Source organism: Chiloscyllium plagiosum, unplaced genomic scaffold (genome assembly GCF_037043375.1).
Source record: "Chiloscyllium plagiosum isolate Xiang-an unplaced genomic scaffold, Cpla_swu_hap1 HiC_scaffold_29, whole genome shotgun sequence".
Classification (NCBI taxonomy): domain Eukaryota; kingdom Metazoa; phylum Chordata; class Chondrichthyes; order Orectolobiformes; family Hemiscylliidae; genus Chiloscyllium; species Chiloscyllium plagiosum.
This window is the reverse complement of record NW_028270167.1, coordinates 2,037,840-2,257,047: the sequence shown is the minus strand read 5'-3', so window position 1 is coordinate 2,257,047 and position 219,208 is coordinate 2,037,840. Positions and strand designations below refer to the sequence as shown.

Sequence of the window (219,208 nt, the reverse complement as noted above, 5' to 3'; positions counted from 1 at the left end):
GATGAATATGTGTAGAGTTGACTTTGATTTTTAGTATAGATATTTGTGTCTAATCATAATTTTCTAATAGCTTAATTTAATTTTATTCTTGTTTCAGCACAACTCAGTTTTCTAAACTATGTAATTACTTAAGTAAAAAGATCTTTATTTATGGGTTGCAATATTTTGATTGTAACTTGGTTGTAGCCATTTTTCAGACATTTAGTGAATAGTAGAGTTATCTGGTGTATTCTGATGTTTTGTGCCATATTTTGTTTAGGGGTGGGGTAGGTACAGAAATGATAGTTGTTAGTTATGGAGTGTAAATATCTAGTAACCAACTGTGTTTTAATATTTATTGTTATCTTAGTTACTCAGATTGGATCTGTTTGCTGTTGTGATCATTTGTACTTATTGGTCAATAGTTGGCATTAATAACTGGATTTTTTTTCATTTACCTGAAACACTGACAAAATCCTGTCAGTGTTGCACTTCAGTGTGACTGTAATTAAACATGATCCAAAATTAAAAGTCTTTCATATAAATACAATTTTATTAATGAAAGATATGCCATAATTTGGTTTCCTGGGAGGCAGATAACTTCTTAGATGAATAAGCTTTTGAGTCATGCTGGCAACTTGCACAGTATTCAGGAAGGGTGGTTGGACAGTGATTGTATGAAGATATTCCCATTTCCCAGGAGGGAAGGATTACGAGTTTGTAGTTCCACTTGCCCTCCAGAGACGTGATTGCAAATTGCAGTTGATCTAGTTCTGAAAACCTCTAGCAGTAACCTTGTATTTAGAGTGTGTCATGTTTTATCCAACTAGTTCCAATCCCCATTCTTTCCTCAAAGCCTTGGGAATTCTTTGACATTGTCAAAAGGGCAGCTGTATTACTTGCAGTTTTTAAAATTTATTAATATTTTCCATTGCACTGTGGTTTCAAGCAAAGACAGTGAGGTAGGGAGCAAATAAAAATGAAAGAATCCATATACTGCATCTAGTGACTGGACAAATTGACAAAAGATTCTCTGATAAAGGAAATGCAGCTAGTTTTTGAGCTTTGTGCTTGATGTTTTAGTTCAGAGTTCATATGTAAACCTGATAACAATGGCAGTGAGTAACTGGAACACGTTATCCTACTCCATGTTTATTTTCAGATCCATCACTGTGGGTGAGTATTTTCTTCATAGTAACAAGTTCATTTTCAAACAGAACAGGGGACTGGCTGGGTCATTTCTATTTTATGTTGCCCTTTGATTCAGGACTTCTGTGGAAATTCAGAAAATCCAGTTTTCGGGAGTGGGAGGGGAGTAAAAAAATCAGGTTTGTCTAATATTTATTTGCCGATTGAGTGCTTCCACCAATTGCAGGAAAGAGCTTAGAAAGCACTGCTAATTTCATGGTTTGGTTTGCTATTTACTGCTGCTTGTTTTGTGTGAAAAAGGCACATTATTCAATGATGAATTGTTTTTAAAAGTATACATATGCTTTTATTGAAATTAACTGGGATTTATATGAAATCACAATGTGTTGAAAAGCCTGAGTTTAATTATATAGTCAATGAACTTGACCAGATGAGGGGTTTCAGAGCATTCATTTTCAGGGAGAAAACAAAATCCTAGCAGTTGTCAAACACCTTGCCCACATGCAGCAGGATGTGTTAACTTGAGTCTTATGAAATAAAATTGACATATGGGTATTCTAACTTCCCTGTCCATATACCCATTTGGGATGAACAGAGGGTGAATCATATAGATCCTTTCTCTTGATAATTTGTCAAGATCACTTCTGGAACTCTAACCTTTAATATCTTTCAAACAACAACAAGGATATTCACTGCATCTTCAACCAGTAAAGTAACTGACCCACCCTCCATTTAAAACCTGTGTGAATCATCTTCTGAGTGTTTTGTAATCCAGGGTAAATATACAGGGAAAGGAATTTGAGGCTGCACTCTGAAGGAGGTGGAGTGTAATGCTGATTTCTGTTCACTGATGAGAAGCAGACCTGAGACCCCACTTAGCCAAATTAATGACATTAGCCACAAAAGATGCCAGATGTGACTTGTAGTTTATCTTTAAATGTGGTTCAAACCTGAGCCTTAATGCCACAGTTTACAAAGTAGCCATCTGATTTTACATACTAAACATAATGCTGGGTTTAAATTGATGTTAGGAATTCTATCCCTAAGCTAATTAAAGTCCAGTGTGATCAATGCAAGACATTTCAGGTAATCAGGGTCATTTTTATATTTTATGAAAACGCTTTTTAAAAAAAAATGTTAAAACCTATGACTTGTGAATTTATTGAATTTTCAGTGATAGTTGTGCAGCCATTTTACCCAAGGCCTAGATTGGATGTTTTATTTTCTTGTACCCCGTTTTAGAAATGGGCGCCAAAATGTACTCATTCCTGTCTCCCCGAGCATCCCTTTTATAAAAAGACATTTCAATCTTAACAAAGAACACATATATCTATTTGTATTGAATTTGTTGCTGTGTAGTGCAGTCATTTTGTTTCTTCTGTGCAGACCAACATTAGTTGATTTCATTGACTAAATGTAGCCCTTCCTGAAATGCCAATGTGTTCAAAGTTTTATTCATTTGGTGCTGCAGAATGTTGCTGTTCTGCAATCAGTGAAAGAGGCCTCCTTCCAAGGAGGGAGACCCAGTCAATGTCTACTGTGAGTGTAACAGTAGTCAAAAGGTGAGGGTTTATGAATTAGATTATTTGCTTTGAGCCAACTTAACTCCTGTTACTTCATTTAAAACATTTCTTGTAAAATAAGCATTTCTTCACAGCATCAGGACGAAATGATTAGTAATGTTTGTTGGATTTTGATTCTGATTAACACCTGATTCATTATTTTGCTCTTGTGCTCTCCAGTGATTGGATGTTTTCCAGTGAATAAGGAGATTGAGAAATCATCTCATGAAGTTCAGGCATGGATTATGTTAATAATATTATCCCTCTGAAATATCTGGCTTCACCCAGCAAATTATTTTGAATGTGCACTAACTGTTGATGAGCAAATGCACTAAGTACCAATGAGATAAATCACCAGTTAATTTCTCCCTGCTCTTCAGCTTTTTACATCCACCAAACTTATCATTTCATCTGAATTGAGGTCTCCTAGTTTGAGTATTATCTTGGATATGTGCTCAGATGTCTTCAACAAGGCTACCTCCTAATTTCTCTGTACCTGAGATTAATACTATCAACTGATTATAAGTTTGTTTGCTGAGCTGAAAGGTTCGTTTTCAGACGTTTCATCACCATATTAGGTCAGATCTTCAGTGAGCCTCCAGATGAAGCACTGGTGGTGTAGCCCGCTTTCTATTTATGTTTGGGTTCCCTTGGGTTGGTGGTGTCATTTCCTGTGATGACATTATCCCTATAGTGATGTAATTTCCGGTTCTTTTTCTCAATGGGTGGTAAATGAGTCCAAGTCAGTGTGTTTGTTGATAGAGTTCTAGTTGGATTGCAAGGCTTCTAGGAACTCTCATGCATATCTTTGTTTGGCTTGTCGTAGGATGGATGTGTTGTCCCAGTCAAAGTGGTATCCTTCCTCAACCGTATGTAAGGATACTAGTGCTATCATTACTTTCCTTATATACAGATGAGGAAGGACACCACTTCGACTGGGACAGCACATCCATCCGAGGACAAGCCAAACAGAGACACGCACGAGAATTCCTAGAAGCAAGGCATTCCAACCGGAACTCTATCAATAAATACATTGACTTGGATCCCATTTACCACCCCTGAGAAAAAGAACAGGAAATGACATCACCATATGAAATGATGTCACCACAGGAAATGACATCACCAACCCAAGGTAACCCACATGAATAAATTGAAAGCAGGCTACACCACCAGTGCTTCATCCGGAGGCTCATTGAAGATGTTATCTTGTATGGTGACGCATTGGGGCTGCATGGTGGCTCAGTGGTTAGCATTGCTGCCTCACAGCACCAGAGACCCAGATTCAATTCCTGCCTCGGCAACTGTCTGTGTGGAGTTTGCACATTCTCCCCGTGTCTGTGTGGGTTTCCTCTAGGTACTCTGGTTTCCTCCCACAGTCCAAAAGATGTGCAGGTCAGGTGAATTGGCCATGCTAAATTGCCCATAGTGTCAGGTGCATAAGTCAGGGTAAATATGGGGTAGGGGAATGGGTGTGGGTGGGTTACTCTTCGGAGTGTCTGTGTGGACTTGTTGGGCTGAAGGGCCTGTTTCCATAGCGTAGGGAATCTAATCTAATCTAATGTCTGAAAATGAACCTTCCAGCTCAGCGAGCAAACCTACATCCAGAACCTTAACCTGAGCTACAAATCTTCTCAAATCTGACTAACTATCAACTGAACCAACCTAATCAAATTGCCTGGGCTATGGTAGTCAGTCAGCAGTCAGTAATGGTTGGGACAACTGAATCTTTCAATTCCTAGATTCTTTCAATTGGGACCAAGTGAACTGAATAGAGAAAGCTAGACTGATTGGGTTACAATCTGTCGGTGTGATGAGGAGAGCACCAATACACCTTGAGTTGAAATTATTTAGAGCAACAACTGCTTTCTGTAAATTGAGCACAGGACTGTGTTTCATCTGTGAGGAGACCTAAATACTTGAGGGGCAAATTTTCAAAATGAATATCCAGTTGTGCTCCAGTCTGGGTTAGCCAGTGTGCTGGATTGACTGTGATATGGCATAGTTCACAACCATGGTACTGATTAATATGGTTAGGGGGAAGAGGTGGACTGAGGCAGTACTATTGTGTGATAGAAAGGCCAACACAGATAAAACACAATCAGAAGATAGGAGAACCTGCTTTTAAAAGATCTCTACATCAGCCCTTTTGAGTACTCAACAGCTTTCCAATGTGCACTTGCTTTGACTCATAACCTCCGAGAAAATGGTTTTCTGTAAATTTCGTATGTTTAATGTGATAATGTAGAAATGTACAGAATTGCAGGATGTTTAAGTCAGTATTTTTTATTGAATACTGTAATCTGAAGATTTTAATGAAAATGCTTCTGTACGAAATGAACTTCAATGCTTTTGATATAAATGAATGTTGAGACTCGCTTTCTTAGGTCATTTTTGGCGCCCATTTCAAGCAATGTGTCAGTTTTCTGAGATTTTAATTTGTTTTGTTCTGCACTGATGTAGGACGATCTTTCACTTTGTTCAGGGTTTTTGTGCTTGCAATATGTAATTTTTTTTAAACTCCTAACCTCATTGCAGATTCTGGATGTTCTGTGCAATTAATTTATATTCATTTAAGTGCTCTCTTACTGTGTTGGTAAGTGTTTTAAGACATAGCAAATGGAAAGTACTATTGTGAAATAATGTATTAAACACATACTGAAATCACACAAGCTTGTGTACGGGCTTTTATTGAGAATCACAAATATTAATAGCAACTGGAAAAGAACATTCTGTTAAGGAAATAAAACCTGTTGTATGATGGTGACTGGGAAAAGGATCAACTTGCTATGTGTTTCTGCTTTTGTCTTTCATCTCTCATTTCCACTGAACAATATTTCTTCACTTCTAGACTGGAACTTCTTTTTCACGCTCTCTTTCTCTAAGCAATTTATTTTTTCACCTCCAAACTCCTCTATTAATCTTTAATGCCAGTGTGTGGGTGTCTCTCTCCCTCTCTTTTTTCCAGTGTCTTTCATTAGTGTTGCTTTGATCATTAGCCTGTGCAGTCGTTTTGTTGCTTTTAAGCTGTCTTGTTTGCACCCCACTTCATTATATTCATTGTTTCAAGATGGCAACACTTTGTGCATAGCATGTGAGAAACCACATTTTTATACCCGTGACAATAATTGTAATTCTAATCTAATACTCACTCTGGTTATCAAGACCTCTACATTAGCACCCTTCCCTGAACCTCATTCACCTGTATGATTGCATGACCGCCATTTTTTTTTTCACATCTTGATTAACTTACATGTCTGCAGGAAATTCTGTACCTGAAATGTTAACTTTTTTCTTAATAGATGCCGTCAGATCTTTGTATTTCCAGCATTTCCTTCTTCAGATTTCCTGCATCTTTTGTTTTCCCTTTGAAATTTTAGTGGACAAGTACTGAAGTTGTTGATGTGTCCACAGGCTATCTGATTCATTTACAAGTTAAATGAGTTAATTGCAAAATGGTACAGAATTAACAGTTATGTTCTACGGAAGGAAAAACAAATTTACATTCTCAGTTTACAGTTTCAAGTGGATTCTGCCTTCAGTTTACTTCAGGTATGTTGGCTACAAAATTTGGATGACTCTTTACAATCGTGTATTCACGGATTATGGGACAAGTATGAAGGCTTCCCGATTTAGACTTCAGGTTGGCTACAACATGTGGGTCTAATGTTAATTACATGAACTGGTTCTTCTATCTACACAGATCTTGCATGTGGTTGGATTGTTGAACCATTAATATGGACAATATAATACAAATATCTATTGAATGCATCCTGGTGAGTAGGTGTTCAATAGTTGGTTAAGTAATCATTTCAAGCAGTTACAGATCCATCAGTTTCCCAGAGGAAAAAAATTCTGTGAAATTAACAGAGAACTCTTCAAGATAATATGTTTCATTGCCAGCTAGATCAGGGTCTGAAATATTGGTGGGCTAAATTAGAAAATAGGAGCAGGAGTAGGCAATTCAACCCTTAAAGTCTGCTCCACCATTCAATATAAGGTGCTTTCTCACTACTTTCATCCTACACAAATAGATTTTTTTTAAATGGCAGCATAGGAGAAGGAAGTAGTCATAGTCACTGAGGCAGGAGGTAATGCACTCCATGTGAAGGCCCCTTTGTCAACCTTTCATTTATTATATCCAAGTCATTGTTTCATTCAGACATTTGTTGAAAACATAGGGAAACAGCACTGTTGTAGGCTTCATCTGTTTTGACCTCCGTTGTCAGATAGCTGTTTTCTCTTTCTAATTCCACCTGTCAATGGTGCTGACTGCCACTTACTCCTGCAAGGAACCCATGTGTCACCATCCTGCTGTCTGCGATGTAATTATGATGCCAGTTAATTGATCACAGTTCTCAGCAGCAGCAGCTGTTTCACACAGAATTAAACTTCATCTGTTCTTTTAGAAATGACTGAGGCCGCAGGTTAAATACTAGGCTTTTTATTTTGCTTTACCAATGGTAACTGCAGTTTTCAAAGTGATTCTTCATTTAATGCATAAATTGTGAAAAATCAATGCAGTTTTACACAAGAAGGGGCCAATATTATGACTGACAGGAGGAGTGGCCTGATGAGGCCCCACTGCTTCATTACTCTCATCACTGTGGTGTATCATCGATTCAGTTACCAACATGACCAATTCCACTGTTTTATAGTATTACCCAGAATAAAAGAGACAATAAAAGAGACATTGCTCATTATTTAATTAACTGAAAATGATATTTTGTGACAAAACTTATTCTGAAAGTAAGTGGCAACCAGTGATTACCACTAAAATGTGATCTGGGAATTCTACACAAACACACTTATACAGCTGAAACAAGGCAAGTTTCAGCCTTGTTTTATCTTTGCATAGATGAAGGTTATTATTCCTTTAAAAAGGCAAAAAAGAGAATAAATAACAACTCTGAGCCAAAGAATCACTGCAGAACACTGCAAACACAATTGAGAAACAAAGAATAAAATGTGATGACTTCTTACATTCCCTGAATTTCCTGGTGATCAAGGCGAATTGCTGGCAGCTGTAGATTGATAAATGTCAGTCCTCATTCCAATCAACTTGGATTCGCTTGAAAATTGGTCACAGGCCACTACTTCAGGTTTTACCAGATAGGCAGAAATACTGGTATTTGGAAACTATTATCAAATTCCCAGTGTCATCTTCTGAAATCCTATTTTTGAGGAGAGACTGCAGTTTCTGGGCAGTCTCTATGCAGTGCCTTTGGGGTTTAAAACAATTATTAGAGGTTTCTAGTCCAAGCCAGGATTTTTCCTCAATCTCAACAATAAACCCTATTTCTTATCTCCTTGCTCTGCTTAGCTGCTTCTTCAAGGTCACTTTTTCTTCCAGAAAAAGAGCAGGTAGTTTAAATCACACATCAAACTCTTGACTTTGGCAATTAGCAGGTGGGTTACTATTCACCAGGAAGGACTCTCTCCTTCTCAACCTCTCCCCTCATCTGAGGCATGGTGACCCTCTGGTTAAACCACCACCAGTCATATCTCTCAGAGAGTGAGCAGCTTTATGGTCCGGTAAGACTATAGTGACTTTCCATTTACCTCTTACAATCCACATGTTGCTAAACACTGTTCCAAGAAATTACATGATCCTGATCAGAAAATGTCTCAATAATTCCATCTCTTCTAGCTTCCTTCTCATAGTCTTTAAATATAAATAAACATTGCCAACACCATTCACTAGTTTCAAATTACACTGCCCCTGTCCCCGCTAATTGGGTTAGTTAAGACTGCTCTTTAGATAATCTTTATGTAAAAGGCTACTTCTCATGCGAACTTGATTCTGAATGTTGACAGATTATTGGTCCATGATGGAATTCACATTCCAGTATGATCACCTTTTCAAATGGTGCTTGCACTTTCCAGTGTTGTATTGAGGAATTGGTTTAGTTTTTTTTCCTTTTCCTTCCTAGCTCATTGGTCCAGCTGCTATGACTCTTAGTACACTGGAAATCACACCCTACTTTTTCATGAATTGTACCCAAGTGTAAATGTCTTATTTAATCACCAAAAAGATCAATTTCTATCCTGGTTTCTTTTGTTCTAGATAACAATCATTGGGTTTCTCCAATAAACTGGAAAATAACTCATTTATTAATTCCCAACTTGTAATTTAAACAAATGGCAGAATTTATCAATTTAAGCTACTATGTAGAATTCAACTGTATCCCCCAATCCGAAATACTCACGTTCATACACAGGCAAGGTTGTTCTGCAGTGATATGAGTTTGAAAAAATGAGCAAAAAAGAACAAGGAGATAGTTCTTGTGGAAGCCAACACAGCCTGTTACCTGGTTTTGCTTTAAAATTTATGTTTACTGACTGTGTTTGAGCACTGCTTTCAGCTCCAAACTTCTCCAACAACTCTCGTCTTCCTGATGAAAGGCTTTATCTCGAACTGTCGATTCTCCTGCTCTTTGGATGCTGCCTGGCACAGTGGCTAGCACTGTTGGCTCACGCCACGGATCTGGAATCGATTCTAGCCTTAGGCAACAACCTGTGTGGAGTTCGCACATTCTTCCTGTGTCTGCGTGGGTTTCCTTTCACAGTCCAAAGATATGCAGGTTAGGTGGCTTAGTCATGCTAAATAGCCCATAGTTTTCAGGGATGTGCAGATGACGTGGGTTAGCCATGGTAAATGCTGGGTTATGGGATGCTCTTTGAATGGTTGGTGCAGATGTGATGGGCCAAATGGCCTCCCTCTGTACTTATGGATTCTATGAAAATGCATCTTTATTTTAAAAAGACCTTTTTATTTGGCTATTTTTCACAAAATTACATGCCTTTCAGAAGATAGCAAGTAATCCATTCTCATTCAGACTTTCTATTTCAAAGCAATTAAACAATAAAGCCTTTTCAAACCAGAAATGTCCAGTTCCATAGCTCAATTTCTCATCGTGTATTATGTATACATATATCCCTAACAAGGCCAATAATTATAACTGTTCCTCCATTTCTAGTGGTTGGGTTACTCTGTGTAGAGTTGAGTAGAGTTTCAGTCCTAAGTCTGTCTTCAGTTAATTGAAGACTGCAGAGATAGCAGTTTGAAGACGGTGCATGCTTTTGCCAGTGTATTTGTGGTGGAGGAAGTGAATATTTGGCTGTGGTGAAAATTCAATCATACTGCTGATGTGTGCCTTGCTTGCAGATGGCGGACAGGCTTTGGGAGTCAGGAGGTAAGTTATTTGCTCCAAGATTCCGAGCCTTTTTCCTCCTCTTGCCATAACATTTATGATGTGGAGGAGCCAGTGTTGGACTGGGGTGGACAAAGTTTAAAATCGCACTACACCAGGTTATACTCCAACAGGTTTATTTGAAACACTAGCTTTCGGAGCGCTACTCCTTTGTCAGGTAGTTGTGGAGCAGGACCATAAGACACAATTTATAAATGATGAACTACCTGATGAAGGAGCAGTGCTCTGAAAGCTAGTGCTTCCAAATAAACCTGTTGGACTATAACTTGGTGTTGTGTGACTTTTAACTTACAGCATTTATATGGCTGGTCCAGTTCAATTTCTGGTAAAAACAATAATCCCCAGGATGATAGTGCGGTATTCAGCTATGGTAATGCCAGTGAAAGGTAAAGGGGATCGTTAGATTCTCTTTAACTGGAGATAGTCATTGTATAAAACTTGTTGAATGTTACTTGCCACTTGTCAGCATAAGCCTGGAAATTGTCCAGGCCTTGTTGCACTTGTATGTGAGGTGCTTCAGTACACGATGAGTCATGAATGGTGCTGAACATTGTGCAATCATTTGCGAACATCCCCACTTCTGACTTGATGATGGAGGGAAGATTATTTAAGTAACTGAAGCTAGTTGGGTAGAACACTGAGGAGCTCCTGCAGATATGTCCTAGAGCTCAGGTAACTGTCCTCCAACAGCCAGATTCCTCTATGCCAAGTATGACTCCAACCAGTGGTGAGTTCCTTTCCCCCCAATCCCCGTTGAGTCTAAATTTCCTAGGGATTCTCGATGCTTTACTCAGTCAAATATGGCTTTGATGTGAAGGGCAGTCACTCTCACCTCATGAGTTTAGCTTTTTTTTCCAATGTCTGCACTAAGGCTGTAATGAAATCCGATGAATGAACCCAAACTGTGTGTCACCAAGTAGGTTATTGCTAAGCATCTGCTGCTTGATAGCACTGTTGATTACCCTATTCATCACATTACTGAAGGGACAGTGAACTAGCTGGTTTGGATTTGTCTTTTTTATGACACAGAGGTACTCTGACAAGTTTTTCATGTGGTTGGATAGATGCTATTATAGTCAAAAAATGTGGTGCTTCCTGATGAAGAGCTTATTCTTGAAACATTGACTGTTCTGGTCCTCTGCTGCCTGACCAGCAGTTCTTTTCCAGCACCACACATTTTGACTCTGATCTCCAGCATCTGTAGTTCCCACTTTCTCCTAGATGCTATTATACCTGTACTTAAACAGCTTGGCTAGGGATGCAGCAGTTTCTGGAATGCTAATCTTCAGGACTGTTGCCGAAATGTTATCAGGGCCCATAGTCGTTGTGCAATGCCTCCTGCCACTTCTTGATACTACATGTAGTGAATCAGATTGGCTGAAGACTGATATGTGATACTGAAGACCTCTGCAAGAGGCTGAGATGGATCATGCACTCGTCACTTCTGACTGAAAATTGATGCAAATGCTTTCCCTTCTACAAGTTGAAGAGTTGTAGTTGAAGGGAGTTTTTCGAAATGGAGAAAGGTGACCAGTGGTGTTCCACAGGGATCAGTGCTGGGGCCATTGTTGTTTGTGATATACATAAATGATCTGGAAGAGGGCACTGTTGGTCTGATCAGTAAGTTTGCAGATGTCATGAATGTTATTAGAGTAGCAGAAAGCATAGGGGACTCTCGAAGAATACAGGAAAATATAGATAGACTGGAAAGTTGGACAGAGAAGTGGCAGATGGAGTTCAATCCTGGCAAATGTGAGGTGATTTTGGGAAGTCTAATTCTGGAGCGAACTATACTGTAAACTGAAGAGCCTTGGGAAAAGTTGATGAGCAGAGAGATCTGGGAGTTCAGGTCCATTGTACCCTGAAGGTTGCTGCACAGGTGGATAGAGTGGCGAAGAAGGCATATGGTATGCTTGCCTTCATCGGACGGGGTATTGAGTATAAGAGCTGGCAGGTCATGTTAAAATTGTATAAGACTTTAGTTCGGCCGCATTTAGAATACTGTGTACAGTTCAGGTGGCCACATTACCAAAAGGATGTAGATGCTTTGGAGAGGGTGTAGAGAAGGTTTATGAGGATGTTGCCTAGTATGGAAGGTGCTAGCTATGAAGAGAGGTTGAGTAGGTTAGGATTGTTTTCATTTGAAAAAAGGAGATTGAGGGGGACCTGATTGAGGTCAACAAAATCATGAAGGGTATAGAAAGGGTAGATAGAGATAAGTTTTGTCCCCAGGTGAGGGATCCAATAACGAGAGGTCATAGTTTCAAGGTGAGAGGTGAAAGATTTAAGGGGGATATACGAGGCAAGTACTTTACACAGAGGGTGGTAGATGCCTGGAACGTGTTGCCAGCAGAGGTAGTAGAGGCAGGCCCGTAGATTCATTAAAGGTGCGTCTGGACTGATGCATGAGTAGGTGGGGAGCAGAGGGATACAGATGCTTAGGAATTGGGTGATAGGTTTAGACAGTGGATTTAGATCGGCTCAGGGTTGGAGGGCCGAAGGGCCTGTTCCTGGGCTGTAAATATTCTTTGTTCTTTTGTACTGACGTGTTGGACCACCCCATCATTGAGGTTTAGGGTATTTGTACCCTGAAATTAAAGAATTAAAAGATTGAATGAATTGATGATTCAGTATTGAGATTTTCCTTTGTGTTTTCCCACACAGAAAGATTTTGCGAAACAAACAATAGGTTTACTTAAAATAAGTGAACAAATGGTAATTCTGAAAAATAACACATGGAAAGGAAGTCTATTCAATTGGGATTGAAATGAATCCAAGTTTGATCAATGATAATACCTCCATATTTAGAATGAGAAAGGCAGTAACTTAGAAACATACCAGAGAAGTTTAAATTGAGATTTGCTATTGTGATACTGCTTCTTAGTTATAGAGAAGTGTTTGTTTAGGTGCTTTATCGTACTGGATTAGCTGCATTTTGTTGAATTCTTACTTTGCCAATGACTGCCTAATAATAGTAACATTTAGTTACTCATGGTTTAGGATCAAAAGCTACTTGAATCTCTGCCAGTTTTGTCTCTCTTCCCATCCCGTGAATTCAGTTGCTATTCATGTAGACGTAGGATCATCGGGTAAATGATTCTGCTGCCAAAAGGCTAGGGTTTCTGAGACCTGAGCGGCCGCTGACTATTTCAAAAAGAAAGAGTCCTATTCATTTCAGTGCAGCAAGTTCAGCCTTAATGCTTTTACACTAACTCTCATGACTGAACAAATGTACTGTAGGAATTTTTAGACAAAGTTCATCTCCCATTTGGGTTGAAATGCTGTTGCTAGAATGTGTAAACCCAGCTGCAAGAAATTCAAACAGATGATAACCCAATTATGCAGCAGTAAAATCTGTACTCTGTTAAACTATACTGAAGGCAAAAGTGAGGACTGCAGATGCTGGGGATTAGAGTCGAGAGTGTGGTGCTGGAAAAGCACAGTGGGTCGGGCAGCATCCGAGGAACAGCAGAATCAACATTTCAGGCAAAAGCCCTTCATCAGGAATCATTCCTGATGAATGGCTTTTGTCTAAAACATTGATTCTCCTGCTCCTGGGTTGCTGCATAACTTGCTGTGCTTTTCCAGCATCACACTATTGACTCAACTAAACTGATTCCAATTCTACCTTTGCCTTCCAATTAAACTGCTGTCTTGTATTTTTCTCTGGAATCTCTCCAGTAAACAATGCTTGGTCTTGGACTGATAAAGCAGATGACTTATCCAGGAGTAAATCTTATCTCTTAACTGCATTTTGTAAATGATTACTATTGTTGGAAATAAGAGGAAGAAAGAGCAGGAATGATGATACTAACTTGACAAGCTTCGACATCCAGCTCTTTGGTCCGTTAATTGTCTATTATAGTCCACGTACAATAAAAAAAAACTCTATTTATTATATCCATTAGAATGTTTAGAGATTGCAGAGTGCAACAAATCATGTCAGGTATTTGCAACAATATTTTATTTAGCATTTTCTTTGCAAGTCATAAAAAACAGTCAGTCACAGTTTTTATTTCAAATTTACATAAGACAAAGTACTTCAATTGAACGAGGCTGGGCAGGTAGCTTTAGGAATTGCATTAGAGCCTCAAAAAATGTAGTTTAGAGCAACCTGTATATCCACTATGGGTCAGTAATGGTAGCTCCTAACACTTATCTGTGCAGAGCTGACCTTGCACAGCTAGATGTGCTCAATACCTTAGTGTTGTTGGTAGTTTCAAGCCGGAAGCAAGGGTCTACATCCAGCTATGGATTTTAGGTCCAATAATGAACTGACCCAACAATGAAGGAAATGATTTTCTCACTCAGGGAGGAAATGGCCTAGTGGTTTTATCACTAGACTATTAATCCAGTGATCCAGATAATGTTCTGGGGACCTGCGGTCATATCCTGCCATTGGCAGATAATGGAATTTGAATTCACTTAAAAATCTGGAATTAAGGGTCAAGTGAACCAGGTGTTTTTCTAACATTCAGCAATGGTTTCATGGTCATCACTAATACCATTTAGGGAAGGAAGCTTTCATCTTTACCTGGTCTGTCTTCATGTGACTTTGGACCCACAGCAATGTGATTGACGTTTAACTGACATCTGGGCAACAAGGGATAGGCAGTAAATGCTGGCCTAGCCAGTGACGCTCATGAATAGAAAAAAAACCTAAGCTTTAAAAGAATGAGGTGGTCCCAGCTCCCTGGGGTGTCCCTATAATGGGAGGGCACACTATTTTCACCAATCAGAAAATATGTAAATGTGAGGGGTACTTGCTAATGCCTGTCAGGATATCCCACCACTCGAGAAAAATAATGGGGTGACTACTGTTGTTTCATTGACTCCAAAACCGCCTACCCTGCTGCCCACAGGGTCACCTAGTTGCTTTCTAATTAATGGGCTTCACTCTATTTAAATGAAGCACTTTCTGTGGCATTACACTAATTCTGCAACAGTTCAAATAGTGTACAATATAATTTTAACTAATTAATTTTATGTATATTGAAAGATCCAGCCACAGCTTCAGCATCTGTCACAATGTTGTTAAAATTTCAACATAAATAACAAGCAAGCAAGTTAACTTTAGCACAGCGATGAGTTAATATGTTTATGTGCCTCCCTTCCAAATGAGTCAGAGATGGCCAATTTTCTGCAGCAATGGCAGCATGAAAGTGAGACACAACTCATTCTCAAGTGATGCTCTACATCATTCTAATGCTTTCTTTGATCCTCAAATCCAATATTAAACTTTTGGAAGTCAGAACCAGCTTCATAGAGGGGTCTTAGATTTTTGTGGTGCTATGATCACCATTTGAGGACTTTAGAGAAGATTTCCATGCATTCAATAAAAGTATAGTATTGCAGATGCTGGAGATCTGAAATAAAGATGGCAAGTGCTGGAGAAATGCTGCAGGTCTGGCAACATTTGTGGAGAAAGTGTTTCGTCAGCACTTGTTTTTATTTTATTTCCCCATCTATTACTCGTTATGATCATGAAAAAAAGAGCGTGGAGTGTTCATTGACTGCACAGTTCTCAAATACAGGTAAGAAAGGAAGCAAATAGAATGCAGTAATCTGCATTGTGGGGGAAGGCAGATCATTTGAAATAAAATAGGATTAATAGGGAAAGTTGTAGAATAGTAACTGGTCTTCATCAATTTGAACTGGGATCTTCTGCCATGTATGATGCTCTGAGTACTGGAGTTGAGCAGCACTGGGGTTACCAGAAGGATAAACCAAAACTAAGTTCTCAGGATTCCACACCCTTCAAGAACGCTTTGAAGGAAATTATTCCTACATTTTATTTCTCCACTCACATACCCACACCACTCAACAATTTATCTCGCTATACACTGAGTATATGACAGGAAATATTGCCCTTTTTGTGCACTAGGGTCTAACATTTCATGCAATCTAACTCCAGGCCAATGCTTTGGTCACTGAGTGAGACTTTTGTTAGTTGCTGCTTTTAATGTTGCCTCTGATGTGAAACAGCCAAAAAAAACCTGAGTCAGTATTTGCAAAGTAGAAAGTAACCAAATTGTTCTTTAAGTGGGGAAGTTGAAAGTTGAGAGGATGTTCAGTGGCGTTGATTGCTGCAGACAGCCTGCAGAAGAAACAGGACTAAAAGATGTCCTGTTTGATTTAAACAATGCAAATTCTTTACAAGCTAAACTAAGAACACAACATCTTGACTTATAGGCAAATGGACAGAATGCAATCATCTAGCCCTGGTGCTTTGGTGTGGAGCTGGCTGAGCTCCCAAGTTTGGAGAAACATATCCTGGACGTTAAAAAGGAAAATTTCTATACCCATGTGTTCTGCTCCCTTATGGCGACTACAAACATAAAATGCTGGAAATACTCTACCGAACAATGCAGTGAGAAACAAAAGCTAGCATTATTGTTACGTCATAGTCACAGTGAGAACCACACGCTTTCCTATTCCTTTCAAGAAAAGTTGTTTCTTGTAAAAAATTTAAGGATCAAGTGATCATGAAAGAGAATGTGTAACATCTCAAACAGATCACTAATTTGAAAATGAATTCACATTATTTTCAATGGAAGATGTGTCCGACCAGACAGAAACCAAGGACTTGTGCTTGTAACTGGATGAAGGTTTGGTGATGCTGTAAATTCTGCACTACAATCAAATCATTATTTCTGGAGTTTACATTTAGAGGAGAGCTACTGATGTTGAAATAGAGTAAAAATTACCTATTGTGCAGTGCATTTGGTTTGGACTCAGCAGAGAGCAAATGCCATTATCAATATGTGATCAGCATTTCTAACAGAAAATCTATCCAAATAAACAATTTCTGGATTCTGTTGATTTAGTTAAAAATTCCTGATGTTACTAACATTGACGTTTCTTTTGCAAAGCACTATGAATAAAAACCCTTGTTTACCCATAACACTGACTGAAGTTCGTCCAGCCAAATTGTGATGTGTTGGATACTGAATACAGACTGCAGCTGAAACCTACAAAAAAATACTTTTATCATTGTAACTATTTCTCCTGATGAGAGGTGGGGATATTGATTAAAATATGTACAAATATGTCATATCATGCTTCCTAATGTCAATTACACAACTAATGAGAAATGTAATCTCTAATCCAAGTCATGGTATGAACATCCCTGTCTGCAGTTAGTTAGAACTATACTAACACAGTCCTGATGATTTCCCCTTTGAACAACACTTTCTAATCTGGATGCTTTTTAATACACATTCTTCATCAAAATGTTCAATTATAAATTGTTGTGATTAAAAGGAATTTATAAGAATTGTACAGAAAAGTAACATGAATTTCCTTTTCAACTGTGTCAAGGGGATGAAGCCTGGACAGGCATTTTGTACTCTGTAACTGATGTGACAGCATACAATTTGAGCAGAAATATATAGCTGAGAGGTAACCTGCAGTTGCAGAGATCAAACAGAAAACACCCAGTTTGACAGTGGGAATGTTAAGGGGAATGATAGGCCATGTGTTCATTTCAGTAAAGTGTTGAGTGGTTTCCAGTGAAAGAAAGGCTCCAGCATTATTGAAACTGCTTCAGTGTAGGAGCATGTGCAGCGCTTCTAAAGGCAAAAACGTTTCATGTCACTGTCATATCCATGTGGTCTGGTTAGGCTGGGAGCACTGTGGTTATTTATCTTCATTCAACAGGATTGCATATTGCTTCATCTCTCTTCACTCCAGAAAAAGAACAGAAAACAATACAACATGTTAACATTAAGTCTTACTGTTTGACTGTCAGAGATATACTGTGACATGGGAATAAAACAAAGCTGAGTCTGCTCTGCCACTCAGTGGGGTTGTAGTTGATCAGCACGTCAACTCCATTTCCTTGCCTTTACTACAAATCCTGAGAGTTCTTTACTTAAGATTTATTTGTGGCATAGATTTGTATGAATCCTTGGACTGTTAGGAAGATCTCAATAGGTAAAATATTCTCAATTATCCTCAGTGTACAGAAAACATGGAGAAGTATCTGCTTTTAAAAAAAATGACAGCCACCAAAAGAACACACCAAGATTTTGAGTTAATCAGAGGAAAGGATTTTAAAGCATTTTATTTTGGGAAACTCAAACTGTGCCTGATTCTAAAGTTTTTGAGCCACCATTGTTATGAAGATGTGGGTGTACTGTACCTTTAAGAGAGTTAAAAGCTAGCAGTGACAGCACCAAGTGTTCTCAATAAGATAAATGTAACATGTGCTCCAGCTACTGGGGTAGCTAGGGTAGCTGGTTGCCTGGAAACAATAAAACAGATTTGAATTAGGCCAATCAGTTTAAATTATACCCTGAAAAATACTAAGCTCCAATCCAGTCTGAATTTAGTAAACTGACAATCTTAAAAGCCAATGACACAATCCAATGCTTTGGGGGTATAAGACCAGGGAAAATTACACAGTTAGGAGGAGAACTGCCAAGCCACTAGCATGTAAAATGACTGCCTGAAAAATAGCTCTCTTAAAGATACCTTTATTGATCAGTAACCAGGGATGCAGAATCCCCAAGAAGAAACAAAGAAGATAGGTATGCAGAGAAAACTGTAAGCTGCCTGGCTTTGAGATAAGTTTTGTTTTGTAAATCTTAATCGGGGGTTTTATCGAACTAGTATTATAGAGGGATAGGTTTGAGGAAGGAGTTGTAAGTAGTTGTTAGTTAATTATTCTCTGTTATACTTTTAAAAAATAAAGTTGTTAATTTTTACTTTAAATAGTTCTTGACCTCTCGAATTTTCACAGATTATTGCATGGGACAGATCTTTTCAGTGTTGCTGGTTTTAAATAAGCAGGCGGGTTTACCCTGTAACACCACAGAACAGCAGGATGTCAATGTAAACCTAACAGTATGTGATACACATTATTAACAATCATACAGGTACCTTCATTTTTATTGAATACTGGTAATTAATTTGCTGCAATCAGTAGCAGTGTCTCCTTAGGTATTGACTAGATCTGGTGTATACACCTGCATTCAGTATAGATTCGGATTGGTACATGTGCTTGGTCATATGTGGATCATGAATCGCATAAATGTGGAATTGACTGTAATAACTGTGAAACAATCATTGTTGTAAACCCCATCTAATTAATGAATATACTTTAGAGAAGGAAATTTGCTTTCTGGTCTTCCCTGTATCTAGATCCACAGAAATTGGTTGACGCTTAAATGCTTTCTGCAATGGCTTCCAAGCCATTCTGTTCAAGCACAATTGGAGATGGCCAACAAATGCCATTCTTGCCAAAATAACCATGTACTATAACGAAACATCAAGGTCTGAAATGATAGTGTGTGCCTGTACAAAGCCACTTTGTTACACGATTCCTCGAAAGCATTTTAGTTCCCTAACCTGGTCATTGGGCAATTTCTTCTCTCCATTGACTCCTTGTAGAAGCACAGTCTCTTCTGGCACCTTCTGGTCATTCTTAACTTCCACAACAACATCGTCATGAACATCTGTCCGTGTGCTAAACAAAATCGTTTGTTAATTTACCAATGGCAACCTGGGACGGCCTGACTTCAGGTTGGAACCGAATATTGTGCGGAGTGAGGAGCAATGTGGAACATTGAACATGTACGAGTTTAAATCATCCAATCATATGCATTTGCAACAAATTATACATACTAAGCTATGTACATAAATTAGTTTATTGACATGGTCTCTGACATACTCTTGTACATCATTCATACTCATTGCTCCTTTCTCAGACACATGTTCTGTAAATACCATATTTATTTATTTCCTTTTATTTATAAATATGGGTTGAAAAAAACTACTTTAAATCAAGGGGACTATGCAAAGAAATGGCTGTAGTTTTAAAAATAATAGCTGACAATCATATTTTGATTGGCTGTTAACCAGGAACCTCTTGGGGCCACTGCAACAGAGAAGCCTCTAGTCTGCAAACAAAAAACTTCTCTGCTTTTTCTGTGTGGAGGTACCAGAAAGTGTCCAGTAGCAGCTGAGTGGCTTCCACTTACCTTCTCAAAAATCCCTGTTGAAGGAGGAATAAAACATTGGTTGAGAATTTACTTTGTCAACGAGTGAAAGACTGAACATCAGTATGCAAAACAACCTTGTGTCAACAACCAAAGAACTAAAAGGAATTGAAATAAACTTCAAGGAGCAGGAGAGTTCACCCAGCCTTTGAATCTGATCTGCCATTCAATGTTTTCTTCACTTACCCTCAGATAAATTTCTAGAGTTTAAAGGTATCAATCTCAAATATATTCGGTGACTGGACCTCCACAGCCGTGTGTGGTGGTGAAAACTGTGGTTTTTTTTACCCTTTGAGTGAAGAAACCTTTCCTCATCATAGTCCCAAATTAACTTCTCCGTAACCTGAGATTTTGTCCCCTGGTTCTAGACTCCCCAATCAGGAAAATAACTTCCCTGGCTTTAGTCCGTTCAGCTCTGTTAAAATTTTACACGTTTTTATCAGATCTCTTTGCATCCTTCCAAACTTGTGAATTTCAACCAACCTCTCTTCTTAGGACAGTCCTGCTATCTTTGGTATCAGCCTATTGAAACTGCATTGTGTTCCCTCAATGGCAAGTAAATCCTGTCTTAGGCAGAGAGATTGAAACTGCACACAATCTTTCATGTATGGTCTAATGAAGGCCCTGTATAACTGCAGTAAAGACACTCCTATTTCTGAACTCAAATCCTTTTGCAATGAAGGATATTATAACATTTGGCTTCCTAATTGCTTGTTGCATCTGTCTGTCTACTTCCATTGACTTGTATACAAAGGCACCCACATCAGTTTGTACATCCACACTTTCAACATATCACCATTTAAATAATACTGTTCTTCACAGGGAAGTGTACATAATCACATAGCCACTTTGTACTGTCCTGCCATGTGTACTGTACTGTCCTCACTCAACTTCGCCAAATCAAATTTAGATATCTTTGCCTTCGACTCATATTCCCTACTGATTTTGTGGAAGAAACAATTCATCAATTCCTGTGGTTGAGACAGGTGCAGTCAAACTGTGTTTTCCCAATTTAGTTTCCATTTTCCACCCTTAGTATTTGTTTTTGTCTCTGTCTATCAGTGAAAGGGGACTTGAATTGGTAGATTAATGAGTTAAGGTAGTAATTCCTATTTCCTTTTTGTTATTAATTAAAGACAATTTGTTCACAACTAAATTCTTTTCTCGTTGATTAAGTTCAGAAACCTGATCATTTTCTTTAAACCTGAGTTCATCAGTCAACTGATTCAAGGGCTTTGGATAGTCTGAATTCTTTTCACATTTCACAACAACTCGAATAGTGTGACTTTATTTTGAAGACACTACCTCAGTTGGTTGTGACAACATATTTTCACACACATCCTCTCATAAATTTATTTTTTGCTCACATATATATTCACTCACATCCACTCTTACAAAAGCTTGGAGACTTACATGTCTTGTTTCCCTGAGCGACCACAGGGGATCTTGCCTTTTTTGTACAGGAAGTACAGGATTGCACCCAGGAACGCAAGAAGAATGATGCACACAATGATGATGACTATCAGCATTCCACCACTGCTCCCCCTATGAGTCTTCCCTGGATAAACAGAAAGCTAGATGAAGCACAGGTTGCTGACACAGAGAATCTTCATACAAAACACTGCAACTCTTTAGTAACGGGGGAAATTCCACTCTCACTCTTATTTACCGATTGCTGACATTTGAACTTTTCTTCAGCCAGTTATGTCTACTCAGATTCTTGATTCTTTGTTGGTTGTTATCGATGATGCTCAATTCAAGAGGAAGGATTTGTGATTTTAGACTCTATGCATAGAGTTATACAGCATGGAAACAGATCCTTTGATCAAATTTGTCCATGCTGACCAGATTTCCTAAGTTAATCTAGTCCCATTTGCAAGCATTTGGCCCATATCACTCTAAATCCTTCCTATTCATGTACCCATCCAGATGCCTTCTAAATATAATTGTACCAGCCTCTACCACTTCCTTTGGCAGCTTGTTCCATATACGTAGCACCCCCTGCATGAAAACATTGCCTCTCAGGTCACTTTTAAATCTTTCCCTCTCACCTTCAATCTATGTTGTCTAGTTTTGGACTCCCCTATCCTGAGAAAAAAAAAATCTCGGTTATTTACCCTACCCATGCTCCTCATGATTTTATAAAGCTCTATAAGGTCATCACTCAGTCTCTGATGCTCCAGGGAAAATACCCCCAGCCTCTCCCTACAGTTCAAACCCTCCAAACTATTGTAAATCTTTTCAGCATCCTTTCACGTTTCACAACATCTTTCCACAGCAGGGAGACCAGAATTGAATGCAGTATTCCAAAAGTGGCCGAACCAATGTCCTGTACAATCACAACATGACATTTCAATTCCTATACTCAATGCACTGACCTATTAAGTCAAGCATACCAAACGTTGTCTTCATTATGCTGTCTACCTGTGACTCCATTTTCAAGGAACAATGAACCTGAACTCCAAGATCTCTTTGGCAACAGCCACCCACCTCCCCTACTTCCGTCGGACCACCTTAGCAAAATGCAGCACCTCACATTTATCTAAATTAAACTCCATCTGCCACTGCTTGGCTTATTTGCCCATCTGATCAAGGTCCCATTACACTCTAAGATAACCTTCTTCACTGTCTTCTACACCATCAATTTTGGTGTCATCTGCAAATGTACTAACCATTCCTTTATATAAATGATTAGAATTTTAATATAGATAACAAAAAGCAGTGTACCCAATACTGATCCTTGCAGCCTCCTGTGACCAAAAACAACAACATTATCCTCTATCTTCAACTTTCTAGCCAATTTTGAATCCAAATGGCTGGCTTTCACGTGGACTCCATGTGATCTAATCTTGCTAACCAGTCTACCATGCGGAACCTTGTTCAATACCTCTCCCTGTGGGGAAATATCCTTCTTGCTATAATGCTGTCCTCTTCCAATTTAAGGGTGGAACTGAAAGCTGAAGGCACCTGGGACTTCTGGTAGGAATCCAACTTTTGAATTGAACTGCCTTTGAGCAAGATTTCTTTAAAAATTGTAGAAATGTTTCATTGCAGGAGGACATTCTGTCTGTTGTGTTTGCACCAGCTCTCCAAATGCACAATTTGCTGAAACCAAATCCTTTGTTTTCTTTCCATAACCCTGTATTCCCTTTGCTTTGAGATTAGTCCTAATTATATTTCAGTTGAATGTGCAACTACCACCTTTACGCACGTTAGCCACTTGCTGTGTCATTTTTGCTTTTTTGTAAACAGTTACTTTAAATCTGTGCCACTTTGTTCTCGATATGAACATATGGATTGATGAGTAAGGAAGAGTGGGCCATTTGGCCCTTAGAGTCAGAGTGACCATTCAAGGCCTTGTTAATGGGGCACAGAATACAAAAAGAAGGAGGTTATGCTAAACCTATATGGGATACTGATTAGACCTCAGCTGCAGTATTCTGTGCAATTCTTAGGAAGGATGAGGATACACAGGCAGAGCAGGGAATGTTTATCAGTATAGTTCCAGGGATGAGACACTTTAGTTATGAGGATAGATTGTAGAAGTTGGCACTTGTTGTCCTTAGAGATGAGATGGCCTAGGGGAGCTTTAATAGAAAGTTTCAAAATCTAGGTAAAAGATAAAGTCGCCATAGTTCCTGAGTACCACAGGGCTGCTTTCATTACAGAGAAATTTTTGCTGGTGAGTGTAACCTGAGGGTTACCAATCCTCAGATGAGGGGGTGAGGTTGACAAGGTGGGACATCCATGATGACCTCAGCCAACATATGAATTGAGCCCACACTGTAGGCATCACTCTGCTTCACAAACCAGTTGTCTAGGCAACTGACGTACAGCAAGAGAAATGGAAAGAACAGATAAGGAAAAAAATCCTACTAATAGACCGACCATCAGAGGGCACAGTTTTGCAAACGAAGCAACTCTGACCTGAGTGTGGTGGAGGCAGGTTGGATTTAGGCCACCAAGAGGCATTTGATGATTATTTCCATTTAACTAATGTGCAGTGTAAAGAAAAAAAGGCAGGAGAATGACACTAACTCACAATGCTCACAGAGTTAGTGCAGGTGCAATGAACTGAATGACCTCCCTTCGCACCGTAACAACTATTTGATTCTTTTAGATCATGGCTATTCTGATTATAGCCTCAACTATACTATTCCACTTACCGTATTCCCTTGTTACCTCATTTGTCAATTGGGAATCCATCTACCTGTACCTTAAAAATATTCAATGACTTTGGAACTTCCTTCCTAAGAGTGCACTGGAGGCAAAGACTCATGACCCTCCAGGAAATCATTTTTCTCCATCTTCATCATAAATGGAAGAGCCCTTTCTTTAAAAAAAAACACATTCCTAGTTTTACTGTCTTCCTCAGGGGAAATATCCTTTCAGGTTACAGTATACTCTGTTAAGTTTTCTCAGTTTCTTGTGTGTCAATAGGGTCATCTTTTATTCCCCTAAACTCAAAGGATATGTGACCAACCTTTTCCAATAAGATAACCACTGCCCCTGTCCAAGTATCAGTCAAGTGAACCTGCTCCAAACTACATTTATATCTGTTTTTAAGTAAGGAAGACTAAAACCGCACATGGTAGTCCTTGAACAATTTCTCCCTATGTACTCTGTCCATGACTGTTGAATACCATTGTGTCTCCGAAGAAATTAATCCTAACTTGTCCAGTCTTCCTTGATAACTTAAGTTCCTCATCCATGGAAGCATTCTTATGAATCCTTTCAACACCCAAACACCTACACGTACTTCTGAAAGTGTGACAACCAGAACTGGACCCAACATTCCAATTGAGGTTGACTTAGAACGTTATACAGGTTCAATGTAACCTTTCTACCTTTATACTTGGAAATTTACTCATATCACTCTGCTCTTTAAGAAGGGTGACAGGGAAAACCAGGTAATTACAGACCAGGACTTCCAGAAGATTTGTGATAAAATTGCACACAAGACGTTTAGCTAAAGTAGAAGCCCACTGAATTAAGGGCAAGTTACTGACAAGAATAGGAGATTGTTTGAGTGGCAGGAAACAGTTGGAATAATGGGTAAGTACACAAATTGGCAGGATGTGAGTAATTTTGTCCCAATCTGTGTTGGAGCCTCAATTATTCACAATATTCATTACTGACTTGGATAATGGCAGAAAATGTCAAATTTCCTGGCAAAAAAAAATTAAGCAGCATTGTGGACCGTTTTGATGACAGCATAAACTTACAACAGGACATTGATAAATTAGGTGAATGGGCAGAGCTGTGGCAGATGGAGTTTAATAATAAACAAGCGTAAAGTCATCAATTTCGAACTGATAAAATATAGATCAGGTATTTTTCTTTCAGAAAGCACAAAGTTAAATGCAATGGATGTCCAAAGAGATTTGGGGGCTCAAGTACACAGTTCTTTAACAAACAGGTGCAGAAAATAGTCATGGAGGCTAATGGAATGGTGTCCTTCACATCCAAAGGGCTGGAGTATAAGGAAGCAGATGTTATGCTGCAGTTATACAAAACCTCAGTTATAACCCACTTATATTGTTAAGAGCAGAGTTGGACACCCACATCTCAGGAAGGATGTTTTGGTCCCGGAAGGAATTAAATACAGATTCACACTGACGGTATCTCGAATTCAGAGGTTACGTTTGAGGAAAAGTTAAATAAATTAGGCCTTTCATTCTCTAGAATTTAGAAGGTTAAAGGGTGATCCAATCAAGTTCTTCAGGATATTAATAGGGAAAGAGAGTAGATAAGTATAAACAATTTCTACTGGTTGAAGATTCTAGAACTGGAAGCCTAGTGTAAGAATTAGTCAACTTCAAAACTTCACTGGACATTGATTCACATGAATCAGAGTCCAGTAAGTCAATGTCATTTTTAAAGTAATTTGTTATTGTAGCTTTTCCTTTAGTCTTCTTTCTCCTTGTCTACCTGGTGCTGTGTGGATCTATTGTGAACTATGCCTTGGAGATTGAATCAACTATCATTTTTGCTACAAGCCTAAACAGAGTATGCTGCAAATCATTTAAGAATAGCACTTCATGGTGTGTTTAGGGGCAAGCACACCAAGTCCTATTTCAAAAGGGAAAGAAAAGGTTAAAGACTATGAAGGTCAGAGAAAGAAAACAAACGAAAATACTGACCAAAAAAAATTAGTTACCAAAAACAGATCCTGGATTTACACTATTCTCAGCTCCAAGACCACTGTGGGAGAAAAAACAAACCACTCTGCCTGCCCACCACTTGCTCTCAGAAACCGTGTCTGTTCTTAGCTAAACAGAGCCTACCCATAATGCCACTACACTCAGCCCAGGAACTAACCGTGAAACGAGACATTACCGAAGCAGTTTCCCCAACTGAAGGAATACACTACCTAGACCTCTCAATAGTATCACTGCTCCTGAAGTCCCAAGGGCATTCTCTGTCTCCCCAGGTACTCAATCTGCACAAAGCCAACACAGATTAGGTGGCACCAAGATAGCTGACAAGAATGAACACTACCCTCAGGACTTATTGAAGCCAGGATGCTAGCCATTAGCACCTGTTTCTGTAGATGAGCTAAACCTCCTGTTACAATTGTTAACTGATGGATACTGCTGGACAAACAATTGTTTTCTATTAACTGTAATCGAAACTGCATTGTCTTATAATTAATATTTCACTACTGTAACTCTATAAGAACTGTCTGTATCTGAAGCTCAGGGAACAAAATCCTTGACTTAACTTTACGCAGAGAGTTGTGGGAGCATGGAATGCGTTGCCAGCAGCAGTTGTGGAAGCGAGGTCATTGGATATATTTAAGAGACTGCTGGACATGCATATGGTCACAGAAATTTGAGGGTTCGTACATTAGGTTTACCTTACATGAGGATCAATGTTCGGCACAATATCGTGGGCTGAAGGGCCTGTTCTGTGCTGTACTGTTCTATGTTCTGACTGTGCAAAGTATTCATTTTGTATCAGTCCAGTCAGTTTGTCTTCCCCACGATATCGTGAGATTAAACCAGTGTTTGTCAATTTCACAAGATCTATGTGTAGCCTCTATTTGTATTTGGACAATTCTCTGACAATCACCAGCCTTATTCTCACAGTGCTAATATATTAATTCAGAGGCTTAATACACAACAAGCAGAATGAGGTAATTTTAATGAGATCTCAGGAAATTGCACATTCATGTGTTCTAAGGATAAATCTTTACAAATATCTTGCAGCAGTTTTAAGGTGAGGGGGGAAAATTTGAAAGGGACCTAAGGGGTGACTTTTTCACATAGAGGGTGGTGTGTATATGAAATGAGCTGCCAGAGGAAGTGATAAGAGACTGGTACAATTACAACATTTGAAAGGCTGGGTATATGAATAGGAAGGTTTAGTGGGATATGGAGAGAAAGTGAGGGCTGCAGAAGCTGGAGTTCAGAGCTGAAAATGTGTTGCTGGAAAAGCGCAGCAGGTCAGGCAGCATCCAAGGAACAGGAGAATCACCCTGGATGCTGCCTGACCTGCTGCGCTTTTCCAGCAACACATTTTCAGCTCAGTTAGTGGGATATGGGCCAAATGCTGGGAAATGGGACTAGATTAATTTAGGAAATCTGGTTGGCATGGTCAAGTTGATCCTAAAGATCTGTTTCCAAGCTGTATAGCTCAATGTCTCTATGATTCTATGATTTAATCTGTATTGCCTGACATGTAAAGGTGGTCCACATTAACTGATTCTTACCAGCAATAGGAGGCCTTTTTGTAGAAACTGCCGTTGACTCTGAAAAGGAGTAAATAGAGAATTGTTAAGTGACCCCACTGTGCATTTTTTAAAAATGCAGCAAGGGTGCCTGTGAGGAATGGAACATTTTACTGATTTTTCACACACAGAAATATCATTTAAAAATGCAGAGAATGCAGAATGTGTGTTAAAGAGAACTCCATGAAGCATTTCCTGGGCATATGCAACATGTGGTTAGATATAGAATAAAGCCTTATCACCATCAAACACTCCCATGACCGGTACGGCACAGGATTAGATACAGAATGAAGCTCATTCTAACTGTCCCCATCAAACAGTCCCAAGACCGGTGTAGCACAGGATTAGATATAGAGTGAAGCTCTCTTACAGTCCCATTCTAACACTTCCAGGATAGGGATAGCACAAGCTTCCTCTACTCTGTGCCTATCAAACATTCCCAGGACAGATACAGCATGGAGTCACAAAGTAAAGGTCCTTCAATAGAAGGACTTCCCAAAGTAAAGGTTGGACCCCCAAGTAGCAGCACAAGCTGAAATGTTGGGGTTGTGAGCTCTGAGGCAGCAATGGTTGCCATGAAGATCGAACTCAGTTGTAACAGCTGAGCTGCTGCCCTCCTCCACTCAGTTCTCATTAAGGGGTCATGATAATTTTCAAGCCGAAAAATGGGATTGCAGACATAAGAAATTTTGGAATAATTGCTCTACACTGGCCCCAGCAAACATTCCCAGGATGGGCAATGTACATGTTTAAATACAGAGTAAATCTTCCTGTACACTGTCTCCATTAAACACTCCTCGGACAGGTACAGTCCCTGGTTCAATACAGTGTAAAGCTCTTACCAATAGGGGAAATATTCCTCTTTATCTTACAAAAATTGGGAATTCTTAGACATAAGTAATAACTAAATAAGTACCCTTTGGCCCTGAATCTCCCCCAAGATTGATTAGATTTCCTACGATATGGAAACAGGTCCTTCAGTCCAACAAGTTCACACTGACCCTCTGAAGAGCAACCCATCAGACCTATTCCCCAACATTTACCCTGACTAATGTACCTAACACTTTGGGCAATTTAGCATGGCCAATTCACCTAACCTGCACATCCTTGGATTGTGGGAGGAAATCGGAGCACCCGGAGGAAACCCAGACAGACACAGGGAGAATGTGCAAACTCCACACAGACAGTCGCCCGAGGTGGGAATTGAACCTGGGTCCCTGGTGCTGCGAGGTAGCAGTGCTAACCACTGAGCTACCACCACCCCATGGTGATTGGTGAAGAATTCCATCTTCCAGTCCTACTCCCAATTCCCATTCAGTAATACTTCCGAAAAAGTGAAGGAGTTAGTATTGGATGAAAACAGGTTTGTGTGATGCTTCCTTTGGTAGTGCAAGTTATTATCTCGGCTTGGGTGAGGAGCTGTGAGTGACCAGCACCTAAAAAACTATGACTGAGCACAATTGAGATTCATTACACTTCTGAGAAGAGAAAATTCTCAGGATCATTTTGACAGAAATGCTTCACTTTGGTGTTAATGCTTCAGTCCAATCCTAGATGAGTTGTGATTAGACTCTTACCTCTCTGCACAACTGAGTTGTGGGTCTTACTCCCATATTCATTGGTGCCATTACAAGTCACGTTCAGTCCCTCTGCAGGAAGCAGTACAATCAATTCACTGATAACAATGTGATTAGGCAACAGATGCTTTCTTATGTCCTGTGCAAAGATGGGAAAAAAAATGAACATAAAAGAAATCAACTGAGGAACCATGGCAGAATTCAGTGGAGGATATTTGAAGAGTTTTTCCTTCAAAATTCTTGCGTATGGAGTTAACTAAACCATCAGAATCCCTGTTAAAAAATGACAATCTCACTTATAAGGATATCTGGTTCAGAAGAAATAGATTAAAGCAGATACCTGTGCCATTCATTATACATTGATTGGAATTAGAAAATGTGACCTGCTATTTAAGAAAAGGAGATAAAAGGAAACTATAAACTGTACGAATTAATCTGACATCAATGCTGTGAAAATGCTAGAATCTATTACTGAAGATGTGGCAACAAAGCACATTGAAAATCATGATTAGACAGAATCAATACGGTATTATGAAACAGTATAATAATTGACAAATCTGTTGAAGCTTTATGGAGGTGTAACCAGCAGGCTGGATAAGGGATAATAGAAGATGTTTGGATTTTTACAAGACATTCAAAAAGATGCCACACAAGAAGCTGTGACAAACATTAAGACTCCTAGAATTGGCAGTTATATTTTAGCATTGATTGAGGATCGTTAATGGAAAGAAAACAAAGAGTAAGAATAAATAAGTCATCTTGAGATTGGTGGGCAATACCTAGTGGGGTGTTATAAGGATCAGTACTTGAGTCTTGGCTGTTGACAATTAATATCAATGGCTCAGATAAGGGCGCATCAGGAGAGGTGGTAGTATAATTATCATATCACTAGAGTAGTAATCGAGGAACCTAGACTAATGTTCAAGGGGCAAGAGTTCATATTTCATTATGGCTGATTGTGGAATTTGAATTTATTGAAAAAGTCGTCAGGTGAGGGCACAAACACCATGTAATTCTGTTTCCTGATGATACTAAGTTAGGTAGGGTGGAGAAAAAAAGAGCATGTGGACTATATCAGTGTACTAGAATGAATGTTGTGGAGCAGGACTGTTTGTAATATCAGTGCCATGGTGAAGGATATGGAATAAATTAGTATAACATTGGAGCGACTTTGTTATGAATCACAAATGTCAAAATGGAGGTTCAGCAACAACTGGTAAAGCGATGATAGACTTTATTGCAATAGGAGAGGATTAGAAGAATAAGGATTTCTTGCTCCAGATACAAGGCTTTGGTGAGACTATACTCACAGCACTGGGTATTGTTCTAGACTCCATACCACGGAAAGGATACATTTGCTCTACACTGAAATGATTTCAAGGATGAGAGGTGGAGAGGCTGATCTTTGAGGACAAATCAGGTGATTCCATTGAGATGTATAAAATTCATAGAAGGGTTGACAGGACTGCTGTTGACAAGCTGTTTCTCCTGGCTCAAGAACCTTAGCTAGATGACAGAATGTCAAGATAAGCGATTTAATCATGATCAAGAGAGTTTGAAAGTTGGAGACTTCACTTAGAGAGTTGCAAATCTTGGGAATTTTGTATTATGGAGAGGTGCTGATGCACACCCTTATGGAGATAAATATAGCTCCAAACCCAAAGAGAATGAAAGGATATGGAGATACGCTGTAAAGGATATGGAGATACGCTGTCAAGGATATGGAGATACGCTGTCAAGGATATGGAGATATGCTATAAAGGATATGGAGGCACGCTGTAAAGGATATGGACACACCCTGTAAAGGATATGGAAATACTGTAAAGAATATGGAGACACGCTGTAAAGGATATGGAGATACTGTTGAGAATGTGGAGATATGCTGTCAAGGATATGGAGACAGGCTGTAAAGGATATAGACACACCCTGTAAAGGATATGGAGACACGCTGTAAAGGATATGGAGACACTCTGTCAAGGATATGGAGATACTGTTGAGAATATGGAGACATGCTGTACAGGATATGGAGATACGCTGCAAAGGATATGGATACACCCTGTCAAGGATATGGAGATAGGCTGTAAAGGATATTGAGGCACGCTGTAAAGGATATGGAGATACGCTGTAAAGGATATGGAGATACGCTGTAAAGGATATGGAGATACTGCTGAGAATATGGAGACAAGCTGTAAAGGATATGGAGATACTGCTGAGAATATGGAGATATGCTGTAAAGGATATGGAGACAGGCTGTAAAGGATATGGAGATATGCTATAAAGGATATGGAGATACACTGTAAAGGATATGGAGATACGCTGTCAAGGATATGGAGATACGCTGTAAAGGATATGGAGATACGCTGTAAAGGATATGGAGATACGCTGTAAAGGATATGGAGATACGCTGTAAAGGACATGGAGATACTGTTGAGAATACGGAGATACGCTGGATATGGAGATACTGCTGAGAATATGGAGATATGCTGTAAAGAATATGGAGATACTGTTGAGAATATGGAGGTACGCTGTAAAGGATATGGAGATACGCTGTAAAGGATATGGAGATACGCTGTAAAGGATATGGAGACACGCTGTAAAGGATATGGAGATACTGCTGAGAATATGGAGACACGCTGTAAAGGATATGGAGACAGGCTGTAAAGGATATGGAGATATGCTATAAAGGATATGGAGATACACTGTAAAGGTTATGGAGATACACTGTAAAGAATATGGAGATACGCTGTCATGATATGGAGACACGCTGTAAAGGATATGGAGACACGCTGTAAAGGATATGGAGATACGCTGTAAAGGATATGGAGATACGCTGTCAAGGATATGGAGACACGCTGTAAAGGATATGGAGATACGCTGTAAAGGATATGGAGATACGCTGTCAATGATATGGAGACACGCTGTAAAGGATATGGAGACACGCTGTAAAGGATATGGAGATACGCTGTAAAGGATATGGAGATACGCTGTCAAGGATATGGAGACACGCTGTAAAGGATATGGAGATACGCTGTAAAGGATATGGAGATACGCTGTAAAGGATATAGAGATACTGCTGAGAATATGGAGATATGCTGTGAAGGATATAGAGATACGCTGTAAAGGATATGGAGACATGCTGTAAAAGAATATGGAGACACGCTGTAAAGGATATGGAGATACTGTTGAGAATATGGAGATACGCTGTAAAGGATATGGAGATACTGTTGAGAATATGGAGATATGCTGTAAAGGATATGGAGACACGCTGTAAAGGATATGGAGACACTCTGTCAAGGATATGGAGACACGCTGTAAAGGATATGGAGACACGCTGTCAAGGATATGGAGACACGCTGTCAAGGATATGGAGACACGCTGTCAAGGATATGGAGACACGCTGTCAAGGATATGGAGACACGCTGTCAAGGATATGGAGATACGCTGTAAAGGATATGGAGACACGCTGTAAAGGATATGGAGATACTGTTGAGAATATGGAGAAAAGCTGTAAAGGATATGGAGATACTGTTGAGAATATGGAGACACGCTGTAAAGGATATGGAGATACGCTGTGAAGGATATGGAGATACGCTGTAAAGGATATGGAGATACTGTTGAGAATATGGAGATGTGCTGTAAAGGATATGGAGACAGGCTGTAAAGGATATGGGGACACGCTGTAAAGGATATGGAAACATGCTGTAATGGATATGGAGATACTGTTGAGAATATGGAGATGTGCTGTCAAGGATATGGAGACACGCTGTAAAGGATATGGAGATACGCTGTAAAGGATATGGCGATACTGCTGAGAATATGGAGACACGCTGTAAAGGATATGGAGATACGCTGTAAAGGATATGGAGACACGCTGTAAAGGATATGGAGATAGGCTGTAAAGGACATGGAGATACTGTTGAGAATATGGAGGTATGCTGTAAAAGATATGGAGATACGCTGTAAAGGATATGGAGATACTGCTGAGAATATGGAGATACGCTGTAAAGGATATGGAGATACGCTGTAAAGGATATGGACACACCGTGTAAAGGATATGGAGATACTGTAAAGGATATGGAGACAGGCTGTAAAGGATATGGAGATACGCCGTATAGGATATGGAGACACGCTGTCAAGGATATGGCGATACTGTTGAGAATATGGAGATACACTATATAGGATATGGAGACACGCTGTAAAGGACATTGAGACATGCTGTAAAGGATATGGAGATACGCTGTAAAGGATATTGAGACACACTGTAAAGGATATGGAGATACGCTGTAAAGAATATGGAGATACACTGTATAGGATATGGAGACACGCTGTAAAGGACATTGAGACACGCTGTAAAGGATATGGAGATACGCTGTAAAGGATATTGAGACACACTGTAAAGGATATGGAGATACGCTGTAAAGAATATGGAGATACACTGTATAGGATATGGAGACACGCTGTCAAGGATATGGAGATACTGTTGAGAATATGGAGATACGCTGTAAAGGATATGGAGATACGTTGTGAAGGATATGGATATACGCTGTAAAGAATATGGAGATACGCTGTATAGGATATGGAGACACGCTGTAAAGGACATTGAGACACGCTGTAAAGGATATGGAGATACGCTGTAAAGGATATGGAGATACGTTGTAAAGGATATGGAGATACGCTGTAAAGGATATGGAGATACGCTGTAAAGGATATGGAGACACGCTGTAAAGGATATGGAGATACGCTGTAAAGGATATGGAGATACGCTGTAAAGGATATGGAGACAGGCTGTAAAGGACATTGAGACACGCTGTAAAGGATATGGAGATACGCTGTAAAGGATATGGAGATACGCTGTAAAGGATATGGAGATACTGTTGAGAATATGGTGATACGCTGTAAAGGATATGGAGACACGCTGTAAAGGATATGGAGATACGCTGTAAAGGATATGGAGATACGCTGTAAAGGACATGGAGATACTGTTGAGAATATGGAGATACGCTGTAAAGGATATTGAGACACGCTGTAAAGGATATGGAGATACGCTGTAAAGGATATGGAGACACGCTGTAAAGGATATGGAGATACGCTGTAAAGGATATGGAGATACGCTGTCAAGGATATGGAGATACGCTGTCAAGGATATGGAGATACTGTTGAGAATATGGAGATACGCTGTAAAGGATATGGAGACACGCTGTAAATGATATGGAGACACGCTGTAAAGGATATGGAGACACGCTGTAAAGGATATGGAGACACGCTGTAAAGGATATGGAGACAGGCTGTAAAGGATATGGAGATACGCTGTAAAGGATATGGAGATACGCTGTCAAGGATATGGAGATACGCTGTCAAGGATATGGAGATACGCTGTCAAGGATATGGAGATACGCTGTAAAGGATATGGAGATACGCTGTCAAGGATATGGAGATACGCTGTCAAGGATATGGAGATACGCTGTAAAGGATATTGAGACACGCTGTATAGGATATGGAGATACGCTGTAAAGGATATGGAGACACACTGTAAAGGATATGGAGATACGCTGTAAAGGATATGGAGATACGCTGTCAAGGATATGGAGATACGCTGTCAAGGATATGGAGATACTGTTGAGAATATGGAGACACGCTGTAAAGGATATGGAGACACGCTGTAAAGGATATGGAGACACGCTGTAAAGGATATGGAGACACTCTGTCAAGGATATGGAGACACGCTGTAAAGGATATGGAGATACTGTTGAGAATATGGAGATACGCTGTAAAGGATATGGAGATACGCTGTCAAGGATATGGAGACACGCTGTCAAGGATATGGAGATACTGTTGAGAATATGGAGATACGCTGTAAAGGATATGGAGATACTGTAAAGGATATGGAGATACGCTGTAAAGGATATGGAGACACGCTGTAAAGGATATGGAGATACGCTGTAAAGGATATGGAGATACGCTGTAAAGGACATGGAGATACGCTGTAAAGGATATGGAGATACGCTGTCAAGGATATGGAGATACTGTTGAGAATATGGAGACACGCTGTAAAGGATATGGAGACACGCTGTAAAGGATATGGAGACACGCTGTAAAGGATATTGAGACACGCTGTAAAGGATATTGAGACACTCTGTCAAGGATATGGAGATACTGTTGAGAATATGGAGACACGCTGTAAAGGACATTGAGACACGCTGTAAAGGATATTGAGACACTCTGTCAAGGATATGGAGATACTGTTGAGAATATGGAGATACGCTGTAAAGGACATGGAGATACGCTGTAAAGGATATGGAGATACGCTGTCAAGGATATGGAGATACTGTTGAGAATATGGAGACACGCTGTAAAGGATATGGAGACAGGCTGTAAAGGATATTGAGACATGCTGTAAAGGATATGGAGACACGCTGTAAAGGATATTGAGACACGCTGTAAAGGATATTGAGACACTCTGTCAAGGATATGGAGATACTGTTGAGAATATGGAGATACGCTGTAAAGGATATGGAGATACGCTGTCAAGGATATGGAGACACGCTGTAAAGGATATGGAGACACGCTGTCAAGGATATGGAGATACTGTTGAGAATATGGAGATACGCTGTAAAGGATATGGAGATACTGTAAAGGATATGGAGATACTGTTCAGAATATGGAGATACGCTGTAAAGGATATGGAGACACGCTGTAAAGGATATGGAGATACTACTGAGAATATGGAGATATGCTGTAAAGGACATGGAGATATGCTGTAAAGGACATGGAGACACGCTGTAAAGGAAATGGAGACACGCTGTAAAGGACATGAAGACACGCTGTAAAGGATATGGAAACACGCTGTAAAGGATATGGAGACACCCTGTAAAGGATATGGAGATATGTTGTGAAGGATATGGAGATACGCTGTAAATGATATGGAGATATGCTGTAAAGGACATGGAGATACACTGTAAAGGATATGGAGATACTGCTGAGAATATGGAGACATGCTATAAAGGACATGGAGACACACTGTCAACGATATGGAGATACAGTAAAGGATATGGAGATATGCTGTGAAGGATATGGATACACACTGTAAATGTGAACCCGAGGCAGACATTACACCATGGTCTTTTTGAATGGGGAAATAGATTCAAGGAATAGCATCATGTACCTCTGCTCTCAATTTTCAAAAAAAGTTCTCATTCATGAAAGAATGGGTGGCACAGTGACTCAGTGGTTCGCACTGCTGCCTTACAGCGCCAGGGACCTGAGTTCGATTCCAACCTCTGATGACTGTCTGAAGTTTGCACATTCTCCCTGCGTCTGCGTGGGTTTCCTCTCACAATACAAAGTTGTGCAGTTTGGATGAATTGGCCATGCTAAGTTGCCTATAGTGTTCAGGGATGTGTGGGTTAGATACACTAATCAGGGGGAAATGTAGAGTAATGTGGTAGGGGAATGGATCTGGGTGGGTTACACTTCGAAGTGTCAGCGTGGACTTGTTGGGCCAAATGGTCTGTTTCCACACTGTTGGGATTCTCCGATTTCTATGAGAGAGAGAAATAAATAAATAGCGAAACAAATGCCAAGTTCAGGCAGACAAGAGATTGAGGGACAGAATAGAAAGCAGGAGATACAAGAAATAGACTTTTGTAATTTGGCACCTTAACATAAAAGCCAATTCCTATAGGCAAGTCCATACCCTCCTATAAATGGAAGGAAGGCCTTAGGAGACAGTTGGCTGTGAGCAAACAATCCAGTGAGAGAGGGAAAAAAAACATTCAAAACAAAGGGAGCAGAAAGGATAAAGATGTCAAAGATATAAAACTGAAGAATTCACCACAAGAATAAATAAGTTGAGAAGACTTGTGATAAAATACCTTGCACCTCAATGCTAATTCCATCCCTAACTCCACACAACAGCAGAAAGACATTTTATAGCCTCCACGGTTTAATTACAAACTTTTAATAACGATAGAACCAGATTTTCTGGGTCGATTCAGGTGACAGGCCTGACATTCGAGTTCTCTCTTAATTTTTCTGGGACTTGTGTGGAACCCGTAGACAGCTAAGCAACGCATTGCATTCATTGAGCAGAAGCTATGCAGCAATTTTTTTCACAGTTTGTTTATTAAAGATTATAAGTGTGTATTTACAGTAGTTTACAATTACAGGCCTTTTGCATACAGTAACCTTTCTCGTAACTATATTACAAGGCTAATACACTCCACAAATTCAAAGGTGTAATGCTTGCTGTGCCAGCTCTCAGCAATTGCTGTGAACTTTGCACATAAAGAATTAAAGTTTACTGCTAATATGATATTATCAATGAGAACTTTCACCATATCTGCATTGGTCTTTTCCTCTCTGCAAGTTCTACCCTCATGTCATGATCTCCTGGTCTTTTGGTGAGCACTCATAAAATTCCACCTTTTATTCATTTATGAAACAAAAGTACAGCTTCCTTGTGCACTTCTGCTCAAATGCAACTTTAGGTCGTCCAATTTCTGATCCTGCCCCTTTTTCTTCGTACTGACCTACTGCCAGCATTTGCTTTAGAGTAAATAGTGTATACGTCATCCGTTTCATGATAAGTGAAAATTTCACTAATTCATATGTTCTACTTCTGTGTTGAAGCTGGCATTTTTAAATTGATGAACTTGGAAAGCCATTCCCTTTTGAAATGTGCACAGGATTTCTTTTTTAAGGAGCTTGAAGACTCGTCTGCTTTTCATCTGGCCATACTTTAACCTTTAACAAGAGAACAAAGTTTTAAAATACAAACGTGAAATGTAACTTTCTTCTTGAATGGCTGTTTGCATTCTGGACCTCATGCCTGGTCCTCCTGGTCACTGATAAGACTGTAAACTCCAAGAACTTCCAAACTCTGTTCCTAAAGATTCCAACTCCAGGATGTCTTGTGATCTGGATTCTTCCCCTTCCCAGTGCCTGCTTTAACAATCACAAGTTTTTAAAATGTGTGTGGAGTTGAAAGTGATTGTGTGGCCGAGTAATCAACTCAGAAGGACTGTGCCTTATTCTGGCAAGTGGAGGATCCTGGAATTCACTGGGGATCTGTATGCGGCCCTTGGGAACGTCCCATATGGATCTAGGGAGAATTCCTGAAGAAGGGCTTATGCCCAAAACGTCGATTCTCCTGTTCCCTGGATGCTGCCTGACCTGCTGCGCTTTTCCAGCAACACATTTCTAGCTCTGATCTCCAGCATCTGCAGACCTCACTTTCTCCTCAAAGAATTCCTTCATATATTGTTCAGATGCAGCCGTCCGGTGTGTAGATGATCAAGATGTGTGCAGGTTTTATTTTCCTGATACTCTGCCTTACATAGAATGTTACTTGGCATAGAACCACAAGGTGAACTTTACAGCTGTCACTAACACAGCTGTTTTGGCCAATAGAGAACAAAGTAGAATGGAGGCAGAGACTGTGGCAATTTTATCCTAAGATCCCAGAATAAACTGTACAGATCAGAGTAAAACCCTTATACAACATGCAACGCTGTTATGTTTGTTTAAGTTGTGCGTTGTCTATTTCTGAAATGCAGCAATATTCAAAATAGGAGATTCATCCAGTCTCTGTCACTCATATTTTTGTATGTATTGTTTGAGAGCTCTTCACAATTGTTTCAGCCCTCCATGCTACTCTCATCAACTGGTGCCCCAAAGGATCATGCAATGTGTGCTATTTACATACCTTTACCTCCTTTCCAATGCTACATGTGATGTTTGGTGTTGGATAGCCTTTGAAAATACAAGTCAGGTTGACATAATGTCTATTTTTGTAGAATATCTTCTCTGTACAGTTTACTTTAGGTGGCTCTGCAGGAAGAAAAACACAAGAGTTCAATTCTAGGGTACTACACTAACAGACATTTCTTTATTTAGCTGGATATTTATTCTCCAAGCCTTTCCTGAAGGCACTGCCTGTTGCTGGGATACATAACCTTTATTACCAGCACCCGTTAGTGAACCTGGACAGTTCAATATTTCTAAGTCTAGCATTGTGGAAAACAACTGGGTCGAAGTCATCTTAATCAAATTGGGTCTGGTTCTTAGCTGCAGACATTTACAAACCTCTCATATGTACCACAGGATGCATATGAAGTACAGTATGATCCCAGTTGATGTTACAAATCAGGTTCCAGAATGAAATCTGGCCCGATGGATCATATTTTGTTTCTTGTAATTTAACCTGGCTGTCTTTCACTAAAACATGAGCAGACAAGGCTGCAAACTTGGTTTTAATAATAAAACACAGGTTTATTATATAAAAGAAAACAATCCCAGCTATCTACATATAACAGTTTGAAAAAATTCAAACAAGATGGCAAAACAACATCAAATCTACTCAACAACATCAGTTTACAGGTGAGAGAAACTGAGTGAAAATTTTCTTCCCTATCAAATCTGAAAGTTTGACTTAACTGTTTCTTCTTGGTTCTGGCTCTGTAAGCTGTGAAACCTTTTACCATAAAGACTCACCCCAACTGAGGACTTAGACTTTCTCAGTCTCTTAATAGTCTGGAAAGTTCTAATCAAATATCCCTGGTCTGGAAATTTTACAAATTACACTTTTTCACTGAGGCAACTTATTTCCTAACTGCTCTGACCAATTTTTTTTTTAGGGAAGACTATTCTTGCACCGAGATCCCCTTTGAAATGAACCCAAAAGCTTTCTAAGCTCAGGGTTTTCCTAAGGTGAAATCAATCATTGTTTATTCGAAAGCAATGACAGGCTAATTTTAGATTAGATTACTTACAGTGTGGAAACAGGCCCTTCGGCCCAACAAGTCCACACCGACCCGCCGAAGCACACCCACCCAGACCCATTCCCCTACATTTACCCCTGCACCTAACTCTACGGACAATTTAGCATGGCCAATTCACCTAACCTGCACATTTATGGACTGTGGGAGGAAACCGGAGCACCCGGAGGAAACCTACGCAGACACGGGGAGAATGTGCAAACTCCATACAGTCAGTCGCCTGAGGTGGAAATTGAACCCGGGTCTCTGGCGCTGAGAGGCAGCAGTGCTAGCCACTGTGCCTCCCACTCCAATGTTTTCCCTTTTCTGTCTAACATCCCCACAACATAAACAAACTTTCTTTAATACTCCTGCAGAAGTGGCAGACAAGATAAAAAAGAGATTAGGGTAAAAACTAATGGGTGGGATGTACCAGAAAGACTAAAAATCACACAACACCAGGTTATAGTACAAAGGTTTAATTGGAAGCACTCCTTCAGGTGGATGAAGGAGCATCGCTCCGAAAGCTAATGCTTCCAATTAAACCTGTTGGACTATAACCTGGTGTTGTGTGATTTTTAACTTTGTACACCCCAGTCCAACACCGGCATCTCCAAATGTGGAAAGACTAGCTTTTCTTATTGTGGATTATCAGCCTGTTTCAGATAGATTACATCCCATTTTGCTTAAGGAAATGGGAGTAGAGACAGCAGAAGGACTTGACATAGGCTTTCAATCTTCCCTCGAAACAACAGAGGTTCAACAAGATTGGGGAGTGGAAAACATGACATCTTTACTCAAGAAAGGTGTTAGTCTAGCCACCACAGCTGATCAGTTCAAAATTTATGCATAAAGTTTTAGAAACAATAATCAAAGAAAGCAATCAATATGTACTTAGAAAGGTTTGAGTTGATGATGGAGAATTAGCATGGATTTGCAAAAGACAAACTGTACTTAACTATTTCAAAGTAATGTTTTCTTAAAATAATAGTAATGTTAAAAGGAAAGTCTTGATTGTTGTTTATATAAATTTTAAGAAAATGTTTGAAAGAATACCATTAAACATTTCCTTTGCAAAATTGAGATTCATGAAATATGGAGGCCAGTTAAGGTTAACTTAGATAAAAATCTGCCATAAGGACAGAAACACTATTATGATAAATGGACATGTTTCAGAATGGAGGATGGTCAACAGTGCTAGGACACTGATTTTTTTTGATATATGACTTGGATATTGGAATGTAAAGTAAAATTTCAAAAGTTGCTAATGAACCTAATTTGGAGGAATGGTGTACAGTAAGAAAAAGTACTATTCAACTGCAATAAGACATAGATAAACCAGCAGAATGGATAGACAAATGGCAGACAGAACTTAACACTGAGAAATGTGAGGTGATACATTTTGGTAGAAACAAATATCAGAGAGATCAGTAGAAGAGACAATATTGATTTAGTGGCACAATTCCATACTATGTGCAGGAACAGTGGGACCTGGGGTTGGATGCAAATACACCTTTGAGATAATGGCAAAGTAAATGAGATCTTGGGATTCATAAATTGAGGTGTTGATAATGCAAGTAGGGAAATTATGCTGAACCTATATAAAGCTTGGGTTATGCTACAACAGTTTTGCTTCCAATTCTGGTCACCAGACCTTAGGAAGTTGTGAAGCACCTTGAAAAGGGGCAGTGATGATTTACCAGAATGGTGCCAGAGATGATGGATTTCAGTTTCAAGGTTGCAATGGAGAAACTGTGTTTTCATCCTTGGAACAAAGCACACTGAAAAATGTGATAGAGTTGTACAAGAATGATAACAGGTTTAAGTAGGGAATACGTACACAAACAATTCTGATTAGGTAGTTGGAACACAAGGGAATACAAACTTCAGGTATTGGGTAAGAGAGAGGAGAAAGTGAAGAAGAACATTTTTCTGAAACACAGTGAGTGATAATGACCTGGAACTTCTTGTATACAAAAGTGATGTAAGTAATAATATTGAATGATTTATATAGGAAATTGGATGTGCACTTGAAGGAAATAAACTTGCAGGGCTAAAGGGATAAAGCAGGGAAGAGGAACTAAGTGGATTTCTCAACAGAGAGTTAGCAGGGACTTGATGAATCGAACGGTCTCTCTTCACCTCGTACCATTATAATCCTGAATAGTTTAGGGTATATCAGAGTGTTTCTGTGAGGAGTTTGGGATAAATCAATGTTACAGTGTGAGGGTGGGGTTTATCAACATTACACAGAGTAATTTAGGTGTATCAGAGCATTACTGTGAGGGGTATGGGCTGAAGTAAGGATTCGAGTGAGCAATGAGGACTACATCAGATTTTTATAGTGTGGGTGTGGGATGTATTCGGGTTTTATATAAATTTTATGGAATATATCAAAGTGTTGTATTGAGCATATCAGCTCAATAGAGCCATGAATAATGTATCTGTGCAGGTTTTGGATTAGTGGTACTGGAAGAGCACAGCAGTTCAGGCAGCATCCGAGGAGCAGCAAAATCTCTTTAGCTACATAGAACAGTCGATCTTCCGTAATTACACCGGCACCACTCCCCACCTCTTCCTCCGCTACATTGATCACTGCATTGGCGCCACCTCATGCTCCCGCGAGGAGGTTGAGCAATTCATCAACTTCACCAACATATTCCACCCTGACCTTAAAAAAGATTTTGCTGCTCCTCGGATGCTGCCTGAACTGCTGTGCTCTTCCAGCACCACTAATCCAAAATCTGGTTACCAGCATCTGCAGTTATTGTTTTTACCTATCTGTGCAGGTGTCAGGTTATAAATACACTAACATCTACAGTCCTGTATAAAGTTGTGCTCTCTTTAAAAAAGGATATAAATGTGTTCGAAGTAATTGAGAGAAGATTCACTCAACTGATGGGTGTTATCATCTGTGGAAAGCCTGTACCTAATGACTTTAGAAGAATAAGAGATGATCTTATTATATGTAAAAGACATAAAAGATTATGAAAGGCTCTGACAGAGTGAATGCTGAAAGGACAGTACCCTTTGTGGGAAAGATGAGAACTAGGGGACACGTTTAAAAATCATTCTTCTATTTAACATGGAAATGAGGAGAAGGTTTTTCCCTTTGAAAGGTTGTGAATCTTTGGAACTTTTCCCCAGATTGGTGAAGGCAGAGTCATTGAATATCTTTTGGGGAGAGACAGATGGTTTCTTCACTAATAAGGGAGTGAAGGTTATCAAAGTTCGGTCACACGCAGATCAGCCACGAGCTTGTTGAAAGGAAGAGAAAACAAATTACCTGCTCCTGCTCCTAATTTGTAACATGTATGTAACAGTATACAGGTTGTGCAGAGTGATTTTACTAATCGGCTGTTCATACCTTTGACTGTAACTCTGATGGATTTTTTTTTAAACAGGCTTGGAACACCCCGGATTGTAACTTCACAGGTATAGTTTCCAGAATCATCGGATGTGACCACTGGTAGTTGAAGAAGATTTGTAGAACTGACCATCTTCTAAAGGAAGAATCAGGAGATGATTAATAAACAGGAGGAGTGGTAAATTTCTCAAAAGTATGTTCCTGTGCAACTTCAAACAGAAGTCTCTCTTTATCACCAATTCCAAGTGCCATATTGAAATTAGTGAAAAAAAACTCTTTGGGCTGGAGCCATATTTAGCACAAGGGAAGTCTTTTGTGATAATTGGATACCAAACATCTCAGTCCTATGTCAGCACCGCAGGGAGTTCCATGTGGCAATGTTCCACATCAAACAATTTCAGCTGTTTCATCATTTTGCACAGAAGTTGGGTGTGTTTCCTACAATCATACAATGCTCTGTTCTAGTTGCAACTCCTCAGATAATGAAGCAGGCTGAGATGACAAAGCAAAGCTTGGACAGTATTCAGCTTTGGGCTAATAAATGTTCACCACACACAAGTAAGGCAATGATCTTCTCCAACAAGAAAGCTTATATTTCTACAGTACCTTTTACATATTGAAACATACCAAGACATTTCATGGCCATATTACAGAGCAAGATGATTCCAAGCCAAATAAGGCGTAACTAGGTCAGATGACCAAAGGCTAGTTAAAGATATGAAGAGTAAACCTTTGGGAATATCCAGTGAATAATGACAATAATATATGTTTTAAGGTAACAGGGAAAGATAGAAATATAATAAAAACCAGGTAAGTTTGGAAAGGCTGATAGCAATTGGGGCAATGAATGTCAACAATATCGGTAAACAACAATGGGAAATTTTTTAAAATGATCAAACCTCCTCTACACAGTCCCCATCAAACATTGAGAGTGGATACGGCATAGAATTTCAGAATAAAAATCTCCCTAAACAATTCCATCAAACACAGAGCCAGGAATTGGTACAGGCACCTTAACTATCCTACTAAATATTGCACAAAGAGGAAATTAGTCCAAAGGCTCTTTCCAAATTTGTTCTATGGGTTTTAATCCTACCTTGTGTTTTTTCCAAATCACAGATGTCTGTTGTGATCCTTCTGCACTACAATATATATTTTTATTTTTTTCACCCTCCTCAAAAATGTATGGTCCTCTTGGTTTCAATACAATAGGATCCAGATCTGTTGGAGAGGTGCAGAGAGGAACAGAAACTCAATTACTTATTATCCCGATTTAATAGCTGTGCCCCTTAATCCTTACATTAAACTTGAATCTGGCCTTTTAGCCCTTTCATAGAACTATAAGGCCAGAAGCAGAAGTCAGTCATTCAGTTCTTCAAGCCTCCTTCACCATTTAGTGTGATCATAGCTGATCCTTTCTCTCAAATGCCATATTCCCACTTTCTCCCCATACTTTGATGTCTTTAAAATCTGAAATGTTACTTATCTCTTTCTTGTGATTTGGCCTCCACAGCGTTTCTGGTAAACATTTCTACATTCACTACACTGAGTGAAGACATTTATCCTCATCTCTGTCCTAAATGGTTTATCCCATATTGTGAGGCTGCCCTCAGTTCTTGGTTTCTCAACCAGGAATTACATTCACCCTACAGTGCATCTAGCCCTGTTAGATTATTTTATGTTTCAATCAGATCCCTCTTATCTTTCTAAACTCTGGTGAAAATAGGCCGAGTTGATCCAATGTCTCCTCATTGGGCAGTCCTACCATCCCCGGCATCAGCCCAGTGATTAGATTAGATTAGATTCCCTACAGTGTGAAAACAGGCCCCTTCAGCCCAACAAGTCCACACTGACCTAATAAAGAGTAACCCACCCAGAGCCATTCCCCTACCTTACATTTACTAAAGCACCTAACACTAAGGGCAATCTGGCATGGCCAATTCACCTGACCTGCACATCTTTGGACTGTGGGAGGAAACCCAGACCGACACAGGGAGAATGTGCAAATTCCACACAGACAGTCGCCTGAGGCAGGAATCGAACCCGGGTTCCTGACGGTGTGAGGCTGCAGTGCTAACCACTGAGCCATCGTGCCACCCCTTGGATAAAATACTACTTCTATGCTAAGAATATCCTTTCTTAGGTAGGGAGACCAAAACTGCATGCAGTACCCAGTGTGCTCTCTTCAAGGCCTTGTGTAACTGCAGTCAGATGTCCTGACATCTGAAGTAAAATCCTCTTGCAGTGAAGGCCAATGAAAAACAGTTGTCTTGTAATTGTCTGTTGCATCTGTCTATTTCAATTGACTGGAGTACAAGGACACCCAGATCCCTTTGAATATCCCTAATTAGCATTCCTAACAATATACTGGGTGTCTTTATACCCCAAGGATTGCAGCAATTTAAGAAGGCAGCTCATCACAACTTCTCTCGGGCAATTAGAGATGGGCAATCAATGTTGGTCTCGACACTGATGTGATCCAATGAATGAACAATACATGCTGCCTGATAGTTCACTTCCAGAGTGGCACTGAGAGACATAGGAACAAGGAGCAGATCAGATTCTTCAAACTTGTTCCACCATTCAATAAGATCATGGCTCATCTTGCTCAACTCCACATTTTTGTCTGCTCTCTATATCCCTTTACTCCCCTGTCAATAAGAAGTATACTGAATATGTTTGAACTCCACTATGTTTGAGAGAAGAGAATTCCACAGACTAATGATCCACTGAAAGAAAAGAAATTCTGCTCATCTCCATCTTAAAAAAACAACCTTATTTTCTTAAACTTTGCCCTCTAGTTCTATTCATTATGTGCCTAGTATCCTACTCCATCATCAAATCATACAGTACAGAAAAGGTCTGTGCTGTTCAAAATACACTCGCCTCACTTGCCCACAAGCTTTGAATGTTTTGACATGTCATGGGTCTATCTAGAGGACATGGATTGCTGCAGTTCACTTTCTCAAGGCCAACTAGGGATGAGCCCATGGCCCTCTAATGAATAAAGAAAATTTTCCATTTTCTCTATAGTTTTATTTTTAAAACAGTGGAGTTACATTTGCTTCAATTCATTGGAACTATTCCAGAATCTAGAAAAAATACCACCAATGCATTTCTATGGCAACTTCTTAAGTACTCTAGGAAGATGAAGTGTTGCATAGTTTGGAGTTCTGAAGCATGAAGAAAGATTACTTTTATGGACACTAACACATTTAAATTGCTCTGGGACTTTTCCTGGTTGTGGGAAAAGACCAAAAGCTCAGTTGAGGTTGGCCCCCTAGAATCTGCCCTCCTACAACCTTGAACGCAGCATACTTCAACAAATGGGACAAATATCCTTTCCATATTCTAATGATTGATTCTATTAGCATCCTTATTTGTACAGATACACAAAGAATCACCCCTAATATCTGCACATCGTAAGGAAGCTAGCATTTGTAGAATTCGACACCAGACATTACATTTTTGGGAGAAGAAAGGAAGTAGAGAAAACAAATACATACAATTAATTGTTATTGTCTTGTTTACATTAAAATCCTTGTCATCTGCATCAAAGTCCAGCACTCTACAGCCATAAACACCACTGTCATTTCGTTTTACTCCAACAATTTCAAAGGTGTTGCCAGTGCCACTTTGAAGGGTCTCCTCCTCTTGTCCATCCTGTCCATTAGAAGGAAAGCATAATATTGTTACAAAGGTTATTTCCTGTTGACTAATCTCAGATTACTCAGGAAGTAATGTATTGGAATATTTTTGCCCAGCAAGTGCAGGTGCTGTAAGAGTATTAAATATACATGTGTCTATGTGCTCTATTTGACATCAGTAATAAATATAGACTAATAATACATCCTGTCCCTAAATCATGGTAATCTACACAGGCTTCCATTTTGTGAATCTGTATTGAATGAATTTATGAATTTAACAATCCACAAATTCCATTTAGTTTTAATACCACCATGTTTGTTTCCCTATTAGGGAAATATTGTCATAGGATCTCCTCTCGGCCCATATTTTGCAAATGAGTAACGTTGGTATGATTCCAGTAGATGTTACAACTGGACAAGTTAGAGAGAATCATGGAATCATTCAGCACAAAAACAGATCTTTCAGCCCAACTTGTCCACGCTGATCAGGTTTCCTAAGTTGAACCAGTCCCATTTTCCTGTATTTGGCCCACATCTGTCTCAACTTTTCCTCTCCATTTACCTGTCCAAATGTCTTTTAAATGTTGTAACTGTACTCACCTCTACCACTTTCTTTGGCAGTTTGTTCCATACATGCACCACCCTCTGTGTGAAAAGGTTTCCCTCAGGTCCCTTTTAAATCTTTCCCCTCTCACCTTAACCTTATGATGTCTAGTTTTGGACGCCCCTACTCTGGGGAAAAGACCCTGCTGAAACCTGGCTTCGTGGATCATCTTTTGATTTTTTTTTGGTTTTAATGAGATACACTGAAACACAAATACACAATAGATTCAGAAATTTATAATGCAAAAGAAAAAGCCATGTCAGGGTTTTAACCAAACACTTGGTTAAACTTGGTTTGGAACTTTATAACTGATGAGCTGACCAAGTTCTAAACTATCTACCTTTCTCAGAAGGAATTATTTTACACATCCATCTTCAGCCAAAACGTTTGCAAAAATGATTCCTAAACAGAAGTCCAAAAACATTTTCTTTTCAAGCTTTGGATATTTGCTCTAAACAAAATAAAATAATAAATCTCTAATCTTCTAACCTAAAAGTCGAATTCACAATTGTTTAATTTGTTTACTAGTAAAATCTCTCACAATGTAAATAAATTTCCATTTGCCTCCATGAACCATCTCAGACTGTTTTTAAAACAAAGGACCATGGCTGCCGAAATACTTCCAAAATAATCATTAAACCCCTTCAAACATAAAGCTCAAACCCATTTGTCTCTCATTTTAAAAAAAACTCTTAAATAAAAGATACTAAAATCTACATTAATCACACACCTTAAATCATAGTGTGGTATATTAATTTCAATGCTGGTGTGATGTCAGGTACATTAGTCTACATGTTCCAATGATTGAAAGATCATATGCCAAATATCCCTTCAGCTGTCCATAATAGGCAACATATTCACCAATCCATCTGTGCTTACAAAACCCAGAAGTAAGGGGAAACTTTTTCTCTGCCATAAGCAGCATGGAAAATAGTGAGGAAGTTGGGGAAATTTGCTAAAATGAAAAAAAAATCTCAATATCAAGGAAAAATGTTTTCAATTTTTCCCTTTAAGTTTTCAACAGCAAGTTCAAAATCTTCCAACCAAGTGGGGACTACTTGTTCCTTGCACTTCTAGACAGTTCCTAATTCTGCCCTCCTTTCCCAAGAGACGAGATGGCACCAATACCTGCCATGAAAGTCAGAGCTGTTACCTGGTGGCAGCAGCTTATCTTCTTCACACAACCCTGCACACTCCATGACATAGTTCTCTTCCCCTTTGGCCACAAACATAGATATTGCCAAACCACCAGACCCTCCACATCATCATGGCTGCTTTCTGACCAACTCACACATGACTTCAGCCTGCTTTGTGCGCAAGGAGAAACTTGCATCTTTCCGCACCTCCACAGGATGGGAGGCTGCCAGCCTCTGTAGCTTGTGCTGCTCTTTGTTGCACTTAAGGAATGACTGTAGCTTGTCACATGTGAAAAGCACTGAATAATCCGAGCAAAGGAGATGTTGCTGTTCAGCATCATGCTGCATCAATATAATCCCTTCAGAGTGTGCCAGCAACCAAAGGCAATGAAGGTGCTTCAACCAAGTCAAAGGCGGCCAGCCCATAGTAGGGTGAAGGGGGACTACAGTCAGTATGGACCGCCACCACAGCAGTTAGCTAAAAGGCATCGCTGATTCCAGTCCAGTCAGTTGGTCACAAGTCAGGCACAATCAGGTCGGGGATTATAGGTATATCAATGCGACTTCTGTATGGATGAGCACATGTTGTTGCAATGAGACAAAAGGAGGACCGAATAGGATGGAAATGGTTGAAGAGGTGGACTACTAAATAATAAAGGCAGAGGAGAGCTAGTAAAAGATGATATTCTAGAGTCCAAGGACAGAATCTGGAATGAAGGAACAAGAGAGTGCAATCACATCACTTGGTGTAATCTACAGGCAACAAACCTATGGGAAATTTTAAAAATTCAGTCATGGGGTAAGGGCATCACTGGCGAGATCAGCAATTATTGCCCATTCCTAATTACCCAGACTTAAGTGTCAACCACATTGTTGTGGGTCTGGAGTCCAGACCAGGTAAGGATGGCAGGTTTATTCCCTAAAGGACATCAGTGAACCAGATGGGTTTTTACAACCATTGATTCATGGTAATCATTAAGACTCTTAATTCCAGATTGTTTTTACTGAATTCAAATTCCCCCGACTGCCTTGGTGGGATTCGAACCAGATTCCCCACAACATCAATATCTGAATCTCTGGATTACCAATCCAGCAATAATACCACTGGGCCCTCTCCTCCCCTCAGTATGAACATATTTGCAAAGAAATTAAAGATTCTATATCCACATGGTGAGTAATGCAATTTAGGGACAAATCGCTAAGGTCTGAAGAAGGGCCTCTCTCCACGGATGTTGCCAGATCTGCTGAGCTTTTCCAGCAAGTTTTATTTTTGTTTCTGATTTACGGCATCCGCAATTCTTTTGGTTTATATTCAGTACAAATTAGGGATTCACTTATATGATGTAAGCTGAAAACGCACTGCTGGTTGGAGATGCATGATTTGCAATGTGTGTTTCCTGCAAATAAAAGTTTATAAGTGAATGAAAACTGGGGTACAGTTTTCCACTCTTCATAGACTCATAATAAAGAGCATTGGTTACCACACTTATTTTTGATCTTAGTACGAAGCAATGCTTTGGATTTCTTATTTCCAATCTGGGCCCGTGGGTCCTGAGGTGACAAAATAGTTCTAGACTGAATCCACAAACGTTGCTACAGATGGGGCAGTGGACCTCATGAGGCAGGTGGTTAGGATGCTCAGGCTTTTGAAAGCTCCTTCCACTGCTTGTGCTTTGCCTCCACTTGGGCCTAGTGGGAGGGCTTGAAATGGTTAGCTCCTGTTCAGATGCTGCTTCACCAGTTTGGATGGTCTTGGCCAAGAGATTTCCATGAGTTGGTGAGGATGATGTACTTTTCAGTGTTTGAAACGTTGCAGATATCCTTAAAGTGTTTCCTGTGCTCTCCATGTGACTGCTGGTCATGTTGAGGCCTAGATAAGAGACCTTGCCTTGGAAACCTTGTGTCAGGCTTGTGGACAATGTGACCTCTCCATCACAGCTGATAAACCATATCCAGTGGCCCGATGCTTGGAATGTCAGCCTGAGAGAAGACACTGATATTGGAGTGCCTATCCTGGCAATGAATTTTCAGGACTTACAAAGGCATTGCTAGTGGTATTTTTCTCTGGATTTGAGGTGCCAAACAGTGTTGGATGTTTGGAACTCTCTTCTGTAAATGGCAGTGGATGCTGGATTAGTTGATAATTTTAATATTAAGATTAATAAATTTCAGTTAAGCAAAGCTATCAAGGGATATGGGCCAAAGGCAGGTATATGGAGTCAGACACAGATCAGCCATGATCTCAGTGAATGGTGGGACAGGCTCAATGGGCTGAATGACTGACTCCTGTTCCTATGCTCCCATTTGTCTGTTGTATGTTGAGCATATTTTCGATACATTCAGGTTAGCAGGTGTGTCCAGTGGGAGTCCCTGTGGACCTACAGATTGGTGCAGGGTCTGAGGTCTTTGTCATCAAATGTTCTGCTCCTCAGAAGGCTAAAGGCTGTACTGGCACACTGGAGGCAATGTTGGGCTTCATTGTTGATGTCTGCTCTCACTGATTGAAGGTTGCCAAGGTATGTGAGATGATCTGCCCTATTCAATGGCTGACAAAATTAATAGTGTGTGTGTATGTGGGGTTAATGGTGGGGTGGGGAGAGGGAAGTGCTGTAACGAGGACCATGTTGGCTTTGGAGCTTAGTATTGAGTACAAACAAAGCATCTGTGTATCGCAGTTTAGTGATGGAGGTTATCACCAGAATCAGGGAGGGTCCCAAAGGACTGGAAAATGACAGGAAGTTGCTTAAGAAGAGATGGAGATAGAAGGTGGGAAATTATGAGTCAGTTAACCTGACCTTGGTCATTGGTAAGATTTTAAGAGTCCATTATTAAGGATGAGATTGAGGAGTACTTGGAAGTGCATGGTAAAACAGGGCTGAGTCAGCACAGTTTCGTCAAGGGGAGGTCATGCTTGACAAATCTGTTAGAATTCTTTGAGAAGATAACAAGGAAGTTAGACAAAGGAGAGCCAGTGGATGTCATTTCCTTCAATATTCAGAAGGTGCTGTGCTGGAGAGTGCTAAATCAGATAAGAATCCATGGTGTTAGGGGCAAGGTACTGGCATGGATTGGTGAATTGGCAGAAGGCAATGGTAGCTAGTGACTAGTAAGAGTTTTGTAAGGATCAGTGTCGGAGCCACAACAATTCACATTATACATTAATGATCTGGATGAAGGAACAGCAGGCATTGTCACTACATTTGTAGATGACACAAAGATCAGTGGAGGAACAAGTAGTATTCAGAAGGCTGCAGAGGGGCCTCGACAGGCTAATGGAGTGGCCAAAGAAATGGCAGATGGTATACAATGTGGGAAAGAGAGAGGAAAATGGGGAAAACTTCAGTAATCTGAAGCTCAAATGGACTTTGCAGTCATTGTTCAGGATTGAGGTTGAGGTTAAGGTTAACATGCAAATTCAGTTGATTGTTAGGATGGTAAATGCAATGTTAGCATTAATTTCAAGAGGGCTGGAATACAAGGGCAGGGATATATAGCTGAAACTAATAAGACTCTGGTCAGATCACATTTGGAACATTATGAGCATTCAGCTTATAAGTTAGCTCGCTGAGCTGCTAGGTTTGTTGTCAGATGTTTTGTCACCATGCTGGGTAACATCATCAGTGAGCCTCTGGTGAAGCGCTGGTATTCTGTCCCCCTTTCTATTTATGTGTCTTGGTCTGTTAAGGTGGGTGATACCATTTCCGGTTCCGTATCACCCACTTTTGGCTCCCTGATGATGCTACCTAGCATGGTGACAAAACATCTGAGAACAAACTTACCAGCTCAGTGAGCAAATTTACAACTAGAACCTCAACCTGTGCTAAAATCTTCTCAAAAATCTCATTATGAGCAGCTTTGGGCCCCGTATCTAAGGAAGGATGCGCTGGCCTAGGAGAGTGTCCAGAGGATGTTTGCAAGAATGACCTTCAGGATGAAGGGCTTTTCAAGGACTCTGGGTCTGTGCTCAGAGGAGTTTAGAAGGATGAGGGGAATCTCACACAAACTTACAGTTTATGGAGAGGCCTGATGGAGCGGATGTGGAGAAAAAGTTTCCATGAGCCTTAGAGTGAAGCGATCACCTTTCCTTCAGCCAGAAGGTGGTGAGCTAGTGCAACACGTTGCCATAGAAAGCTATGGAGGCCAAGTCGTTGAGTTTCTTTAAGATATAGATAAGTTCTTGATGAGTAAGTGGATTAAAGGTTACGGGGGGAAGGCAGGAGAATAGAGTTGAGAAACGTATCAGTCATGATCGAATGGTAGAGCAGTCTTGATGGGCTGATTTGCCTAATTTTGCTCCCATACTTTATGGTCTAAAACAGACCTAATTTGTATAAACATTCCTCATAACTTAATGCTTTAAGACCAGGGATCATTCTTGTAAACCTACACTGCATTCTTTCCAAGGCCAATCTATCCTTCCTAAGGCGTGGTGCCCAGATCTGCCCAAGTCTGACTCACTTGTTTAACTGCAGCATGACTTCTGCATCCTTGTCGTCCAATCACTAAATATAAAGGCCAGCATTCCATTAGCTTTTTTGATTATTTTCTGCACCTGTTTGTGACATTTTAAAGATCTATGCAATGAACTCCAAGTCTCTTTGGACATCCACTGTTTTTAACTTCAACCTATTTAGAAATTGCCCTGATCTATCCATTCGCAGTCCAAATAGATAGATCACACTTGCTTACATTGAACTCCATCTGCCACAATTCTGCTCATATATTAAGTTTATCAATATTGCTGTTGGACGCTATCCTGAACACACTCCAAAAATACACTACCTTTCTGACAGGCGCTTGTCTGCCTCTCCCAAACTATATTAAAGTTAAAATTCCCCAAACTTGGAGGGAAAATGAGATTGATACATAAAAGGTGTCATTTGTGGAAAGTAAGATGTAAAACACAAGTAATGCGCCAAGTAAATAATGCGCCAAGTAAATAATGCGCCAAGTAAATAATGCGCCAAGTAAAATGCATCAAGAGGTCTTGAAGGAACTGGATCTGCATGCAAAATCTTAAGAGGATTCACTTTCAGATTTACATATCCTATTAACTTAAAAAGAATAAAAACTCTTAACTAATCTGTTACTGGAGTACAGACAATATTAACACTTCCTTCTTCTAAGTATAGCCCCTAAAGGAACCACATGACAGCTGAGAATTCCACTGATACATGATAGCAGTTAGTGTAATGCTGCTGCTATGACCACATAGCCTATTGTGGAAAGTAAGGAGGTCATTCTGAAAGATGGAAATTGTGATCATATTTGAACCAGGGTCACTGTAAATTGTCAGAGAGGAAAATGGGCCACTCCCTATTAGGACTCATTTAAAGGGACAGCAGGTTACACAGTGATTTGAGATGTGTGGAGAGCCTTAAGAAAGTGATATTTAAAGACATGTTTCATATTTGTTGGTAGCATTAGAGTGCTCAAAACCCCTCCATGCTGGTCTCTCCTATCTGCATAGGAATGAAACAGAAGCAAGGCTCTGGATCTACCTCTACCCACCTCCGTCACTGCCTTGGTCTGTTGTAAAATAATGCCAATTAACAAAGACCCTGGGAACTGCTGCATCATGCAGCCCAGTAGACTGACAACAGAAACAGGATTAGTCCCTTGTCCAACATGAAAATCCAGTCTAAAGTGTTTTATTAATCAAACTGGACTTTCTTGTTGGTTCAATGGTAAATGAAACAGTCATGCAGTCCTGCAGGAGAGCAGGAGGTTTATGTTTGAAAGTTAGATTATAATGAACAATACTCTGTGTATTACCTACTGTATTATCAGGGCCACTAAAATACATTGGGCGAAGACAGCAATTCTATTTGGGCAAACTGGCAAAGTGCAAGGCGGGAAATTGTTACAGGAAACAAATACTATACTTAAGACAACAATTAAACTCGACTTATCCTTAGCTCCTGCATATTTAACAGTGTAGGAGGTTGAGAGGTGACCTTATAGAGGTTTATAAAATCACGAGGGGCATGGATAAGATAAATAGACAAGGTCTTTTCCCTGGGGTGGATGGGGGAATCCAGAATTAGAGGGCATAGGTTTAGGATGAGAAGGGAAAGATTTAAAAGGGATCTAAGGATCAACTTTTTCACACAATGGGTGGTGTGTGTATGGAATGAGCTGCCAGAGGAAATAGAGGGTCTAACTCTATCAACAAACACATCTACCAACCCCTGAGAAAAAGAACAGGAAATGACATCACCACAGGAAATTATATCACCAACCCAAAGAAACCCAAACATATAAATAGAAAGCAGGAATCCTCAACAGTGCTTTGCCCGGAGGCCCACTGAAGATGTTACCTAGTAGGGTGTCGAAACGTCTGGAAATGAACCTTCCAGCTCAGCAAGCAACCTACATCCAGAGGCTTTACAGTCTTTGGGGAAATGTTGCAAGATCAGAAGGAATGATTATCCACTAGGTGGGATTGAGGTTCACAAGAAAGAGGTTTTAGAAATCCTGCAGAGTGTGAAAATAGATAAGTCCCCTGGGCTGGATGGGATTTATCTTGGATCCTCTGGGAAGCCAGGGAGGAGATTGCCGAGCCTTTGACATTGACCTTTAAATCGTCATTGTCTACAGGAATAGTGCCAGATGTCTGGAGGAAAGCAAGTATGGTTCCCCTGTTCAAGAAGGGGAGGAGAGACAACCCTCGTAATTATAGATCAATGAGCCTTACTTCAGTTGTTGGTAAAGTGTTGGAAAAGGTTATAAGAGATAGGATTTATAATCATCTAGAAAAGAATAATTTGATTAGGGATAGTCAGCACGGTTTTGTGAAGGGTAGGTTGTGCCTCACAAACCTTATTGAGTTCATTGAGAAGGTGACCAAACAGGTAGATGAGAGTAAACCGGTTGATGTGGTGTACATGGATTTCAGCAAGGCGTTCGATAAGGTTCCCCACAGTCGGCTATTGTACAAAATGTGGAGGAATGGGATTGTGGGAGAGACAGCAGTTTGGATCAGTAATTGGCTTGTTGAAAGAAGACAGAGGGTGGTGGTTGATGGGAAATGTTCATCCTGGAGTCCAGTTACTAGTGGTGTACTGCAAGGGTCGGTGTTGGGTCCACTGCTGGTTGTCATTTTTGTAAACGACCTGGATGAGGGCGTAGAAGGGTGGGTTAGTAAATTTGCAGACGACACTAAGGTCGGTGGTGTTGTGGAGTTGTGGATAGTGACGAAGGATGTTGTAGGTTACAGAGAGACATAGACAAGCTGCAGAGCTGGTTTGAGACGTGGCAAATGGAGTTTAATGCGGACAAGTGTGAGGTGATTCACTTTGGTCAGAGTAACCGGAATGTAAAGTACTGGGCTAAGGGTAAGATTCTTGGTAGTGTAGATGAGCAGAGAGATCTCAGTGTCCATGTACACAATCCTTGAAAGTTGCCACCCAGGTTGACAGGGTTGTTAAGAAGGCATACAGTGTTTTAGCTTTTAATAATAGAAGCATCGAGTTTCAGAACCATGAGGTTATGCTGCAGCTGTACAAACTCTGGTGCAGCCGCACTTGGAGTATCGTGTACAGTTCTGGTCATCGCATTATAAGACGGATGTGGAAGCTTTGGAAAGGGTGCAGAGGAGATTTACTAGGATGTTGCCTGGTATGGAAGGGAGATCTTACGAGGAAAGACTGAGGGACTTGAGGCTGTTTTTGTTGGAGAGAAGAAGGTTGAGAGGTGACTTAATTGAGACATATAAGATAATCAGAGGGTTAGATAGGGTGGACAGGGAGAGCCTTTTTCCAAGTATGGTGATGGCGAGCACAAGGGGGCATAGCTTTAAATTGAGGGGTGATAGATATAGGACAGATGTCAGAGGTAGTTTCTTTACTCAGAGAGTAGTAAGGGTATGGAATGCTTCACCTGCAACGGTAGTAAATTTGCCAACTTTAAGTACATTTAAGTCATCATTGGACAAGCATATGGACGTACATGGAATAATGTAGGTTAGATGGGCTTCAGATTGGTATGACAGGTCAGCGCAACATCGAGGGCCAAAGGGCCTGTACTGTGCTGTAATGTTCTATGTTCTATAATACAATATGGCTGCCATGCATGAACAGATGTGGTCAGCGAGATCACACTGCTGAAGGAGGTTTGGATGCGGTGATAGCTGGGGACCCAGCTGGAATGGGACAAAGGCCAGAGCTGGAGATGGAGGCCAGGAGTGCTTGTGAGGGGATGGACTGCCACGGGAGAGGGGCAGAATAGGTCTGAGCCATGTGCCAGCCTCTTTTCTTTGGCTGAGAGTGATGGGAAGGCTGGGAGGTGATTTGGGAGCACATGGGAGAGTGAGGGGAAAGCAGTTTGGACAAAACAAGTTATTTTATTCTGTGTGCATTCTATTTTAAATCCAGGCACTGTCATCTTTAGTTAGGCAGCTGCTTCCTGTTGCTTGAGAATGATGTTAGCTTTCTTTCTGCTCTTTGTGTCACTGAGAAAACTCAGCCAAGATCAAATCCTCTTATGTTTTAACTAGCTATTGTATCAGTTATCTTTTAAAACTGTCATACAACCACAGAGATGTACAGCATAAAAACAGACCCTTCGGTCCAACTCATCCATGCCGGCCAGATATGTCAAATCACACAATGCTTTAGAATCTTCAAAAACAATACATTCCCAAATGCTTTCTGTAGAATAATTTCCAAAACACTGTTGGCACTTCAATTAGATTCTGCACTAGTAGTTTGGCAGTTTGTGGGCAAGCATGATCAGTGGTGTGAATAGAACAGCTAAATGTTCTTATTTCTACACCTTCTACACCTTCCAAACAAGAGACCTCTACCATTTAGGCAAAGACAGCAGACGCAAGGGAATGCTAGCGCTAGCAAGTTTCCCTGTAAGACACACACTATTCTCACTTGGAACCATATGGCTATTGTTTCACTTTAGTGTCAAAAGGTTTCCTCCCACAGTCCAAAAATGCTCAGGTCAGGTGAATTGGCCATGCTAAATTGTCCATAGTGTTAGGTGCATCAGTCAGAGGGAAATTGGTCTGGGTGGGTCACTCTTCAGTGGGTCGGTGTGGACTTGTTGGGCCGAAGGGCCTGTTTCCACATTGTAGAGAATCTAATCTAATCTAATCCTGAACGCCTTTCCTAACTAACTAGAAAAGACTGCAGCATTCAGGAATCTTCTCAAGAGCAAGAAATGTTGTTCGAGCCAGTGAAGACCATATCCTGTGGTGTTCTGTATATTTTCTCAAAAAACTAGCTAACTCATTCTGTAAGAAACTGTGAATATTAGGAAGGGTCAGAATTAAGTTTTGCTGTAATGTATGACTTCTAAAATTTAACTGCTGAAAATCAATGTTGAGATTCACAAATGCAGCTTAGAGGCACCACTGGTAATAACGTATTCAACTCAGCTCTCAATTTTAAGGAAGAGGGAAAAAAAGTGGGTTGAGGGAGAAATTGTTTTCCTTGTTAAAATGGTCAATTTTCCCCGATGATCTTCTAAACTTTATACTTCTTGTTTAAAAACCCAAATATGTAACACAGACAGCAAACAGCTCCTCACCCGCACTCTGTAAAAGGTGTTTTCAACAGAAGATGAGCCATCGGACTTGCATTCTAGTATCATATTATCTGTCTCCTTCAATATCTTGGGCTGATACAGAAATTCCACATTTTCGGTTGGATCTGGTGGAGGAGTCAAAATAGAAAGATTTGGTATTGTGAAGTAGACAGAAGAACTGATGCTGACATTGCTGATAAGCCTCACTGTAAAGCAGCTAAAGAAATATTGTGCAAGCATCATTAAAATAATGACATAAAAAAAACCCTCCAAATGTAGTGGGGGATAAAGAGGCTGATGAGAATATAGCTATTATTGATGCATGGTTAGAAGGAGACTGAAGTTAAATATTCAGGATACATAATCTTTTGAAAGTACAAGCAGGAAGGAAAGGCTGGTGGGTGGCTTACTACAAGATGGAATTAGTGTGTTAGCCAGAAATAATCTTGGATCAGAAGATATAGAATTCATATGGGTAGAAATAAAAAATAACGAGGGAAATACAACACTACTGAGAATAGTAGCTGTTCTTTATGATAGAAAGTAAATACTGAGGGCATATAAAAAGGCAGTAAATTAATTATAGATGATTTAATCTTCATGTAGGTGGGGAAAAATCAAATTGGCAGAGGTAACCACAAAGAACACATGGAATGTATTCGGGAAAGTGTCCGAGAATATATTGTGGATCAAACCAAGGAGTAGGCTACTTTGGATCTGACAATGTGTAATGAGACAAATTTAATAATCAATCTCAGAAAAAATGATTGCCTAGGTTACAGTGACCACAAAATAGTAGATTTAGCATTCAATTTGAGAGTGAGAAATGTGGATTGGAAACAGCTATTTGAAACTTTAATAGGGCAATTACAGGGGAATGAGAGCAGAGTTGGTGGAAGTGATCTGGGAAAGGAGTTTAACAGAAAGGAAGGTTGGTGAACAATGGCAGACATTTTTTATAACAAGTTCATAACTTTTAACAAAGACATATCCTAGTAAGGACTAAGGATTCTTGGAAGGGGATAACTGAACCATATTTAACCAGTGAAGGTAGGGATAGTACAAAATTGAAGGAAAAGCATCCAAAGTGGCAGAGAGTAAAAGGTAAATCAGAGGATTGGGAAAGTTTTAAAAGTCGACAAAAGATGACCAAAGGGAAAAAGAGCAATTCCTTGTAAACTAAAAACAAATACTAAGAGCTTCTGTAAGTATGCAAGAAGAAAAGGACAGAGGCATAAAAAAACCTAGGCCCCTTAGAAAATGAAGCGAGAAAATAATAATGGAGAGCTGGAAAATTACAGAAAAGTTAAACAAATACTTTGCAACAGTCTTTATGATAAAAGGATACTAATACCCTTACAAAAATACTAAATAATCAAGGCGTGAAAAGGAGTGGGCAGGGTGGGGGAAGAGAGCAGAAATAAACCCAATAAACATCACCAAAGCATAAGTATTTGGGGAACTAATGGATCCAACAATTGATCAGCACCCTGAACCTAATGAGTTACATCCTTGGAATTTAAAGACAATAGCTGCAGAATAGCAGATGCACTGATAATAACCTTTCATACATCCTTAGATTTTGGGAAAGAAAATCCCAGAGAACTGGAAACTATAACACATTTATTCAAAAAGGGAGACCAAAAAAAAACAGGTAACTCTGGGCAAGGTAACTTAACATGTCATTGGGAACATATTAGATCTATTAGAAAGGATGTAATAGCAGAGCATTTAGAAAAACCAATGAATCGAGTAGTGTTTATATTGCTTCATGAAGATGAAACTATGCCTGGCCAATTTATTATACTTCTTTAGGGATGTAACAAGCTGGGTAAATAAAGGGGAACCACTGAATGTAATATATTTACATTTCCATATGTTAAATTAATAAGAGACTGCACATAAAGCTACTTAATAAGGGACCATGGTGTTGGGAAATTATACTTGTATGGATAGAGAATTGGCCAAATCATAGAAGATAGATAGTTGGGATAAAGGATGCATTTTCAAGACGGCAACCAGAACTAGGTGAGTGCCTCAGTAAACAGTGCTGGGTTACAATTAGTGAAGTGTGTGTGTGTGTATATATATATATATATATATTAATGACTTGGATAAGAAGAAAACATTGTTATCTGTCTTAAATAGGTGATCCCTTCCTTTCAGAGAATGCTTTCTGATCCTAGAGTGTCTCACAATGAGAAACAACCTCTCCATTTCTACACAAGCAAGTCCTCCAATAATCTTAGATGTTTTCATAGGATCTCCTTTCATTCTAGGAGGAGGTTACTTTTCATATGCCAGTGTTAAAAATGTTAGTTTGCTCAGGTATGTTGTCACAGCAGCAAGAGTACAGCAACAACACAATCAGAGATCATCAGATATTCATGTACTGCAGTCCGCCAAAACATATACAAGAATATCTCCCCAGACTTCATTGTACAGTCCGTCTGGGTATTCCTCTTTGTATTTTAACATCAGCTTTTGTGATGAATCTGAAGACATTGAAGAAAGCAAGTCATGCATCCAGTCATAGTCTTGTTGAGAGGAAGTAGAAATCAAAGCTCTGGTGACCTTGTTCCAGTTCCAAGAGCTTCACAGTGGGGGATACAATTGATGGTGTGAATGTTAGGAGTTTGCTCTTTCACCTTACTGACAAATCCTTAGACTTTCTCCTGAAGGGTGCTGCTCCATCAGTGCAAATACTCCAACACGTGGCCCACGTTTGCTTACCCTCAAGCAGCTGTTACTCAAAATACTTCTTCACCAGTCGCATGCCTTGGTAGCTCCTTACAAAAGAAAAATTCCCTTGAATGGAATTCCCATCAACACACTGAACATTGGCCAGCAGCTTGCAGGGTCTGCTTATATCTGTGGAGTCAGCAATCTGCAAAGTAAACTTCTAACTAGTAGCTAGCTTCTTTTAAAGCACCTTCTTGATATCAGCTGACGTTGTTGATTCATTGTTTAACTATATTATCAGGGAGTGGAATTTTGACAATCTCTTTTGCAGCATCAGTTCTTCACATCACACTTATGGGGTTTTTTTTACATGCAGGCATGATTAATGTTTCAACAATAATATAGGGCTGCTTTGAAGACAGCTTGGTAACTCGTCTCTAGATCCTAATCTGATAACTGCGCACACTCCAGTTATCAACTGCGTTGGGTGCACATGACATTTTGTTCTCTTAAGGTTTTGAGGCAGGTGTTTGTTTGCAAGAGATTGTCTGTAATTGGTACGTTATCTTTGTACCAGCACGATAGGGAGGAGCCAATGTTGGACTGGGGTGGACAAAGTTAAAAATCACACAACACAAGCTTATAGTCCAACCGGTCTCTTTGAAAGCCCCAGCTTTCGGAGCACTGCTTCTTCATCAGGTGTTTGTCTTGCCAACTATTCTTGACCACCTGATGAAGGAGCAACACTCCAAATAAACCTGTTGGACTATAATCTGGTGTTGTGTGATTTTTAAATTTGTACTAGCACAGAATTTGCCAACTTCTCTCTGTAAATGCAACATTCAAGTAAGAGGCAAGCAGCATCTCCAGTCTATGAATATCCAAAGGCCAGATAGCTCTCATTGTCCTGACTCAGAATTGTTCTTGCTCTTTTATCTTTGGCTTCAGATGTTTCATTCTTTGGAAATGAATTGCCTCTTTTGACAAGAAACATTCCTATTTCTTCTCAGAATCTATTCTTAGATTTTGATTGGTGGCTTAACTAAAAAAAAATCCCAAAATATTTACCTTAAAGTCCTTGCTAATATGGATATGTATCCGGGCAGGCAGGTCAGTTCAACAGTTGTTTCAATAAGCAGGCTGCATTGTGAGCAATTTCCTACTTCCACATCTACATGGAGCGGCACTGCTTCCCAAGAATGTCGAGGCACATTTCTCACCATGCTGCAGCACACTGGTTGAAAACTTCTGAAATAAATGAACCTTCACTCTCTTGCAGAATCTGTTCTGCTCAGTCTACCCATAGGAAAAACCTCCAAATGTTCAACTACAGAAGCCATCATAGCAGACAAATTCTGACTTCCACCTTTGAACCCCTTCTCTCTGAAAGGGAATCTTCAAGGAGTTAAGAGGCCCATATCAATATGAGACTGATGTTACTCTTATCTTTACCAGCATATTTTGTCCATATATATTTCAATCTTTGCACCTGCACTTTACTTAATAACTATCACTTCTTTAGTTAGTAAATTTCAGCAATTGTGTAATAAACTACTCTTTAACTTTGCTTAAAATTAAAGCTTTCTTGCTGATTATTTTTAAATAGAATCATAGAATCATCATGGAAGAATACGGGTGGCACATTGGTTCAGTGGTTAGCACTGCTGCCTCACAGAGCCAGGGACCTGGTTCAATTCCAGCCGTGACTGTGTGGAGTTTGCACGTTCTCCCAGTGTCTGTGTGGGTTTCCTCTAAGAGCTCTGGTTTCCCCCCCACAATCCAAAGATGTGCATTAGTCAGGGGTAAAATATAGGATAATAGGGTAGGGGGTCAGGGTGGGTTACTCCTCGGAAGGTTGGTATGGACTTGTTGAGCCAAAGGGCCAGTTTGCACACTCGGGATTGTATGATTCTAATAATAGAATCTTAGTGGTGGCATGATGCTTCACTGTGCCTGGGACCTAGGTTCAATTCTAGCCTTGGATGACTTTGGGGTTTGCACGTCTCCCCATGTCTGCGTGTGTTTCTGATGAGTGCTCTGGATTCCTCCCATGGTACAAAAATGTGCAGGTTAGGTGGATTGGCCATGGGAACTGTGGGGTCATGGGTACAGGGTAGAGGGCTGCCTCTGGGTGGGTTGGTCTTCAGACTGTTGGCACAGACTCGATAGGCTGAATAGCCTCTTTCACTCTCTAGGGATTCTATGATTGTAAATCAGAACACTCGAGACACTAAAAGAGGGGGGACAAACTATACAATTCACAATTTGTGGTCTACTTTGCACATATGCTTCGGATAGTCACGATATTATTAAATGATGGAGCATGCCTAAGCAGCAGTACGGCCTATTCCTGCTTCTATTTACAGAGCAAGAGAGTCATACAGCACAGAAACAGACCCTTCAGTTCAATCAATCCAAGACAAATGTCATCCTAACTAAATTAGACCCACCTACCTGCCCCTGCGCATAACTCTCCAAACCTTGCCTATTCATGTATCCAGGCGAACGTGAGGACTGCAGATGCTGGAGATGAGAGTCAAGAGTGTGGTGCTGGAAAAGCACAGCCGGTCAGGCAGCATCTGAGGAGCAGGAGAATCAATGTTTCGGGCATGAGCCCTTCATCAGGAAAGGCTCCTGATGAAGGGCTTCTGCTCAAAATATTGATTCTCCTGCTCCTCGTATGCTGCCTGACCTTCTCTGCTTTTCCAGCACCACACTCACTATTCATGTATCCATCCAAATGTCTTTTAAACATTGTAATTGTACCCGCAGCCATCACTTCCTCAGGAAGTTCACTCCACACGTGAACCACCCTCTAAAACAAATTTGCCTCTTAAGTCTTTTTGAAATCTCTCTCCTTTCAATGAACCTTAAAAACTCATGACAAATGAGGATTCATATTTTTGAAAGATATCCCTTCTTGCAGTTGGCATAAATTTTATTTATTTACTCATTTAAGTTAGATCAAGTCATAAAATTGACAGTATTGCCTCAAACTCATGAAGCATGCTTCTTTACTCCCGACTTAAAAATGATGGATGGCTTCAGATGAATTTCAATGTGTTAATCTTTGGAATGCTGTGATCCTATTGTCACATGGTTGTAAAAACAAAATATAATCTGTAGTTATTCCTGCACATGTCTGACAATGTCATAAATGTCCCTTGTGGGTCTCATATTTACCTCTGTACCCATAAAGATCAGCCTAGCTCTACAAACAGTATAAATGGCATAATTATATGATACTGATATCGCAGTTGATTCAAGTTTACAAAGACTGTCATATCTCTTGGTCCAAACTGGGAGGAAGTACAAAGAAATCTTTGGGACCTGTCCAATAATGTAGATTTTCTCCAACATTTTGTCTATGAGCCTTCCTGCTAAGGACTTGGCTGAGCTGGAAATAAAGGTATCAGGGCCCTAGCCAACATCCTCATACCCAGTTGAAAGCTGCCCTACCATTAAACTCACCATTGGAGAGAGAGTTAAGTTTTGGCCCTCAATTTTCTAATTAACTTTATGGTCCCTTGCCCTTAAAGGAAAGAGGCTCGCTTGTAAAATGCAGCACGTAGCCTGCACTCATCTCTGCTGGTGCCAATATCATAGAGTCACAGAGGTCTACCAGTCAAAAACCACCACCTAACTATTCTAATCCCATTTTCTAGCACCTGCCCCATAGCCTTGCATTTCTAGGCATTGCAAGTGTACATCAAAATTACTTCTTAAATGTTATGAAGGTTTCTGCCTCTACAATCCAGATGGTAATGAGAGTTCAAGATTCCCACCTTTTTTCTGGCACTTAAGGGAGGCTTATTACTAATACTCACAAAGGGGGCAAATGACTGAAAATCCAACAGTTGTCGAAATCACACAAAATGCCTGAGGAGCTGCATCCATGATACCCATACGTCCTTACCATGATAGCAATGGAATACCAGAAATCTGAAACAATTGACCAGTATAAAATGTTTAATAGTGTCTTTTACAGAAATGGATAAAGAACACGTTGAGGTGTTGTGAATATTCTATAACAGTTGTGGAATGTCCTACTCGCTGTCCACCTGCAAATTCCTGCATGTCTGATGAGTCGAATCGTAGAGCCACATCTCCAACCACACATTTTGCACGTGTTTCTAGAAGGTGGAACTGGTCTTTTGTCCCAAGAACACTAGCATTCCTTTATCAAGTTCCTTTTCTGCATATCCTTCTGCTGATGGGTGTTCTTGAAGAATTGTGACCCTTCATACAGAAGGCTCCATCAACTCAGTTTCTTGAGCAAGGGTTTCCCAGACATTAATGCCTGTTTGTATTTCTTGAGGGAAATCTTCAGTGAGTCTTTGAAGGATTTCCTTTGTCCTCCTCTTATTCAAGTTGTCTTCCTTGAGCTGGGTGAAGAAGATTTGCTTTGGCAGTGGCAACTTGGGCATCCCTAGTGTGTGGCCAGCCCAATGGGATTGGTTTCAGATGATTATGGCCTTGATGCTGGTGCTATTGGGTCTTTTGAGGACACTGATGTTAGTATGGCTGTTCTTCTAGTTGATGTGGAGAATCCACCTCAGTGTTGATGGTACTTCTCCAGGGCCTGGAGGTGGTGTTTATACATCATCCAAGTTTCAGAGCTGTATAGCAGAGTCGGGAAGATGACTGCCTTATACACAAGAACTTGGTGTCAATATGTATATCGCAATTGTCGAAGACATCTTTAGGCATCTGAAGGTAGCGCTCATGGGCTGGAGGCACTGTTCACATCGATGTCAATCTTTGAGAGGTGGTTCCCCAGGAAATGTTCCTTATTTGGGAGGATGTTTCCTTTGACCTTAATAAAGGGTAGGTCAGAACTTTCCCTTGAATGGGTTGGCAAAGGACTTGAGTCTTCTTGAGGTTGAGCTGAGGCCAATTCTTTGGTATGTTTCCATAAAGGCATTACAACAACACTTGAAGATTCTCTTCTGAGAAAGCAGAGATGACACTATCAACCACATCATGAATTTCATGAGCAACGTCAGTGTCATTTTGTTCTTGGGATTTGAGTTTTCCATCCATCCTGTAGATAATGTCCACACCACTGGGAAACACCCTACTACTATGAGCTTTAAAACTCATCCTTTCCAAAACAGGGAAAAGAATGCAGAGAATAAAAGACATCAGTCTACCTGTCCCACACAGGTGAATCATCATCTACACACTGTTTGCATTGTTCAAACTTTGGGCAGTCTGCTAGTTTCTGTTATGGTCTGGCTAGAGACGAGAAATTTTCTTTCAAAGTGAAAAAAGCAACAAGGGAACTTGCGAAGGGAATGAAGCTACAAAGCTTCACACTTTGAACAAACAGAAATGAACTTTACAATGTTAGAACAGTAATATAACCTACAATTAATCAATAACGGCTTTCTTACACTGAGAATTAACATGTGGTTAATATAGAGGTCTGGAGCCGAACACTCCACAGAGCTCATGAAACAACAAGTGTGATCAGGACAGATTCCATAGGTTTCATGGTGGGTCATCAAATGTCATTAAAGGATCACAACTTTTCACTTGTGTCATCTGGCCTCAAAATTCCCTCTTAACAACCACTCCATCACTGATTGCCTCAATGACTGCTCCCGTTCTAGTTGGTCACCCTCACTTCCTGGGTATGCATTCACCTGAATTTAAAACTGCACTTGAGTACTTACTCTCAGGCACAATTTCAGAACAGCACACTGGCACTGCTTTGCAGTTTACCAAGCTCTAATCTTGCTCAACTGTATGAAGCATATGAAAACAAAAGAATACTGGAAATCACAGCGGGTCAGGCAGTATCCACGGAGAGAGAGCTCCTACACAAAGCATATATTGTGGGCTTTTCAACATCCACTCTCAATTGCATTAATGCTCACAGGCTTCTTCTCACCCCCTCAAAGCTTCCTCGAACACAGATCCAGGGAGCTTTTTACTTTCTCCATTCCCAGGACTTCTCTGAATCTTGACTCTAATACTTGGCTGCCTACTAATTCTAGAATTTCACCTCAATTCAAACAGCACGAGCCATCCAATTACATGGCTAACTGCAGCACTCCAACATGTAGTCCACTTCCGTCGCTTTCTCCAATTACTTGTAACTATTTGAAATCCTCCTCAGTGACCTCAACCTGTCCCGAGAGACCTTTGGGAAACCTTGCAACAGATCCCATCCCCATGGCTGGGCAGATTCGAACGTTGCTATCTAGTAACACATGGATCTGCTCCAAAAATGTTAGTAATCATTAACTGCAAAGGATACAAAGAGAGGATTTCATCAACTGCATATGCTATGATAGTTAGATCATTTCAGTTATTTATTTCAGGCTATATACATCTGTATCTACACTTAGTAAATGGGAGTTGAAGCCTCGAGATAAGGCTTCTTCATCTCAAGGAAGATTTTACTTCTGCCACAGTTTATGGAGTTCAAATCAAGTTTTATACATGGAACAGTGGCATTGTCAGGTAGGCCCATGCAATATCCCCCTGGTTTCCAGTTAAAATCTGCTTTGCAACACTTGAATACTCACAGGATATTTGTATGTCAATCTTAATCGACTTCTTCGTTTTCTCTACTCCTGTCGGCATCCTGTAGTTTACCTCACAGTAAAATTTAGAATCTTTGTCCTTCTTCTCAGGCAGATAATAAAGTGTACTGGCAATGGTATAAAGTCCACTGGGCTCCTTTGTGGCCTGAGGAATCATATACATCTCTAAAGAAAACATAAAAACAGAGAAAACAACCCTGAGAGTGAAACCTGCTGGGATGTGGAGAGCACACGAACAGGTAGATGTAATATATTTGGATTTTCAAAAGGTACTCAATAAGGTACCACACAAAATACTGTATTAATACACAAGGTATTACACATTACCACAGATGGAGGATTGATTAGCGGACAGTAGGAATAAACAAGGCATTTTCAGGATGGCAGGCTGTAATAAAGCGTTTCAAGAATCAGTGTTAGGGTCTCTGCTGTTTGCAATTACATTAAATATTTAGGCAAAGAGATCAAGACTAATATTTCAACATTTATCGACAACACAACATGAGGTGGGAATGTAAACTGTGAAGACAACAGAGAACATAGAACATTACAGGGCAGTACAGCCCCTTCGGCCCTTGATGTTGCACCGATTTGTGGAACCAATCTGAAGCACATCTAACCTACACTATTCCATTGTCATCCATACATTTGGATAAACATGACCATTCAAATACCCTTAAAGTTGGTGAGTCTACTACTTTTGCACGCAGTGCGTTCCATGCCCCTACTATTCTCTGAGTAAACATCTGTCCTATATCTATCACCCCTCAATTTAAAGCTATGTCCCCTCGTGCTAGCCATCACCATCTGAGGAAAAGGCTCTCACTGTCCATCATATCTAACCCTCTCATTATTTTGTATGTCTCAATTAAGTCACCTCTCAACCTTCTCTCTAACAAAAACAGTCTCAAATCCCTCAGCCTTTCCTCATACGACCTTCCCTCCATACCAGGCAACATCCTGGTAAATCTCATCTGAACCCTGTCCAAAGTTGCCACATCCTTCCTATAATGCGGTGACCAGAACTGTGCTCAATACCCCAAGTGTGGCCACACCAGAGTTTTGGACAGCTCAGCATGACGTCCTGATTCTGAAACTCAATCCCTCCAGCAATAAAAGCTAACACACCGTATGCTGTCTTAACCCTATCAACCTGGGTGGCAACTTTCAAGGATCTATGTACCTGGGCACCAAGATCTCTCTGCTCATCTACACCATCAAGGATCATACCATTAGCCCATTGCTCTTTACTCCTGTTGCTCCTTCCAAAGTGAATCCCCTCACACTATTCCGCATTAAACTCTATTTGCCACCTCTCAGCCCAGCTCTGCAGCTAATCTATGTCCCTCTGCAACCTACAACATCCTTCAGCACTATCCACAACTCCACCGACCTTCGTGTCATCCGCAAATTTACTAAACCATCCTTCAACACCCTCATCCAACTCATTTATAAAAATGACAAACAGCAATGGCCCCAAAACAGATCCAATTTCTGATCCAAATCGCTAAGTCACCATCAATCCCATGCCTCCATATTTTGTGCAATAGCCTACCATAGGGAACCTTATTAAATGCCTTACTGAAATCCAGATACACCACATCAACCGCTTTACCCTCATCCACCTGTTTAGTCACTGTCTCAAAGAACTTAATAAGGTTTGTGAGGCACGACCTACCCTTCACAAAACCATGTTGACTATCCCTAATCAAATTAGTCCTCTCTAATGATTATAAATCCTATCTCTTATAACCTTTTCCAACACTTTACCCACAACTGAAGTAAGGCTCACAGGCCTATAATTACCAGGGTTGTCTCTACTCCCCTTCTTGAACAAGGGAACAACATTTGCTATCCTCCAGTCTTCTGGTATTATTCCTGTAGGCAATGACTACATAAAGATCAAAGCCGATGGCTCTGCAATCTCCTCCCTGGCTTCCCAATGGATCCTAGGATAAATCCCATCCAGCCCAGGGAACTTATCTATTTTCACACTTTCCAGAATCTGTAACACCTCCTCCTTGTGAACCTCAATCCCATCTAGTCCAGTAGCCTGTATTTCCATACTCTCCTTGATAACATTGTCTTTTTGCAGTATGAATACTGACAAAAAATATTCATTTAGCGCTTCCCCCAATCTCCTCGGACTCCATGCATGACTTCCCACTACTATCCTTGATTAGCCCTAATCTTTCTCTAGTCATTCTTTTATTCCTGATATACCTGTAGAAAGCTTTAGGGTTTTCCTTGATCCTAACTGCCAACAAATTCTCATGTCCCCTCCTGGCTCTTCTTAGCTCTCTCTTTAGGTTTTTCCTGGTTACCTTGTAACTCTCAAGTGCCCTGAGCCTTCACGTCTCATCTTAACATAAACCTTCTTCTTCCTCTTCACAAAAGATTCAACTTCCTTAGTAAACCACAGCTCCCTCATTGACCACTTCCTCCCTGCCTGACAGGTCCATACTTATCAAGGACACGCAGTAGCTGTTCCTTGAATAAGCTTCACATTTCAATTGTGCCCATCCCCTGCAGTTTCCTTCCCCATCCAATACATGCTAAATCTTGCCTAATCACATTATAATTGTCTTTCCCCCAGCTATAACTCTTGCCCTGCGGTATATACCTATCCTTTACCATCACTAACGTAAACATAACCGAATTGTGGTCGCTATCACCACAGTGTTCACTTCCCTCCAAATCTAATACCTGGCCGGGTTCATTCCCCAGTACCAAATCTATTGTGGTCTCGCCTCTTGTTGGCCTGTCGACATACTGTGTCAGGAAACCCTCCTGCACACATTGGACAAAAGTTGACCCATCTAAAGTACTTGAGCTATCATATTCCCAGTCAATATTTGGAAAGTTAAAGCCCTATAACAACTACCCTGTTACTCTCACTCCTATCCAGAATCATCTTTGCTATCCTTTCCTCTACATCGCTGGAACTATCTGGAGGCCTATAGAAAACTTCCAACAGGGAACTCAGCCCATACTACCTTAGTAGACGAGTCCTCAAATGTCCTTTCTGCTACCGTAATACCGTCCTTGACTAACAATGCCACACCACCCCCTCTTTTACCATCTTCTCTGTTCTTTCTGAAACATCTAAATCCCAGAACCTGCAACAACCATTCCTGTCCCTGCTCTATCCATGTCTCCGAAATGGCCACAACATCGAAGTCCCAGGTACCAACCAATGCTGCAAGTTCACCCACCTTATTCTGGATGCTCCTGGTGTTGAAGTAGCAACACTTCAAACCAACTTCCTGCTTGCCAGTGAACTCTTGCAACCTTGAAACCATATTTCTGACCTCACTACTCTCAACCTTCTGGCCACTGGAGCTACAGTTCAGGTTCCCATTCCCTGCTGAATTAGCTTAAACCCTCCCGAAGAGCATTAGCAAATATTTTCCCCAGGATAGTGGTACCCCTCTGGTTCAGGTGCAGACCATCCTGTTATAGAGGTCCAACCTACCCTAGAATGAGTCCAATTATCCAGGAATCTGAAACCCTCCCTCCTGCACCATCCCTGTAGCATGTCTAACTCCTCTCTCTCCCTATTCCTCGCCTCGCTAGCACATGGCACGGGCAACATAGAGTCATAGAGTCACAGAGTTGTACAGCATGGAAACAGACCCTTCGTCCAACCCATCCATGCCGACCAGATATTCCATCCCAATCTAGTCCCACCTGCCAGCACCTGGCCCATATCCCTCCAAACCCTTCCTATTCATATACCCATTCAAATGCCTCTTAAATGTTGCAACTGTACCAGCCTCCACCACTTCCCCTGGCAGCTCATTCCATACACGTACCACCCTCTGTGTGAAAACGTTGCCCCTCAGGTCCCTTTTATATCTTTCCCCTCTCACCCTAAACCTATGCCCTCTAGTTCTGGACTCCCTGACCCCAGGGAAAAGACTTTGTCTATTTATCCTATCCATGCCCCTCATAATTTTGTAAACGTCTATAAGGTCACCCCTCAGCCTCCGACGCTCCAGGGAAAACAGCCTGTTCAGTCTCTCCCTATAGCTCAAATCCTCCAACCCTGACAACATCCTTGTAAATCTTTTCGATTCTTTCCGATAGGAAGGAGACCAGAATGCACACAATATTCCAACAGTGGCCTAACCACTATCCTGTACAGCCGCAACATGACCTCCCACCTCCTGTACTCAATACTCTGACCAATGAAAAAAAACATACCAAACGCCTTCTTCACTATCCTATCTACCTGTGACTCCACTTTCAAGGAGCTATGAACCTGCACTCTAAGGTCTCTTTGTTCAGCAAAACTCACTAGGACCTTACCATTAAGTGTATAAGTCCTGCTAAGATTTGCCTTCCCAAGATGCAGCACCTCACATTAATCTGAATAAAACTCCATCTGCCACTCCTCAGCCCATTGCCCCATCTGGTCAAGATCCTGTTGTAATCTGAGGTGACCCTCTTCGCTGTCCACTACACCTCCAATTTTGGTGTCATCTGCAAACTTACTAACTGTACCTCTTATGCTCACATCCAAATCATTTATGTAAATGACAAAAAGTAGAAGACCCAGCACTGATCCTTGTGGCACTCCACTGGTCACAGTCCTCCAGTCTGAAAAACAACCCTCCACCACCACCCTCTGTCCTCTGTAACTAAATGGCTAGTTCTCCCTGTATTCCATGAGATCTAACCTTGCTAACCAGTCTCCCATGGGGAACCTTGTTGAATGCCTTACAGAAGTCCATATAGATCACATCTATGCTCTGCCTTCATCAATCTTCTTTGTTACTTCAAGTTTGTGAGACATAATTTCCCACGCACAAAGCCATGTTGACTATCCCTAATCAGTCCTTGCCTTTCCAAATACATGTACATCCTGGCTCTCAGGATTCCCTCCAACAATGTGCCCACCATCGTAGTCAGTCTCTCTGGTCTATAGTTCCCTGGCTTGTCCTTACCGCCCTTCTTAAACAGTGGTACCACGTTAACCAATCTCCAGTCTTCTGGCACCTCACCTGTGACTATCGATGATACAAATATCTCAGCACGAGGCCCAGCAATCACTTCCCTAGCTTCCCACAGAGTTCTAGGGTACATCTGATCAGGTCCTGGGGATTTATCCACCTTTACCCATTCAAGACATTTAGCACTTCCTTCTCTGTAATATGGACATTTTGCAAGATGTCACCATCTATATCTTCCATATCCTTTTCCACAGTAAATACTGATGCAAAATACTCATTTAGTATCTTCCCCATTTTCTGCCACTCCACACAAAGGCCGCCTTGCTGATCTTTGAACCAGAGCTAACAAGTCTGTTACGGCATTAAGTTTCCTTCCTAGCTCCCTGAATTTCTGCCCTAAATCCCCATCACTTTTCCTCCCTAGGTCTTTAGTACTTATGTGGACCACAACTTGGGGCTGCTCCCCCTCACCCCGAAAACAGATCAGAGACATGGCTATAAAGAGAGAGACAGATTAAATGAGCTAGCAACAAAGTGATAGATACATAATATGTGGAAATGAGAAATTATACAGTTTGATACCTGTTTTGAGCAGGTATAGAGCTTTAATAAGTTGATTTTCAGAAACATTTGTGCTTGTCCAAAGAATACAGGAATTTACCACACAGATACAGCAAACTATTGAGAGACATATGCTGGTCTTTAGTGAAAGGAGGAATTATAAGGAGGTCTTGCTACAGTTTTCTATGGTTTTAGTGAGACTACACCTGTTTGTGTGTTTTAGATCTCTGTATGTAAGCAAGGACAGTTGGTGAACTCTGCCCCCCATTTTGATTACTTTTCCCTGAGAGCCAATCTTAATCTTGTTTTTCAAATATTTGCTTTCAGACAGAGTTGTTCATTATTCTGCTAGCTGTGCACACTTTGGAAACAGACTTTGTTCCTTTACTAAACCATTACTACTTCTTTTGCTTTTGTTTCATAACATTTGTCATTTTATCTCTTCCATCCACAACGTGATACCAAATTTTCTCCTCTTTAATTCCCTTATCCCCTTTCAGTAGCAGAAATTCCATCATGTTTATACCTTTATTCTCTTAAGATGTTGTATTCATCAAGTCATCCAGCATGGAAACAGACCTTTTGGTCCAACCCAATCCCAATCTGAACTAGTCCCATGTGCTAGCATTTGGCTAATGTCCCTCTAAATCCTGTCTATTCATATATCCAACGAGATGCCTTTTAAGTGTCATAATTGTACCAACATCCACCACTGCCTCTGGCAGCTCATTCCACACAAGCACCACCCTCTGCATGAAAATGTTACCCCTCAGGTCCTCTTTAAATCCTTCCCCTCTCACCTTAAACCTATGCCCTCTAGATTTGGACTCCCCCACCCAGGAAATAAGACCATGGCTATTCATCCTATCCATGCCCCTCATAGAACATAGAACAGTACAGCACAGGCCCTTCAGCCCTCGATGTTGTGCCAAAATTTTTATCCTACTCTAAGATCAGACTAACCTCTGTGCCCTTCATTTTACTATCATCCATGTGCCTATCCAAGAGTTGCTTAAATGTCTCTAATGTCTCTGACTCTACTACCACTGCTGGCAGTGCATTCCACACACCCACCACTCTCTGTGTAAAGAACCTACCTCTAACATCTCCCCTAAACCTTCCTCCAATTATCCTAAAATTATGTCCCCTTGTGATAGACATTTCCACCCTGGGAAAAGGTCTCTGACTATCCACTCTATCGATGCCTCTCACCATATTGTACACCTCTATCAAGTCACCTCTCATCCTTCTTCGCTCCAATGAGAAAAGCCCTAGCTCCTCAACCTTTCTTCAGAAGACATGACCTTCAATCCAGGTACCATCCTGAATTTTCTCTGCACCTTCTCAAAAGTTTCCACATCCTTCCTATGATGAGGTGACCAGAACTGAACACAATATGTCAAGTGTGGTCTAACCGGGGCTCTACAGAGCTGCAGCATAACCTCACGACCCTTAAACTCAATCCCCCTGTTAATGAAAGCCAACACACCATATGCCATCTTTCAACTCTATCAATTTAGGTGGCAACTTGAGGGACCTATGGACATGGACCCCAAGATCCCTCTGTTCCTCCACACTGTCAAGGATCCTGCTTTTAACCTTGTATTCTGCATTCAAATTTGACCTTCCAAAATGAATCACTTCACACTTTTCCAAGTTGAACTCCGTCCTGTCCCCCTTAGTCTACGAACTTGCCAAATTTGTTCAGAACACCACTCAGGCCCTCGAGCTCCTCCGTGACTTTTGATTCCATGGACCCCAACACCTCACCTTCATCATGGACATCCTGTTCCTATACACGTCCACCCCCTATGACCAAGGCCTATAAGCCCTCCATTACTTCATCTCCCACCGACCCAACCAGTCCCTGTCCACCGACACACTCATTTGATTCATGGAACTGCTCTTCAGCCTCAACAAATTCTCCTTCAATTCCTCCCACTTCCTCCAGATCAGAGGGGTAGCCATGGGCACCCACATGAGTCCCAGCTATGCCTGCCTCTTTGTAGGATATGTCAAACAGTCCCCCTTTTGCAGTTACTCTGGCACCATTCTCCACCGTTCCCTCCACTAAATCGATGACTGTATTGGTGCCACCTTGTGCTCCCACAAGGAGGTTGAACAGTTCATCAACTTCACCAATACCTTTTATTCTGACTCAGGTTCACAAGAATAATCTCCAACACCTCCGTACCCTTCCTGGACCTCTCTGTCTCTCGTGGCCAACTCAACACAGACATCTGTTTCAAAGCCACTGACTCCCACATCTACCTTGACTACACCTCCTCCCACACCACCAACATCTTACCCCCACCGTGAAAAAGAGATCCCTTACTCTCAGTTCCTCCTGAGTACCTGCTCCTAGGAGGAGCAATTCCACTCGAGAATATCACAGATGTCCTCCTATTTTAAGGATTGCAATTTCCCTACCCATGTGATCAACAATACCCTCCAGGTCAACTCCTCCACTTGCCACACCTCCGTCCTTAAACCCCACCTCTTCCAACCACAACATGGATAGAACACCCCCATCCTCACCTTCCATCCTACTAGTCTCCAGTTACAGTGCATTATCCTCTGCCATTTCTGCCACTGACAGTCAGACCTCACAACCAAAGATATATTTCCCTCCCACCTCTATCTACATACTGCAGAGACTATTCTCTCTGTGACTCCCTCGTTAGGTCACGCCCCCACCAACCCACCCTCCACACTTGGCACCTTCCCTTAGCACCGCACAAGGTGTAAAACCTGCACCTACACCTCCTCCCTCACCTCTCCCTTAGGCCCCAAAGGAACATTTCAAACCCAGCAGAGATTTTCGTGCACATCCACACACCTCATCGGTTGCGTCTGTGCTCTTGATGTGGTTTCCCTACATCGCGGAGACAGAATGCCAACTCACGGAACATCTTTGGAAGGCACACACCAAACAACCTCACCACCCTGTGGCACCGCCCTCCACTTCAACTCCCCCTCCCACTCCCCCAAGGACATGTAGGTCCTGGGCCTCTTCCACCATGAAATCAAATCCCTCCCACCAACCTGAGGAAGAATGCCTCGGGACCCTCCAACCACATGGCATCAGTATCAATTTCACCAGTTTCCAAATCTCCCCTCCCCCACCTCATCCCCCCTAACCCTCCAATTCAACACTGCCCTCTTGACCTCTTCATCTTCCTTCCCACCTATCTGCTCCACCCTCCCAACCGACCTATCACAATTACCTCTCACCTGCATCCACTTATCCCCTTCCCACCTAGCTTCCACCCAGCCCCACATTTACCTCTCAGGCCCCTTCCCCCTCCACATTTTTGATGAAGAGTTTATGCCCAAAACGTCGACTTTGTGGGCGGCAGAGTGGCACAGTGGTTAGCACTGCTGCCTCACAGCGCCAGAGACCCGGGTTAAATTCCCGCCTCAGGCAACTGACTGTGTGGAGTTTGCACATTCTCCCTGTGTCTGCGTGGGTTTCCTCCCATAGTCCAAAGATGTGCAGGTCAGGTGAATTGGCCATGCTAAATTGCCCGTAGTGTTAGGTAAGGGGTAAATGTAGGGGTATGGGCAGGTTGTGCTTCGACAGGTCGATGTGGACTTGTTGGGCTGAAGGGCCTGTTTCCACACTATAATGTAATCTGTTGCCTGCTCCTCAGATGCTGCCTGACCTGCTGTACTTTTTCAGTGCCACACTTTTCACCCCACACTCCCTCAGGCTTTACCATTAACTGTTTACGTCCTGCCCTGGTTTGCCTTACCAAAATGCAACACTTATCTAAATTAAACTCCATCTGCCACTCCCCAGCCCATATGATCAAGATCCAATTATACTCTGAGATAATCTTCTTCTCTCATGTTGCGGCTGTACACAATATTGCTTCGGCCACTTTTGGAATATTGTGTGCAATTCTGATCTCCTTCCAATCAGAAGGATGTTGTAAAACTTGAAAGGGTTCAGAAAAGATTTACAAGGATGTTGCCAGTGTTGGAGGATTTGAACTATAGGGAGAGGCTGAACAGGCTGGGGCTGTGTTCCCTGGAGCGTCGGAGACTGAGGAGTGACCTTATAGACGTTTATAAAATCATGAGGAGCATGGATAAGATAAATAGACAAAGTCTTTTCCCTGGGGTGGGGAGTCCAGAAATAGAGGGCATAGGTTTAGAATAAGAGGGGAAAGATATAAAAGAGACCCAAGGGGCAATTTTTTCACACTGAGGGTGGTACGTGTATGGAATAAACTGCCAGAGGAAGTGGTGAAGGCTGGTACAATTGCAACGTTTAAAAGGTGTTTGGATGGGTATATGAATAGGAAGGGTTTGGAGGGATATGGGCCGGGTGAGACTGGTTTGGGTTGGGATATCTGGTTGGTATAGACTGGTTTGACCGAAGGGCCTGTTTCTGTGCTGTACATCTCTATGACTCTGTCCACCACACCACCATGTTTTTGGTGTCATCTGCAAACTTCCTAACCATACCTCCTATATTCACATTCAAATCATTTATGTAAATGACTCAAAGCAGTGAACCCAGTACTGAGCCTCATGGCACACCGCTGGTCACAGATCTCCAGTCTGAAACACAACCCTCCCCCACCACCCTTTGTCTCCTAGCTTCAAGCCAACTTTGTAACCAATTGGCTAACTCCCCCTGGATCCCATGTGATCTAACCTTACTAACCAATCTGATATGCGGAATCTTGTCGAATGCTTTGCTGAAGTCCATACAGGCAACGTCTACTGCTCTGCCTTCATCAATCTCCATTGTCACATTCAAAAAAACTCATAAACAGCTTTCCCCGTGTTCTGAAACTATGTCCTCGAGTTCTAGGTTCAGGAGAAATATCCTATTGTTATCCCACATATCATATATTCTAAGAATTTTATAACTTTAAATTGGATTACTTTTCATTCTTTGAAACTCAAAGAAAAAAGACTGGGTTGCCTCAATCTTTTAAATAAAAGAAAGAATTACTAATGGTGAAAATCTGAAACAAGAACAGAAAGTACTGGAATTGCTCAGCAAGTCTGGTGGCGTCTGTGGAGAGAAAGCAAAGTTAACGTTTCAAGTCTAGTGACCCTTCGTCAGAACTGAGGAGAAATCACTGGATTTGAAGTGTTAAGTCTGCTTTCTCTCCACAGACACAGCCAGACTTGCTGAATTTCTCCAATTTCTGTTTTTGCCTCAATCTCTTGTTTCTTCTGTTCGAGGAATTAGTCTGGTGAACTTGCACTGCACTCCCTCGATGGCAAGTACACCCTTCCTTAGCCAGTTTGCCTTGAGAAGGGTGAACACAAGTTAGAAGCTCCCAGAAACAGCAGTGGCCTAACATTTCTGCCATTCTTCTGCAGTTGTAGAGACTCACTAAAAAAATGAGTGACAGCTATTAACAAACATGCAAATTAATTACAGGCTACGTGGAGGTGATGTGCTCCTTTCAATGAACTCGGGCAGAGATAGCAGTACTTGAATGGACAGGTTGAGAAATGTGAAATGAAAAGACGACATACTGTTGTTTATCTTCGTGGTAGCTTGCAATGGGGTGTGGTCCTTGTACCACGTTATGTTCGGTGCAGGGTAACCATTCCTAGTGACACACGTGGCAATCTGAGTAAAAGAGATAGCAAAGCACATTAACAATGACAAGATCAATAACAGCAGATCACCAATGATCTTAAGAAACAACTGATTAGCCATAAAGGTCTTAAGAACATTGCAAAGTTGTGAAAGAAACAGTATAATGGTAAGTTTTATTTTTCTGTCTCATGCTCTGGAACTGAGAGAACCACCTGGGTTTTAGGGAGGAGAAAGTGTGGACTGCAGATGCTGGAGATCAGAGTGCATAGTGTGGTGCTGGAAAAGCACAGCAGGTCAGGCAGCATCCGAGGAGCAGGAGAATCAATGCTTTGGACATAAGCTTTTCATCAAGAATGAGGCTTGTGGGCCGGGAGGGGGGTCTTGAGACATAAATGGAGGCGGGGGGGGGAATGCAGCTGAGAATGCAATAAATAGATGAAGGTGAGGAACAATGTGATAGGTCGGAGAGGAGGGTGGAATGGATAGATGGGAAAGACGATGGACAGGTCAAGAGAGCGGTGCTGAGTTGGAGGCTTGGGACTGGGATAAGGTGGGGGAAAGAGGGAAAATGAGGAAACTGGTGAAATCCACATGAATCCTGTGTGGTTGCAGGGTCCCAAGGCGGAAGATGAGGCGTTCTTCCTCCAAGTGTTGGGTGGTTAGGGATTGGCGATGAATGAGGTCCAGGACCTGCATGACCTTGGTGGAGTGGGAGGGGATTTGAAGTGTTTAGTCACGGGGCAGTGGGGTTGGTTGGTGTGGGTGTCCCAGAGATGTTCTCTGAAATGATCCACAAGTTGGCGTCCTGTCTCCCCAATGTAGAGGAGACCATATTGAGTGCAACGGATACAGTAGATGACATGTGTGGAATTACAGGTAAATTTCTGACGGATGTAGAAGGATCCTTTGGGGCCTTGGAGGGAGGTGAGGGGGGGAGGTGTGAGCGCAGGTTTTGCAATTCTTGGGGTGGCAGGGGAAGACACTGGGATTGGGGTGTGGGCTGGTGGGGGTGTGGGCATGGACCTGACAAGGAAGTCATGGAGGAGATGGTCTCTCTGAAACGCTGATGGGGTGGGGAGAGAAATATATCCCTGGTGGTGGGGTCTGTTTGTAGGTGGCAGAAATGGCAGAGGATGATGCAATGTAAATGGAGGTTGGTGGGGTGGAAGGAGAGGACTGGGGGGGGGGGGGCAGAGGGGGATTCTGTCCTTGTTGCATTGGGAGGAGTGGGTTCAAGGGCAGAGGTGCAGGAAGTGGAGGAGATACGCTGGAGAGCATCAACCACGTGGGAGGGGTAATTGCAGTCTTTGAAGAAGGAGGCCATCTGGGATTTTCTATGGTGGAAATGGTCATCCTGGGAACAGATGCAGCAGAGATAGAGGAATTGGGAATAAAGGATGGCATTTTTACAGGAGGTAGGGTAGAAGGAGGTGTTGACCAGATAGCTGTGGGAATCGGTGGGTTTGCAGTAGATGCCAGTGGTTAATTGGTCGCTGGTGATGGAGATGGAGAGGTTCTGGAAGGGGAGGGAGGTGTCTGAGATGGTCCAGTAAACTTGAGGTCAGGGTGAAAAGTGTTAGATTAGATTAGATTACTTACAGTGTGGAAACAGGCCCTTCGGCCCAACAAGTCCACACCGACCCACCGAAGAGCAACCCACCCAGACCCATTCCCCTACATTTACCCCTTCACCTAACACTACGGGCAATTTAGCGTGGCCAATTCACCTAACCTGCACAGTTTTGGACTGTGGGAGGAAACCGGAGCACCCGGAGGAAACCCACGCAGACACAGGGAGAATGTGCAAACTCCACACAGAGAGTCGCCTGAGGCGGGAATTGAACCTGGGTCTCTGGCCACTGTGCCACTGTGCCGCCCAAGTGTTAGTGAAATTGATGAAATTTTCAACTTCCTCGTGGGAGCATGAGGTAGCACCAATACAGTCATCGATGAAGCAGAGGAAAAGATGGGAGGTGGTGCCGGTGTAAAGGCGGAAGATGGACTGTTCCACGTACCCGACAAAGAGTCCAACCTTCTACCCCAAGAGTGGAAAAGAAGTTCACTGTATAAAAGTTGCAAATATTATTCAAAATTATATTTATTCTAACCACGACATTTTCCCTTTGTCATGGTCCTCCAGATCACAAGCAGTGCTGTTAATACATTTATTTATGGATACTTTATTTCCCTATTTTATTTTCCAGTCCAGAATATGTTAAAAACTAAAAGAAAACCAAATGGGACACAAATAATGTTTTTAAAAGCTTCTCTGTCCAACCCACTTGCTGAGAACAAATTGATTGCCCACTGTCATTAAAATCAGAATTTTTAAAAAATGTTAACTTCACAAGCAACGCAAATCTACCCATTCTAAAGGTTGAATTTAGCCTCAGTATTTTTTCCAACCAGCATAGGCATCAAATACCTGCAAATCTAAAGGAATACCCCAACTACACAGGCAGCAGGAATGACTTTCATATTTGGGCTTCAGTAACATGGCACCTCCTGACGTTCTGACCGAACCAGCAGCAAACCCAGTGCCAGGGATCCACAGCTTCCTGTCAAGCCCTTCAGCAGCCAGAGTATATTTGCCAACAGAAATAGAAAGAAGCAATACCGTTCAGTCGTGGTTCACATGCATTCAGAATCTATATTGACAAATACTCAAAAAAAACTAACAGCAACAGATGCTGGAAGTCAGAAACAAAAATAAAAAATCGCTGTAAAACTAAAACAAATTGAAATCTCACAAAGGTGGAAAAATATATACCAACTGCTAAAGAAATCTCTCCAAACGTTTCATTGAGCTTCACCTTACTACAATTGGCAGGGACACAAGGGTAGGCCATTCAGCCTATTGAGTCCCTTCAGCCATTCAATTAAATCACGGCTGATCATTTAATTCAATGTCACTTTCATGCACTATCTCCAAATCCCTTGATGTCATTAGTCTCCAGAAATTTATAGATGTCTGTCTTGAATCTGCTGAGTGGTTGAGTTTCCATATCTCTCTGGGATAGAGAATTCCAAAGATTAACTGCCCTCTGAGAAAAGAAGTTTCTCATGTCAGTCCAGAGATTATATTCTCTAGTTCTAGCAGCCAGAGAAAATGTCCTATCTATATCCATCCTGCCAACAAGCCCTGAAATAATACTGCAAGTTTAAATTAGGTCACCCCACATTCTTTGAAACTTTGGTGAATACAGACTCAATCTCCTTAATCTTTTCTCATTAAACAATTCCACCATCTCAGGGTTTAATCTGATGAATCTCTGTCCGCACTATCTCTGGCAAGTAAAACCTTCTTTATATAAAGAAGTCAAAACTGTACATAATACTTCAGGTGAGGTTTCATCAAATTCTATACAACTACAGCAAGATATCTTTACTCCTGTATTCAAATTCCCTTGCAATCCCCTTCCAATGTGCTATTTGCCTAAACTGTTGAAGTGACTGATTCTTTAGTGACCTGTGAACACAGATGAGGTTTTTTTAGACAAGATACTTCTTAGCCTGTCATCACTTAAGAAATATTCTGCTTTTCTGTTTTTCCTACTAAAGTGAAGAACTCACACTACATTCCAACTATCACTTTCTAGCTCATTCACTTAACCAATTCAAGTTCTCTTGAAGTCTCCTTGCATAGTCTTCACATGTTAGTTTTGACTCAGCCTAATATCATCAGCAAATCTGGAAATATTACAAAGGTCTCCAGATCATTTGCCTCACAGCGCCAGGGACGTGGGTTCAATTCTCGCCTCAGGCAACTGTCTGTGAAATTTGCACATTCTCCCTGTGTCTGTGTGGGTTTCCTCCCACAAACAAACATGTACAGGCCAGGTGAATTGGCCATGTTAAATTGCCCATAGTGTTTATTGCATTAGTCAGGGGTAAATATAGGGTGGGGGAATGGGTCTGGGTAGGTTGCTCTTCGGTGTGAACTTGTTGGGCCAAAGGACCTGTTTCCAGACTGTAGGGAATCTAATCTAATCCTCAAAACACAGCTGTAAACCTAGCACTGATTTCTGCATTACCCACTAGTAACAGGCACTTTTACAATTTATTGTTTGGATGTGAGTATTGCTGGCAAGGCAGCATTTGTTGCTTGTTTCTAATTGTTTTTCAACACAGTGACTTGCTAGGCAATTTCCGAGGACAATTAGGAAATCAACCAATTGTTAAGCACAAGGTAAGGACTAGATTTCCTTCCTTAAAGAACATTAATGAAACAGATGTGTTTTTGTGACAACTGATGATAGTTTCAAGACCCCGCCACTGAGACTAACTTTACATTCCAGACTTAATTGAATTTAAATTCCATGAGCTGCCATGGTGGGATCTGAACACATCTACAGATAATTTGTCTGGGCCAGCAACTTACTAGTCGAGTGTTTTTTAGATTAGATTAGATTAGATTACAGTGTGGAAACAGGCCCTTCGGCCCAACAAGTCCACACCGACCCGCCGAAGCGAAAACCACCCATACCCTTACATTTACCCCTTACCTAACACTACGGGCAATTTAGTATGGCCAATTCACCTGACCTGCACATCTTTGGACTGTGCAATACATGAATTCAAACAAAGGCAGTGTCAGTTTCTTTCTCTGTCTCTCGTGCACTGACCTCATCATGTGCTTCCTTTATCTGTTGTTTTGACTTTTTTCCCAAAGTTCCAATGTAACAGCATATAAAACAGTAATTGCTGCTCCTGGAATTAGAGGAAATCACCTCCAGCACCTAAAATACCTCAAAAAAGGAGCAGCTGTTACAGCCAGAAATTTTTCCCGTCCTCCATCTTGGATTACCCAGAATCCTTTTGTATTTCCCTTAAAACTCTGGGGTGTAGTCAATCTGGTCCAGGTGATTTATGCACTTTCAGACCATTCAGTTTTTCTAGCACCTTCTCCTTGGTGATGGCCACCATACTCAGCTCTGCTCCCTCACTCTCTTGAATTTTGGGGTATTACTCATGTCTTCCACTGTGAAGACTGATAATAAGTAATTATTCAGTTCCTCAGCCATTTCCCTGTTCCCCACTACTATCTCTCCAGTGTCACTTCCCAGTGGTCGAATGTGCACTTTATATATTTAAAGAAACTCTTACAGTCTTCCTTTATGTTTCTGGCTAGCTTAATTTGCTATTTAATCTATTTAATCTGCTCCTTTTTCTTTTTGTCCCCTCTGTAGGTCTTTGTAAGCTTCCTAATCCTCTGGTTTCCCACTGCCCTTTGCCATATGATATGCTTTCTCTTTTGCTTTTATGTTATCCCTGCCTTCCCTAGTCAACCATGGTTACCTCATTCTCCCTATACCCTGCTGCTTCATCTTGGGATGAATCTCTGTGTCTCCTGATTTACTCCCAGAAACTCCTGCCATTGCTGTTCCACTGTCTTTCCTGCTAGGCTCCTCTCCCAGTCAGTTCTGGTTAGCTCCTCCCTTATGCCTCTATAGTTGCCTTTTCTCAGCTGTAATACCGTTACCTCTATCTTCTCCCTTTCAAATTGCCGAGTAAATTCAATCACATTATGCTCTGCCTTCTAAGGGTTATCAAGTCTGCCTCATTGCATAACATTAAGTCCAGTATTGCCTGGTCCCTAGTGAGCTCCACCACAAGCTGCTCCAAAAAGACATCTCATAGACATTCCACAAATTCCTTTTCTTACAATCCACTACCAACCTGATTTTCCCAGTCCCCCTGTGTATTGAAATTCCCCATGATCACTGTAACTTTGCGTTTCCTACACATCTTTTCTATTTTCTGGTTTGTCTTGCGCCCCAGCTCCTGATTACTGTTTGGAGGCCTGGACATAACTCTGAATATGGCTTCTATCACCTTTGCGGTTCCTCAATTCTACCCGCACAGATTCTACACCATCTGACCATACTTCGTTTCTTACTATTAATTTAGTTTCATTTCTAACCGCTAAGGCAATCCCATCCCCTCTGTCTACCTGCCTATTTTTTCGGATAGCTCCCAAACCTGATCCTGTTGCAGCCACATCTCTGTGATGCCCACCATGTCATACCTGCCTATTTCAATCTACACCACAAGCTCATTTACCTTATTCCTTACACAGCATCAAATATAACACCTTCATTCCTGCATTATCTATCCTTTCTCATTGTCATTCTTCTTTACAGTGTGTTTGAAGTTTGCTATTATAATGTAAGTTGTGCATTACATATATTTTAATATTTATTTTTGAGTTTGGATTTTGAGCTACTGCCATGGTTGTGGAAACTGTAGCATCTCCAAGATGCACAGCAGAATTTCGCCAAGGCTCCACATTTCAAACAGCACATTCCAAACCCATGACTATTTCCTTCTCGAAGGGCAAGGGCAGCAGATATGTGTGAATACCAACACCTGCAAGTTCCCCTCCAAGCCACTAACTATCCTGACTTGGAAATTTATCATGTTCCTTCAGTGGGATTGGTTCAAAATCCTGGAATTCCCTCCCTAACAGCACTGTGGTACAGTGACTCCAGCAGGCCAAGAAGGTTGCTCACTACCATCTCCTCAAGGGGCAAAAACTAGGGTTGGGCAATAAATACCCACATCCCAGGAATTTTTTTTTAAAATGTAGGTTTTGGTCTGTGTGTAAGGGGATTAACTTTTCAAGGTTTCTGGAGCCATGCTCGTTTTGAAAATCACTCAGAGAGACTTCCTGGATTTGTGATGGTAATTTATTTTACTAGCAGAGAGTAAACATTAAAGACGGTTAGCTTGTTTTCTGTTTGAAAGATCAGGAATTGATTTTATTAAGCTTAGGTACAAAGTTTAATGTATAAAACAGTTTCTTCTTCAGAAAGGAGTTAGTTTGGACAAGTTGGGAAGTAGGTTACTTCAGTGAAAGGGTAATTGTTTTAAAGATGTAGATCAGAAAAGTTTGGTTAGAACCTGAAAGGGTTATTTCAAGCTAAGAGAGTCTAAGTTCAGTTGTGTGAATACTTAAGGAAAAGGCCTTCAAACTCGCATAACTGCAAATTGAAAGCAACAATTTTATCAAACTGATATAGGTGTTAGAGCAAGGAATTCCCTCTAGTGCTTCACTGTGGTAGAATATGCTGTTGAGATGAACAGAATATTGTATTTTTATCATGTTTCAAAATCTTCTAAACAGTGTTTCATGTAAAATAGCTTGGTTTATTTTATCTTTTCCTTTGAGTATTATACTTACAGTTTATTGCTAAATCTAGATTCACAATATTCTGTGCTTGAGTTTCAGTAAAAGACTACCTCATTAAATTAAAAAAAAACAAAATATGATTTAAAAAGCAGATTTCAGTTTGGGATCGGACTTGTCCAGTAATAACAACAGTGGGGTCATAACACTATTACTGACATTAGACTAACAGGTTTTTAAAACTCACTCAAAGAACAAAAGAGAAGTACAGCACAGGAACAGGCCCTTCGGCCCTGCAAGCCTGTGCCAATCATCATACTAAACTAAAAAAAACAAAGTTAAAAATCACACAACACCAGGTTATAGTCCAACAGGTTTAATTGGAAGCACTAGCTTTCGGAGCGACGCTCCTTCATCAGGTGGTTGTGGCACCGGCATCTCCGAATCATAAAAAAATACAAACCTTCTGTCCTTATTCGGTCCGTATCCCTCCATTCCCTCCCTTTTATGTAACCAGCCAGATGCCTCTTAAATGCAACCAACCTGCCTGCTTTCACCACCTCTTCTAGCAGTGTGTTCCAGGCTCCCACCGTTCTCTGCCTGAAAAACTTCTCTCGCACATCTCCCTTAAGCTTTCCACCTCTCATGTTGAACCTGTGACCCCTTGTAATTGAAACTTCAACCCTGGGAAAACTCCTCTGACTATCCAGCCCATCTATGCCTCTCGTAATTGTGTAGGCCTCTATCAGTCTCCTCTCAGCCACCACCTTTCCAGTGAAAACAATCCCAGTCTTTTTAATCTTCCCTCATAGCCAATGCCCTCAAGACTAGGCAACATCCTGCTGAACCTGCTCTAGGTGGTCTCCAAAGCTTCCACATCCTTCTGGGAGTGTGGTGATTCATGGAATGCTGACTGGGCTAGCATTTATTGCCCGTCCCTAGTTGCCCTTGAAAAGGTAGTGGTGAGCTGCCTTTGTGAACTGCCACAGTCCACCTGCTGTAGGTAGACCAAAACATTGTTAGGAAGGAAATACCAGGAGTTTAACCCAATGACAGTGATAGAACAGCAATATATTTCCAAGTTAGGATGGTGAGTGCCTGGGAGGGGAACTTGCAGGTGGTGGTGTTCCCATGTATCTGCTGCCCTTGTCAATAGACAATAGGTGCAGGGGTAGGCCATTCGGCCCTTTGAGCCTGCACCACCATTCATTATGATCATGGCTGATCATCCTTAATCAGTATCCTGTTCCTGCCTTATCCCCATAACCCTTGATTCCACTATCTTTAAGATATCTATCCATCTCTTTCTTGAAAGTATCCAGAGACTTGGTCTCCACTGCCTTCTGGGGCAGAGCATTCCATATATCCACCTTCGAGATGTCAGTTGGGTATCCTTCTAATTGGAAGTGGTTGTGGGTTTCAAAGGTACTCTTGAAGGATCTTTGATGAATTTCTGCAAATGCTTCTTGTAGATAGTGCACACTGCTGCTACTGAGTGTTGGTGGTGGAGGAAATAGATGTTTGTGAATGTGGTGCCAATCAGGCAGGCTACTTTATCCTGAATGGTTAGAGACAAAAAACTACAGAATTCAAAGTAGACAAGCAGGAGGCTGGAAGAATGCAGCAAGCCAGGCAGCATGAGGAGGTGGAGAAGTTTTGGGTGTAATCCTTCTGCAGGACCGAGGGTGGGTGGAAGGGGAGTTGCAGATGAAGTGGAGGTAGGGGAGGTGGGTGATGGTGAGGAGATGGGGATAGATGAACACAGGTAGAGGGTAGGACCTGGTTGGTCAATGAATCCTCCCTTCGACAACCAGGTCGTACACTCTCCTTGTGTTCACTAATCCCTACCTTACCTCACCACACCACCACCAACCAATCCCCTTTAACTGCAGCTTCTTTTACACCCTCCCCCAACTTCTCCACCTCCTCACGCTGCCTTGCTTGCTGTGTTCTTCCAGCCTCCTGGATAAGGTAGACCAGCAGGAGGCTGGAAGAACACAGCAAGGCACTTTACTGATGATCAAGAGTAGACTGATGGTGGTAATTGGTGGGGTTGGATTTTTTTTGTATTTAATTGCCTCTCTATTTCTAAAGCCCAGGATTCCATATATCTTATTAAACTCACAGTCAGCCCTTCACCTATTTGTCCTGCTTTTTATGTACAGGATATACCTGGGCAATTTTCCTCATTGTCAGGTAGATATCAGTGTTGTAACAGCTTGGGTAGGGGGAGCAGCAAGTTCTGAAGCGCAAGTCTTCAGTACCATTGCAGAATGTTGTCAGGGCCCGTAGCTTTTGCAGTATCCAGTGTCTCCAACTGTTCCTTGAAATCACACGGAGTGAATCAAACTGGCTGAAGTCTGGTATCTGTGACGCTGGGGACCACTGGGGGAGGCTGAGGTGGATCATCCACTCGGCACTTCTGGCTGAAGATTGCTGCGAATGTTTTGGCCGTATCTTTAGCACTGACGTAGATTAGATTACTTACAGTGTGAAAACAGGCCCTTCGGCCCAACAAGTCCACACCAACCCGCTGAAGCGGAACTCACCCAGGCCCATTCCCCTACATTTACCCCTTCACCTAACACTACGGGCAATTTAGCGTGGCCAATTCACCTAACCTGCACATTTTTGGACTATGGGAGGAAACCGGAGCACCCGGAGGAAACTTACGCAGACACGGGGAGAATGTGCAAACTCCACACAGAGTCGCCTTGAGATGGGAATTGAACTCGGGTCTCTGGCGCTGTGAGGCAGCAGTGCTAACCACTGTGCCACCATGCTGGGCTCTTCGATCATTGAGGAGAAAGTGAGGTCTGCAGATGCTGGAGATCAGAGCTGAAAATGTGTTGCTGGAAAAGCGCAGCAGGTCAGGCAGCATCCAGGGAACAGGCGAATCGACGTTTCAGGCATAAGCCTGAAGAAGGGCTTATGCCCAAAACGTCGATTCTCCTGTTCCCTGGATGCTGCCTGACCTGCTGCGCTTTTTCAGCAACACATCTTCGATCATTGAGGATGGGGGTATTTGTGGAGCTGTTTAATTGCCCACCACCATTCATGACTGGATGCAACAGGATTGCAGAGCTTAGATCTGATCTGTTGGTTGTGGGATTGCTTAGCTCTGTCTATCACTTGCTGCTTACTCTGTTCTTCACGCGAGTAGTCCTGTTTGGTAGCTTCACCAGGTTGACACCTCATTTTCAGGTATGCTGGTCCTGCTCCTAGCGTGCCCTCCTGAACTCTCCATTGAACCAGGGTTGATCTCCTGTCTTGATGGTAATGTGGGACATGCCAGGCCATGAGTTTGCAGATTGTGCTGAAATACTGTTGATGCTCCAGTGTCTCATGGATACCCAGCCTTGAATTGTCAGATCTGGTTGAAGTCTGTCCTATTCAGCAGACTAAATGTAGTTTTCCATTCTCCCTCTTCCTTCTTTCTTTCATTAGTACTACTCTTCAGTCATCAGGATTTTTTCTAAAATCTACAGACTTCTGGAAGGGAATCAATTTTACTACCTCTCCATCCACCACCTCAACACTGGGATGAAGCTCATCTGATCTTTGGAATTTATCAACTTTCAACCCAGTTAGCTTTTCAAATACCCTCTTTCCTGATAACAAATTCTTTTAGTTCCTTCATTTCTGGGAGATCTTTAACATCTTCCTCCATGAAGACTGTTTTTCTGCCATCCATCTGTTCTCCATTCAAAATAGGAGGCATGTTACCTTTATTTATAATAAATTACTTAAAACAGATACACAGTCTTTGTAGTCTTAGGAAGATGAGTTCACCTTTTAGCTTGTTAAAGCTTGTCCTACCAGTCAGTGAACTCATACTTGAGTTATGAAGTAACTCCATACCATTAACAACAAGATTTAGGCCCTTTTGAGAGAGACTCACAGCAACATGTTAACATGTGGTAACGAAGGGGAAATTTAACTAATTTTTTTCTTAAACTACATTTTTTCTTAAATTACATTTTCTTAAACTTCACCGTGGGTGGCACGGTGGCACATTGGTTAGCACTGTTGCCACACAGCACCAGAGACCCGGGTTCAATTCCCGCCTCAGGTGACTGACTGTGTGGAGTTTGCACATTCTCCCTGTGTCTGCGTGGATTTCCTCCGGGTGCTCCGGTTTCCTCCCACAATCCAAAAATGTGCAGGTCAGGTGAATTGGCCATGGTAAATTGCCCGTAGTGTTAGGTGAAGGAGTAAATGTAGGGGAATGGGTCTGGGTGGGTTACGCTTCGGCGGGTTTGTGTGGACTTGTTGGGCCGAAGGGCCTGTTTCCACACTGTAAGTAATCTAATCTAATCTAAAGGTATCTGTGAATCTCTTCAATTTCTTTACATATTAAAATAATCCTGAAATATAAACATCCTGAGACAACTGAGTGTCAGTCTTACAGTTTTGCCTACCTCTGATGGTTCTGTTTTCATTATTGATATGAGTTTATTACTTGGAAATATCTCAGGTATTTCTGGTGCATCTGCAAAAAAAGCAGAAATCGGTAAATACAGAAACAGAGGCATTTTAAAAGATGTAAAAAAAACTAGAGCTATGCTCTTATCTGTCCTTGCCCAACCATGTCAAGTGATTGGCCAAAATAGAACACATCACAATCAGAATAAGAGCCAGAGATAATATAAGGGGAAGAACAATGTACATCATGGGTTTGGAGACTATAGAATACGTTGCCTGAAAGGATGGTAAAGGTACGGTGGTAATGTTACTAGACTAGTAACCCAGGGCCGCACAATTCTGGGTACATGAGTTCAAATTCCACCATGTCAGATAGTCAAATCTGAATTCAATAAAAATCGGGAGTAAAATGGTGACCATGTGACTACACGCATTGACAGACATCTTTGCATCCTCCTTGGCCACAGGTGAGGTCCCAGAGGACTGGAGAATAGCCAATTTTGTCCCATTGTTTCAGAAGCATAACACGGATAATCCAGGAAATTACAGGCCTGTGGGGCCTCACATCAGTGGGAGGAAAATTATTGGAAAAGATTCTCAGGGACAAGATCTAAAGGCATTTAGACGCGAATGGACTATTAGTGATAGACAGCATGGGTTTGAGTGGCAGAGGTCAAGCGCACTACCTTGATCAAGATTTTTCAGGAGGTGACTAAGATAATTGAGGGAAAAGCGGTTGATGTTGTCTGCAGTAAAGCCTTTGACAAGATCTGTCATGGCAGACTGGTATAAAAAGGTGAAGTCACATGGTATGAGGTGAGCTGGCAAGGTGAATACAGAACTGGCTTAGTCATAGGAGATAGAGGGTCGTGGTGTAAGGGTGCTTTTTGGAATGGAGGGTTGTGATTAGTGGCGTTCCACAGGGATCAGTGCTGGGACCTCTGCTGCTTGTATTCTACATAAATGATTTGGAGGAAAACATAGCTGGTCTAATTAGTAAGTTTGCGGATGATACAAAGATTGGCAGAATTGCTGATAGTGAGGAGGATTGCCAGTGAATACAGTAGGATATAGATCAGTTGGGGGCAGGGACAGAAAAATGGCAGATGCAGTTGAATCTGAACAAATGTGAGGTGACATTTGGAAGGTCAAGTACAAGTTAAAATTATATAGTGAATGGCAGAACCTTTAGGGGTATTGATATGCAGAGGGATCTGGGTGTGCAGCTCCACAGATCACTGAAGGTGGCAGCGCAGATAGATAAGGGAGTGAAAAAGGCCTATGGCTTGCTTGCCTTCATTGGAAGGGGTGCCGAGTATGAGGATAGACAAGCTATGCTGCAGCTTTATAGAACTTTAGTTAGGCGACACTTGGAATACTGCATACCGTTCTGGTCACTACACTACCTGAAGGATGTGGATGCTTTGGAGAGGATACAGAAAAGGTTTACCAGGATGTTGCCTGTTATGGGGGATTTTAGCTATGAAAGAAGTTTGGATAGACTGAGTTTGTTTTCACTGGAAAGCAGGGGGTTGAGGGGTGACCTGATAGAAGTTTATAAGATTGTGAAAGTATGAGGCTTTTTCCCAGGGTGGAGGGGTCAATTATTAGTGGCGTGGGTTCAAGTTGCGTGAGCAGAGGAAATTTAAAAAAGATGTGCAAGGCAAGTTTTTCACACAAAGGATGGTAAAGTGCCTGGAACACACTGCCAGAGGTGGTGGGGGAAGCAGACACAGTAGCAGCATTCGTGAAGCACCTGGACTAAAATATGAACATGAAGGGAATAGAGGGATGCAGATCCTGTAAGTGAAGATGGTTTTAGTATGGAAGGACAAAATGTGTCAGTGCAGGCTTGGAGGGCCGAAGGGCCTGTTCCTATGCTATAATGTTTTTTGTATTGTTGATTATCATGAAAATATTCATCTGGTTCACTAATGCCCTTCAGAGAATGAAATCGATCATTTTTATCTGGTCTGACCGACATGTGACTCCAGACTCGCAACAATGGGACAGACAGTTAACTACCCTCAGATAATTAGAGATGGACTAATAAGGATAAAGCAGGCAATTTGCGCTTGGAGGCATAGGATGTGGGTGAGATCCTAAATTAGCATTTTGCATCGGTATTCACCCTGGAGAAGGATATGGAAAATAGTGAGATTTGTGTGCAGCATGATAATATGTTACAGCATTTTGAGATCAAGAAAGAAGTGGTGTTGGATTTCTTGAAGAGCATTAAGGTGGAAAGGTCCCCAGGATCCGATGGTATCTACCCTAGGTTTTTGAGAGAGGCAAGAGAGGATATTGCTGGGGCCTTGACCAAGATCTTTGTATCCTTGCTAGTCACTGGAGAGGTCCCGGAGGCCTGGGGAGTAACTAATGTTATTCATCTGTTCAAGAAGACAAATAGGATAATCCAGGAAACTGCTAGACTGGTAAGTCTCACATCAATGTTGGGAAGTTATTGGAGAGAATTGTTAGGGATAGGATTTACGCACATTTGGAAAAACGTGGCCTAATTATGGACAGTCAGCACGGCTTTGTGGGGGGCAGGTCATGTCTTTCTTACTTGATAGAATTTTTCGAGGTGGTGACGAAAGTTATTCACGAGGTAGAGCAGTGGATGTTGTCCACATGGATTATGATAAGGCTTTCGACAAGGTCCCGCATGGTAGGCTCATCCAGAAGATTAAGATACATGGGATCACGGTGACTTGGCCGCATGGATTCAGAATCGGCTTGCCTTTAGAAGACAGAGGGTAGTGGGGGAAAGGTGTTTCTCAGGCTGGAGGTCAATGACTACATTGGCCGTAGTTCCATAGGGCTCTGTACTGGCAGCTCTGCTGTTTGTGATATATATAAATGACTTGGATGAAAATATAGATGGCTTGGATGGTATGTTTGCAGACGATACAAAGGTCAGTGGAGTTGTGGATAATGTCGAAGGTTATCAAAGCATTCAGCAGGATAGAGATCAGTTGCAGATATAGGTGGAGAAATAGCAGATGGAGTTTAATCCGGGTAAGTGTGAGGTGCTGCACTTTGGGAGATCAAATATCAAGGAAAAATATACAGTTAATGACAAGGACCCTGAACAGCATTGATGTACAGAGGGAATCTTGGGGTTCAAGTCCATAATTCTCTGAGAGTAGCCACGCAACCAGATAGGGTGTTAAAGAAGGTATATAGCATGCTTGCCTTTATTGGTTGGTGAATTGAGCCCAAGAGTCAGGATGACATGTTGCAGCTTTATAAAACTTTGGTTAGGCCATATTTAGAGTATTGCATTCAATTCTGGTCACTACATTACAGGAAGGATGTGGAGGCTTCAGGAGAGCTTGCAGAAGAGGTTTACCTGGATGCTGCCTGGAATAGAGGGTATGAGTTATAAAGAGAGACTAGAAAAACCCGTGTTGTTTTCTCTGGAGCGGCAGAGGCTAGGGGGCGACTTAATAGAGGTCTATAAACTTATGTGATGCATAGATCAGGTTTGATGGTCAGAATCATTTTTCCAGAGTTGAAAAGTCTAATACAAGGAAACATGCATTTAATGTGAGAGGGGGTAAGTTCAAAGGAGACGCGAAGGGCACGTTTTGTACACAGGAAGTGGTAGGAATTTGGAATGCGCTGCCAGGGGTGGCGGTGGAGGCAGATTCGATAGGGACATTTAAGGGACTTTCAGATAAGCATATGAATTTAATTTGGCGTCATGTTCAGCACAACACTATGGGTGAGAAGACCCATGTCTGTGCTGTACAGTTCTATGTTCTAAATGGTTTATCCAGTGACGTCCTCATCCCATAAATAAATTAAAAACACATTCAACAGGAAATTGGACAAATATTTGAAACATTAAAAACCATTACAGGTCACTAGGATAGGTGTGGTATTAATTACATACCATTCAATAAACTGGCTTGGGCAAGATGGTCCTCGTTTTGTGTTGTATTATTCTATGATTCTAAAAGATTATTCCAGAAAAGAAATCTCACCAAAAACCTTCAACTCTGTTGTGGCTTCACCATTGCCGGCTGGACCAGCACCAACTTGGCAACAAAATGTCCGTTCATCTCTAAGTTCAACATTGTCAATGGTCAGAGTGTAGTTCTTATCCACATTGATTCGATCTGTGTAGCGAGTCTTATTGTTGATAATTCTATTTTCTCCATCCTGGAAATAGATTCGTTGGCGAATGTCCTTCTCCATCTGAATACAAACATAAGTTTAAATTTAAAGATTTTTAATAAAATGTAAGTTCCATAGTTACAGTTCTTGTCCCTTGAGCTGCGCACTATACTCCAGCTGAAAGATGACCTACATCAAGTCATCAGACAATGCTAGCTGGTATTGGCATCCAGAAGATGCTGAATAATAGAATCATTTTCAACTTAATGTATATCCTCAAAAACCACACTTTCAAAATGATACATAAACTGTTCCAATATACATTTCCTTGGAGTCTGAAAAATGTACATTCAAAAAATTGAACTGTTTCTTCTTTAAATCCTTTTACTTTTCCAAGTAAAAGGCTTGGCTATGGGTACCTGCATGAGTTCTTGTTATGCCTGCTTCTTTGTGGGATGTCTGCACCATTCCTCATTCCAGGTCTATGCAGGCCCTGTACTACACTCATTTTCCACTTAGATATTTTATAACTTTTAGGATTCAACACTGAGTTCAACAATTTTAGACCATGAACTCTGTCCTCCATCACAAAACCACAGAAATGGTACAGCACAGAAAGGGCCATTCGGAATAACTTGTGCATGCTGACCCAAAGACACCCAGATGCCCTTTTTAATCCCATCTTTTTGTAAACGGCCCATTATGATAGCCTCTTTCTCTCTCCAATCCCTCATCACCACTAACCCCAAGGTCTTGATGGCAACGGTTTGCACTCAGCAAAGATGATCTACTTCCTGCCTTTAATGGAAAATTATAGGCCAATTAGCCTAACCTCGGTTGTTGGTAAAATTCTAGAATCCATCATTAAGGATGAGGTTTCTAAATTCTTGAAAGAGCAGGGTCGGATTAGAACAAGTCAACATGGATTTAGTAAGGGGAGGTCATGCCTGACAAACCTGTTGGAATTCTTTGAAGAGATGACAAGTAGGTTAGACCAGGGAAACCCAGTGGATGTGGTCTATCTAGACTTCCAAAAGGCCTTTGATAAGGTGCCACACGGGAAGCTGCTGAGCAAGGTGAGGGCCCATGGTGTTCAAGGTGAGCTACTGATATGGATTGAGTTTTGCTGCCTGACAGAAGGCAGAGAGTTGGGATAAAAGGTTCTTTTTCGGAATGGCAGCTGGTGACAAGCGGTATCCCACAGGGTTCAGTGTTGGGGCCGCAGCTGTTCACGTTATATATTAATGATCTGGATGAAGGGACTGGGGGCATTCTAGCGAAGTTTGCCGATGAAACGAATTTAGGTGGACAGGCCGGTAGTACTGAGGAAGTGGGGAGGCTGCAGAAGGATCTAGACAGTTTGGGAGAGTGGTCCAGGAAATGGCTGATGGAATTCAATGTGAGCAAATGCGAGGTCTTGCACTTTGGAAAAAAGAATACAAGCATGGACTACTTTCTAAACGGTGAGAAAATTCGTAAAGCCAAAGTACAGAGGGATCTGGGAGTGCTAGTCGAGGATTCTCTAAAGGTAAACATGCAGGTTGAGTCCGTGATTAAGAAAGCGAATGCAATGTTGTCATTTATCTCAAGAGGGTTGGAATATAAAAGCACCGTTGTGCTACTGAGTCTTTATAAAGCTCTGGTTAGGCCCCATTTGGAGTACTGTGTCCAGTTTTGGTCCCCACACCTCAGGAAGGACATACTGGCACTGGAGCGTGTCCAGCAGAGATTCATATGGATGACCCCTGGAATGGTAGGTCTAACATACGAGGAACGGCTGAGGATCCTGGGATTGTATTCATTGGAGTTTAGAAGATTAAGGGGAGATCTAATAGAAACTTACAAGATAATACATGGCTTGGAGAGGGTGGACGCGAGGAGACTAGGACCCGTGGACACAGCCTTAGAATTAGAGGGGGTAAATTCAGAACAGAAATGCGGAGACATTTCTTCAGCCAGAGAGTGGTGGGCCTGTGGAATTCATTGCCGCAGAGTGCAGTGGAGGCCAGGACGCAAAATGTCTTCAAGGCAGAGATTGATAAATTCTTGATGTCACAAGGAATTAAGGGCTACGGGGAGAATGCGGGTAAGTGGAGTTGAAATGCCCATCAGCCATGATTGAATGTGAGAGTGGACTCGATGGGCCGAATAGCCTTACTTCCACTCTTATGGCTTATGGTTTTATTGTCTATAAGAGAGTCAGAGGGTTAGATCGGGTGGACAGTGAGAGCCTTTTTCCTCGAATGGTGATGGCTAGCACGAGGGGTCATAGCTTTAAATTGAGGGGTGATAGATATAGGACAGATGTCAGAGGTAGTTTCTTTACTCAGAGAAGTAGGGACATGGAATGCCCTGCCTGCAACAGTAGTAGACTCACCAACTTTAAGGGCATTTAAATAGGCATTGGATAGACATATGGACGAGTGTAGATTATATGAGTTTCAGATTGGTTTCACAGGTCGGTGCAACATCGAGGGGCGAAGGGCCTGTACTGCGCTGGAATGTTCCATTTTCTCGGGGGATCCAAGATGGCGGCAACCCAGCAAGTCTGAGTCTATAGTGCTCCTCCCAAGACTTGGGCAAAGTGGGTCACCCACCCCCACCACACTCACCAAATCAACTAAAATAGCTGTTTAATTTAATTAGTTGTTTAGTATTGAATTTAAACAATTTAATCTTCAGTAAAAATGACTAAAGGGAAGGGAGCTCACAGCTCTCAGCAGGCAGGAGCACCTCCCCCACCCTCCCCAGCTACAGCAGAGGCGTCCGCAGCCGCCCCGGGGGACTTGCCTACGGTGGCGAGCCTTGTGGAAATCATCTCCAAAGTGGATGTGAAGATCGACGCTTTTATTGAAGGATCCCAAAGTTGATGGGACTCACTCTCGGCCGCGCTGCAAAAGCACAACCGAGACATTAAGGAAATCGAACGCCGAGTCGGAGGGGAGGAGCTAAAGGCCGCGACCTCCGAAACTACAGCGCAATCGGCCGTGGATCGGGTCCGGACCCTCGAGCAGCGAGTCCGGACCTTAGAGAACCACATTGACGACCTCGAGAATCGGGGTCGTCGAAAAAATATTCGTTTGCTGGGCCTTCCCAAACGGGAAGAAGAAGGCCAGCTTACAAAGGTTCCTTAAACAGTGGCTGCCACAGTTATTGAATCTGGAGGCTGGATCAGGCCAGGTAAGGGTGGAATGGGCCTACCGGGTTGCAATACGCGGGCCCAGCTCAAACCAGCGTCCCTGCCCGGTCCTGTTCTGGCTGCAGAGCTATAAGGAGAGGCAGATACTCCTAGAAGCCTCTAGAAATCTTGGAAAAGATCCCCAAGCCATGATCTATAAAGGATCCAAGATCATGTTATTCCAGGAGTTTTCCCCAGCTCTGGTCCGAAAGAGGAAGGCATTCGATGAGGCGAAGAAGTGTTTAAGGGACTTAAATATTCAGTACTCCTTGCGCTACCCAGTGACACTACGCTTTAACCATGAAGGATCCGTGTATAACTTCGGATCGCCGGAAAAGGCTAAGGAATTTTTGGACTCTCTTAGATAAACTGTAAGAGATAATGGATGTTGGTTTGCCTTCCCCCCACTCCGGTTTATATACCCCCTTTTCTTTTTTTACCTTACTGTTTAATATTATCTTGGGGGGTGGGGAGAGGGATTTATTTATTTGATCTCTACTTAATGATTTTCTCCCCCCCTTGGATTTTTAAAAATTATTCTATATATATATATAGGCCGGGAGGTCTAGTTAATGTTGGTGGGGGGAGGTGGTTACCTTATTCTATTTTACCTCTGTCTCAAAGAGCGGGGTTGTTTTCCCTTGTTATTTTGTATTATTATATTTAATTATTACTTGTTGAGGTTGTAATTTTATTGTTATATATGTTTATACATGGTATTAACATTACCAAATATATCCAGGTGTTGGTGTGGGTGAGGGGGGCGTAGGGTGCTCACTATTAACTCTAGCTCTGTAGTATATTTGAACTTTCCTCATCCTATTGAGGAGCGCCTGGGTCAAGGGTAGGGCACTGGTTGGGAGAGGATACGATGGACCCTTGGAAAGGAAGTGATACCCCCCTGGGAACAAGGGGGAAGATCTCCATTTAAATACGTTTTTTTTTATTTAGAAATAGTTTTTTATTATACTGTTGTGAGTGTATTAGAGAGCCTTTATATGCTCTATGCTTGGGATGTTCTGGATAGGGTTTCCCCTCCCGAGGGGTCTCGGATTTGCCCGGACGGTTATGGTTGATCAGTCGGTTAAGTGGTGCACCTGGAATGTCAAGGGGAGTAATTCACCAATCAAAAGGAAGAAAATATTATCAAATCTCAAGAAAGAAAGGGTTGATATAGCTCCCCTACAGGAGACACACTTGTTGGATAAAGAACACTTGAAATTACGACAGGGTGGATTTGATCAGGCCTTTATTTCTTCTTTTAGCTCAAAAAGCAGGGGAGTTGTTATTCTTATTCGGAATAATTTCCCTTTCAAAATCCTAAATCAGATAAAAGACGAATCTGGACGATATATTCTGATTAAAGCCCTTATAAATGGAGAGGAATGTGGGATTTTAAATTTGTATTGCTCCCCAGGCACATCCTTTTAAATTTATAACGGTAGCATTCTCAAAATTGATGGCTCTCGGTGCCCGTCATACAATTATAGGGGAGACTTTAATTGTATTATGGATCCGGAAATAGATAGGATTCCCAAGAGTACTGCAGGAGTATCTCCCAGATCTAGACAATTGGTGGATCTGAACAAAGAATTAGGATTAGTAGATGTATGGAGATGTCTTCATCCACAGGGCAGAGATTTTTCTTTTTACTCTAATCCACATAAATGTCATACCAGAATTGATATGTTTTTTGCCCCCTCAATTTTTTAAAATTCCATATCATCCTGTAAAATAGGCAGTATAGCAATTTCCGATCATGCTGCTGTATATATGGAAATCAAGGCGAGGAACAATGGGACATCCCCTCGGCATTGGCGTGTGGACCCCTTCCTAATGAAAGACAATAAATTTGTAAAGTACTTCTCTCAAGAATTTAAAACTTTTTTAGAAATTAATTCAGGTACGGCTAGCAACCCATCAATGATGTGGGAGACCATCAAAGCTTACGCGCGAGGTTTGATCATCTCCTACTCAGCAACCCAGAAAAAATTAAAGGGAGAACAACAACGTCTGCTTGAAGCTCGCTTAAAAGCAGCTGAAACAGCATACGCTGACAGACCTTCTATTATCAAATTGCAAAGGATTACGGCCCTTAGGACAGCTCTGAATACCACACTTACCCAAACGGCTAAGAGGGAAATATTATTTGCAAAACAAAGGTTATATGAATTTGGCGACAAACCAAGTAGATACTTAGCATTTCTTGCAAAGAAAAAAAAGGCCCCTCAAACTATCACGTCTATCAAGGAAAGTACGGGTATTTTGACTCATGATCATAAAAGGATTAACGCAATCTTTAGAACATTCTATTCTGATTTATATAAATCGCAGGATTGTGAAGACAGGACTAGGAGGATGCAATCATTTTTTAAAAATTTGACCTTTCCGGACCTAACTCCTGAACAGGTATCGGTCTTTAATGCTCCCCTAACAGTCCAAGAAATACTTGACACAGTCAGGCAACTTCAGAGTGGGAAGGCACCTGGCCCAGATGGTTTTCAAGCTGAATTCTATAAAGAATTTACAGGAATATTGGCTGGTCCACTTATGGACATGTATAACTACGCATACAGTCAGGGCTGTCTCCCGCCTTCGCTGAAAGAGGCAAATATCTCTCTTATCCTTAAAAAAGGATCCAGAAGATTGCCCGTCATACAGACCAATATCCTTGCTAAATGTAGATTTTAAAATCCTTTCTAAAACATTAGCATTGAGACTAGAAAGGGTACTGCCACATATTATAAAGGAGGATCAGACGGGGTTTATCAAGGGCCGTAGATCATCCAATAATATTAGAAGGGTTTTGAATATGATTCAAGCCTGCCATCAGGGAAAGATACCAGGAGTAGTAGTCTCATTAGATGCGGAAAAGGCATTCGATAGGGTTGAATGGTCATATTTGTTTTACACATTGGAAAGGTTTGGTGTTGGAAAGGTGTTTATCAAATGGGTCTCAACATCCCAAAGCAGTTGTGGTTACCAATGGATTAGGTTCGGATAGCTTCAGTGTGGATAGGGGCTGCCGTCAGGGATGTCCTCTCTCACCATTGTTATTTACGCTAATAATTGAACCACTAGCAGAATCTATACGGGCTGATCCTAATATAACGGCCCCAAGGATTGGTACAGGTAAACATAAAATTACCCTTTATGCAGATGATGTTCTTCTATTCCTCAGTAATTCTCTGATGTCTGTGCCTCGCTTAATCCAAGTTATTAATACATTTAGTTCATTCTCAGGCTATAAAATTAATTTCTCAAAATTGGAGGCTATGCCAATGGGTGGCCTTGCTATGATACCCCATTTAGTGGACGGATCCCATTTTCCCTTTCGGTGGTCCCTGGAGGGTTTCTTATATTTAGGCATTTTTATCACCCCAGTATTTGGTCAGTTGTATAAGGCTAACTTTGTGCATTTACTGGTGAGGATAAGGCAGGACCTCCAGCGATGGGGAGACCTACCAATTTCCTGGCTGGGTAGAATAGCACTAATTAAAATGAATGTCCTGCCCCGTCTCCCATACCCTATGAGAATGCTTCCGGTGATGCTACTGAGGCTGGCACTACGTAAATTATATGGCTGGTTGGGTTCCTTTATCTGGAATCATAGACGGCCCCTCATTAAGCTGAAGAAGCTACAGCTTCCACAGGCAAGGGGAGGATTGGACTTCCCAGATTTTAGGAAATATCAGTTAAGTTCCCTATTAAGTTACATAGCTGATTGGGTCTTGTCTGATCCACAATCAACCTGGTTGGACATCGAGGCCTCTCAAGTAAAATACCCATTTATTAACCTTTTATTCTCAGACAAGAGGAAAATCATCACGGATCACTGTAAAAACCCTATAATACTAAACACAATTAAAGCTTGGAATATAATGCGGCAAAATGAGGGCAACTCACATAAACATCCCCCTATGCACCGATAGTGGGAGCATGGGGATTCCAACCGGGGTTTACAGATGCCACTTTTAAACTCTGGAGATCCAGGGGATCTCATGTCTTGGGGACCTATTTAAGGATGGGGTCCTGATGTCTTTTGAACAGCTGCATCAGAAATTCGGATTACCTAATGGAGACCTCTTTCGATACTTCCAAATTCGAGATTATATACAGAAGAAGACTACGTTATTAGATAGTTTTTATAAATCAGATAGAGAATGTAGAGTGCTATGGCCAATGGGGGTATCTTCCGTCAGTACTATTTATCATTTACTACATGATGAAGTATCGGGAGATATGGACAATCTGCTTAAAACATGGGATCAGGATTTGGGACTAGAAATCTCTATAGAAACGTGGAATGACATTTGGGAAAACGCCAGAAGAATCACCATCTGTAACAGAACTCAGGCTATCCAGCTGAAGATACTTCATAGGGCCCATACAGCACCGGCTCGATTGGCAAAATTTAAGGCAGGAGCATCTCCAATGTGCCCCAAATGTAAAATAGAGGTGGGCACTCTTGTACATTGCCTATGGACCTGTCATAAGATCCACAGATACTGGACTAAAGTAGCAAGTACCCTGACAGAAACTTTAGGAACGGAAATTAAAGTGGACCCCGTATCTCTCCTTTTGGGCTTTTTGAACTTTCCCTCCCTGGATATGCACGGGAAGAGACTATTTTCTATTCTCTCTTTCTGTGCAAGGAAAAATATTTTGGTGAACTGGGTGGCTGAGGGCTCCCCTGGACTTACAAATTGGCACAGATTAATTATGGAATGTATTCCCCTTGACTTCCTTACAAATATGGTGCACCGAAAGACCGAATTATTTCATAAAATATGGCAGCCCTTCTTGAATTCTATAAATACAGATATTTTGGCTATCCTAACAAGGGCTTTTATTTAATTGAGATTACGAACCTGGCTGGTCCGGGGCCCCTTGGGAGAGGAATCCCGCACGAATACGGGTTTTGTTACATTTGATGTTAACACATTCCGAGCATGTATCTCACTATCCAATTTCTGTGTTATCTGTTGATTTTTTTTTCTTTCTCTTATTTGAATAATGTAAGAGACTTAATTATACACTCTGGTTAGTTGTAGGTCTAATTAGTAGTTAGTTGAGTTTTGTTTTTTTTCTCTCAGTATTTTTCTTTTGCTAAATTTTGGCTATTATTTATTTAAGATTTAATTGTATATCAATGTTTGTACTTGAGAGTTTTGTTTATTTTTGTAAACCTGTAAAAATGTTAAATTTCCAATAAAAATATCTATATAAAAAAAAAGAATGTTCCATTTTCTATAGCTGCACAGAGGCTTGTATCCTGTCACCAAGTCACCCTTTATTTAAATGTTAAAAATCACACAACACCAGGTTATAGTCCAACAGGTTTAATTGGAAGCACACTAGCTTTCGGAGTGACGCTCCTTCATCAGGTGATTGTGTGATTTATTTAAATGTGTGCAGTACACGGGCTCTCACCGGCTAGCTCAGAGCCAGTTAACCTGACCAATCAGGAATCTCCTTCTCAATAAGATCCAACCTTGTTCCAATGACTACACATCCACTGCCTCTCTTGATCAACATGCTTGAAGAATTCCAGTAGATTTGTCATGTGATTTTCCTTTAGTAAATCCATGCTAAATGTGTATGATTCCATCACTGTTTTCTGAATGCTGTGCTATAAACTCCTACATAATGGATTCTCGCATCTTCCCCACTACTGCAGTCAGACTTCCTGGCTTATAATTCCCAGTTTTCTCCCTATCTGCCTTTAGTGGGGTTATATTAGCTACTGCCCAATCTGTAGGAACTGTTGCAGAATCTAACGAATCTTGGAAGGTCCATCCACTATTTCTTGGGGCTCTTTCTAATGTACTCTGGGATGTAGATTATCAGGTCCTGGTGATTTATCAGCCTTCAATCCATCAATTTCTCCAACATCATTTCTCTTCTAATATTTGCTTTAGTTTCTCCTTCTAACTAAACCCTGCGTTCCCCAGTTTCTTGTAATTTTTTCATGTCCTCCTTTATGAGGACAGAAGAGAAGTCTGAATTTAGTTTGTCAGCCATTTCTTTGTTGCCTATTATAAATTCCTGTTTCTAACCATAAGCGACATACATTAGTTTTCACAAATCTTTTCCCCTTTACATGACAATAGAAAACTTTTATAGTTAGTCCTTATGTTCCCTGCAAGATTATCAAGGGGTCAGTCATACAGTAATAGGGAGCAGTCATTTCCCAAGTAGTAATACACTTCTACTTACAACAAACCATTGGACATATTTCACAGTGCTTGGTGTGGATATCTCAGGAACACAGGGTATGCTGATGGGTTTTCCAATCTCTGCTTCTACCACAGGCGGGGTAGAAACTTGAACACTACCAATTATGCCTATGAGAAAAGAACAAAAGAGTGCATTAGCTTCAAATTGTTTCTCTGCAGTTCCCAATATATGGGCTGCACACAGAATAAAGTTGAACTGGTCTACAGTATACACTAGTGATTGTTACAGTGAAATATGTTTGGTACAGTATATGAGAAAGTATTGATCAAAGTGATTGAAGGTATGTGTGTCAATGTCACCATAGCAACAACAATTGTAAATATACTTTCTTGGAAGTAAGTGATTCCAATATTTCTTCAGGAAAGGAGAATTTAAAGCTTGCTCTAAAGCTTTCCGATGCTGCTCTGTTTAACCTTTCGTAATGTATTTTGCAACGTATTACTTTGTAATGGGATACAGTTCTAAGAGCCATGAAAAAATGTGAGTATAAAGCACAATCATTGGTGAAAAAAGTTTTTTGCACGTCAGGTCAACATGCTTCTTCAAGGTGACTGCAGTGACTGGAACAATGTCAACCAAGTGGATCTAAAGGAATCTGAGTTCCCTGATTGGGGCTGTTAACCTAGTCCAGTCAGGGACTCCTGGCTGACAGATAGAAACAGGAGTGTCAGAGGTTCTGCTCATGCTACAAGCCAGCTCTGTGCTGACTGGGTCAGTGTCATGTACTATGCATGTGTAAATACTTCAGTGAACACACCTGTAACACCAACCGTCAGCCATATCAGCCTCTGCATAGACAATGATGTTGGTAGCAACTGGGAACAGCAAGCTGTGTGCAGCTCATGTATTATTCATATTTTTACCGCTTGGGAAGATAACCACTTGACTGAAACTTGTCAGCAATCCCTCTTGCCATTGAGGGACATACTGTTTTAGAGCACTAACTCGGTCTGACAGTTGTCATTGGAAAGGCTTGCATGTGCATGACCCCTACTGATTGAAACTCTTCAATCAATGAGCTATACAAACTAGAAAAGCCCCCAATCCAGTGTTGTGTCAACTGAATAGAAGCATGGACCTCCTTGGAAGTGCTTGTTGTAGATGTTAGGTACAGACAGTTATATTATACTTGGTGCATATAGCCTATGTATGTTTGTATGTTATTTAATTCTGACTGGAGTGTAGTAACCACCCAGTACAGAAGACAGATAGTAGGCTATGTCCCAGATAACTGGATGAGCTACTGTGACTATAGAACCAGGGCAAAGGTTGGTTCCTCAAAACCTTTCAATCAGTCACAAGGCAAGAGTGTTGATGGAATACTCTCTACTTTCTGGAGTACATCTCCAACAATACTATAGAAGCTTCACATCATCCAAAACAAAAAGTCCATTTGATCATCACCTCACCATTGTATATGCAATGTGATCTATCTGCAAGTTGTAGTTATTAATGGAATAACCTTCATTTCCAGGCATAATTAAAAATGAGGTGCAATCTGGTGAAGTTACAATACAGGAATACCTGTGCACAAAGCAGGATAAGCAGCAAGTGAAAAGACAGGGCAAAGCAACTCTGCAACCAACAGGGCAGATCTAAACTCTGCAGTTCTGCCATATCTAGTCATGAAATAACAACAGAAAATTAAACAACAGTCCTCAGTAAAGGCCTCACCTTCATCCCACTATGCTCCCAGATCAACAAATTCAACACACGTCGTGACATCAAATTTTCCTTCCGTCACTTCCACCTCCACACTTACTTTTTCCATCAGGATTCCCACCCACCCTCCAAGGACCCCTTCACCCACCTCCAACATACTCCATCCATTTGGACACTCCGTGCTGGTGATCTGTCACCCGCTCTCAATCTCCATCTCCAACTGCCATGGCGACACTGACTGCCTCAACCTGTCCACCGCTCCCATCCACTCCAATCTCTTACCCTCCCAATGTGCAGCCCCCCACTCTCTCAACTCTAACCCCCAACCTCACCATCAAACCAGTGGATAAGGGGGGTGGGGGGGGGGGGGGGGGGTGGGCACAGAGGTAGTTTGGCACACTGACCTGTACACCGCTGAAGACTGGCGCCAATTCACGGACATCTCCTCCTACTGCTCCCTCAACCACGACCTCTGCTCCCATCACCAAACTATAATCTCCCAAGCTATCCACAGCCTCATCACACCAGGGGATCTCCCATTCACAGCCTCTAACCTCAGTCTGAGAACCCTGCACCGCCCAGTTCTACGTCTTACCCAAACTTCACAAACCAGACTACTCTGGCTGACCTATCGTCTCCACCTGCTCCTGCCCCACCGAACCTATCTCCGCATACCTTGATACCATCCTGTCCTCTTTGTTCTAGGATCTCCCCACATACATTTGGGATACCACCCACACCCTCCTCTTTGTCCAAGACTTTCGGTTCCCTGGCCCCAATGCCTCCTCTTCACCGTGGACATCCAGTCCCTGTACACATCGATCCGCCATGATGAAGGTCTCCAAGCCCCCCATTTCTTCTTCTCACACCGTCCCAACCAATACCCTTCCACCAATATCCTCATCCAGCTGGCTGAACTGGTCCTCACCCTCAACACTTTCTCCTTCTAATCCCCCCACTTCCTTCTGACTAAAGGGGCAGACATGGGCACCATCTACACCTGCCTCTTCGTCAGGTACATGGAACAGTCCATCTTCCGCAGTTACCCAAGCACCATCCCCCACCATTTCCTCAGCTACATCGATGACTGTATCAGCACCACCTCATGCTCCTACGAGGAGGTTGAACAGTTCATCAACTTTACCAACGCCTTCCACCCCAACCTCTAGTTCGCCTGGACCATCTCAGACACCACCCTCCCTTTCTGGACTTCTCCACTGCCATTTCCAGCAACCGACTCAACACAGACATCTACTTCAAATCCACTGACTTCCACAGCTACCTGGACTACACCTTCTCCCACACATCTACCCCCTGTAAAAATGCTATCCCTTACTCCCAATTCCTCTGCTTCCGCCACACTTGCAACAACATCTCCTCTACAACATCCCAGATGGCGTCCTACTTCAAGGACCACAATTTCCCCTCCCACATGGTCAACAATGCCATCTAGCGCATGTCCTCTACTTCCTGCACCTCCTCCCTTGAACTGCACCCCTCCAACTGCAACAAGGATAGAACCTCCCTGGTCCTCACCTTCCACCCCACCAATTTCCGGATACAATGTATCATCCTCCGCCATTTCTGCCACCTACAGTCAGACCTCACCACCAGATATATTTCCCTCCCCACCCCTTTCAGCATTCCACAGAGACCATTCCCTCCGCAACTCCATCGTTAGGCCTACGCACCCCACCAGCCCACCCTCAACTTCTGGCAACTTCCCTTGCCACCACAAGAGGTCTAAACCCTGCACCCACACCTCCCCATTTGTCTCCATCCAAGGCCTCAAAGAATCCTTCCACATCCTGCAGAGATTTTCCTGGACATCCAAACACCTAATCTGCAGTGTCTGTTGCTCTTGATGTGGTTTCCTCTACACTGGGGAGACAAGACTCCAACTTGCGGAATGTCTCAGAGAACATCAACATCTCTGAGAACTTACACCAAACAACTCCCAACTGCCCCACCTAGTCCGCTAAGGACAATGCAAGTCCTGGGCCTCTTTCACCGCCAAACCTCGCCACCCAAAGACTGGAGGAAGAATACCACCTCATCTTCTGCCTTAGGACCCTCCAACTACATGAAATCAATGTGAATTTCACCACTTTTCTCACCTCCCCTCTCCCCACCTTATCCCAGATCCAATCCTCCAACTCTGCACCACCCTCTTGAACTGTCCCACGTGTCCATCTTCCTTCCCACCTATGTGCTCCACCCTCCGCTCTGATCTATTACCATCACCCCCCACCTTCATCTACCTATCGCCTTCCTAGCTACCTTACCCCCAGCCCCACCCCAAGCCTCAACTGCCCTGGGCTCCCCCCCACACCCCCCAACATTCCTGAAGAAAGGCTTCTACTCGAATCGTCAATTCTCCTGCTCCTCGGATGCTGCCTGACCGGCTGTGCTTTTCCAGTGGCACACATTTTGACTCTGATCCCCAACATCTGCAGTCCTCACTTTTTCCTGATTGTTAACTCTGTCCATCCGAGTCTAAAACCAGTGCCTCCACATCATGCATAACAGCAGTTTGGTTTAAGGGTCACGCTGCACTGGCAGAAATTTGGCAGCTGAACGTATGACTGCTCATAAAAATGGCAGATGGTGTAGCTTTGATTTCAGCATCAGAAGAGTGCTGCATTGTCAGAGGTGCTGTCATTAGTCCTGGCAAATATTTATCCCTCAAACAAAACTGATAGATCAGAGTATCTGATGAACATTGTATTGTTGTTTGTGGGACCTATGGGATGTTCTGGGGCTGCAACAGATATTGTATAAATAAAAGTTCTTTCTCTTTATCTCCAGAATTAAATTCTTTATTCTATTAAAAAAAGCAAACAAAAACCTTATAGGACTGAATTTTTCCATATTTTTTGTTAAGTATTATTTTCAGGGAGCTTTAGGGATGATTTCCTGCCAATCAACTTTTCTCATGCAATTGCAACCGCTGAGCTCTCGACATATTCGGGCTCCAGGCTTCTTCTCATGCAATCACTGACTCAGCAGAGGCTCCAGGATCTTGTGCTGGTCACATCTTAGTCAGCATATCAAATGCTGAGCCTCACATTATTTCAAACAACTGAAGCCAGAAACTGCCCGTCCTAACCTGCTGCTACAACATTAAGGCCATAGCACCTGACCCCAGCCAGCACTTGACCCCAGCCAGCACCAGACCCCAGCTAGCACTTGACCCCAGCCAGCACCTGACCCCAGGCAGCCTGGATTACGCGAATGGCTCAGATCAATGCCATTTCACAATCCCAGAGAAATACACAGTGGTGTCATAAGAAGGTCAATGATCTTCTGCAGTCTACAAGTGTAAGTACCACTATTTTCACTCTGCCACCACCTACAGCTTCTACCAGAACACCTGGCCTACTATTCTTGCTGTTACATGGACTTCCTCTACTCCACGGTTCACACGTACATTATCCTCCACAACTACTGACCCATCTGGATAAAAATCTATGGTAAACAGAGAGGCTTGCAGCCTTCACATAAAGGCAAAGTGAGTCAGTCTGAAGAAGCTAAGTCATAAATGTGTTCTGTTTAGATGCATGAGAGGGTTGCGTGTCCCTGTATGAAAGTAGCCAAGTAAAAGGTATCCTTGAGCTCCAAGGTGAATTCCCCAAGGGCTGAACTGAACTGAGTTGAATCATAGAATGATAGATGGTCTGACACCAGTCATTATAATGAAGTAAGGCCGGTATTTTGCCAAAGCCGACTTTGGTTAATGAAGGGTGGAGGCAGTCACTGACTATTGAGCGTGCCATGAGACGTTGAATGGGCTTGAACATGGAGGCCCAGAGAAGCAACCAATGAACTGCATACACCAGGTAATCACATGGACTTCATGTGGGACTTAATGCCGCCTGGTTTCTCATTGCTGCACATGCAGAATCACAAACTATTAATGATGTGAAAATAGCTAATCTTAAAATGTATGGAAATGAGGTGGATGCTGCTGACTAGCAAGATTCTTAATACCTGTTGAAACCTGAAGGAAAAAAATTAGACATTTTTCTCCTCAATGTTGAGAATTGGATTTTCTTATTTTTGATGTTATTTTACTAAATTTCTCACCATTGCTCATATTGTTCAAAATCTGCACCCATAGTTTTCAATAAACGATGAGGTACATTAAACGCATAAGCTGTTTTTCTCTCGCATTTGTAAAATCAAAAATTACATCTAAAAACAACATGTAAAGAAATAACTTCTAAAATATGGCGTACTCTGTCACAATGCTGGTCTTGTACAAGGTAACTTTGCCCTTGAGTTTTTTTCAGAGAGGGGGTAATTGGCCAGGCTCCACCGTGTCTGAAGTTTGAATGGGTCATTGGGGCCTTGCTGTTTACCTGAACAGATAGTGCTTCAGGCCAAAAACGTAAAGTCTTTTGAAAAAACTCGTATAGTCAAGGGGACATGGCCAGCTCTCTGGCTGTGCCATTCAATTCAGTTTGGGAGTTAGACTAGATTCCCTAGTGTGGAAACAGACCCTTCAGCCCAACCAGTCCACACTAACTCTCCAAAAAGTAACCCACCCAGACCCATTTCCCTCTGACTAATGCACCTAAAACTATGGTAATTTAGCATGGCCAATTCATCTGGCCCGCACATCTTTGAACTGTGGGAGGAAACCGGAGCACTCGGAGGAAACCCACACAGACACAGGGAGAACGTGCAAACTCCACACAGTCAGTCACCCAAGGCTGGACTCAAACCTGGGTCCCTGGCGCTGTGAGGCAGCAGTGCTAACCACTGAGCCATCATGCTGCTCAGTTAGTTGAGTCAGAGTTACAGTTGAAACTGGAAGTTCTCTTTTTCCTTCTGCCCTTCTAACTTGGAAAACTGTAAGCTGCCTGTGCCCTTTTTTAAAAACTGTTCATGAAAAGAGATGTGTGTATTGGGTCTGTTGCAATTATTTTCGGAACAACATCATTAGGTCGGGTTTGGATAGGATAGGTTATCTGGCATTCTGTTTTCTGTTCTTTGTGTTTGATTCCATAATTTTGTAAATACATTTTGTTTGTTTGAAACTTGGCAGTCGAACCAGCTAATTTACTCTGGGAGTATGCACTATACACTTCACTAAAACATTTAGCAACGTTATGGTCTGGGCTACCTGCTTAAAAATGTTTTGCATGGTCTGTTCATGGATTAATGAATTCAACAAGCGTTGTGATGTCAGACACGTCTTCCGCCGCCTCTGTCTCCAAGCTTACTTTGTTAATCAAGACTCCTGCCCACCTTCCGAGGACCCCTTCACACGTCTCCAACACACCCTGTGCCAGTCTGTTACCCGCCCTCAACCTCTTTATTTCCAACTGCCGCTACAACATTGACCCCTCAACCTGTCCACACCCCTCTCTCATTCCAATCTCTCACCCTCCACTCCCTCTGCTCCAACCCCAACCTCAGCATCAAACCAGCGGACAAGGTGGGGGGGGGGGTACAGTGGTAGTTTGGCGCACTGACCTCTGAAACCAGGCACCAACTTGAAGACACCTCCTCCTATTGCCCCTTGACCATCTCCCAGACTGTACACAACTTCATCACCTCAGGAATCTCCCAACCTCATATTTCGGGAACCCTGCATCACCGGATTCTATCTCCTATCCAAGATCCACAGGCCTGACGACCCCGGCCGATCCATCGTCTCAGCCTGCTCCTACCCCATCGAATTCATCTCCACATACCTCGATACTGTCCTATTCCCCCTAGTCCTATTCCCCACATACATTTGGGACACCACCCACAACCTCCACCTCCTCCAAGACATCCATTTTACTGGCCCCCAATGCCTCATCTTCACCATGGATATCCAGTTCCTCTACACCTCCATCTGCCATGACCAGGGCCTCCAAGCCCTCAGTTTCTTCCTCTCCCGACGTCCCCATCAGTACCCTTCCACTGATATTCTTATTCGTTTGGCTGAACTGGTCTTCACACTCAACAATTTCTCCTCCCACTTCCTCCAGATGAAAGGGGTAGCCATGGGCACCCGTATGGGCCGCAGCTATGCCTGTCTCTTTGTTGGCTAAGTAGAACAGTCCATCTTCCATAGTTACACCAGCACCATTCCCCACCTCTTCCTCTGCTGCATTCATTCTGATGACTGCATCAGTGCCACCTCGTGCTCCCGCGAGGGGGTTGAACATTTCACCAACACATTTCACCCTGAACTTAAACTCACCTGGACTATCTTTGACATCTCCATCAACAGTGACCTAATCAATACTGACATTTTCTACAAACCCAACTCCCACAGCAATCTGGATTACACCTCTTCCCACCCTGCCTCCTGTAAAACTGCTATACCTTATTCCCAATTCCTCCGCCTCCGCTGCATCTGCTCCCAGGAGGACCAGTTCCACCACAGAACACACCAGATGGCCTCCTTCTTTAAAGACTGCAATTTCCCCTCCCACGTGATTGATGATGCTCTCCAACGCATCTCATCCACGGCCCGCACCTCCGCTCTCAAACCTCACCCCTCCAACCGTAAGGATATAACCCACCCCATCCCGGTCCTCACCTTCCACTCCACCAACATCTCATCATCCTCCGCCATTTCCTCCATCTACAAACGGACCCCACCACCAGAGATATATTTCCTTCCCTACCCCTATCCTGCTTTCCATAATGACTGTTCCCTCCATGACTACCTTGTCAGCTCCACACCCCCCAACAACCAACCCTCCCCTGCCGGCACCTTCCCCTGCCACCTCAGGAATCGCAAAACCTGTGCCCACACCTCCCCGCTCACCTCCAAGGCCACAAAGGAGCCTTCCACATCCAAAGTTTCACCTGCACTTCCACACATGTCATTTACTGTATCTGTTGCTCCCAATGCGGTCTCCTCTACATTGGGGAGAAAGGACGCCTATTCACAGAGCACTTTAGGGACCATTTTCAGGACACCCGCACCAATTAACCCCACTGCCCTGTGGCTGAATATTTGAACTCCCCCTCCCACTCTGCCAAGGACATGCAGTTCCTGGGCCTCCTCCATCACCACACCCTAACCAGCGATGCCTGGAGAAAGAACGCCTCATCTTCTGCCTCGGGACCCTCCAACCACATGGCATCAATGTGGATTTCACCAGTTTCCCATTTCCCCTCCTCCCACCTTATCCCAGTTCCAACCTTCCAGCTCAGCACCACCCTCATGATCCGTCCTATCTGTCCATCTTCCTTCCTACCTATCTGCTCCACCCTCCCATCTGACATACCACTTTTCCCCATACCTCCATCCACCTATTGCACTCTCAGCTACCTTCCCCTCCCCCCCCCCCCCCCCGCCCCACCCCCTCCCATTTATCTCTCCACCCCTGAGGTTCCCAGACTCATTCCTGATGAAGGGCTTTTGCCCGAAACATTGATTTTCCTTCTCCTCAGATGCTGCCTGACCTGCTGTGCTTTTCCTGCACCCCACACTCAACTCTAATCTCCATCATCTGCAGTGCTCACTTTCGACCAGGAATCTTGTACTGATTTCTTTTTACCCTCTGCCTTAATTAGGAGAGGTTCTGCCATCACTGTTCCAGTATAACAGGTTGCATCCATCCCATACAGTGCACAACTATAACTCCCACTCTGCCAGTCTTTTGTTCAGTGCTGCTGAATCCAGATGTTCCCAATTAAGGAAACGAGAATTCGTTCAACCGCTACCAGTTGCAGGAATCTATTTCTGGCTGTCTCGCTTCTCTCTATCTGTGCTCCATTTGTGGCTCGACAGAGTTTGTAAGTAAGTCTCAGTCTGCTTAGTAAAAAAATTAGCCTTCACATATTTTGGCAGTAAAGTCTCAATAGCTGCATTCATTCTGTTTATCCTTACAGGCCAGCAATCAGCCAACTTGATTGCAATGTCAAACACGCATAATCTGTTAAGGTTAAAATTAGGTATTGGCACAAAGTTCTGTTAACTCTCTCAGTGCAAACTGATCAAAATCTGTAGTTTTAAGTACAAATAAGGAGGACACTACACTGCATAAAATGAGAAGTCTTTGCAATAGCTGCGCTACAGTGCGTTGCTGTGTTATTCCACATGGGGAAAGATTTACTGCTTTATCCTTTAGTTTTATTCAATGCATGCACACACACACACACACACACCACTACACTTCCTCCTCCCCATCACTGACAAGTGAAGTTCTGAAAAACTGGGTGAAGGGTACATATCGGGAGCACACCTCTCACCATAATGACTATACTCCTATCAATTTTCTCTTCACCTTCTCTTTTGCAGTTTTTATTCCACAAATTTTGACTACTCTTCAAAACCGCACTCAAACATCTGGTCTTTGTATACATATCAAATAGTGTTCCTTGTATTTTCCTACTATTCCATGAAAGCCATTTACCTGGGTTGGGGTTAATTCGGTTTGATCAGCAAGTTCTTCTATTGTGAAGGCACAGATTTCTTCTTTTCCCTTTATTGTTTCATGTGATGAGGACACTATATTGCACATTCCTAATTGCCCTTGAACTGAATCGCTTACTGGCAGTTCGGAATCGATAACATTGTTATGAATATTGAGTGACATGTAGGTCAGACCAGGTAATGTTGGCAGATTGTCTCGTAATCTCATACAAGTATAAATGTTTGAAAGACCATGCAATTATTGAAACAGGCCAGTGGCTCTCAATCAATTTTTTTAACCTAAACTTTTATCAATCTTCTTTCCTCTTCCACAGGGGATACTAGAATACCAATACCCTTTGTTGGTAGCACAGAAGGGATTATAAAGATTTAATGAATGGTTGTACCCATTTTGATTGAAGTCAATGGACATGTAAACTAAACAGTGTGTGAAACTGAGTCACGTTCACTGTCCTGCTATTTACACCACACAAAAGCCAGTACCACCTAGCACTGGAATTCTGCAGGGCTACATGGAGTATTTTACCATTGGCATTGTTATGACCAATTAGGGTAGCAGCCATATTCCCAGAGTCTGCTATTCCCGGATTTGTATCAAATATTAAACTTCTTTTTTTCAGTATCCTAATTTTGTTGTTCATTAATAAAACTTGCTGGTTTCTACTTTTCCACCATTTTTGAAAGGGTGACTAGATAAATATATTCTACCCATGAATAGCATGGTGTAGATTTTGTCACAAATATACAATGTGATGTGAAAGTACGCATCCTGATTTGAGAATATTTTAGCATGGATGTTATAAGACCATAAGACAGAGGAGCAGAAATTAGTCCATTCAGCCCATCGAGTCTGCTCCACCATTCAATCATGGCTGATATGTTTCTCAGCCCCATTCTCCCCATAAACCTTGATCCCCTTGATACTCAAGAACCTATCTATCTCCATCTTAAATATACTCAATGACCTGGCCTCCATAGCCTTCTGTGGTAATGAATTCCACAGATTCCCCACTCTCTGGCTGAAGACACTTCTCTTTATCTCCATTCTATAGGGTCTTCCCTTTACTCTAAGTCTGAGCCCTCGGTTCCTAGTCTCTCCTACCAATGGAAACATCTTCCCAACATCTACTCTGTCCAGGCCATTCAATATTCTGTATGTGTCAATTAGATTCCTCTCCCCCCCCCATTCCTTTTAAACTCCATCGAGTATAAACCCAGAGTCCTCAAACGTTCCTTGTATGTTAAGCTTTTCATTCCTGGGACCATTCTCATGAACCTCCTTTGAACACGCTCCAGGCCAGTACATCCTTCCTGAGATATGGGGCCCAAATCAGTGCACAATACTCCAAATATGGTCTGATCAGAGCTTTATAGAGCCTCAGAAGTACATCCCTGCTTTTATATTCAAGTCCTCTTGAAATAAATATCAACATTGCATTTGCCTTCCTAATTACTGACTCAACCCGTAAGTTTACCTTCAGAGAATCCTGGACGAGAACTCCCAAGTCTCTTTGCACTTTAGACTTTTGAATTTTCTCCCCATTTAGAAAATAGTCCATGCTTCTATTCTTCCTACCAAAGTGCATGACCTCACACTTGCCCACATTGTACTCCATCTGCCACTTCTTTGTCCACTCTCCCAAGCTGTTCAAATCCTTCTGCAGCCTCCCCACTTCCTCAATTCTTCCTGTCCCTCTACCTCTCATTGTATCATATGCAAACTTAACCAGAATGCACTCAGTTCCTTCATCTAGATAGTTAATGTAAAAAGTGAAATGTTATGGTCCCAACACTGAGCCTTGTGGAACACCACTTTCCGTCAGACAGCCTAACTTCTCTCCATGTTAGCACCTTGCCTCTGGCACCATGGACTCTTATCTTACTCAGCAGCCTCCTGTACAGCACCTTGTCAAAGGCCTTCTTGAAGTCCAGGTAGATAACATCCATCGGCTCTCATTGGTCTAACCTGCTCATTACTTCCTCAAAGAATTCTAGCAGATGTGTCAGGCATGACCTTCCCTTGATGAAACTCCAATGCTGACTTTGCCTTATTTTACCATGCACTTCCAAGTATTCAGAAATCTCATCCTTCACATTGGATTCCAGGATACTTACCCACGACTGAGTTTAGGCTAATCCGTCTGATAGATCACCAGTAATACTTCCACTTTCTCTTCAGCTATCATCCTTAAAGCTCTTGGGTGTAGTCCACCTGGTTCAGGTGATTTATGCATTTTCAGACCATTCTGTTTTTCTAGCACCTTCTCCTTGGTGATGGCCACTGTACTCAGCTCTGCTCCCTCACTCTTGAATTTTTGGGATATTACTCGTGTCTTCCACTGTGAGGACTGAGAATAAGTAATTATTCAGTTCCTCAGCCATTTCCTTGTTTGCCAATACTATCTCTCCAGTGCCATTTTCCAGTGGCCCAATGTCCACTTTTGCCTCTCTTTTGCCCTTTATATATTGAAAGAAACTCTTACAATCTTCCTTTATATTACTGGCTAGCTTACCCTCATATTTAACCTTATCCCTCCTTATTTCTTGTTTAGTTGCCCTCTGTTGGTCTTTGTAAGCTTCCCAATCCTCTGGATTCCCACTGCCCTTTGCCACATTATATGCTTGCTTTTTTGCTTTTATGCTATCCCTGACTTCTCTAGTCAGCCATGGTTGCCTCATTCTCCCTTTTCACCCACCTCTATAAAATAAGGAGAAGGATGCAAATTCTCTAGTGTCCTTTCTTCCAGCAGAAATGCTCTCGCCCCCTCCAGGTGACAGCAACCTGCTGTATTCTCCCACTCAATCCCTTTCCTCACTCTAATCCCTTTCCACATCTACTCTTCTTCGGAACTGTCCCTCTTCCTCCATTGTCTCCCTTCCCTTCAGTCCTCGGGTTCAGACTGTGAGATCAGCTCAACTCAAGAGCAAGAGGCTGAAGCTCTCCTTTGTTCAGATCAAGAACTGGAAGTTTATTCTTCATCACTGAGGTTCGGTCTACAATAATCTCAGTTTGATTCCAGCAGCAGCATCTGTTTAATTCTCCTTGAAATCTAGTCAGTTCCAGACTTGCAATTATTGCTTTAGCAGCGCTATTTTAAAATGTCCTGAATAAGCACTTAGTGATATGAAACTTGAAAGCATTGTAAACTGTGAAGAAGACAATGTAAAACTTCAAAAGGACATTGAAAAGTTGACAGAGTGGGTGGATGGTTGACAGGTGAAGTTTAATGCCGATCAGTGTGAGATGATGTACTTTGGAGACAAAAAACCTGGGAAGGCAGTATAAAGGGTACAATTCTAAAGGAGCTGCAGGTGCAGAAGGACATGATGTATATCTACATGGATCGTTGAAGGTGGCAAACAGGTGAGAGCAGTTAATAGAGATTACAGTATCCTGGACTTTATTAATGAGGGGATGGAATACAAGAGCAAGGAGGTGATGCTGGAATGCAGGGATGGAAATGCTATCGACACTAAAGTAAGTGGGAACATAAGCTGTAATGAAAAAATAAGAAATTTACAATTAGATATGACCAGATTAAGTGAATGGGTTAAAATTTGGCAGATGAAGTTTAATGTGGATAAGTATGAGATTATCCATTTTGGTCAGAGGAATAGAAAGACGACTTATCAAACTGGACAAATGTCAGAGTGCCTCAGTGCCTAAGGATCTGGGTGCCCTTGTGCAAGAATCACACAAATCTAGCATGCAGTACAGCAGGTAATAAGGAAAGAAAATGGAATCTTAACATTTATTGCTAAAGGAGTAGAGTATAAAATTAGGGTATGTGTTCCTGCGACTGTATAAGGCATCAGTGTGACCACACGTGGAGTACAATTTTGGTCCCCTTATTTGAGGAGAGATATAGTTGGATTAGAGTCAATTCAGAGGAGGTTCAGTCGATTGACTCCAGAGATGAGACAATTGTCTTATGAAGAGAGATTGAACAATTTAGGCCTGTACTCTGTAGAGTTTAACTGAATGAGAGAAGATCTAATTGAAGTATATAAGATGCTAAAAAGGGATTGACAAAGTATAAGCAGAGAGGATGTTTCCTTGAGGGGCAATTTAGGACAAGAGGTCACAGTTTTATGGGATGCAGTACCACAATTAAAACAGAAATGAGGAGAAATTCTTTCTTTCTAAGGGTTGTAATTCTGTGGAATTTACTAATCTAGAGTGTGGTGGATGCTGGAATGTTGAGTAAATTTATGGAGGAGATAGACAGAATTTTAATTAGTAATGGTTTGAAGGGTGAGGGAGATCAGGATGTGTAGTTGGGGCCATGGTAAGGTCAGCTGTGATCGTATCAAATGGCAGAGCAGGTTCAAGGGAATAATTTGTCTAGTTCTACTTCTAGGAGAAAGTGAGGACTGCAGATGCTGGAGATCAAAGTCGAGAGTGTAATGCTGGAAAAGCACAGCAGGTTAGGCAGCATCTGAGGAGCAGGAGGATCAATGTTTTGGGCATAAATCCTTCATCAAGAATGAGGGTTCTGCTTCTAGTTCTAATGCTATTATGAATTTGTCAACTGAAACACTGCGTACAGTTTTGGATATCACATTACAGTAAGGATGTGAATGCACTGGACAGTGTGCAGTAGATATTTACAAGAATGGTTCCAGAGATGAGGAACTTCAATTATGAGGATAGATTGGAGAAGGTGGAATTGGTTTCCACAGGGGCTGGTTAGAGTAGATAGGAAGGAACTGTTCCCACCTGTAAAGGATCAAGAATAAGAGGCTCCAGATTTAAAATATTCAAAAAACAGGCAAATTTGATGTGAGAAAAACATTTTCACATAAGAAATGACTAAGGTCTGGGCTGCACTGCCTGGTAGTGTGATGGATTCAAGTTCAATTGAGGCATTCTAGAGGGTAATGGACAATTATTTAAATAGGAACAACATATAAAAGTATGGGGAGAGTGACACAAAGTCATGATGCTCATTTGGAGAGCTGGTGTAGACAATTAAAAAAACAATAAGATGGGAGATGATTAAATATGACGATAAGCTAGCTAGTAGTATAAAAAAAGATTGCATGAGTTATTTAGGTATGTAAAAAAGGTAAGAGAGAGGCAAAAGTGGACAGTGATCAGAGGAAAATGAGGCTCAAGAACTAGTAACAGGGGACAAAGAAATGACATAGGAAGTGAATAGGTACTTCACATCCGACCTCACAGTGGAAGATAACAGCAGTAAACCAGAATTTCAAGAGAGTCAGTGGCTGTCATTAAGGCATAGGAGCTGAGGAAGCTGAAAGGTCTGAAGTTGAAAACAATCACCCACACCAGATGGACTACTCCCCAGAGTTCTGAAGGAGTTAGGAGATTGTGAAGGCATCTTCCAGGAATCACTGGAGTCAGGGAGGATCCCAGAGAATGTAACATCCCTACTTAAGAAGGGAAGGAGGCAGAAGTTGGGAAATTAAAGGCCGGTTAGCTTGACTTTGGTCATTGGTAAAATTTTAGAGTCTATTATTAAGAATGCAATTGCAGAGTACTTGCAAGGGCATGGTAAAATATGACTGAGTCAGCACAGCTTTGTCAAGGAGAGGTAATGCCTGACAAATCTGTTAGAATTCTTTGAGAAAGTACAAAGCAAGTTAGACAAAGGAGAGCCAGTAGACGTCATCTATTTGGATTTCCAGAAGGCCTTTGATAAGGTATTGCCCAGGAGGCTGCTAAATAAAATAAAATCCCATGGTGTTAGGGGAAAGTAGTGACATGGATAGAAGATTAGCTAACTGGCAGAAGGCAGAGTGGGAATAAAGGAATCCTTTTCGGGATTGCAGCTGGTGACTGGTGGAGTAGAAAGATTAAATAATAAGAGGGGTAATGTTGCAAGATAGGAAAAAGAGTGGTGCCATGACAGGTTATCAATACCGAAACACTAATGTTACACTCCTCTGTTAGAAGTCGACCTTGCAAAATCCAGAGCTTTAAGTCTAGTCCTGGCATGTCTGAAATTTTTTTTCTGGTGAGAGAGATGGCAGCGGTAGTGGTGGTGGTATCACTTTAATTCCATCATCCAGCTCACAACCCACATGCAACTATAACTGAACACAGCCCACCATGTGAGTAGGAAAGGGTACCAGTTTCCTTTAAGGGACAATATTTGCTGACTACATATTAATTGAATCACAACTCACTACCACCCAAATATTTCACTGAATTCCATCAAATTTACAATTCTGGAACAAACAGCATTGTCACATTTCAACAAAAACAAATATGGGGTTATTACTAAGTTCAAACGGATTTTAATCAGTTTTATGTGGTATTTGTTCATTACTGTATTGGCAGGGTATTCATTTATGAGGACATTGTACAAGGCTAAGACAAAGCTCTTGTGCAATGTCCATACTCAATACAGGTTACTAGACAACCATAATTATCAAGGATTAGCACAATTTCTCTTCCCCAGCCAAGCAATACGGAGGCTAATTGTACAATGTCTACAGCACCGATTAAAATTAGCATGAGTTAGATGGGCACAGTTCTATGGGTGCTGTGTGTCCCTCTAAAACTGGTTGTTGTTCTGTCTAAGGTAGCAGAGACTCTGACATGGTTTGTGACAATGGTGGCTGCAAAGGCATCAGTGTAAAATCCAACTTTCCAACAAGAGTCACTACATACTCAAATCCTTCACAACAAAGACCAATATGCACAGAAACAGGCTCTTCGGCCCACCATGCCTGTGCCCTTCTCTACTAAAACTGTCTTCACTTACACGATCTGTATCCCTCTATTCCCTTCCTTTAGGGCGTCTTTGATGAAGGATGTTGGAGTCAATTGTTCTTCAACTGCTGCCCTAAATGAGAACGTATAACTGGACACACTGGAGGGAGTAAATCTGGAAACTTATTAGCCCATATGTCTTGCTGCTTTCCTTAAAGTCACATTTACTCACTGTTGCATTCGGGGAATTGCACGAACGCATTCCATCGCTGAGGTAGAACTCATGAAGGAGTGAAGGGTGTATAAGGCAGCACTGAAATGATGTTTCATTATCCAGGTTGCAAGCTCATGTGTCTGACAGATAAATGCAGTTTCTAGTCATATTATTCGAGTGTGTCCAGTGTAAGAAAATGCAATTAGCCAGTACAGGCACTATATCTATTTTCCTAATCAATCTGTTCAGAGGTGTTATAACATATCTATGGAGCAGGTGGGATGTGAACACCAGTGTCCTTGCTCTTAGGTACGGTCACTACAAATGCACCTCAAGAGATCCGAGTGTGTAACTGTACTAAACCTGTAAAGATGCAGCCCACATAGAACCTTACAAATGGCAACTCCTCAGGGGTTCCTGTCAATATTCTGGCAGAAAATGTAGAGAGCAGTGCGCAGATTCCTTGACATGTCTGCATCACTTGCAGTGAGCAAAAGTGGCGTTCTAAATTAATTTCCAGCTGTTTGCTTTACAGTCCTTCAATGTTTAATATTTTGAACTGAGAAGAAACTCAAGAGAGAAAAGAAAAATAATCAGAAAAATCAACAACTACCAGTGAATACCCATATCCTATTAAACCAGAGAACGCCTCAGGGAGAAATCAATGATATAGAATACTACCCTGACCTCACTGGTTTTAAAACATCAAAATACCAACAGGAAATGGGGCCTCTGACCCTTGCCCTACGTTCATAAAATGCGAGGGTGCTAATGAAAGGCTTATTATTTACTCCTAATCTGTTTTAAGGAACTCTGCCAGTTGGCAGAGCAAATGGTGATGTTTAAAATCTGCATTTTATGATCATCTAGCAGCCGTTCAACTCATCGAGCAGTTCCGCACAGTTTCATTTTACATTCAGTTTAAACACTGCTGCATTTAGACATTGAGCAAAGAATGTTCTATGTTCTATAAACCCTGTATTCTAGGAATGTCCAAGAACCACGCAGTTGGAGGGAGGAAAAAGGGGAGTGTGACAATTACAGTGTGACAAGGACATTTATAAAAATGGGAGTGAAATAACAACATGGAGGGCAGTATCACATCACCAAGTCACACTTTATTCCCATGTGCATAGTACATTGACTCTGAACTGGCTGGCCACAGCCAGTCACTGAAGTGAGGAGATTCTGAGTCCTCTGTTTATATCTGTCAGCCTGGGCCGACAGACTAGCCCAGGTTAACTCCTCCAAGCAAGGATCTTATAGTCAATAAGAACCACTTGGTTCCAATCTCTACTGGGAGCATTACTCATGCAGGATGATTAATGATTTGTGAAGAAAGCTGAACAAATGTAGATAATTTCTTCTCTCCTATAAATACATTATTATTGGGATTACATGATTGTTAATGTGATTTAGAGAGACGGTTAATTGATAACTAAGATTGCTCATCATACACAAAAGTTCTGGATGTAAGTTTGCTCGCTCAGCTGGAACGTTCATTTTCAGATGTTTCGTCACCATGCTAGGTAACATCAGTGATGATATTACCCAGCACGGTGATGAAACGTCTGAAATTGGACCTTCCAGCTCAGTGAGCAAACTTACATCCAGAACCTCAACCTGAGTTACAAATCTTCTCAAAACTCACATACACAGAAGTATTTAAAGGAGTTTCAGCCATACAACTGTGAAACATATTTCTGCACATAACCATCTAGGCCACTGTACATGCATTTTAAAAATAGTAATGATAACCTCCTTTCAATTCAGTTCAATGATTTTTGAACTGAGCTTGATCTGTAGATTCTGCCACACGCATGGTGGGTGGGTGGATGGATTGTCTGGAGTTTGTTTTCTGTCTGACTTTACTTCTGTGTGTTCCTGATAAAGTTTCTTTTCTTTATTCTTTCATGTGACATGGGTGTAACTAGCAAGGGCAGCATTCACTGACCATCCCTGATGCCCTTAAATTATAATGACTTCCTAGACTATGTCAGAAGGCAGTTAAGAGCCAACCATATTGTTGTTGGTCTGCAGTCACATATTGGCCATACTGGGTAAGAATGGAACATTTCCTCCCTAAACATTATGACTGAACCAGCTAGGGGGCTTTATGCTGGTCACAAATAATAGTTGTCAAGGTCATGGTTACTAAGACTAACTTTGGCTTTGAGCTTTTTATTAAGTGAATTCAAATCCTAACATGGTGAGATTTGAAATGCTATCCCCAGAGCACTAGGCTAGGCCTCTGAACCACTAGTCCAACAACGTGATCATTAAGCCACCATCTCTTCAAGTGCTCAAGTGTCTTCCAGAATGAATCTTCTCCATGCTGGTCAGCCACAAACCAGGTACTTCCAAGAGTCTGTGACAATGTTTCACTTTGTCAGGGATTCTTTGTGAGCATCCCTAAAGTATTTTCACAGTCCTCCTAGAAATCTCTTGCATGGGTGGTGGGGTGAGGCGGGGGAGAACACCTCCAATAACATTTAAAAATGAAACAAAATCTGAAACTGAGCCACATAAGCAGATATTAGGGTAGGTGACCAAACATTTTGTTAAAGACGTATGTTTTAAGGATTGTCTTAAAGGAGGTGTTCGACTTGGGGAACTGCAGGGAGGATGATTCAGTGCTTCAATCCTGGGAATATAGTCACAAGGATTCAGTAATTAAAATCAGTATATTCATGAGGTCAGAATTAGACAATCTTGGAATGTTGATGGACCAGAAGAGATCATGTGTTAAAAGGAACAGACCAATTAAGTACTTGAAAACAACATGAAAACTTTAAAATTAAGACATTGATTAACAAGGAGTCAATTTAGGACAGTGAACACAGGAGTAATAGGTGAACAGGACTTGCTGCAAGCTGAAGAAATGGGTAGCAGAGTTTTGGATGACCTCTAGGGTATACCATGGGAAACAAGACAGGCATGCGTTAGAATAGACAAATCTAGAGGTAACAAAGACATGAATGTGGGTTTCAGAAGCAGTGAAACTGAAATGGAATGGAAGTCAGGTGATGTCTGAACATTGTAAATGTTTGGTGTCCTTACATTCAAAGTTAGTAATCCAAAAGCCTGAAATAATGACCAAGAAAAAAATTCAAATCCTACCATGGCAGCTAGGGATTAAATTCAGTTAATTTGATAAATCTGGATTTAACAACCACCCTTACCCATGTGAATGTGACTTCAATGTGAATTCAGAACTGCAACAATGTGGTTGATTCTCCACTGTTCTCCCCAGTGTTCTAAAGAGGCATTCAGTTGTTTAGTAATGAACAATAAATGCTGGACTTTCCAATGATGACTACATCCTGTGAATGGGTTTAAAGATTCTTCTGACTCAAACAATTATCTTGACTGAGATCTTTGTCAGTTTCCAAAAATTGCAGATTGCTCTTCAACCTCATTCCCTAGAAAATCCCAAACCAGTGAGCTCAATGTCTGCCAGTGTGTACACCTGCCTCCACCACTCCACTTGACAGACGTCCTGTCTGCTTCCATAACAATCCATAGTACTAAAATTTCCATGCAAAATTAAAGCCTTCACTCTGTTGCTCAGCCTGTCAGCAATCCGGAGATTCAAATGGCAGGTGCATGGGGGAAAGAGAAAATGAAGTGGAACCAGTGTACACATTATAGATGTAAATTTTGGTGTGGTGTGTGTATCTTTTATGCTTCATTTATTCTAACCAGAGTTTTGTTTGGGTGACTTTCTTTTCCCTTCCTTTCCACTTCCTTCTGTACCTGGCCTGACAGTGTCGTCTTGAGCCACCACATGATCTACAAATGGCACCATGGGCCACCTAGTATCAATGCCCCCAGCCTCACTTTTGCTCCTAACGTAAAGTCTAAAAGCTTACTGTGCAATTTACTGCTTGATATGGCCCGGATTGAAGCCATACTCTGATGTTGTGAATAAATCTCTCAGTTGAGGATCAAGTTAAGGGTTGTACCACTGGCAATTAGTCAGTCATGTAATGACAGGCACACAACATAAAATTTCTAATTAATAATTTGAAAAGAACATCCTTTTATATGGTGCCGATTCCTTCTCTACTACAGCTATAACACTAGTATCTTCCCTGACAGATTGGAAAATTGCTCAGGTATACCCTATCATCAAAAGGACAAATTCAAACTGGCCAGTTTTTCTGCCATCAATCTACCTGTGGTCAACACTGGAGTGATGGAAGGGGCCATTAAGTTTGTTATCAAGCAGCACCTACAATCAATAATCTGTCTGTTAATGCTCAGTATGGGTTTTGCCAGGATCTCTCAGCTCCAATCGGTAATACAGTGTTAGTTCAAACATGGACAAAAGAAAGTAAACCTATGTAAAGTAACAGTGAATGTCTTTGACACCAAAGGAGTTTTTGACAGAGTGTGACACCAAGAGTCCCACTGAAGTCACTCTGAGCATAAACGTACAAAGAGATGTTCAAGGTCAGCACCTGGGGTGAGTGCTGCAGGAATTTCTCACCGCAGTTCCCGACTTAAACATCTCCGGGTAGTTTAGTAATGATCTTTCTTTCATCATATGATCATAAGTAGTGATGTTTCCTGATGATTACACAATATTCTTTGCCATTGCAGCTTCTCAGATGAAGTATTCCATGCCCACAAGTTGTAACTTGTGAAGTGGATAATGGAGGTCCTGTAGACATTGCATATATGGACTTCAGAAGGCATTTGCCACCAAAAGGTTATTACACAAAGTAAGATCATTTGGGATTAGAGGTAATATATTAGCTTGGACAGAGGATTGGCTAACCAACAGAAAGCAGACAATTGGGAATAATGAATCATGTTCTGATTGGCAAGCTGTGATTACTGGGGGACCAGAGGGTTCGGTCCTCAGGCACCAATTACTTACAATCTATATTAATGACCTGGATGCAAAGATAGACTGTACTGCAGCCAAATTTGCCAAAGATGACACTAAAATAAGTAAGTTGCAATGAAGAAGTAAGAAATTTACAAATGGATACGTTATGTGTTGGAGGTTCCTGGATCCGGACTTGTAGTCCAGCAAGTAGGTTAGCTGTTTGTCAGGATGCCCAAGACTGTAGGGAGGCTGTGGAGAAGGTAGCACTGACAGGGACTACTTGCGGACACAGAGATGGGCTCAAGTGCGTATACTTCAACGCAAGGAGTATCAGAAATAAGGTGGGTGAACTTAAGGCGTGGATCGGTACCTGGGACTACGATGTTGTGGCCATCACGGAAACGTGGATAGATGTGGGACAGGAATGGCTGTTGGAGGTTCCTGGTTACAGGTGTTTCAGTAAGATTAGGGAGGGTGGGAAAAAAGGAGGGGGGGTGGCATTGCTAATTAGAAATGGTATAACGGCTGCAGAAAGGAAGTTTGAGGGGGATCTGCCTCTGGAGGTAGTATGGGCTGAAGTCAGAAATAGGAAAGGTGCAGTCACCTTGTTGGGTGTTTACTATAGGCCCCCCAATAGCAGCAGAGATGTGGAGAAACAGATTGGGAAACAGATTTTGGAAAGGTGCAGAAGCCACAGGGTCGTAGTCATGGGCGACTTCAACTTCCCAAATATTGATTGGAAGCTCTTTAGATCAAGTAGATTGGATGGGGCGGTGTTTGTGCAGTGTGTCCAGGAAGCTTTTCTAACGCAGTATGTAGATTGTCCAACCAGAGGGGAGGCCATTTTGGATTTGGTACTCGGTAATGAACCGGGACAAGTGGTGGGCTTGTTAGTGGGTGAACATTTTGGTGATGGTGACCACAATTCTGTGACTTTCACCTTGGTTATGGAGAGAGATAGGTGCGCACAACAAGGTAGATTTTATAATTGGGGGAAGGGAAATTACGATGCTGTAAGGCAGGATTTGAGGAGCATACGTTGGGAGCATACGCTGTCAGGGAAGGATGTGGTGGAAATGTGGAACTTTTTCAAAGAGCAGATACGACGTGTCCATGATATGTATGTACCTATCAGGCAGGAAAGAAATGGTCGTGTGAGGGAGCCTTGGTTGACGAGAGAGGTTGAATGTCTGGTAAAGAGGAAGAAGGAGGCTTACATAAGGTTGAGGAAACAGGATTCAGACAGAGCAGTGGAGGGATACAGGATAGCCAGAAGGGACCTGAAGAAAGGGATTAGGAGAGCTAAGAGAGGGCATGAAAAATCGTTGGCGGATAGGATCAAGGATAACCCCAAGGCATTTTATGCGTATGTGAGAAACCTGAGAATGACGAGAACGAGGGTAGGTCCGATCAAGGACAGTAGTGGGAGACTGTGTATTGAGTCGGAAGAGAAAGGAGAGGTCTTGAACAAGTACTTCTCTTCAGTATTTACGAACGAGAGGGACCGTATTGTAGAAGAGGAGAGTGTGAAATGGACTGGTAAGCTAGAAGAGATACCTGTTAGGAAGGAAGATGTGTTGGACATTTTGAACAACTTGAGAATAGACAAGTCCCCCGGGCCTGACGGGATATATCCTAGGATTATGTGGGAAGCAAGAGAGGAAATTGCAGTACCGTTGGCAATGATCTTCTCGTCTTCACTGGCAACGGGGGTGGTACCAGGGGACTGGAGAGTAGCGAATGTTGTGCCCCTGTTCAAAAAAGGGAATAGGGATAACCCCGGGAATTACAGGCCTGTTAGTCTTACTTCTGTGGTAGGCAAAGTAATGGAAAGGGTACTGAGGGATAGGATTTATGAGTATCTGGAAAGACACTGCTTGATTAGGGACAGCCAGCACGGATTTGTGAAGGGTAGGTCTTGCCTTACAAGTCTTATTGAATTCTTCGAGGAGGTGACCAAGCATGTGGATGAGGGAAGAGCAGTGGATGTAGTGTACATGGATTTTAGTAAGGCATTTGATAAGGTTCCCCATGGTAGGCTTATGCGGAAAGTCAGGAGGCATGGGATAGAGGGAAATTTGGCCAATTGGATAGAAAACTGGCTAACCGATCGAAGGCAGAGAGTGGTGGTAGATGGTAAATATTCAGCCTGGAGCCCAGTTACAAGTGGAGTTCCGCAGGGATCAGTTCTGGGTCCTCTGCTGTTTGTAATTTTTATTAATGACTTAGATGAGGGAGTCGAAGGGTGGGTCAGTAAATTTGCAGATGATAAGAAGATAGGTGGAGTTGTGGACAGTGAGGAGGGCTGTTGTCGGCTGCAGAGGGACTTAGATATGATGCAGAGCTGGGCTGAGGAGTGGCAGATGGAGTTCAACCCTGCCAAGTGTGAGGTTGTCCATTTTGGAAGAACAAATAAGAATGCGGAATACAGGGTTAATGGTAGGGTTCTTAGTCAGGTGGAGGAACAGAGGGATCTTGGGGTCTATGTACATAGATCTTTGAAGGTTGCCACTCAGGTGGATAGAGTTTGTAAGAAGGCCTATGGAGTATTATCGTTCATTAGCAGAGGGATTGAATTCAAGAGTCGTGAAGTGATGTTGCAGCTGTACAGGACTTTGGTTAGGCCACAGTTGGAGTACTGTGTGCAGTTCTGGTCGCCTCACTTTAGGAAAGATGTGGAAGCTTTGGAGAGGGTGCAGAGAAGATTTACCAGGATGTTGCCTGGAATGGAGAGGAAGTCGTACGAGGATAGGTTGAGAGTTCTCGGCCTTTTCTCGTTGGAACGGCGAAGGATGAGGGGTGACTTGATAGAGGTTTATAAGATGATCAGAGGAATAGATAGAGTAGACAGTCAGAAACTTTTTCCCCGGGTACAACAGAGTGTTACAAGGGGACATAAATTTAAGGTGAAGGGTGGAAGGTATAGGGGAGATGTCAGGGGTGGGTTCTTTACCCAGAGAGTGGTGGGGGCATGGAATGCGCTGCCCGTGGGAGTGGTAGAGTCCGAATCATTGGCGACCTTTAAGCGGCATTTGGATAGGTACATGGATGGGTACTTAATCTAGGTTAGAAGTTCGGCACAACATCGTGGGCCGAAGGGCCTGTTCTGTGCTTTATTGTTCTATGTTCTATGTTCTATGTTCTATGTGATTGGACCAAAATCTGGCAGATCAAGTTTGATGTGAATAAGTGAGAGGTTGTCTCTTTTGGTTAGAGGAATAGAAAGGCAACTTATTATCTAAACAGAGAGAAACTTCAGAGTGCTTTGGTGCAGAGAGATCTGTGCATAAGTCAGAGAAAGCTAGCATGCAGGTGTAGTGGACAAATGGAATTTTGGCATTTATTGCTAAAGGAATGGAGCTAAAGTATTGTACAATGCATTGGTGAAACTGCATCTGGAGTATTTCATATATTTTTGGTCCCCTTACTTGAGGAGTCATAGCACCATAGAATACAGACCCTTCAGTCCAACTCATCCACGCCAACCAGACATCCCAATCTGAACTAGCATTTGGATCTGCATTTAGCTGAAATCCCTCTGAACCCTTCCTTTTCAATGGTGTAATTGTACCAGCCTCCCCCACTTCGTCTGGCAGCTCATTCCATACATGCACCATCCTTCGTGTAAGAAAGTTATCTCTCAGGTCCCTTTTAAATCGTTCCCCGCTCACTTTAAACCTATCACCTCGAGTTTTGGACTTCCCCACCCTAGGAAAAAGACCTCAGCTATTCACCCTACCAATGCCCGTCATGATTTTATAAATCTCTTTGGTCACCCCTCAGTCTCCAATACTCCAGGGAAAAATAACTCCGTCTATTCAGCCTCTCCCCATAGCTCAAACCTTCCAGTCCCAGCAACATCCTTGTAAATCTTTTCTGCACCCACTCAAGTTTAACAACATCCTTCCTATAGGATTGTATGCTGTATTTCAAAAGTGGCCCCACCAATGCCCTGTACAGCTGCGATGTGACATTCCAATTCCTCTCGTCAATGTTGTGCCCAATGAAGCAATTACATTGGAAGCAATTCGGAGAAGGTTCACTAGATTAATTCCAAAAGTGAAAGGCTTGTCTTACGAGGAGATATTCAGCAACTTAGGCATATACTTGTTTGAGTTTAGAAAGATGATAGGAGACCTAAACGAGTTACATAAGATTAGATTACTTACAGTGTGGAAACAGGCCCTTCGGCCCAACAAGTCCACACCGACCTGCCGAAGCGTAACCCACCCAGACCCATTCTCCTACATTTACCCCTTCACCTAACACTACGGGCAATTTAGCATGGCCAATTCACCTAACCTGCACATTTTTGGATTGTGGGAGGAAACCGGGGCACCCGGAGGAAACCCACGCAGACACGGGGAGAACGTGCAAACTCCACACAGAGAGTCGCCTGAGGCGGGAATTGAACCCAGGGCTCTGGCGCTGTGAGGCAGCAGTGCTAACCTCCGTGCCGCCCACCCTAAAAGATGGTAAAAGGGGATTGATAAAGTCGATGTAGAGCAGATGTTTCCCCTAATGGGGCAATCTGGAATGAGAGGCTGTACACTATCCAGGACAAAGCAGTCTGTTTCTTCAGAATTTCATCAATCACCTTAAATAGTAATTCTCTACATCAGCCTACAATATGGCTGTAGCACAGGTAACATCTAATACATGCAATGCTGCAACTTGCTAATTCTACATTCTAAATATACAGCTGTTACCACAAAGCAGACTGCTTTGTCCTGGATAGTGTTCATATTAAGAGTACTTCTCAGTCAGGTTTAGAGAATGTTTTCATATATAGAAAGCTGAAAAGACTTTGGGAAGATAGGAAATGAGTTTGTTATTGCAGATTATCCAGCTTCTGCATTCATTTGTAGTCACAATATTTATGGGCTAGGCCAATTAAGTTTGTCAATGATGACCCTAGAATTTGGCAGAACAGTTGGTTAAACGATTTTGTATTGGAGATAGTGTGCCATTTGTGTGATGTGAATTTAACCCACTACTCGTTAAAAATCTGTCTGTCTGTCTATCTCCTCTGTCTACCACCTTGAAGGGCAAAGACAGCAGGGACATTGGGCACCACCTGCAAACTCCCCTCCAAGTCACATGTCATCCTGAGTAGGATCTATATTTTCATTTCTTATGTTATGTCAGAATCCTGAACTCCCTAATAGCATTATCAAAATACCCTGTCAAGAATGAAGTCAGCTGCTGCCAACCATCTCATCACTTTCTGCTGAAACAAATCCTCTTCCCTCATGCTCTGAACTGTGACTAACAAGCAATTACACAACAGCTGGTTCCATTTTTATGTCAGTGCAATTCAAATAAGCCTTCACAAAAAGTTTCCCACGCACACCACCAGACGACCAGCCTGCAGATGGATCATCTCCCACCACTAAAAAGAGGTAGAGTTTTTCTTGAATGTAAAAAAAGCAATATTTAAAGATTAGCTTTAGTACTTAAACGGGATGCATCTTTTATTCTGTGGACTCCTTTCCCTACTCATAGCTTTATTTCTTAGTTATCACACACAGATCCAAGTGAATTGTTATTCGCTTCCTTTCCTCCTCCATTATCCCTCATCTAACTGCCTTCCCATCTCCAACTTCTCCATTTTCTGAGTCACTGAATGCAGCAGAATGGCCGAGTTCAGGCCTAAACTTCAAACTTCACTGTCTGAATGCCTCCAGTCCAACTTGCACACTTCTATCACTGAAGAGTCCTGTCCGATATCTTGAATAGACATTCTGCACGACTCTGACAATGGTGCAGTGATGCCCTTTGTCCCAACTTTGTCAGAGCTTGCTTCTCCGCTGTATGTACTGTGGCCCTGGGACAGGCCTGGCATGCTTCAGAGAACTCCTCACCTATCTAAAGAGTTAAAAATCACACAACACCAGCTTATAATCCAGCTCTTTCACCTGATGAAGGAGCAGTTCTCTGAAAGCTAGTGCTTCCAAATAAACCTGTTGGACTATAACCTGGTGTTGTGTGATTTTTAACTTTGCCCACCCCAGTCCAACACCGACACCTCCAAGTCATATCTAAAGAGTTGCAGAGTTCAGAGTCGACAGCACGGAAAAAGTAACATCCTTGACCCTGGCACCAGGAAGGCAACAATAGCATCCTGGAGTCGGAGGTCACCGAATGCATGTTTGTTTCCCTTCCAATTGAATCCCCTGTCATGATAGCCATGCTATTCTTCTTCCTTGCCTCTTGTGCAGAGTTGAGATTAGTGTGGTGCTGGAAAAGCACAGCAGGTCAGGCAGCATCAGAGGAGCAGGAAAATCGACATTTTGGGCAAAAGCCCTTCATCTCTATCCTGATAAAGGGCTTTTGCCCAAAACGTTGATTTTCCTGGTCCTCGTATGCTGCCTGAACTGTTGTGCTTTTCCAGCACCACGCTAATCTAGACTCTGGTTTCCAGCATCTGCAGTCCTTGTTTTTGCCTCTTGTGCTGCCAATCCAACAATATTGCTGTTGAGGATCTAAGTCTGTACTAAGGCTGTTGTCAGGAGCAACCATTTAATGTATGCTTTTACTATCTACAAAATGGCTTCTTAATGCAATTAACATAAAATAACACAACAAAATGGCTTCTAGGAGCAATGGCATCTAACTCTGCTGAAAACTGCATTTCTGAACTAATTGAAAGATATTAGCAAACAATGCCCTGTTCATGGTATGAATTAACTAAGTAAGACTGACATTATTAAAGTATCCTAACTGACCTTGGGAACCAGGTATCCCAGACATAAAGAAGCCCAAAACAAGTCCGTTCCCAGGAAATATCATTGGCTTAATTTTATGTCTATTTATCATATTTCATTTTATTGGATTAATTTTGCAATTAAGGCTGTTCTGTTTGTTAAGAGACCTACAAAAGTTGTTTGTATTTTAAGATTGTGCGCAGCTTTTCCAGAGTACACAGAGGTGCTTAACCCTGTGTTGCTGGATGACCTTTGCCCAGTGTCGTAATAAATTGTTAGAACTTGCCAAAAGAGACCGAGCTGCTGGTGTTTATTTGACCGATCGCGGAACTGAGAGGCCCCTCCAGGAGTCCAAATCTTCACTGTGATGTTAGCTCCCACTGCTTTCACTACATAGCCATCTTCCCCAACAGTCTCTAAATGATTAGAAAGGAGGATAGTCACAGGGGACTACTGCACTACCAGCCTTCCTCTATTCTCCCTGATGGTCACTCACACTCTTTCTGCCTGTTCAGTCATCAGCTGCAATGTGACCACCTCACAGAAGTTGTAATTCACAAAATGCTCATCATCACAGATACTTCAGGATTAATTCACCCAAAGTTCCAACACTGAAATACAGATAGACAGAAGCTGTAGCTGCAATGATTTGAGTCAGGTGACAATGTTGAAAGTCAACTCGCTGGGAACAGATATAAAAACTGAAAAGAATTCTAGTAAAGCCATTATTTTATTGTTAATTAGTATAATGGAAGCCATGCTGCATTAAAAACAGCTGCAACAGCTAACTGATGGTTTCATTCATACAAACCTACAAAACAAGGGCAGTACATCAGTCAGCCACCTGAAGCTGCTCTGCCATTAAACAAGAGCGTGGCTGATCTGTTTCAAATTCCACATTCCCACACAAAATAGCACAAGGCTTCTAAATAAGATAAGAATCCAAGCTGCTGGGGTCAAGGTGCTGGCTTGGATAGAGTATTGGTTGTTTGGCCGAAGTGCAGTTAAAGGGGTCTTTTACAGAGTGGCAGCTGGTGACTAGTGGAGTTCTGCAGGTATTTGTTGGGATCACAACTATTCACGTTTTATATTATCGATCTTAACGAAGGAATTTAGACATTGTGTCATCTGCAAACTTAGTAACAAAGATAGGTGGAGGGACAGTTAGTGTTGAAGAAGCGGGGAAGCTGCAGAGGGACTTGGATGGGCTAGGAGAGTGGGCAACATAATATGGGAAAGTGTGAGGTTATGTACTTTGGTAGGAAGAATAGAGGTGCAGACTATATTCTAAACAGGGAACGGCTTCAGAAACCTGAAGCTAAATGGGCCTTGGGAGTCCTAGTTTAAGTTAATATGCAGGATCAGTTGGCAGTCAGCAAATGCAATGTTAGCATTCATTTCGAGAGAGCTAGAATACAAGAGCGGGAATATACCGTGGAGGTCGTATAAGGCTCTGATCAAACTGCATTCTGTATGCTGTGAGCAATTTTGGTCCTTGTATCTAAGGAAAGATGTGCTGACTTTGGAGGGGGTCCAGGGGAAGTTTCCAAGAATGATTCCAGGGATGAAGGACCGTCACATGAGGAGCAGTCAATGACTCTGGGTCTATACTCGATGGAGTTTAAAAAGGATGCCTGGAAAGAGGGGAACATGGAGAAAATCCTTCCACTGGTAGGACAGACTAGGATCCGGAGTCACAGCCTCAGAGTGAAGGGACAACCCTTCAAACTGAGATAACTCTAATTCTGTTTCTATATATTATGGTCTTATCTAATCCTGATAAATTTGAGATTGCCTTGCCAAACCAGTCTTCCTACCTTTGCCTTCAAAGTATTTTGGAAAATCAACATCAATACCAGTTTTTTTAAAAATTGACCCCTTTGAATATTGAGGTCACTGGCCAGCAGCATTTTATTGCTTGTCCCTAGTTGCCCCTTGAGAAGGTCAGGGTGAGTTGCCTTCTCAAACGGCTATAGTCCACAGGCTGTGGGTTGACACACAATGCCCTTAGGGAGGGAATTCCAGGATTCTGACCCAGTGAAACTGAAGGAATGGCGATATATTTGCAAGTCAGGTAGTTAGGAGAAAGTGAGGACTGTAGATGCTGGAGATCAAGAGACGAGAGTGTGGTGCTGGAAAAGCACAGCAGGTCAGGCAGTATCCGAGGAGCAGGAGAATTGACGTTTCGGGCATAAGCCCTTCATCAGGATGAAACGTCGTCTCTCCTGCTCCTTGGATGCTGCTTGATCTGCTGCACTTTTCCAGCACCACACTCTGGACTCAGGTCAGGACAGTGAGTGGCTTGGAGGGGAACTTGAGCGTGGTGGTTCCCATGTACCTGCTGTCCCTGTCCTGCTCAATGGAAGTGGCTGTGGGTTTGGAGGTGCTGACTAAGGACCTTGTTGAATCAGTAACTTTTTTAAGACCCTAGGATTAAGCTGATCAGGACCTGGAGACTTGTCAGCCCACAGGTGCATCCATCAGTTTGCTTAGTACTCCATGAAGGGGATCTCAACGTTCATTAGCATGTGTGGGGGATCAGCAGCATCACTACTGACTCAGCTGGTCATATCTGAAGGACATAGCTCTTTGACATTAGTCTGCAGCAGGTGGTGAAGGAAGCAACAAGAGGGAAAAGCATACTCGACCTCAGCATTGCCGATCAACTTACTGCAGATGCATATGACCATGACAGTATCAGTAAAATTCATCACTGCACAGTTCCTGTAGTGACAAATGCCTGTCTCCATGTTAAACATACCCTCCTTCATATTGTATCCCACTATCATTGTTGTAGATGCAAAAGGCTTAGAACAGATCTAGAAACTCAAGACTGGGCATCCATGAGGTATTGTAGTCCATCAGCAGCAGCAAAATTGAACTTAAACAGATTCTGCAAACTTCTGGCCTCACATATCCCCTACTCTACCATCACCATCAAGCCGTGGACCAATCCTGGTTCACTGAATACTGCAGGACAGCATGCCAGAAATAGCACCAGGCATAACAAAAAAGGAGGTGTAGATCTGGTGAAGCTAGAAAATAAATGTCTACTTATGTGGTGAGCAGCAATTAATTGAGTGCTAAGCAATCCCACATTCAAAAGATTAGATCTCTGCTCTGCAGTCTTGCCACATCCAGTGATGGATAATAAACAGCTCACTAGAGTAAGAAGCCCTATAAAAATCCCATGCTGAGTAGTAGTGGAGCCCAGTACGTCTGTGCAAAAGGCAACACCGAACCACTTGCAACTATCTTCAGTCAGTAGCATCAAGTGGCTGATCCGTATCAGTCTCCTTCTCAGGTCTCCAGCGTCACAGATACCAGTCTGTAGTCAATATGATACACTCGGTGCATTTTCAGGAGATGGATGAAGGCACTGGATATTACAAAATCTATGGGCCCTGACAACATTCTAGTAATGGCTCTACCTCTTGTGCTCCTAGTTAAGCTGTTTCAGTACAGTCACAACACTGGCATCTATCCCACAATGTGAAACAATTATCCAGTGTGTCCCATACATAAAAAGCAGGATAAATCCAACTCAGTCAATTACCACCCCTGTTATTTTTTCTTGATAATCAGTAAAATGATGGAAGGTGTCATCGACAGTGCTATCAAGCCACATTTAGTAGCAATAACCTGCTCCCTTATGCTCAGTTTGTGTTTTGCTAAGGACACTCTGCTCCTAACCTCATTACAGCCTTGTTTCAAACATGGATAAAATAAATGAACCTCAGAGGTGAGGCAACAATGGCTGCCCTTGACAGCAATTCTGCATTTGACCGAGTATGGCATTAACAAGCTCTGACTAAACTAGAATCAATGGGAATTTGCAGGAAATCCATCTACTGGTTGCAGTTGTATTTACCACGAAGGAAGATGGATGTGGTCATTGGAGGTCAGTTACCTCAACTCTAGGACATCTTTGCAGAAGATATTTAGGCAAGTCCTAGGCCCAACCAGCTTCAGCTGCTTCATCGGTGACCTTTCGGCCATCATAAGGTCAGAAGTCAGTATTTTAACTAAAGATTGCTCAGTGCTTAGTGCCTTTCACAATGAGTCAAGTGCTGAAGTCATCCATATGTAAATACAGCCATTCCTGAACTGACAAGTGGCAAGTAGCATTTGTGCCATACAAGAGTCAGTAATGACCATCTCCAACAAACAAATTTAGCATGGCCCTGTGAAAATAGCATCACCATCACTGAAACCTCCACCTTCAACACCCAGTGGATTACCTTTGACCAGAAAATGAACTGCATTAGTCATAAATACTGTAGCTACAACAGCAGATCAGAGGCTAGGAATTCTGCAGCAAGTAACTTATTTCCTGACTCCCCAAAGCCTGCCTGCCATCTACCAAGGCACAAATCAGGAGTGTCATGGAATGCTTTCTACTTGTGGATGATTTTACCTTCAACAAGATTCAAGACTTTTGACACTATCTAGGATAAAGGCTTATGCCCGAAACGTCGATTCTCCTGTTCCCTGGATGCTGCCTGACCTGCTGCGCTTTTCCAGCAACACATTTCCAGCTACTATCTAGGATAATGCAGACTGCTGGATTGGCATCGCATCCACAACCATTCAGTCCCTCCAGCACTGACACTAACGGTGTGGGTACCATCCACAATAAGCACAACAGAAATTCACCAAGCATCCTTACAAAACATCTTTCAAACCCATGTCCATTACCATTTAGAAGGACAAAGGCAGCAGAGAAATGGGAACAACACTACCTGCAAGTTCCCCTCGAAGCTGCTCACCATCCTGACATGGAAATATAAGGTCGTTGCTTTAATGGCACTGGGTGAAAATCCTGAATTTCCTTCCTAACAGCACTGTGCATGTATTTACACCAAATGGACTGTAACGGTTCAAGAAGGCAACTCACCACTACCTTCTCAAGGATAGTTAGGGAAGGGCAACAGATATTGGCCAATCTAATAAATTAGATTAGATTACTTACAGTGTGGAAACAGGCCCTTTGGCCCAACAAGTCCACACCGACCCGCCGAAGCGCAACCCACCCAGACCAATTCCCCTACATTTACCCCTTCACCTAACACCCGTAGGTAATTTAGCATGGTCAGTTCACCCTGACCTGCACATCTTTGGACAGTGGAAGGAAACCCACGCAGACACAGGGAGCATGTGCAAACTCCACACAGTCAGTCGCCTGAGGCCAGAATTGAACCCGGGTCTCTGGTGCTGTGAGGCAGCAGTGCTAACCACTGTGCCACCGTGTCACCCATGTAAATCCCATATAAATCAACATAATGATAAATGAACCATGCTCCCTCCTCAGTCGAGCCAAGTATAACACAGAAGAAATCCATGGTTGACAGTGTAACTACGGAAAAGACATTTCTTTTGATTACTGACTGACTGGCACAACTAACAACTTAGGTATAAATAAGAACATAAGAAGTAGGAACAAGAGTGGGCCATTTGGCTCAGTGAGCCTGCTCTGCCATTCAGTAGGATCAAGTCTGATCTGAGACTCCTCAGGCCACTTGCCTGCCCTTTCCCTGTAACCATTCTGATCAAGAATCTATCTATAACAGCTTTAAATATATACAAGGACTCTACCCCCACAGCTTTCCGTGGCAAGGAAAGCCCAAGACTTATAGCCCTCTGACTGAAGAAATTCCTCCTCATCTCAGTTTTAAATTGGCACTCCTTTGCTCTGAGAGTCTGGCCTCTGGTCCTAGAGTGTCCCTTGAAGGGAAACATCTGCTCAGCATTTACCCTGTCAAGCCTCTTAAAAATCGTATATATTTCAATGAGATCACCTCTCACTCTTCTAAATTCCAATCAGTAGAGTCTGTTCATGAGACAATTTCACCATACCATGGTTCATTCGAGTGCACCTTTTCTGAACTGACTCCAATAAAATAATTTTTCTTATATAAAGGGCACCAAAGCCAAGAGTTAACCGAGATGGCAGCACAGTAGGATGCTTCAGCTGGAGCTCATCCACTCCATCCATTTCTTTTTCTTTTTGTCTCGTGTTTTTTGTTCTTTCTTCTCAGCAACATCCTGAACTTCTGGTCTCAGAGACTTGGACTCTTGGCCACAACACAATCAGTGAGGTGGTCTCCCAGCCTGATGTGGTAGTCTCTCATTCTGGCATGGATCTCTTGTCCCGGCATGGCGGTCTTTCAGCTTAGTGTGGTAATCTCCCGGACTGACATAGCAGTCTCTCGGTGGCCCATGGCGGTCTCTTGACCTGTCATGACGGTCTTTTGGTGGCTTGTGGCAGTCTTTTGGTTTGGCGTGGCTTTAGCTTGGACATCCAAAGTGATTCCAAAGTGATGTCCTGTCCTTGAGAGGTGCGATGTGAAGTCCAGTGATCTGTAGACAAGGCCTGGTGTGGATTGGAGGCTAGGTGCTTGTGTGGACTAGGTTGGAAGGACTGTTGTTCTGAACTTTTCATTTCACTATTTTTCAATTTATTCCGAGATCTGCAATGTTGGATATTTTACTTCTTTATTTTTCTAAACGTTTTTCCTGAAGAACTCATACTGAGTAATCTGTACCCAGGTACCTTTGTACCTATGATCACCACCATACGTGGCCACTTGTAAACTTTTCACTGTACTCATTTAACTGCTTACAGTACTCCGGATATGGTCTTACCAGCACCTTGCATAGTTGCAGCAAGATTTCCCTACTCTAACGCTGTAGCCTCATTGAAACAAGGACCAACATTCCATTAGTCTCCCTTACTACCTGCCACACCTACGGTGTGCTAGCGCTCTGGGTTTTGTGTACAATTTTTCCCAAGTCCATTTGTGTAACATGTTTCTGTAGTTTCTCTCATTTAAATAATATGCTCTTCTTTTGTACTACCTTCCAAAATGAACAATTTCACATTTTTCCACATTATACTCCATTTTCCAACTGTTTGACACTTATTTATCTCTCTGAAATTGTTCATATCCACAACCTGCCTTTCCATCTCTTGTGTCATCTGCAAATTTGGCTACAGTATATTTGCTTCCTTCCTCCAAGTCATTAACATATATACCACTTTTAATGTAATAAAATAAATAAATGATACGTCACAGGTGATTTATAAAGCAAAATTTGACAACAAACCACAAAAGGGTCTGTTATCTTGATGACCAAAAGCTTGATCGAAGAGATAGGTTTTGAACAGTGTCGGAAAGGAAGAGATCAGCAGAAAGCCAGAGAGATTGAGAGAGAGAATTTCAGAGCTGAGAGCCTTAGCAGCTGAAAATACAATTATTACTGAGGAGGAAATAAAATTGGGAATGCTGAAAAGGTCAAAATGAGGGGAATTCCGTTATCCTGGAGAGTTGTGGGGCTAGAGCAGGTTACAGAAGTATCATAGAGAGATTTAAAAACAAGGATGAGAATTTCAAATGTTTGTTTTGTCTGATCTTTCAATACTTTGTCAAGATTCTCATAAGAAAACTCAATATGTGAAAACGGGAGTTAGAGAAACACAAATCAGAGATGGGATAAGCCATTTAGCCCCTCTAGCTTGCTCCTCAATTCAGTAAAGTCATGGCTGGTCTGATTATAATCTCAAATTTACCTTCCAGCCTATCCCCAATGGCTTTCAACTCTTTGGTTAAGAAGAATGTATCTACGGTTCCCTTAAAAGTACTCAAGGAGGAAACCAGAGCAAACCCAGGGAGAATATGCAAACTCCACACAGACAGTGGCCCAAGGGTGGAATTGAACCCAGGTCCTTGGTGCTGTGAGGTAACAGTGCTAGCCACTGAGCCACCATGCCACCCTGTCCAACCTTTCCTCATTAGAAAATTTGTTCAATCCAGGTATTAGTCTCAAGATAGATATTTGATTTAGGATGGGGTACTGGGCTAATGGTCGGATAATTGGTAGTGTGGATGAGCAGAGGGATCTTGGTGTCCATGTACACAGATCTCTGAAAGTTGCCACCTAGGTAAATAGTGCGGTGAAGAAGGCATATGGCGTACTGGCTTTTATTGGTAGAGGAATTGAGTTCCGGAGTACTGAGGTCATGTTGCAGTTGTATAAGACTCTGGTGCGGCCGCATCTGGAGTATTGTGTGCAGTTTTGGTCGCCATACTATAGGAAGGATGTGGAGGCACTGGAACGGGTGCAGAGGAGGTTTACCAGGATGTTGCCTGGTATGGTAGGAAGATCGTATGAGGAAAGGCTGAGGCACTTGGGGCTGTTTTCATTGGATAAAAGAAGGTTTAGGGGTGACTTGATAGAGATGTACAAGATGATTAGGGGTTTAGATAGGGTTGACCATGTGAACCTTTTTCCACGTATGTAGTCAGCTATTACGAGGGGGCATAGCTTTAAATTAAGGGGTGGTAGGTATAGGACAGATGTTAGGGGTAGATTCTTTACTCAGCGAATCGTGAGTTCATGGAATGCCCTGCCAGTAGCAGTGGTGGACTCTCCCTCTTTATGGGCATTTAAGCGGGCATTGGATAGGCATATGGAGGATAGTGGGCTAGTGTAGGTTAGGTGGGCTTGGGTCGGCGCAACATCGAGGGCCAAAGGGCCTGTACTGCGCTGTATTTTTCCATGTTCTATGTTCTATGTAGGATCCAGAGTAAAGCAAAATAGTAAGGAGTTTTAATACAGCACATTCTGGTATAACACAAGCTTTGTCAACGTGAATCTGCTATCACGCAATTGACGAGTTGTGGCCACTATTTGAATGATAATGAATGGGTATAGTGATCTTCAACAGCGCGATTTTCAACAGTGCGAGGTCACTGTGGAGCACAGATTGTGTGTTATACAAGAATGTACTGGGATGAGAAAAGCTTTGTCCTCTCTGAAAGTAAGCTTGCTTCAGTAGATAAAATTTTCACATTTGAATTAGACAGATTCAAGTCTCACTCTGGGTTTTGAGCATGTAATCTACCTGGAGTGCCAGAGGTGCTGTTTATCAGAAAGCATTGGATTTGAAGGCTTACACTAAGCAAAGCACCATAAAATAGCACCGAGTGCATCGAGAGGCTCTCCCATGCTCAGAAGAGACCAGTAGTGAAAAGGCCTTTGTGTAACAAACATGGACAGCATTATTAAAGTTCCAGGCACATGATGCCTCCTCAAAAAGGCAACAATAGGAAGGTTTGCTTAAAACTGAAATTTTTACTTCCAACTTGCCCTCTCCTTATAGGATTGCCTGTTAGTAAACTCTTCTCCTTCATCTAGGTCCTGCAACTTCCTTTCTGTTGCTTCATTGTACCCAAAACAGAAAACAGGAAAGAGCCGGTTACATCCAGAGGGAGGGGATGACTCCTCTTGACAGACATCTCCTGGCAAATAGAGGAAACCATCTTGCTTGCCAGGAATGCCAAAAAACTTCAAACCAGCTGACCACACATTGTCTTTCAGTTTAATGGGCTTGCACAAATTTTATAGTGCCTAAACTCCGACATCATATTGGGGCATTGAAATTTTTGCTAATTATTCGGGCAATGCATTTCATCAGTAATTTGAAGAAAATATAATTTTTCAACATGATATGCATCTATTAGGCTGTTTCAAAGCTGAATCAGTGAGTGTTCCAGGTCGAGTTAATGAGTGTCAGTCACAGGCTGATTAGTAATTTGAGAATTGATAGTGGTTAGCACTGCTGCCTCACTGCCAGGGATTCGGGTTCAATTCTACCTTTGGGTGACTGTCTGTGTAGAGTTTGCACATTCTCTACAAATCTGCATGTTTCCTGTGGGTACTCTGGTTTCCTGCAGGTTAGGCAGTTTGGATGCTAAATTAGTGTCCAGCAGTGTACAGGGTAGGTGGTATAGCCATGGGAAATGCCAGGGTAGTGGGGGGGGGGAGCAGGGGGAGCACAGAGGTCTGGGTGTGATGCTCTTTGGAGGGTCAGTACAGATTCACTGGGCTGAATGGCCTGCTGTAGGGTTTCTGTGATTCTAACACTGTTACATGGATTTGTTAATGAATGACGTTGCATAATCCTCCCATTTTCATTGTTAATTATGTTAAATGAATTCAAGTATTCTAAAGCAGCTGTTTACTTAATCAAAATTAACATGCTGCTCATTTTGTGCAGAGAACTGACAAATGAACAGGCACAAAGTAAGAATGCTACAACTCAACATTAGTAACTAGTGGTACCTAATGAAAATTCACAAACAGAATGTGGAGCTCAGAGTAGCATATATCAGGAAGGGGAACATCAGTAAGTAATTATGCTCCTCATCTTTGCTTCACCATTCAACCTGATCATGGCCTGATTGTCGTATTGGCCTTTTTTCTCTAATTAACCTGTTCGGAGGTGCTATTACGCACCTCTGGAGCAGATGAGACTTGAACTCAGGCTTCCTAGTCCAAGAGGGAGGGATTCTACCACTGCACCACAACTCAACATTCCTGCCTACCCCAATACCCTTTGATTCCCTTGTTAGTAAAGAATGGGACTGACTCAGCTTTAAAAATATTTAATGAACCTTGACCAAACATCTACCAACTGCTCTACTAAAAACTTCCCCAGACTCACACCACTCAAAAGCTCTATCACCAGAGAATTGTCCCTTGAGCTTTATCTAGGAGAAAGTGAGGACTGCAGATGCAAGAGATTGGAGTCGAAAAGTGTGGTGCTGGGAAAGCAAAGCAGGTCAGGGAGTATTCGAGGAGGAGAATTGAAATTTTGGACATAAGTCCTTCATCAGGAATAGGGCAGTGGGGAACATCACCCCCACCCTCCTATTTATCTCCCAGCCCCCTTCTCTGCTCCCCCACGTTCCTGAAGAAGGGCTAATGCCCGAAACATTGATTCATTTGCTCCTTGGATGATGCCTGACTTACTGGGCTTCCCCAGCACCACACTTTTTGACCTTGAGCTTTATTTGTCAGCCGTATAAACTCCATCAGATGTTGAGACTGGTTAATGTTTTGTTCTCTCAAATTCTTTAGTACCGCATGTGTTTTTTTGCAAGATACGGATGTTTCATCTATAAATGGCGTCTTAACTTAATTTGGATTGCCACAGAATTTGCCAACTTCTCTCTGCAGATGAGTCATTCAGGAAAGGAGTGAGCAGCATCTTCTGTCCATGAAAATCCCAAGTTAGATAGCTCTCATTGTCTGGTCTCTGAATAGTTCTTGGTTTTTGTTCTTTGCATTCAGATGTTTTAGCTGAATTAACAAAGGAAGTGTCTTTTTTGACAAGAAAGTTATCCATTTCATAGGATCTAAAACTTTGATCAGTAGATTAACTAAAAAAAATTCCAAAAATATTTACCTAAAAATCTTGCTAATGTGGAAATGTGTCCAGGCAGGCAGGTCAGGTCACCAGTTGTTCCAACTATTGCACATCTCTTTATTGCAGACGTGCAGTTTCCTCTGATTCTCGATCATTGCACATGCTCAGACCGAATGTTTGTAAGCAGGCTGCATCATGAGCAGATGTCCCATCTCCAGTCCATGAACGGTGATGAATGTCCATGCACGTGCAGTGCCAACTTGCCATGCATATATGGTGTAACATGGCAATGGGAATTGGCTTAGCTTCTCAAGAATTTCAAGGCATGCTTCTCACTTTACCATGGCCCCACACAGCAGACAATCTCTGTAATGTGGGTCACCGATGCCTTGCGTAAAGGTGAACCTTTCTCCTTGATATTCCATTCCTCTCACAAATAGCAAGATTCCATTTGCCTTCCAAATCACTTGTGCCCATATACTAACATCTGGTGGTCCTGCATGAGTCAGTACCTTTGGCCAGCTGAAAACTTAAGTGTTTGTTGCTGCAGTGCCTTCTGATTACTCTTCAATTGCACTGAAAAAATGAAGGAATCATACCATATTCCACATTTAGAAAACACAACCAAAAATCCCCAAACAATCCAAATATAGGAATTTCAATTTAACATCAGAAACCTAAAATCCTAATGTAATTACAAAACCAAGATAGAAGATAATAAACTACTGCATTGGGAATTTGGGTTCTTCACACAAGGTAGATACTGAAAACATGGGTGCTGAAGGCTCAGGGTTGCATGAAACTTGATCTCATGAAACAGATTTTGTCATCATGGGTCATGTTGCTGTGACTGTCCCCAGACCTTCTTTCAAACATTTCACTGTTTCCTTACACTCTGAATTCCCTCCCCGCCACCCTCATCAATCTCTACATTCCTTTCTGGCAGTGTTGTTTCATGGAGAATGAATAGAAGTCACCAGGTTCACTCCCAGGATTTTGTGCAAAGTTCAATCTCTAAGCTGGAGAAATAGCAAACAGGATGACAGTCAAGATGCACCCCCTCCCACTGCAATCGGTTCTTCAAAGGAATTCAGAAACCCACGAATAAAACGAAGCTGTCCTGTCTTATACATACTTTTGACTCCTTTCACTATGATGCTGTCATTTGGAAATGAACAATAACTTTGAAAACAAAGAGATAAGGCAGAGAAATGAAGAGAGAAAGACAGAGAGAAAATAGAGAAAAAAAACAGACAGAAAGAGAAAGGAAATAAGTGAGATAAAAGATTGTTTTTAAACAAGTTCCATGAGCCAAATTTGATGTAGATTCACAAATGATTAAAGAGCTGATTATATTGCTGCACAGTTGATACAAAGAAACACATGCCTCCAATCCTGCTGCCTTCTGCAGGATGTAATTTAAACCAGTCCTTTCAAGTAGCAAGAAAATCCACCTAAATTAGTGAACAGAGCCCCCAGTTATGACACTGTAGGGACTTGACTGTAAATTTTACCGAAGAATGCATCTTTCCTTATAAAGGCTGCAATGAGCAGGAGCAGCCCTGAGGGTAATACTGCACTCTGTCACAGGTTTCTCTTCTCCCCACCCTCCAAGGATACTTTCCCAATGATGCTCCCAATTATTAGGTGAGTGACGGTGACTATTCCTTTATGTCCCCTGCAGACCAACTTCCTGTATATCCAGCCAGTTCACACTTCACACCAGATTTGTGAACAAGATTGATGAGTATGAGGGTGACAAAAAGCAGGAGTTTAGTTTTCTAGACCTCGACTGGTTGATTGCCAGATGGGTATTGTTCACCTCAGCCCTTGATTAGATGACTATCAAGTGATAGCTCAAGGAAGCAATGGTAACAAAGACAAATGTCAAGAGGGTCAGCCAACAATTTCTATCTCTGAGCCATCACAGCAGATGAGGAAGGTGTAGCCAGTGACAATTCCAATGGGATTGAAGAAAAGACATACAGGTTGGGGAATGGAGTAATAGTAGGTCTCGACATCCACATTTTCTGTCATTTTCATTTTGTGTTCTATTGGTTTTAGATAGGATCACAAAGCAGAATCCAATCTTGATAGTACTACGAAATATAAGATATTGTTATTCTCCAGTAACACTGTCATATATGTTGCTTATTCATGTAAGAAAGAAGAACACAAAAGCACAAATATTTTCTAACATCTGAATTTTACATTTCCGTCCCTTGAACCACGTATTTGAGCAACTTACACAGTCTACATGTGCTTCGTCTATACCTAGGAAAAAGTGAGGACTGCAGATGTTGGAGATCAGAGTCGAAAAGCATGGTGCTGGAAAAGCACAGGAGGTCAGGTAGCATCTGAGGAGCAGGAGAACCGACATTTCAGGCATAAGCCCTTCATCAGGAATGTGGGTGGGGGGGGGGCAGAGAGGGGCTTAGCGTTTGGCTGTGGAGGAGGCCCAGGACTTGCATGCCCTTGGCAAAGTGGGAGGGGAAGTTGAAGTGGTTGGCCACAGGCAGTGGGGTTGATTGGTGCATGTGTCCCATAGATGTTCTCTGAAACGTTCTGCAAGTTGGGCGTCCTGTCTCCCCAGTGTAGAAGAGACCACAGTAGATGAGATGCTTGGATGTGCAGGAAAATCTCTGCCAGATGTAGAAGGATCCTTTGGGGCCTTGGATGGAGGTGAGGGGGGAGGTGTGGATGCAGGTTTTACACCTGTTGCGTTGTTTTCTAACATCTACACCTCCTAGCCAACTGATGCCTGGTGGAAGAACGTCTCATCTTCCATCTTGGGACCCTCAAACACGGGCATCAATGTTGATTTCACCAGTTTCCTCATCTCCCCTCCCCCCACCCCTTCCTAGATCCAACCCTCCAACTCAGCACCACACTCTTGAATTGTTCCACTTGTACATCTTCCTTCCCACCTATCCACCCCACCCTCCACTCTGACCTATTCCCCCCTGCAACCTGCATCTACCTATCACCTTCCCAGCTACCTCCTTTCAGTCCTACTCCACCTCCTATTTATCTCTCAGCCCCCCACATTCCTGCTCCTCAGATGCTGCCTGACCTGCTGTGCTTTTCCAGTGCCACCCCCTCTATAAATCTCAAAATATTAAAATTAAGTCTTCACACACCATTTCCACACCTAATTCTTTCTTGAAATTTCAAAACCGTGGAATTCTTCATTTATCCCTCAAGATCCCAAGATGTGAGAGCAGAGGTTGGTCATTTCGCCCATCACATCTTCTCTGCCATGTAATGACATTATGGAAGAACACAGCAAGCCAGGCAGCATCAGGAGGTGTAGAAGCTGATGTTTCAGGTGTAACCCAGGTTACACCCGAAATATCGACATCTCCACCCCCATCTCCTAACGCTGCCTGGTTTATTGTGATCTTCCAGCCTCCTGCTTGTCTACTTTGGATTCCAGCATCTGCAGTTTTTTTGTCTCTAACCATGAAATTACACCATGGCTGTTCTAATAATCCTCAAGTCCACTTTCTTGTCTTTTCCCTGTAACCCTTTATTCCCTTACTGATTCTCTCAGCCAACCTTACATTAAGTTTAGATTCTATAGTTTCTAAACTTACATATGGTGTCATTTAAATCATATATCCACAGATTTATTCTGTCTTCTTTCCTATTTTTCATAAACTTGGTGGTATACACATAATGGAAGTCTGCCCTTCATTTTGACCATAAGACAGAGGAGCAGAAATTAGGCCGTATAGCCCGTAGAGTCTGCTCCGCCATTCAATCATGGCTGATAAGTTCCTCAATCCCATTCTCCCACTTTCTTCCTGTAACCCTTGATCCCCTTGACAATCAAGAAACTATCTATCTCAGTCTTAACTGTACTCAATGACCTGGCCTCCACAGCCCTCTGTGGTAATGAATTCCACAGATTCCCCACTCTCTGGCTGAAGAAATTTCTCCTTATTTCTGTTCGAAAGGATCTTCCCTTTACTCTAAAGCTGTGCCCTCAGGTCCTGGTCGCTCCTACCAATGGAAATATCTTCCCAACATCTACTCTGTCCAGGCCATTCAGTATTCTGTATATTTCAATTATATCACCCCTCATCCTCCTCAACTCCATTGAGTATAGACCCAGAGTCTCAAGCGTTCCTCATATGTTAAGCTTTTCATTCCTGGGATCATTCTCATGAACCTCCTCTGAACACGCACCAGGCAGTACATCCTTCCTGAGATATGGGGCTCAAAACTGCACACAATACTCCAAATGTGGTCTGACCAGAGCCTTATAGAACCTCAGAAGTGCATCCCTGCTTTTATATTCAAGTCCTCTCAAAATAAATGACATCCACTGCCTTCTTAACTACTGGCTTATTAGAATATGAAAACAGAACTAGGAGCAGGAGTAGGCAATGCAGCCATTTTACACAATTATGCTGATCCCATCTTGGCCTCAACTCCACTTTCATACCCATTTTCCATAATCCTTCAACCCATTACTCATTAAAAGTCACACGGTAGCACAGTGGTTAGCACTGCTGCCTCACAGCAACAGAGACCCGGGTTCAATTCCCGCCTCGGGCAACTGTCTGTGTGGAGTTTGCACATTCTCCCCGTGTCTGCGTGGGTTTCCTCCGGGTGCTCCGGTTTCCTCCCACAGTCCAAAAATGTGCAGGTTAGGTGAATTGGCCATGCTAAATTGCCCGTAGTATTAGGTGAAGGGGTGAATGGGTCTGGGTGGGTTGCTCTTTGGAGGGTCGGTGTGGACTTGTTGGGCCGAAGGGCCTGTTTCCACACTAAGTAATCTAAAAAATCTGTCTCTCTTCCTCCAACTTGCTGAAAGATCTGGTATGCACCACACTCTTGGGTAGATAATTCCACAGAATCATGACCCTTCAAGAGAAGGAATTCCTCATCTGTTTTTAAATCTACTACCGCTTATCATAAAACTATGACCTCATATTCTACATTGCCCCCCAAGGACATTGGTTTGCTTTGTCAATCCTCTTTTAGTGTCTAATATAGATCAATTAGATCTCCTCTCAATCAGTTAAAGTCTACAGTGTATTGGCCTGAACTTCTCAATCTCTCTTCCTAAGACAATCCAGTCATCTCTGGAATCAAGCAAATGAACCTCCTCTGAACTACTTCCAATGCAACTATAGTCTCTCCTCAAATAAGGGGACCAAAATTGTATGCAATAGTCCAGAAGTGGTCCCACTAATGCCTTATACAGGTGCAGTCTCACTCTTGCTCTGTACATCTGCAGCAATACTTCTCTACTTTTCTAATTCCCTTAGCGATAAATGCCAAGATTCCATTTGCCTTCCTTATTACTTACTGTACCTGCATGCTACCTTCCTGCGAGTCATGCACAAGGCCATCTCAGCACTGAAGCCTCTAATGGTTTTCTCCATTTGGATAATAAATTGCCTTTCTGTTCTTTTGACCAAAATGGATAACCACACACTAATCCACATTAAACTTCATCTGCCAAATTTTTGCCCATTTGTAAATTTCTTTTTTCTTCATCACCACCTACATTCCCATGTATTTAGTGTCATCTGAAAATTTAGCTATAATACGTTCCGTCCCTGCTGCCAAGTTGTTGAATCAGATTGTAAATAGTTGGGGACCCAGGACCGAACCCTGTGGTACCCACTAGTTATACTTTGCCAAGAAAAAGACCAATTTATCCATACTCTGCTTTCTATTTGGTTAGCTAATCCTCTATCGAAGCAATAAGTTACCCACAACCCCATGTGATCTTACCTTGTGTATTAACCTTTGTGTCGCACTTTATCAAATATCCTGGTTCTGGCAATCTAAATATACAGCTACAGGATCCCCATTTGACTCCATGCTTGCTACTTGTTTGAAGAGCTCTAGCAAATTAGTCAAACATGATTTATCCTACATAAAACCATGATGACTGATGGATTCTGTTTTGACTTTCAAATGTCCTTCGTTAATAATGGATTCTAACAAATTCCCAATGACACGTGAAACTAACTGCTGTAGTATCCCACTTTCTGCCGTATTTGTGTTTTTGAATAAGGGCATCATTTAGGTGGCCCCCAATTTCTGAACATCCAACTGATGAACACGTACTTACGAATGTGATTCCATACAGGAGGTGTAAAAGACCCAACATACAAACATTTCTTATACTTGTGAGCAGCTGCATTCTTGTCCTGCATTGTGTTCTGACTTGCACACAAATTGACTTGTGATTGGACTCCAAAACAGAACCTGCTCACAAACTGGGGACTGCCTGTATGAGCATTTTTCCAATCCACTGGAATCTTTCTCGCTTCGAAGAAAATATGGAATATTATAACTGTGATGATACTATGGCTTAAAGTTATATATTTTGTTCTGGTTCTTGAAGAGAGGTTTTGAGCCATAGGTGAAAAATTGTCTGTTCCAAGCCCATAATGTAAACAGCTTGTGAGGCCTTGGGTATTTTTTTAATAGTTGGAACAATAGAAGCAGCATGAAAGGGTGGGAGTCAAGTTCTCACAGAACCAGGATTTTCGTTAAACTTTCAGTGGTTGCTGGGGTCTTGAAGCTGGATATGGAAGCTGTTATTCCTCTCGCTGGTACAGCTAACAGCTTAGGTTCTCCTCCTGCTGCTAGAACTGCGTGTAAGACAATCTATTTTAGTGAATTTGCCTTTGTAAAGGGCGTGTTTATGGGATGTTACTATAGTGGAACAGTTACTGTTTACTTAAATAACCTATTATTCTGTTAAGTTTTTGAATAGAGTTAAGTTATTCTGATTCTTCTTTCTTTTGTTTGTACTTTAACTGAAATGCGAAAATAAAGTGTGTTTTGCTTCTCGCCTGATAGTTTGAGCAATCAAATTGCATCTGGAACACAATGCCTTACACTTGCCTTTAAAACTAAGAACATGGTTGGGGTCTAGGCAATCTTTTTATTCTACTTTGAGGGGACTAGGTCTGGTCCAAACTAATAACCAACGGATTCACTATCTCTGCTGCCACTTTCTTTAAGAGCCTCGGATGTAGACCATCAGACCCTAGGGACTTAACCTGCTTTCAAGCTCAATAGTTTGCTCAGTACTTTTCCCTTGTGATTAATGGTTGTTCTAAGTTTCTCCATTTCGACTACATCTGCATTATCTGTTACTATTAGGATGGTACTAGGGTTATGATCTTGTGAAATTCTCTTCCCCAGACAGTGGTGTTGGCTAAGATGAATACTTTTAGAACAGAATTAGATAGATTGTTGACTAACAAGAGAGTCAAGTATTGTCGGGAGTACACAGGAGAGTGGAATTGAGGTCACATTCAGAAAAACTATGACCTTGGAACCATGGAGGTCTACAGGACAGAAAAAGGCCCTTCTGCCTATCATTTCTTCTCCACTCAATAACAACCATAACAATTCTGTTCCCATTTTCCAGCACATAGTCCATAACCTTGTATGCTTTGGCAGCACAATTGTATATCCAAATACGTCTTGAATGTAATAAGGGTTTCTGACTCTACCATCCTTACAGGTAGTGAGTTCCAGATTTCCACTACCCTCTGGGTCAAAACATTTTCCTCACATTGCCCCTAAACTTTCTACCCCTTACTTTATGCCCCTGGTCATTGATTCCTTCACTAAGGGAAAATGTTTCTTCCCATCTGCCCACAGGGTCTATGTGCCTCATTATCTTATCCATCTCAATCATGTCCCCTCTCAGTCTCCTCTGTTCCAACAAAACAACCCCAGTCTATCCAAACTCTCTTCAGCACTAAATCTCTCCAGCCCAGGCAACATCCTGGGAAATTTCCTCGGTACCCTCTCCAGAGCAAACACATCCCTCCAAGAATGTAGATTCCAGAACTGTACACAATTCTCCAGCTGTGGCTGAACCAACGTTTTACACAGTTCCAGCACCTCCCTGCTCTTAAAGCTTATGCCTCAACTAATAAAGGCAAGTATCCCATATGCATGCCTAACCACTTTAACAACCTGTCCTGCTATTTTAAGGGACCGGAGGACATGCACAGCAAGTTCCCCCCACCCTCAGTGCTTCCCAGATCCTACTGTTCATTAAGTCCATTCCCTTATTTGTCCTATATCCTTCTGTAATCTAAAACTATTCTTTTAGCTTCATTTCCACACTGCTAATTTCAGTAACATTCACAAACTTACTGATGAAACCTCCTTCATTCAGTCTACACAATACAAAAAGCAAGGCCTCTAACATTGATCCTGTGGAACTCCACTGGACTTGGCCTTCCTCTCACAAAAGTGCCCCTCAACCATTATATTATGCTTCCTGCCACTCATGCAATTCAGTGGCAGTGGCCCTAGCTCTGATCCAGGAGATTTGGGTTCAAGTGCCACCAGTTCTAGAGGAGTGTAATAACATTTCTGAACAGGTTAATTAGAAAATAAAAATCACAGTCCTTATGCCAGATTTCTATCCCCACACTATTCCTTTCAATAATGAACACTGACACAAAATATTCATTTAGATTCCTAAACACATCTTCTAGCTCCACATACAAATTACCACTCAATGGCCCCTACTCTTTCCTTAGTTATCCTTTTACCCTTAATGTAAAATATTTGAGATTTTCCTTTATTTTACCTGCCATTATTCTTTCAAGCCCCCTTTTTGTTCTCAATTTCCTTTTCAAGTCTTCCCTTGCACATCTATAGACCTGTAGGAATTCTGCTGTGGAGCCCTTGGAGTCTGCCATAGGCCTCCCTTTTCCTCTTATCTAATCCTGTACATTCTTTGATATGCAGTGCTCACAGGATTTGTTGGTGCTACCTTTTTGTCTTTATTGGAAGATGTTCATAGCAATTACAGAAATATGGCTCAGGGATGGGCAGGACTGGCAGCTTAATGTTCCAGGATACAAATGCTACAGGAAGGATAGAAAGGGAGGCAAGAGAGGAGGGGGAGTGACATTTTTGATAAGGGATAGCGTTACAGCTGTGCTGAGGGAGGATATTCCCGGAAATGCATACAGGGAAGTTATTTGGGTGGAACTGAGAAATAAAATAGGGATGATCCCCTTATTGGGATTGTATTATAGACCACCCCAATAGTCAGAGGGAAATTGAGAAACAAACTTGTAAGGAGATCTCAGCTATCTGTAAGAATAATAGGGTAGTTATGGTAGAGGATTTTAACTTTCCAAACATCCAAACAAAGTGTTAAAGGTTTAGATGGAGAGGAATTTCTTAAGTGTGTACAAGACAATTTCCTGATTCAGTTTGTGGATGTACCTACTATAGAAGGTGCAAAACTTGACCTACTCTTGGGAAATAAGGCAGGGCAGGTGACTGAGGAGTCAGTGGGGGAGCACTTTGGGGCCAGTGACCATAATTCTATTCATTTTAAAATAGTGATGGAAAAGGATAGACCAGATCTAAAAGTTGAAGTTCTAAATTGAAGAAAGACCAATTTTGACGATATTAGGCAAGAACTTTCAAAAGCTGATTGGAGGCAGATGTTTGTAGGTAAAGGGATGGCTGGAAAATGGGAAGCCTTCAGAAATGAGATAACAAGAATCCAGAGAAAGTATATTCCTGTCAGGGTGAAAGGAAAGGCTGGTAGGTATAGGGAATGCTGGACGACTAAAGAAATTGAGGGTCTGGTTAAGACAAAGAAGGACGGATATGTCAGGTACAGACAGGTAGATCGAGTGAATCCTTAGAAGAGTATAAAGACAGTAGGAGTATACTTAAGAGGGAAATCAGGAGGGCAAAAGGGGGACATGAGATAGCTTTGGCAAATAGAATTAAGGAGAATCCAAAGGGTTTTACAAATATATTAAGGACAAAAGGGTAACTAGGGAGAGAATAGGGCCCCTCAAAGATCAGCAAGGCGGCCTTTGTGTGGATCCGCAGAAAATGGGGGAGATACTAAATGAATATTTTGCATCAGTATTTACTGTGGAAAAGGATATGGAAGATATAGACTGTAGGGAATTAGATGGTGACATCTTGCAAAATGTCCATATTCCAGAGGAGGAAGTGCTAGATATCTTGAAACGGGTAAGGGTGGATAAATCCCCAGGACCTGATCAGATGTACCCGAGAACTCTGTGGGAAGCTAGAGAAGTGATTTGTATAATCGATAGTCACAGGTGACATTTGGATATGGAATTGGCTCAAAGGTAGAAGACAGAGGGTGGTGGTGGTGGAGGGTTGTTTTTCAGACTGGAGGCCTGTGACCAGTGGAGTGCCACAAGGATCGGTGCTGAGTCCTCTACTTTTTGTCATTTACATAAATGATTTGGATGCCAGCATAACAAGTACAGTTAGTAAGTTGCAGATGACACCAAAATTGGAGATGTAGTGGACAGCGAAGAAGATTACCTCAGATTACAACAGAATCCTAACCAGATGGGCCAATGGGTTGAGAAGTGGCAGATGGAGTTTAATTCAGATAAATGTAAGGTGCTGCATTTTGGGACAGCAAATCTTAGCAGGACTTATACACTTAATGGTAAGGTCCTAGGGAGTGTTGCTGAACAAGGAGACCTTGGAGTGCAGGTTCATAGCTCCTTGAAAGTGGAGTCACAGGTAGATAGGATAGTGAAGAAGGCGTTTGGTATGCTTTCCTTTATTGGTCAGAGTATTGAGTACAGGAGTTGGGAGGTCATGTTGCAACTGTACAGGACATTGGTTAGGCCACTGTTGGAATATTGCGTGCAATTCTGGTCTCCTTCCTATCGGAAAGATGTTGTGAAACTTGAAAGGGTTCAAAGGGTTTGAGGATTTGAGCTACAGGGAGAGGCTGAACAGGCTGGGGCTGTTTTCCCTGGAGCGTCGGAGGCTGAGGGGTGAACTTATAGAGGTTTACAAAATTATGAGGGGCATGGATAGGGTAAACAGGCAAAGTCTTTTCCCTGGGGTCAGGGTGTCCAGAACTAGAGGGCATAGGTTTAGGGTGAGAGGGGAAAGATATAAAAGAGACCTAAGGGGCAACTCTTTCACGTGGTATGTGTATGGAATGAGCTGCCAGAGGAAGTGGTGGAGGCTGGTACAATTGCAACATTTAAGAGGCATTTGGATGGGTATATGAATAGGAAGGGTTTGGAGGGATATGGGCCAGGTGCTGGCAGGTGGGACTAGATTGGGTTGGGATATCTGGTCGGCATGGACGAGTTGGACCGAAGGCTCTGTTTCCATGCTGTACATCTCTCTGTGTCTATGACTCTACGTTGGCCCAGTACCCTCCCTATTTCCTTCTTGAATGCGCCCCATTCCTCTGACACAGATTTACCTAAACATATTTGTTCCCAGTCCACTCTGGTCAAAGCATACCTAGTCTTATTAAAATCGGCCTTTCTCCAGATTAGAACTCTGCTTTCAAGCCCATATTTGTGGTTTTCTATAACAATCCTGAATCTAACGGAGTCACTTCAAACCAGTTGCTCTGCTTCATTTCCTAAAATTAAGTTCAGAACTGCCCTCTGTCTTGTACAGCCTTCTGTATATTGGCTTAAAATATATGCAGAAAAGATTTTTAAAGAATTTCCTCCAAAGCTTTCACACTACGAGAACCCCAGTTAATAGAGTCATTGATATGGCATGGAAACAGACCCTTCGGTCCAGCCAGTCCATGCCCAATATAATCCCAAACTAAGCTAATCCCACCTGACTGCTCCTGACCCATATCCCTCCAAACCTTTCCTGTCTATGTAATTATCCAATTAAGTGTTGTAACTGTGCCTGCATCCACCACTTCCTTTGAAAGTTCATTCCACACACGAACCACTCAAAAAACAGTTGCCCCTCAAGTCTTTAAATCTTCCTCCTTTCACCTTAAAAATATGCCCCCTAAACTTGAAATCCCCCATCCTTGGGAAAAGTGAATTACTTACCATTCACCCTATCTATACCCCTCATGATTTTATAAAACTCTATAAAGGTCACCACTCATCCTCCTATGCTCCAGCAAAGAAAATCCCAGCATATCCAGTCTTTCTTTATAAATCAGACTTTCCAGGACTGGCAATATTCTGGTAAATCTCCTCTGAATCCTGTCTAGCTTAATAATATCCTTCCTATAACAGGACGTCCATAGCTGGTACAGTACTTCAGAAGAGGAGTCACCACTGTCCTGTACAACCTCAATATGACCTTCCAACACCTATACACAAAGCACTGAGCAATGAAGCAAGAGCACTAAATGCGTTTTTAACCAACCTGTCTGTATGTGTTAGAAACTTCAAAGAATGATGTACCTGAACAACTATGTTTGGGAAAGTTGAAATCTCCTACTATCACTACTTTATTACTTTTACACTTCTCTGAAATTTGCCTATCCACCTGCTCTTCTATTTCTCTTGCACTGTTAGGGCCCTGTAGCAGTTTCCAGAAATGGGAATGAACCCTGAAACTGTGAACAATGGAGCCCATCTAGGTAATGGGATAATGATTTACTCTAGTCTGAAAACAGTTTGGGAGGCTCCATGAAGTCATCAAAATTTCAGTTAAGTAAATTTGGGACGGTCCCGACCCTTTTACTTCCACAAATGATGAGATTAAACCGGCCCCAGCAATCACCAGAGGTGCTTTGTGAACTGGAATTACCTGAGGGGGTGGAGCCGGCTGGCCCTTTGGAATCGCAAGGGTCAGGGGTCGGGCAGCAAGGCCAGCTATCGGGGCTCTTTTCCTTTATCACTCTCCTCCACTCTGAGCTCACTGCATCTCTGTTCATCAACCCTTTGGGGCTGAAGACATCGACCCTGTCTGTAACCTCGGACTTCAGACGTCCACAACAACATCCCAGGCAGAGAGGGAGTCCCACCGGACAAGCAACAAGTCCCTCTGAGACCATAAAAACCCTCTTCAGGCTTGGGACACTCATACTCTGCAGCAGTTGGTTAATCATGAGGGGAGGGTGGTTGTGTAATTCTTAAAGTATAAGTACCCTGTAAATTGTGGAAGGTTAAAAATTTGTCCCATTGTCCCACCGACACGAGAGGGAATCGCTCAGGCATTGGTGGCGGTCGCAATTACTGTGTGGAGATAATTTCCTACTTGCTGATCAGGCTAGAAACAGTGATTCTGGAATAGTGGTGCTGGAAGAGCACAGCAGTTCAGGCAGCATCCAAGAAACAGTGAGTTCAGTTCAGCATTCTCTCTCCACAGAACTGCTCTCGTGTGGCATTCTGCGTCTTTGAAGTTTCAGAGCCTGCTGGAGAGAGACCATCACAGTAATCAGTGAACCCCAGACACCAGCCTGAGTGTGGAGTAAAGGTAAGAGGCTCCTCGCACAGCCCTATAATACACTCCCAGCCATGTGACTGTTCCTTTTTATTCTTCAAATGTTATTCTTATGGCTTCATTTGAGAAGCCTCCTAAAAGATCAACTCTCCTTACTTGCAGTAATTGACTCCCTGATTAATACTGCAACACACACTCCGGATTTACCTCCCTGCCTCACCTGACAACCCCATATCCTGGAATACTTGAGCTGCCAATTCTGCCCTTCTCTTAACCATGTCTCACTGATAGCGATTATATCATATCCCATGTTTTAATTTGTGACCTCAATTCATCTGTCTTGTTCACCAGACTCCTCGCTTTGAAATAAATACCATTCAACTTTGCCAAATTCCCTTGTGCCTTAACTGACCTATAATGTCTACATTGTTTCCCTTGGGCCCTCTTCCCCATTCATCTCCCTTCTCTCTGCAGCTACCTGCTACCAATTTTAATTACCCCCCCAACAGCAGTTCAAACCTCCCCACAAAGATGTTGGCCCCATTCTGGCTCATTATCTACCCATCTGCCTCATACAGGTCCCACTGCCCCCCGAAAATAGTCTTAATGTTTTAAAAATGTAAAGCTATCCCTCCTCCCCATCTCTCCAGCCAAACATTCATCTAACTTCCTCATTCCACACTTGCCAGCATGTGTCACCAGGACTAATCCAGAAGTGACTACCTTTTGGGACCTGTTTTTAATCCAATTGCTAGTTCTCTAAATTCTGCTTTCAGGACCTCAACCCTTTCTCTCCCGATGTCCTATATATGTACCACCAACTCTGTCGATTTGCCCTCCCCCTTCAGGGTGCTCTGCAGCCATTCTATTCCTGACCCTGTGACCTGAGGGTAACATACCATCCTGGAATGATTTGCAGCCATAGAAACACCTGCATGGCCCTTTATCAAATAGCAGGCTTAAAGGGCTGAATGGCATACCCATCCTCCTAGTGTGAAGTCATATCCTTTTCCAACTCTGTCATAGAGTCATATAACAGTCCAACTAGTCCATGCTGAAAATAATCCCAAACTAATCTCACCTGCCTGCTCCTGGCCCAGATCCCTTTCCTACTCATGTCTCTATCTAAATGTCTTTTAAACGTTGTAATTGTACCCACATTTATTTCACATGTGAACAACCCTCTGTGTGAAAAAATTGTCTGTCTTTTTTAAAATCTTTCTCCTCCCACCCTAAAATGTGCCCCCTAGTCTTGAAATCCCTCATCTTAGGGAAAAGACAAATATCATAAACACAATCTATACCCTTCCTTACTTTATAAGCTTCTACAAGGTTGCCTCTCAACCTCCTACACTCCAGTAAAAATAGTTTCAGCCTTTCTTTATAACTAAAACCTTCCATACCCAGCAACATCCTGGTAAATCTCTTCCGAACCCCCTCCAGCTTGCTAATATCGTCCCTGTAACCGAGTGACCAGAATTGGATGCAATATTCCAGAAAAAGCCTCGATGTCCTGTACAACTTCAACATGATTCCCAACTCCTATAGTCAAAGGACTGAGCAATGAAGGCAAGTATGCCAAACGCCTTTTTAACCATTCAGTCTCTCTGTGATGCAAACTTGAATTTTGTACCTGCACCCCTAGGTCCCTTTGTTCTACAACACTACCCAATGCCCTACCCAACCCTACTCTTGTTTGTTATACCAAAATGCAATACCTCATTGGAATATTTATACCTGAACTGCTGACCCTGGGCAATAAATGTGGAAACAATTGGTCCAAAACATAATCCCAAACAACCCAGTATTCTGAAACAAAAGCCACAGGGAGCCACACACAAGGAATGTATCCCTGAGCAGCTGTCACAGCCATCACAATCTCTGCACAATAAACAGGATATCCCTATTAGTTTGAAACTCCTCTGTTTAACAGAACAAATGATTTGGGAAGTCTAGGTTTATTTTGGGAACAATACGCATGTGTAAGTGTATAACATATACATTGGCTCAATCATCTGCAAGTTTCCCTTCAAGCCACTCACTATCCAGACTTGGAAATATATCACAGATCTTTGTATTGCTGGCTCAAAACTCAGAAACTTCCTGCCCAACAGTATTGTGGGCCTCCCTACAGCACATGGACTGCAGTCGTTCAAGAAGGCAGCTCAAGGGCAGCCAGTAATGGGTAATCAATGCAGGTCCAGCCAGTGGTGCCCACATCCCATGAATGAATAAATAAAATCTATGTGTGAGATCTTGATATCACAAACACAACCTCTGAATCTGCAGATGTCATGAAATTGGGAGTATAGTCAATACAAAGGAGAGCTGCAACTGACTATAACATTGTCAAACTTGCAGAATGGGATTATCATTGGAAAATAAATTTCAACAAACGATATTATATTTTGGCAATAAAAAGAGGGTGCATTTTACCAAGAAAATTGTAAGTGAAATGGGTTAGAGAAGCAAAGGAATTTAAGGGCACAAATACACAATTCACTGAAAGCCTCGCACGTTAATAAGATCTTAAATAAATAGAAAATCATACATTGGTGTTTATTTCTAGATGGAGAGAATTGAAATGGAGGGATAATGAACTTATCTTGGAATGTAGTTAAATTACACACCACATGTCCAAGTTTGACCACTATTATGAAAAGGTCATTAAAGAGTTAAGGGGTGGCCGATTGAAATTAAACATAGAACATAGAGCAGTACAGGCCCTTCAGCCCTCGAGTTTGTGTCGGCCTTTTATCCTACTCTAAGATCAGACTAACCTACAGACCCTTCATTGTAGTAGCTTCCATGTGCCTATCCAAGAGTTCTTTAAATGTCCCTAATGTTTCTGACTCTACAATACGGCTGGCACCCACTACTCTCTGAGTAAAGAACCTACCTCTGACATCTCCCCTAAACATTCCTCCAATTACCTTAAAATTACGCCTCCTCATGATAGACATTTCTGCCCTGGGAAAAAGTGTCTAGCTATTCACTCTATGCGTTTCAACATCTTGTACATCTCTATCAAGTCATCTCTCATCCTTCTCTGCTCCAGTGAGAAAAGCCCTAGCTCCCTCAACCTTACTTCATAAGACATACCCTCCAGTCCAGGCAGCATCCTGGTAAATCTCCGCTGTACCATCTCTAAAGTTTCCACATCCTTCCTATAATGAGGCGACAAGAACTGAACACAATCTCCCAAGTGTGGTCTAACCAGGGCTCTATAGAGCTGCAGTATTACCTCGTGGCTCTTCACCTCAATCCCCCTGCTAATGAAAGCCAACAGACCAAACAACCCTTCTTAACAACCCTATCAACCTGGGTGCAACTTTGAGGGATCTATGGACATATACCTAAAGATCCCTCTGTTCCTCCACGCTGCCAAGAATCCTGCCTTTAACCCTGTATTCTGCATTCAAATTGACCTTCTAAAGTGAATGACTTCACACTTTTCCAGGTTGAACTCCACTTGTCAGCCCACCTCTGCATCCTGTCAGTGTCCCGTTGCAACCTACAACAGCCCTCCATACTATCCACCACTCCACCAACCTTTGTACCATCAAACATACTAACCCACCCATCCACATCCACATCCAGGCTAAGAGCAGAGGTCCCAGAACCAATCCCTGCGAAGCATCACTGGTCACCGAGCGCCAGGCTGAATACTTTCCATCTACTACCACTCTCTGTCTTCTCCGGGCCAGCCAATTCTGGATCCAGATGCCAGATTTCCCTGTATCCCATGCCTCCTTCCTTTCTGAATGAGCCTACATGGGGAACCTTATTATTAAACAACATGCAAAAATCCATGTACACCCCATCCACTGGTCTACCTTCAATGTGTTTTGTCACATCCTGAAAGAATTTAATCAGGTTTGTGAGGCATGACCTGCCCCTCACAAAGCCATGCTGACTATCCCTAATCAAAATATGGTTTTCCAAGTAATCATAAACCCTGTCTCTCAGATTCCTCTCCAATAATTTGCCCACCACTGACGTAAGACTGACTGGTTTGTAATTCCCAGGATTATCCCTATTCCCTTGCTACCCTCCAATCATCTGGTACAACTCAAGTGGACAGTGGGGACACAAAGATCATTGCCAAATGCGCAGCAATCTCTTCCCTCAGTTCATGTAGTAACTTAGGATATATCCCATATGGTCCAGAGGACTTATCCATCCTTGTGTTTTTCAAAATTTTCAGCGCGTCCTCCTTGCTAACATCAACCTGTTCTAGCACAGTCTGTTTCACGCTGTCCTCAGAAATGTCAAGGGCCCTCTCGGAAGTGCATACTGAAGCAAAGTATTCATTAAGGACTTCCCCTACTTCCTCTAACTCCAGGCGCAAGTTCCCTCCACTATCCCTGATCGGCCCTACCTTCACTCTGCCCACATAAGTGTAGAATGCCTTTAGGGTTTTCCTTAATCCTGCCCGCTAAAAATTTTCATGTCCCCTTCTAACTCTCCCAAGTCCATACTTCAGTTCCTTCCTGGCTCTTAATCCCTGTCTGATCCTTGCCTCTTCAACCTTAAGTAAGCTTAGTTCTTCCTCTTGACTAGATGTTCTACATCCTTGTCACCAAAAGTTCTTTCACCCTACCATCCCTTCCTTGCCTCAGTGCTGGACAGGTTTGTCTCACTATTAGCAGGTGCTTCCTAAACAACCTCCACATTTCTGTTGTTCATTTCCCCAAGAACATCTGTTTCCAATTTAGGAAATGCTCTCCCACAGACAAATCTGACACCTGGCATGGTTCGTTGCCAAGCACCAAATCCAATATGGCCTCCCCTCTAATCGGCCTATCTACATATTGTGTCAGGAACCCTACCTGGACACACCTGGCAAAAACTGCTCCATCCAAACTATTTGAACAAAGTGGTTCCAATCGATATTAGGGAAGTTAAGGTTACCCATGACAACAACCCTGTTACTTCTGCACCTTTCCAAAATCTTCCTCCCAATCTGCTCCTCCATTTCTCTGTTGCTATTGGGTGTGTGTGTGTGTATAGAAAACTCCTAATAAAGTGACTGCTTCTTTCCTGTTTCTGATTTTCACCCATACTGACTCTGTAGACAAACCCTCCTTGATGACCTCCTTTTCTACAGCTGTGATACTATCCCTGATTAGCAATGCCAATCCCCCACCCCTCTTACCTCCCCCTCTATTTCCTTTAAAAAACCTAAACCCTGGAACATCCAACAACCCTTGTGATATCCAAGTCTCCATAAATGGCCACAATATCGTAGAGCATGGATCAGCACTTGGAACTAAGCTGGTTACCCTTATTCCTGATATTTCTTGTATTAAAATAGACACACATCAACCCATCACACTGGTCCTATTGAGTCCCTCTCCCTCCTCACTGACTCTCTGCACAATGTATCTGGCTGTTCACTACTACTCCATCATCTGATCTGTAGGTGACGTTCCCACCCCCTGCCAATCTAGTTTGAACCCTCTCGAAGAGCTCTAGCAAACCTCCCACCCAGGATATTGGTGCTCCTTCAGTTCAGGTGCAACCAGTCCTGCTTGTACAGGTCCCACCTTCCCCAGAAGGTATCCCAATGATCCACACATCTGAAGCCCTCCCTCCTTCACCAGCCCTTGCAGCCATGTATTCATCTGCACTCGCTCTCCATTCCTGGCCTCACAATAACATGGCACCGGGAGCAATCCTGAGATTACTACTCTGCTCATCCTGCCTTCTAGCTTTCAACCTAATTCCCTATATTCTCTTTTCAGGTCTTCCTCCCTTTCCCTATCTCTGTCATTGGTACCGCTCCTGACTGCTCTCCCTCTCCCTTAAGGATCCTGGATGCAATCTGAGACATCCTGATCCTGGCACTGGGAGGCAACATACCATCCAGGAGTCTCACTTACTCTGTTAAGTAGACAATGTTTTATCAGGTAAATAAGTAGATGTTTCCACTTATGGAAAAGGATGAAATAGAGACCATAAATATAACATAGCTATCAAGAGATCAAAGAATTCAGAGTGAAATTCTGTACCCAAAGAGAGGTGAGAACTCCTACAACATACAATTGTAATTGAAATGAACACTATGGATGCGCTTAAGAAGAAGCTAAATAAACTTTTGAGGCAGCTGTGATTAATGGGTTATGGTGACAGCATTAAATGAGGAACGATGGGAGGAGGTTCGAATGAAGCAGAAATGCCAGCACAGCCAAATGGACTGCTTCTGTGCTGTATATACAACCTAATTCTACATTTCATATCTGTAACTTCTCAATTAAAACCTTTTTAGAAGTTTATAATAAATCATCTCTTTTTGAAATGAATTTAAAATTGAAACATTTCATAGTCCTTCAGTAATTCTGATTAGGAAGATCCCAAGCCTGTACTGCTGAAATACTGGACCACAGACAAGGCAGCAATTAAAAGAGGCTGCAACTGACTTCACCAGTTCCAGGATCGGGAGCTCCTCCATCAGCCAGCTTTTCCAAGGCTTCTCACTTCAGTGACCGTTTGTAAACATCATAAAGAGCAAGAATAAACACACTATTGCTGCCACATTTAAATGATCCTCCAAATGCTCAATTTCACAGAGGTTTGTTTAGTTTTGCATAATTAGTTTTTTGCTTTGTAGAACTGTGCAGAAAAGTGGTACAATAATAAGATTACATGATCTAATAGTCCAGGTGAAGTTTTAAAAGATTTTCTAAAATCAAAACAAAGCTGACAACTGCATTCTGTTAGAGTAAAGAGGGATGGTGAAGAACTCCCAAAACAGCAGGACAGGGAGATGATTTACAGTTAACAGATCAATGACCCAAAACAGCTGTACAGCAGCGAATGAATAAAGTTCACAAATAACTGCTTCAATAATCAAACCAGACCCTTCTGCAGCTGGCAAGAAAATCTACATTAATCATTGTCACATCAGACACGTAACTCCCTTCAAGAACCACTAACGATAGACTCATAATTCAAATTCTCACCAAATACTTTGCACATTTGATCAGAATTCTGGTTTGTAACCAGAAGCGGTAACCTTAACAGTCAGATCCTTAAACCAACTGAAGTGTCCTGGCTGAAACCAGCTCATTTAGATAGGGATTGAAGTTACAACCTTCTTGCTATGGCTCAGTTCCACTGCAATTATTTACGTGACTCCAGATCCATGATAATGCATCTCAGTTTTAACTGTCTTCTGAAATAAATTAGCAAGCCACTCAGTTCAAGAGCAATACAACCAACAGAGACATGCAACCAATGATGGCCTTATACATCCCATGATGGAAAAAGAAAAAATCTGCCCCTCTGTAATAAGTGAAGGTAGAATTAAGGTTTGGCCCTGACACACCCCTGGACAAAGTAACTTGCGGGCAGGAATGATCAGGAATGATTAACCATTATTTTGCTTCAGAGCAAGTAAATAAAAACCTTTTGAAAATCAGTGGTGATGGCTGCAGGGTTGGTGGTTGGTGGGGGGGGGGGGGGGGGAGGAGAGTAGAATAAGAAGGTGCATTATTAGCCAATACAGTTATTAGAAACATGATTTTGTCTTGAAATATTTGTCACTAGTGAGGAACGTTGCACAAATGGAAAAACAAAAAGCTTAGAAAAAAATGTTATTTTACACCGATTAATTTTTAAATAAAAAGCACTGAAGATGGATCAGATGTTGCAACCCCATGGCTCTATTACTATTTCCATAATAATGTCATTATGATACAGTAGACAATTGTCAGACAGCTTTGATGCAGACACATCAGCAAAAGGCATTGCTGGCACCAATCTGCCTCTCAGCCCTGGGGAGCTCCCATTGATTTGAGAGATTTAACCCTGCTGTGTCTGGCATACAATCTTCAAACAATCTGTCAGCCACATAATAAACAGACCTGCCATCTGAGCAAGCAGTCCCAGTAAAAAGAACCTCAGTGGAATTCAAAAGCATTGTTACTCAGGGGAGGTGGGGAGTGAAAGTTTAATTAGTTGAATGGAATCTATTTGCGGATTTAGTCTTTCCACAATACAGAAATATTATTATCATAGGAATTGCAGGAGGAAACAGCATACTGTGCAACGGTACCAGTAATTTAGAAATGTATCTTTATTCCATAAACATGTACAATACTAAGTGATCAACTCATGAAACAATGGCCTAATTCTCATTAGAAATGAGCTACAGATGAGCTGACACCTTGATAAATTAAGTGGGCCTGACCTTGATTTTGCACAAAGATACATGTGGAACTACATTGTATACATCAATCCTGTCTGTCCAATTCCCAAGCTCCTTCCTGCAAATCCTCTGAATGTGTTGGAAGACCTTGAATGGACACAGTCTTAATGTGCTTGACTAAATTGGCTGATCTGGTAACAGGACTCCAAAATTAATTGCATGCACAGCCATCTTACATGCTAACGATAAACATGAGGCTACAAGGTGTGCAACTTTCAAGCTTTTTTTAAGGAACTTCCTCCATTGCTAGGTGTTGGCAAATACAATAAAATGTTCTTGAAAATATTTTGGCAAGTCTTGAATTCAGTTGGAGAGTTGCTGCATCCCCATGGGTTTGGGGGTGGAGGGTAGAGAAACAGAGGAATTGACCTGTTCTCACAAACAACAACCACACAATGGACCCAAGGCATTACAATGAAGGCCTATAAAACAATGAAGTCAAGTCAAAACAGGAATAAAATTTGGTCAGAGGGCTAAGTCAGAGAAGTGTCTGAAAGAGACAAATCAAAGGAAGAATCAATATTCCAGAGTCTAAGGCCGAGGCAATCGAAAACACAGTCATCAATGGTGGGATGATTAAAATATGCAAATACATTAGAAAGTTGAGAGGCTGGAATTGATCGCAACGATGAAGAGCCATGGAAGGATCTGAAAACAGGGATGAGAAATTTAAAATACAGTTGTTGCTTGACCAGGAGGCAGAGTTCAGTAAGCACAGAGGGTGATGGAGAAGGGGAAAAAATACATGAAGTTGATGCAGGGTGATATGTTGTTGTGGTTCTGTTCGCCGAGCTGGGAATTTGTGTTGCAAACGTTTCGTCCCCTGTCTAGGTGACATCCTCAGTGCTTGGGAGCCTCCTGTGAAGCGCTTATGTGATGTTTCCTCCGCCATTTGTAGTGGGTTGAACCTGCCGCTTCCGGTTGTCAGTTTCAGCTGTCCGTTGCAGTGGTCGGTATATTGGGTCCAGGTCGATGTGCTTATTGATTGAATCAGTGGATGAGTGCCATGCCTCTAGGAATTCCCTGGCTGTTCTCTGTGATATGTGGGATACCAACCATGAATGCATTGGAATGGTCATGTTTACATGAACGATGATTCAGCAGCAGATGAGTCAAGACAAACAATTTTATGGAGGTAGAAATAAGTGATCTAAGTGATGGTGCAAATAGGAATCTTTTATAATTATATTTGACACCAAGTTGCTAACAGTCAGTTTTAATCTTAGATTGTGCTAGAGAGAGAGTTATAGTAGCAGCCTCTGGCTCTGCAGCACAACAGGGAAATGGAACAGCAGGTTGAAGCAGCAGTCTTGTTCCACTTTCTCTCACACTGTAATTAGATTTTTCATGTTCTTTGTCAGTGACAGACTCCTTGCAGGCCAGTCAATGCATCTAGTATTTCAGTGTGTATGTCCAACACCACTCTCCTGTATGTCATCCCATTTATGTCCTTTAACTCATTACCAAACTATAATGCTACTCTTCAAAATACATGCTGTGTCAGTATCAGTGCTAACAGCTGAGTGCCAGCGACAAGGAGCTTCAGTGTTGCACTATCACTCTCTTTCCTTCGCCCAGGACTGCGAGAGCTAGGAATGTCTTGAGTGGCATTCAATAGAAGCGCAAAGGAAGAGGTTGATATGGGGTATGTCAGTTGGCTATCAAAAAAAAAGTCTGTGTCACATCAGCATCATGCTGCTCATCATGCCATACAGAAGGAGGTGGTAAGCTGAGAGGTGAAAAAGACAGTAAGGCAGAAACATGTCATCATCATTAACTTCCTGACTTGATCAGATGTTGCAGTCCCTATGATGTGAACACGTTCTCTTCTGTTGTACTCAGAAAACGTATGTTCCCACCAGCTTTGATCTCCACAATTCTACAGACCACCACTGTGTTCAGCAAGAATGTATGATTTGGTGAAATGCTGCAGGTACAAGAGGTGGATGTGAAGTTGGCAGTACTGATAAACGTGAAAGTGAGGCAGAACATCTGGATTCCAGAGAGTGCTACTGGGTGAATGACAGGGTTGAGTGTGAGAGGTAGGTAGCAGATGCCACATGAAGAAGCACTGAATAATGTTGATCACCCACCCACATGAAGTCATTGACTTCTTGAGGCACTGCTATCAGGTCTTCAGGTTCAAACCATAGGAACTGACTTTCCTGGCCAGCTACACTCACTCCCTTGTGAGCGTGGTCCTTCAGGATTTCCTGGTTTGCACAGAGCTCTGCTGTCCCTTTACTTCTCCCTGCACCACCTCATGTTTTCAGCACTAACCATTATTACAGAGCATAAAGGTAAAAACAATGACTGCAGATGCTGGAAACCAGATTCTGGATCAATGGTGCTGGAAGAGCACAGCAGTTAAGGCGGCATCCGAAAAGCTTCGAAATCGACGTTTCGGGCAAAAGCCCTTTATTCCTGATGAAGGGCTTTTGCCCGAAACGTCGATTTCGAAGCTTTTCGGATGCTGCCTGAACTGCTGTGCTCTTCCAGCACCATTGATCCATTATTACAGAGCATGCCTGGTGCTCATTTTGTAATAATTTGCACTGCATCAATACTTTTGTACACGTTCCCTTTGAGTTACAGCCCGCCTGTAAGAGCCTGTTGACTGTACCACATTCTCCACATACAACAGCAGCTGCTGTTGAGCACAGAAGCTATTGATAGCTTGGAGACAGTAACAGCACTATGGGAAACTGCGAGCTAATACTACAATTGTGCGAATACATTGGGTACACCAAATTTACAGGTTGCCCACTTGACCCAAAATGTCAGGGCTAAACAACTTCAAGCTTTTAAGGTTTAATTGCTTCTGATCATGGAACTCCTTTCCTGAATGCCAATACCCATTTTCAGTTTGTTATTGCTCACCAGCCAGAACATGGATCTATGTAATGTTGTCCTCTGAAGTCAAAGCTAAACTCATCTCAGACAGTTTTCTTCCATCAATTCTTTTTTGTTTTTCTTGGTCTCTTCTTCTTGAGATTAGTAATCCAGAAGGGAATGCTGATGGTGATATCATGATAACAATTTGGAACACAACTCATGCTTAACAGGACCCAGTTCAGATAAAACACAATAGAAAGCTAATTTCAAATTGTGATCTTGCTACATTGTAAATTTTGAGATATACGTCCCAACTTTTGATTTAAAAACAGTAATCACTGGAGAAACTCAGTAGCTCTGGCAGCATCTATAGAGAGAGGGCACATTCTTTTGATGCAACTTTGATGTGTTTTGGTTGTAACCTGAGGACAAGGATATACCTTATAGTGCTTTTAAAATCATGCTTCATTCTATTCACTCCATGTGTTGATAGCTATTTTTGGTTGGCCTTATTGTGCAGATTGCTCACAGTGCTTCTTACAATATCGGATAGTAATGAATAGTGCTGTGCAAATTAATTCTTTTTGGACCACAGTGTGAGGGGGAGCGAGAAAACATGACATATGGGTGTGCGCCAAAATTTTGATTTCCCAATGGGGGCAGCTGCAATGCAAAGGTTAAGTCAGCAGTGTGTCGGTCGTTACATCGCCCTTTGATGGGTACCCACTTGAAATACATTTATTTGCATGTTATAAATATCCATTAGTGTAGAACTAGTGTAGAATTATATCCTTTTATCATGTCGCCTGATTCACATTCACTTAAAGGTGAGCATGCAATTTAAAGGTGGTTTTGTGCAGTTTTGTCTCAGGTTGGAGATTTTCTTTGTGGTCTGGATTTTGGACAGGACAGGAAAAATTTCTGGCTGTAACAGGCTGCTCCTTTGAGGTATTTTATGTGTTGGAGGTGATTTCCTTGAATTCCAGGAGCAGCAATTACTATTTTATATGCTGTTGCAATTAAACAGCAAAATTCACAACTGATCTTGGAGGAACCTGTTTGACAGAGGTCACAGCACAGAAACAGAGAAGTGAATAGTTTTAAGTATAGCCTTGCTGTAAAACTACAATAGTGAGTAGAGTGGGTTCTTGCTTATGATCTGTCTCTTGATTAAATATTAAAAATATAAGCCTAAGTATTAAGTTAGCCTGGACAGTGTTTTGTAGAGCAATAAGACAGTGTTATTTTCTGGGTCTGTAGGTTGGAAGGAACAAAATGGCCTTCAGTAGAGTGATATGCTCCTTTTGTCAGATGTGGGAGTTTCAGGAGAGTTTAAGGGTTACTGAGGATTAGATCTGCAATAAATGTCATTGGTTGTGAATCCTGTCAGATCAAATGGATTTAGAGGCAATGAGGAATTTACAAGAGCTAGGGGGTGTGATGGATGGCAGTTATAGGAAGGGAGAAAAGCCGCAGATACAGTTAGGTAGATGAGTTAACTCCAAGAAAGGTACGAGAGGTAGGCTGGTAGTACAGAAGTCTTCTGTGGCTATCCCCATTTCAAACAAGTATGCTGTTTTGGAAAATGTAGGGGGTGATCGGCTCTTAGGGAATGTAGCACGAGCAGCCAAGTTTCTGGTATCGAGACAAGCTCTAATGTAATGAGGGGTACATTGGGTTCCAAACGATCAATTATGATAGGGGAATCTCTAGTCAGGGGCACAGACATTTCTAAGGTTGACAGGAAAAATTCAGAATGGTGTGTTGCCTCCCTGATGCCAGGATCAAGGAATTCTCAGAGAGAGAATGTCCTCAAAGGGGAGAGGGACCAGCAGGAGGTCATTTTACACATTGTTACCAATGACATAGGAAGGGGAAATGATGAGATTCTGAAGGGAGAATATAGAAAGTTAGGCAGGAATTTAAAAAGGAGGTCCTCGAGGGTAGTAATATCTGGATGACTCGCATGCTGTGAGTTAGTGAGGGTCAGAATAGGGGGATAGAGCAGATTAATGCGTGGCTGAAGAGCTGGTATATGGGAAAAGGATTCACATTTTTGGAACATTGAAATCTCTTCTGGGGTTGAAGTGGCCTGTACAAAAATGATGGATTGCACATGAATTTGAAGGGGACTAATATACTGGTAGGGAGATTTGCTAGAGCTGCTCAGGAGGATTTAAACTAGTAAGGAGGGGGGGGCGGGGGGGACCCATAGAGATGGGGGGGGGGGCAAGAGATCAATCTGAGACTGGTACATTTGAGAAAAGAAGCGAGTCAAACAGTCAGGGCAGGCAGGGACAAGGTAGGACTGATAAATTAAACTGCATTTATTTCAATGCAAGGGGCCTAACAGGGAAGGCAGATGAACTCAGGGCATGGTTGGGAACATGGGACTGGGATATCACAACAATTACAAAACATGGCTCAGGGATGGGCAGGGCTGGCAGCTTAATGTTCCAGGATACAAATGCTACAGGAAGGATAGAAAGGGAGGCAAGAGAGGAGGGGGAGTGGCATTTTTGATAAGGGATAGCATTACAGCTGTGCTGAGGGAGGATATTCCTGGAAATACATCCAGGAAAGTTATTTGGGTGGAACTGAGAAATAAGAAAGGGATGATAACCTTATTGGGATAGTATTATAGACTCCCTCATAGTCAGTGGGAAAATGAGAAACAAATTTGTAAGAAGACCTCAGTTATCTGTAAGAATCACGGGGTGGCTATGGTAGGGGATTTTAACTTTCCAAACATAGACTGGGACTGCCATAGTGTTAAGGGTTTAGATGGAGAGGAATTTGTTAAGTAGGTACAAGAAAATTTTCTGATTCAGTATGTGGATGTACCTACTAGAGAAGGTGCAAAACTTGACCTACTCTTGGGAAATAAGGCAGGGCAGGTGACTGAGGTGTCAGTGGGGGAGCACTTTGGGGCCAGCAACCATAATTCTATTAGTTTTAAAACAGTGATGGAAAAGGATAGACCAGGTCTAAAAGTTGAAGTTCTAAACTGGAGGAAGGCTAATTTTGACGGTATTAGGCAAGAACTTTCAAAAGCTGATTAGGGGCAGATGTTTGCAGGTAAAACGATGGCTGTAAAATGGGAAGCCTTCAGAAATGAGATAATGAGAGCCCAGAGACACTATATTCCTACCGGGGAGAAAGGAAAAGCTTTTAGGTATAGGGAATTCTGGATGACTCGAGAAATTGAGGGTTTGGTTCAGAAAAAGAAGGAAGCATGCATAGACAGGAGAGATTGACTGAATCCTTAGAAGAGTATAAGGGAAGTAGGAGTATACTTAAGAGGGAACTCAGGAGGGCAAAAAGGGGATGTGATATAGCTTTGGCAAATAAAGTTAGGGAGACACCAAAGGGTTTTTAATAAATACATTAAGGATAAAAGGGTAAATAGGGAGAGGATGGGGCCCCTCAAAGATCAGCAAGGAGGCCTTTGTATAGAGCTGCAAGAGATGGGGGAGATACTAAACGAGAATTTTGCGTCAGTGTTTACTGTGGAGAAGGACATGGAAGGTATAGAATGTGGGGAAGTAGATGATGACATCTTGAAAAATGTCCAGATTACAGAAGAGGAAGTGCTGGATGCCTTGAAATGCATAAAGGTGGATAAATCCACAGGACCTGATCAGCTGTACCCTAGAACTCCGTAGGAAGCTGGGGAAGTGATTGCTGGTCCCCTTGGTGAAATATTTGTATCATCGATAGTCACAGGTGAGGTGCCGGAAGACTGGAGGTTGGCTAAAGTGGTACCATTATTTTAAAAAGGTATTGAGGATGAACCAGGGAACTATAGACCAGTGAGCCTGATGTCGGTGGTGGGCAGGTTGTTGGAGGGAATCCTGAGGGACAGGATTAACATGTATTTGGAAAGGCAAGGACTGATTAAGGATAGTCAGCATGGCTTTGTGTGTGGTAAATCATGTCTCACAAACTTGATTGTGTTTTTTGTAAAAGTAACAAAGAGGACTGGTGAGGGCAGAGCAGTAGATGTGATCTATATGGACTTCAATAAGGCGTTCGGCAAGGTTCCCCATGGGAGACTGGTTAGCAAGGTTAGATCTCATAGAATACAGGGAGAACGAGCCATTTGGATACAGAACTGGCTCAAAGGTAGGAGACAGAGGGTGGTGGTGGTGAAGGTTTGTTTTTCAGACAGGAGGCCTGTGACCAGTGGACTGCCACAAGGATTAGTGCTGGGTCCACTAATTTTCATCATTTATACAAATGATTTGGATGTGAGCATAAGAGGTATAGTTAATAAGTTTGTAGATGATACCAAAATTGGAGGTGTAGTGGACAGCGAAGGAGGTTACCTCTGATTACAATGACAGCTTGATCAGATGGGCCATTGGACTGAGGAGTGGCAGATGGAGTTTAATTCAGATAAATGCGAGGTGCTGCATTTTGGGAAAGCAAATCTTAGCAGGACTTATACGCTTAATGGTAAGGTCCTAGGGAGTGTTGCTGAACAGAGACCTTGGAGTGCAGCTTCATAGCTCCTTGAAAGTGGAATCGCAGGTAGGTAGGATAGTGAAGAAGGCGTTTGGTATGCTTTCCTTTATTGGTCAGAGTACTGTGTACAGCAGTTGGGAGATCATGTTACAGCTATACAGGACATTAGTTAGGCCACTTTTGGAAAACTGCGTGCAATTCTGGTCTCCTTCCTATCAGAAGGACAAGTTCTTTGAAAGGGTTCAGAAAAGATTTACAAGGTTGTTGCCAGTGTTGGAGGATTTGAGCTACAGGGAGAGGCTGAATAGGCTGGAGCTGTTTTCCCTGGAGCGTCTGAGGCTGAGGGGTGACCTCATAGAGGTTTATAAAATTATGAGGGGCATGCATAGGGTAAATAATCAAAGTATTTTCCCTGAGTGGGGGTTTCCAGAACTAGGTGGCATAGGTTTAGTAAGAGAGCATATAAAAAGGGCCGAAGGGGAAACTTTTCCACACAGAGGGTGGTACATGTATGGAATGAGCTGCCAGAGGAAGTGGTGGAGGCTGGTACAATTGCAACATTTAAAAGGCATCTGGGTGGGTACATGAATAGGAAGGGTTTGGAGGGATATGGGGCGGGCGCTGGCAGGTGGGACGAGATTGGGTTGGGATATCTGGTTGGTTGGGACAAGTTGGACCGAAGGGTCTGTTTCCATGTTGTACATTTCTATGATTCTATGATTCTGGAACACACAGAAGTGTTGCAGGAGAATAGCTGCTTCAACCAAGGCTCAGGACTAGGAAGGGTAAGTCAGTGGTGAGTGAGGTTGATGGATGAATCGATTGTGTCAGTACTACCTACGTATAGACTCATTTCATGGTGTTGGCTGGCAGAATCCTTATTGGACTTTGAATTTACCTATAACATTTCAATTATCCCAATTGAGAATGATCATTAAAAATGCTACTTCCAATGTATAGAAAGGACAGCCATCTGATCTCACAGGTTCAGTCCCAGAGAATACTAGACACTAACAAACATGAACACTCAGAGAAGAGTGAATGCAAAAACACAGCATTGTTACTTTGACAACTATCTCTCTAACTCCCCTGTAACCAACAATGTCTACCAACCATTAAGCAAGCCAGTACATTTAGCACCCTGAACAAGCTTGTCTCAAAACGTAACAGTTATGATCTGGTTTATGGTAATACTGCACAAGTCACATCCCAGAGTGAAAACTGGATTAATCGAGTATAAATTTTGTCTTTGAAATTTGTTCACCATTGTGGTCAGTTACTGAACACACTCAAGGCAGCCAATGCACTTTTAACAAAAAACATCAAAGCTTATCACAAAAGGAAAAAGAAATTTACACTACATAAGAACTACTTGCAACAGTCCTATAGATTTAGGGCAAGAGGGGAAAGATATAAAAGGGGCCTAAGAGGCAACTTGTTCACGCAGAGGGTGGTGCGTGTATGGAATGAGCTGCCAGAGGAAGTGGTGGAGGCTGGTACAATTGCAACATTTAAAAGGCATTTGGATGAGTATATGTTTAGGAAAGGTTTGGAGGGATATGGGCTGGGTGCTGGCGAAGGGGACTAGATTAGGTTAGGATATCCTTTTACTCTCAACAACTTTACAGATAATCACATCTCAGTGATGGGCCACGCTGTTTCTAATTTAAAATGCTTGTTCAAATGATGTGGCTGGACTCTTTCTCGCAAACTTTTGCATCATTTTGATTCTATCTTCAGCATGAGACCCTTAAGCAAACTGTGAACACAGTTCACCTACTCCTTAATTATCCATTTAAACAAGGCATTCACTAGAGTTTAAAAGAGTGAGAGGTGACTCGATTAAAGCATATAAGATCCTATATGGTCTTGACAAAATTAGACATGGAAATGATTGCTCCTATTGCATGTGGGGAGGTGATGGGCCAGTGGTATTATCACTAGACTGTTCACCCATAGACGCAGGTGATGTAATGAGGACCTGGGTCTGAATTCTGCCACAGCATAACCTGACCTGGTCTGGACTACGCGTGACTCCAGACCGACAGCAAGGTGTTGACACTCACTGTCCTCTGAATAATTAGGGATGGGTAACACTCATCCCATGAATTAATTTTTAAAAAACTCCAGAACTAAGTGGCATGCTTTTAAAAAGAAGGGCCACCCTTTTAAGACAGAGATGAGGTAAGGTTTCTTTCAGACAGCTGTGTGACTCTGGGTTTCTTTGCCACAAAAGGAAAGAGAAGCTAGATCACTGGCTATTTTTAAGATGGAGGAAAATAGATTTTTGTTTGGCAAGGGAATCAAAATTTATTGGGAGTGGATGGGAATAAGGATTTGAAACACAAACAGATTAGCTATGATCCTATGAAATGACAGTGCATGGTCAATGGGCCAAATGGCCTACTCCTGCTTCAATTCACATGTTCATATCCACCTTCTGCTCAACATGAATAAACAGAACTACATAACCGTTATGGTGCTGACAGACGATCATGTTAGATGTGGTCGAACTAGGGTCCTACACAAGTTCATCATGATCTTCCTGTTCTTGTACTCTATGCTCTATTAGAGTCATAGAGATGTACAGCACGGAAATAGATCCTTCAGCCCAGCTCGTCCATGCCGACCAGATATCCTAACCTAATCTAGTCCCTTTCGCCAGCACCCGGCCCATATCCCTCCAAACCTTTCCTAAACATATACCCATCCAAATGCCTTTTGAATGTTGCAATTGTACCAGCCTCCACCACTTCCTCTGGGAGCTCATTCCATACACGTACCACCTTCTGTGTGAACAAGTTGCCTCATAGGCCCCTTTTATATGTTTCCCCTCTCGCCCTAAACCTATGCCTTCTAGCTCTGGACTCCCCCACCCCAGGGAAAAGATTTTGTTTCTTTACCCTATCTATGCCCCTCATGATTTTATAAACCTCTATAAGGTCACCCCTCAGCCTCCAACGCTCCAGGGAAAACAGCCTCAGCCTATTCAGCCTCTCCCTGTAGCTCAAACCCTCCAACCCTGGCAACATCCTACTAAATAGTTTCTGAACCATTTCAAGTTTCACAACATCCTTCCTACATCAGGGAGACCAGAATTGCACGCAATATTCCAAAAGTGGCCTAACCAATGTCCTGTACAGCTGCAACATGACCTCCCAGCTCCTATACTCAATGCGCTGACCACTAAAGGAAAGCATACTGAACACCTTTATTATCCTATCTACCTGGGACTCCACTTTCAAGGAACTATGAACCTGCACTCCAAGATCCCATTGTTCACAAACATCCCTCAGGACCTTACCATTAAGTGTAAAAGGCCTGCCCTGATTTGCCTTTCCAAAATGCAGCACCTGATGTCTATCTAAACTAAACTCCACCACTTCTTGGCCCATTGTACTCGGAGATAACCTTCTTCACTGTCCACTACATCTACAATTTTGGTGTTGTCAGCAAACTTACTAACTATACTTATGTTCACATCCAAATCATTTACCTAAATTATGAAAAGCAGTGGACACGGTACCGATCCTTGTGGCACTCCACTGGTCACAGGCCTCCAGTCTGAAAGGCAATCCTCCACCACCACCCTCTGTCTTCTACCGTCAAGCCAATTCTGTATCCAAATGGCTAGTTCTCCCTGTATTCCATGGGATCTACACAGCAGTTCAGGCAGCATCCAAGGAGCAGCGAAATTGACGTTTCAGGCAAAAGCCCTTCATCAGGAATAAAGGCAGAGAGCCTGAAGCGTGGAGAGATAAGCTAGAGGAGGGTGGGGGTGGGGGTGGGGAGAAAGTAGCATAGAGTGAGTTGGAGGTTTGGATGAGGGTGAGTTGGAGATTTGGATGAGGGTGAGTTGGAGGTTTGGATTAGGAATTGGCTGGATGGAAGAAGACAGAGGGTAGTAGTTGATGGCAAAGTTTCTTCATGGAGTGCCGTCACTAGCGGTGTTCCGCAAGGATCTGTTTTGGGACCATTGCTGTTTGTCATTTTTATAAATGACCTGGAAGAGGGGTTAGAAGGTTGGGTGAGCAAGTTTGCGGATGATACGAAAGTCGGAGGAGTTGTTGACAGTGAGGAAGGATGTGGCAGGTTACAGCAGGATATAGAGAAGCTGCAGAGCTGGGCAGAAAGGTGGCAAATGGAATTCAATGTAGCTAAGTGTGAGGTGATTCACTTTGGGAAGAATAACAAAAAGATGGGGTACTGGGCTAATGGTCGGATACTTGGTAGTGTGGATGAGCAGAGGGATCTTGGTGTCCATGTACACAGATCTCTGAAAGTTGCCACCCAGGTAAATAGTGCGGTGAGGAAGGCATATGGCGTACTGGCTTTTATTGGTAGAGGAACTGAGTTCCGGAGTCCTGAGGTCATGATGCAGTTGTATAAGACTCTGGTGCGGCCGCATCTGGAATATTGTGTGCAGTTTTGGTCGCCATACTATAGGAAGGATGTGGAGGCACTGGAACGAGTGCAGAGGAGGTTTACCAGGATGTTGCCTGGTATGGAAGGAAGATCGTATGAGGAAAGACTGAGACACTTGGGGCTGTTTTCATTAGAGAAAAGAAGGTTTAGGGGTGACTTGATTGAGGTGTACAAGATGATTAGGGGGTTAGATAGGGTTGACAGTGTGAACCTTTTCCCGCGTATGGAGTCGGGTATTACAAGGGGGCATAGCTTTAAATTAAGGGGGGGTAGATATAGGACTGAAGTTAGGGGTAGGTTCTTCACTCAGCGAGTCGTAAGTTCATGGAATGCCCTGCCAGTAGCAGTGGTGGACTCTCCCTCTTTATGGGCATTTAAGCGGGCATTGGATAGGTATATGGAGGATAGTGGGTTAGTATAGGTTAGGTGGGCTTGGATCGGCGCAATATCGAGGGCCAAAGGGCCTGTACTGCGCTGTATTCTTCTATGTTCTATGTTCTATGTAGTACAATAGGTGAGTGGGGGAGGGGATGAAGGTGATAGGTCATTTCCTCTGCCCTGAAGCTCTTACCTATCACCTTCACCCCCTCCCCCACTCACCTATTGTACTCTATGCCACTTTCTCCCCACCCCCACCCCCACCCTCCTCTAGCTTATCTCTCCACGCTTCAGGCTCTCTGCCTTTATTCCTGATGAAGGGCTTTTGCCCGAAATGTCGTTTTCGCTGCTCCTTGGATGCTGCCTGAACTGCTGTGCTCTTCCAGCACCACTAATCCAGAATTCCACAGGATCTAACCTTGCTAACCCGTCTATCATTAGGAACCTTCTCGAACGCCTTACTGAAGTCCATATAGATCACATCCACCACCCTGTCCTCCTCCATCCTCTTTGTTTCTTCTTTAAAAATCTCAAGTTAGTGAGACATGTTCCACGCACAAAGCCATGCTCACTATCCCTAATCAGTCCTTGCTTTTCCAGATACATGTAAATCCTGTCCCTCAGGATTCCCTCCAACAATGTCAGGCTTACCAGTCTAGAATTCCCTGGCTCTTCCTTACCACCTTAAATAGTGGCACCATGTTAGCCAACCGCCAGTCTTCCATCCCATACAGTTGCAAGGATGTTGTGAAACTTGAAAGAGTTCAGAAAAAATTTACAATGACGTTGCCAGTGTTGGAGGATCTGATCTACAGGGAGAGGCTGAATAGGCTGGGGCTGTTTTTCCTGGAGCATCGGAGGCTGAGGGGTGACCTTAGAGGTTTATAAAATCATGAGGGGCATGGATAGGATAAATAGACAAGATCTTTTCCCTGGGGTGGGGGGAGTCCAGAACTAGTGGGCATAGATTTAGGGCGAGAGGGGAAAGATATAAAAGGACCTAAGGGGCAACTTTTTCCACACGGAGGGTGAAGAGTGTATGGAATGAGCTGCCAGAGGAAGTGGTGGAGGCTGGTACAATTACAACATTTAAAACCCATCTGGATGGGTATATGAATAGGAAGGGTTTGGAGGGATATGGGCCGGGTGCTGGCAAAAGGTTAGGTTAGGATATCTGGTCAGCATAGATGAGTTGGGCTGAAGGATTTATTTCTGTACTGTACATCTCTATGACTAGCTGTAGGAATTTGCTCCTACAGCATAATACCTGTCCTACTTTCCTTTTAAATAAATCTTTAAGTCAGTTGAATCCTCATATCAGAAGGCACTCAAACAATTCCCAATCCCATTAATGCTCTTATAAAACACATTATCTGCAGAGCTGATAAGATCAATCAAGCTGACAAGAAACTCAATAAATTATTCAAGTCAATTTTGCAGAGCTGCCCCGAATGAGGTACTCCTTGACCATATTACTTCTCAATGTGCACACAATGCTGACCCTTACCCCAGAAAGAAATAAAAGTAAACCAGTGTAATGACCACTCTGGGGTCACTGCTTGTGGAGAGCTTTTCCACAAACCACGCAGACCAAAGGATGACAACCATATAGTCCTTGATTTCCTGCTAAGTACACGCACCAGGCAATGCTCCCAGTTAGTATCAGGTCTTGCGCCTTTCTTTCAATGTGCCTAAGATTATACATCAAAGATCCAAATGCAGGCTCCAGTAACATTCTTCCTACAATTTTCTTTATTACTCTTAAATCAAAGGTGAAATTAATCTTAAATGTAAAGTGGGCAGGTGTCTATTACATTGAGAATAAATAAACAAAACTTGAGAAATATAGCAACAATGAGAGAATTTATTTTTATTCATTCACAGGATAAACATTGCTATCAAGGATACACATTTATTGCCCATAGCAATTTGTCTTGACTAAGGTGGTTGTGAGCTGACTTATTGAACCACTGAAGTCCTTGGAATTTAACACCCCCACAGTGCTGTAGTCCAGGATTCTGATCCAGCAACTTGGAAACGTCACCATTCCTTCCTGTTATGATGAGGCCACTTTTAGAATAGTGCGCGCAATTCTGGCCTCCCTGCTAGAGGAAAGATGTTGTGAAACTTGAAAGGGTTTAGAAAAGATTTACAAGGATGTTGCCAGGGTTGAAGGACTTGAGCTACAGGGAGAGGCTGAATAGCTGGGGCTGTTTTCCCTGGAGTGTTGAAGGCTGAGAGGTGACTTGAAGTTTATAAAATCATGAGAGGCATGGATAAGGTAAATGGACAAGGTCTTTTCCCTGGGGTGGTGGGAGTGGGAGAACTAGAGGGCATAAGTTTAGGGTTGTTGTGGTTCTGTTCGCCGAGCTGGGAATTTGTGTTGCAGACATTTTGTCACTATAAATGCCGGAGGAAAGATCACAGAAGCGCTTCACAGGAGGCTCCCAAGCACTGAGAATGTCACTTAGACAGGGGACGACACGTCTGCAACACAAATTCCCAGCTTGGCGAACAGAACCACAACAACAAGCACCTGAGCTACAAATCTTCTCACAAACTTTGAATAAGTTTAGGATGATGGGGAAAAGATATAAAAGGGATCTAAGGGGTGACTTTTTCCACAGAGGGTGGTACATGTATGGAATGAGCTGCCAGAGGAAGTGGTGGAGGCTGGAAAATTACAACATTTAAAAGGCATCTAGGTGGGTATTGAATATGAAGGGTTTGGAGGGATATGGACCAAGTGCTGGCAAATGGGACTAGATTAATTTAGGATATCTGGTCAGCATGAACAAGTTAGATTGAAGGGTCTGTTTCTGTGCTGTATATCTCTATGACAAAGACTTCAGGAAAGGGACTTGGAAGATGTTGGAATTGCCATGCAACTGTTGCCTTCACTTCACAGTGGTGGAGCTCACAGGTTTGGAAGGTGCTGTTGGAAGAGTCTTGATGAATTACTGCAATGCACCTTGTAGATGGTACATACTGTGGTGATGGTACATCGGTGGGGAATGAATGTGGAAGGTGATGGCTGGGGTACCAGTCAGATGGACTGGTTTATTCTGGATAGTGTGAAGCTTCTTGAATATTATTGGAGGCACTGGGAACATGGGTGAATTAGCTTATTGTCCCTTACCTGTTCATGTAGACAGCATTTATATGGCTGGTCCAATTCAGTTTTGGCCAATGGTAATCCTAGTGGGTGATTCAGAATTGTAATGTCATTAAACATTACAGGGTAATGGTTAGATTCTCTTTTGTTGGACATAGTCATTAATTGGCACTTAAGTGATGTTGAATGTGATCTGACACTTGACATCCCAAACCTAGTCTTAACTCTATATACATGTCCTTGTCCCATATCCTTTAATAGCCCTTGTTTTGAAAAATATTAGCTTCAGGATTAAAATGAACAATTAATTGGCAATTGTTCTTACCGAAGTTTCAAGCTTTTACTTCATTTGTGTGTAGAGGAGTCTAACCTCACTCTTGAAAAAAATTGCCCAAATCAATCCATAAAAGTGATTTTAATAGATGTTTGTTCATTACAAAAAGAAAAAATTTTGGAAGCAGCATTTCAATCACAACGATGAATTGAAATCGGAATCTGAGCATCATTTCCAAATACCAAACTGATCCAAGTATACGTTCCCCAGGTCAATTAATCTAATTGTTGATCCATCTCTCAAGTCTTTCTATCCCAGGGCTCAATGTTATCTATATATCTATTAGTGGATTACAAAACATCAACTGAGACAGTCTAGTCTACAACTGTTAGGGGTTAAGGGAAGGTGAAGGAGCATAGCAGTAATAGTCACTGCAGCAGCAATCCAGAGGCCCAGTCTAATACTTTGTGGACAAGTTCAAATCCCATGACTACTGTTGATGGAATTTAAATTCAAATAAATCTGTATTTGGGTAAGGATGGCAAATAAATCTGTATTTGGGTAAGGATGGCAAATAAATCTGTATTTGGGTAAGGATGGCAAATAAATCTGTATTTGGGTAAGGATGGCAAATAAATCTGTATTTGGGTAAGGATGGCAAACTTCCTTTCCCAATCTGGCCTACATGCAACTCCAAACCCACACCAATATGGTTTTCTCTTAACTGCCCTCTGAATGACCTGGCAAGCTGTGCAGTTCCAAGATGTATGGTCTTGCCAGCAATGCCCAGAAAAGTGTGCATTTTAAAAAGTGCACTTTGGTGGGAGAACATTATAGGCTAGAAATGAGGCTGAATCTGAGGGACCAATGCAAGTCTGCAGCTGACATTTCCTCAGTAACATTTTGGACTAAAGCTTCTACCTTGTCAAAATAGGATTATCAATATATCAGTCACTGAGCTTGGAGGATTTCTTAACACCAATGTTCTAATGCACTAAGTATTCACTGGACTCTACACTAGGTTTTCTTGAAAGAAGTCAGGCATGCTTCAATAACCACCATCTACTGCAGGAACAGCCAGTGGTCCAGGCTAACATCATGATCTATACCATTGAAAACCTGACATCTTGTAGTTTTGTGGGGGCTTCTTCTGTAGGGAAGATGCTCCAATAGCTTTCTACTGTTTTGGATGAGAGTTCCTTGACAACCCCGGCTCACATTTTAGTTTTTGTTCAGTTTTATATGATAGTCCTCTTAAAAGCATGGGTAGCCCATGCTCACCAAGGTCTGTAGTGGAAACTCCCAGAGGGCAGAATTCTGTCCAGTCAAGGAGCGTTGGCCCACATATAAGCACTATTTGAAGGAGGAGTTCTCTTAACTGCTTGGTCAACATTCCTCCCTTTGCCAATGCCAAGAACAGATTATCTAGTCATTCACCTAACTGTCTACAGGTTTTTACAGCACTGGTGAATGCTTTTGTCCATGTATCAATCATTACTATCATTGAAAAGCAATTTATTAACTGGAGTACTTGAGAATATTTTGGAAGTTTAATAAATTTCATTAAAAATGCCAAATTTTTTCCATCCTTTTATGCTCAGTTCCAGACTAGGATTGAGGGATAGTTTGTGAACCTCATCTACATACAGCCATGCAGATGGGAATCACTAAATATTTTAAGGCAGAGGTGGACAGATTCTGGACTAATAAGAAATTCAAAGGATGTTGGGGATCAGAAGGAAACTGGAGTTGAGGCCACAAGCTGATACAACCATGATCATACTGGACAGTGGTACAGGCTCAAGGGACTAAATTGCCATAATTCACATTACCACAAGTTATTTGGTGTATGCTATATCAGAGAAGCAGATCAAGTTGTTCCTCAGTTCCTGACCTTGGGCATACTTTGCTGGAGCAGGAGGTGGCAGTGACTGCAAACAAGGTACCTCCATGTGCGAGACAAGATTAACCTGAAGCTGCTTTTACACCTTCCAAACAAGGGCACCAGTGGGCAGCTTGGATTAATTACCTCTGCATTGTTGAGGAAAGCTGGTTTGCATGCTAGGTGGTAGAAAATTACATTTAAAGTGGAAAAATTACATTTATTGAATTCAAAATCTCATGGACATTTGCTGCAAGTGTCAGCATTGATAACCAAACTAAAACTGGTTTTGGCCACTTTAAATGTGTAAAAGTCTTATACCCAACCACTCAATGACAAAACAAAACTAGTCCCAAATTCCTAGGAGAAAGTGACTACAGAGTTGTGTGCTGGAAAAGTACAGCAGGTCAGGCAGCATCCGAGGAGCAGAATTGACATTTTGGGTATAAGCCCTTCATCAGGAATGAGCCCCACGGTCCTGATGAAGGGCTTATGCCTGAAATATCAATTCTCCTGCCTCAGTTGCTGCCTGACCTGCTGGGCTTTTCCAGCACCATACTAGACAGGAAATTACAGGCTAGTTAACATTGGTCATAGGGAAAATGTTAGAACCTATTAAGGACATTACCTTGAATTCAATAAATGCTCTGCTATAATCAGGCACAGTCAACATTAGTGAAAGGGAAATACTGTTTGACCAACCTTAGTTATTTGAGGAAGTAACATATGCTGTAGATTAAGTGGAACTTGTGGATCTACTGATTTTCAGAAGACATATGATAAAGTGTCACACTGAAGGTCATTGTGGAATTTTAAAACTCATTCTGTAGGGATAGCTTATTTGCATGTATGGAAAATTGGCTGACTGTCAATGGGAGACTAGGCATAACTGGGTCTTTTTCAGGTTGGCATGATATAACAAGTGATGTGCCACAAATCACAGGTACTGGAACTCAACTGGTAACAATTTATACTATGCTTTAGATGAAGGGACAGAAGGTATGATCCTCAATCTGAGGGTGACAAAGACAGATGGAAAAGTAAGTTGTACAGAGGATAAAAAAGGAGGCTACAAAGGAATATGGAAAGATTAAATGAATGGGCAAAGATCTGACAAATGGAGCATAAGGTGGGAAAATGTGAAAGCATACATATTGGCAGGAAGAATAAAACCAAACATTATCTAGCAGTAAGGGATTGTGGAACTGAGTCTCAAATGTTACCATCTATTGCAAGGAGATTTTAGTGTCTAAGTAGGAGGTCATGCTTCAGTTATGCAGGACACTGGAGAGACTACATCCGGATTAGAGTACACAGAATTGGTCATCTTATTGGGAGGATATAAATGCATTGGAAACCGTTCTGAGAATGTTTACCCAATCAGTACTTCACATAGGTAGATTGCCTAATGAGGGATGGTTGGACAGGGTAAGATTTGTATCTGCTAGAACTTAGAGGAACAGGTGATTCGATTGAAACATAAGATATGAGAGGTCTTGACAGGTAAATGAGGAGAGGATGTTTCTTTTTAAAGGAAATGTAGTATTAGGCATCACTATTGTTTGTTGCACTTTTAACCCTCAAAGGGTCATAGGTGTTTGACATTCTCTGAAAAGTTGATGGAAGCAGAATCGATTTTTTTTTTAAAAAGCAGAGGTAAACAATTTTATATTCAGAAAAGGGTTGCAAGGTTCAGGGTAAATGGGAAGGTGGATTTGAAGTTACAACTGGATCAGTTATGATCCTTTTTAAAGATGCAGCAGGCTTGGGGGCTGAATGTCTTCTTCCTATGGTTGTTTATTATGTTCCCGAGTACAGGGCTAAATCTTCCAATACTCATATGGGCTCAATCAGAATCTTGACAGTGCAAAACAGGCCATTCAGCCAATCAAGTCTTCACTGACCTTCCAAACAGCATTCCACATAGACCTCTTCCACACCACCCCCACCCCTCCAATCCCCATGGCTAATCCAGCTAACATGCACATCTTTGGACTGTGGCAGGAAACTGAAACACCCAGAGGAAAATACACTCAGACACAGAATGTGTGGATTTTGCACATCTACCAGAGGCTAGAATCAAATCGGGTCCATGGTGCTGAGAGGCAGCATTGAGACACCCTTGAGTGGTACTACAGGACTCAGGAATTGCAGATGTTACATTCTTTCTAACAAGAGTGTAAGGATAAACTGTAGACCATTCAGACTAACTTTAGTAGTGGAAACACTTGCAGAAATAATTCAGGATAAAATTCACCACTTGGCCAAGTGTGGATTAATTAAGGAAAGACAAATAAAGTGTTCTTTTCAAACTCCTGAAGGGCTTATGCCCGAAACGTCGATTCTCCTTCTCCTTTGATGCTGCCTGACCTGCTGCGCTTTTCCAGCAACACATTTTTTAAGCCTCAAACTCTGCAGACTTTCAACTTTCACAATATATGATGTTGACTTCAGGTGAAAGCCAAGTACAAAATAGCATTTAAAGATGGTATTTGATCACAGTTCTTCTGGTGGTTATTGTTGTAAATACTGGAATCTCCAGTAATCTTTCAATTGATGCTGAAATCAGTATAAATATTACAGAAGCTGCAGCTGTTATATTCAAGTGGAGTAACTTAGCATAGACCAGCCACCTGACTGAAAACTCCAAACAGTATACAAGCCTGGACCCTCAGGACACTTCCAGACAATGGTGAGCTCTGGCCACAGTATACTGGGCAGGAGAAGAGGCTGAACAGTTTTCATTTTGTGTCTGATTCAGATTTATCCTAGGCACCACTTTGCAGGACAAGTTTACCACCTCAGAGTTGGTGCTCCATGCCAATTTCATCATTATACACATTGCTGAGCAATGAGCTCACTGCCATCTTAGCCAAGTTCACTCAATGAGTGACAGCAGCATATCCGAAGACCCTCTGCATGGTGAATTGGTGCCAACTTAAGCATCCATACCTCTGCAACAAGGAAGGCCGAAGCTGAAATATGAAGTTGATGGATACTGACTCACAACCGGAGCCAACTACTTTCAGCCATGACTGCTGGAGGCTGAATGTTTGAAAAGGGAATTGGGAAAAGCAAACAAAAGTAAAACTCAGCTGCCTGAGAAGAGAGCCCAGATAAAATAGAGGCCAGCAATCGTCTTCCTCCTCAGACCAATGTCTTATTCTGCATCAAATGCAGCAGAAATCATTAGCGCAGTACAGGCCCTTCGGCCCTCAATGTTGTGCCAACCTGTAGAATGAACTACACTATTTTATTCATATGAATATCCATTGACCATTTAAATGTCCTTAAAGTTGGCAAGTCTACGACTGTATGTCTGAGTGTAGCTTCTGAACCCACTAGGTGATTCTTAAGACCAAGTCAGAGGTCTATTACAGATGAGTTCAAACATCTACAATTATTAATTCAATTCAGTGACAGAAAGTTAGCAACAAGCGTGAGAAGCTAAGAAGCTAAGAATGCACCACTGACTAAGATCATTGCTGATCTTCTACATTAACTCCACTTTTCTGCCCTACCCCAGTTGACCTCCAGAAATCACACCAAAGGCCCACTCTTTATATGAAAGGATGGACTTTTAATGTCATTAGTTTTTTCACAATAGGAATATAACAGCTGAGTTTGCGCTGAACGGATATATTTTTCTACAAAAATATGCAGTAAACCTGACTATTGTTTCCCTTTCTCTTGTGTTGTACATATCCTTTTCCTCCTTATCATATGGTATTTTCAGATGTTTTCCTGCACATTATTCAATATTCCCAAAGGCAAGGAAATGAAGCAGCATGGCTCGAGCTGGTTGGCAACAGGAAACAAGGTAGAAGGATATCATTCTAACTTGAGTAGGACGAGTAATACATTGTGGTATACCAAAAGCACTCTCAGACTCATGCCTCATCCTCAGTGTATGGTAGAAAAAAACCAGTAATATGATAAATACCCAAGTGCTAATGTTTCCTCAATACTTAAGTGAAACTCCCAACCAGCCTCAGGAGGGTTACTCGGGGTTAGTAGAATTGCTAATAGGTGGAAGAGACAACTTCATGTTGGGAAGTGAGACAATACATCTTGTGATGAAACAAGAAACAGGAATGGACACATTGAGAAATGCTGAACAGTTTAAGAAGGCAACTATAAAATATACAATTTTCTGAATGCAGCTGTTGAGGCCAAAACAAAAGCAGTAAGAAATGGATCTCAGAAAATAAAGTCACAAACTTGACAATGATTAATATGTAATTATATTAATAATGTGGCATGCATTTGGGGAACCCATCATCAAAAGAGCATTAAAGACACTGGGTACATCAGTCACTTCAGGAATGAAAAATGCAGTAATTGAGAAGATAGTTAAATGTTTTCTGTGAGGTTACACCTAAACTGGAGAGGCATCAATATCTTGGCAGGGAGAATTGATAGTGCCACTCAGAGTTTAAATCAGTATGGCAGGGGGTGGGATCCAGAGCAGGTCAATAGGTATAGACCCTGGGGTAGAGCTCGAGTCTAAGGCAAATATAGCTAAGAAAAGGAGTAGTCAGGGAGAGGTTGCTGAGCTCAGCAGAACTGATGGCTTGGACTTTGTCTGCTTCAACGCAACAAGTACAAAAGGTAGGATGGATGAAGTTAGAGCCTAAATTAATGCATGCAAGGATGTTGCTGCGTTCATAGGTAGCATGGTTGAAAAGGGACAGGATTGGCAGCTTAATGTTCAAGATACTGATGTTTTAGATGAGACAGCAGGGAACAAAACAGGTGGGGAAGTTACATTACTGGTTCAGAGCATATCACAGCTGTGTGAGGCAGGACACCCTGGAGGAATCTTGCAGCAAGGCGTTATGGGTCAAGCTCAGAAATATGAAGGGTGTAATCAATGCTGGGCTTGTACTACAGACCTCCCAGCTGCCAGCAGGAGATAGAGGAAGAGAGGAGGAGTTCAGCTATAGGAGAGATTGAACAGGCTGGGACTGTTTTCGCTGGGGCGTCGGAGGCTGAGGGGTGACCTTAGAGGTTTATAAAATCATGAGGGGCATGGATAGGGTAAATAGACAAGCTCTTTTCCCTGGGGTGGGAGAGTTCAGAACTAGAGAGCATAAGTTTAGGGTGAGAGGGGAAAGATATAAAAGAGACCTAAGGGGTAACTTTTTCACAGAGGGTGGCACGTGTATGGAATGAGCTGCCAGAGGAAGGGGGTGGAGGCTGGTACAAATTACAACATTTAAAAGGCATCTGGATGGACATAGGAACAGGAAGGGTTTGGAAGGATATGGGCTGGGATATCTGGTTGGCATGGACAAATTGGACTGAAGGGTTTGTTTCCGTGCTGTACATCTTTGACTCCGTAGTCAAATTCTGGCAATACATGAAAATAAGAGTTGTTCTGGCAGGTGATTTTAACTTCCTCAGATTGACTGGGACTCCCTCAGTGCCAAGGGTTTTGATGGGGATCAATTTGTTAAGTAACTAGGAGGATCTTTTGAAACTGTATGTGGATAGTCCCATAAGAAAGGGGGCCACACTGAACCTGGGAAATGAGGCTGGCCAGGAGATTAAAGTTTCAGTGGGGAAATGTTTTGGGAAAAGTAACATACTGGTCAGTTTTTGAATACTTATGGATAAGTATTCCTCAGATGAAGGTGTTAATTTGTGGGAAGGCAGACTGTAACAGTTAGGTAAGAATCGGAGAATGTGGATTGTTTGAAGGTAAATCCATATCAGTCACGTAGGAATCTTTATAAAATTGATTAGTGTGCAGGACAGGCATGTTCCTGTGAAAATGAAGGACAATTCAGGAACTTGGATGATTGTGTTTTGACTAATCTCCCCCCCACACCCATCATAAATACTACCTTTCCCTAGCTGCTTCTAGTTCTGAAAAAGGGTCACAGGATTTGTAAGATTAACTCTGTTTTCTCTCCATGGATGCTGCCGGTCATGCTGAGTTTTTCTAGGAGACAGTGAGGACTGCAGGTGCTGGTGATCAGAGTCAGGAGTGTGTTGCTGGAAAAGCACAGCATGTCAGGCAGTGTCCAAGGAGAAGGAAAATCGACATTTCAGGCATAAGCTCTTCATCAGGAATGAGGCTTGTGGGCTGCGGGGGAGGGTGGAGGGGACGTGGAACTGGGGGGGGGTGGGGGAAGGTAGCTGGGAATGTGATAGGTAGATGAAGGTGGGGGGGGAATGTGATAGGTCAGAGACAATGGTGGAGCAGATGTGTGGGAAGGAAGATGGACAGGTTAAGAGGGCGGTACTGAGTTGGAGGGTTGGGACTGGGATAAGGTGGGGGAAGGGGAAAATGAGGAAACTGGTGAAATCCACATTGATCCCATGTAGTTGGTGGGTCCCAAGGCAGAAGATGAAGCGTTCTTCCTCCAGGCATCAGGTAGTAAGGGTTTGCAATGGAAGAGACCTAGGACCTGCATATCCTTGGTGGAGTGTGAGGGGGAGTTAAAGGGTTTGGCCATGGGGGGGGTGGGGATGGTTGGTGTGGGTGTCCCAGAGATGTTCTCTGAAATGATCCGCAAGACAGTGTCCTGTCTCCCGGATGTAGAGGAGACCACATCGTGTACAACAGATACAGTGGATGAAATACAAGTAAATTTCTGTCAGATGTGGAAGGATCCTTTGGGAAGGAGGTTGGGGGTGGGGTGGGAGGTGTGGGTGTAGGTTTTGCACTTCTGATGATGAATTCTTGATGAAGGGCTTATGCTTGAATCGTCAACTCTCCTGCTCCTCGGATGCTGCCTGACCAGCTGTGCTTTTCCAGCACCACATTCTTCACCTCCTCTAGATTGCAGTCCTGCTGGGGCCATGCTGAGTCAGAGCCGGCCTTGATGTCAAGGACAATCATCTCACCTTAGATCCGGATCTCAGCTCTTTTGTTCATGTTTGGACCAAAGCTGCAATGAGGTCAGGAGCTGAGTTGCTATGGCAAAACCCAAACTGGGCTTCAGTGAACAGGTTATTGCTAAGCAAATGCTACTCAATAGCACTAATGATGACATCTTCCATCACTTCACTGAAGAACAAGAGCAGATTGATGGGGCAGTAATTGGCTGGGTTGAATTTAGCCTGCTTTTATGTACAGGAAATACCAGGACAATTTTCCACATTGTCAGATAGATGCCAGTGATGTAGCTGTACTAGAACAGCTTGGCTGGAAATGTAAGTTCTGGGGCACAAGTCTTCAGTTCTATTGCTGCAATGTTATCAGAACCCATAGTTTTTGCAGTATCCAGTGTCTCCAACCATTGCCTTGATATAATGTAAAGACTAGTATCTGAGATGCTGTGGAGCTCTGGAGAAGGCCAGGTTGGTTCATTCACTCTGCACGTCTGGTTAGAGATTGTTACACCATCGGGGAGCATGCGTGATGCAAATGTCTAAATCTTCCTCGAAAGAGATGGTGTACAAAATTCCAACATTGAAAGAAGTGAATCCCAATTTCACAGCAGCTCAACTTGTTATCGAGTTGGATGCCAAGCACGGACATTAGCTGCTTCACATGATGTAGGAAAGCTCAATAAATTACTACTTTCAAAACATTGTGTGGAAGCTGTTGCTTTCAGAGAATACAAGGCTGTCACAGTCAGTGAGGATGTGTCCCAGCAGCACGTGGACAGAATTACAGCAGTTCTCCTGAATGTGTCTGTATTGCTGTTGATATTACAGGGATGAGCGATACCAAAAGTACAGCATGACTGAAATCTCCACTTGCTGATGGCAACAGCATGTTATGAAGGGGATCTCTTCATCAGCAGGAATACATATGAACATAGTTTCTTTTAATATTCACTCATGGGATATGCACTTTTTGTGGTTAGTCAACAAATCAGGATAGGATGGCAGATTTCCATCCCTGAAGGACATTCTTGAGCCAGATGGGTTTTTCCAACAATCATCAATGGTTATATGGTCATCAGTAGATTCTTAACTCCAGATATTTTGGTTTTTTTTTAATCAAATTTCACCATAATATCATTAGATTATTGCCTCCCCAAATTTTGGCTCTATCTATTCAAATTAAGGGATTTGTCCCAACCCAGACAACCATGAAGATGTGTGACACATGTCTACTCCCCAGGACAAAAGAGACCTGCAGAAATGTCTTGGACATTTTAACTTACTTGCAGCAAACATATCAAACTTTTATGACAAAGCATTGTCATGAAGGAAACACTTAAGGTAGAATATTCCATATGAATGATAAGCGACCATCAACATATGCTTCAATCACTCAAATAAGCTTCAACAGAAACTTTGCAACAAGCCAGGAATTCTGTGTCCCGTCCTGAATCTGGCATTTCTTATTTTTGTGAGGATGGGATTGGGGGCACGCATGATTCCCAGAGGCATTTAGCAATTTAAATGATCAGTTACTTCCACTGAATTCTGCTTTTGCTGTCCCTGGTGTCTGAACATAGAGTGTGATTAGAGCAAGCCTGTTTTCTGTGAATTTATTTTGGTTAGCTAAGGTTTCCCTTTGGAGAGTTACAGAATGACATCAGGACACCTTGGGGTTTGCGGTTGCTGTTTTGGTGGCGGGGGGGGGGGTGCACTGTGCACTTTGGCGCTGTTAACTATGATGGTAATTCTGCATTAAAGGCATATAAGCCACTGAAGCTGTCCAACTTGTCAAGACCTGTTCAAAAGTGTGAACCTATTAAGAAGTGTCAATCTGTCAAGTGTCAAAATGTGTTTTATGAATGACAATACTTTTCTCAATAGAATGGGGTCTGCTATACTGTAACAGAATTATAACTGTTCGATACTTGGCATGGTAAGTGAAAAGGGAAAGGATGGTGCATCCAAGGAGGCACTAGGTTAGTACAGGGATATGAAGAACCATGGGGATTGATAGAAGCATTGAGTGACATGGGAGATATATGGCACACTGGGGATGGGTGGTATATGAGGTGTCTGTAGGTGTGAAAGGCGGTGAAGAGGTGAATGGCGATGGTTGGAAGAATGATTTATATTCCTCCCCTTTTGGAGCTGTAACACATTGTTTAGATCTGGTCAAAGGTCAGTCTTTGGGAGAGGTAAGGCATTCTCTGGGATTGTGAAAAGGTGTGCTGGTGCATAAGCTCATCTGAGTACCAAATTGTGAAGGAACAATCCAAAAGACGTGGAGAATTTTTTTTAAAAAAACTCTGCTGGATATTATAGAGTGCCTGTTCATACAAGTCATAGAATTTGTAATGCATGACTGATTTTCCAAATGATCATTTTCATAATCGTATGTGTGACCGTTTTGCTAGACAACTCCAAGTGCTTACAGTATGAAAATGACTTGTTTGTTTTCATGAGGAATTAATTGAAGCAACTTAATTGTATTCAGTTTTCTTGTATAAATAAGCATTTTTTTCTTTCTGTAGTGAGATCATCAACTGTCTCGAGTTATGCTGATGCTGGACAAAAGGTGAGTTAGCGTGCAGCGAGATGAGCAATGGGTGATGGGCAGGAGTTGAGTTGGCACTGGGTTGGTATAGGGACTATAATACACCAGAGGAATGATTAGAGCATATGGGGTAAAAGGGAATCATGAAGGTGGTTAGGTTGGCATGAGATGGCACTGGGGTATGAGGGGGTCATGGGATGACTAGATAGGCGCATAGACTGTTTGCATACATTTGGTCAGCAAAACCCACCTATTTCTTACTAATGTCACCTACCATTCACTATATTTTGCATTTATATCTCTCCTTGATGACCACTGATACTCACGCGGTCTTTTGCTTTTGAGAACCCTCACCATCGATGGCACTTGTTTGTTTTTCCCCATTGATAAACAGCATCTATCCCACCATTTCCAGCTCTCTCAGTTCTTAAGCAGAGTAATTTTGGACTGTAAAGGTTGGCTGTTTTTCTTTGGAGCATTGTTTTTATTTCAGATACCCAGTATCCACAGTACTTTTCTTTTACTTTGTAGATAATCAATGGTTTGCATGGATGGGTCATAGAGAGTGCAGAAAAGAAAGGATGAAAGCAAGAGAGATGTTTTATGTTTTAATATTTTCTTTTAAACTTCGAACAGTGTTGGAGTCCCAAAGCAAGCATTCCTCCCAACTCAGCTCAGGCACCAGCAGCCTTTGCTGCTCTATCCAGCTCCCCCAACCCAATTCAAACTCCAGCCTGCAACCCTGACCAAAATGGGAATTGCAGCTGGCAGTTTTAAAAGGTCGGTTTTACTGAGCTCGGATTTCTCTGTGCAACTGACCTGAGATAAAAATTATGGCGAGGTTCTTCCTATTGCTATGCTGCATGTCAGAGCTAAATCTCCGGATATGCCTTATCTTTAACTGCAGAAATCATGTTTGGATGGCAAATTAGGTTAATCCTGCCTGTCCAAGTTCTCCGAATCATATGACAAGCTTCTTGAAAACTAAAGGAAAATAAAAATTACCGACTTGCAGCTTCCTAATTTACTTGTAGGACAGAGACTTTGGGGTGGGAAATGGGGAGTTCCTCACTGCCAAAGGAAGTATGACAGATACTAAGTCAGCCTGCTTGAAGGATATAGTCAATGCATGATACACAGAGAACTATGTGATCACAAGGGCAACTGGTTAATAGGACTGAGTTCAGCTGCATTCCATGGTCAACACAATGAAGCTCTTTTCTCAGTAACAAGCTTGAAGCAGAAGCCACTGTTTGAATGTTCCTTTTCCCCATCCTCCCTGCCCCACCATTGAGAAACATCTGAAAAACACTCAGAGCTTTATGAAGAGACAGTTTGAAATGTATTATACACATTAAGAAATTGCATTAAAGACAAACAGCTATTGTCAGCTCCAACATTTTAATGGTAATTTCAAACTTTATTTATTGCACTTTGTTTTGTTGCTGAAGTAATCATTGATAACATGTCTAGATTGATATGTCAATATTGCAGTTTTCTGACATTTTAATGGAATGCATGACGACAGTCTGTGTCCCACAGTGATGAAGAAAAACAGTTCTAAAACAGCAAAAGAATGTTTTCATGCTAACATGGAAAACAAATTAAAATATTTTCTCTCTCGACAAAATGCATCATCGTTTGCTTTCTCAATGCTTGCCTTTTGTGATAAGATAACGTGTGTGTGTGTGTGAGACACCACTGCAGGGGTTCAGTATGTAACTATTTTGCATGTAAGAAGGGGTGAGTATCGAAGTCATCTAAGGAGACAGTGAGTGGTGAAGAAAAATGCAACAGTTCAGTAGGTGAATGGAAAGCTTGGCCTTTCACTGCCACAGATTTGGAGTTAAACCTTTGTGGAGACAACAGGGAAGGGATGTGAATTGTCAGAATTGGGCCATTGCCTTGCACACTGTGTTTATGATTGACTCCAGACTTTGATCTGACTGCATTCGTTTCAGTCACAAGCATTGTAAAAATTACTGGTTTCATTGTGTTAGCTTCTTTCAGACATGCCTCCTGCACACAGTAGCTGTGTAAAACTGGTCATTTTCCTGAGACCACCATTTCCAATGGGACCTTCAGGCTCTCTTCTAATGGTGAAGAGTTCTGTGCTGTTGCAATAACACAAGAACACACGATGTAAAAGCAGAAGTCGGCCATCTGGCCCTTCAAGCCTCCTCTGCCATTCAATTAGATCATGGCTGATGTGTTTGTGTACTGAAATTCACATTCTCATCTACCCCCAGTAATCCGGATCCCCTGCCTAACGAGAATCTATTTACAACAAAAACCAAAGAAACAGCAGACACTGTAAATCAGTAACAAAAACAGAAATTGCTGGAAAAGCTCAGCAGGTCTGGCAGCACCTGTGCAGAGAAATAAAGTTAATGTTTCGGGTCAAGTGACCCTTCCTCAGTTCCAAGGGTCACTCAACCTGAAACATTAACCCTGATTTATCTTCAAAGAATCTATTTAGCTCAGCTTTATAAAATATCCAACCTCCCCACTTCTTCAGCTTTCTGAGGGAGATTTCCAAAGAAAAACAAAATCTCATCTCGGTCCTAAAAGGGCCAGCCCTGATATTTAACAATGCCCTCTAATTCTGGACTCACGCACAACAGGAAATGTCTTTTCCATGTCCATCTTGTCAAGACTATTCAGGATCATGAGCTGTATACTTCAGTCTTACAAACTCCAGTGGAAACAGACCCTATCTGTCCAACCTCTCCTCATAAGACAACCAACTCATTCCAGGTATCAATCTCATAAATCTCCTACAAACAACCTCTAATGAATTAATATCTTTCCTTAAATAAGGAGAATAAAATTGCACACAGCATTTGAGTTGTAGCCTCACTAAAGCCGTATATAACTCACATTATACTCTGGTAGGTTTTCTCCCCAGTCATTCAAACCTATCTCTATCTCGTTTTGCAATATTGTTATGTTTTCTTTCCAACATACTTTCCTATTTTTGTGTTATCTGCAAGCTTAGCTACCATGCTTTTGTTCCCACATTTAAGTAATTGACAGAAATGCCAAACAGAGAAGGCCCATTTAGGCATAATTTGTTTTCTGCTAGCCCAGCCAACCTTCCATCCATGTTCAGAGAAAGTGAGGACTGCAGATGCTGGAGATCAGAGTCAAAGAGTGTGCTGCTGGAGAAGGCACAGACAGTCAAGCAGCATCCAAGGACCAGGAGAGTCAATGTTTCCAGAATAAGCTCTTCATCAGGAATGTGATGACGAGCTTATGCCCAAAACATCAACTCTCTTGGCCCTCGGATGCTGCCTGACCAGCTGTGCTTTTTCTAGCACCACACGTTTTGACTTCCACCCATGTTAATGGGGTGGCATGGTGGCTCAGTGGTTAGCACTGCTGCCTCACAGCGCCAAGGTTCTAGGTTCGATTCCAGCCTCGGGCGACTGTCTGTGTGGCATTTGCGCTTTCTTCCCGTGTCTGCGTGGGTTTCCTCCGGGTGCTCCGGTTTCCTCCCACAGTCCAAAGATGTGCAGGTCAGTTGAATTGGCCATGCTAAATTGCCCATAGTGTTAGGTGCATTAGTCAGAGGGAAATGGGACTGGGTGGGTTACTCTTCGAAGGGTTGTTGTGGATTTGTTGGGCCGAAGGGCCTGTTTCCATGCTGTCGGGAATCTCTAATCTAATGTAACTGCCTATACCATGAGAACCTACTTGACATTTTTTTGTCATAGCTGTCAACTTCCAATTAAAAAGCATTGAGACTCCTTTCAAATTCCCCTGCTCCACCAAACCTAGACATGCCTAGACATGTTAAAAGTATATACGGTGCATACTTATATTATTTAAATTAGCTAACCCCATGAAATCCAGTTGGGACAGGAGACTTTGAAAACAATGCTAATGCAGACAAAGCTGCTCAATTTTAATAGAGCCCAATCCTGATGAAGGGCTTATGCCAGAAAGGGTGATTCTCCTGCTCCTCAGATGCTTCCTGACCTGCCGTGCTTTTCTAGCACCATTCTATAGACTCTAATCTTCAGTATCTGCAGTCCTCACTTTCTCCCAGTTTTAACCTCAGTCAGGCACTAGTCAGGTTGGCCCCATCGAACTTCAACTACTGTCAAGTTAGGTGCAGATTTTTCCAAACTATTTTCACTGTTTTCTGTCTATTTCATGCAAATATATGCAACTGGATATTGGTGGCTGTACAGGGTATTTATATTATCTTTCCTCAAGGGACAGCGCCAAATTGTTTTTTGAGAAACTTTGTAATGAAACATTTGGCCTTGCCTCTGCACAAAATGAATGACACACCTGATTGTTGCCTGAAGTATATAAACCAACAAATTCATTGAATCAATACTAAACAAAAAAAACTGTGGATGCTGGAAATCAGAAACTGGTGGAAAAGCTCAGCAGGTCTGGCAGCATCTGTGGAGAGAACACAGTTTCTTCAGGATTTAAGGGTCATTGGTAGATGACCTTCTGCTTTCTCTCCATATTTCACCAGCAATTTCTGCCTTTGTTTGAGCTGGGGTTTAAGGACTGTTGTAAAGGAGGAAAGTGAGATATAGACGTTGTGAAGTGGGGAGAGAGTATTTTGGATTTTGGAAGCTACACAGCTGAAGGCACAGACACCAGTGGTTCAGCAACTAAAATCAGAAGATGCTCACGAGGTTAGAATTAAAGAAGATATCATGGATGACTGTGTGCCTGGAGGATGTTAAGAGAGAGGAGTGAGGCTATGAAGAGGACTTGAAAATGAAGATGAAAATTTCTAAATGAAATGTTGTTTGACAGGGAGTGATTAGAGGTCTGTGAATATGTAGGTACAAATACAGCAGAGGAGGCAATACGATGCAGAAACATGAATAGGAAATGATGAGACTGCAACCTTTACTATGGGAAGACATTCCTCTTGACATTCTGACTAATTTACGGTGCACTATCAGCTTCAAGTTTTCTTTGTACTGATCTGTTTGCTTTAAACACTTGAAACACTTATTTCATAGAAACAACAGAAACTAAAACAACTAATGCACAACAAAACAGCTGTACTTGAACAAAGAGTGGCTCGATGTGTGGTCTGACAAACACACCCTGTTGTGCTGTTGAAATATCTGTGAAGCTGGCCTGATATCTAAACAAGAAGTTCCTAAAATCAGAATAAATCAAGAGCTGCAGGCGAGAGTCGCTAATGCATTTAAAAAAAAAGACCGTTTCTTCAGCTTTTGTTTGTGGTATCCCATAGTGCAAGTCACAAAACAAATGTAACATCAACCTTTTGAGATGTGCCAGTGGAGAACCTGGGTTTTCACAGGCACAAGCAGAGATCTATGGGCTGAAACTTTAAACTATCCCCATCCAACTGTTTACTCAACCTGAAATTAAACAGCCTTGAACTGAAAAAAGAGAACAGAGAGAAACCAGGTGCTCACTTTGGAGACAATAAACAGATTTCCATAACTGTGCAATTACATAACGTTCCCATTTATAACCAGCAAAAACTTTAGCAATTCCCTTACTATGTGTATCCTAAAGAGGCAGGTTAAAGTGAAATGGATCCACTTAAACTGGGCTTTAATTTTTTTAGATTGTATAAATGGTGAGGAATTCTTGTTTAAAACCTTCACTTGCAATAATAACTCAGCCTCAGTTCTCAACATGCATTACAAGGCTATTAACACAGCTGTCAAAATAAGCCACTTGGGCTGACCAAGTACTTGTCACCTCACATCAACAAATTTAAACAAAAATGTGGTATCTCCTGAACAGCATAATCATAGATACTTGACAAGATCAATATGAGTTCAGTGAGAATGTCTAATTTGATGATTCATTAAATTTAAAAAGGTAGTTTTAGTTTTAGGGAAATTGAATATATAAAAGTAAGGTAATCAAAATTCTCAAACTCAGAAGTTGTTAGATCATCCAATGTATTTACCCTTCTGATTCTGCTTCAGTTGAGTCAGCGTCACAGGATCTGCATTCTGTCAATATTTTTTGTTTAGTATGACCATAGCTAATAATATGGCCTGATGGTATTGTTGCTGAAACAGGAATCAAGAGACCTGGGTTGAAATCCTACTACAGCAGATAGTGGAAGGTTAATTCTAAAAAGCTGGAATTAAAAATCTGACAATGGCCACAAAGCCAGTGTTGATTGTCATTAATAACCTTTAAGAAGGAACTCTCTCATTCATCGCTGGTCTGGCTTAGAACCTCTGTAGTGCGGAAATAGGCCATTCGGCCCATTGCGTCCATACTTACACTCCAAAGAGCATCCGACCCACCCCCACCCCCATACCCTATCCCTATAATCCTGCATTTCAGATGGCTGATTCACCTAGCCTGCAAAATCTGGACACTACGGGCAATTTAGTATTGCCAAACCACCGAACCTGCACATCTTTGGACTGTGGGAAGAAAACTGGAGCACCCAGAGGAAACCCATGCAGACACATGGAGAATTTGCAAACTTCACTCACAGTGTCACCCAAGGGTGGAATTAAACCCAGGTGACCGTCTGTGTGGCAGCAGTGCTAACCACTGAGCTACTGCACCGTGTTCCCCTCACCCCACCCCACCTCCCCCAGATCATGTGAGTCCAGGCCCACAACAATGTGGTTAACTCTTAACCACCCCCTGGAATGGCCTAGCAAGCTATTCAGTTGTTAAAACTGTTAAAAAGTATTTTAAAAAATGGACAGACCACCTGGCATTGACATAGGCAATGAAACAACAGGCTTGTTGATCCTACAAAGTTCTCTGAATGAACATCTTGGGGCTAGTACCAAGGTTGACAGAGTTGCCTCACAGACTAGTCAGGAAACAGTCTGATATAGTGATACTCACAGAATCATACTTTATAAAGTCTTAAACAATGTGCATGTCCTCTCTGACCAGCAGTACAGATCTTAAAAAGGTGATGGCACAATGGTATAAAGTTGAGAAGGAGTTTCTTCAGCACTGACACTGGACCCCATGAAATCTCACTGCATCAGGTCAAAGAAACCTCCTGCTGATTACCACATATACGCCTCCCTCCATATAGACTTTTCTCCATGTTGAACTCCATTTCTATGAAGCACTGAGAATACAGGGATTTAGTGAGAGTTACACAAAGATCGGGGAGTTGTGTATGGTGCAGAAAGTTGTCAAAGGACACAGTGGAATACAGATCAGTTGCAGATATGGGCAGAGAAATGGCAGTTGGAGATGAATCCAGGCAAGTGTGAGGTGTTGCACTTTGGGAGGTCACATGTTAAGGGAAAGTATACAGTTATCAACAGGTCTTAACATTATTGATCTTGGGGTTCAAGTCCATAGCAGCCAGAAAATGGCTATACGAGTAGATAGGGTGATAAAGAAGGTGAATGGCATGCTGGCCTTTATTGGTCAGGGCATTGAGTTTGAAAGTTAGAAAGTGATGTTGCAGTTTTATGAGACTTTGATTCGGCCACACTTGAAGTACTCCATTCAATTCCGTCGCCACATTACAGGAAGGAGGTGGAGGCAGAAAAGGTTTACCAGGATACTGCTTGGATTAGAGGTTATCAGTTAAAGGGAGAGGCTGGACAAACTAGGGTAGTTTTCTCTGGAGTGGTGGAGGCTGAGGAGAGACCTGGTAGAACTTTATAAAATTATGAGAGGCATAGATAGGGTTGACAGTCAGAATCTTTCTCCCCAGAGTTGAAATGTCTAACACAAGAGGGCATGCATTTAAAAGAAAAGGGAGATAGTTCCAGTTGAGGCGATCTTGTCTCATGTTTTTAAGGCAAAGATAGATACATTTTTGAACAGTAAAGGAATTAAAGGTTATAGTGAGTGGCCAGGTAAGTGGAGCTGAATCCATGAAATCAGTCATGATCTTATTGAATGGGGGAGCAGGCTCAAGAAGCCAGGTGGCCTAGACCTGCTCCTACTTCTTATGTTCAAAGGAGATGTGAGGGACAAGTTTTTTTTTAGACAGGGTGGAAGTTGCCTGGAATGTGTTGCTATGGGTGGTGGTGGAAGCAGATATGATGGGGCATTCACAGGGCTTTTAGGTAAGCACATGAATAAGCAAGAAATGGCGGGATATGGACCATGGGTAGGCAGAAGGGATTAGTTTAACTTGGCATCATGTTTGGCACAACATCATAGACCAAAGGGCCTATTCCTGTGCTGTACTTTTCTATGTTCTATACCTGAAATGGCAGGGATGGGCTTGTCTTATGAAGCAAGGGTGGGGAGGCTGGCCTTGTATCTGTTGGAATTTAGAAGAGTAAGGGGTGACATGACTGAAAAATATAAGATCCTGAGAAATCTTGACAGCGTGCATGTGGAAAGTATGTTTCCACTTCTGGATGAATCGAGAACGAGGAGTCACTGTTTGAAAATTGGGGGTCACCCATTCCAGATGAATGAGCATTCTCATTTTTCTCAGAGTTATAAGTCTTTGAAACTCTCTTCCTCTAAAGGTGGTAGATGCACAGTCTTTAAATATTTTTAAGACAGAGGTCAATAGATTCTTGATAACAGGAGTAGGTGCAAGTTGTCAACAGTAGGCAGGAATGTAGATAAATCAATCAGCTACGATCTTACTGAATGGCAGAACATACATGTGGGGCTGAGAACCTCCTCCTACTACCAACCTGAACACTCATATTTTCAGCTTTAACACTCAACTCTTAACTGCTTTGAGCTGATGTACAACTATCTTTCACAAGGAACTTCAACAAAGGTTTTTCGGAATCTAAAGTGAATCATTCACCAATTGGTGTTAAACAGGCCTTCTGAAAAGCTACTACCTTGAAGTTAATGGTTGGTTGGATAATAATTCTCCTAATAAAGTCACCAAAGCCTGTATTTACCAGATTATTTTATAAATAAATTATAATTTGCTGCTGACATTTGCTTCCATTCTTTTGTCATTGGCTTATAATTAATGGATTTGCAGCTTCTTAGATTTGACTTTCACATTTTATTTTGACTGAAGATAAAATAATTATAACCATTCCAGCAAGACCTGCCCTGCGCTGAGATACTGTCTCATGAAAACCATTACCACTTTAAAAATCCAAATACTTGGGTTGAACTATCCATGTTGATGGAATTTCTGGCTGCCCCTAAACATAGCAATGCTCCAACAGAATCGTTGAAAATAGGGACAGGAGGCCATTCAGCCCTTTGAGCCTGCTGCATGATTCAACATGCTCATGGTTGATTAAGCTATCCAGTACCCTATTCCTGCTTTCACCCCATACTCTTCAATCCCTTTAGCACTAAGAACTATAACTCCTTGAAAAATTCAATATTTTGGCCTTGACCACTTTCTGTGGTGAGGAAAATTCTATGGAATCCCCAACCACTGGGAACATCCTTCCTGCATTTACCCTGATTAGTCCTGTTAGAATTTACTAAGGTTTTACAAAATTCCCCTCATTCTTCTAAGTTCTTCTAAGTTCCAATGAATATAGTTCTAATTGATTCAATCTCTCTTCATACCTCAAGCCTGCCATCCCATCTAGAAAACCTTCACTGCACTCCCCCCATAGCAGGACAAGACTCAGAGACCAAAATTGCGCACTACAGCCATTCAGATAACAATCTGCATTTCTGTTTTTTTGCTACCAAAGTGGATAACCTCATATATATCCACCCTATATTTCATTTATCATGCACATACCCAATCACTCAACTTGTCCAAATCACAATGAAGCATTTCTGCTGCACATCAAAGTTCACTCTCCCAAGCAGCTTTGTGTCAGCTGTAACCTGGGGAGATATAAGATATAACCAGGGGAAGGCAATGGCCACTAGACTATTAATGCAGAAGCTTAGCTAATGTTCTGGGGACCTGAGTTTGAATCCATGATGGCAGATAGCAGAATTTGAATTCAATAAAAAGGAAGTCTGAAATTAAGAATCTACTGATGACCATGAAACCATTGTTGATTGTCATAAAATCCCATCTGGTTCACGATGTCACTCAGGGACAAAAATCTGTCATCCTCACCTGGTCTGGCATACATATGCCTCTCGACCCACAGCAATGTGGTTGACTCTCAACTATCTTCTGGGCAATTAGGGACGAGCAATGAATGCTAGCCTAGTCAGCGACACCCAAATCCTGTGAATGAATTTTAAAAAAAAATCTATTTGCCGCATCTAAGTCATTAATATATATTGTGAATAATCGGGGTCCAACCACTGATCCCTGTGGTATCTCACCAGTCGTGCAGAGAGTGACTAATTTATTCCCACAATTTGTTCCCTGCCAGTCGGTTCTGTATCCATGCCAATACACTTCCCCTAATGTCCTGTACTTTAATTTTACATGCTATCTCTTAAATGGGACCTGACTGAATGGCTTCTGAAAATCCAAACAAAGCACATCCACTGGTTTCCCCAAACAATTCTATACCTTACATTCTTGAAAGATTCCAATGAATTCGTCAAGCATGATTTCCAATTTGTAAATCCATGTTGACTCTGTCCAATCCAGTGGGAATTCCTGCTGTGGCTGTAATCATACCAGAGTCCCTAATCGCAGAAGGAACTACAGCTTTGTAGACATCAGCAGACACTTAGGCAAATAATTTGCAAAAACATTTATCTATTTGCAGAAAACCAAAAGAATTGTGCTAGCTGGAAATCAGAAACAAAAACAAAAACTGGTGGCAAAACTCAGCGGGTCTAACAGCACCTCTGGAGAGAAATTAGAGTTAACGCTTTCATTGAGGGCCGAAGGGCCTGTTCTGCGCCGTATTATTCTTTGGATCCAGTGATCTTTCTTCAGAACTGACCTCCTGAAATGCATCACATCACACTTGTCCAGATTAAACTCCACTTGCCATTTCTCTGCCCAATGTTCCAACTGATCTATATCCTGCTGTATGATTTGACAATTTTCCTCACCATCCACAGCTCTGCAAATTTTTATTTCAATCTGCAAATTTAATAATCAGACTACCTACATTTTCATCCAACTCATCTATACAGATTACAAACAACAGAGATTCCAACACTGATCCTCGTGGAACTCTGCTGGTCACAGACCTCCCGTCAGAAAGGTATCCCTTCACTATTCCTCTCTTCTTCGATGACAAAGCCAATTTTGTATCCAACTTAACAACTCACTATGGATTCCATGCAACTTAATCTTCTGGACTAGCCTACCATGGGTGACCTTGTCAAATGCTTTATTAAAGTCCATGTAGATAACATTCACTACTCTATCCATATCCATCATCTTTGTCACTTCTTAAAAATTCAATTTGTGAGACAAGGCCTGCCCCAACAAAGCAATGCTAACTATCCTTAATGAGACACTTACTTTCCAAATGTGAGCAAATCTGTCCCTAAGAATCTTCTCTAATAATTTCCCTACCACTGATGTAATGTCAGTCACCATCAACAAAGGAGGCAATCATTCTGACAAGAAGTAATCCATTGTTGCTAAGCCTTCAATAGACAAACAAAACTTTCCTCAAGCCAGGAGTTTATTTGGTCTATAATCAAATTTACAATCCTCATAGTTACTGTCAGATCTAATGCCCTATCATTTCTCTGTAGGGCTTTAAGAAACTTTTTTGCTTCTTACAGTGAAAATGGAATTTCAAACAAAATGTCAGCAGCATTGTAACTTAAGTAAGAGGGGCCAATAATAAATCACAGGGGTTTAAACATGTTAGAGATATTTTACAAGGAAGCAGCAGCATGCCAAATCTCTACTTGATTTGTACATGCCTTATATGTTTAACTTGTTACAGGCCTTGGTTTTGAATTGTCACCACCTTTCATGAAGAATTACAAATACTATCACACATTGTACAAATTCACAAGAAGAAGAAAAATATGATTGAAATTGGGCAAAATACAACAGTTGCTTCTGAATGAATATTTTAACTAATCACACTGCCTTTGTGCTTTTGGTCCAAATTAATTTGTATTAGGTTTAAAAACACAAATCACCAGTCAAATCCAGTATGCCAATCACAATCTAAGAAAGGCATTAATAATGGTTGAGATAGTCCATCCTTAGAAATGTCAGGCTGTAAAAGCCCCTTTTGAGGTCAAACAGATCAGAACAAGTCAAAAAATCTAGGATCCAAGAGATGGAGGTCAACAGATCAAACTTAGTGTCTACTTGAAATAAAGAACTATTTAAAATGTTAGCTGTTTTCAATATATTTTAAAATACTGAAATATTTAAATTTTAAACATTTTATGGTTATTCCTGATTTCCATCATTTTCAATTTTCCACCCACTTCAACTGTTAGAATATAAAATATTTGAAGACTTCTTGTAGAATCAGTACTGATCACTGTTCTGGTATATTCTGTTCATTTCTATGTGCTCTCTATACTTGTCCAGTTCTAAATTCACAAAATAATTTGTAATGTTCTTGATTTGCTGAGATATTTCAGTAGTTTTTTTTTAAGTGATGTTAATCAAGGGAGACTGGGTGGTGCAGTACAAGTGCCCTTTCACCCTTAGCACCTGGGCTTGAATCTAGCTCAGACAGATGGAATGGGTCTCAAAGCTCATTGCTAACATCGTACAAGAAAGTTTCCACCTAGTTCTTATTAGAGACTGACCCAATGACAGTAAAATGTTAGCAATTTGTACTAAACTAGTGAGTCTTATATGGTGTGGTTTAAGGTAAATCAGAGAATGTGCTGTTCCATGAGGATAAAGACGCCCACCAGCCAAGATCCTCAGAGCATTCAGTTGCTAAAATGCAGCTGTACATATCTGTCATTCCTTTCAGGACACAAGGTTTAATGGCTATAAACACTATCGGTTCCAAATTCCACCTATCCAAATTCTGGCACACTGCTTTGACATGGAGGGTTGATAGGGTAATGGGAATATGTATTATACATGCAGTTGATGAGAGTTTTGAGCCACCACATGGTAACACTTACACATGTGGATATGGCCAGGTTAATGGGGCAGGAGGAGGAATGGAAAGGTGGAGATGGTTCAGTCCTAGGGGACTATATTGTTAATGCTCTGGATTAGTAAAAGAACAATTTTCATTCCCATTTTCTGGTGCTTTTCCAGAATTACATCTTTTGTGAATTCAATCTGGGACATTGAATTTAAATTTTAACTTGTACAAATTTCTGCCGCAATAATGGTCCCTTTGAATTAAAGGGACATCGCTTCGACAGTGGATACAATGTTGTTTAAGCAACAGGAAACACTGAGTGGAGGTGAACATTTGTTTCTTGTACTACAAGAGGGTAATTTCACTTCCAATAAGTGTCATAATGGACTCAAAACACTAACTCTGATTGTCTCTTTAAGATACTGCCAGACTTGCTGAGAAAGCACTTCTCCAGCATTGTTTTAAACTTCAGACCTCTGAATTTCAAAATCCATTCTGATGAAGGATCACTGGATCCAAAACTTTGCTTTATGTCCACAGATGCTGCCAGACCTGCTGAGTTTTCCCAGCCATTTCTGTATTTGAATATCCACAATTCTTTTGTTTCTTTTTGCCCAAAAATGTTTGGGCTGGTCTGATTTCCATGTAGTTTAAGCACAATTTATGGTGAGATGTTAAAGTAACTTTGATGTTATCTGGAAAATCTGGTATTTTGTGTCGGTCTTTACAGTGGAGGGCACGAATAACATGCCAGTAACTGACAAAGAGTCGAAGGTAGGTGAGGATCTGGAAACAATCATTATCACGAAGGTGGTAGTTTTGGGCAAGCTAATGGAGCTAAGGGTATATAAGTCTCCTAGCCCTGATGGAATGAATTGCAGGGTACTAAAAGAGAGATGATGGGAGAAACAGCAAATGTTCTTATGGAAATATTCCAAAATTCACTGGACTCTGGGCCAGCTCCAGAAAAATATGATGCCACTCTTTAAAAAAGGAGATAGGCAAAAGATGGTGAATTATAGACCAGTTAGCTTAACTTCTGTAGTGAGGAAAATACTTGAGTCTATTATCAAGGAAGAAATACCAAGGCATCTAGATAGATATCGTCCAGACACACCATGGGTTCATGAAAGGCAGGCCATGCTTAACTAATCTACAGGAATTCTATGAAGACATTACAAGCACAGTGGACAACGGGGATCAAGAAGATGTAGTGTATCTAGATTTCCACAAGACATTCGACAGAGTGCCGCACAAAAGGCTGCTGGATAAGATCAAGATGCAAGTGTTACGGGCAATGTATTAGCATGCTTAGAGGATTGGTTGACTAACATGAAGCAGAGTGGGGATAAATGAGCGTTTTTCTGGTTGGTAATCAGTGACTAGTGGTGTGCCTCAGAGATCAGTGTGGGGATCACACTTATTCACAATTTACAGAGATGATCTGGAGTTGGGGACCACACGTACCGGATGACACACAGATGAGTCGTAGGGCAAAGTGTGCAGAGGACTGTGAAACATTTCAAAGGGACATAGATATTTTAAGTGAGTGGGCAAAGGTCTGGCAGATGAAGTATAACGTTAATAAATGTTAATAAATGTCATCCATTTTGGTACGAATGATAATAAAGAGGACTATTATTTGAATGGTAAAAAGTTGCAGCATGCTGCTGTGCAGAGGGACCTGGGTGTCCTTGTGCATGAATCACAGAAGTTTGGTCTGCAGGTACAACAGGTAATTAGGAAGGCAAATGGAATTTTGTCCTTTATTGCTAAAGGGATTGAGTTTAAAAGCAGGGAGGTTATGTTGCAGCTGTATAGGGTGCTGGTGAGGCCACACCTGGAGTACTGCGTGTAGTTTTGATCTCCTTACTTGAGAAAGGATGTACTGGCACTGGAGGGGGTGCAGAGGAGGTTCACTGGGTTGATTCTGGAGGTGAGGGGGGGTGGCTTATGAGGAGAGACTGAGTAGACTGGGATTATATTCATTGGAATTTAAAAGAATATGGGGGGATCATATAGAAATATATAAAATTATGAAGGGAATAGATACAATCAAATCTATAGAATCCCTACAGTGTGGAAACAGGTCATTCAGCCCAACAAGCCCACATGGATGTACTGAAGAGTAACCCATCCAGACCCATTCCCCTATTATCCAATATTTACACCAGACTAATGTGCCCAACCTACACATCCCTGAACACTATGGGCAATTTAGTGTGACCAATTCCCCCTAACCTGCATATTTTTGGACTGTGGGAGGAAACCAGAGCACCCAGAGGAACCCACACAGACACGGGGAGAATGTGTGCGAACTCCACACGACAGTCGCCTGAGGCTAGACTCGAATCCAGGTCCCTGCTGCACTGAGCCATCATGCTGCCCCACCCCCTTTCTATGAGATAGAAGTAGAGAGTATATTTCTACTGGTGGGTGAAACCAGGACAAGAGGACATAGCCTCAAAATTAGAGGGAGTAGACTTAGGACTGAATTGCAAAGGAAGTTTTTCACCCAGAGAGTTGTGAATCTATAGAATTCTCTGGCCAGTGAAGTAGTTAAGACTTCCTCAGTAAATGCTTTTAAAGCTAAGATAGCTAACTTTTGAACAATAAAGGAACTAAGGGTTATAATGAGAGGATGGGTAAGTGGAGCTGAGTCCACGAAAAGATCTAACTGAATGGCAGAGTGGGCTCAAAGGGCCAGACGACCTACTCCTGCTCCTAGTTAAGTTCCAAACCATCCACAGGGTGGTATGGTGGCTCAGTGGTTAGAGTTGAAAGTGTGGTGCTGGAAAAGCACAGCAGGTCAGGTAGCATCCAAGAAGCAGGAGAATCGACATTTCGGACATAAGTCCTTCCACCTCAATTCTTCTACTCCTTGGATGCTGACCTGCTGTGCTTTTCCAGCATCATATTCTCAACTCTGATCCCCAGCATCTGCAGTCCCTACTTTTTTTGGCTCACTGTTGCCTCAGTGCCAGGGTCCTAGGTTCGAATCCATCCTTCGGTGACTGTCTATGTGGAGTTTGCACATTCTCCCCATGTCCATGTGAGTTTCCTCTGGGTGCTTCAGTTTCCCCCCACACAGTCCAATGATGTGTAGGTTAGGTGGATTGGCCATGGGAAATGCAGGGTTATAGGTTAGGGGGTGTGTCTGGGTGGGTTGCTGTTTGGAGGGTCAGCGTGGGCTGAATGGCCTGCTTCCATACAATTCTTATGAGGTATGCTCATCACACCTTCTCAACAGGCAATGATAACATGGTTTTAAGGAAAAAAAATTACTTTCTTCTAAATGTGTTCAGCACAGATAACCAATTTGGAAACCACATAAGGGGGAAAACCAGGCCAAAGTGATCCTTTCAATGTCTGCCATAATTGTTGTAGTTCTGTTCGCCGAGCTGGGAATTTGTGTTGCAGACGTTTCGTCCCCTGTCTAGGTGACATCCTCAGTGCTTGGGAGCCTCCTGTGAAGCGCTTCTGTGATCTTTCCTCCGGCATTTATAATGGTTTGTCTCTGCCGCTTCCAGTTGTCAGTTCCAGCTGTCCGCTGCAGTGGCCAGTATATTGGGTCCAGGTCGATGTGCTTGTTGATTGAATCAGTGGATGAGTGCCATGCCTCTAGGAATTCCCTGGCTGAATTCCCTCCCATAATTAATGTGGGAGCTGTCAATGCTTTAAGAATGTCATCTTCATTTTCCTGAAGAATTCAAACATGTCCAACTCATGTGAGAACCAGGCTTGTGACTGATCGAACTGGAGGTGCTCAATCTAAGAGGCACCAAACACATTGACTGGTTTTATCAGGAACATGCAGGAGGTGAAGTCAAACTGTCCGAAAAATCACATAAACATCGAAGCACCCCTCTGCACCCATCCCTCCCTCAACCCCCCACTGTGCTAACATCAGCAAATCACATGTTGTATTTTATTTCTTTGCCATCTCAGAACCTATCACACCAGTGTGAAAGCAAGTCATTCTTGGTCCCAGGGGACTGCTTAAGAAGTTAGAAAAAAGAAAGATAGATCTGAAGTGTAAAGATAAAACAGAAATAAAGGAATCACAATTGACAAAGGAGGAGAAAAAGTGGGAATTAGACGAAGCAAAAAAAAAGCTGCTTGAGAGAAATGATGAATATTAAATATAAATATTAACGCAGAACCTCAGAGTAGTCAACAGTCTTTCAATCTGGGGTGGGACCAAACAGCTTCCTACCTTCAACTGAAAGACGGAGTTGTTTGTGGAAACAAGGTGTGGTTTGTTTTACACAATCATCCTCTCAATTTGATTTTACAATAATTGAATAAGAGGAATGGATTAGTTGATAACAATTCAAGTTTGTACTTTTGAAAGTACTGGTGAACAAGGACTGGACTGATGCTCAGTTTAACATAATCCACCAAAACTGATCATCATTTCCAGGGAGTGGCTGCCGTTAACGCTAGGCACTCCGAACTTAAAAACTCCAAGACACCAGATACGGGAGCGCAACTGCAGCATATGAACGAAATTAATTACACAGTGAATAAAAATGCAACAGTAAACTTTAATTTGACTTTTAGCTCAACAGCAATTCATTCAACAGACAATGACTCAAGCACATCCGACTGGCAATCTCTCCTCCGTTTAAAAGCCAACTTTTAAATTGCATTTCACACTTTTACATTAAAACCACGAATATTTTAAAAAGTACAAGCAAACGTACATATATAATGCTGAAATGAAATGACTATACTGCGTATCAAGAGAAAAACAGATCATCTCAGGTGTGTGAATGAGTAATTTGGTCTGGCGACTACCACAAAAAAATGTTTCAATTTACTCCAGCAGCTCCTCCAATATCGCTAGACCTTGCTGTCTTCGCTCTTTCTTCATTTGCGGTCTTCACTTCATCGTTTCCTCCATTATTTCGTCATACTTTCATTTTCTACCACTTTATTTGGTTGTTCATGTCTGCTCCTAGTTTATTTTCTCAATGTTCCCGTGGTTTTCTTCCCCCTTGGCCTTTCCCGGACACATTCTTTGTCTTGTTTGCTTATCAATCACTCAGACTGCCCTCTCCCCCTGCTCCGCATCGCCTCTCGGACGAGCGGGGCTCCTACAACATTTCACAAACACAACGCGAAAAGCCGCGGAACTTTCAGGTTGGATCCTCTGCTCGGCAGTTCGTTTCCCGGAGTAATGTGGGTGCTCCCCCGGGCCGAGGAGACCCCTTCCCCGGGACCATTTAGTCAAAACGCCTGAACACTCAATTAATTTACAACAGGAGATGGGTTTTAAAAAGACAGAGCTGTCTTCGGCAAAGCACGTGAAAAGAAAACACAAATTCCCCTAAAATTCCACAAATTCCTGCAATTCCTTTTTTTCTCTGCTGCTCTGAGTTGGTTTCAGTGAAATCGTGTAAACCGTTATCGGCAAATACCTGGAAGGTAGAGAGTCCGGAATCCAGCCCCGCAGCGCAGCCCTGGGAAGGGCTCGCACTGAGCTCGGCATCTCTTACCTGTGATGGTGAGGATAACAATCAGCACGGTGAAGCAGGGACTCCCGCTGACTGATGCTGGCCCTGCTCTCGCTGCTGAACACATGTTTCCACCTGGAGACTCGGGAGAAGAATGAGAGACCAAGAGAGACAGCAGCTCAGGAGGGAGAAGGCGGCGAGGGATTGATAAATCGCCAAGTCCCACCCACAGCAGAGGGAGCAGCCCTCGCAGAATACAACTAACAAAGCAAATAGAGTCATACAGCTCGGAAACAGACCCCTCTGTATGACTAAAGCACGAAAGGAATATTGCAGAAAGTAGAATGCAGCATTAAAATAAAGTAAGCAAAACAGACAGAATAAATGTACTGAAAACAAAACATGCTGGAGATCTCAGCGGGTCGGGCAGCATCCATGGAGGGAGGGCCAGCAGAGTCCAGATCATTCTTGAGCAGAGCTGATGTGATATGGAGGGACAGCATTTATGTAATGGGGGGGGACAGAGTGCTGGGGAGAAGGGATGTTGATTGTTAAGATTAAGTGATTGGAATGTGTGAAATGTGGATTATTATGGAATAAATAATTAATATCTTAATTAATACAATTAATATCTTCATACAATTGTAGAAAGGTAGACTATTATGGAGTAACTAATTAATACCTTAATACAGTTTGCACTGTATCTTTAAAGTAGTAAAACATTCAGGCACTTCACAGAAATGTATACAGAACAAAATCGAAACCCCAGGCAATATTAAGACAACATAGTGCAGTTGCTTGAAATCTGAAACATAACAGAAAATGGTGTAAACATTCAGCAAGGTCAAGCACATCTGTGGAGACAAAACAGTTAATATTTCAGGGGAAGGAGCTCCTATCCCAGCATCGTAGCTGACAATCAGATTTGATGATGGCTTTGCACAGCACTTCCATCAAGTTTGCCAGAGTAACTATTAACTTCCTGTCACTTTATTTCCCAGACCCACCCATTAAATTCAACTAATTTCCATAATAATCATTGTTCCCATTTTTTTTCGGCAGCAGTGGTAGTTAATGACTCTGCCCCTGTAGTGTATTTCTTTTCTAAATCCATCATTGTTTATCGATTTCTCCCATTACTACTTGTTGATTTCCCAGATTCATAACCCTCAGAAAAGTCATTATCTGTTTCAAATGGGCAACTCTTCAGTCTGACGTTATACCCTCTGGTCTTAGATTCTTCCACATTTACCTTCCTAATTGCTTACTGCACCAGACTGTCTGCTTTCATTGATTGGTGTAGAAGGATTCCCAAATCCCTTTGTACATCCATTCTTCCCAATATATCACCATTTAAATAATACCATTCTTGATGTTTCCCACATCAAGAGGATGCCTTTACATTTAATATGATTATGCAGCATCTACAATGTGTTGTCCACTCACTCATCTTGGTTAAAATCAGCTTGAAGCCTCCTTGCACCCTTCTCATGACTCACATTTCTACACAATTTGTGTCATTAGGAACCTTGGAAGTGCTGATGCCTTCATCAAGGTCATTTATATGTATCATGAATATTTGTGGCCAAAACATGGATCCTTGCCATACCCCACAAGTTACTGCTTACTACTTTGGGAAAAAAAATTGTTCCCATTCTCTGTTCCCACTCTGTTTCCTATCTGTCAACCAATTCCCAATCCATGCCAAATGCTTTAACATTGCCCACAACTCTCCTAAGAGAGACTTTATCAAAAGCTTCTGAAAATCCAAATACACCACATCCACAGGTTCTCCCTCATTAGTTCCACCAGTTACATCTTTGAAAACTCCAGGAGATTCATTAAGCATGGTTTGCTTTTCATAAATTCATGATGGCTTTCTTTAATCCCATTGCTTGTTTCCAAAAGTTTTATTACCATAGTTTTATTAAAAATTCTGGCATTTTTCCCATTCTTGATTTTAGGCTTTGGTCTGTAATTATATCTCCCCCCCCACTCCCACCCGCTTTTTTTTAAATGGTAGGGTTACATTTCTCACTCTTCAATCTATAGGAACTGCTTTAGAATTGATAGAGTTTGGTAGATAACAACCTACACATCCAATATTCCAGGGCCACTTCCATTAGTACTTTGGGATGCAGATTCTTGGATCCTGATATTTGTCAGCCTTTAATCACATTAACTTCCCCAACACCATTATCTTACTAATACTGATTTCCTTCAGTTTTGCTCTCTCAATTTACCTTTGGTTCCCTAATATTTCCAGGAGGTTATCTGTACCCACTGTTGCAAATTCAGAACCAAAGTGTTTGTTCGATTCTTCTGCCATGTTTTTGTTCCCCATTATAGGTTCCCTGGCTTTTGTCTGCAAACGACCTACATTTGTCTTTACAAATTTTTGCTCTTTTACAGTCAGTCCCTATATTCCTTCAATGTTACTCTCACAATCTAATTTGCTCCTCTTGATCAAACTTTTTGTCCTCTTTTGCTGAATTCTAAAATCCTCAGGCTTGCTGCTTACTCTGGAAATTTATATATCTCCTATTTGGATCTGAAAGTATCCCTAATTTATTTTAATTTTATGCCAGTTGGGAATGAATAGTTGTTGTAATTCATGTTCTTTAAATATTAACCATTGCCTTTTAATCATCAATTCCTTTAATAAGGTTCTCCAGTCTATCACTGACTACTCATGCCTCATACTCTCATTGTTCCCTTTATTTTGATATTTCTGATGTTGCATGGGGAAATGGAATCTTCAGCCCAGATTGGCTTCCTTCTCTTGCTGAGTCACGAGGTGTAATGCCGAGCAGTTAGCAGTTTTCTCCTTCCACTCAGTGGTGTGGATGTCTCAGTACTTTGGGACAACATGGAACATATCTTTATATTGCTTCCTTTGGTTACCCTTTGAGCAGTGGCCAGACAGCTTGGAGAACAGCACCTGCTGGACATAATGGTCCATCCACTGGAGTTCATTCTTCATGATCAGGGATCCGATGCTGGTTGGTGTAGCTTTGAGGGGGAGGGGAGGGTTGCTCTGGCCCAAACATCTTCCAATTTTATCCCCCAAGATTCAATGTAGGCACTGGTGAAAGCTCTCGAGTCAGTAGATGCTCCAGGTTTCACCACAGTACAGGAGGGTGGCCAACACAACAGTCTTATAGGCCATGATCTTTGCTGACTTCCAAAGATCCCCACCAGGAAAGACATATTATTGCAGTGTGCAGGGGGCAGCACTTATGTAGCTCTGTTTGTGGGATGATTGGGATGATTGGGATTGCAATCATCCCAACATCCACAAACCAATCTGCATTCGAACATTATTTCAATGAGGCACAACACACTGCAGCACAGAGGAACTACGCAGAGCAGAGGACAATCACCTATACAGTGTTTTCAAAAAGAACAGGTACCCAATGACCACAGTCCGCCAATTTCTCGCAACAAACCCAAACAAGCAAACAAAACGCACCCAGAAACCCTAGCCACTCTCCCCTACATCAAAGACATCTCAGAAATGACTGCCAGACTACTCAGGCCTCATGGCATCATGGTAGCCCACAAACCCACCAACAGACTAAAACAGCAGCTAATGAACTTGAAAGACCCTATACAGACTGGGAGAAAGTGAGGACTGCAGATGCTGGAGATCAGAGCTGAAAATGTGTTGCTGGAAAAGAAGGGAAAAGAAGAAACGTCGATTCTCCTGCTCCTTGGATGCTGCCTGACCTGCTGCGCTTTTCCAGCAACACATTTTCAGACCCTATACAGACAACAAGCAAACTAATGTCATTTACAAAATACTATGCAAGAACTGTAACAAACACTACATTGGACAAACAGACAGAAAACTAGCCACCAGGATACATGAACATCAACTAGCCATAAAAAGACATGACCCTCTCTCACTAGTATCTTTACATACAGATGAGGAAGGACACCACTTCTACTGGGACAGCACATCCATCCTAGGACAAGCCAATCAGAGACATGTGTGAGAATTCCTAGAAGCAATGCACTCCAATTGGAACTCTATCAACAAACATAATGACTTGGATCCCATTTTCCACCCCCTGAGAAAAAGAACAGGAAATGATATCACCACAGGAAATGACATCACCAACTCAAGGAAACCAAAACACAGAAATAAAAAGTAGTACTTTATCGGAGGCTTATGGATGATATTACCTAGCATAGTGACAAAATGTCTGAAAACGAGCCTCCCAGCTCAGCGAGCAAACCTACATCCAGGACCTCAACCTGAGCTACGAATCTTCTCAAAACTCACTAATATATTAAGAAAAGCCAGACATTCATATTAGATTAATGCAATTCAGTAACAATACACCAGGGAGCATCAACATTGGTGAATGTAACAAACACAACAAAATACAATAAATAAGATTAAGAGCTGATTTTCCTATCAGGCAAAATTGTCATGGAGGTCACTGATCAGGAGAGAACATCATAGCACCTGATGTTCTGCAAATTAATTTGAATGGGTAATTAAAGTCTACGTGATATGCTATCCAAACTTGCACTACATATGCAACTGAACAGAAATGTATGTGACCACTTTCATTTTTATCGAATGGTAACTGTGTGTTAACCCAAGGGTGAGCCTCAGAAGGGCAGTGTGTGAAAAAATTTAATTTGTGATTACTTCTAGAAGCAGACTTATGGCCAAAAAGCGACGTACAAACAATACGTTCTTAACTGAAATTGGAAGCACATAAAAAGTGCTTTTATACCGTCAATTCTATCTCTGTATAACTTCAGTTTATCCACAATCCTTCCAGTAATGTTTCTGAAATATATCCCTCTGATCCATTTCCAACTGGTTACTGAACATTTTCAGGTTTCCCATATTCCTCTTTGTAAGCATCCAACATGATACACATAATAATCCTTCCTGTAAATTCAGAAAAAACTGAAAATGCTGGAAATTCCTAACCACCTGATCTATCTGCCCTGTTACCTTTGGGTGACCATGTTTCTCTCCCACAGATGTGGACAGGTATGGTCTCTGAGACAGTACTGAAGCAACGCAAGTACCATTCTGGACTGGTTAGAGAATGCTCCATTTTACTGAGCCACCAACCAGCTTTCCAACATCAATCTTACGAAAATTTTCATTCAGAATTGCAATATCAGAGGATAAGTGCAGTGTTATCACCTAACCCTAATTTGAACCTCTTCCAGCCTATGGGAAAACTGCCTCACCCATTTTTATACAGGAAAGTTAAACTTGATATGAAACAAAATTATTTTGTCTGATTTCCAACCCCATTCCTGACTCCAGGAAGACACGAAAATCCGATCTATTATCTATTTCTCTTTCCACAGTATCACCAGACATGCTAACTATTTCCAGCATATTCTATTTGTACTCAAAATAATTCTCCTTAACTACTATGCAATCACAAGAGGCAAGGTTTTTGTCTGCAGTAGTTTATTTTACCCGGCCAGCTTATCTGTAGAATGCAAAAACCCAGATTTCATGAAAAATTGAAGACAACCTAACAGCAGCAGGGACTTGTCACTCCATATTGTTTTACAGTTTATGTACTTCCTTAGCTATAAGAAAGTATGTTCATAAATAATTCTCGACCTGAATGCTGTAGTCATTCTAAGTCAACATGAATTAGCTTCGCCCAGTCAAGAGCAGGGATATACTGTTGTGGCTGTATAAGGCTCTGGTCAGTTCACATTTGGAATGTCGTGAATTTTGGTCTCCCATGTCTGAGGATGTGCTAGTCTTGGAGGGGGTCCAGAGGAGATTTACAAAAATATGATCCCGAGAATGAAAGGCTGCTCATGAGAAGCAGACAAGGTTTTAACTTTCCAAACATCGACAGGGACTGCCATAGTGTTAAAGGTTTAGATGGAGAGGAATTTCTTAAGTGTGTACAAGACAATTTTCTGATTCAGTATGTGGATGTACCGACTAGAGAAGGTGCAAAACTTGACCTACTCTTTGGAAATAAGACAGGGCAGGTAACTGAGGTGTCAGTGGGGGAGCACTTTGGGGCCAGCAACCATAATTCTATTCATTTTAAAATAGTGATGGAAAAGGATAGACCAGATCTAAAAGTTGAAGTTCTAAATTAGAGAAAGGCCAATTTTGATGGAATTAGGCAAGAATTTTCGAAAGCTGATTGGAGGCAGATGTTCGCAGGTAAAGGGATGGCTGGAAAATGGGAAGCCTTCAGAAATGTGATAACAAGAATCCAGAGAAAGTATATTCCTGTCAGGGTGAAAGGGAAGGCTGGTAGGTATAGGGAATGCTGGATGACTAAAGAAATTGAGGGTTTGATTAAGAAAAAGAAGGAAGCATATGTCAGGTACAGACAGGATAGATCAAGTGAACCCTTAGAAGAGTATAAAGGAAGTAAGAGTATACTTAAAAGGGAAATCAGGTGGGCAAAACAGGGACATGAGATAGCTTTGGCAAATAGAATTAAGGAGAATCCAAAGGGTATTTACAAATATATATAAAGAACAAAAGGGTAACTAGGGAGAGAATAGGGCCCCTCAAAGATCAGCAAGGCGGCCTTTGTGTGGAGCCACAGAAAATGGGGGAGATACTAAATGAATATTTTGGATCAGTATTTACTGCGGAAAAGGATATGGAAGATATAGACTGTAGGGAAATAGATGGTGAAATCTTGCAAAATGTCCAGATTACAGAGGAGGAAGTGCTGGATGTCTTGAAATGATTAAAGGTGGATAAATCCCCAGGACCTGATCAGGTGTACCTGAGAACTCTGTGGGAAGCTAGAGAAGTGATTGCTGGGCTTCTTGCTGAGATATTTGTATCATCGATAGGCACAGGTGAGGTGCCGGAAGACTGAAGGTTGGCAAAGGTGGTGCCACTGTTTAAGAAGGGCGGTAAAGACAAGCCAGTGAACTATAGATCAGTGAGCCTGACCTCAGTGGTGGGCAAGTTGTTGGAGGGAATCCTGAGGGACAGGATGTACATGTATTTGGAAAGGCAAGGACTGATTAGGGATAGTCAACATGGCTTTGTGCGTGGGAAATCATGTCTCACAAACTTGATTGAACTTTTTGAAGAAGTAACAAAGAGGATTGATGAGGGCAGAACAGTAGATGTGATCTATATGGACTTCAGTAAGGCGTTCGACAAGGTTCCCCATGGGAGACTGATTAGCAAGGTTCGATCTCATGGAGCACAGGGAGAAATAGCCATTTGGATACAGAACTGGCTCAAAGTAGAAGACAGAGGGTGATGGTGGTGGAGGGTTGTTTTTCAAACTGGAGGCCTGTGACCAGTGGAGTGCCACAAGGATCGGTGCTGGCCCTTCTACTTTTTGTCATTTACATAAATGATTTGGATGTGAGCATAGTTAGTAAGTTTGCAGATGACACCAAAATTGGAGGTGTATTAGACAGCGAAGAAGGTTACCTCAGATTACAACAGAATCTGGACCAGATGGGCCAATGGGCTGAGAAGTGGCAGATGGAGTTTAATTCAGATCAATGCGAGGTGCTGCATTTTGGAAAAGCAAATCTTAGCAGGACTTATACACTTAATGGTAAGGTCCTAGGGAGTGTTGCTGAACAAAGAGACCTTGGAGTGCAGGTTCATAGCTTCTTGAAAGTGGAGTCACAGGTAGATAGGATAATGAAGAAGGCGTTTGGTATGCTTTCATTTATTGGTCAGAGTATTGAGTACAGGAGTTGGGAGGTCATGTTGCAGCTGTACAGGACATTGGTTAGGCCACTGTTGGAATATTGCATGCAATTCTGGTCTCCTACCTATCGGAAAGATGTGAAACTTTTTGAAAGGATTCAGAAAAGATTTACAAGGATGTTGCCAGGATTGGAGGATTTGAGCTACAGGGAGAGGCTGAACAGGCTGGGGTTGTTTTCCCTGGAGCGTCGGAGGCTGAGGGGTGACCTTATAGTGGTTTATAAAATTAAGAGGGGCATGGATAGGATAAATAGACAAGTCTTTTCCCTGGGGTCGGCGAGTCCAGAACTAGAGGGCATAGGTTTAGGGTGTGAGGGGAAAGATATAAAAGAGACCTAAGGGACAACTTGTTCACACAGAGGGAGGTACGTGTATGGAATGAGCTGCCAGAGGATGTGGTGGAGGCTGATACAATTGCAACATTTAAGAGGCATTTGGATGGGTATATGAATAGGAAGGGTTTGGAGGGATATGGGCCGGGTGCTGGCAGGTGGGACTAGATTGGGTTGGGATATCTGGTCAGCATGGACAGGTTGGACCGAAGGGTCTGTTTCCATGCTGTACATCTCTATGACTCTATGACTCTGGGTTTGTACTCAAAGGAGTTTAGATAGATGAGGGGAAATCTCACTGAGAGGCCTGCACCTGAGTGCTGAGCAAGCTGTTTAGAAGATCTTCTGTCAGACAATGCCCCAGATATTTGGTTGCGTTTCAGGCTCTCTAGCCCTAACCACACACTACCCCCCCAACTCATGCCTCCCAACTACCTCTAATGGCTCCTCTTACCTTCTATGCAACTCATGTTTATGCAGGTCCAGGGTAATGTTGACATTGTTTTGATTAATCCTTCTTTTTTGCCACTTGCATGGGATATGGGCACCACTGGCAAGGCTGGCATTGTTGTCCATCCGTATTTGCTTCTAAACTGATTGGTTCTCCAGGACTGCTCTCTAGAGGGCAGTAAAGAGTAAACCACTTTGCTGAGAGTCTGGAGTCACCTGTCAGCCAGATCAGGGAAGGACAGTGGATTTCCTTTTCGAAGCGATATTAGTGAACCAGATGGTTTTTTACACCAATCGATGATGGTTTTCTGGTTGCCAGTTAGGTAGTTTTTTATTCCAGATTTTATTGAACACAAATTTCACCATCAGCTCTGATTACATTCAAATCCATGTCCCCAAAACATTAGCCTGGGACTCTGGGTTCATACTCCATTGATATAATCATTACGCCACGAGTCATAAGCAGTTGCTTTTTCTGTGATTTCCTTTATTATTATCTTAATGTTGAATTATGTTTATGTTAGTGACACCCTAGTAACGTTTAATTGACACTTTTATAGGTTGTGGGAATATCAGTTTCACTTTCACAAAATATCTGACATTTTTTCTAAGCAGTTGTGCACAAACCACTGTTAAAACAGGGTTCATTGGTTCTGTATCAATAAAACCACAAATGAGGAGGCTGAAGATTGGATGGTGGCTAATGTGGTGCCATTATGTAAGCAAGGTGGGAAGGAAAAGCCAGGAAAAAGCCCTGACGTCTGTGGTGGGTAAGTTGTTGGAGGGAATTCTGAGGGACAGAATTTACATGTATTTGTAAAGGCAAGG

General features: G+C 42.1%; 1 protein-coding gene across 3 annotated transcripts; it reads right to left on the bottom strand.

Moving 5' to 3' along the window:
• Positions 1 to 13,843: 13,843 nt before the first annotated feature.
• Positions 13,844 to 210,081, bottom strand: mcamb (melanoma cell adhesion molecule b). 3 transcript variants are annotated; one of them, XM_043677730.2, is made up of 17 exons: positions 209,927 to 210,081; positions 103,657 to 103,784; positions 94,127 to 94,340; positions 90,131 to 90,201; positions 78,514 to 78,610; positions 67,475 to 67,657; positions 58,260 to 58,381; positions 46,839 to 46,995; positions 44,429 to 44,553; positions 43,333 to 43,468; positions 38,915 to 39,039; positions 29,212 to 29,350; positions 27,617 to 27,655; positions 21,316 to 21,460; positions 19,253 to 19,370; positions 18,611 to 18,705; positions 13,844 to 17,587 (listed from the first exon to the last, which is right to left on the bottom strand). In XM_043677730.2, exons 1-16 carry the CDS (start codon positions 210,009 to 210,011, stop codon positions 18,646 to 18,648), a joined length of 1,944 nt encoding a protein of 647 aa, XP_043533665.2. In that variant the 5' UTR covers positions 210,012 to 210,081; the 3' UTR covers positions 13,844 to 17,587; positions 18,611 to 18,645. The 3 variants fall into 3 exon arrangements, with proteins under 3 accessions (XP_043533665.2, XP_043533668.2, XP_043533667.2); XM_043677733.2 differs by lacking the exon at positions 18,611 to 18,705; XM_043677732.2 differs by lacking the exon at positions 18,611 to 18,705 and having other exon boundaries at positions 13,844 to 17,582.
• Positions 210,082 to 219,208: the final 9,127 nt, after the last annotated feature.

What these genes read in the sequence shown, in the direction of transcription:
- mcamb (XM_043677730.2), bottom strand. Translation starts at nt 210,011, where the DNA reads ATGTGTTCAGCAGCGAGAGCAGGGCCAGCATCAGTCAGCGGGAGTCCC. An exon ending in CAACTCAGTTGTGCAGAGAG is followed by an intron (nt 27,656 to 29,211) that starts GTAAGAGTCTAA and finishes ACTCCTTTTCAG; the next exon opens with AGTCAACGGCAGTTTCTACA. An exon ending in AAAAAGGCCTCCTATTGCTG is followed by an intron (nt 21,461 to 27,616) that starts GTAAGAATCAGT and finishes CTGTTTATCCAG; the next exon opens with GGAAGACTCATAGGGGGAGC.